The following is a 226,394-nucleotide window of genomic DNA, read 5'->3' as shown; positions in this document are numbered from 1 at the left end:
GATTGCAATCACAAAGAAAGTCAAAAAACTTGCAGTGAAAATGGAAAACTAAAGTGAAAGTGTGCGGAAGGTGCACACTTGATTCGACGGTAAAGACATCATCAAGGAAATCAACGTCGGTGTTTGAACACTGAAATGTTTAACGATCGTGGAATATGAATAGTGGACAGTGCTTTATTCTCCAGTGGATTTAAAACTGCGTCACAGAGAAGAACGTCGCTACTTGTTAAAGTTCGGCTCTTTGATTGAGGTAACAGACTTTAAATCAGCTATAAAAAGGCAATGCATGTTTGAAGAAACTGGAATGTATACGATTGATACAGAAAGGTGTTTTGCGTACTTTTAATCGTCTGCAAGCAGTTTGTGCATTGATTGAATTAAGATGGCTGAAGAGGGAGAGGACGTTGCACTTTCTGAACACAAGAGGGCGCCTAAACCCACTGAAAGAGCGTTGGAAGAACAGCTTCACCGACGCATTGGACTAAGAAGAGCGAAATTATCTGCTCTTAAGGCGGGCGTACATGGTGCGATTTTTGTTGTTGTACGAGTTCGCATGCGATTTTTTTCAATTGTGTGGAAATCGCGTATTCTCGTATGGTCGCGGCTCATATCATTTGCGATGAATAACGAGCTGAGCAGAGTGGCTTACGAGCACTTCCCGACCTCCCGATCATTTTTAAACATGTCTAAAAAGTTTGTGAGCTATCGATTTGAATTCGTGCCATTTGTGCTGTTGAACGAGCCGATTTGTTGATTTATCAGAAGTTGACCAATCAAGAACTAGGAAAACCACAGAAGAAGAAAGACGAAGACGGCAGCTGAAGTCTGACAGGAACAGCGAGTGCTGTATGATGTTTCTAGCAACGTATTCCAGTGCCTTTTTAGTTCTCTCTCTCTCTTTCTCTCCCTCTCTCGCTCACACACGCATATGTAGTTTACAGGGACTCTCCATAAACGTAACGGTATTCTATATGTATATCCCCATACACTACCTCTATCCATCACGAAAAATGCATGTTTAAAATTTTTATTAAACACCGTATAGTATTTTTTAAAGCCATTTGGTTTACGAGAGCACAGTAATTGTCCTCACAAACCATGTTTACATTTTAATACCCATTTCAGATATTTATAAACCATATACAAGAACACACACACACAGGGTAACCAAACGTCCCGGTTTCCTATTGCTGAAAAATAACCTGTACGTGTAGGAAACAGTCACGGCTCGTATCAATATTTTATATGCAGTTATGAGAGAGGGAGAGCAGTTATATTAGGTGCGTTCCACTTGAGGCACCGCTGCACGCACAGAATGATCACCTGTATGACATCAAAGTACGGCGAGAGCGATTCGAATGCATTGGATATGTGTGCTCTCATATCGCTCTCGCGGTAATGTCATACAGTGATCCTTCTGTGCGTGCAGCGCTGCTTCAAGTCGAACGTGTCTATCAACTTCGTGCGATTGCTTCTGGAATTCGCAGGTTGTAAAATCGTGTCGTATATCATGTCGTCCGTACGATTTTCAGATAAACTCACTCGTGCCGTGTGTGTGGACATACGATCTTCCGACCATCCGAATTCGCACCGTGTACGCCCGCCTTTACCAGTAAAAGCAAAGCCATTAAAAAGTTGATGATTGATGAAGAAAATCTGCAGAATGTACAAGATTTGATGCAACTTGACTTTGCACAATTGCTAAACGAATTTACTGAGTTAAATTTGCAAGTACAAGATCTTTTGCCTGAAGATGAAAAGATTGCAGATCAACAAAATTGGTTTCAGCCTAAATTGGACTCCCTGAGAGATTTTGAAAAGAAAACAGAAAACTGGATAGCTGCTGTTGGTGATAAAAAAGGCCAAAAAGATAATGTTGATATGGAGGATGATGTTAGTCCTCACGACAGTGCCTCACAGGTATCTGCAAACAAGAGTGAATCTAAAAAACATGATTCAGATGTTGGAAGTGGATCAGTTTCCTCCTCAGTATCATCAGCTTGCGCAAGAGAAGAATCAAAACGTGCAGCTCAAGGGCAGCATCCCTTAAGAAGAAACAACAACTTGAAATTGAAAAAATGCAACTTAAAGCAAAAATGGAGGAACTTGAAATAGAAACAGCTCTTGCAGAAAGCAATGCTAAATTAAAGGTCCTAAAAGAGTATGAACGATCAGATGACGGCAGAAGCAGTGTACAATCTAAGCCAAGGAGGGGAATCCACCAGAAGTATTCAGAGCTGAAAACAGAACTGAGTAATGATTCACCAGGTCATTCATCTGTGGAAAAAACTCAAATGAAGGCAATCTCAATCCCAGTGTTACTTGCACCACCATTTGACGCATCAAGAGCCACAGGCCACAGTAACAATCGTCAAACAGATGACAGCCTTATTCAAATTATGCAGAAGCAAAATGACTTAACTGAATTACTTGTGAAACAGCAAAGACAAATTCAGCTTCCAAGTAAAGACATCCAAGTGTTTACTGGTGATCCACTGACTTTCAAATCTTTTATCAGGTCCTTTGAACATACCATAGAACACCAGATAGACAATGAAAAAAACAAGTTATATTACCTTGAACAGTACACCGCTGGGGAGCCACAAGAGATTGTAAGAAGCTGTGAATATATGCCATCAAGCAGAGGTTTCAAGGAAGCAAAACAATTGCTCCAAAGGCATTATGGAGACGAGCTAATCATAGCTAGTGCTTATATTGATAAAGCTTTAAAGTGGCCTCAGATCAAGTCTGATGATGGTAAAGCTTTGAGTGCATATGCTCTGTTCCTGATTGGTTGTCGGAATACAATGGAAGATGGAGAGTTCATGGAGGAAATGGACAATCCTACCAATATGAGAGTTATACTGTCAAAACCACCATTCAAGATGAAAGAAAGGTGGCGATCAGAAGCTTACGACATCAAAGAGAGACAAGGAGTCAGAGCAAGATTCCCTCATTTAGTTGACTTCATTGATCGTCAAGCTAAAGTGGCCATGGACCCTCTCTTTGGTGACATACTGGACCATCGCAATGTTGTAATAGCAAAGGGAAATCAGAAAGAAAAGTATCCTACTAAAAAAGGAGTAATAAAGAGCAGCTTTGCAACCAACATTTGCATGGAGGAAAGAAGGCCTCAAATTGTGTCCAGGAAACAAGTCAGTCCCCCCAAGAGCCTCAACGCCTTTGAAAAACCATGTATGTTTTGCACCAAGGATCATGCTCTAGAGTCATGCAGTGAAATAAAAGAGCAGCCACATAATGTACGTGTGGATTTCCTGAAGTCTAAAGGCTTATGTTTTGGATGTTTAACTCAAGGCCATCTTAGCAGGACTTGCAAAAAGAGAATGGAATGTAAAGAATGTTCTCAAAAACACCCAGACATTCTGCACATTAAAGATAACCAAAAAGGTACAAAAGATGTTGAAACACAAGAACAGAAGATCTCATGTGCCCAAGTCTCCCTTAATCACCAATCAAGTGAGAACACAGAGTCTGGAGGAGATAACTGTGTGCTGTCAATAGTGCCAGTAAAAGTCAAGTCGAAGAAGAGTGACAGATATGTAGAAACATAAGCTTTCTTGGATGCAGGAAGTACAACTACATTTTGTACTGGTGAACTGCAAAGGAAATTGAACCTGAAAGGGAAGCCAACTCAAATTCTACTGAGCACTATGTGTCAAAATAAAACAGATGAGCAGAAGTTAGTAAACAGTTTCATTCTCACAGACTTGGAAGTGTGTGCACTGGAAGACACAAAATATTACGAGTTAAATAAAGTCTTCACACACAGCAGTATCCCTGTTCAAAGTGAGAACATTCCTAAACAAGAACACATAAAAAAATGGCCATACTTAAACGAAGTAAGCATACCTAATATTGATGCAAATGTAGACCTTCTGATTGGAGCCAACAATGCAAAGGCAATGGAGCCATGGTACATCATAAACAGTCAACAGCGTGGACCTTATGCTGTGAAAACTGCACTGGGTTGGGTGGTGAATGGACCCATCAAGAAAGAAAGCAACACTGCAGAAAAGTCCAAACTGCCACATCATACAGTTAATCGTCTCTCAGTGTTGGAGATAGAGAAATTGTTGATTCAACAGTACAACACAGATTTCCCAGAGCGACACTATGAGGAGAAAGAGGAAATTGTCAATGGAGGACAAACAGTTCATGCAATCAGTGCAGGAAAAGACTAAGTTTGAGAATGGGCATTACTGTGTAAGACTACCCCTGAGAAATGCAGCAATCTAAATGCCAAATAATCGATGTGTTGCCGAACTGCGTGCTGCTAACATGAAAAGAAAGCTTCAACAGAACTCAAGTTTGCTTGAAGATTACTGTAGCTTCATGAAAAGTATAATAGACAAAGGATATGCAGATAAAGTTCCCCCCGAACAGCTTGTTCGCAATGACAACAGAGTCTGGTACATACCACACCACGGGGTGTACCACCCAAAGAAAAATAAAATAAGAGTGGTTTTTGATTGTACTGCTTCGTTTCAAGGCATGTCCTTGAACAGCCAATTGCTACAAGGTCCGAACCTCACAAACACACTCATTGGTGTCCTTACCAGATTTAGGGAAGAACCAATAGCCATGATGGCAGATGTGGAGTCGATGTTCTATCAGGTGAGGGTTCCTGAAGAGGATGCAGATCTGCTTTGTTTTCTTTGGTGGCCAGAGGGCAGTTTGAATGCACCCATAGAAGAATTTAGGATGATGGTGCACCTATTCGGAGCCACTTCGTCACCTAGCTGCGCCTCTTATGCACTGAAAAGGACTGCTGAGGACAGAAAAGAAGTAGCATCTCCGAAGGCTGTTGAAACAGTTATACACAATTTTTATGTTGATGACTGCCTGAAATCTGTGTCTACAGAACAAGAAGCTATTGACTTAGCAAGTGATGTTCGGAAGTTGTGCGCTGAAGGAGGTTTCTGCCTAACCAAGTGGGTAAGCAATAGTAGGAAAGTACTATTGTCTATTCCAGAAGAACAAAGGGCCAGTGGAATAAAGGACCTTGACTTAGATCAGGATTTTCTGCCTATTGAGAGAGCACTTGGCATCCAGTGGTGTACAGAAAATGACGCTTTCACATATAAGATCAAGGTACAAGAGATGCCATTCAGTAGGAGAGGTATTCTCTCGGTTGTTAACTCAATTTATGACCCTCTTGGGTTTCTGGTGCCACTCATCTTACCAGTCAAGCTTCTTCTGAGGGATATGTGCAAACAAGGATATGGATGGGACGAAGAGATTGACGGTAAACGAGCTGATCAATGGGTCAAATGGCTTGAAGATTTAAATCACCTCTCAGACTTTCGGATCAAAGGGTGTGTAAAACCAGAAAACTTTGGTAACACAACAGAAGCGCAACTGCATCATTTCTCTGATTCAAGTGAGAGTGCGTATGGCACAGCCACTTGTCTGGTACTTACAAATGAACAAAATCAGAAACATTGTTCATTGTTGATGGGAAAGTCAAGAGTTAGCCCTCTCAAACAAATCACAATCCCTAGACTTGAGCTGACAGCAGCAACTATAGCCGTCAAAGTAGACAAAATACTTAGACAAGAGCTTCAAATTCCACTACAGCAGTCGGTTTTCTGGACGGATAGCACTACAGTGCTCAGCTACATTGGCAATGATAGTGCACGCTTCAAAACATTTTTAGCAAACAGGATCTCACTCATACGGGATGCTACTACTTCATTACAATGGAGGTTTGTCAAGTCAGCACAAAATCCTGCAGATCAAGCTACTAGAGGTCTTAAAGCAAAGGACTTTGTGCAAGAAGATGGTTTAAAGGGCCCAACTTTTTGTGGAAACCAGAAGAAGAATGGCCACAAAGCAGAGATCAAATTAATCAAGGAGCACAACAAGACCCTGAAATCAAAGGTGAAATCAAAGTCAATGTTCTTAACATTAAAGAAGGCAAGGACATTGTAAGCAAGCTAATTGATTTCTACTCAAGCTGGTTTCGTCTGAAAAAGGCAGTGGCATGGATGATAGGACTAAAAGAAACACTTTTACAATTATGTAAAGTAAGGAGACAATTCCAAGAGTCCATTGCTCAATCAGAGAAAGACCCAGAAAAACAAGCATCTCTTCTACAGGAGCAAATGCAAAAATACAGATCAACAATGGAGAAAAGGTCATTGAGCCTGGAAAACCTGAACCAAGCAGAAATTCAGCTCATTCAAGTCAGTCAAAAACAACAGTTTCAGGATGAAATTGAGGCTCTGAGAAAGAATATTCCTGTTAAGAAACGAAGTAAGTTGTTCAAGCTTGACCCTGTACTTCAGGATGGGATACTAAGAGTGGGAGGTAGGCTCAACAGAGCAGCCATGCCAGAGGAATCCAGACATCCCGCAATCCTCTCAAAATGCTCCAAGATTTCAACTCTCATTTTAAATGATATTCATCAAAGAGGTGGACACTGTGGTCGAAACTACATGTTATCTACTCTCAGACAAAAATTCTGGATCCCCCAAGCCAATTCAGCAATTCGAAAACTTATCCATAAATGTGCAGTTTGTCGCAGACTCAATGGAAGAGTTGGTGAGCAAAAAATGGCAAGCTTGCCAGAAGGCCTAATAAACCCCCTTTCACGAACGTGGGCGTAGATTACTTTGGACCCTTCGACATAAAACGGGGTCGGAGTACTGTAAAAAGATATGTTGTTCACTTGCCTAACAATCAGAGCAGTACACATTGAGATAGCAGATAGTTTGAACACTGATTCATGCATAAACGCTTTGAGATGTTTTATAAGTAGAAGAGGACAGGTGTCAGTCATGCGCTCAGACAATGGAACAAATTTTGTCGGCGCAGAAAGAGAATTGCGAGAAGCACTGAGGAACCTGGACCATAACAAAATTGGAAACACCATGCTACAGAGAGGGATTAAATGGATCTTCAACAGTCCAGCTGCTTCTCATCAAGGTGGGGTTTGGGAGCGTCAAATCCGTACTGTAAGAAAGATACTCAACGCTCTCTTAAAGGAACAGACTATTAATGATGACAGTCTTCATACCATCATGTGCGAGGTGGAAAGCATTGTCAACAACAGACCAATAACTAGTACCTCAGAAGATCCAAATGACCTTGAGCCTCTGACACCTAACCACTTACTGTTGTTGAAAACTCAACCCAGCTTACCACCAGGTGTCTTTAATAAGGAGGACCAATATGCGAGAAAACGTTGGAGGCAAATCCAATACCTTGCTGATTTGTTCTGGAGCAGATGGACTCATGAGTACCTGCCCATTCTACAAGAACGCAGTAAATGGTCAAAATTAAAAAGGAACTTTGAAACTGGCGATGTGGTTCTAGTTGTGGACAGATCTTCCCCTCGCAATTCATGGATAATGGGAAGAGTAATTCAAACCATACCAGACTCCAGTGGAACTGTACGTCGTGTAAAGTTAAAGACCAAAAAAAATGTACTGGAGAGACCTGTAAATAAATTGTGCTTAATTCAAGAAGCAATTTAAGCATGAGGACTAACAAGGAGCTATCAAGAGTAAAGATAATTAAAGAAACGTGGAAGAACTAAGTAGCTATTTCTTATGCATAAATGTCCAAGTTTAAGGGCTCTTAGTATTAATGTCTATAATAATTGTTTGGTCTCCTGCCCAACCAATTAGAGGCCGGATGTGTAAGAGCCATATGTTATTCATTTTATTTGTTTTTTATATAGATGTGGAATAAATATATAATTGTGTGTTAAGAATTGTAAATAATTATAAAAGTAAATAATTGAATATGTGCATTATATTTCATATTGACAATGATGTCATTTCCGGCCAGGGCCGTTAGTTATTTTTTTTGTGATGCAATATTGAAGCGAAACAGTTTTTTTGACCGTGTAACATTTTTCCAGTTAATTTTGTTATTAAACTTTACCTAAAGAAAGTTTCTGGACTACGGAATGTTATTCGAGTTCAAATCACGCTTATACATGAGGAAGAAGCAAAAAGGATAAAAATTTGACGGATTGCAATCACAATCCATACTTTATTTAAAGTGGTCTCTCTTCCTATTGTTGAGCAAAACTGTCTCTATGAATCTCTCTTAGCCTCTTTAATAACCTTTCTGGCTAATGCCTTCTTCCTTTGGTAATTAACAAGATTGTCCATTGTTAATGTTCTACACAGATTCTTAAAAGCTCTATTCCTGTCCTTGATAGCCTCAGAACATTTATCATTCCACCATGGAACATTGGTTTGCTTCTTTTGGTTTTGACTAACAAGAATGCTTTGGCTGGCAGCATACAATATAAAATAACTGACACTGCTATTTATTTCATCAACTGTTTGTTCATTATTAATTGATATACTTTCCCCATTCCCACATCTTTCTACAAATTTCTCCCAGTCTGCTTTTTTAAAATTCCATCTTTGGGGCAAATAACTCTGTTCAATCTTAAATTCAATATCAACTGCACATGTAATTGGGAAGTGATCACTACCCATGCTTGTGCTTTGATCTATTTCCCATTCACATTCAGTTCAATTCAATTCAAGTTTATTTGTATAGCGCTTTTTACAATACAAAACGCAACTTTACAGAAAATTATGTTTCTACAATATTTAGTAATAGCTTATAAGTGGTGACTGTCAGTTTGTGCGCGTATGACAGGATTTGTTGAAAAATTTATACAAGTTGTAGTCAGCCACATTAATATTATTAATAATTATTTTATGATTCAGTCACACTTGTAGCAATATTTGTTAGTTCTGTTGTTGATTCAGGGTTAGCATCATCCGGGGGCCTCTGATGGTCAGCATCATCTCTTTTCAGGTGTTCTGAATCCAGACTGGAGTTTGTGTAAATCCTAGTTACTACGGGATGTAAATCCCCTGGCAAAACATAGAAACAAATAGAGACATCATTAGCATAGCTGCTGGTCCAACAAAGTAAAATTAATTATTTTAATTAATTATTTTAACTCACAATTTAAGAGATACATTATTTGAATGCTTGGTGAAAGAGATGCGTTTTTAATCTAGATTTAAACAGAGAGAGTGTGTCTGAACCACGAACATTATCAGGAAGCCTATTCCAGAGTTTGGGAGCCAAATGTGAAAAAGCTCTACCTCCTTTAGTGGACTTTGCTATCCTAGGAAGGAACTACCAAAAGTCCAGTGTTTTGTGACCTTAGGGAGCGTAATGGATTTTAGCGTGGTAAAAGGCTAGTTAGGTACGCAGGAGCTAAACCATTTAGGGCATTATAGGTAAGTAATGATAATTTGTAACTGATACGGAACTTATTAGGTAGCCAGTGCAGAGACTGTAAAATTGAGGTAATATGATCATATTTTCTTGACCTGGTAAGAAGCCACTGCATTTTGGACTACCTGTAGCTTGTTTTTTGAAGAAGCAACCACCTAGAAGTGCATTACAATAGTCCAGTCTAGAGGTCATGAATGCATGAACTAGCTTTTCTGCATCAGAAACAGATAACATGTTTCGTAGCTTGGCAGTGTTTCTAAGATGGAAGAATGCAGTTTTTGTTACATGGGAACTATGATTTTCAAAAGACAAGTTTCTGTCGAATATAACACCCAGATTTTTGACTGTTGAAGAAGTAACAGTACCTCCATCTAGTTGCAGATTGTAATCTACAAGATTCTGTATAGTGTTTTATTCACATCTACTGGCAATTTTCCTATCTACTAGAGTTAAATCTAAACAAGAAGTTTAATTTTTCTAAACATTAGTTCTAGTACCATAACCATTCTTTAAACACACTAACATTCTATCATTCATCATTTCTTCCACTGCCTCACCATTTAAATCTGTCTGTTTACTACCCCATAAACTGTTGTGAGCATTGAAGTACCCACACCAAATCTCTCTGTGGCTTCTCTTAACTATAATTTTTAATAACTCACTCTTTTTATTACTTTACATAGATTATAATAGTTAATGATAGTAAAATTAACATTATCTTTATTAAATATTTCAATTACCACACATTCATGATCCTTGGTATTAATAAACCTATACGGTATTCCTAATTTAATAAGTGTTAATAAATACACCCTCCTCCTCTGCCTTTTCCTCTATCACATCTAATGTCATTATATCCTTTCAATACAAAATCAAGGTGTGGTTTTAACCATGTTTCTTGAATGCATATGACCTCAGGTTCTTCTTTCAGATTATGTATATATCTCTTAAATTCTTGGCCATTTGCAATTACACTTCTGGCATTCCAATTAGGCTACTATCTTTCTTTTCCATTTCAATTTTTTTAACCGCCTCAGCATAGGAAACTTTATAAATAATTTTGCATTTCTGGACATCTTTTGCCTCTTTGTGCTTCTCACAACCTCCATAAGCTGCTCTATGATTGCCACCACAATTACAACATTTTAATACAGCATCTTGTTCACATTTACCATATACATGTTCTCCTCCACATTTCGCACATCTAGTTTTTCCTCGACATTGAGCAACTTCATCAAGCATATTATCTAGGCTTAACGGTGTAAAAGATCCACCAGATGTCTCAGCCATTGTCCAATTTACATTCACTGTGAGTAGTTTATTTGATTTTTATTTGCACTTGTTAAAATTACAAATGATTTGCTTTTTGCATCAGACCAAGGCTGCATCTCATTGCTAGTTTTACCTGATCTTAGTGCTGCGTTCGACATAGATCGATTACAAAACTATACAGGTATTCAAGGACAGGCCTTAAGATGGTTTAGATCCTACCTGTCAGATCGTTATCACTATTTAAATGGGGAATCATCTCAATTAATGCAAGTAAAGTACGAAGTGCCACAATTTGCTAACTGCTATATATATATTTAATATTTAATATAAAACTATATATTTCAACAAGACCAGATGCAACTTCTAAATTATTAAAGCTAAAAGAGTGTTTTTAAAAATATTAAAGATTGGATTACCAATGTCACTTCCTCTACAGTCAAAAATATGGGTGTTATATTAAACAGCAACTTTTGAAAATCATATTTCCCATGTTACAAAAACAGCATTCTTCCATCTTAGAAATATAGCCATGTTAAGGAACATGCTACCTATTCTTGATGCAGAAAAGCTAGTTCATTAATTCATGACAAGACTGGACTTTTGTAATTTACTGCTAAGTGATTGTTCTACATCTTCAATAAACAAGCTACAGGTAGTCCATAATGCAGATGCTACTGTTCTTGCCAGGTCAAGAAAATATGATCACATTAACCCAATTTACAGTCTTTGCAACACTACCTATTAAGTTCTGTATCAGTTACAAAATATTATTTACTTATAAGGCCCTTACTGGTTTTCGCTTTTGCATATCTAACTAGTCTTCTATCATGCTACAATCCATCACTATAAGACCTGTAACGGAAACAGGTCAATTTAGATCAAAAGGGGTCATTTAACATTTTAAAGGGAATTTGAACAGAATCACTGTTTCACGGCTGGTCACTGAGACGTACTGCGATTCAGTGAACGAGACGTTTAACATCAAATCTGCGCTGGATACTAAAATCCAAACTATAGTGAAACACTATCAATAAGCACAGTAACAAGATCGGCAGTTTAAGACATTAACTTGTAAGCACGAAACACAAGATACTTCTCTTTTCAATATGAATAAGGCTTTATTAGATAAATCTAAGACATATAAACTAATCTAACACATAAACGCACGCACTCACACATTCACACAAGTTGCAGGAAGATCAGGAAGTTCAGTAGTGGCTGAAGTGACGTCTTGGGAAGCCCGTGGTTGTTGGGCGTTGTCTGAAGCTGGAGTTGTGTGGCTGGTTGGAGTTGAAACGCGCAGACGAGGTCGACGTTACAAAACTTAACTCAGAACACGAAACTCTCAAATGGAAAAGAAAAGAAATAAAGTTTGACGAGACAAGGTTGTGTTCCTTCTCATTGTGGCTAAGTAGCAGCCGGCTTGCAGGCCGAAGCACGCTGGAACCGTGCTCAAGGAACAGTGATGACTAAACAGCATGGCTAGAAGCTACAAGCTAGCAGAAGCATAGCTAGAGACTAGAAACTGGCATGACTGATAGCAGCAGCATAGCTAGAGACTAAAAGCTAGAGACTAAAAGCAAAGATTTTATGGTGTCCTCAGTTTTTAAACTGGCCTGTTGGCCACACCTCAAATGTTGTCTTGACCAATCAGATATTGTCTTGGCTTGGGGCTATCATAAATCATATGTTTATCTTACCAAGCATGTGGTCCGAATTTTCCTGCTCTTGCAGGGTATAATTTTGGACATGATTCCTTTAACACGAATATGATACATGTGACAAATAAATGATTGTCAGGGCTATTTCATGCAAGTACATTCAATCACACACATACCAGACATGACTATGTATCCTTCAGCTATCCCATAGTTATTAAAAAAAAACATACACAATAAGTGATTATAACATGATAGTCAAATGTGTGGGTTACACATAAATTAATATGGAGTGAAACGATGGACTGATTCATTTATAAGTCTTTTTGAGTTCATTCTGGTCCATATATATGTACAAAAGCAGTTTCTTTGCCATTCTCTTGACAAATACTTCTGTTGAGACAAAAGCCCTTCCCCCCTTAGGAATTTCAGTCTGGTTCTGCTAGGTGGGGAGGAAGTCAATGGAAGTGTTTAACTTGATCTCATGGGTTTCCATGTGATGTCCAGCATTGCATTTCAATTATGAACAACAAATTTGACAATCTTTTCTGTGAATTAAAATTGTCAATAATTGTTCTAGTGGTGTTAATGTTGAAAGCTGTTGTGTGAACAAGTTGGTTGGTTGGTTATCTTCCTTGGGACTTGTGGCACAGAATGTTTTATGACTTCCTGAGGAATTCGGCTCGTGTTCCAAACACACAGCTTTGATAGACTCTTTACTTTGTCTGGTTCGACTCATTTCTGTTACAGACCCTTATTTCTCGTCTGGTATTGTGTAAAGCCATTTGAAGCTGCACTGAAACGGTAATTTTGACCTTCAACCGTTTGATAGCCATTGAAGTCTATTATAAGGAGAATAATCCTGGAATGTTTTCATAAAAAAAAAAAAAAAAAAAAAAACTTAATTTCTGTTCGACTGAAGAAAGACAAATGTCAATATCTTGGATGACATGCGCGATTGCGCGTGAGTAAATTATTAAGAAATTTTATTTTAAAATTGAACTAATCCTTTAAATGTAATACACAACACTGAAAATAATTGTATTTTAAATATTGTTTAATATGCCTTGCAATGGTGAATACACTCAGATATGATAAATAACAGTCATAACAGAGGCCTGGAAAAAGATTATGTGCTACATAAGACAGGTCATATACACAGCAGAGCCATATGAAGAACATTTTCTTACAGTGTTCACATTTACAGAACCTCTTCAAGCTCAACTAGGAAAAAAAAATCATAGTATTTTTTTTTAACAGATAAAAAAATATTGTTCTTTTCACAAAGCATACTAATTAACTATAGTGTGGTGCTGTGCAATGATATTTGATAGCTAAGTCCATTTATATAAATTTATTTTAAACGTAAAAGTGGTGGAAAGAGAAATGTCATGGGTTGAGTAGTACCTGATTAGTACCTTATACTAGTACCTGATTTTCTGTGTAATCGATAGGCTTTATGATTAGTAACAATAACAATAAATATGTAATAAAAATAAAAGCTGCTTAATAACTATTGACACTGGGGCAGTACCTTCATACTTATTCAAATTTCAGTATAAAACAAAAATCATGTTGTAGTTTCTCTGTCTCGGGAAAAACGCACTGACATCATTGTTGGCTTTAAAGCTTGGTTTGTAGTGGTGGTGTAGTAGATCCCATTTTTTTCTTGTCCTCCAATTTAACATCAATTGTCTCAACACTGATGCGATGTTTGGAAGACTGGTTCCGTTTCTTCTGTACACTGAAGTGCACTCCATAACAGAAGTAGATGAGCAAGCCTATATTTTGTTAGAAAATACAATTAAACTTATACAATTGGTATACAATTATTGGTCAAATCTGAAATTTGCATACATGTCAAAAGTTTTGATAATGGTAAAACGCTTCTCCGAATGATATTGATTATTACATGGGTCCTGGTCCAGTGAAGGTTGTTTTCATACATGCAAAAATTTTATATTTCGCAATTTCAAATAATACATTTGTCTATTCTTATAACCTTTCCTTTTCAGGCCTGTTAAATAATGTTGTAACAGGTTTGCTGACTAAATTGTGATTGAAAGAGTTTGATAAGTTTACTTTTCAAACCTTCTCCAAACCACATCCTCACAGCCAGACAGCACTTTTTAAATGTGTATATAGGACTCTTTATAAATAGTGATGTTGTCTTACCCACTGCCATCCACACTGCATAGCGAATCCAAGTTTCACCCCCCAGCTGGACCATTAAGTAGACATTGATGAATGTACTGAAAATTGGGAGTAGTGGCAGAAGTGGGACCTACAGAAAAATTTAAAAAGTTTCTGACCAAGACCAAACGCAATCTTGAACTACTGTAATTCTAACCCAAACATTACAAAGTTCTTAAAGGGGTCATGACCTGCCTTCGTTTTTTATTTTTTATTTTATTTTGTACTGTTCTCTGAGGTCCACTTTGTTTTCAATATTTTTACACCTTCCTCTGTGGAGGCGGTGCTTATCCACACCATTACATCTTAGAGTAGAGCATTCCATAAAAGATTGTTTTGGCAGACTGGATTCATTATAAGCTGTTTTTAGACTAAGAGGAAAGTTTTGAGTTCTGAAACTTACCGGATGTTTTTTTATAGTACAATGACTTCTTATTTGTTAAAATATTTAGGTTTCTCAGTTCATGACCCCTTTTACAACAGTGGTACTTGGTTCTTAGAAATAAAATACTTTAATAGAAAATACTTAAGTGCAAACTGTATGTAAAGTTTATTGAAACATAATGGCATGTTAATTGCAATTAAATGAAAATATGTTATATTACCAGATGATGGAAAAAGACAAAATTTCATAGGGTTTCATTAATTGGCCCAGTGTTAAATTGATGTAAAGTACATTTCTGCTCTGTATCATGTTAATGTAAAATTGGAAATTATATTGACCTACTGTACTGATGGTAAAAATATGATTTACGTTTTTGTTACTGATTAATGAATTTGTCATTTTGGTACTGTGTTGGATTGTTGAATGTAAAATCTGGGCTCCAAAGCAAATTTACTTCAGAACCAGTGTTAGAATAACACATTCATGCACATTTTATGCATTTCTTGTTGCTAAAATGATGTAAAAAGTGTTGGACAGTGAGGACAGCTTACCATAAATGCAGCTTTGGTACCATTCTGTGGCTGTCGCCAAATAATAATGATAGTCAGGACAAACGCCACCGCAACCAAAGTGATAATCAAAATGATCCACCACTCCTCAATCAGACCAGCTTGTACACCTTTTGTGATGGTCACGCTCAGGATAACCGCAAACACAACTAGAAATCACATTAAAAGTAAAAATTAGGTGGAGAAGAGAGAGTTAACATGATATCATTATAGCATAAATGTAGGTTAAATTAACTTTATTGTTGATCTGGAAAGGTTTAATTTTCTTGTCCTGGTATGATATTGGCTATTATTGCTATTTATGATAATTTGATTCAAATTTTTTACTAACCACCTGCTCTTCTAATCAATCAGGAGTTGCAGTGGATTTTAATTTGTAGCATAAAATCGCAAAAAATTATAGAAATACCCATTAAAATCTAACTTAAACAATGGTGCATTCATGTCAAAATGATTCTATTTACAAGTTAAGTGCCACCATGCATGCACTTTATAGAAAAAGCAAGTGCTCCATAAGCCTGAACAAAGGGACCTGAGAATATTCTGAGGTCTTCTTGATGAAACTCTTCCCACCCACGGGGAGGGGAAAAGCTAAATTTAAGCAGATAAGACCAAATGGTAGGATCTAATAAAGGTAGACAGTGATGAACAGCCAGCGGCCGCACAGACCTCCACAAGATAGATTCCACTGGACCAGAGGCCACCACTGTCAAGTCAAGTCTGCTTTGCCAATTGTTCCACATGTACAGTACATACATAGAGAATTGAAATTGTGTTACTCTCAGACCCTTGGTGCATACAGATAACACTAACAGTAGAACATTAAATACAGATAAAATGTAAAAGTACAACTATACAAATAGGTAATGAAAAGGAAAAAAAAAAGATAAGTAAAACAAAGAATCGTGTTGTCCAAATGGACAAGGATGTGGTGCTCTTTTAAGGCTGGCAGGAAGGGTTTTCAGGGCCAGACAAACATAAATTATTTTGAGGCAATTGATATGCAGGCAACGCTTGTCGGACAACCAGGAGCCGTATGCCGGGTTGCCCTCGTACAGAGCAGCCCAGCCTGAGCTGGAGGCATCTGTTGTGACCACCTTTAGGAGGTCATTCCCAACTTAAGCCTGACTGGAAGAGGTGAGAAGTTGTCCAAGGGGCCAAAGCTTTGAGGAAGTGATGGGTTACCTTGACAAATGTGGCCCAGGCACCAGGCGTGGGATGGAATGCGGGTTTTATCCAGTACTGAAGGGACTGGGTTGATTTTCAGACCAAAACCGCTGACGGGACAAAGGCTGACATTGTCCCTTCAGGAACCATTCACCGAGGAGGCCACTCAAGGCCAAATTCCTCCACAATGTGCACAAGAATGCGGATCAGCATTTAGAGTCTATGCTCGGTCATGTAGACTGAGATGGAGGGGGAGCTTCAGGTTCTTTGCCAGAACACGCCTATTTGTCAGCGTCAGATGCAATCAAAGACACTGAGTCGTTGACAAACAGCTCTTCCTTAGAAGCACCAAAGGAAATGAGTCTGCTTGCATCCGATGAGGGGCGTGGAGCCTCAAGTGCAAAGCACAACAGCGAAATGATGCGCTGCGGTGAGAGTGAACCACGCAGACGCTGGGCTGATGCAACATCACTTGAGCCCGAGAAGATGGCCTGCTGATTCCTCCTTTGGAGAGAAAGGAGTCAGAAAAACAGATCTGGGAGGACTGCCTTCTTGAAAAAGGCGATCCACGAGCGAAGATGGGAGAGGGACATATTCTCGCAGTGAGAACACAAAGTCTCTGTAAATGCAGCCTTTGCATGGGAAACCCCCAGACAGGCGACACACTCCTTGTGACGTCCATTACGTGCAAGGGATCCTTGCCTGAGCTACACTCCCGACATTTGAACCAATGCGCGACTTGAAATCTGCTCAGAAAATTTGCTCTTTTCTTAAATCACCAGATAGCCACAAGGAAACTCTGTCCTCTGAAGGATTCCTGATTTGACAGAGAGAGAGCAGGCTGAGCTTCTTGCTTCGTCGCAGAGTCAGTAAAGAGATGGTCTCATTGCTGAAGGAGAAGAATCTGATGAAATGGTGCTCAGGGCCAACTTATATAGCAGTCAACTCTGCCCCCTCTGGCAGGCTCGAGCAACATTGGTTTGTGCAGCTACACAAACGTTAACAAATCAGGCTTCATGAACAGAGTAAACAGGGGTTTCCGCATACAAGTCGTCAAAAGACAATGCATAGGGAGTTAATTTTCAATATGGAACTAGTTACTAGTTACTAAGCTTTGGAATTTCCATTAATTCTAAGGTATTTTTACAAAGAATTATGGCTGCAGCAAAATGCTATTTATCAGTAGAATGTAGCATATGTAGTTTGTATTTATTTTGTGTGCTACTTTGTGCTAATGTTTTTTGGAGAAACTATTTATTTAGCTTGTTTGTGAGATGATGGGCTTGTGCGACTAAACTACAGTACATTTCCCATCCTTCTCTGTGATTGTGCAAGAATTAAAAAATTTACATTTCTAGATATAGCATATTACATACTAATTTGCATACTGCCAGCATGTCCAATTTACAGAAGCATTAGCTACACTTCATCACCATAATCATACACTTATTCATCAGATTGAAGCATCAAATGATTAAAACGGAAACTCACTGGTAAATATGGTTAGCACAGACACAACTTTAGAACTTGTAGCAGATGCCTTTTTAGAAGGGCAAAAAGGATTCCATTTCTTCTGAACTTCTTGTTTCTCATTGATCTCATCTAGCTCTGGTTGGTACCTGTGTGGACAAAAATAGTTGATTTTAGTGCACTGCTGTATTATTGTGTTTGCTCTGAAAATTTTTGTTTGCTCTGAATACTGTGAAAATTTGTAGTATTGGTATTGTGCAATGTAGAGTAAACCATTTTATTAGGCAGTACCAAAAAGGGCAAAAAAATGAATTTTATTTGGGGGGGGGGGGTTGTTTGAGTACTAATTATGTAACACTGTTGAAAGGGAGACAAATGAAAAACTGAGGTGTGGATCAAAACATAGTACTTTACTGAAAGACGGAGATAATTCAAATAAATGGAAGTCCGGGGGTGGTGGTGGAGGTAGACAGCTTGTGAAACAAATACAATTGACAAAGGAGTATACATATACAGGATACTGACTGACTTAACTAGAAACGGTTGACAAATAATCAGAAATCACATTAACAAATAAGGGCATACTGAGAATCCTGGGGAAACCAATGGAAGGTAGACTAAACCACAACTGGAGAATCACGGATCAAACAGTGTAGTGGGCAACAGTGGGAATCAAATGCTCAAGAAGTAGCTGCTGGAGGTGGAGACCAAGGCATAGCCAGCTCACAGGCACTGAGGACCACTGAGCTGGCAGATTGGAGGAGCAAGGCAATGCCCAGGGATCAGAAGTCCAAGGTGGAGCAAGTTAGACAGAGATCAATGGTGAAGACAAAAAATAAATAAATAAAAAAGGAAGACCACTGTGACACTAAAGGGATGTAGGCCAAGTTACAGCTTGTCACTTCCTGGCTTTGAGCGGGCCAGCTGGTGCTAGAGGAGTGGCTATAAACCAAAGGCAGAGTTTATCCCGTCTGGAGAGAGTCAGCACCGCAGATCATTTCGTAAAGCTAACAGCTATAATACCAGCATAATTTGTTTTTTAAATAAGTTGAGCTCAAAACTCACTTTCAGTCAGCAGTGAGTGTTTGAAATAACTTGATTCAATATGGATTATAATCACCATACAAGGCAGAAATATTTATAAGCGACAAAAATCAGAGTCAGCTTCTTATTCTCTATCACAATAATGTATTTATTTAGTAACATATTTTATCCGTCATCATAAGTCTTGTCTGGAGATATTTTTTTGTTGGGGAACCTTTATAAAAATATAGAAATGATAATTATTTCTAAATGTGATGTATATTGGCTACTGTGACTACAAATAAACAGAAACAGATTCGACTGAATAAGCAGGCTGTTCGTAATACTTTACTTCTGTGTGACTAATTTTAAATCCTGAAAAATGTATTCATTATGATCAATGTATCACTTATTATAGTAAAACATAGATGCTTTTGGATTTAAATATTTAACAAAGCATGCAAACAAATGGCATAGTTAGAGGAGCATGACCAGTGGCCCTGGACATAACCAGAGAGACTCTGATGCAGGGCAGAAACATAGGAGGAAGGACCAGGGACCTGGACAGAACCAGAGAGACTTTCATGGTGGGTGGAACCAGTGGAGGGGAAAAGACCAGGGACCGGGACAGAACCAGATAATGCGTAGAGCTGGACAGGACCAGCAGAGAAGAAATGTCTAAGGCTCCAGATGGAAACAAACAGACCAACAAGCTGAATAGTATCAGTGGAGGAAGAAGGGCTTTAGGGGTTCAGACTTAAATCCAGGATGGCAGCTGCTGTCTCCAGGACAAACCAAACTTGGGCACTGGGCACTCCAAGATGACAGCAAACAGCAGGTTCTGGCTCTCGGATGAAGCAAGCAGCAGGCACTGCTTCCAGGACAAACTGAATGGCAGGATAGAATGGAACTTTGACTGAGGGTACATGATCGTCATGGGTGTATGCTCAGGGTCTGTGGCAGGTGTGACGAGGCACTGGTGGGCCTTAGAGTGATTTTGTTCTTTTGCTGCTGAAAACCTTACATAATAACGTAATCAACTTTGACTCGAAAATGTGAACTTGTGTAAAAAATGAATTGGTTGTTATTAGCATCAATTCTGTAATGTCATTTATTTTGATATTACGTAAGTTCATATAATTGCATTGTGGTAATGACAAAGAATCCCCACCCCATGTCAGTAAAAAAGTTATTTGTTATAAAAACTGTTATAAAAACTGTTATTTGATATATTAAATTTTGGCAATTATGTAATTTTCATCATATTGTGTGTTATGTAAATTAAGGTGCCATTACATATTTCAGTGTGAATGTATATTCTGTGTGCTTTGCAAAATCTGTGTGGGTACATCAGGAATAAAAATAAACAAGTCATAAAATCTAAAATACTATTCATGGATTATTATTTATATTATGTATTGTGTTTGAAGCTTACCGAAGAATTAAGATGCAGATGGCTACGAGGGTGTAGGCAAATAGTGTTCCAATAGACATCATGTCTACTAGAGCCTTCAGGTCAAACACCAAGGCCATTATTGCTAAAAAAAAACAGAAATAGTTCACTAACAGAATTATAGAGCCAAAAATTAAAAGAAGACAAGGGGCTGGTGTGGTAATTATGAAAATAAAGAGATTTGATTTGATGTTACCTAGGGTATGTCATAGATTAGTTACTATTTTCATGGTGTATAAACCAGATTCCAAAAAAGTTGAGACACTGTACAAATTGTACAGGCTTCTAGTTGCTCAACTGTCTTGGGTCTTCTTTGTCGCATCTTCCTCTTAATGATACGCCAAATGTTTTCTATGGGTGAAAGATCTGGACTGCAGGCTGGCCATTTCAGTACCCAAATCCTTTTTCTATGCAGCCACGATGTTGTAATTGATGCAGTATGTGGTCTGGCATTGTCATGTTGGAAAATGCAAGGTCTTCCCTGAAAGAGACAACGTCTGGATGGGAGCATATGTTGTTCTAGAACTTGGATATACCTTTCAGCATTGATGGTGTCTTTCCAGATGTGTAAGCTGCCCATGCCACACGCACTCATGCAACCCCATACCATCAGAGATGCAGGCTTCTGAACGGAGTGCTGATAACAGCTTGGGTTGTCCTTGTCCTAAAATAACTTCAAATCTTGATTCATCTGACCACAGAACAGTTTTCCACTTTGCCACAGTCCATTTTAAATGAGCCTTGGCCAAGAGAAAATGCCTGCGCTTCTGTATCATGTTTAGATATGGCTTCTTTTTTGACTAATAGAGTTTTAGACGGCAAGGGCGAATGGCACGGTGGATTGTGTTCACCGACAATGTTTTCTGGAAGTATTTCTAAGCCCATGTTGTGATTTCCATTACAGTAGCATTCCTGTATGTGATGCAGTGCCATCTAAGGGCCTGAAGATCACGGGCATCCAGTATGGTTTTCCGGCCTTGACCCCTACACACAGAGATTGTTCCTGATTCTCTGAATCTTTGGATGATGTTATGGAATGTGGGCGATGATGACTAACTCTTTACAATTTTTCTCTGATAGACTCCAGTCTGATATTGCTCCACTGTTTTTCTATGCAGCATTGGGGGAATTGGTGATCCTCTGCCCATCTTAACTTCTGAGAGACACTGCCACTCCGAGAGGCTCTTTAATACCCAATCATGTTGTCAATTGACCTAATAAGTTGCAAATTGGTCCTCCAGCTGTTCCTTATATGTACATTTAACCTTTCCTCTTATTGCTACCTGTCCCAACTTTTTTGGAATGTGTAGCTCTCATGAAATCCAAAATGAGCCAATATTTGGCATGACATTTCAAAATGTTTCACTTTCAACATTTGATATGTTATCTATATTCTATTGTGAATAAAATATAGGTTTATGAGATTTATAAATTATTTCATTAATTTTTTACTCAATTTGTACAGTGTCCCAACTTTTTTGGAATCGGGTTTGCATCACTGGCATGTGTTGTAAAAGAGAATTACCTGCTATTATTCCAGAAGCAAGTGTGGCGATGACAGGGCTCTGTCTGGAACTCATTTTACTCAATGGTTTGAACAGCAGTCCATCTCTGGCCATAGCAAACAGCACACGGGGCATTGGAAACATGGCCCCTAGCAAACTGTGGAGTAGTAAACCAATTGCATTACAATGTTGTTTCATTAGTTTAACCTTGTAATTTATTTTAAACATTTTGCACTTTTAAGCAAATGACTTGCTTCTTTCTCATAGTTGCTCTTTTAATTGTGTAAAGTTGACTATTGGAAGTTAAAAACCTATCTCCCATATAGAACCTAGTGAACCTGGATGTGCTGGTGGTTTAGTAGAATGAAGAACCAAACAATAAAACAGACTGTTAATGATAAAAAGGACTGTTTTGACTATTCCCACTGATATATGTTAAATAATTAACTTCTGTTCTGATGTATCCTGCATTAACATAAATCCTTGACAACTGCGACAATAGAGCCCTGCATTATGCATACTACATTTGATTTTATGATGCTAATTTAACCAAACTGATGAACAGCTTTCCTTTTTAGTTTATGAGCATCTTCTCTAGTATCCTCTTACAGATCACGCAACACTGCTTTTTATAGTCCTAACAGTATGTGTCTGGCGTAGTAAGTGCCTTATGGGTCAATGTGTTGCATCACCTTGTTGAGAGAGCACACAATGATCCAACAGCCACAGCATATTTTGCAGGATCCCAGCCCACATAGGAGAAGGCTACAGGTAAGGGACTCTGAACACTTAGTTGGTAGTAGGGCATCATGAGGGTGAGAGCAGCCGAAACGCCAAAATAAGCCAAGAAACAGATAAGAAGAGAAGCCACAATTCCTATTGGGATAGACTTCTGGGGATTTTTGACCTCCTCACCTAGATAAAGGTGATAGAGATTTAAAAAATTAAGACACATACACAGATTGTAAAAATATTGAAAAAAGTACTTTAAGATTACTGTGTTCCAAGACTTCTGAAGCTTGTTGTAACTATCCATGACAAATGGCTTTAAAACTAAATACTCCTTAATCCAAAAACATAAATATCCAGGATAATTTCCAGGAGGACATGCATGCAATGATATCTGCAGGAACTGAACTAAACGGGTGTAAAATAAACTGACCTAATGAGTAAATTAAAAAGAACAGGTGCAAACAATAGGTAACCATGGTAACAAAGAGGTCGACACTAGGAAACTAGCCCTGCATCACCCAAAGTTCATACTATCCATTCTATATAGTATATGAGATTAGAATAAGTGTGTCCCAAAGCATTTGAATGTTGAAAAGAGTATGCCAAAAGTCCCCGGATAGTCTACTATTTCAAGTAGTTTTTTGAAGTGTGGATCTATTCACACTCTATTGCTAATATTTCCCACAATGCATTGAGCTTTGGAGAAGGATTTGGTTCATAACTACGAACACGAAAAAAGTGTTAAAAAACTACAAACATGGTGTGACCGAAGGATGGTTTAAGTTACTAATGATCAACATTTAACCTAGTAAAAAATATTTTTTCAATGTTATCAGTGTTATACTACATATGCAACAATAATATGAACTTTTATAAACTTCCGTTCAGCAATTAGCTTTTAAATGAATCATTATGCAGAAAATATGAGGAGAGTTCTCCACATGAAAGACTCAAGGCTGGCACATTAGCGTGCTACTTATTTTCTTTCCAATAGAGTAGAAAGTAAAATTTAATTAAATGTGGAGAATGTTAACTGTGACAAGATGATTGACAGGCCAGTTTACAGTGACTCTTTGTGTGTAACAAGTGTGACAAAGCCTATTTTAAATATGCAATTGTAATATGTGATAGTATGTCCCAAAGTTTGCCTGCACTTCTACTACATACTCAAATGTCTTTTTTCTTCACCAAAAAAGTAGGCCTATACTTTAAGGTTAGTATAAGTAGGCACATTGGGACACATAGGGGTCTGAAAAAAAGGGGTTCAAATTGCAGGTTTTTTAAAATAATATGTTTGTTGTCTTTGTATAAACTACAAAAAAGCAATTTTGTTAAAACAGTGATGTCATCTGCATGTGTATTATGTGTTCAGACTACAGGAATGTGAATGTGTTCAGGTGCCTAGTGTTTCTTTACTTTTCATTTAATTTAATTTTTTGATGTTTTGTGAATTTAGATTTTGTTGAAGTACCTGTAGTTGCAATGCAGTCAAATCCCACAAAGGCATAAAAACAGGTTGCGGCTCCAGCAAAAGTTCCCTCAAAACCAAAGGGAAAGAATCCTCCAGTTCCAAAACTGGATAAAGTTTCATTTGAGGAGATATTTCTAAACAAAAATAGCAGTTAAAAAAATTATTTCAATGTATTGTGGTAATTTAAAAAAGTAATTAAAATGTGTGTTAAACAGTTTCTCAATTTCCTAGTTTAATATTTAAAGCTGTTGAACTTAACGCAGTCAAACTCTTTCCCATTACCACAAATGCTCTAATAATTGTCATAATGCAACATACGCAGTTGATGTGTAGTTCCAAATTTCCTCCTTTGTTATCTGCCAGTTTCCAATGTCACCCTTGATGAATCCAGCAATGATGACAAAAACCAGAATTACCATATTTATAGCTGTGAAGATCTTATTGACAATGGCAGACTCCTTCACCCCAAATGCAAGGATACCTAAAAAGTTTAAACAATCAACAAAAATCTAACTCATGTTGATTCAAATTACTGTATCTTGACATAACTCATTTATTTACACTACAAAATGTTTTGGTAATTTTACTTGCCTGCCAAAACCAGAATAAGGCCAGCTGCAAAGAAGTCTGGATAGGGAGCGAGGCCAGGTAAATTCATTGGCGTATTTTCACTCAAATAATTGGCAATCTTATTTCCAATCAAGTCATCGAAAGTGCCACTCCATGCTCTTGCCACACTGGATGTACCTGTAATAAAGTCAGTTCAGTTATACAAACTGATAGTAGATCTCAAACATTCGATAAGAAGGTTTATAGGGCATATAATTATAGGCATAATAATTTAGTAATGTAATAAATATATCTTGTAAGATTAACATCACTGATTAAAAAATGATTGGAGAATGTTAAATAGTTTATGGAAAATCATATTTGAGCTGAGCTGCGTTTGCTAAAGGCACTGTGAGTTCATGGTTTTTTAGACTAAAGCTACATTATGTAACTTTTTGCCCATTAGTGGTTAAAAACTAGAATTGCTTTCATCCGCGGAAGAACATTGTTCGATTTGACCAATTATAATACAGAATCTGCCATTTTTGTCTGACAAACAAACCAGACAAGAGAGTATATTAACGTCGGTGGACATGAACTTGAAAAATAGTGTGCATTGACATCTCTCCGCAGATAAACGATACCTTCTGATGTTCATTCAGGTTTATCTCATGCTATAACAAGTAAACAGGCACTACAGCGACATGTCATGAGACATTTATGATCTTTGAACATTTATTTTTTTACATTTCTTTAAAAATATCAAAATTTGAAGGCTGAGACTTTGTTTCATACCAAAAGTAATCTACTCTGCCTTCTTTGTCGGCACATAGTCAGTATTCTCTTTGCCCTGTGATGTATTTTTCACTGCGTGAGAAGATGATATGTGACATGAGAGTGCCATGGTTTGTCAGACATAGCAACAGTAATGAAGGGGGGACGGGTCTTTGTAAAGGAGCAATTCAGAGATTTATGCTTCCAGTCTTTAAAGATTTCATTTTTGGGTGTTGTCAATATGAATGAACAACAACAGCCAGCTCAAATAAAGCATGTTGTTTGAATGGACTGTTAATGCTGGGCATTAATGTTTATTCTTGCCTATGATGTATGACAACAGCAAGTTCCAGCCGGTGATGAAGGCCCACACCTCTCCGACTGTGACGTAGCTGTACAGGTAGGCAGAGCCAGTCTTGGGCACTCGGGCACCAAACTCTGCATAACACAAGCCTGCGAACACAGATGCCACTGCTGCAATGAAGAATGACACAATGATGCTGGGACCAGCTACTGTTCTGGCAACCTCCCCAGAAAGGACATAGACCCCAGCACCAAGTGTACTTCCCACCCCAAGGGCCACCAAGTCGAGTGTGGTTAAACAACGCTTGAAGTTGGACTCTTCACCATCGGGCTCCAGTGGCTTTCGCCTCAATAGGCTCTTCAAAAAGGACAGCACCTTGTCACAGAACATCCTGAGACAAACAATATAGGTGATTATGTAATATTTCATATATGTCTATCATATGTTAATAATATATATATTCAAAAGAAACACATTTCTCTTCATTTACATTCTGTAATTAAACAGTTGCACTGCACCTATTTTTTTACAATTTAAGTCTTTGAGATTCATGCATTTAAACCCATTTGGTCATTTTTAGCAGTTATGTTTTGTCCACTAATTAGTAATTACCCAGTTTTTAAAATGTGTTATGTCAATTAACATGCCTTGCCTTAATTATTCAGTGTGCAGCTGTGAAAGACTTGAATTTACACAGTGCTTCCTTGATCAAGAGATAATAATAATTAATTTTATTTGTATACAACCTTACGTATATAAAATGCAGCTCAAAGTACTTAATGAAATCATAAAAACCATTAAAAAACCAAAACAACAGCTATGGCAATAAAAAAGAGGAAATAAGGGAAAAAGGTAAAACCATAACCAAAGGGATGTAAAATATATACAGATATACTCTTCATTGTTTTATTACACTGTACATCTTTATATATATATATATATATATATATATATATATATATATATATATATATATATATATATATATATATATATATATATACATAGTCTTACTTTATTATTTTCAATCGTTCTTTTTCCTTAGTCCCTTTTAAATTATTTTAAATATTTAAAAAATAATATGCCTTTTTAAAGCACTCAAAATTACACACTTTGTATGAAATGTTTGTCATGCAAATAAGTTAGCAGAGGGTGAGAAGAACTACCTAACATAACAGCTCAAAGAAGTACTTCAGATTATAAACAATTAAAACAAGAATGGAAAAAAAAAAATAACAGTGAAAAAAGTGATTTGATTTATAGTAATAAAAAGATAAAGAACAAAGATTGCTTAGATCTTGTATAATTTCATAGTTGAACATTTTGGGGCATAACGGCTACAAACAGCTTTTCCTTTAGTTTGCATCCGTTAATTTTAACTGTATTTTTATTATAATTACTTTTTGTTTTTTACACTTGTTAATACATTTTAACAATATCCAGTCCACTAAAATGTTCAAAAGTCATATAACTTATCTCCACCATTTCCTCATATTGCACAGACTATCTGGCACACACTGTTATCTTGCTTTTATGATGTTCTCTTGAACAGACTAATGTATGTGCTCCCTAATGGGAATCAACATTTTTTTAAATCTAAATCTAAGGGGTCTTGTAAAGCATAAAATACTAAACAAACCCTTTACAAATATTCAACTAGAAGCATCTTTATCTTCACATTAGTCTTAAACCTTATACTTCACATAAGTATATTTTAGTATATTAGTGATTAAATAGCTTACCTGTCTGCTCAGAATCCAGGCGTGTGAGAAGGTGTGACTATGGTGTGAGAGTTGTGGTCCAAGAGTTCCTGAGCACAGACTATATCAGAGGGCCCCTCCTGTAAACTCTCACGTGTCCAAAACGCCCATGTGTAATTTTTGACAGACTCTGTTATATTTAGAAGAAATGTGTGATTTCTGGAGAAGAGATATGCACTCGTAAAAAATAATTTTGCAGTTGTCAGCCTGACATATAGAAGGTATTTAACAAAAGAACTCAACAAGTCTATCGTGAGGAGGTTTATGACTTCAAAAGTCGTAAAATCTAAAATATTAGCAATTAAAAAACAATAGTCATGACATTGTTGCATGCTGACCCCATGCAGAATCAACAAGGTGCTTACTTTATATTTTCAGTAGTACTATGTAATGGCAAAATGTTATTTCTACCTAACACCTACAGGTAAAAGACAAACATTAGCACATAGGAGAAACCGACTTGACCTTATGTTTATGTCCTTCTCATCTCCTAACATCCCAAACAGCAATTTCATTCACGATTATAGAGACAAAAAAACAACAACAACAAAAAAAAAGTGTTCGATAGTGCTTGAAAATGACAGACACCATTAATATTATAAAGACTAATAGAGACTAAAGACTGAAAAGTAATTCCATGCTGAAAATGAATTTGCAGTGACAAGGAATTGTTTATATATTATTGTGAAATGTGTTCATGTTCTCTAACACATGTACAGCATAATAAAACACGATATGAATGAAATAAAGATGACTGCCTGATGAATCATGGAAATACTGAGGTCCACTGTCAAATCTGATACCATGGCTGTTTAAAAAGATAAGGGGCAAAATCTGTTATTTCTTGCTGACTCTTATTATTACACTATCAGTGGCTGAAGTCCATGGCTATATCCTGAATAGCAAACTACGAAACTGCTAGCAGCTGCCGAGTTACTGCCGCAGTAACTAGAGGATTCTTGGTTTTCGCTCCCATATTACTTTCTTGAGTCATTTTTCTGTATTGCTTTGAAACAATAGTCCTAAAGATGTGCGTAACATTGAGTAGCTCAGAAAATAACTGACCAGGTGGTCTATGTATTTCTTCACCCCCAAAGAAAACAGGTCCAAAAAAGACAAAGACAAACCAAGGTTTGTGTTTTACCAAACAGCCCTATTTGCATGATGTGTTTGTTTTCATTTCATATTTCATATACAGTATATAATATATTGAACAGTACTGTATATAAAGCGCTATTCTTCAAAAAGATGGCAACCTACTACTACAGTGAAGTAAAGCATTGGCCACTAGTGGTGGTTTTGCACTGCCACAATCAAAATGTATAAAGAAACAGTATTTATGTGAATCGCATTTGGGTTCAGCAAGGCTAAAGGAGGATAATCATTATTACAGTTACAGTTTACAACTTAACAACCCACTTACCACAGGTGTGGTCAAGCTGACTTGTAATATGCGTTGAGAATGACTTTAGCTAAGGTATTTTTTCATCTTTCAAGTGAATGTGTTTCAGGAAATACATGTTATATTTTGTTGGCAGACAGTTGGAGTGACTCTCAGAATCACAGCAAGGTAAGAGTAGCTTGTGGAATGATGTAGTTATTTGCTGAAGGAAGCAAAACTAAAGCGAAAAACCTTCAGGAAAATGACCAAAGGTCTAATATGGCAACTAGAATGCAAAGTTAAAAGATTAATCATTAATTTTTCTTTAATAATCTGTACAGATGGATCCCGTAATGCTTTTTTTTTTAATGAATGTCATTTGCCTTTGCTCTTATTTGTTTTAATCCTTTGTTTTAATTCCATATGAAAGAGAAAATAAAATAAAAATTAAGCCAATATTTCAAAATCAGATTGATTTCTGGGAGTTCTTGGGCCACAGGTGATTGTGATCCTCATTCACCTTACCCACTGGATCCAATAATCCAGAAACCCAGATCTAAAATTTGGCACAAAGTCATCATCAGGAGGCAACATGACTTTAAGGGGCTTTTTAAAGCCTGCATATATAAAGTACATGAGGGAGCAATTGGGAAAGTCTACCTGTTTCCCCGAACTGTTTGTTCCTCAAGGAGATGTTCACCCTGGGTAAGGAGGATGAGCTGAACTACTGCTAGAGCCATACTTGTGGTCTGTTATGTAATGGTCGCAGGACAAAGAGAAGTTTTAGGTGAGGATCTAAGTGCATCAGGTTTTTAATAATAAACAAAAAAGTATATATATATATATATATATATATATATATATATATATATATATATATATATATATATATATATATATATATATATATACACACACACACACACACACACACACACACACACACACACACACATACACGAACTGGCATAACTAGTAACTTTACGAGACACACTGTAAACCCTAATGCCTAAACTTATATTCAGCATGGGAAAAATCATACAAATTTGTTTAAATTAATTAATATCGATGCGTAATAATTCAGTTTCTTCTGAGTTTTATGAACTTGTCTCTAAGACTCTCAAATTTATCTACTTTTACTGTGCCCTAAAAGTATCTAATCTTTTTGAGAGGAAACAGGTTGAGTGTGTAGCAGAACAATAGGCTTAAGGATATACTACCATGTCATAAAATTGTGTCACATAATTATTCCGTCTCTGTAAACAGCCTGTCAATCATTCTGTCACAGTTAATACCCTCAAGTACACACTCCACATATTATATCATTTAATTTGGTTTTTTCCAGAAGTTTTTCAACCACACTGAAATGTCATAATATGCTAAATTCAACTTATAACAGACATAATCCATTTCTCATGCTATTCTTCTAGCAGGATCATTTTATTTAGCAAAATTTATCACTGCTCACTTATATATTTATTATATATTATATATATTATATATTTATTAATGCCCACTTAATCACCATTATATATTTGATCTAAAGGCCAATTGTGCACCAACAGATGCAGACAAATGACAACAGATACATTTGTCTGGATTTGTTTTATCAGTGTGTTACTCCCGTCTGCAATGGTTGCCATTGGTCAGTATTTTTTTCACCAACTGAACACGAAGAATCATTTTGTAATGTAACATCTAAGAAGTGACATGCTTTACTCAGTCGGTTCTTGCCACTGGTCTGTGTCATTCTGTGCAGTATGAATTGGCTTTAAAATGCAACTGCACTCATAGTTTGGTGTAGGACAGGAAATGTGAGATGATTGTTTGTCATTATTGCAGGACTGTGAAATGAAGAGTGTAGCTATAGCAGCTATTGTGTTTGATAAGGTTGGAGCAGAACTTTAGGAAGGTAGATCTCCAGGAACAGAGCTGGACACACCTATACTGGACCATCCAGGGACTTTTGTCATATTCTGGTGAAGCTATAGGCTAAGCATAGATGAGAGACTTTTTGGGAAAGTTAATAAACAAGTTTTGATTTTGATTTTGTTCTATACTAACATATTAATTGGACTTGAAATATTGGGTAAACTAATGATTTGATAGCACCTACAGTCTTCTCAAGCAGATAAAGATATGACTGGCTTGGTTTAAATTTGGTTTTCCTTAGCTTACTGTATGTATGTTATTGATTATTTTTATGTGCTCCTAGATTCCTAGTTATCCCACTGTGACATAACCCTCTTTTCACTGAGTTGTCAGTCATTGTCTTTGTTATGCAGAGCTGTTACATTTGCATACACCTTTTGGATTACTGCACACCCTTTCCTTTGCCTTTTGGATATGATTTATTAGACTACCTTCTTTTGGTGATTACTAAAGACCTGCTGCACTTATAAACTTTCTTTGTCCTGCTACCGTTACATAACCGATCGCAAGTAGTCATGTGTCCCTGACTGACAATTCTTGTAACTGGCATTTGGTTCATCTGCCTTTTGCTCTTATTTATTGCATTAATTTTTCTTTTCTTTTCTTTTCTTTTCTCCTCCATTTCACGGTTAATTCAAATACTCAAACTTAATTTTAGGGGTAGTAGGGGAAAATTAAATAATACAATTTACTGATAATTAAGAATGAGTATTTAGAACTTTGTTTCTTTTAAGTTGAATGTACTTGCCTATAAATTTACACTAACAAATTTAGTCCATTTTCCTTGCAATGATGATCAGCTACAGAGAGGAGGTGCAACAACCTGTCCCTGAACGAGGACAAAACTAAAGTTGAGAAACCCTGGATACTCAGTAGCTGGCTAGTAAACATCTATCAAAGTTAGCCGGCAGCTAGCTTGTTAATACAAATATCATTAGGAAACCATGAATATAAGCTTGCTAGTGTTTAACACATATCAATATTAGCTGCTTGAAAAAAATATTACCTCTAGCAGGTAAGTCACTCAATTCAAGGTGCCAGTTGACTGACCTGCTGGCCAATGTCCCAGAATGGAGGTCATGATGTCAAAATGAACTATTATGTTCCATCCAGTGCTGCTTATATTCATATCTCTCTTATTGTTTCTGGCCCCCAATGAAGGCCATGATAAAGCAGAGAGAACGAAAAGCCAGATGAAGCTGATGGGTCGAAGGGCCGTGATGAATTTCTGGGCTTGGAGGGTTGATGTGGAGCAAGTCCCAGACTGAGGACATGACTCCAAAGACCACGGTCCAAAGACATGGCTTGGATACTGTGATCATGACGGTGAAGCTGGGGGGCTGGGAAGGGCTGACTGAGCCAGGGAGTCAGACAGCCCGACAGAACCACTGAGGGGGAAGAAGCTAGGGAACTAGGTGAGACCAGTGAAGAAAACCTGTACAAAAATATTTCAAGTCTGGTAGACTTTGGCTGTGTAATGTCATTGTTTTAGTCTTGTTTATTAACTATTTATTCATGTAATGCAGGGATTCATAAACTTTTGTTGTTGTAAGCCAAACTCCCTTAACCTAAATATTTACCTACTAAATTAATGATATTCAATACTGAGATTTTAAACTAATATTTCAATAATTTAACAATACATGTTCAGGCTCTCAAAAAGTCATGAACATCTTTTGAATTAATATTGTGTGAATATGAAATTATGTCACACTTTAGAGTCCATTTCAAAAAGCGTATGACAGAGACCTCTGGTGGTGAGATGAACATATTGCACTGGATGTCACAATAATGCATCAAAGCATCCCGTCACTGATTCTTAAGAAAATATTAGAAAAAAAGATGTTCTACAACTTGACCTTCCATTAGTTTTTTTTAATAACAGCAACATTTCTACTTTAAAAACCTAATTAGTATTTAGTTTATCATGTTATGCTCAAATTAATCATTTCACGAGTTTCTCTTGAACTTATACAAATGATGACATCATCACTCCAAAACCTCCTGTGCTCAGAACAATACATTATATACAGTAGATTCAAACACGTAAAAATAAATTTATCATATGTTTTTAAACAGAAATGCATACAGTGCTGACCCAGAGTGAGTGGGGCGGGAAAAATCAGAAAGAGGTTAAATATAATTTTGTCATTGATTTACAAACATTTATCCTGCTTCTACCACACACAATCAGGTTTGGAAAGGCATTCAATGGAGAAAAATAAAACAATTAAAAAATATATATAAATTAAAAAATAATATATAGTTACATTCTTTCAAAATCATCATTTAAAAACATCTCTGAGCTTATAAATGCACGCGCTGGACGGTATAATCACTCTCGCGCTACAGGATTGACATGGCGTCGTGCGCTGTACAGCTGGTGAGCCTGTCCTGTCCGATTTGTAATTAAAGTATTAATTTCACCGTGCACACACACGTTAGTCTAACAACATTTGTTTCATTTTACTTGAAATAACCTATAAAATATGTTGTTTATTTCGTGAAGCGATATCACGACAACAGTTTAACAGCGTCGAAGATGATCACGTGCGTTCCAATGGTTAGGTTGTGCCCCGACAATTATTTCTTTTACATTTACCAGATTGACAAAGTAACGAGGAAGAAGGTTGAAAAACTGAAATTTGAAACCTACATTTTGAAGGGCCCTTGTATGAAGCACCCTTTACAGAACAGGTGTGTTCAGTCTACAGCGTTTGAAAAATCGATTGAGACCTAAAGCGTTTCTGTCTTCTCTCTGCTGTGGTTTCTCATCCTGCTCTTCCTTGTGTGTTATGTTGTATCGTTTGTGTACTTTGTGTAGATGGGGTCTTTGGTTCTACAAAAATGATAAGGGTAAAATGTGGCAAGACAATCTAAGGCTCATCACCAAGTTCGACACCGTTGAGGACTTCTGGGCGTAAGTTTAAGAGCATGTGTTTACCGTTATTGTAATACACTGGGAGGAAACGATTGTCCAGCGTTACAATTTATCGTTACAAGCCAACGTTACAATTCATATTAGCTACGTATTGTTGCATTTATTACAATGTTTCCAACTCAGTTGCCTGTACATTTATTTAATAAAGTTCAGGCTGTAGTCAACTATATGTATTTAAGTTAACCTACAACTACTGTACTTTTCAAAGGTTTGATAGTAAGATCTGTAATATTTTTTTAACAATATGCACTACTGTTAAAATAAGTTTCACTTTCACGTCCACCTCCCATTTCACCAGATCTGTCATGTGAACCAGAAGCTTTAATTATATATATATATATAATATATATATGTATGTATGTATGTATGTGCACAATCATGTGACTAAAGTACTCAGTAAAAATAATCCTCCATTACCATAGATGCAAACTTCTCTCCTTTCAGTGACAACTTTTTAGATCAAAATAACTGTTAAGAACGGTTGCTTCAATAAGTTTAGATTAGTTTTTTCTTTACTCTTCAAAAACTGTCTACAAAGTAGGGCTGTGCAATTAATCACATTCGATTGTCATGCGCATCTCGTCTGTAAAGCCGGTCCTGTAATTAGTAGTAGGAGCTGAGATGCAGGAAAGGTGAAGAGACAAAGGGCAAATATTTTGTTTGTAGGTCAGCATTGCTGTTTAATCAATATTGATATAAAAAGCCTGAATAGCACTTCATCTTTTATAACATGGGATTTTGACCAAATATATTCCATCTTGATATTTGTAAAATGTTGCAACAAGATGTTTATATATATATATATATATATATATATATATTTATGTTTTTCTGATTAACTTTCAATTGTTCCAGATTATACACCAACATGCAGCCGCCAAGCAAACTCTCCTCTGGCTGTGATTACTCTATGTTCAAGGTGAACAGGGCTTAACTTTCTGCCTATTTTTTTTTTTTGTCAATGTATTTTTTAATATTGTGTATGACTGTTCAGTTAAAGCTGCAGTATGGAACTTTTGATGCTCTAGCGGTTAATAAACAGAACTGCTTGCGTCTTGCGGAAGAACATTGTAGCCGGAGCTACTTCTCTCTGTTTATGTCTATGAAGAATCACAAAGGTACTGGGTTACTCCGCCGCGGTACCCCCGAAGCAATCTAAAATAGTCCGAATATAAATGCTTATTATAGGTGCACCCTAGTGATTCAGGACAAGCTAAAAACACGGTTTGGAAAATGGATTAATGGTGTATTCGCTTATGTTCATTTTTCTATATTTTGAACACAAACAAAGTTATGGACCGCAGCTCTGATTGGTTGTTTTTTACCGGGAGCGCATGACTTTCTGCAAATGGCAATAGGACCACTGGGAGGAGCCAGAGGACCTTGATTTTTTTTTTTTTTTTTTCACAGATTATCCGTCTCATATTCTACTGTCAGGACAATTTGACAGGTTTAATAAATATGTAAAAAATATTTTTTTACAAAAGTTCCCTACAGCACCTTTAATGACTAAAGTATTGTTGACAGTTTACATAGCTGTGTAAATTTAGCTCTGTTAATGTGCTAGGGCTGGGTTAAAATGTATTAAATCTTCAAAAACTGTAATCAGCCTATGAAGTGCTATCTTTTGTTGCTTTACAGGATGGCATTGAGCCCATGTGGGAAGACCGGAGTAATAAATGTGGTGGCCGCTGGTTGATTACTCTAGCCAAGCAGCATAGACACACAGAGCTTGACCATTTTTGGCTGGAAACTGTAAGAGAAAATATACTTGCTTTAACCATTGGATTTAATTATTGTCTGTTGTGAATCACATTATTATCATTGCAAAGGAAGTTACTTAAATTATAGCAAATGAAAGATTACGCTAAATACATGTTTGTTCTTGTGACAGCTGTTGTGTCTTATTGGAGAGGGCTTTGGCTCCTTCAGTCGAGATATCTGTGGAAGTGTAATCAATATTCGTGCCAAAGGGGACAAAATTGCCATCTGGACCTCCAATGCGGAGAACTGTGAGACAGTGACATACATTGGGTAAGCTTGCTTTGAGTTTTATTTAAACATAACCATCAGCTGGCCAACGTGCTCTATTTATTTTTTGCAAATTAAGCCTTACTAAACTTATACGAGATATACTAACTTATAAAACAGTATGTTGTGTTTTAGATATTTTGCTGAACTTCAGATTCTGTGATCGCTTACAGTTTGCTCTGCCTGAGTTTTCTTGAAAGATGCTTAATTATCTAAATCCGTATTATATTACGTGTTTGTATTTGAAGATTTTTTAATAATGTCAGACAGAGCCAGATGGAAGTATTTGACCACTTATGGTGCTGTAAACATTAATGATCATGGAACAAGAATTTGTGCCTAGCAACCTAATGAAGCTAATTATCCATCATATCAGATGGATGGGGAACACTCTGCAGTCCTCTGCTGCTAGGATATAATGTACAACTACAAGATTCTCAGTGGACCGAAATTATACACATTTGAACACATTTGAACACATTTGTTTAATCTAAAAGGTATAATTTGAAATTGTTTAACAGTCAGAGCAGATTAGGGTTTGTTTTTGGTTAGGGCAGATACTTTCAGACCACAGAAATCAGGAACAAGCATTGTAGGTAGAAGAGTGCACATTTCTTGGCTTTGTTGTTAAGGATTTCAAGAAGTTGTTCACTTGCCTCGTATTCCCTTTCAGTAAGAAGTATAAAGAAAGTCTTGGGCTTCCACAGAAACTTGTCATCGGATATCAAGCCCATGCAGACACTGCGACTAAGAGCAACTCCATAACCAAGAACAAGTTTGTTGTTTGAAAGTGGGCTTTAGTTTGATGCTGTTGGAGAGGCCTGGATGTTTATATTGGTAAAAGAATAATCTTGTATTCATATTTTGTTACTTTGTTTAGTTGTAACCTGTGGCATTTAAATTCACCTTGATAATATGCAAGACTTTGTAAATGTTAAACTTTTTTGAGTTTTACTTTTGTGCTATTGAAGGGATGTATCTAAACTGCTAAGACCTTTTCTTTGAAAAAATAAAACAAACTACTTTTGCAAATGTTTCTGTGGCTTCATGCATGTGTAAAAATATTTTGGCTTTCCTTTGGAGTCCCTTTCTTTCCTAACTGAAGTTAAATGAGTCTTAAAAGACGTAATGAACTGCCTTTCAAAGAACCCACTTGTATAGATACACGGACCCTACAGATTAGTGCAAAAACTGGATTATCATTTACATGTTATCCAGCATAATTTGTGAAGATTCCAGACAGCACTGTGTGATTTAGAAATAATCTCTCCTTTAGGTATCTTAAACCTTTCTACATTTTCTGTCATTTTGTTTTTAAACAAGTCCTGAAACCTAATGGTTCTGAGCATGTTGAGAAAAGTAGTATTTTGAGATCATTTCTCATGATTTTTGGCAGATTTTAAGGTTTCCTAACCATATTTCAGGAAAAGTGTGCTGGAGAAAAAAACTTAGTAGCTAACAATTGGGCACAGACTTTAATCCTGCTTTAAATGCACCAAAAATGGAAAAATAAACCAAAAACATGTTAATGAGCTTGGACTGGTACAGAACCGGTGGAAAGGCACCAAGATGTATTTGTTTTTTTTAATTTCTTTTAATCTTTTATCAGATTATGCACAATGAAAGATGTCTTCCCTCTGGTAGACATATATATATATATTTTTTTTTTTCAGGTGGATGTTGTGCTTCAGATCGATAATTACATCTCCACATTCGCCCAAACTTGATTTACAGAAATCAAAACACAAGTCTCACTTGCTGTGAAGCGGGAGTGACCAGGCGGCAGAGCATTCTGCTTGGTCTTTAAGACTTTCTTTAGCATCTGCGTTCGCAATTCAAACAATGATTTGTAAAAATAATTTATTTATATGGTCTCTAGTTGGTCATATGGCGTATGTCTGCAAATATGGGACAAACTGCTTTCCATATAGCTTTCATATAGAACACTTTTCTGATGCCTTTAATACGGTATGGTTGGCAACCCTATAAGATGCAAAAGAGAATTGTCTCGAGGGGTCCCTTAGTGTTTGGGGCCTTGGTCTGCAGCCCATGTTGCCCATTAGGGTATTGCGGCCTTGCCTGTCATGATCATTAAGATCAGCTGTGCAGGAAGCTTGGATTAACACTTTTAAAACTAGTAGCTACCTATGGATCTAGTGTGTTTTTTGTTTTTGTTTGTTTTTTCACAATGGGAAAGTAGATATTTTTCGACAAGTCAATCTTCAGACCCTACTCTTCAGACTTCTACTTTACATATGCAAATTTGGTTTACTATATGCATTATATTTGTTTAGACTGGAAATATGTTGACTATTTTAAATTACTTCAGCCATGTTGTTGGAGGTGACTGAAATAGGAGTGACCACAGGATGACTATAACCAGCCAGAGGAAATGCACTGATCACTCTGGTTAATGTTTCACCCTTCTCGTAGGAACAGCACACACAATCACAGTGCTCAGAATTAATGGAGGAACTCGAATGATCTAACATCAGAACTAGAGGCAAAATATGAGAGCATGCTGATTTGCAAAACTATGGTTTGGTATCACAGACTGTTGGTTGCTTCCATTATACATTTCCTTAATGTTTACTGGGAGTCGTGAATAGTGATCTGGCTTTTGTCTCTTTCTATGGAATTCATGACTTGATGCTTTTAATAAGGTAAGTACATTTGTTTTGAACATCTCCATTTTTAATGCTAAATAGTGAAGGAGCCAAAATGTAAATTATATTAAGCTTTTTCTTTTTTTATGAGAAAAGTTTTGATCATTAAGTTTGAGAGATTTATTTATTTATTTATTTATTTTTGGAAGTTAGATATTGCTTGTGTGTTTATTGTAACACAAAGGATGGCATGTCTTGCATGTATGTAGAGGTTTTTAATCATCAGCATTGACTCTTGTCATTTGGACTCTTTCATGAAACTTTGTGTTTGTAAAACCCTTCTTCAATTGTTTGTCAGTTGTTACAGTAGTCCAACAGTTTGTGGACAAATGATTTGTTCCATTATTTGAGTTTCATGAAGACCCATCGTATTTTATTTAATACAAAATTACATCCAAAGAGACACTGTACAAATCAAAACGCACATTAATTATGGAATTTTTATCATCAACCTTAATTGAAACTTATTTAATGCTCTCTTTATGTGCAGCTAATGGACCCCATTCTCTTACATTAATGACCCTTAACCTTTTTTCCAGGGACTTGACCAGTGTTTTGTGGAATAGTTAAGTCCTGCTGGAGCATATTTCCAGAGTTAATTAGCTGGATTCTAAAACACTAAACATGGGAAGTGAGTCTAAACTGGCCATAGTATCACACACAGATCCTGCAGTGAGAAGGTTAGCCATGTGGAACTCCATGTGGATTTGTCTCAACTTTTCTATTTCTTTTAACTTAAGAAAAAAACATGGGACTAGTGTGAACTGATGTGTGATTCTCACCAACATGGTGGAACTGAACTCAAGTAAAAAAATAAAATAAAAATGAAGATCTGGTTTCCAAGCATTTATTTTATCAGATAAGATGTTGATATTGCCTTTATATTGTACTCTTTTTGTTACAAAGAATAGTTACACAAGATTATTTCTTCCTTACAGTCTTGTAAATTAGTTTGTGAAACACTTGGTGGACTTAATGCTTATGAAACAACACCAGTTGATTTATTTCCGTACCCATAAAATTTAATTAAAAAGATTGTCAGTATAGCTTCTGTATGTTCATTTTAATGCTATAAATGAAGTATTTGTGAATGATTTATGAAAAATACGTAGAGCCAGTGTAAAATGTAAAAAATAAAAAAAAAAAATCTCCCATTCAGACTTTTTTCACATGCAAAATGAATGAATGAACTTAATGAGTTAAGCCATTCACTTAGAATCTGGGCACAACTACAAAATGGCAGATACTTGGAATAGTATAGGGAATAAAATCTGGAGTGGTATTGACCATAATGGTCAGATTAGTTCAAAGCTCACCCATTTATCTGCTGTGGACTATCTGCAGAATTGGTCCAAATTGCTCTTACAACCAAAAAACACATTTAAAAAGCATTTAGTTTACTAAGATCCTATCTATTGAAACACATATAATATTTAAAATATCAATGAGCTTAATATATACAGTACAATCACCATTTATTAGGTACTTTCAGTTGGGAGATGCCTGTCCCAAACCCTAATCGCAAAATTTTCTTATGAAAATTATATTGACATGATTCTTGTTTTTAAAAGTATTTTGTTGATTCTTTAAAAAAAGTGACATTTAAAAAAAAAATGAACTACCAAACACCATTTTGTGCAATTAAGTGCACTTTTTTGGGGGGAGTTATTGCATAAAATTAGTTTTTAATTAATTGTTTCGAAAGCGAAAAAAGGGAACACATAATCCTTTATTTGGGGAACATAAACAACATTTTAGTACAGTTGTGTTTTAGTATGTTTCTGTATGCAAGTTAAAATTCTGTAATGTGACGTGGTCACCAAATAATTGCTGTCACTAGCGAAAATGTGCAGTCACTACCGAAACATGGGATGTTTGCTCAAAAATAAAGTATACTAAATTATCAACTATAAGGTGTTATGATAGTTTTTGGTTCATTGCATATTCAAACTAATGAATCATTTGAAAACTTTTGAGTAAGATCAACTGTTTACCTTTTACAAAGAAATATTGGATTCAAATGACAACAAATCTCATAAATTACATTTAAAATCATGTTTAAATTGTCATTGTTATCGATTTACCTATGAAAAAAATGAAACAAAATAGCAAAAATATATATTTGCAATATAGATGGAAAATCTTAATAGGTCAGTATAAACTTTCTAATTAAATTATTATTAGGCCGAACACCGGTGGTGTAAGGACCCTATTGGAATTGTTCGATCTTGGCAAAAAGTCTCACAATTTATTTTCAGAGCATGATGCATGATGGATACACTAAACCTTGAATACCTTGAATACGTAGAGCCAGTGTAAAATGTAAAAAAAAAAAAAACCCCGGCCTGCATCTCCCATTCAGACTTGTTTCACATGCAAAATAAATGAATGAATGAACTTAATGAGTTAAGCCGTTCACTTAGAATCTGGGCACAACTACAAAATGGCAGACACTTGGAATAGTATAGGGAATAAAATCTGGAGTGGTATTGACCATAATGGTCAGATTAGTTCAAGCTCACCCATTTATCTGCTGTGGGCTATCTGCAGAATTGGTCCAAATTGCTCTTACAACCAAAAAACACATTTAAAAAGCATTTAGTTTACTAAGATCCTATCTATTGAAACACATAATATTTAAAATATCAATGAGCTTAATATATACAGTACAATCACCATTTATTAGGTACTTTCAGTTGGGAGATGCCTGTTCCAAACCCTAATCCCAAAATTTTCTTGTGAAAATTATACTGACATGATTCTTGTTTTTAAAAGTATTTTGTTGATTCTTAAAAAAAAAGTGACATTTAAAAAAAAAAAAAAATTAACTACCAAACACCATTTTGTGCAATTAAGTGCACTTTTTTGGGGGGAGTTATTGCATAAAATTAGTTTTTAATTCATTGTTTCGATAGCGAAAAAAGGGAACACATAATCCTTTATTTGGGGAACATAAACAACATTTTAGTACAGTTGTGTTTTAGTATGTTTCTGTATGCAAGTTAAAATTCTGTAATGTGACGTGGTCACCAAAGAATTACAGTCACTAGTGAAAATGTGCAGTCACTACCGAAACATGGGATGTTTGCTCAAAAATAAAGTATACTAAATTATCAACTATAAGGTGTTATGATAGTTTTTGGTTCATTGTATATTCAAACTAATGAATCATTTGAAAACATTTGAGTAAGATCAACTTTTTACCTTTTACAAAGAAATATTGGATTCAAATGACAACAAATCTCATAAATTACATTTAAAATCATGTTTAAAATGTAATTGTTATCGATTTACCTATGAAAAAAATGAAACAAAATAGCAAAAATATATATTTGCAATATAGATGGAAAATCTTAATAGGTCAGTATAAACTTTCTAATTAAATTATTATTAGGCCGAACACCGGTGGTGTAAGGACCCTATTGGAATTGTTCGATCTTGGCAAAAAGTCTCACAATTTATTTTCAGAGCATGATGCATGATGGGATACACTAAACCTTGAATACCAATCCGAAGTGGATCAAGGGCACTGTGCTTTGGTGTTTTTAAGATCTGGACAGTCTTGCACACTTCCTGTCGCCCGCACACGCTCTCAAGTGGTCAAGACCGCAAGTGTGGGTATTTGGACATTGCATAACATCTCGGTTACGTATGTAACCATGGTTCCCTCAATAGGGAACGAGATGCTGCTGCAGCACAGATATCATCCATAGAAGATCCACAGAGAAAAGCTTGAGAAGAAGCCACAGCTCTCGTGGAATGAGCTTTAACTCCTAAGGCGAAGCGAGTCCGCGCCTCATAGGCTAAAGATATTGCCTCCACCAGCCAATGGGACACGCGCTGTTCTGTAACCACATGGCCTTTATTCTTATGTCCAAAACAGACAAACAGCTGGTCAGACTCATGCCATGGGGCTGTACGAGCCACATAAGTCTTTAAAGCTCTCACAGGGCAAAGACTTAGATCTCCTGACCCCGCCTCAGCAGGGGGTAAAGCCTCCAGGACCACTCGCTGAAAGCGAAAGGAATTAGATGCAACCTAGGAACATAATTAGGACTCAGTCGCAACAGCACCTTCACAGAGCCCAGTGCAAATTCCATGCTCGAGGGTGAGACAGAGAGAGCCTGTAAATCCCCAACTCTCTTGAGGGAGGATAAAACCATAAGAAGAAGTGTCTTCAGAGTCAGGATTTTATCCGGTACAGTTTCCAAGGGCTCAAACGGATGCCCTGATAACCATGCAACACAATGGATAAATCCCATGAAGAAACCTCAGCCGTCGCGCACCCTGTATGAAACGAGAAACCAGTGGATGACGGCCCACTGAGGCACCATCTGTATATTTGTGGTAAGCTGAAATGGCTGCCACATAAACCTTTAGAGTGGCTGGTGTCACTCCATCAGAAAAACAGTCCTGAAGGAACTCCAGCACTGAAGCCACTGGGCAGTAACTGGATCCACATTACGATTTTCACACCAGGTTGTAAACAGTCTCCACTTGAAAGCATATAAGCGTCTCATAGAAGCTGCTGTAGAATTCAGTATAGTCTCGGTTTCAACAGAAAGACCGGGACATACTAACGCACTCAGCTCAGAGGCCACGCCCTGTGCTTGTGATAATAAACCCTGTCTGAGGGCAATCTCCCATGGAGAGTCCGCTAGCAGACTGATCAGGTCCGCAAACCACGGCTACGTGTGCCACCGCGGAGCCACCAGCAGCAGCTGTTCCACTCTGTCCAGAAAATCACAGAAATCGTCCGATGGGGAAGACAACGGGGTGAAATCGTTCGTCTTTTCGTCCACCACTGAAAAGGGCGAATGTGAAGTAATCCCAGACGAATTACGGGGAATGCAGCTGCCATTAGACCTAAAAGTCTGAGGCACAATCTCGCTGTCACTGTGCGACCCGCTTTGAAGTGCTGCATGCATGACGCAATTGACTGAGCGCGCGGGAGAGAAAGCTTTGCTGTCATCGCGCGAGAGTCCAATTCTATTCCCAGAAAGGTTATCCGTTGAGAGGGGATTAAAACACTTTTCTGGAAATTTGTGCGTAAGCCCAGGCTGTTTAAGTGATTCAGCACAAGATCCCGATGACAGTGTGCTTGAGTCTGCGATTGCGCTAACACCAGCCAATCGTCTAAGTAGTTCAAAACACGAACGCCCTGTATCCGCAACGGGGCCAGAGCTGCGTCCATGCATTTTGAGAAAGTACGGTGCAAGCCAAAGGAAAGAACGCAGGTATGACACAACCGCTGTGTTGTCTGATCTGAGCAGCACATGACGGCCGATCAGCAGATTCGAGAAATACTGGAGAGCCAGAAAAGCCGCCAGTAATTCCAACCTGTTTATGTGCCAGCTGCGTTGTGCCGCTGTCCACACTCCGTGGGCTGGGAGCCCTTGACAAACAGCTCCCCAACCAGTCAAAGCCAGAGCTGTGTCTATGCATTTTGAGAAAGTACGGGGCAAGCCAAAGGGAAGAAGGCGGTACTGATACGCTTTGCCCTCTAAAGCAAATCTGAGGAACTTCCTGTGTCTCTTGATGATCTGAATATGAAAATATGCATCCTTCAGATCGATCGTAACAAACCAATCGTTTGGTAGAATCTGAGACAAAATAGACTTTATCGTCAACATCTTGAATTTGCTCGGCCTGAGTGCAAGATTCGCCGCTGCCGTCTTTTTTTTGTTGTTTTTTTTTTGGTACCACAAAATAACGGCTGTAAAACCCTGCCTCCATCTGAGAGGGGTGTACTTCTTCTATAGCCCCTTTGCTCAGCAGAGTTGACATCTCCTGTCGCAGCACCGCTATTTCCATCGGTTTCACCACCGTGGAAAGAATTCCGCGGAAAGGAGGCGGGCCCTTTTCGAAACTGAATGGTGTATCCACGACAAATTGTGTGTAACACCCATTGAGAAATGTCGGGCAAGCGTTGCCATACGGCCCGAAACAATACTAGCGGTCTCAAAATTTCAGCTTCCTGCAACGCTGTCATACACGTTAAAATGTCCGGGCATGAAAAGCCTGCGGCGTTTGTGCACAGGGGAAGTGTATGCATAAGAGCCGTTGCGTCCCATTGTGTATAATCCAGAAACGTGTCCACGACAGGAATTAGGCCAACAGATTGAACATTGGGCTCTGCCGCTAGCGAAAAAGCAGCGGCTGTGCGATCCGTCATAAACGTCTGTGCAGGACCCTTGAATCGCCCCTCGAATTCTGAAAGCTGGATTACACAGAGTGTCTGAGGGAACGTTTGGCGTTACAGCTCAATCCAATGCTGCTCGAAGCGCTGTTTGCTGCGAGACTCCAACAGTCCAACAGCGCTCTCTGGTGGAGGGCACAGTCCCTGGCGAACAGGAAGGAAGTGCATGCGTCAAAGTCGCTGCGTTTCGTTGTGTATAATCCTGAAGCGTATCCACGGCAGGATTTAATCCAACAAGATAAACATCGGGCCACGCCGCTAGCGAGAAGTCGGCAGCTGTGTCAAACTCTGAAGGCTGAATTGTGCAGAGTGTCTGAGGGGGCGTTCAAATGATAGCTCAGTTCAATGATGCTCGAGGTGCCTTTGCTGCGAGACAGTCAATGTTAGAGCGTGGGGGTTGAGGATGAGAGGCTTTCTCGTTAAGAACCGCCATAAAGAGAAGTAAATTTGCCGAAATTAGACACGACTCGATACGCCTTCGAGACTTAGGCCGCGGCCGAATTCGCCGCGATCCGTTCAGCTAGAGAGTTAGTCTAGGTGTTAGGAGTTTATCCACCACGCGAGTAGCCACATAAATAGCTACTGAGGAAGGGGAGGCACGTTTCTCCTGTCCGCTCGGAGGGAGAGAACCACGTATGCCGGCCAGAGCCTACTCTGAGTTCGAAGCCGCAGTTGGACAAACATAGTTTGAAAAAGCAAATCTGCTGATTAGAGCAAGTGGAAAAACTCCAGTGCATCACTGTATTCATAGTCAAGCCGCACATATCACCCCTAACTAACACCTTGTGCGGGGCCTTGGCGACCGCAGAAGCGAAACGGTGGGGGTTGGATGCAAGGCGACTTATAGAAATACACTCCAGAGCGCGGATTCTTTTTTTTTTTCTTTTTTCTTTTTTTTACTGTAGCTGTAGGCTATTACGGAGAGAACATGTAGAGAGGCTGCTAAGGAACCTCTCATGAGTGCCTCCTCGTGATAAACCCATTATACTGCTCTCACCCTTCATTGACTCATCGCGTCCATGAAGAGGAGTTAAACACTGCTCGTAGAAATGGCTGGAGAACGTGAGATGAATCCTAGGGCACATATGATTCGCTTCCCTGAAGGAATAAAATCTGTGCGAAATGGCGCGCGGCACCCAGGTATACGAAAAATGTTAAAACTAGGTTCCAATGTAATAGCATATGAACTGAAAACGTTTTGATATACATTTTGAGGTAAATCAGGAAAATCAGGTGTCTGAGATAATGTCCTTTTGTCTTTGTGCTTTTCCTTGCCATTTGTTTTTTTTTAAGCTCAAGACACAGCTGTGCCTTTTGTCTCTGATACTGTCAGGCACCTCTGTATTTAAATGACACTGTTATGCTGATAAGATCAAGGCTGGGAAGTTGCCAGTGTCTGGTATCTTCCTGATTGCATTTGCATGCTTTGTTAAAATGGTCTCCACCTCTACTGTATGGATCCCTCCCACTTGAATGTATAAAAACTACAATGTCTTAAGGACAAATTAGACTTTTTGATGACTGCAGCGCCACGCAGAGCGTTCTCAATAAAGAATCCTGCTGAAGATTACCCAAGAGTCTCCTGGTCTTCGTTTCTGAGTTCCCAACAGTACGCATGCGTAGGGCGGTGCCAAGTGCTATTTGGCCAATAGGATTGGCAGGATTGTATAGGGCTTCAGACATTCATCACACCGAGGGGTGTTCCCAAAGCGGTTACGTCACCGCAGCATCGAAGTGACCTATGAAAGGGAAGTCTTATAATTTATTGCCACTTGTTGGTGACAGCACATTTCATGTTTTACACAAACTCAAACATACCATGTTCAATTTGCACCACATTTCACTTATAAAAGTCCTGGTCTAAAGAGACATCTACTTGCCCACACCGGTAGAGTTCATTTGTTGGATTCTGAAAAGAAAAAGTCTTAACTTTATCGTTTTTGAATGTTTTTTAATCGATTTTGAATGTTTACATATAAACATTTAAATAAAGACCTACTGTGAGCTATGAGGATGACAACTGATAGAATATGTTTCAGCATTTCTTTGGAAATAATAATCATGTTCAGTAGTGAAATTCCTGATGATAAACTATATTACCCATGTAAACATCTCCACCAATCAGAGAATCATTATAAGCAAAAGAGCACTTTAGTGGCCCCACAGTTATTTGAAGGTCTACTGCAAATGACGTTGTTGTGTGTCTATATGGGCAGCTAAAATAGTGGGTGGGCACTGCTGTACTCTATGCTGCTTAACCAATCAAATTCAAAGAACAGAAATACTATAGCTGTTGTATAAACATAAAAATTATTTGTTTAATAATAATAATTATTTGTTATGTTTTTTTTTTTTCAGGAATGTCCAGCATTCAACCAAATACTGTGTGTTGAGTCAAAAATCAAACACTAAATACTTTAAGTTACTTTCATGGGCTGTTTTCCTCCATCCATCACATAATGAACAGGAGAGACATTTACTGGAGAAAGGAACAAAAGAATCTTCATCTCTGCAAATAGACCGATATATGATCAGCGATGCGGGTGGATTTCCCAGCAACATCCCCGCTCAAGAATGGGTTGGTCTCTCTGACACTCTATGCATAATGTCTGCTGATTTTATCAACTCAGGGAAGAGCATTTCAAAATATTTTTTGACAAAAGAGGCAATTGACGAAACTAGTGGAAATTCCAAAGCTTGACACTTTAACAACATCTACCTTGCCCCATGAAGAGCGCTTCAGAAACCAACTGAAGAAATGAAGTTTCATCTGAAGTTTTACTTGCACTACCTGGTTCTACTGGGTTTCAGCGGTGTAATTTCAATCTATGGCCCACACCAGAGGGCCCAGAAGACTGGGGACATACTGCTAGGGGGGCTTTTCCCAATACACTTTGGAGTGGCATCCAAAGACCAGGATCTTGCAGCGAGGCCAATGTCAACTGAGTGTGTCAGGTATAAACACAACATGGTCAGCTTCTCGAAATGCAGTTCAAACTTTTTATATCAAGATAACTGACCTTTGGTAATTAACACATTATTTAGTGACTAACTGTAAATTTAATGTTGATTCATTTAAAGGGCTATTTCACCCAAAAATGAAAATTAGTTTTACTCACCCTCAAGGAATCCTATGTGTATATGACTTTCTTCTTTCAGATGAATCCAGTCAGGGGTGTTGCATTGCTTCAGTCCAAAAGAAGTTAAATAAAAAGCGCCCATCCATAAAAATTATAAAAAAGTGTCTCATATGCCTCTGGGGGGGGGTGAACAAAGGCGTATTAGTGAATTGATGCATTTTTGTAAAAAAATATATCCATATTCCAAACATAATAATCACTTGAATCTAGCTTGCGCCAACAGTTGTACTCAGAAGCCTGACGTATGGAGGTCAGCACTACGCATGCCGCGGTGAGTCTTGTGAAAACCAGCATAGTGGTCCACTGATAATGTTTTTTGACAGCCGATGCTGATATCTTGGAAAGAAGGCCAAAATAAAGCAGACATAAATAATGTTTATTTTTATTCATATTTAAGAAATTTGAAATAATTTGATAATGGATTAAAAAAAATGTGTAAAATAGGAATACTTATACTTCAGATGACAAAGTATGTTTCACAAATAAATATTTAATAAAAATATAATTAAAAAGGAAGTAAACACTGTAACCAACAGGGCACTCTGTATTCTGGGAAGTTTATGTGCATTGGGAATCATATTTTTCAAATAAAGCCAGGGCAACACTCATTTTACATAGAGCATACAGAGAAAATTACATGAATATGGCAGTGGGCAAATACTTTAAGTGCAGCATAATTTGAAATAACAAGTTTAAATTTTAAAGCATTCAATTCACATGGACCAATCATCACACAGAGAACATGCGATCATGCTAGATAAAAATGCACACTTCACAAGATCTCACAGATCGATTCTATGATGAAACAGGGGTCCAGAGACAAGAAGCGGGTACAGTCTTTTTAATGAGCAAATTAGGAAGCACCACAAGGCTGATAAATAGAACAAAATATTCACAAAAGGGTAACCCAGGAGTGCTTTGTTGCTTCTTTCCAAGACATTAACTGAAGATATCTGGCGTAGATCCGGGCGGCTCTTGATCTGTGAGATCTGGACAACTGGCGAGATGAGTAACCCTCTGCTACTCTCAACGGAGGCCACTGGGTACAGCATAGAACAGGTGAAACAGCAGCAACATTTGAGGCTTGATATGCAAACAAGACAAAACAGGAAATAACTTCTGAGAAGTCATGGTTAAACTCTGCTACGTGCATCAAGGTCAAACAATAATCCAACAACACAGACATGAAAGAGAGAGCTAGAAATAGTGAGGGCGAAAGAGGTAGATAGAGAACAGGTGTGATGATGAGAGAATGAGATCCAGCTGACGGTAATGAGAGGAATAGAGAATGGGTAAGAGTGTAAGAAGAGAAATTAGGAAATAAAACAACCAGCAGAGGGAGGCAATGGATGAGAAAAGAGAAGGAAAGAGCCAGGATAATTACAGTACCCCGACCTCAAGGTACGCCTCCTGGTGCACTAGAAGATGGGGACTGAGGGGGGCGGAAAAAATTGTCGATGAGTGAGCGATCCAGAACCTCCCAGGAGGGGATCCGGCATCTCTCCTCAGGACCATAACCCTCCCAATCAACCAGAAATTGATGACCCCCCTCCCCCTGGGGCGAACATCAAGTAACCTACAAACTGGGTAGATGGGAGAGCCCTCGACAATTAAGTATCTTAATCATTCGGAAAGGTCCAATGAATTTGGGGGCCAGCTTACGCGAGGGGTACTGAAGGGTAAGGATAGTGGTAGAGAGCCAAACCCTCTGTCCACGGACATAACGGACATAACATGTTATGCCCAAGACACAGGGTTACGAAATGCGAGACTGCGCAACAGCCAACCGATAGTCTGGTTAGCGCGTTCGGCCTGACCTTTCGTCTGTGGGTGAAACCCAGAGGAGAGACTGGTGGAGGTACCGATAAGGTGACAAAACTCCTTCCAGAAGAGGGAGGAGAATTGTGGTCCTCTATCAGATACAACGTTCTCGGAAAGACCGTGGATCTTAAAACATGTTCAACGACAGTCTGGGTGGTCTCTCTGGCAGACAGGTGTTTATGAAGGGGAATAAAGTGGGCGATCTTAGAAAGCGTTCTACAACAGTGAGAATAACTTGGTTACCTGTGGATGGAGGGAGCCCAGTAATGAAATCAAGGGCAATCTGCACCCATGGGGTCTCCAGGGGACTATTACTGACCTTAGTTTGGGCCAGACTGAACAGGATACGATTAAGCAGCGAATGTCTCACTCACGGGAGGACCACCAAAACCTCTGACGAACGGCACAATAGTGCCTCTGACCCCTGGGTGAGTGAATCAATTAGACGAGTGCCCCCACTGAAGAACAGCGTGATGGGTGGCACAAACAAAAGCCCCTTAGGGCAGAGCCTATAGCGTTATATTTTAGTCAAAAGTTATGAGCGTGTAAGACATGCTCACACGCACATAATGTTATTTCACACGTGCTAAAAATGAACCTTCAGCTGGCATGATAAAAGTACTCGAGCACAAATTCAACAACCGAGAGGTGTACAGGTAGCTGCAAGCGAGCGCATGGCATACTCACATAGGTTAACTCTGCTTGTGCAGTGGAATCCTGCTCGCGCACAGCGGGCTTCTGCTCGCGGAGTGCTGTTTTGCTCGCGCAGTGGATTTCTGCTCGCTCGAGTCTACATGACTTTTGACAATTTGGGGGCGGAAACCAAGGAGGGCACTGACCCTCTTATGATTGGTCACTTTCACACAGGACATCGTTGTACCTTGATTGACAGCTCTCATTACAGGAAGCACGGAGTTGGGTTAAGTTACCACCAAAGAAGAATGGGAATGAATTAGAATGAGTTTTATACATGTCTCTGCATGTATAAAATGCTGCGCAGATCATAGTTGAATCAGTTACCATCGATTTATATATTTTCGAACGATGAAGCCTACGTTTTGTTAAGTAAGTTAACATTGACGTTACATATTTTTCGGCAACAAGTAACGTAACTAGCTAGCCTATTCTTTCTGTAGCTAACGCCTTAGCCAACACTTGTGATGCTGATGGCCAGACACTCATTTTAAAACTTTTAATCTTTAAAAACTGCATCTTAGACAACTAACGTTAGGCTTACTGAATCATAACATAATTTTTTTCACATGTAAAAGTACATGTGAAAACAATTATGTTATGATTCATTTAGGAAATATGTAACGTTAATGTTAACTTTCTTAACAAAACGTAGGCTTCATCGTTCGCTAATACACTCTAAAAATGGCTGAGTTAAAAATAACCCAATTGGCAACCCAGCGCTGGGTAAATATTAGACAGAACAGCATGCTGGGTTATTGAGAAAACCCAAGATTGCAATTTCTACCCTTTGTGTGTTTGCATTTTTATGATTCTGGGTTATTCTTGCTGGGTTATTCTCATAATTTCACTTTTGCTTAACAAAGCAATCATGGATTAATAAATAATGAAGAATACAGGTTATTTAGACTGTTAAAAATAATTTTAATGGAATCTGACATTCACAAATTTGTACCAATGACAAACAACATGCAATTTTCCCTTTTTTTGTTTCCAGCAAATCCAAAAACAAAAAACAAAACAAAAACAAATACAGTTGCAATAAATAAGAAAATTATTTCTGAATGACCGGTGTCTAGCTGTTTAACTATTACATTTTTACATGTTTAGCTATTTAAATACACAGTGAAATGACATTGAGAATTAACATTTTTTACATTTAAATGTAAAATCATTTAAAGATGTCCTAAAATGTATATTATAAATTTATATCATGTCGTTACAAACCCGTAAGACCTTCGTTCATCTTCAGAACACAAGTTAAGATATTTTCGATGAATTTCGAGAGCTTTCTGACCAGGGTGAATAATTAATGACAATTTTCATTTTTGGGTGTACTATTGTCAAACACTTATGATTTGAAGCAAAGATCTACAACTGAGAGCAGTGTACTCTGTTATAGAGCCTGTCTATGGAAGGACAATTTTCAAAAGGAATTGCAAATTATATTTTCAATTATGTTTTCTACATGTGACACATTGTGACAATCCAAACACAATTGCAAATCTTGAGTAAAAACACTGTTTCAAAAACACTGAACAAAAATTACTGTTTCAGTTTTCATGAATGCACAGGGACTGCCAAATTTCAAATGGAAAAGCAAAGTCCATTTGCTTAAAAAGTCTGTTATTACATAGGAAAATAGTGTGTAATAATGAAAAGGGACAACAGTAAACACTCAGTTTTCAGTTAACGTCAGTTCATCATTGATTCAGTGATGTATCGTCCCTCTGTGCAATCAAGTCAATGATGTTGCTTGATCTTAATGGTCCCCAACTAAGGAAAACCAAGGAACCAAAACTCCATCGGTGACAGAATGGAGAAAAAAACCTTGTGAGAAACCAGGCTCAGTTGGGGGCCAGTTCTCCTCTGACCAGACGAAACCAGTAGTTAAATTCCAGGCTGCAGCAAAGTCAGATTGTGCAGAAGAATCATCTGTTTCCTGTGGTCTTGTCCTGGTGGTTCTTTGAGACAAGGTCTTTACAGGGGATCTGTATCTGGGGGTCTAGTTGTCCTGGTCTCCTCTGTCTTTCAGGGATGTAGAGGTCCTTTCTAGGTGCTGATCCACCATCTGGTCTGGATACGTACTGGATCTGGGTGACTGCAGTGACCTTCTGATCTGGATACAGACTGGATCTGGTGCCTACAGTGACCTCGGAATAAGAGAGAAACAGACTAATGTTAGCATAGATGCATCATTAGAACAAGTACATGAAGTTTTATGAATTACAATGTCTGTTTTTTCACTGTGTCGCACATGTTACCTGCCAAAACTCAAATGGAATTGCAATTACTTTAGCATCTGAATTTCCAATACCTCACACTGAAAGCTGTCAATTTTTGTCAGAGGTGGGACCATACTATGGAGAGTGTTTGTATTGGGAGGTGACGTCACTCAAAGACAATTGTGCAAAATGCTTTTCACCTGATGAATAAAATATAGGGTAAGATGCAAATAGGTAAATCAGAGTAGAACTGTAATGTTGCTTTGCTGACGTGCATCAGAGTGGAAACAGTGAGAGATTTGGGGTTAAAAACTACAAAATATCTCCCAATACAAACATGCCCTATAGTATAGTCCCACCCTTGACACAAATTGACAGCTTTCTGTGTAAGGCATCTGAAATTCAAATGCGTTTGGACTGTCACAATGTATGCGTCTACATGTGGAAAAATGCAATTAAATTTACAATTTGCAATTCCTTTTGAAAATAGTCCAGAATATCCTTACCTGTCCATTGATTATGATCAATGCCTGAGAGATCTGCTGGCATTTTTAAATCGCCATGACATTTGGATGGGGTTTTTTGTACTCTGCTCAGTTAAAGAATTCCATGTTTGTTCCAACCTATAAAATAAAGTAAAAGAAAATACAAAGTGTTTTAATTTGTTAACTGTTAATAACAGTGATTCAGTTCAATTAACTGTGTGAAGTTCATCATGAAATTGAGTCCATCATGTTTATGAGTTAAATTCACCTATGAGTTGGTCTACAGAAGCAGAATATGCTCTAGTGGTTGGCTGAAAGGTGTGCTTTCAAACTGTCTAATCAATGGGATGTTCCAGTCATTATAAATCACAGTCTTATGTTAATATCCTGGCTTTTTCAAACACACAGTCACTGGCACAGTGAAGGAGATCACACTGAATGCGCGCACACAGACATTTCTATGACAAGTGACGCAGGTACTGGGCTACTCTGCAGCTTTAAAACAGTCCATATACACTTATAGGTGTACCAAAGTGATAAGGACAAGTAAAAAACACGATTTGGAAAATGGGTATATGAAGTTTACGCTCATAAATTATGTAATCTGAACATAAAGTTACATAAAGTGTAGCTTTATGCACGAAATAAAAATGTATGTGCCTTTAAGTTAAGTGAGGGTTAATGTTAGTTGATTATAACAGACAAGCAATTATGTAAAATGTATAATAAACATGAACTTACTGTTAGATGCCTCAATAAGACGGCACTCGAAGAGTTTTTCTCTCACAAGTGTATCCATGTGCTTTTCTGAAAGGAAAAAAACAACATTTTGAATTATAACTTGTATGTAAAAAGTCTTTATTAACCACACAAGCATTAAATCACCTCACTAACTCGGCCTACGTCCGCTGTGCATGCGCGCACTTTGAAATGACCTGAGACGTCGATTCTTTTCCCGGAATCACTTTGTTCGAGAATTACTGAACCGGGAACCGGATCGTCTGTTATATTAGACCTGCGGTCTGACTATATTGTACGTAATTTGTATGATTTACATGTCGATATGGACAACTGCAGGCGTTTACATTAGAGCAGATAGTCGTATTCACTTATTTGAACTCATTTGACTCATTTACATGTTAAATTGTTAAATTCGCTTTTCAGTGTCAGAAACGACTTTTTCCTCTATTTTCACAGATATTCGCATATTTCAGCCATCCATCACTGTCTGAAACTTAATAAAACTGTATTAATCTGTCGTCTTAGATACCTTAGCACGATTATGTGAGTAAAGTTACGTAGGTTGCCCGTTTGAGGTAAACTGTTCATCATTTAAATGTAAATAATGTTGGCCTATAGAAGTTTAACAGTAATGTTGCCGCAAAAAAAGTTAGAATTCTGCCAATTTAAAATAATTATTAAAGAAAACATTAAATAAACTTAACTTAAAACCGTTGAAAGCCGTGGCTTTGCCCCATTGTTCTTCCAAAATGACAGTTGGGGAGCGATCTTCAAAGCGCATTAAATAACCCAGCGCTGGCCTGAAATAACCCAGCGACGCAACCCAGCAGGTTTAACCCAACACGTGGTAAATTTGAAACTACCCAAAAGTGTTTAAAAAGAAATAAAATAACCCAACAAAATGACCCAACCGTTTCTAGAGTGTATATTCATCGATGGTAACTGATTTAACTATGATCAGCGCAGCATTTTATACGTGCAGAGACATTTAATGTATATTAGAAAACTCATTCTAATACATTCCCACTCTTCTTCGGTGGTAACTTAACCCAACTCCGTGCTTCCTGCAATGAGAGCTGTCAATCAAGGTACAAGGATGTCCCTGTGTGAAAGTGACCAATCATAAGAGGGTCAGTGCCCTCCTTGGTTTCCGCCCCCAAATTGTCAAAAGTCATGTAGACTCGAGAAATCCACTGCGCGAGCAAAACAGCACTCCGCGAGCAGAAGCCCGCTGTGCGCGAGCAGGATTCAACTGCACAAGCAGAGTTAACCTATGCGAGTATGTCATGCGCTCGCTTGCAGCTACCTGTACACCTCTCGGTTGTTGAATTTGTGCACGAGTACTTTTATCATGCCAGCTGAAGGTTCATTTTTGCGCGTGTGAAATACCATAATGTGCTCGTGAGCATGTCTTACACGCTCATAACTTTTTACTAAAATATAACGCTATAAGATCCTCTACGTACGAGTATGGAAAGAGATAACGGAACAGAGAAACTTGACAGATTGAGCGTGAAAGGTGCATTTCTCTGCCTTGACAAAAAGACGGTTCTCCAAGAGTCGTTGAAGGACCTGTCTAATATGTTGCATATGAATCTGAAGAGAGAAAATCTAAATATTGTCAAGGTAAACGATATGAACAGTTTTAACATGTCTCTAAGGACATCATTAATGAGAGTCTGAAATACGGAGGAGGCATTAACTAGACCAAACGGAAGAACACGATTTTCAAAGTGCCCAAGGGGTGTATTAAAAGGCGTCTTCTACTCATCACCCTCCTTGATTCGTACAGGATGATAGGCAATTCAAAGGTCTAGTTTTGCAAAGTATTGTGCCCCTTGCAGGATTTCAAAAACTGATGACATAAGGGGTAACGGCTACCGGTTCTTAGCCGTTATGTCATTCAAGTCTCTGTAATCAATGCAGAGGCGCAGCATACCATCCTTCTTCACAAAAAAACCCCAGCCCCCGCAGGAGAGGTGGAGGTAACGATAGTGCCCGCATCTAATGATTCTGAGAGATATTTCTCAAGAGCTTTGCACTCAGGAATCAAAATTCTTAGCCCAATTAATATGAGGATTATGTTCGGTCAACCATGGGTGACCCAAAACTACAGGGGTATCAGGGGAATTAAAAATGAAAAAAGAAATAGTCTCTCTGTGGACACCGGACACGGTGAGACTTGCCGGTGCTGTGGAATAAGTTAACTTGGGCGAGAACGCTACCATCCAGGGCGAAGACAGAAGTGGGATCCTGAAGATCTACGAGGGAAATACCCTGTTACAGGGCCCAGTTCTAGTCCATAAAATTTTCCTCCACTCCAGAGTCTTTCAAGGAAGACAGGAAGCAGAAGAGTTGGCCCAGCAGAGAAGAACAGGAAAGGTGGTCCAGGAGCATGGTTGAGGGTCCAGAGAAAAGGCGCTCACGAGTCTTCCTTCTTACAACTGGTGAGCTCTGGCTTTTACCAGGCATGTGGTAATGAAATGTCCCTCCGAGCCGCAGTAGAGACAGAGGCAGTTGACGGTCCGACACTGGGGTTCAGCAGCCGAGATTCAGATTCCTCCCAGCTGCATCGGTTCAGGAGTGATAGCGGCTACAGACGGAGAGCCGACTTTGGATAACGGAGTGGCCGTGGTCAGAACACGGCGAGCCCGTTGGCGCAGCTCAAAACAATTCTCCACTCACAAGGCGGAATCGATCAGGGGATCAAGGCGAGTCGGTACCTCTCGGGCCAACACTTCATCCCTTATCTCGCCATTAAGACCCTCAATGAAACGGGCCACCAGGGCTGGCTCGTTCCAGCCACATGAAGTGGAGAGGGTCCGGAACTCCCCAGAAAGCTTGGTGATGGTTCATCGTCCTTGCCGTAATGAGGACAAAGTGCAAGAGGCTTCTGGACCATGGGGAAAGAGCGGTCAAAAACACACAACTGATCAGACATTCGGCCTCTGCATTCCATACAGCCGTTCCCCACTCGCGGGCTCTTCCTTTGAGAAGTGAGATGACATAGGCGATACGGGAATGCGCTATGGAGTAGGAAGATGGCTGAAGCGAGAAGACGACCTCACACTGAGTCACTGAGACAGTTTGTTCACCCGCGGCTCCTGAGGCGGATACTGAGGAGTGGACTGGGAACGTCCATCCGAAGTAAGTGGAGTTGCTGAGAAAGATCAGAGACTTGAACGGACAACGAATCCACAACATGGCAAATTGTGGTGAGCTCTTCATCGTGCCTTCCCAGCAACGCCCCTTGCATCTTGAAAGCGGTTAATCATTGAATTCAGTGATGTCATCTCTGTTCAGATTAAATCGTGTCTGTGCATTCATTTGGAATCAAGTCAACATTATCACTTTAGATGAAGTGACCCCAACTAAGCAAGCCAGAGGTGACAGCGGCAAGGAACCAAAACTCCATTGCTTACAGAATTGATGAAAATAACCTTGGGAGAAACCAAGCTCAGTTGGGGGGGCAGTTCTCCTCTGACCAGACGAAACCAGCAGTTCAATTCCAGGCTGCAGCAAAGTCAGATTGTGCAGAAGAATCATCTGTTACCTGTGGTCTTGTCCTGGTGGTCGTCTGAGACAAGGTCTTTACAGGGGATCTGTATCTGGGACTCTAGTTGTCCTGGTCTCCACTGATGAGAGAATGAGATCCAGCTGACGGTAATGAGAGGAAGAGAGAATGGGTAAGAAGAGAAAGTAGGACATGAAACAACCAGCAGAGGGAGGTAAGGGATGAGAAAAGAGAAGGAAAGAGCCAGGATCATGACAGATTCAACTAAGTTTGCAGGGTTTGTTAAATTAGATGTTCATTAGCCATTCAAATATTTTTTTAAATGATATATGTACGTATTTGCTTAATGCTGACAGCAAACGAAAAAGTATTATAATGTTTGCCTTTCTATTACTTATAATATAAAAGCAATTGTTATAATACTTGTTAATACATTAATTCTTTTATTTAACCGTATTAGACAGACTTCTATCTGAATTAGACAGAACTGTTAATGATGAAAGCAGACAAGAGGGAGAATGTGAGCACTGTGTCAAAATAAAAGCCCCGCCTCGAACACATCGGCCAAGCAGAAAACTTAACGGCTAATGCCGATATTTGAAAAATGACAAATATCTGCCTTGGCGATATCGGTCGAACACTTGTCACTTCTGAGCGGCGCATGCACAAAGCTGATATCTTACGTCATTCCCCTGGAACTTCTTCCATTTATGGGGCAGCTGGTTAGAGAGTCGGATTTGTAACCCGAAGGTCGCAGGTTTGAGTCTCAGTACCAGCAGGAGTTGTAGGTGGGGGGAGTGAATGAACAGCACTCTCTTCCACCTTCAGTACCCAAGGCATAAGTGCACACTCACTACTGTGTGTGTGCACTTGGATGGGTTCAATGCAGAGCACCAATTCTGAGTATGGATGGGTGCTTTTTATTTCACTTCTTTTGGACTGAAGCAATGCAACATCCGCTGACTGCTTGAATGCTTGATATATCAAATAATTTTTAATCTAACTCCGACTGGTTTCGTCTGAAACAGCCTACTTTTCATTTTTGGGTGAACTAACCCTTTAAGGACATAATAGAAAGCCATATTTAAATAGAAAGCCATATTTAATTTGAAGTCCGTTCAAAAGTTGTCCTGTTTTAAGTGATGAGAAATTTGTCTGGAAAGACAAATTTCCAGTGTTTTCTTAGCTTAACAACAGAAGAACCTACACAAGCAAATTTGGTGTAGAAGAAATATTCTCTCAGAAATTGCTAGTAAATACCACAATTAGTTACAAAGAAATGTTAAGTAACCCTGAATTAAATATGACATTTTAAGTAGGAAGACTAAAACAGTATTTATTTTCGTTTTTTTGTAAATGTACTACAGTGCCCTTTACGTAGTGTATTTTTATACGTAGTGTCAAAAGACGCTTATGCAAAATTGCATCCAGTGGTGTCATATCACTTTGGAAAGGAATTTATAAAAAAAAAAAAAAAAAAATATTGTCCCAATAAGTGACATCCACTTAATAATCTGAATTAAAAATGATAATTTACACTCAATATGTTATTATTGCATACTGTTTTAAAATGCACTACAATAATGAGGTGCAGATAATTGCCATTATTTGCAATAACTGGTATAGTTTTAACATATGGCGCTTTCCACTGTGTGGTACGACTCGGCTCAACATGGCTCAGTGCGGCATGGCTCGGTTTGTGTTTCCACTGCGGTTTAGTGTCACTTTAGAGTGGACAGAATTATTCACATGTCATTTATATTTGCGGCCACCTCTGCTGTTACATTTGCGGCAACCCTTATCCTGGTACCCAGGTACTGTACCCAGTGGAAAACCCCCAAAAGTGAACTGTACTAAACCATACTGTGCCATACCATGCAGTGGAAAAGCGCAAGTAGTGTAAATAGAATCTATAGCTGGGTAAATAGCATATCGCTAATATATATATATATATATATATATATATATATATAAATATATATATATATATATATATATATATATATATATATATATATTGCTGTTTTCACTTAATGTAAATAGAACCCATTGCTATTTGCACTTAGTTTTCAATAGCATATATTTGTATTTGCTATTTGTAATTTTTATTTACAACTTAACACAATTTTAAAGTGTCTTTTTCTAAAAGCCTTGGATTTGCCATGTCATATTAAATATTTTAAGTCAGTTCTAAGTACTAGTCTTTGTTGATTAACTTGATTAAATAATAAACATGGGTCAAAATATCATTCTTTATACTGAAATATAGGCTACTTTCTTATTCAGATATAATTTTCGTGGATTCCGCTGGCTGCAATCTATGATCTTTGCTATAGAGGAAATCAACAACAGCTCTACTCTTCTTCCAAACATCACACTTGGCTACCGTATATTTGACACATGTAACACTGTCTCGAAAGGCCTGGAGGCGTCGCTAAGCTTTGTTGCACAGAATAAGATTGATTCAATCAACTTGGATGAATTCTGTAACTGCACAGGGAACATCCCATCAACCATTGCAGTGGTTGGGGCATCTGGATCTGCAGTCTCTACAGCAGTGGCTGACCTTCTGGGCCTCTTCTACATTCCTCAGGTTGTTTTGCAATTTCCAAACCATCTCTAAGTGTTTCATTAGAATAATTTTGTGAGCAATTACAAGAAATAAGAAAAATATGCTTGGTAAATGCAGCATGAATAAATTAATACTGACTGTTCGTAAAGACAACAGTTCTATTACTGGATACATATCTGGATGATCTCATTTAATCTTATAACTTAATTGACTTAAATTGTCCCTCTTCTCCACTTTTTTTTTTTTTTTCAGATCAGCTATGCTTCATCCAGTCGACTTCTGAGCAACAAAAATCAGTACAAATCCTTCATGAGAACTATCCCCACAGATGAGTATCAGGCTATTGCTATGGCTGCTGTCATTGACCACTTCCAGTGGAACTGGGTGATTGCTATTGCCTCTGATGATGAATATGGCCGTCCGGGTATTGAAAAGTTTGAAAACGAAATGTTTCATAGGGACATCTGCATTGATCTTAATGTTTTAATTTCACAATACATTGATGAAGCAGAGATTCGACGCCTAGTGGACCGCATTGAAAACTCAACTGCTAAAGTCATTGCCGTGTTTGCTAGTGGACCAGATATCGAGCCACTTATTAAAGAGATGGTGAAGCGAAATGTTACAGACCGTATCTGGTTGGCAAGTGAGGCATGGGCCAGCTCTAGCCTGGTTGCTAAGCCAGAGTACCTTGATGTCATGGGAGGAACTATTGGCTTTGCACTGAGAGCTGGTCATATACCGGGTTTTAAAGAGTTCTTACAGCAAGTGCACCCAAAGAAGTCCAGCCACAATGAGTTTGTGAGAGAATTTTGGGAGGAGACTTTTAACTGTTATCTAAAAGATAGTCCAAGAAATGAGGACAGTGAAAATGGAAGTACAAGTTTCAGACCACTGTGCACTGGTGAAGAAGATATTGCAAGTGTGGAGACACCGTACCTGGACTACACACACTTAAGGATTTCTTATAACGTGTATGTGGCTGTTTATGCCATAGCACAGGCACTTCAGGACATACTAACCTGCACACCTGGAAAAGGATTGTTTGCTAATGGTTCTTGTGCAGACATTAGGAAAGTTGAAGCTTGGCAGGTGGGTTACTTATTATGCTACATTTATATTTGTAAGCTGCACAATAATTTTCTGTTGCAGTATTCCAGAAGGTTCCCTTCTGCTCTGCTCTGGTCTTTTTAGGATAGCAACAAAATGATATTCACATGCCTCTTTTTATTCTAAAAGGTTCTGAAACAACTGAGACACCTCAACTTTATAAACAGCATACGGGAGAAGGTGTGCTTTGACAATGGCAGTGAGCTCTCAGCAAATTATACGATCATAAACTGGCATCGATCACCTGAGGATGGTTCTGTTGTATTTAAGGAGGTTGGTTATTACAGCATACATAACAAGAATGGGGCCCAACTTTCCATTGACAAGACTGAGATACTGTGGAACGGCCATCTAACTGAGGTGAGTAATCATAGAACATACATACAGTTCCTAGTTTTCATGGCTCTTAGATTATTTATTTAGCCTAGTGTTCATTAACTAATGGAGTACCCAAAGGATCACACACTTACAGAAACAAATGCAACTTGTTGTATAGACCTTTAGCCTGAGACAGCATATTTTTTTTTTTTTCAAAACTGAGTTTTATACATCATCTCATTTCCATTGGATGGATCATTTGTTAGGATAGGACAATATTTGGTCGAGATACAACTATTTGAATATCTGAAATCTGAGGGTGCAATAAAATCTAAATATTGAGAATATTGCCTTTTAAAGCTGTCCAAATGAAGTCCTTAGCAATGCATATGACTAATCAAAAATTTAGTTATAACATATTTTACGGTAGGAAATTTACAAAAATATCTTTATGGAACGTGATCTTTACTAAATGTACTAATGATGTTTGGCATCAATCAAAATCAAAAATCAATAATTTTGACCCATATAATGCATGGCTATTGCTACAAATATACGTGTGCTACGTGATTTTGTGGTCCAGGATCACATATTGCTTCTCTTTTCTCTGCCAGGTACCATTTTCCAACTGTAGTGAGGAATGTGAACCTGGAACCAGAAAAGGGATTATTGATGGCAAGCCTACATGCTGCTTCGAGTGTACAGAGTGCTCGGATGGGGAGTTCAGTGACCATAAAGGTTAGAAAATTTAGGAAATAGCAACTTAATATCTATTAGAAGACAGTCAGCACTTTCTTTGGTCTTGGAAGGAACAATGGTAGAGCAGTTTATCTCTAGTCCTAATTAAACAGGATTAATGCAATTCTGTGATGTTAAGGGTTTAATGCAGGAGTGTCCAATCCTGTTCCTGGAAGGCCAATGTCCTATAGACTGTGCAATGCATTATGGATGCTCTCATTATTGTGGTGCATTATGGGATTGAATGAGTCCGCTTGATAGTATCAGCTGGTTTTGGACACCACTACAAATGCCTGTCTCCTCAAAAAGTGTGCTAATTAAGGTTTTGAACAAAGCCCAAGTTGAATATTACACTTTCTTCAATGGTAGATCCACAGAGATGCCCTGGCTCAGGTGTCTACACCTTGGTTAGGGATGCACAAGAAATATCGGCTGATATTTAATGCGCATCTTGTCAGTAAAGCCAGTTCTGTAATCAGTGGTAAATCTCTACACGTGCGTGATTTCACATGGAGAAGACTTTACTACACAGAGCTGTTGTTCACTGAGAAGCTGCGCCAAACCACAGTCATATATTGTGCATGTTTTGCACAGCTTGTCAGTGAACAATGGCTTTGTGTAATAAATGCTGCTCCATGTAAAATCATGCACATGTAAAGATTTACAGCTGATTACGGCTTGACTGACAAGATGCACATTAAATATCAGCCAACATCAGTTCAGTTCAAATAGTATCTGTGCAATTAAATTGATGATATTGCTGGAAATGAAGTGTCCCCAACTAAGAAAGCCAGAGGTGACAGTGGCGAGGAACTAAATCTCCATCGGTGACAGAAATTGAGAAAAAAAAAACCGTGGGAGAATTCATGCTCAGTTGGCCAGATAAAACCAGCAGTTTAATTGACCATTCGCAGGAAGCTTGATTGACAGGCGATCTGATCTGACCAATCAGAACATGGATATTATGCGCTCCCGCTGCTATACGCCATCTTGCCAACAGCTACGGCCAGTCTCCATAGAAATCCATGTTAAAATGGGGTAGAAAAGATAGACTGAATTGAAATCTTTTCAATATAACTAAGTATAAATATGTGCGGAGAGTTAAGCTATGATGTTGTTGGCTACCACAGTTATGGCAATAAGCCAAGGAATTCCTTTTAAAGTACAGGTTTTGTGTAATAGAAAATCTGTCATCTTCCCACTGTTTGCATGGCTTGCATCGGTTAAGTTAAGTGTTAAATAATAAAATAATATGTAGAAACGTGTGCTCTTATCATGCTGTGGACAAAATCCCCTGGATTTAAAAAAAATATGTAAATGTAAATGGCCTTTAGCCACAGCTGCATCCCATCTAGCCTTGTCCACAAATCAGAGAGTAGATTAATTTAGGTGTATTTAAGGTTGAAAAATGGTGTGTTCCGCCCCTGATGGTCTTGTCTGTCGGCAAGTTGTCAGTTTCCTCTTTGCGCTGTGATAATTTTTGATGTGTAGTGTGAGGCAATGATTGTCGGAGATGGCAACAGTAACTGGTCAATTCCAGGCTACAGCATAATCAGATTGTGCAGAGGACTTGTCTGGTTCCCATGATCTTGTGCATGTGACGAGGTCTTTATTGGGGATCTGTCTCTGAGGCTCACGTAGTTGACATGTCTCCGCTGACATTCAGGGCTGTCTGTAGAGGCCACCGGATCTGGAAACAGACTGGATCTGGTGGCTACAGTGACCTCTGAATAATAATGAAACTAATATTAGCGTAAATGCCATTCTTCGTGCATTGGGTGTTATGCTAATTTCTCCCGGATCCAGTTGACCTAATTGATGCAGCCTAACAATGCTTTAACAGATGTGAATAATAGAAATGTCTGTGTGTTATATGTAAGCCAGGTTAGGGAGATGGGACTTTAATCTAGATTTATAGTGACAGAGTGTGTCTGCCTTCCTAACAATGTCAAGGCACTGAGCCTTGAGGTACTCCATACTGCTACAATTTGATGACTTGAAAACTACAGGCAGGTGTTGGAGCAGGGTTGAAACTTAAATCTGCAGCAGGAGAATGGTTGGCCACCTCTGTTAAAACGTAGTAATCTTAGTTAATAAAATAATCTTAGTTAATTTAACATTTGCTGATTACATTTTAAAAATAAAACCATAGTTAACCAATCTGTGGTTAGTGAACTTTGAACAAATAAACAATGAACAAATGCATTTTATTAACCAGCATTAACAAAGATTAATACATGGAAGGAATATGGAAGTATTACTGTAATTATCACAACAGTTTGAAAATTGTATTTTGTTCCTATTTCTTTTCTTTTATTCCACAGATGCCAGTGTTTGCTCTAAATGCCCAAATAACTCCTGGTCTAATGGCAATCACACATCCTGCTTTCTGAAGGAGATTGAGTTTCTGTCCTGGACTGAACCGTTTGGGATTGCTTTGGCCTTATTTGCAGTTCTTGGGATTCTGTTAACAGCTTTTGTTTTAGGTGTTTTTGTGCAATTCCGTGATACCCCAATTGTGAAAGCATCGAACCGAGAGCTGTCATTTATTTTGCTTTTTTCACTCATCTGTTGTTTCTCTAGCTCTCTTATATTCATAGGTGAACCACAAGACTGGACGTGCCGTGTTCGGCAACCAGCTTTTGGAATCAGCTTTGTTTTATGCATCTCTTGCATTCTAATTAAAACCAATCGTGTCCTACTGGTATTTGAAGCCAAAATCCCCACCAGTCTCCACCGTAAATGGTGGGGACTGAACCTGCAGTTCTTACTGGTGTTCCTGTTCACATTTGTGCAAGTGATGATCTGTGTGGTTTGGTTGTACAATGCCCCACCAGGGAGTTACAAGAACTATGACATTGATGAGATCATCTTTATCACCTGTAACGAGGGCTCCATGATGGCATTGGGGTTCCTTATCGGGTATACATGCCTGCTGGCAGCTATTTGTTTCTTCTTTGCATTCAAGTCTCGGAAACTTCCTGAAAACTTCACAGAGGCCAAGTTCATAACATTTAGCATGCTGATTTTTTTCATTGTTTGGATTTCCTTCATCCCCGCATACTTCAGCACGTATGGCAAATTTGTCTCAGCGGTTGAGGTCATTGCCATTCTGGCCTCCAGCTTTAGTTTACTAGCCTGTATCTTTTTCAACAAGGTGTACATCATTCTCCTAAAACCATCCAGGAACACAATTGAGGAGGTGCGCTGTAGCACAGCAGCTCATTCTTTCAAAGCAGCAGCTAAAGCAACACTACGACACAGTTCTGCCTCCAGGAAGAGGTCAAGCAGTGTGGGTGGGTCCTCTGCCTCCTCGCCCGCTTCCTCAGTCAGCATGAAGACCAATGGGAATGAAACTGAGTCCTCCTCTACACGGAGACATAACCAGAAACCAAGGGTGAGCTTTGGAAGTGGAACAGTCAGTCTCTCCTTAAGCTTTGAGGAAGCTAGAAAGAACTCGGTCAAATGAGTGCACAAACTGGTTTGTGAATATTTGTACTTCCACTGTAATGTAAATCTTGTTTTTGATTTAAAGCATATGGTTGGTTTTGGCGTCATGGTGGATGTATCACATTTCCATTATTTTCTCCAAAGCAACCTCCACTGAATATGAGAACAGCCAGAATCCCTCCCAGTGTTCAGGCACAGACTAATCTCTATCAACAAAACTTAGACCTGCTATAACTCATACGAGAGTCATTTGTATGCGAGCCATTTCTTTACCACATTTCTTTGCCACAGCATTCATTTATGTCATTCTGTTGAAGGCATCTGCAAAATGCCTTAAATGTAACACACAATCAGATAAATAAAACAGAAACACTTGATTTATGTCTAATGTGTTTTATAGTCCCTTAAAAATAATTTTACTGATTCGGAGAAGAGCTTACAAGCAAAAAGGGAAAATTAACTTATCTATATCAGACTGCTGTTTTGATATGGTGACAGCTCCAAGACTGCAAAGGATTTGAAATGGACCCAAAGATAACCTTTCTTGCCCAACAAGCAGGTAAGATACCTGTTCATTACAAGTTCCACACAGTCCCTTTTTACTAGAAGCTCTTCTTTGAACAAATTTTATTTTCTTTGAGATGACTCCTCACATGGTTGCCTTTTTGAATTATCCATTGTCAATAGTATTGCTCATAATATGGCTGCAAACTGTCAGACCGAACACACCTTACCCTGCACAACACACGCACTGTAATAGTGTGACCTTCTTGTCATTGGAAGTAACTTAAACCATGCGAAGACAACTTACGTAAAAACTGACGTGTCCCAATAAGTCTGATGCAACAAATTAAACTATAAATAATTATCACAAGGAGACAGAATGAACACTGACTTTTTACATAATTTGTCATCAATTTGTTTTTCAAACAATAAAAATCTGCCTTTTCAAGGTACATTTACTGTAGGTCCCAGAGGAGAATAAAAATAAATATAGCAAATAATTGCCAACAGATGTAAACAATGACATCATAATAGTTGTTTCTGATTGGACAACAAGCTTAACAATGACAACTATAACTCCAGAGAGATAATAGGTTTAATTTTCATATAAAAACAATTTATATAATATAAAACAATAGCTAGGTTATTTGTTATTAAATGGTTACATTTGAGAGATGATTGCATTTTACTGGACCATCTTTTACCTGTGCCATAATTTTGGACTTGATATCCAAATACTAGTCAAAAGAAAGTACATTTTTCTTTCAGTCCAAGAGACAAAGGAAGCAGGGAACAATGTGGTGGTGAAATGAGCAGAGATAACTTTGATATTCGGTCTGATTTAATATGTCCAGTGCATCAAACGTTCTACTAAAGCACAAGGAATGGAAAATTCACAACAGAAGAAGTGTACAATGCAGATGTATGCTTGCTCTGTTTAATCAAGTGGATCAGTTGACTTAAATTCAGATAGTCACACAGAAATCACACAAACACTGATGTTTAGCATAGCCATTCAGTGCATGTGCTTAAATGAGATATTTAGTGACATCTATGTTCAGAAGGAAAATTACAGGTCAGGTGACTTCCTTGCCTAATTGCTTGCAAAATTGGGGCTGTCTCAATACCAACATTTGCATTCTTGGCCACTTGAGAATGTGTAAATTTAACAGGATGTAAGTAAACAAGACTTTTCCAGGACTGCTCAGTAATGCACACTAAATCCAAACTGTTCTGAGTAGTGTTTCAGGCTAAGCATATTCTGCCATTCATCATGTTTAAGAACTCACATGTCCTGAAATTGTGAGATGTCAAAGAAAATTATGTGTAAATTAATTTAATTTGATATTTTTATGAAATGTAAAGTATAGTATATTTTATATACATTTTATATTTGATCACAATTAAAAGCACCACAATTAAATTGTCATTCATGGGCACTACTAAACAGAAATGTAGATGTTTAATGTACAAAAAATTCAATTAAATGGGTAAGTAAAGCTCTGTAAAAACTTTACTTGCCCTTGAACACTTAATGAAATATGTAATGTAAGTATATAGTAGTAATCAAATGCAAAGACTGCAAGTGTACGGAGACAGACCCAATGAGTCCATAAAGCTACAACTGTGGTCAACTGGAGTGCACGCGCAACGGGAATCAAGTGCACAAGATTGTCCCACACTACATCCACATAATCTCGAATGTTGTTTCAGAGCAGTATTCAAGGCTAAGCAAATCCCATCATGCATCATGTTCTGGAAATAGATTGTGTTAGGCTACTTAAAATGTTTTGGCTCTTCCAAGGTTAATAATGGCAGTGAATAGCGGTTTTGAAGCAAAATATAGTGCATAAATCCATCATAAAAATCCATCATAAAAAAGTATATCTAAGATGGCTCAGGGCGAGTAGGGGAGAGCGGGGTCGAAAGTAACGTGGGACGAAAGTAACAAAGCGATTTTCTCCGAGCCTCTTTCTGCATTTGCATTCCCAGCTATGACAGCATATTCAGCATGCAATCCTTGACGGAGCTGAGAAATATCACGTGATTTCCTCATCGTTTCCCGAAATTAGGTCCTTAAAACGAGTACAAAAAATAAATTATTGAAGCCGTAATTTTTTTTTTTATTAGTCGTGTTGTTTTTCTTGTTTCATGTGTCACAGTAATAATCAGTCTACAGGTTATTTGGTGCTTTAACACATCCTAAAGTTTGCATTTTCAAAAATTTTTTTTTATATAAAATTAAATCGAGTTTTCACTACAGTGACAAAAAGTATTTATTTTGTTCCAGTGCAAGCTATATTGTGAATTTCTGCGTCTTTCATAATTTCTTACAAATGTTTATGTCATATTATACCAAAAGAATATGTCTGAGTGAGGTTCAGAAAGACTTTTATCCACTTTTAAACCAAAGGTTTTATCCAGTTTTTAAGAGGGATTTTCTGGACATCTCTCTCTGGGCAGCTGCTACGTCACATTTATATTTAGGTTTAAGCCATATCTTAGCCTTTACACCTCCACCTGTGAATTTGCATTGTTTCCAGATGTTTTAATGCACATTTTCAATTATGCATAAAAACAACTGGATGGAAACATAAATAGGCCTACATTATGTTTAGAGGTTTTTTTATTATGCTAATGTGATTACATTTTTATATTGTACATTCTATTGATTTTTTTTATATATAAAATACATTGAAATTGACAATAAAAAAATACAGTCAGGTTTTAAGACATCTGATGAAACTTAAAGTTAAAATGAAAATATGAAAATGTAATTTAATAATTTTTTGCAAAGATAAAGGACAAAATATGTTTGCAGTTACATATTAACAAGGTCACAATCAGGTATACTTAAGAATAATAAGAGTAACAGAAAAAAATCTAGCTTATATTGTTGTGTTACTTTTGACCCACCTGTGTGTTACTTTCGTCCCAACCGATGGGGTCGAAAGTAACAATGTGCAACGTATGTTCAAAGTGAAAGTGAAGTCTTTCTACATTTCTATAAAATACCACCTGGTATTGTTAGATCACACTTATGAGTTACTGGCCACAGCAGAAATATATCTCTGTATACAACATTATCTTTTAAAATTATGTTTTTCTGAAAAATGGTACTTTCGCCCCTGCTCTCCCCTAAAGCATGGGGTAATTGTAATTTTTTGGTGAACTATTCCTTTTAATGTTATAAATTAGAAGTCTATTAATTAGAAGTAGAAGTTTATTTTAAAGAGAAATGCAAAGACAAGTCTGAGTATTTGGACCGGCCCAATATACAGTATGCGGTTAAAAAGTTGTTGTTTGCGAGCGGAATGGTGTAGTTACTGCATCTGTCGGCAGGTGTTGCGGTGCTCACCAGCCTCATAGACCAGCCTCCATTAGCAGAATGACTCCAAGCCAATGACGTCCCACCCGCGTCTGTATTTGCGGAAATGATGTGTTTTAGGACAGCGGTGGAGCTTGAGCTGAGAGTACAGCTGCCCTCACACCCGTAAGTCTTACTTTTTAATCTCCTTAAATGCCTTTGTTCTATTAAAAAATACCGGTTAAGATGTACGCAGTGCAAACTAGCATGTGTACGCTTAATGTAATCGCTAGTTTATTATTTATTTTATTTTTTTTGTCGAATGTGCGACCACATACCTTAACTTCGCTGTCAAATAGTCCCATTACAATCTTTAACATTGTTACTCATTTAAATAAAATAAAGTAACGTTAACGCATAGTCTTCGCTTTCTTTTAATTTGAAATGAAGACAAAATAATTCATATTTTACACATGATCTCAAGACAAGCACATGTCTTAAATGCTAATTTTAAGGCATGATGAACCGATTTCAAATGACATTTTTTCAAGTGACAGTCATTAAGGGATAAAATACACTATCGCAATTATCTTACACTACAGATCCGGGGTTGTCATCCTTTTTATCCCCACCCAGTCGTGATATACAATGTTATTTCTTTCTCCTATAAAGTAAAAGGTAACAAGAACTTCAGCCCCACAGTTGCAAGCACTAGCTAAAAACAATACCCTTTTAAATTGTTTGACGTGGCAAGGACAAGAGAAGGTACTGTTACAAAGAAAACAAATGATGAAATGCACACAATAGACTTAAGGTTGTGAAGTGTGTCAACAAGAAACGTGAGTAGAGGGGCGTAGAAGTGACAAGCGCTGTAAGAAGGGAAAAGGACAGCACTGAAAAAATTCTTAAGGTGAAAAACCTGAAGAATGTGATTAACAGGTAACACTTAGGAAACACTTTCTTAAGGAAGTTGTGCGGTATTTTGTGTATGTATGTGTATGTGTGTTTGTACCTGTCCTGGTGGGGACTTAAACCTGAATACACACAGACTCATGGGGACTTAAATTGATGTCCACATTGGGAAACAAGCTTTTTGAAAATCTAAAAATACAGAAAGTTTCCTGTAAGGTGTAGTGTTTGTGTAGGGAGATAGAAAATACGGTTTGTACAGTACACTATATAAATCATTACGCCTATGAAAAATCCCCTCGGTGTGTGTGTGTGTGTGTGTGTGTGAGAGAGAGAATATCATATTGTTATAATTGTGATTGTAAAAAATACATGTATGTTGCCAACAAAGGTTTCCAGGTGTATATTAAGTTTAAATAAATGTCAAAAGTGTAAAGAGCTGTAATACAGACAAAGTGTGTATGGAAGAAACTAAAATCTAAAGACAGAAAGATGTTTTGCTCACTACGTAATCCTTATGATCCCATTTGTGTTATTTCATAGTTTTGAAACAGCTTACATGCTTTGACTCTTATATGAGCTACTTTATGATTACATATTGTCCGTTTTTGCGTGTTTTTAGTGTTTTTGCTGTTCACTTCAAAAGCACTGCAGTGTGACAAATGCATGTATATAATAACACAATAATACATAACAATAATCCATGTACTCTTTCAATTAATATGTTGCCAAGAAAATTTAGATTTAACATGTCATATCACCCTAATACAGTTCTTTTCTTTTTGTGTTTCAGCTTTTTCATATAAGACTTCTCACAAGTTACTTCAACTGATGTATTATTTCCCCTCAAGTGAAACATGAATGAAAAAACAGATGAAAGAGACTTTTGGAGGAACTCTTGTCAACTTTGAGTGCTTGTTTATCTTCAAGCAGGTGCTCCGATGTCTCCTGCTTGCTGTTCTCTGGATTTCACCTCAAACTAAACTTCACTCATGGGCCTCTTTCCAGCCATGTCCAAGATCATACGGAAGGGGAAGTGTCTGTTTCTTCTACTGTTGTGTCTTTGCGTTGTAGTGTGGATAGCAACATTGTCAAATGATGACACAGTTAAGCCTGTCCAAGAAGGATCAAATCCTCCTGAAGATAAGAGTGGTGAGGTGTTTACTATGATGGAGATGATCCAGAGCAAAGAGGAGCGTGGAGAAGTCCAGCTGTCCAGAAGCTGTCCAGAGCACTCACCCCTGCTCCGTGAGTGTCTGATTTGATCTTTTTTTGTGGGTTGATCTTCATGAAATGCTATGCTTCAAGTATAGGCAACGGTCAAAATTGGTTTAAATTTGTTTTGAAGGAATGCTTTCTTCTGTGTATTCTCAGAAATAAAGGTAGGAAAGCTGTCACTAGGTCAATACCTTTTCAAAAGCTGCTTATTGACAAGGTAAGGTAGTTGTTTAGGTACTGGGTAGAGTTAAGGGGATCTTAAATATGGTCATGCAGAAAAAGGCATTAATATGTGCTTTATAAGTTGTAATAATCAGCTAATATGCTAGTACTATACATGCTGATAAAGCAACTAGCTAACAGTGAATAGTGATGCTTAATCTAAAGTGTTACCTAATAATCTACTACAGTTGCTTCTAATTCCAGCATATAACAAAATATACCATAAAAGTATTGAAAAATGGATGAAGTTTTATATATATAAGTAACTTTTAAACAACATTAACGTTTAAAACCTTAGGTCTTTGCAAAATGAGCTGATAATACTGGATAAAGATCTGAGCCATGAAACTGCAACACAGAGAAACGTGGGAATCTCACAACCACCTCTGTGTGAATGTCAATGTTTACACATCACTGTTTTTTTCCTTCCACAGCTGCTTGCTAATTCAGGCTTGTTTCCAAAGATGGGGCCCTGTAATTAATGTGGGCCCCAGCTGGTGCTGTATTTAAGGACTGCACCTGGTCCGTGGGCCTTTCACTTACTTGTGGGCCTGTGTACATGTGTCTTTATTTATTTATGACTGTTCTTCACTGCAGGAGGCGCTTTCAAGCTGTCATTTGATCCCTCGCTGACGACAGGGCAGGTAGAGAGTGAAAACGGGGAGGTCGTGGAGGGTCAGTATAACCCCTCTGACTGTGTGGCCAGGCAGAGTGTGGCTATCCTTATCCCTCACAGAAACAGAGAGAAGCACCTTCTCTACCTCCTCTACCACCTTCACCCATTCTTACAGAGGCAGCAGCTTCACTACGCCATCTATGTCATTCACCAGGTGGGCTAGACTCCTATTAGCCGTGGCAGGCATTTTTGCAGTCATATGATCCTTGTTGCTAGAATTGGGTGCCATTTTTAGAGGGTCCAGTCTTAATTTAGTAAGGGTTTCATGGACCACAAACATCTTTTTTTTTTTTTTTGAGCATTTCCTAGTTTCTTTCTGCCATTTAAAAGGGACTTTTATTGCTTCTATACCTTTAAAGACTTAAACATAAACGCCCTCTTCATATGTGAAAAGCATAACAGTGTTTGCTTATGACTTTGCTCCTGGTTCCATTATAGTTTGCATTGCCCTTCCTTACATAACAGCCTGTTTGCAAAGCCTGAAATACATTGTTACGCATTAACTAAACAGTCTATTCTGCAAAAACTGGTAAGACCAAAATGAAATGACTGCAAATATTAAACATTGTGTTAATTTGGAAGGACACATTTTTTGTTCTTTATTTGAAAGAGAGAATTGGATGCTTTAATAATAGTTTATGATTTCCTTTTCATTATTACAGTGACACAGCAAGCCAAGTTTCTGATTACTGATTTACCATTTTTTGATAGTTAAATGTGGGTGGTTATGAGTCTTTTGGACTGTAGAGGAAATTGAAGGTGAAGGTGTTCCCATTTAAGCTTTGCCAGTTCTGCCAGTTGTTTTGTCGGTAAAAACTGTTAGGGTTAGATTCCGATCTTATAATAACAATTATTTAATTTTTTTTTAAGAAAATAAACATTACAAAAAACAAATAACATGATCTGAATAACATTCTGATCTTTGAAGTCATGAAATGAGTGTTGGAAAAGACCTGATGATCTACAGGAACTCACAACGTAAAAGATTTGCAAGCCTTTCCTGTGTGTGTAAAATATATGTGTCTGTTTGTCTTGTAGGCTGGAGATGCTACATTTAACAGGGCAAAGTTATTAAATGTTGGCTACCTTGAGGCTCTGAAAGACCACAGCTGGGACTGTTTCATCTTCCATGATGTTGATCTAGTTCCTGAGAATGATCATAATTTATACATGTGTGAGGATCAGCCTAAGCACTTGGTAGTGGGGAGAAATTCCACTGGGTACAAGTAAGTAATGCTGTCTTCTTCATTGAACAAACGCATTCTTATCCAGGGCAAATTACAATACATTCTTGGAACAGGCAACATCCGGGTTAGATGTATAACATGTAAATCAATTAGCCGTACTGTTTCTCTTTAAAATACTAAAGCACCAGAAGTGCTGGAAGTAGGCATGGGCCGATTACCGGTTTCAAGGTATACCGCGATTTGAAAAAGTCACAGTTTCAAAACCACTAACCACTAGCGGTACGTGCTGTTTTCCATGTCTTCTCAATGACTGAAAGAGTAGGAATCACTCAGGCTGAGTGTAGTGTAGAGTGTAACACTGACCCCTCCTCCTCCTCCTCCTGTTGGTTGCCAAACCCATCCCTCAGAAAATCTCTAGATCCACCCTCAAAAGTCTCAATTTTTCAAAAAAGTCGCCAAATATGAAAACAAAAGAAAGTCAATTTGGTAAAGATATATATATATATATATATATATATATATATATATATATATATATATATATATATATATATATATATATATATATATATAGTACAGACCAAAAGTTTGGACACACCTTCTCATTCAAAGAGTTTTTTGTAGAGTCACACTGAAGGCATCAAGGACCTTAACCCAATCGAGATGGTTTAGGGGTGAGCTGGACCGCAGACAGAAGGCAAAGGGGCCAACAAGTGCTAAGCATCTCTCGGGGAACTCCTTCAAGACTGTTGGAAGACCATTTCAGGTGACTACCTCTTGAAGCTCATCAAGAGAATGCGAAGAGTGTGCAAAGCAGTAATCAAAGCAAAAGGTGGCTACTTTGAAGAACCTAGAATATGACATATTTTCAGTTGTTTCACACTTTTTTGTTATGTATATAATTCCATATATAATTCCATATGTGTTAATTCATAGTTTTGATGCCTTCAGTGTGAATCTACAATTTTCATAGTCATGAAAATAAAGAAAACTCTTTGAATGAGAAGGTGTGTCCAAACTTTTGGTCTGTATTGTGTTTGTGTATATATATATATATATATATTCTTTACAAATGATGACAGCATAAAAATATAACAAAAGATTAAGTTTAACAACAATTTTGAAGTGAAATTAGGAAATGCTTGAACATGATAGAAATGTTGGAATTTGTTGGGAATTTGCTTATGTGTCACAAAAGTGCATCCCTGTCCTGCTCAAATGCAACATATATACGAGATATTATGGTTTTCCAAAAACTAAATCTTTATTCGTACAAATTTATTTCAGTCAACACACTCTATTACTACAAAGTAAGTGCAAAATACTGCATCCCAGCACATATGACATGATGATGCACTGTGTCTCTCGGTATCTGATTGACATGACTGTGCATGATTTCTGGTATTACTTTTGTGTCTGTGGTTCAAATAAGATAGAAATGTGTAGTTGGTGCCCTCATGTTATCAATGAAATTAAGGTGTGCGCCATGGCAGGCATGGAGTACTAGTGTGTTCACTGCGCAGACTTCTTGGCATTATTGAGAGCAAGCATGAGAGGTCACAGCCTACAGCAGGGTGTGGACAAGTAAAAAATAAAAAATCTCCAAAAAATTCCTAGTTTTAATTAAATATAACTAAAATAGCTCCTTGTCGCAAAGAAGAAAAAACCCAGTCATTTAAAAATAACACATTTCAGAGCTGTAACAACAGTACCGTGAAGCCGTGATATTTTTGCTTAAGGTTATCATACCATCATAATCTCATACCGGCCCATGCCTAGCTGGGAGTAAATAAAAGCACTGACACTACACTACTATTTTTCAGTAGTGTGATCTGGGCAAAAGTGTTGTCGTAATTAGATAATAATTATAATAGTATTATCAGTGATTGCATACTTTCAAAATATTAAAGTGCACATCCAGTAAATTAATATACTTTTTAAAATATATCTTACTGGTGAAATCAATTCTTTATATATTTTGCTTTAGTCTGCAAGCAGGAGCTGCATGCATTTCAAGACTACTTTACTAAATGTTACTACTGAACTTACAAACTTAAAATTCCACATCACCATGGTGTAAGTTTTGTTTTGTAAAAATGTTTATATATATATATATATATATATATATATATATATATATATATATATATATATATATATATATATATATATATATATATCAATGGTAATTTGATACAACTCTGTCATTACAAACTGTTTTGATTCAGATAATTATTAAATGAAATCATCTAAAGTAGTACCAAATCAAATGAAACAATTCACACATATTCTAATTGTAAATAACATTTGCACACAGTTTTTAATTTTTCAGGCAGGTTGTATCAAGCATTATGGAAATTGTCTGCAACAGCTTTTATTCTGCATGTAAAACTAAAATCTTAAACTTATTTAAGTATCTTGTTCCTTGCCATTCTACAGTTTTAGAGCTTCTCCATTTTCAATTGCCATTCAGCTTAACTGGATATGACATACCCCAAGTAATTTCTTGAATTTATTTTGTAAAATGAAATATTATAGTTATTTTTAAATAATTGTTGAAGACATTTGTCACTTTTTGCCCAGACTCAGATACAAAGGTTACTTTGGAGGAGTTTCGGCCATGACAAAGGATCAGTTTCACAAGGTGAATGGCTTCCCAAATTCCTATTGGGGCTGGGGTGGAGAGGACGATGACTTGAGAATAAGGTAAGAGAAACTTATATGGTTTAGGATGATATGGTTTAGAATAGGGCTGTGTGATTATTCAAAATCATCATAAAATCATGATTTGAGCATGCGCAATTTCTAAATCGCTTTATAGCACAATTTTCCGTGTCCCCAACTTCCATATAAGTATGCCATCCGAACCAATCAGAATGCAGCACACCTAAATGTTCCATTTAGACTGGGCATACGTCTACGTCAGGTTCACACACACTGTCTGTGATGCGTATTTTTTCCAAGCCCACGTTAACGGAACAGAGCGTTCACACTGCTCATGGTAAAAGATGCAAGAGATGTGAACAGAAAAGGTTAGAAAAAGAAAGGTGCGAAAATAATTAATATATAGCGCACGTGAAAAGAGAGATTTGTGTGTGCACAGGACACAGTTTGAGCGAGAGGAGACACGTTTTAAGTGCACGCACTCTCTCCGGGCGAGAGCAGTGAGTATCTGAGCGCGTGTGCCTAGTTTTGTGGCATAGCAAAGGAAATCTGCGTGCGAGTGGAGAGATTCGCACTCGCGTATTATTTTAATGTGCTACATACTGTATACGCACAGCAGACGGAGTACGTGTGAACCTGGCACAACAAATATATTTCAACACCTGAGGCACCGTTACAATGAGCTCTAATGCATGGCAAAAGTTTTTTTGTTTTTTTTGCCCTATGTCTAGACATTTTGTCACACCTTTTCTTAGTGATTATTTTGACTTATGTCTGTTCTAGGGACATGTTACAACTTTTTGGTAAAGCTCTAATTGGTTTTCTTTTGGAAATATATTTCAAATTCACAATAAATGCATTTATGACTGACAGAATAAATGTAATATGATTTTTGTTAGTGAAGAGAGATTTCTGATGTAGTATCATCCACGTTAGAACATTGTTGTCTTGGATAAGAATTTTAATAAGGATTTTAACAGAACCATCTTTTTCAGGGTAACACTACAGAAAATGTCAATAATCCGTCCATCCCCGGAAGTGGCACGCTACACCATGGTCTTTCACAAGAGGGACAGCGGCAATCAAATCAATAAAGACAGGTCAGTTTAAGTAAGAATGATAAATAGATGTTGTAGTCAAGTCACCTTTATTTATATAATGCTTTTAACAATACAGATTGTAACAAAGCAACTGAACAGTATTAAATAGGAAAATAGTGTGTTAATAATGCAAAAAGGCAGTTCATCATTGAAATCAATGATGTCATCATCCAGCTCAGCATTCAGTTTAAATAGTATCTGTGCAATCAAGTCGACAAAATCTAAAAACTAAGCAAGCCAGAGGTGACAGCAGCAAGGAACTAAAACTCCATCAGTGACAGAATGGAGAAAAACCTTGGGAGAAACCAGGCTCAGTCGGGTGGCAGTGCTCCTCTGACCAGACGAAACCAGCAGTTCCATATATATATTGTTGTTGGGAACCTTCTGTCTTCGAGAGACAATGGTTTAGAATCTGCACCCAGGTCAGTCTGTAGTTTGGTTGCAGACTCTGCTATGACTGTAGAGTCCGATACGGGAGCGACAGCACCGCTGGCACTTGCTGCAAGTGTAAGCAGTGGTGTTGTCATTTGGGGCAGGCTGAAAACTTTGCTGCCGGCGGGTCCTCTTCTCCTCCCACTGCATTGGTCTTTTTTCTTTTCGGCTAGGAGGACACCAGTCTTAAGGGTGGATCGCCAATTTTCGTGATCCAGTGTCACTGCTTCCAAATCAGCTATGCAGATGCTACACGCTTTCAAGTCTCGCTTGCAGGCGTCCTTGTAGCGCAAGGTTGGCCGACCAGTTGGTCGTGTTCCTGTGGCAAGCTCCCCGTACAGAACGTTCTTTGGGATACGACCGTCATTCATCCTGCACAGGTGGCCAAGCCAGCGCAGTCGCCTCTGTGTGAAGATGGTGAACATACTTGGCATACCCACCTGAGCCAAGATGGCTCTGTTTGTAATACAATCCTGCCAGGTGATGCTCAGGAGTCGTCTAAGGCAGCGCATATGAAAGGCATTCAGTCTTTGCTCTTGGCGAGAATATAAAGTCCAAGCTTCACTGCCGTAGAGGAGGGTGCTCAAGATGCATGCTTGGTACACCTTCAGTTTTGTTTTGAGTGTCAACAGTGTTGTCCCAAGCCCTCTTTGCTAGTCGAGCCATGGCGGTAGCTGCTTTGCCTATACTTATATTGAGCTCGGTATCCAGGGATAGGTTGCTGCAGATGGTGGAGCCAAGGTAGGTGAAATTCTCCACTACCTCCAGGGTGTGGTCACCGATAGTGATTGCTGGAGTGATGTTGACATCTTGAACCAACATGAAATGATATGATCAGATTCAAGAGCTTGGGGGGGCATCCAATCCTGTGTAGGAGAGTGAAAGGGCCAATCCGAATGATCATGTCGAACGCCTTAATCAGATCTATAAAGGCAAGGAACAGGTGACGTCTCTGCTCAAGGCACTTCTCCTGTAGCTGCCTAAGGGTGAACACCATGTCAATTGTTGACCGTTTTGCTTGGAACCCGCATTGCGACTCCGGGTACACACGATTGCCGAGCAGTTGTAGGCGGTTAAGGATGACATGTGCAAAGGCTTTCCCAAAAAAACACTGAGGAGGGAGATCCCAAGATAGTCATTACAGTCACTGCGATCACCCTTGTTCTTATAGACCGTGAGGATCTTAGCGTCTCGCATGTCTTGGGGTATGATGTCCCCTTCCCAGCATTTGAGCAGGAGATTATGGAGGTGGCCGAGAAGAAAGCTCACTTTTCCTGCCTTGATGATCTCTGGTGGAATTCCATCACTGCCTGGTGCTTTGCACAGGCTAGTGAATCGATGGCCTTCCCAAGTTCCTCGATGGTGGGTGGCGAGTCAAGCTTCTCCATGATGGGCAGAGGCATGGTATTTCGAATGGCTGTGTCAGTAACGATGTTTTCTCTTGAGTACAGTTCCTGTTAGTGCTCAGCCCATCTCTCCAACTGCTTTCTGCGATCTGTGATGATCTCGCCGGAATTAGATTTTAGGGGAGCAGTCTTGATGGCATTGGGACCAAATGCTTTCTTCATGCCTTCATACATGGCTTGAATATTACCACAGTCCGCCGAAGTCTTTAAATCAATACACAACTTCAGCCAGTAGTCATTCGCACACTTTCGGGCAATCCTCTTGGTGTTATTACGTGCCTCTCGGAAGGCAGCCAATGTCCTAGCTGAAGGCTGTCTCTTGTGCTCAAGGAGAGTGGTACGTTTTGCAGTGATGGCAGGCTCCAGTACCGTGATCCCTGCCACAAACCAATCTTCACTCTTTTTCACCTTCTTCCCGAAGGTGTCTGAGGCGACCTTGTACACGGTGTCACGGATATACTCCCATCGCATCGTAAAACACTCTCTACAGGGCAGTCCTCCAGGGCCTCATCAATGGCCCTGGCAAAGCGTTCCCGCAGCTCTGGCACTGATGTTCTTGCCGTGTTGATGCAAGGGCGGCCCTTTTGCTTCAAGCGATGGGTTCGTCCTAGGTTGGAGGCGCAACTTGCTGCTGACCAGGGAATGGTCCTTGTCGCAGTCAGCACTGTGATACGCGCAGGTGATGAGCACATGCTTGAGCATGGGTCTCCGAGTAACAATAAGGTCAAGCTTTTGTTTGGATCTGGGTTGTCTCCAAGACACTCTGTGGTGGAGCTTGGTGGGGAAGAAGGTGTTGGTAATGCACAAGTTGTGGTAAGAGCATAGCTCAAGTAGTCGCTGTCCATTCTCATTAAGCTTGCCAACGCCAAAATGTCCAATGCAGTGTGGCCAGGAGATGTAATCAGCGCCCACCCGGGCATTGAAGTCTCCGAGCATGAGCAGGTTGTCTTTCGGTGGAATCTCTGCAATTTTGGCCTCAAGTTTATAATAGAAAGCATCTTTGTCCTCAGCTGTGGAGCACAGTGTGGGGGGCGTATACGCTAAAGATGTGCAAGGGTCCCGAGGAGGTTGTGAGACGGAGGGAGAGGATACGCTGAGAAGGAAGTTCTACTGATGGTAAGAGAGAATTTCACACTGCAAAGCCTACCCCATAAAGTCAGCGCTTGTCTTGCTCTAGTCCTTGCCAGAAGAAAGTGTAATCTCTCTCCTTCAGACTTCCACTGGATGGAAGACGTGTCTCTTGAAGGGCATCAACATCAATGTTGAGCCTTAAAAACTCGTGATTGATGATATCAGTTTTTCTAGCGTCGTCAACTTGCTGAAGATCATCACAGAGGCCAGGGCACAATGTTCTTACATTCCAGGTTGCCAGCCGCAGGGCTGGTGACTTTGTGGTATTTTGATTATTTCCTTTATTTCCTGGTGCTGGGTTTTACAACCTGCCTGTCGATTTTGTCTAAGCTCAATGCACCCGATGAAGCAAGCAGGTTGTGGGTGGGGTAATACCTAACTGCCCGGGGGCTGCCCGGGTTAAGGCGGGTGGTAACGACCCAATGGAGCACGATGGTTCCTCCCACCGTCGGGGGCAACCCCTAGCGCCCGGCTCGACGCAAAATGAGCCACAACTTAACACTGGTAAACTGCTGCTCCCCGTGTTGTTTCTGCACTGAGACAGGGCAGCTGCAGTGACCTCTCCAGGTGCATGCCTGGGCTAATAATATGGAGATCCTGGGTTGCCCAGACGTCAGGACCCCCTCTAGGCTTTGCTGGCAGGGTCTGACAGAAAGGCGAGCCAATACGGTCAGTGTCAGCGCAGCTGCAGGAGTTGCCGGATGGTGACATGTTCCTTCGCCATCTGCCTGAGGGGCTCCACTCCTGATTTTCTGTTGGGGTTTACTCCCTTAGCCTTTTCTTTCCCTGGAGCTAACCACAAGGCAGTGGCTCACGAGGGTTTCTGTACAGAGTTGTCCTTCTCTGTTGAGGTATGATGGTATATCCCTTGCGTCGCATATTTATGTATATGTATGTACGTATATGTATATATAAAATTATAAAAATTGAATTCTTTTTAAGATGATGGTTTGCCTCCTTAAAATGTATAGTAGTGTCATATACTTAATCCTACATATCTCTGTCGGTTGTAAACAAGCAGTTATATAGCACAAAGGTCATTCCAAAATGCATGTTTAGTGGAAAAAATGCTGAAGATCAGTAGACCGACAGTTCTCCTTGAACTGTCACCTTATTGTGGTGGACAGGTTTGAGTACCCGAATGATCCTGGTAGCTATGTTGTCTGGGGCTATATGCTCCTGGTAGGGTCTCACAAGGCAAACAGGTCCTTGGTGACAGGCCAGACTAAGAACAGTTCACAAACCCCTAATGTTAACATTTAAATCAAGGACCGTGACCTCGCACGGCATGGCGCAGCCGGGGCCCCACCCTGGAGCCAGGCCCGGGGTTGGGGCTTGTATGCGAGCGCCTGATGGCCGGGCCTTCCCCCATGGGGTCCGGCCGGGCTCAGCCTGAAGGATTGATGTGTGGCCGCCCTCCTGTGGGCTCACCACCTGCAGGAGGGAGCGTAAGGGGCCGGTGCATGGTGGATCGGATGACAGTCGTAGGCGAGACCCCCGACGAACCGATCTCTGGACACGGAATCTGGCTTTAGGGATGTGGAATGTCACCTCGTTGGCGGGGAAGGAGCCTGAACTTGTGCAGGATGTCGAGAGGTACCGACTAGAGATAGTCGGGCTCACCTCCACGCACAGCTTGGGCTCTGGAACCACACTTCTTGAGAGGGGCTGGGCTCTCTACCACTCTGGAGTTGCCCATGGTGAGAGGCAGAGGGCTGGAGTGGGTTTGCTAATAGCCCCCACACAGCTCAGCCGCCATGTGTTGGAGTTCACCCCGGTGAACGAGAGGGTTGCTTCCCTGTGCCTTCGAGTTATGGATAGGTCTCTCACTGTCGTTTATGCCTACGGGCCGAATGGCAGTGCTTACTACCCGGCCCTCTTGGAGTCTCTGGGAGGGGTGCTGGAAAGTGCTCTGACTGGAGACTCCGTCGTTCTACTGGGGGACTTCAACACTCACTTGGGCAGTGACAGTGACACCTGGAAGGGGCATGATTGGGAGGAACGGCCCCCCTGACCTGAACCCGAGTGGTGTTCTGTTATTGGATTTCTGTGCTAACCACGCTTTGTCCATAACGAACACCATGTCCAAGCATAAGGGTGTCCATCAGTGCACGTGGCACCAGGACACCCTAGGCCGGAGGTCGATGATCGACTTTGTGGTCGTGTCATCAGACCTTCGGGTCTTGGACACTCGGGTGAAGAGAGGGGATGAGCTGTCAACTGATCACCACCTGGTGGTGAGTTGGAGCCGATGGCGGGGGAGGAAGCTGGACAGACTCAGCAGACCCAAATCTACTGTGAGGGTCTGTTGGGAACGTTTGGCCGAGCACCCTGTCAGAGAGATCTTCAACTCCCACCTCCAGCAGAGCTTCAACCGGATACCGAGGGATTCTGGAGATATTGAGATCGAGCGGACCATGTTCTCCACCTCCATTGTCGCTGCGGTTGCTCGGAGCTGTGGCTGTAAGGTCTCCGGTGCAGTCCTATCGGGCATGGGTGGCTTGTGGGACTCCGGAGGCAGCTGACAGGTACCGGCAGGCCAAGCGGACTGCAGCCCGGGTAGTCGTGGAGGCAAAAAATCAGGCCTGGGAGGAGTCCGGTGAGGCCATGGAGAAAGACTATCGGTTGGTGTCAGGGACCAAGACAGTGAGGCAAGAGGACACAGGAGGTTTTTCAAAAACGTGGGTACCCAAAATATTGAAAAATTTACATAAAGACCAAAATTAATAACTAGGCCTAAAAAGAGGTCAACAAAAATAACTGAATATAAACTCAAATACATCGACTCATAACACAAGGTTAACTAAACAAAACATTGACCTGCCCCTAAAGACAGAAGAAAGCTTATATAACAGCTTGACAAAACCAAATAACATTGAAGGGGTAAACCAAACTAACACTTGGGAACTTGAGAGCTAACTAAGGACAAAACCCCCCTGGCACATGGTGAGACATGGTATGGCCTAATGAGCTGGCTCCTAGATATAGGTCTCCTCAGCCCTTAGCCACTCCTTTTGCCCAACCAGGAAGGGACCGCCCCAACAGGTCCAGGTCACTCAAGACAAAGAAATATGTAATTAGTGCACTCCCTGTAAATCAAGATCAAGGTAAAGCAAAATAAACCAAATCAAAACTGTATTGTGTTCCTTATTTAAATAGCATAGTTTAGATGACTGTAAATAACAAGTGCAGCAAACTAAGGAGGTGAACCAAAACCATAATCAAATGTTTTGAATTGAGGTGATGGCACCCTGTGTTGCCGTAGCCATCAAAGTTGGTCTCGAAGAGATTCTGGCAAACTGTTCGACGCCTCAGGAGGGGGAAGCACTGCCCTACCAACACTGTTTACAGTGGAGATGGACACCTGTTGACCCCAACAGAATTAGCACCTCCAAGTCCGAGGCCATGGTTCTCAGTCGGAAAAGGGTGGATTGCCCACTTCAGGTTGGTGGAGAGTTCCTGCCTCAAGTGGAGGAGTTCAGGTATCTTGGGGTCTTGTTCACTAGTGAGGGAAGGATGGAACGTGAGATTGACAGACGGATCGGTGCAGCTTCTGCAGTAATGTGGTCGCTGTACCGGTCTGTCATGGTGAAGAAAGAGCTGAGCTGTAAGGCAAAGCTCTCGATTTACCGGTCAATCTACGTTCCTACTCTCACCTATGGTCATGAGCTGTAGGTCATGACCGAAAGGACAAGATCCTGGATACAGGCGGCCAAAAGTTTTCTCCGTCGTGTGGCTGGGTGCTCCCTTAGAGATAGGGTGAGAAGCTCGGTCACTCGGGAGGAGCTCAGAGTAGAGCCGTTGCTTCCTCCACATCAAGAGGAGCCAGCTGAGGTGGCTCGGGCATCTATTTCGGATGCCTCCTGGACGCCTTCCCAGGGAGGTGTTCCAGGCACGTCTAACCGGGAGGAGGCCCCGGGGAAGACCTAGGACATGCTGGAGGGACTATGTCACCCGGCTGGCCTGAGAACGCCTCGGGGTCCCCCCGGAAGAGCTGCAAGAAGTGGCTAGGGAGAGGGAAGTCTGGGCGTCTCTGCTTAGACTGTTGCCCCCGCGACCTGGCCCCGGATAAGCGGAAGATGATGGATGGATGGATGTTTCCTCACAATAGTCAGTTCACTTGTATGGAAGTCTTTCTTCCATTGACATGCATTAAAAAACTCCAGCCCATTTTCAATCCAAGCCCAATAATTAAAATCATGCCTCAAAACAGGGTACTTTTGGCATCGTGGAGTTGACATCGTGTTGAAAATTTGAAAATAAAAATTTGAAAGATTTTTTTTTTTTTATAGAATTGACCCCTGGTTTGATTTAGAGGTCGACTGATATATCGGTCGGCCGATATATCGGGCCGATATTTGTCATTTTTTTAATATATCGGCATCGATATCCGTGTTTAGTAGCGCTGATTTAAAGTCAGGCACGTCGGCGGGCAGCCCCGTATTATTGGTGCGGTGGAAAGTAGTGGTGTAAATTATGTTTCTTTCTAGAGATTCGTTCATTTTCAGTTCGTTCACCAAAATGATTTGTTTAGAATCGTTCACTGATTCGTTCAGTGATAATTTCTTCGTATTACACAAATATGCCAGCAGGTGGCAAAAAATAGTGTATTATGTGTGTGGTGCCTCAAGCGATCTTTTCTAACTCCTGTATATTGTGGATACTTACTTGTATATTGACTTTTTTCATTTGGATTATTCCCTCTTTATTTTTCTGTTTGTTGTTTCTTTGGTACTTTGTGTTTTCACCATTGGACTGTGTTTATTTTTTGGCACTGTAAATAAATTTCACTTGCACATGAGTGCTATTGCGGGCTGAGCCATCATTTAACATCTTTTACGGACATTACGGACCTAGCGAGTGGTGGTTCTCGCTTTATCACAATGTGTTATGTCTTTAGTCAAGGAACGTGTTCACTTGTTACAAAAAACTGATCTAGCTTTATTAAAATGTGTGTATAATCGCATTCAATATATAAAGTCTAATTAAGTTGTTTAGATGAACAAAGCACAAGGTTTTCTTGCCTAATTAGCATTTAAATTGTTTGGTCAGACAGTTTGTATATTATATATTCATGTTCATAAATCGGGGATTAAACGTGGAGTTGCTAAATATCAAAACAAGTGTATGTGCACAGTACTGTACCTATAACTGCGCTTTGCATTTTCCGAGATTGACATGCTAAATGGCAGACTAACCCGGTTTACTAACGACATCGACATGTAGCCATTCATTCAGCTCGTTCACGAATGATGTGTGCCAATTCAGTCATTTCATTCACGAACGAGGTGTACTAAATCATTCAACTCGTGCACGAACGACATGGGTACCAGTTCAGTCATTTCATTCACGAACGAGATGTACTAAATCATTCAACTCGTGCACGACCGACATGGGTACCAGTTCAGTCATTTCGTTCACGAACGATAAGATCTCTAGATCTAGTTCAGACTCATATGAAACTCGTTCATTGAAGGGCGTATTCGTTCACTACATTCAACAAATCACATACTCTGTCACATCTCATACTCGAAGGCTATTGGCTCGAGGTTGAGTAATTCTTTGACAGGATGAAATGGTTGTTAACCGGTTCACCGAGCTGCGCATGCGCTGCTGTGGAGGGAGGAACTTCATTGAACGAGAAATATGAGTCAGTGGATTACGTGAACGATATATATATATATTACTTGTTTTATATATTTAATACTTGGTCAGCTTATTGATTTGTTTGGTTAACTTTGGATACATTTTTTATTTTAATACCTTGCAGTGCACAATTGATAACAGAAAATTGATACAGAAAAATAATTTACATGAAAAGGAAAGGATTACATGTATAAAAACATGCAAATGTTATTTCAGCAAACACAACTGTTTTGAACGAGCACACATTTTATAACAACCCAAAAATGGCTGCTTTGTTGTCTGTTGAGGAAGTACAGACGTTCCTCTCGCTGATAGCAGAGCAGCGGATCCAGTGAGAGCTTGATGGGGCGATGCGGAATGAAAAAGTCGCTGCAGTAGAGGTGGCGCAACAATAAACGATGTGAATAATCCCGCCCACTCTAAAGCGATACAAAACTGCAGTGAAAATGCAAGTCGAAAATGCGAAAGTGCCATAAGTAGCCAATCTCTGTCATCCAATCATCAAATCTTTCTACCATGTATATTGTGGTTTAGTGTTTTTCAGATATTTTTTTCTTGATTTGCATTATTTTCATCATTTTATAAAGAATTTTATCTTGAGTAAAGTCTTGTTAGTGTCATGTGAGTGCATACCATTAAAATGAAAACAAAAAAAAACATTAAAAAACCTTTAATGAGTAAAATATTTTTGTGACATCATGTTTTAATAAATCTGTTTAACATTTTCCCCGCCAGCATTTTTGAAAAAGTTGCCAGCCTCCGCCAGCAAATTTTGATTATATTGACTCCAGTATACAGTATTTTTCTTTATGAATATTTGAATATCCAGTATGGCAAAATAAAGATCAGAGCCTCTACTTTTAGAACAGTTTATTCTATCTTAAAGCATTGTTTTTTATCAACACTTGAATATAGGTAGGTTTCATAAAAATGCATAATGCATGTGGAGCAAAATCTGAGAAAATCTTATTTTTGTCAAATACTATATCTGGATAATATTCAGTATGATTATCAAAGCATAAATCCAGTCAATTGCTTCCGTCAATACTTGCAAAGCTTGCACAGATATATTTCATGGATCAGCATTTTACTCTGTAACATTATGCAGTTTTCATTTATATTCTCTCTATTTCTACGAATTATTTTTAATATACAGGAGGTTTTGTACTCATTCAGAAGATGTGTAATAACGCCCCTGAGTGTATTACAGTGGAAACATGAAAAGCTGTAAAAAACCCATCAGTGGTGGGGAAGCATTGTCTTCTAAATGATAACTTGTCAATGGCTGGGAAAGAGTTAAATTCACTTCCACAGTGACAGATTAGACTATTTTATCATCATCACCATTAACTATCATTAATAACTGGTATGTGGTTAGTGTTTAAGATGTGCTGTTGTGAAGTTTGAATCTCTTTTGTCTTCATTTCAACATTAGGGAATAGTGGTTGAAGCTTATGTGCCTAATCGCATCAGCAGAGCATTATTTGTTTGCTCAGTGTGTTTCACCGTGGATTCATTTGTAAACCAGTCATTGTGCATGATTGGACCTGACATTAATGTTTTTGACTTTTGTTTTAATCTCATTGAGTTAAAAGCATCAGAGGTTCCCATAAATGCACATTAAAATTAAGATATTATACATGGATATCTCACTATAAATTCCAAAATGCATCTCATGACAGGTATTAATTAATAAAAATACATAAATGCACAGCTGTTTGCATTTGTACTTGCATCAAAAATATATATAAATACACTGTTGCTTCTCCAGCTTTTATATCAAGGAGTTGTTTTTTAATAGTCATGAGGGTTGGGTCGACAGACGATGATGTTGTCCATCATCGATGGCTAATAGACATCAAGATATTGAGCCGGCATCGTGATCCCCCTTGCAATACGCCACATCCCAATAACATGTTTTGAAAGAAAATGATGTGTATATGGAACCCCTAAAGGGAATAAATACGAGATGGGAGGAAAATATGAAGAGTTTGGTTTTAAAACGCTATAAATCCATTTTGATTAATTTAATTAATTAGTTCTCTTTACCTAGAAAGTGTCAAGATGAAAACCACTCATTTCTGTTTCAAACTTTCACAGATCATCTTTAGGTTTATAATAACATTAAAAATTCTAATCCAAATTTAGATTTTCAAAGATTTATTAATCTTATTTTCATAAGATTTCAATCCAGATTTGCTTTAATGCAATAAATCCATTAATCAATATGAAAGTTATTTTATATACAGCCACTGGACTAAAAATACATTAATCAGTCATCGCTCCCAAAATGAATTCAATGTCTCATCTTGTTTGCTATAAATTATTTACAACAATAAAATTAAATTTTATCATGAACAACCACAGAAAATCCAAAATGACATTTCCCTTATATTCAACTTCCAAAGGTGCATTCATCTTTGCCATTTTACAATCATTTAGTGCTACGTGCTAGTGCTACTTGCTTGACTAGTGCTATGTGCTGTATTAACAAAAACATAAATGATATTAATAAAAACATCAACACTGACAATGCTATGCAATATTGCATTCATATTCGAATGAGATTCTTCTAATGAATGCAATGTTGCGTAGCTTTTTAATGATCTGCGGCTCTGTGGATTAAATGCCGCCTCATCTGAAAGCATGTGATAGAGATTTACCGGTACTATTAATCACAGAATCGGCTGAACTGACGAGATGCACATGACAATCAAATGTGATTTATCATGCAACCCTTGTTTGCTGATCACAAAGGACAAAGTAGATGAGAAAAACTAGGATGCCATTACTGTCTAGAGTGATTGGAATGGTTCGCTGTGATTGGTTGAGCGGATGTATTGGATTCTGCAGAGAAAGGAGATTGGCATTTGTTGCGGTTTGGTAAAAAAGAGAGAAAACATGACCTAATAAATTGGCGGGTACTGCATTTTCGTAAAAAAAAAAAACAAAAATTAACTTTTCAATGTAGATCAGAAACAATACTCATTTTGGCTGAAACTGAAATTTTTTATAAATGCCATTTATCGCATATTGGAACTCTCTCTCAGTTATTTAATTGGGTAATTATAGTGTATATATGGGCATCAGGAAACCACTTTTATGCCTGCTTTTACTGCTTTTATTTTGATCCTTTAATCCTACCCCACACTTGAATTTAACAACTACCTTACCAACTATTTACAAGCAGCAATTTAGGAGTTTATTGAGGGAAAACTCTGAAATAATAGTGAATATGTGTTCCTTATTCTAAAGTGTTACTGAAATAAGTATTACATTTGAAGCTCTCTCGAAAATTTGCAATTTTTTTACTATTATATATTTTTTGATTAACGTATTGTGAAAAATGTTTGTGAAATTGCGTGGTTTGCATGGAACCTAACTACGTTTGGAAGGTATTTTTATCTTTAGTCCAGCTATGCTCTATTGATTTCTCCTTCTCATCTCACTAACGCCCCAGTGGGCAGGACTAAAGATGCAATGATGCAGAAGTAGGCATTGAGGCATCAGATTCTGCAAATCCAGGCTTTCATTGCACTATTGACATAATAATGTGACAAAATTAGTGCTGTCAAAGATTAATTGCAATTAATTGCATCCAGCATAAAATATTTAGTTTGTGCTGTTTATATTTGTTATGTGTATATATAATTACACATAAATGCAAGTATATATTTAAGAAAAATGTTGTCTTTGCGTGTGTGTGTGTGTGTGTATATACATATACATACATATATATATATATATATATATATATATATATATATATATATATATATATATATATATATATATATATATATATATATTAGGGCCGGGACTCGATTAAAAAAATTAATCTAATTAATTAGAGGCTTTGTAATTACTTAATCGAAATTTGACCTGAGAACAGTGAGAAGTAATTTTTTTCACATGGATTTATAGTATACCATTGAATAATGACTGAATACATAAGCTTAAGCAACAAAATATTGTTTATTTTTGTTCAACCAGACCAGTGCAATTTTTGCCATGAAGTGTAGCAATAGCATATTTAGAAACAATTTAGAAATAGTACATTTCAGAAATTCAGGAAGCTTATAGGTGCTGGAACCTTCTGTAAAGTGTTTTTTTTTAAGTAATACACAATACTGTCAATTACATTCAGAACATTGGAAACACTGACTATTAGAAAACATCTCTCTGTTGCTTCAGAGGCCATAACATACTAAGTCCAACTCTCAATACCCTTGGCCAAAACAATAAAGAGTTTAACATAAACTGTTGCACCAACAAAATAATACATAGTTCAACATAAAGTGTAAAGTCCACGCTAGCTGCTATATGTTTTGCGTTGAGGTGATACTTGAGGCTCGATGTGCTGCTGCGGCGATATGCGAACGCTAGTTGGTGCTCCAGTATAATCGGTCCGCCAAAACTTATCCAGTGAGAAACGTTCCGCGGTGCAAAAATAAGTTATTAAAAATGCGGGGGGTTTTTTTCTGTAATTAATTAATCTTAGTTAACGTGTTATTTTTTGTGTAATTAATTAATCTCAATTAACGCGTTAAAGTCCCGGCCCTAATACATATATATATATATATATATATATATATATATATATATATATATATATATATATATATATATATATATATACACACATACACACACATATTTACTATATACACATACACACACATATATACTATATATACACACACACACACACACACACACACACACACACACACACACACACACACACACACACACACATATATATATATATATATATATATATATATATATATATATATATACACAGTGGGTACGGAAATTATTCAGACCCCCTTAAATGTTTCACTCTTTGTTACATTGCAGCCATTTGCTGAAATAATTTAAGTACATGTTTGCACATTTATTAAAAACGAAAAACTGATTGTCCCAAACATCTTCCATTTAAGGATTATGGAGACCACTGTGCTCTTAGGAACCTTAAGTGCAGCAGAAATTTTTTTGTAATCTTGGCCAGATCTGTGCCTTGCCACAATTCCGTCTCTGAGCTCTTCAGGCAGTTCCTTTGACCTCATGATTCTCATTTGCTCTGACATGCACTCTGAGCTGTAATATAGACAGGTGTGTGGCTTTCCTAATCAAGTCCAATCAGTATAATCAAACACAGCTGGACTCAAATGAAGGTGTAGAACCATCTCAAGGATGATCAGAAGAAATGGACAGCACCTGAGTTAAATAAATGAGTGTCACAGCAAAGGGTCTGAATAATTAGGACCATGTGATATTTCAGTTTTTCTTTTTTAATAAATCTGCAAAAATGTCAACAATTCTGTGGGTTTTTTTTGTCAATATGGGGTGCTGTGTGTACATTAATGAGGAAAATATATGTATAAATGTTTGTATGTGTGTGTGTGTGTAAATATTGTTAAAATATATACTGTAAGTGTTTGTGTAAATATTTAAAAAATATATATTGTATGTGTATGCATTTGTGCATACCCCAAAAGTTCCCCAAGAGTTCCCCAAAAGCATCGTGTGCTTGAGTACATCGATGACCCATTAGCCGCGTTTTCACTGTCGGGCTAAATGTGGGCGTGCTAGTGAGTGCCAGGGCCAGTCGTGTTTCCACTGTCACTTCCAGACTCGACTGAATAAGAAGGCTATTTTCATAACGCTTAAGCGTTAAAAATAAATAAATAAAATATAAACACATTTATTTCTGTGTGACTAATTTTGAGTCCTGATAAATTCATTATGATCAATGTATCACTTATTCTATAGTAAAACATCGATGCTTTTGAATTTAAATATTTAAAAAAGCATGCAAATGCTTTTATCATGTTCGTTTGGAATCGCACTAGTTCCAATGACTTATATCTTTTTTCTAATAACTTCTCTTTGTTGGTGTAATGAAGGGGTTGTATGACGTTGTTCCTGAGAGGCGTGTAAAGGCCGTGTTTTAGTGAAGCGCAGCGGTGCTTCAGGCTCAACTGTGGAAACACTGCACTATTCTGGCCTCGGTGCTATTGGCCCGAGGCTATTAGCCCCACCTGGCCCATCTAAAGCTCGGACTCGTCCTGGCCCAACAGTGGAAACACGGCTATTGAAACCAATGGAGCTAAGATCAACTTGTGCTTACTATGCTTTTGGGAAATGCAGCCCAGGACGCTTTTATAATACAATGACCTTTTATAGTATAAAGGACATGCCAAAAGATCAAGGAAAATTGGATTTATCAATTCATGACCCTTTTAAAAACTTAAGAATATGATAATGTTGTACTTCACATGTAAATGTTGATTTTCAGTGTGGTGTCTGATTGTTTGTTTTCATTTTGCCCAACACAGGATGCAGTTGCTACGCCATACTCATCAGGCATGGAAGACTGATGGTTTGAACTCCTGTTTCTACAAGATTTTGTCTGTCCACAGAGCACCACTCTTCATCAACATCACCGCGGACATTGGCCGGCCGGAGCATGCTCATTGAACCGGGTTTTTGGACACTGACATTTAAGAGACAGTTAGCATTAAAAACCCAGTATTCACCAGTGCCTGGCAGACCCAGTACTAGCTGTGCAGGTTGCACTATGGTTCTGTCCAACTTTACTCTTTATGGCCCTGCAAGATAATAAGGCCAGAATTCTGATCAAACACTACTTTAAGTATTACATTAGTCAAATAGAATTTAATTAATCTGATCATGTAAACCTTTCAGGGTTGAAATGAAAACAAATTCAATATTCAATACCTCCAGTTATGAAGTTATGGGTTTATATAATGTATTCTGTATGACTTGTATTCGTTAAGGTCATTACAATATATGGCAAAACATCTGGGAGTAATGGAACACAAAAGAGCTTCCCCTGACAGGCCAATAGGTATATGGTGTAGACTTAAATTTTGATATAGATATGATTGTACTTTAAATGGGCAGAGGAGGTTAACTTGAGTCAGCATGTTCTGTGATGATGATTCCAGATGAACATGCTTATTATATCTGGTGTAAAATGGTAGATACTGTAGTAGGTGTATGGGTCCAATGATTTGGTTTGATCAGTTTCATTTCAGTGAAATGTAGCTGTAGATGGGTTAATTATGTTACATTTTTACATTGTTCAGACAAGAATGGCTGTTCACTCATAAAACTGGGTGGTTTTAACTTTTTTCAGAGATCATTTTTACTTATTGCTGTGATCCTTTCCATTTTAAAAACTCACATACTGTGTCACAATCAGAATTTGTCAGAATTTAAAATGATCCATAAAATAAAGTACACTACAGACTGGAGTCTGCTTCAGTTTTTAAACCTTTAGTACAATATTTTTTTTTTGCTTTTCAGAAACAAAGTTTGCTAGAAAATGATCTTAACAAGTTGCATTTCAACATAGCCATCTCATCAAACATATTGACTGTTGAGTATGAGGATAGAACAATATGAGCTTTTTTTCCTACCACAAAACAAACACACAAAAAAGCCCCCACCTATAGTGCATGAAGATCTATTTAGAGACATTTTCTGTGGACCCCACTTTTTCCCCAGAAAACCTGGTATCATGATTTAAGAAGGGTTCTTTCAGAAAAGATAATTTGTTGTAACTAAACATTTTACGTATTTTATACTGTGCAGAAATAATGGACAAAAGTTTGCATGAATAGGGTATACATTAGTATCCCATTCGATTTTGTAAAGCAATCAAAGGGCAGAATGCAACATTATCTTGTGATAATTCCTATGTATTTTATGTAAATTTTAGTTCTAACGTACGCTTACGTTTTTACAGACACTAAAACGTACAATACTGACGTATTTTCAGCTTCTAATTGTACAAATACTTATGTACTTTCAGCATTTAAATGTGCAAAACTGATGTATTGATGACACCTAAAAATGAATCTTTAGAATAGTGAAATCGTGGCACTAATTTTATTATTATTATGGTTTTAACTTTTCATATCAATGACCTTATTTTCAATTCCATTTTTTTAATTGTTTACTTGACATTTCGGTTTGCTTTGTGATTTCTACTGCGGTTTTCTTGGATTTCGTTTCCAAGAATAGGCCTACATAATGTTAAACAAGACTCCACATTAAACCTTAAAATAAATAAAATTTCTGCAATCGTTTAACATTTACTTGCCATGTAATGTTTACTATGTTTGCCATGGGCCACAAAAGGCTTTTTCTTCAACATGCTGTGACTAACAACAGAACTATAAAATAAATAAAAAATGCAATATAATTACGAAATGAAGCCATTTTATTCATGCGCTGTAATCCAAATCTTCCGAATCCATACAATTTCAAGGAACAGACCCAAATCCAAGCCTTTATTTGGCGATCTTCATCTCCATCCTGAGCATCCTGAGTCCAGTAACCATAAACAGCAAAGCCTACAGACTGACGCGCTCTTTTAGGGCCTGTTCCAAATGGAACACTTCATGTGCACTTGCCGTCTTACCCAACACTCTACGGACACCTTGACAAAATTTTAGACATTTTTTTAGTTTACTCGCAAGACATAAAAAAATTATAATAAATAATAATACAAAAAAAAAAAAAAAAAACATTTGTCTTTCATGATTTCAGTAAAAAAAAAAAAAAAAAAAAAAAAAAAAATATATATATATATATATATATATATATATATATATATAATAAAAATGTAGAAAAAATGAAAGAAAATACTGTTAAGATAACAATGATGCGAATTCTACTAATAAGAACAACATAAAACGCACTAAGGATTAATGAGCTGCTGGATTCATGAATATTATTTAGGCTGTGTTTGTTCGCTCGAACTGATTTGCTGAAATCAAAACAGGGATGATAATACGTGAGTGCCAGCCAATGTGATTTTTGTTTGCGCATTAGTTCCGCCCACTGTATGAGTTAAAAAGAGCAATTTCTGGGACCAAACAAACTTCACCATAGGATATGCTATGAAATGATTAAGCATTTATCAGATCCTTCATTAATTGTCATTTTAAACCTTTATAATAAGGTATGGAATTCAGGAAAGCTTCCAATGGAATGGAAACATGGAGTAATTATCCTAGTAGCAAAATCAGGAAAAGATCACACGCAACCCATTAATTGTAGGCCTATAGCTGTCAGGACTCGGGTATGATCTGTCCTTTTTTCTTCCTTTTTCTTACTTTGTTTGTTTTTATATATATTTTTCGTTTCTACTCATTTTTCTACACTTGTTTTCGTTTTGTTTCCTTTTTTTCTTTCTCTCTGATTTTTAATATATTTTTCTGGTTTTTCTTCCCTTCGCTCTAGCGCCAGCTGATCTCGCTCTGCAATCTAGGCTGCGGCTTGTCTGACGCACCTGTTCCCTCTATCTCATTACTCACCCTATTTATTCTGCTTGATTTTCACCCATCCTTGTCAGTGTGTTCTGTGACCTTTTGGCGTTTGGCTTCGGTTCTGTCCTGTTCTGGTCAGTTCGCTTGTTGGTTTGTCTGTCCAGTTAGTGTAACCTGTGCTTTGCCCTCAGAGGATTTCGAACCGCTCTTCTGGTTGTCGACCTGGACTGTTTTTGACTCTGGTACTGCCCGCCGTTCTCAGCCCTGTCTGCACCTCGCTTGACCCCTTGTCTGCCCGACTATTCTCCTGCCTGCTGCTTTGGATTAGTTGCTCCCTCTCTCCTGGCGTTCTCGGAGGCTGAGCGCACGACCTGACTGAAGTCAAGACTGATTTTTCCCCGCCAGAGGGGTTTTGTTGTTTTTTTGACGTTAAGACGTCCTCTTTAATAAAATACTAATTTTCAGCCTCACTCCGCTCTTGGGTCCTCATCTGTCCTGACACCACACACTGACCAAGAATGGACCCAGCAGAGAGCTCAACCTGGCAGGCGGCTCTGGAGCATCAAGGAGCGATGCTGGGCCGTCATGAGATGGAACTGTCTTCCACCCGTCACTCTGTGGATGCCTTGTTGGCTCAGATCGCGGATTTAATGGGTCGACTCAACCTTCTCACTTGACAGGAATTCCCTTCACCGCCTCCCGGGCCTCTCCCGTCCGATTCCTCCTCTGAGCCGAGAGTGAACACCCCCCCCCCCTGCTTTCTGGTAGAGCACGTGATTGGGGGACTGCGGTATGGGAGTCACAGGCCGCGTGCTGCTCGGACTTCAGTTCCTTTAAGGAGGAGATGGTTAAGACCTTTGATCAGTCTGTTTTTGGCAAGGAGGCGTCCTGACTGTTAGCGCGCCTTCAACAGGGCAGGCATTCAGTGGCAGATTACTCGGTGCAGTTCTGTACCCTGGCCGCTACCTGTGGATGGAACACCGAGGCCCTTATCGCTCACTTTTTAGAGGGTCTCAATGACTCAGTCAAGGATGAACTGTTTTCCCGCGAGGTTCCAGAATGATTGGACGATGTTATCAGTCTGTCCCTCTGCATAGACGCCAGGAGACAGCTTCGCCGTCGAGTTCGAGCAGACTCCGAGCCTGTCACGTTCGTCCCTCCATCCCAGACTACCGAGGAGTGTGAGCCTATGCAGGTGGATCGCTTGCGCCTCACGCACAAGGAGAAACAACGCCGCCTGTTGGAGGGTCCCTGCCTCTATTGCGCTGCTCAAGGACACCGAGCTCACTCCTGTCCAGCTAAGGCTGCTCGTTCGCCACAGAGGGTTAATCTGAGTGGTACTGCCAATCCCCTGCTCACAGATCACGCACTCTTCTGTGTGTGTCTCTGTTTACTAAAAACACTTTGTTTAAGGCTTCAGCACTCGTTGATTCAGGAGCAGAGGGCAACTTCATAGATGAAGAGTGGGCTCGCGTTTGGGATATACCCATCCAATCCTTGCAGTCCCCAATAGTCACTCACGGACTCGATGGCAGGCCACTTATGCAGATCTCTCGGATCACTGATTCGGTGAGTCTTCTTACCTCCGGGAACCACCAGGAGGACCTCAGATTCCTAGTCTGTAAATCTCCATCTGTCCCTTTGGTATTGGGTCATCCTTGGCTCGTTTGCCACAGGCCGAACATTAACTGGGCAGACAATGTAGTTTTGTCACGGAGTCAGTATTGTCATACACATTGTCTTCTGTCTGCCTTCTCCCCGGTCTCTGTTTCTGTTTCCCTACAGGAGGAGGAGGCGGATCTTTCTCGAGTTCCTGCTTGCTACCATGATCTGCGGTCGGTCTTCAGCAGGTCCCGGGCTGTATCTCTTCCTCCTCACCGACCGTACGACTGTGCCATCGATCTCCTCCCTGGTGCTTCTCCGCCTCGTGGGAGGCTGTATTCTCTCTCCGCGCCAGAGCGCGAAGCAATGGAGAAGTATTTAAGTTATTCTCTGGCAGCCGGTATTATTCGTCCGTCGTCTTCTCCGGCCGGTGCGGGGTTACAGAGAGGAGGGATATCATCTCCCCTTTTCAAAGTGGCTTCAGGAAAGGGAGAAACACTATGGATTCTGTGCTGTGTTTGGAAGCTGACATAAGAAAAGCTCAGATAAATAAAGAAGTTTTGGTAGGTGTCTTTCTTGATGTTGAAAAGGCTTATGATATGTTGTGGAAAGGAGGGACTTTTAATTAAGCTGGATATGATTGGAATAAAAGGTAAAATGTATAACTGGGTTATGAACTTTCTGTTAAATAGAACCATTCAAGACAGAGTGGGATGTGTGTATCCTCCTATTTATTCAATCGAGAATGGAACTCCTCAAGGAAGTGTCAGTAGTCCTATTTTGTTTAACTTAATGATCAATGATATCTTTTCTGAGATAGAACCTGGGATAGGGAAAACCTTATATGCTGATGATGCTGCTATATGGAAAAGAGGTAGGAATTTTAAGTTTGTACAGGCAAAGGTTCAAAATGCTGTCAACTTGATAGAAAACTGGGCAAATAAATTGGGCTTTAGGCTCTCTATGGCAAAAACACAAGTAATTTGTTTTTCAAAAAAGAAGACGAACCCTACTATAGATATTAAAATGTATAGAGAAACACTGGAGCAGACGTCAGTTGTTAGGTTTTTAGGAGTATGGATGGATTCAAAATTAAATTTCAGAGTACATATACAGAGAAAAATAGACAAATGTAAAAAAGTGATAAATATAATGAGATGTCTAGCTGGAGCTGAATGGGGAGCATATCGGCAATCACTTGGCAATCACTAATTGGAGCTAATATAGATTATGGTAACATGGTGTATAGTTCTGCCTCAAAAAATCAACTTGCTAAGATTGAGGCAATTCAGAATCATGTTGTGGAGCAATAAGATCATCACCAGTGTCATCACTTAACATTGAGACGGGAGTAATGCCACTAGGAATGAGAAGTATTAAGTTAAGAATGAGATACTGGGCAAAAGGTCAATCGGAAAATCATCCAGTTAAGAATGTTTTAAGTGACTGTTGGGAATATAACCATAAAAAACTTTTCATAAAAAACAAAACAAAGTTTTGGATGGTTTATTAATAAGGAAGCAAGAGACATGGGGATTAGTGATTTTAATATTGCCACCAGTGTGGTTCTGCCAGCAATTCCTCCTTGGTTTTTTCCCATGCCTTCTATTGATATCCAGTTACAAAAAGATAAACATAATGCGGAGAATATCCTGGATAGCGTAACGGTACAAGATTACATAGATCATGTATATTATAGTGCCATCCAGATATATACTGATGGCTCAAAAGATCCAGACTCTGGTACAACATCTGCAGCAGTATTTATACCTCAATTTAAAGTCAACATTTTAAAAAGAACATAAAATCACATTTGAGTATTTACATCAGAATTAATATTAATTATATTAGCATTACAGTGGGTTGAAGAAGTGATAGGAGTGAAGTTCAGCCAATCCTATCAGTTACAGTATTGTTCAAAATAATGGCAGTACAATGTGACTAACCAGAATAATCAAGGTTTTTAGTATATTTTTTATTGCTACGTGGCAAACAAGTTACCAGTAGGTTCAGTAGATTGTCAGAAAACAAACAAGACCCAGCATTCATGATATGCACGCTCTTAAGGCTGTGCAGTTGGGCAATTAGTTGAAAGGGGTGTGTTCAAAAAAATAGCAGTGTCTACCTTTGACTGTACAAACTCAAAACTATTTTGTACAAACATTTTTTTTTTTCTGGGATTTAGCAATCCTGTGAATCACTAAACTAATATTTAGTTGTATGACCATAGTTTTTTAAAACTGCTTGACATCTGTGTGGCATGGAGTCAACCAACTTGTGGCACCTCTCAGCTGTTATTCCACTCCATGATTCTTTAACAACATTCCACAATTCATTCACATTTCTTGGTTTTGCTTCAGAAACAGCATTTTTGATATCACCCCACAAGTTCTCAATTGGATTAAGGTCTGGAGATTGGGCTGGCCACTCCATAACATTAATTTTGTTGGTTTGGAACCAAGACTTTGCCTGTTTACTAGTGTGTTTTGGGTCATTGTCTTGTTGAAACAACCATTTCAAGGGCATGTCCTCTTCAGCATAGGGCAACATGACCTCTTCAAGTATTTTAACATATGCAAACTGATCCATGATCCCTGGTATGCGATAAATAGGCCCAACACCATAGTAGGAGAAACATGCCCATATCATGATGCTTGCACCTCCATGCTTCACTGTCTTCACTGTGTACTGTGGCTTGAATTCAGAGTTTGGGGGTCGTCTCACAAACTGCCTGTGGCCCTTGGACCCAAAAAGAACAATTTTACTCTCATCAGTCCACAAAATGTTCCTCCATTTCTCTTTAGGCCAGTTGATGTGTTCTTTGGCAAATTGTAACCTCTTCTGCACATGCCTTTTTTTTAACAGAGGGACTTTGCGGGGGATTCTTGAAAATAGATTAGCTTCACACAGACATCTTCTAACTGTCACAGTACTTACAGGTAACTCCAGACTGTCTTTGATCATCCTGGAGGTGATCATTGGCTGAGCCTTTGCCATTCTGGTTATTCTTCTATCCATTTTGATGGTTGTCTTCCGTTTTCTTCCACGTCTCTCTGGTTTTGCTCTCCATTTTAAGGCATTGGAGATCATTTTAGCTGAACAGCCTATCATTTTTTGCACCTCTTTATAGGTTTTCCCCTCTCTAATCAACTTTTTAATCAAAGTACGCTGTTCTTCTGAACAATGTCTTGAACGACCCATTTTCCTCAGCTTTCAAATGCATGTTCAACAAGTGTTGGCTTCATCCTTAAATAGGGGCCACCTGATTCACACCTGTTTCTTCACAAAATTGATGACCTCAGTGATTGAATGCCACACTGCTATTTTTTTGAACACACCCCTTTCAACTAATTCAACTAATTGCCCAATTGCACAGCCTTAAGAGCGTGCAAATCATGAATGCTGGGTCTCATTTGTTTTCTGAGAATCTACTGAACCTACTGGTAACTTGTTTGCCACGTAGCAATAAAAAAATATACGAAAAACCTTGATTATTCTGGTTAGTCACATTGTACTGCTATTATTTTGAACAATACTGTATATGCACAGACTCTCTATTTGCAATTGAAAGTCTTGCAAGTGGTATTTATTTAGCTAGACAGGACTTAATTTATGAAATATTACAAAGTCTTTTTAGAACTGGACAATTGGGAATCATTATTCATTTTCCTTGGATACCGGCTAATATGGGGGTGGTAGGAAACAAAGTGGAGGATAGTTTAGCTAAACAGGCCATTACATTTACAGAAGTTTATATTAATATTGCATTGAGTAAGACTGAGATAAAAAGTATAATAGCAAAGGAAATTAGGAAGAAATGGCAGGAGTGGGACAGTGGAAATAAGGGTCGACATTTATACAACATTCAAGGAACAGTTGGTTTAGAAAGAAAAAACATTGAAAATAAGAGGAAGGATGTTTTAATTTCAAGAATGCGCATCGGCCATTGTCTATTAAATCAAAGTATGGTCAAGATTGGGAAACACCAGACTGGGTATTGTGACAAATGTAGTTCAGAAAATATGGAAACAGTAGAACATGTATTATTAAAATGTGAGGCGTATGCAAGAGAAAGATGTACATTATTTTAAGCATTAAGAGAAATGGAAATGGAAGTTTTTTTCCACCCAAGCATTATTAGGTAATGGCCCAAAGCAATTTAAAATATACGAGGAATTATTTAATTTCTTAAAAACACTCATTTAATTAACATAATTTAGGTCACTACTACCATAACGTTATCTACACTCCAATCCAGTAGGTGGCGGGAATGCACCATTTACAGTTTTTTTTCAGTTGCTAACAAGCATTTGTCCAAGCAGTTGTCACATTTTCAAAACTCTAAACACAATTAGCACAGCATCTGTCTATTGTGGCCATACCATTCACACATTTCATGTCGTTTTCACACAATATGGATTCATTGAACACATTTCCACAATGCTTACATTTTCTGAACAGACAATCTATACCTCCCAACAAAATTATGGATCGTTTTGGTAGTATTTACAAATGTTAACACACAACATCCCACAATAGCAAAAACAATGTTCCAAACCTTAGATACAGTATAAAAACCTCTGCTTCTGCAATGATATCAGTTCAAAAACAATATATCTTAGCTGATTTATTTTGTGTAAATTGGGCCAACCACAACTGATTCCAATCTGGCTTAGACTCAATGGCAGGGGTTATTTTTTTCTATTACATTGACACTTATACAATAAAGGGAGGACTTTGAAGAGTGATATTTTTGGAAACAGAAACAGAAAAAGACAAACACTGTAATGTATGGACGAGGAAGAGTAAGAGCAAGGGGCCCAGGGAGAAGAGCAGGCCCAGTGAGATATGCAGTGAGAGGAGCAGGAGCAGTGAAAGGAGCAGTGAGAGGAGCCGGAGCAGTGAGATGAGCAGGAGCAGTGAAAGGAGCAGTGAGAGGAGCCGGAGCAGTGAGATGAGCAGGAGCAGTGAAAGGAGCAGTGAGAGGAGCCGGAGCAGTGAGAGGAACAGTGAGAGGAGCAGGAGCAGTGAGAGATGCAGTGAGAGATGCAGGAGCAGTGAGAGGAGTAGTGAGAGGAGCAGGAGCAGTGAGAGGAGCAGGAGCAGTGAGAGGTGCAAGAGCAGTGAGAGGAGCAGGAGCAGTGAGAGGAGCAGGAGCAGTGAAAGGAGCAGTGAGAGGAGCCGGAGCAGTGAGATGAGCAGGAGCAGTGAAAGGAGCAGTGAGAGGAGCCGGAGCAGTGAGAGGAGCAGGAGCAGTGAAAGGAGCAGTGAGAGGAGCCGGAGCAGTGAGAGGAGCAGGAGCAGTGAGAGGAGCAGTGAGAGGAGCCGGAGCAGTGAGAGGTGCAAGAGCAGTGAGAGGAGCAGGAGCAGTGAAAGGAGCAGTGAGAGGAGCAGGAGCAGTGAGAGGAGCAGGAGCAGTGAAAGGAGCAGTGAGAGGAGCAGTGAGAGGAGCCGGAGCAGTGAGAGGAGCAGTGAGAGGAGCCGGAGCAGTGAGAGGAGCAGTGAGAGGAGCCGGAGCAGTGAGAGGAGCAGGAGCAGTGAGAGGAGCCGGAGCAGTGAGAGGAGCAGGAGCAGTGAAAGGAGCAGTGAGAGGAGCAGGAGCAGTGAGAGGAGCAGGAGCAGTGAAAGGAGCAGTGAGAGGAGCCGGAGCAGTGAGAGGAGCAGTGAGAGGAGCCGGAGCAGTGAGAGGAGCAGGAGCAGTGAAAGGAGCAGTGAGAGGAGCCGGAGCAGTGAGAGGAGCCGGAGCAGTGAGAGGAGCAGGAGCAGTGAGATATGCAGGAGCAAAGAGAGGAGCAGTGAGAGATTGTTTTTATTTTACCCCCCCCCTCTCTTTTTTTATTCTGGCCTTTTTGCTGTTGTTGTTTTTTTGTTCAGAATGCTCTTATGTGTTTTATGGATATTTTGTTCACTGTAAGCAATACTGTCAAACCTTTTCTGTTCTATCATACCGTGTTTCTACTATACCTCCTGCAGTAAACAGTAAAGGAAAAAAATAGCTTTTTACTGGAATGCTTGAATGTGAACATTACTGTACATTTGGACATGCAGTTCCTAACCAAGAAATTCAGTGTAAAACAGTGAATTGCATGTTCTGCATGCAAATCCCTGTAAAACTGAGACTGAAAAGTCTATGCAGTTTTTGTAATGTCAACAATAGCCAGTATTTTGAAACCTGGTGTACTTTGATTGACTGCATGTAACTTGTGAGGTGAAAACAAGTGTTATTCTTTGACAGAATAATTTAATTTTGAGTCAGATTTCCAGTGTTTTGGTAAAGTTGCTGTGTGCAGAGAAAGATGTGTTCTATTTTGAAATGAAGATTTAGTATAAATTTAACAAAATGTGTTTTTGAGAAGGAAATTATCCATTTGGCCAATTGTGTTTTGTAGGTGTGAGTCTGTGTTAAGATTTTAGAAAAAGTATCCTGAAGTATGGTTAAGCGCTTGTTAGCGATTGAAAAAAACTGTAAGTTTGGTTTGCCAACCGCCATTAAACTTGAAAAGAAGAAGAAGAAGAAGTTCCGCCCACTACCGGAAACCGGCAGTTCTTAAACGCTGAAGAATTCCTAAGGAACGCTGTTATTTTAATAATATAACAAAGAATATACTTTACATGTAGCACGTCAATTCTCTCTCTCTCTCTCTCTCTCTCTCTCTCTCTCTCTCTCTCTCTCTCTCTCTCTCTCTCTCTTTCTCTCTCTTTCTCTCTCTCTGCATGTGTGTGAAACAAATCGATGGCGAGATATGGGACTTCACACTAGAGTTTATGGTACGTCAAATACAGGTACATTGCACATTCATTCAGATGAACTTAAAAATTATCACAGATCATTTCTTGATGCAGAGTGTAACTAGCCACATGAAGTGGGCCTCTTCACTGAATTACTTCTCACTGACAATGTCCCTTAAAAGTCATATGAAGTCACATGAAGGTAAATTTAAGAGGTAACACTTTACAATAAGGTGTCGTTGGTAAACTGTAGTTAATGTATTAATTAACATGAACTAACAATGATCAATACATTTCTTACAGTATCTTTTAATCTTTGATAATATTAGTTAATGAAAATGGATAATGGAAAAGAAGTCTGCACTTCTGTCGAACCTGCACTGGGGCAAGCTCTGCGGCAGACTTTTACCCGACAGTCAGAGCAGCATTACAGCACGAAAGTGTGGACTCGAAGACCGCAAGGATTTAGGGTGCCATTTGGGACAGGGCCTCCTGCATTCGTCACAGATTGTGACATGCTATGATTCTGGTGAGGTGTGTTTGAATGTTGCACGTGCCTTCACAAGTTCATGGAGTGGATCAGAAAATATTTTCAGTGAATTAACAACATAAATTCTGCTCTGGCTCACACGACCCTACTGTATTCTGCCAGACAGGACCGCGGGTGCAACGCATCATCATTTGCATTATTTTTGGTACCTCTTTTGACATTTTTGCAAAGTCGTGGCCTAGTGGTTAGAGAGTTTGATTCCTAACCCTAGGGTTGTGGGTATGAGTCTCGGACCAGCAATAACCATGACTTAGGTTCCCTTGAGCAAGGCACTGAACCCCCAACTGCTACCCGGAGTGTCGCAGCATTTCACTTTCTTTCACATTTTATGGGTAGGAGTGGGATTAGAGCCTATACAAATATTTTAATGCTATATTGTAAAATGATTATTTTCCTGCATATTTCAGTCAATTGCGTTTTATATCCTTTTATATTCACTAGAAAATGAGTAGGTTAAGGGGTCTAAAAATCTAAATTGCTTATTGATAAAATTATAAAAATCCATTGATAGGAATATCTTGATACAAAAGATACATTAAAGGGGGGGTGAAATGCTCGTTTCCACTCAATATCCTGTTAATCTTGAGTACCTATAGAGTAGTACTGCATCCTTCATAACTCCAAAAAGTATTTAGTTTTATTATATTTATAAGAGAAAGATAGTCTGTACCGTTTTTTTCCCGGAAAAACACAAGCATCTGGAGGCGTGACGTGTGGGCGGAGCTAAAGAATCATGAGCACGAGTAGGCTTTTGCGCTGTCAGCGTCTGGAAGCTGTGACATTACCGTGAGGAAAAAACCATCATCCAAAACAAACCATGGCTAACAGTCAGATTCAGCCGTATATTTATGATCCAGAATCAGATCCAGAGGCTGAAATTTAACAAGAGCAGCAGCAGCAAGGACTACAGCAGAACGTCTCTATGTAGTATGTATTGAAACTGTATATATTTGCTTGGCGGTTTTGGAAAATGACTAAGTTCCACTTCATGTCGTCGTCTTTTTTTTTTTTTTTTAAGGTGTACATGTGGAAAGTGCAGTTTGATGACAACATCGCATGTTGTTTACTTGATGTGCTTATGCGCCGATAGCTAAGTTAACAATACAGATATATTTGAAGCAGTTTTACTCACCGCCTGCGGTTCCAACACACAATCGTGACCCTTTTTCGTTGGAACTGCATTATCCTTAAGAAATAAACGATATGCAAATCCGGCGTCAAACTGGGCCTTGTTTGTAAAACAAGCATCTTCCAAATGCAGGGAGCAAACAAAAACACTTGCACAACTCCGTTGATGCTCTTTAAAAATAAACTCCATCCACTGGTCCCTTAATGCTGTTTTTTTTTTCTTTGGTAATCTGTGCAGGGTTGTCTTGCCCTGGCAACCAAAAACACACTTCTTTTGTGATATTTAGATCTCTCGCTCTGATCAGTGAATGTCTCTGCTCTGCTATACGGGAACGCGCGCTCTTCAGGGAGAAGTGCCCTTAGGACCCATATAAGGAAATTCCGCTCCATCTAACGTCACACAGACCCATTCTCGAAAAAAACTTTCCGAAACTTGTGACAAACTGGAAGGAGTATTTTTGGAACAAAAATACTCCTTCGAACGTACAACTTAATTTTGGAAACTTTGTCCATGTTTAGCATGGGAATCCAACTCTTTAACAGTGTAAAAAACTCAGTATGCATGAAATAGCATTTCACCCCCCCTTTAATATTTGTAAGTTTTTAGCTAAAAATATGTAGCGATTTGTACGTATTAAAGGGGTCACATGATATTGCTAGAAAAAGAACATTATTTTGTGTATTTGGTGTAATGAAATGTGTTTACATACTGTAATATTAAATATTGAAATACGTCTAAACTGTACGTTTTAGCATCAATAAAAACATACAAAAATGTACGTATTAATACCTATGTATAAACATGACACCAGACTAAGAAAAACCATGTTCTGTGGAATAGAAACTGTCAGACAAAAACTGTCCACAGGAGATTTATTTACATAAAAACACTGAATAGCTCTATCTGAGCCAGCTCCCTTCAAATAGTGATTTTAAAAAAGAAAATTATATTATAATAATATGTAATTTGACATCTTGAGGTTTTTGGTTAAGCACTCCATTCTGATTAATCTATTTTGTTGAAAAATAAACTTTTGCAAAAGGTTTTATATACTTTTCATGGAAAGTGTCTATAACACTGATACAAAGTTGAACCTGTGTGTGTCAGCTATTGAGAAAAAGACAGTTTACTGATGTTAATACTGCAATAAAGAATTACATTAAACCTAGATGGTAGCTTTTGTTTGTTTGTTTTTCTCAAAAATGTTGTATACAGATTTTGGCTGTAATATATGATCTGAGCATATTTACTAGTCACTACAGTCAATATTTTTGTGGATGGCCATGATTTAAATAATTTATGTTAAATTAAAGTATCTGTATCTCAAAATAATGTAATGCTCTTTACATTATTCAATTATCTAAGAATTATGGGAGCGAAGGCTGGTTCAATGACTTAGAAGAGCTTCAGTGTTTTGCTCTGGACAATGTTCAGGTAGGCTAAGTTTCACAGAATAATCCATAGATGATACCCTATTAAATATTGTATTATCAAAATAGTAAGGAATAAAGCATGTGTATTCTGTAAAAAGCTCATGTTTTCAAACTGCTGTCTTATAAAAATAAATAAATAAAATTTTTTTAATGTGTAAAAATAATGTGTTTGAGTTTGTTTTTAGAAAAATTTATTTTAATCTGTTCCTTTTTTAACTTTACTTTCAATACACTAAGATATCATACATTAAATGTTTTAAAAAAATGTATTCAGTGTCACATGATTCTTAAGAAATCATTATAATAAGCTGATATGCTGCTCAAGTAACAATTATTATTATTATTATTAATTTTGAAACCTAATGTGTAAAAAAAAAATAATCTGGATTCATTGATCATTAAAAAGTTTAAAAAGAAGCTTTAACATTATAAATTTATAATGATATGATCAATGTCTCGACTGTCACTTTTAATCATTTAAATACATCCTTGCTACATAAAAGTATTAATTTCTTTAATTTCTTCTTTACTTCTTTCTAGTCAAAGCTTTCTATTTCACATAATTGCTATTCTTTTCAACTTAATTTTAACCAAGAGGCATCATCCCCCCAACCACTAAACCTTACAAAATGGCTGGCACCCTAGTATGCACTATGTAGGGGATAGGGAGTGATTCAGCTTTCTCAGAATCAATAACACATTCAGGTTATTTCATGCATCCTCTGTACTTGCTTTCAATTACCTGAATTTGGCAAAAGAGTGTACAGTAGCAGAGATTGCCTGCTTCCATAAAGCTTTCCAGTCTCTCTACACACTTAAGAGTTTGATATTAAATTCCCATAGAGAAAATGAATGGGTAAACACTTATGGAACCAAGGCCACTGAAAAAGTGGGCAGTTTTACACTCTGTTACATCATGAACTGAGAGTGAATTCGCCCTTTGTTGGCTTCTGTCACATGATGCAGGATTCCCCTATAGAAAGAAGAACAACTTTAAGCTCATGGTGACTAGACACAAAAAAGTGTCTGTTCTAATGCTCTAAACACTTTAATCAGTGATCTGACTTTTGTGTCATATTTGAAAGGATCCTTTTTTCTGTCTGTCGATACTAATAATTCCTGTATCTGCTAGGAAACGCCATTAGAAGAAATGTGGGTTACTGATAAAATAGCATTTGGAATGTATCAAGGACAGATAGAAGCATATTTCCTTTTTTTCTTTACATTGATATTTAATAACGTTGTTATTATTTTGCATAAATAAATGTTCTTTTGAAGTTTCCACAATTTTATGCAGCAACTATCTTCAACTGTAATAATAATAATAATAATAATAATAATAATAATAAATGTTCCAATCAGCAAATTAGAATAATTAAGGATCATGTGACACTAAACATGCTGAAAATTCAACTTTGTATTGAAGGAATAAATTACATTTCAATATTTTAACATAAAGAACAGTTATTTAAAAATTTGATAAAATTTCACAATATTTCTGTTTTTATTGCCTTTTGTTTTGCTTTGTTTGACAATTTCACTAACATCAAACCATTGCACAGCAACAAAACCGTTCAGAAAGAAACCTTATCTCGTGTTACTATTCTTTGTGGATAAAAATTTCATCTGAAGCAGAACTGTGTACAGATATTGTGTTACTGCAATACAGAAATAGACAGTAACACAATACAAGTACACATTCAAAGTGAAGTTATACAAGGCTTGTCTTCTGCTATTGCTACTGGTATATCTGTTACTTTGGACCATGAAAGTTTTGGAACAACCTTTATAAATTAATACCTCCTAAAATTGAATTGCACCAATGGCACCAACGAATGAGCCTTCTGGATGGATAAACTGTTTTAACATTGCAGAAGACAATATACTTTGTGGCTCTTTTGTGCTTATTATGTCAAGGTTACCACTTATGCTTCCATGGCCAAGTTTGTCAGCATATATTGTCCTCAATCCTTTATACAGTACTTCCTTCCTCTTATATCACAGCAAAATGACTCCATGCTCATCTGTCACACTGTTTTTTTTTTTTTCTGAGCAGCTAACATTTTACACACAAATAATGTTCATTTAAATGTTTTTAATTATTTGACAAATTGGTTGTGATGTACAATAAAATTATTTTCACAAATATGTATTTTTTCAAACATTAAATCTCATATTTCCTCTCAAGTATATTGTTCATTGATATTTTTGACTCCTTTTACAATAAGACCAAGAACACTAACTTTTGAAAATAACTTGTAAGAGGCCGAAATGTTGACCAGGATGGACATCATACTGAGGGTACAAAAGTTTTCAAGATGTTTTAACGTGACATTTAAACAAATAAAAATGGAATATTTTATTTTTAATTAAAATCAGCCTCTGCATATGAAAGTTCCTGCAGCTAAAGAAACATTCAAAATGGCTAACAAGCCGTGGTTAACGGGAACCTTGTGTTTTCCCCTCTCTCTCATCTGCCCTGTTCTCCAGATTTTTCCACGTCCTCTCTGTCTATCTCCTTCTGCCTTTCTCTCTCCCAGACGTCCTTCTCTCGGTCTGTTTTTGTTTTCCAAACAAGGTTCCCTTTACAGGAAATTGTGTATTCTGGAAGCATTCAGGAAGGCAGAGAGCAGGTTTCCTGTTGGAGCCATGGTCACAAAAAAGAAAAAAAGGAGGGAGGAAGAGAGAAAGCGGGGTTGGGGGGGTTGGGTGAAAGGGGTTCAGTAATGTCCGAACTGGTGAAGAAAAAGCAGGCACTTATTTCTCTCCCCTCCCCTCGCTCCTCTGCCCTCCCCTTTGCAAGAAGTTCTGACATTTCAAGCCTCCACTCAACAGCAGCATGATGACCTCCTGAACAACGTGGAGCAAAAAGCATAGATAGATAGATAGATAGATAGATAGATGAAACTGTCTTCTTGATGGGACAGAGGCTTTGTGTCACAAACTTTTGCATCAGACGCAACACAGACTCTCACCTCACGGTCTGTACAAGGGCAGGAGGGAGGAGAGACCCTGATGATGAAGTGACGTTGGGCGTGTACCGCGCTCCAGAATTCTTCGCCCACACCAGCTCTTTGGTTGCTCGGTCAAGATGTGAGCGGATGATTTCTTTTGTTTAACACCGTGGACTTCCTGATTTGGGGGTTTTCTTTTGTGTTTTTATTTTTTATTTTTACTACTTTACTTTTTGACCCACTTCCCATTTCATACGTTGTGGTGCCAATGGTTGATTTGAAGGTGTATTTGCTCTGACCTGGATAAGTTACTGAAGCCTGATGAAGAATAAGGCTGCTAAGCTGAAGTCCAAAAGGAAAGGAAGTGAAAATGCATTCGGCTGTGACTTGACTGAACATCTGCAGACTTCAGGACAAGACGGTAAATTCCTCTTTTCCATACTCACTCCTCCTCTTGCCATTCATATAACGGTTTCCCCTTCTTTAAAAGCCCCAGCAGTCATAATAAGTTTACTTTATTACGAACCCACACCAGAGCAGCAGCCTGGGCCTCTGCGTAAACATTAGCTATGTGTAATAAACCAACACCCATTTCCAGTGCTGCTTGGGTGATGGGTCTATGTTTTTTGTGATATTGAAACAGAAGATACTTTATGTAACTTTTGAGTCCTTGCTGTGGATGCTTATCCTCTTGCTTAAAACGTGTTACTTTAACTCTTAGGTGTTGTCTAACAAATTTCCATTTGGAAATAAATCTGAATGTAATCTTAGCCTGACTAGTAATGTAGCGCTTTGATTTACCAAATACACATGAAGCCTTAAAAAGAAAATCAAGAGCAGAGGAAATGTTCAGAGGAAGAGGAAGGGGGAAAAGAGGAGGAGAAAAGGGGAGGACTAGATTTTAAAGATGTACTGTTCATGGTAAATGCTGACATACTGTTTATGAAATATCATTAAAAAAGGAAGCAGCCCATTTAAGGTAACTAAAAAGTAACAGTTCGTCTCAAAGTGAGTGTTTTTTTTTTTTTTTTTTTTTTTTTTTTTTTTGTGTATCACAATAAATTCAGTATTTTGATAAACAATTGTTCCAAATATAAATTCCAAAGTGTGTTAAGATTATGAATTTTGATGTATATGAACCGCAACAGCATGTGGATCATATCTTTATGGAGCTTTTCAACTCCATACCCTAAGCCTTACCATTACAAGAGACTAACACAATACTGATCTCAAAACAGTGTGATGTCACCCATAGTTTGACAAATCCATGTGACTTAACAAAGTTCATCTGATGCCTCTAACTGTGAAACAGGCTTTTGTTTTAGATCCTGTATGCTCATGTTTGTTATCATTGAAACAGACAGAATTACCATAAATGCTCTCAAAATATTTTTCACAAAGAATTTGATTCGTTTCCTACTGAAGTAAAATTATATTATTTTTAAATATCCTAATCCTGTTTTTTTTTTTTTTTTTTTTTTTTTTTACTAAGAAGACAGTTTTTTAACAATTACTTTTACGTTTTACATAATTCTTTATTTTGACAAATCAGTTATATAAAAATAAACAATTGATTCCCCTTCTAGGGAATGCCACGCTGCACCCCTAGGGGGCACACTGGGAAATGCAGCCTGAATGACTGGTGTCTGAAGCACGTGTGAAACAATGGAAATCTATTGGTCCAACTGGGCCATGATGTCATAGGCGGGGTGCCTGGGAGTATAAAAGGGCACCCACTGAATATGTCATCCTCTTTGCTGTCTTCAGGAGCCGTTTGTTTGAAGTGCGTGTGATAGACCAGGGTGGGGGAGCATTCTGAAGAGTGTGTGCCTCCGTGTCCGAGGTTTCTGACACTTGAGGACACACACGATCTGTGTGTCATGTGTCTTGGTTGGGAGCTTGCACGTTCAGTACTAGAGGGCTCTGAATTCATTGTGAACTCATTGTGAGTGTCTCCAATGAAAAGCTCCATTCGCAGTTGTCCCTCTTCTCAAGTGATAAGTTTGCATCTCGCAGTTTGGGTCCTGCAGCTGCTGCCGAGGCATGGCACGGATCACGGGATTCGCAGCTTAGGACACACAGTCTATGTGTTATGTGTCTTAGTCAGGGGCTTGTGAGTGTTTCCACTGAGAAGCTCTATTTGTGTTAGTCCCTCTTCTTGAGTGATGAGTGACAAGTGCTTAATTCACGCTGTTCTCGAGTTACTGCGAAGACTAGGATTATAAGGTTAAGATGCTCATTTGGGTTATCGATCCTGTATATAGCGCTTGAGTCGAGCAACACCTGAGGGAATGTATGCCTCCATGTTTGGATTCTAACACTTGAGGGCATATTTTGTGATTGTCTGGGGGAAGAGCACGTGTGTCTAGACTCGCGGTGATCACTTTGATCTGCTGGATCTGCACAGCCTCTCTAAATGGGTTGTCAGATGAAGTGTGAATACGGATTCATTTCAGCCTCATCCTGCAAGTTCCTTCCTGTATTAAGCTTGACGGGTTTAGGAGTAGGCTGCCTCCCCAGACTTCTGGGTATTTTTAAGTGGGCGGTCCCTCTAAATCCCACTTAGTGAGTTTGGGCTGAGTACACTGCTCCCCCTCACCATGGTTTAAGTGAGCAGTCCCTGCTAAGGGTGTACCTGTCTGTGAAAGGTTATGCTCCAAATCAAACTTACTTTGATCTGGAATGTGGTGGCCTGAGGGCAGCTATGTTCTAGCCTGAATTGGGTTCCCCTTGGCACAAGATTTCTCAAGTAAGTGCTTAAGTCTTTGTCCTGTCTTCAGCCTTAAATGAAGGTCTTTTCCCAATGGTGTTTTTCCAATGGCTTACATCAGGCTTTGATCTCGGACTGATGATGTTTATGTCTTCGCTCTTAGTGAATCATTTACTCATTGTGGGCTCCTGGTCAATGACACGGTGCTTTGCTAACCTATCACAGGACTGACACAGATTGGGGGCCTCCTTAGTATAGCCAACTGAGGTTGGTTATATTACAGCCATTGTTACGGCAGGATGGGCTTACTTTAATACAGCTATCTGAGGCTAGCTGTGTCTTACTGGCAGTTGCGGTGAGCCCTCTCCTGTAGTGACCAACTTTCCTAGATCCTAGCTATCTTACGAGGATACGAGGATAGTTTTGTGATAGCTCAGTGATTGCTCCCCTGCCTTGGGTTTTAAGTGCGATCTCTTGAGCCCTTTCCTAGACAGCGCTATCTCCCCTGCTAGGTTTGTAAATAAATAGTATGTTGATGGTTATTCTGGTCTGCAAACATGCATAAGACCTTTAGAACATAGCTATCCTCAGATAGCTGTGTTCTAGTTCAGCAGCTATTTCTCCTTACCCGGATTTAAGTAGCTATCTTTGAGCTCCTCTAGAGGCTTTCTAGTTAGTCTCTTCAGTGGTCTTGTGTATCCAGGCTTATATGGCTCACATAGAATAGCTATCTGGGGATGTTGCGCTCTTAACTTGGGTGGGATGTTCCCCTTGATCTAATCAGGTTCCCCATTTCTACCAAGTTGTGTGAGCAGCCAGTGGCACAGTGGCATGGCACCTTTCTGAGGAAAGGGTTGGTGTATGTCTGTTGCTTCCTAGGTGGTCCCCCATCAGTTGGACAGGCATGCCCCTTGGCACGGCATAGTTGGACTTTGTTCCCCAATGTGCCCCCTAGGGGGTGAAGAGTGGAGTTCACTAGAAGGAGAACATTTCAGTTTATGTATGTAACCATGATTCCCAGAAAGGGAACGAGACAGCTAAATGCATGACGTATTCAGCAGGTGCCCGTTTTGGGCACCCCGCCTATGACATCATGGACCAGTTGGACCAATAGATTCAGAGACCGATCATGCTGGATGCATTTCCCAATGTTCCCCCTAGGGCATTATATGAACATTAACGCCATTGTGTGATATCTAACCGTGTTTCCAAAAGCACTTTCAGGAGTTGTAAAGTCAGAATACATTTTGAATAAATTCACCATGCTGAAAGGCTTGCTTATTCCATGCATTTCTAACACAGTTTTGCATGCTAAAGAAGCCATGTGTAGACAACAAACCAATCCACATGAAGAATGGCATACAAAACAAATGATAGTGTTTTCAGCGAGACATTCATGTCGGATGTCAGCATTTTACTAAACTAAATAACTGGAAAACATTGGAAAACATCACTGCCGGCAAGTAGAAATGAGAGCTTTTCTTCATCTCAGAGAACAATAATTCATTCATCCATCCTGTTGGAGGTCTATACTGCGTCCCAAGCAGAATTTCTGAATAGCAAATTATCTGGGTTTTCCCTAAATCCCCCATTTTTTTATTCTACTTTCTTTAAAAACGTTTCTTTAATATTTTTTGTTTTGTTTAATTTTCTTTAAAAAAAATTATGCTTTTGCTGAAGGATGTATTGTATTGTGTATGCTGTGTATGTAAGGAGTTTAAATTACTCAAGAATGATCTCGCTGTAGTTACATCTGATTGATAATGAAAAGTGCTTTATGAAAGTTATTTTATATAAATCTCTTTGATACATTCAGATGAAATGTTGTGCTTCAGCTTTTAGATAAAAGTAGATTAATAAGGGTAGACTTCATCAGATTCTGGATGGTTTATTGGTTCAGAGGAGCTGACTGCTAATGTTTTGGTTACACTTTATTTGGTAACACTTTTATTTTAAGGTGACCATGTTACACGTTACATGTACTTATAATAACAATAAATGATGCATAGTTACATGCAAGTAATCCTAACCCTAACCATATAGAAAGTACATGTAGTTAATTAATATTAGTCAGTAATTAATATGTATAATTACACTGTAACAACAACACCTAAAACTAAAGTGTAACCCTTTATTTTACAGTATGTGTACTTACAGTGTTTTACCTAATAAAATACTGGGTAGTATAAGGTAACTACATGAGGTAGGGTTAGGTTTAGGGTAAAGTTTAGGATTAGTAACTAATTATTTCCCAGTTACTTTCCCAGTTACTTGTATATTAAGTAGATAATATGTACATGCAGCACAGGACTGAAAAATAACATGCTACCAATTTTCTTTTTCTTTTTTCCTATGACGAGAGGGCTATTTCATTACTTTATATTATTAGGAATATATTTTTTATAGTGAAGCACTTGTATTAGCCTACTTTTATTTTTTTTGCAAATGGATTATGACTCAGTGGTGCCTGGTAATTTAGAATTGAGATTAGTACTCTGTTTACTGTACATGTCCACATCTACCATGCAAGATAAAAACACTTTCTGAAATATAGAAACATGTAATGAAAGCAAAATTTTATTGACCATCTCCAATAAAATACTAATATTAAGTATCCACTGTGGCTTAGTGTTTAGTGCACATGCTGTGATATATGGTGCTGAAGTAGGCAAGATGAGTTATGAGGCTTGCATAATTTATGATCATGTATCCTCCCCCCTTTTCTCATTATTTCCTATGTGTTGCTCAAGTGTTGCAGTCCAACAACAAAAAGGCCATCAGTTAATTTGAAAATAATAGTAATAAAATAATAATAATTTATAATATTAAAAATGGGTGAAATTTAATTAAACGGTGGCTAAGAATTACTCTTCCATTCTCTTCCAAAAGAGTTCCACACAAAATAGAACCCTCCAACCCCCTAAACAAATATATTTCTCCAAAAAATAAAAAATAAATTAATCACAAATATCTGTGTTTGTCCATACAGTGAAAATCAATAGGGTCTTAAAGTTTCATTGTCCAAAAAGAACACAAGGGTAACCCATAATTTGTACAGCTACAATGGTTTCTGAATCAATAAAATGACTTTGTTTGATGAACAGGCCAATATTCGATTATTTACTTTAAAATCTTTTCAAATGACACTGCATTGATACAATCAAACCTCATTGGTCCTTACAAGCTGTAATGTCATGACACAACTCTACCAGAGAAACTACTGACATCACCATGTTTGGTTAGGGAAATAAGCTGATTGGAAAATGGGTAGATGGATGGATGTAAAGTATACAATATACAGTTAGGCCCTAAGCTGAAATAGTCCATTTTCCTTTGTTTCCTTCAATTTCAAGGCATGGAATGCAATTTCTTCTTATGCTTTCTATGATAGAAAGTATTTTAAAGTGATAAACATCAGGGTTAACAATATATAGGCTGTTGTGAAATACCTTAAAAACGGTAGACATAAACCTAGACATAAACCTAGACATAAATAAAGAAATCTAAAGCTTAAAGATATCATGGCTGAAGGTATGGTAAGGAAGTGATGAAGCTGGGTGGGAACTTTCCAAAGGCCTTTTAGAATAAGAGGAAGTGTCATAAGTAATACCAGCTGCAAGGCCTGGGTGTGTCAGGTTTCCTCTGAAACAAACAAACCATTTTTAACTTCCTGCCCTGGCCTACCTTCTCCACAATAAGCGGCCTGACAGGATAAAGGAAGGACGGTGTAATAGTACTGTAGTCTACATGAAACACTACTGTTGCAAAGAGAGAACAGAAATGTACTGTATATATATATATATATATATATAATTTTTTTTTTTTTTTTTTTTTTTTACTCAGTCATTAAACAATCATTTACAAGAATAGTTTATAATTCACTCAGCCTCATGCTTTTTTTTTTTTTTTACATTTAAGCAATTATTCAGTGCACAATACATATGTGCTACTTCTATGCTATTACACTACATAAAGTATATACTGCTAAATATAATTGATTCTAATACTTAGAATCAATAGTAATAGTATTGTATTTTTTTACACTTATGTTTCATTTTGGGTGAATTGTTATTTTAATAAATTAATCTTTATTGACGAATTTGTCCTTTTGTTTGTGTGTCTAGTTCCTTATGTTCTGAAGACGTGTGCAGAGTTCATAGAGAAACATGGGATTGTGGATGGAATTTACAGACTCTCAGGAATCACATCCAACATTCAAAAACTCAGGTGGGCCCATTTTTACTCAAAATATCAAACATACAATAGTGTTGCATGATGGGAAATGTTTCCTATAATACCTGAACTTGTCTTGCTTGAATCATTTATTTGTAGTAATGTGTGTATCTATGTGTGTGCATACAGACAAGAGTTTTGCTCTGAATCCTGTCCCGACCTCACAAAAGAAGTGTATCTTCAGGATATCCACTGCGTGGGCTCTTTATGTAAGCTGTACTTCAGAGAGCTTCCCAACCCGCTCCTCACCTATGAACTCTACAAGAAATTTACAGTAAGTTTGTAAGATATAAAAGGGATGGGCTAGACTACAATAGCAGAATAAAAGACTGCACATAATACAATAGCCTAGCATTTAAAATAAAAAAGCTACTTTTTTAAATAGTACATTTTTAATCCCCCCTCAGAATATTTGGATATTCAATTATTTTACTACAGATTTAAGTATAATCTTACTAAGACATATTATTGGGATATATATATATATATATATATATATATATATATATATATATATATATATATATATATATATATATATATATATATATATATAGTAACAACTGGTATTTATATGCATTTTATGTAAGTAGTCTGTTATACTGTTATAAAGATCTCACATTTTGGTCATATAAATATCAGCATCTGCACCGAACTGCACATTTAAATATGTTTGAGCCTCTGTAGTTGTACAAATAATAGTAAACAAGTTTAAGATGATCTCCATCTGGACCACTACAACCACTTCCAAGCTTAAGACAGTTATTAGCTTCCAAGTAATCTGTAGTGATCATAGTGATCCTTTGACATACAACAAAAACATTAAAACAAAATGTACCCATGGATCCAGGAATTAACAATCCTCCATTTGTATTTTCATTCAAAGGATGCAATGTCAGTTAAAGATGAGCAGGAGCAACTCCAAAACATCAGGAGTGTCATAAAAGAACTTCCTGTTTCACACTTGAGGTACAGCTAACCCTATCTATCTATCTATCTATCTATCTATCTATCTATCTATCTATCTATCTATCTATCTATCTATCTATCTATCTATCTATCTATCTATCTATCTATCTATCTATCTATCTATCTATCTATCTATCTATCTATCTATCTATCTATCTATCTATCTATTAAGAGCACATGCACACCCCTCAAAAACAGTGCTTTCATTCTCTTGTCAAACTAACAGATGTTAGAACACATGTTCATGCTGACCACAAGCTATGCTTCCAACCACAGGTCGAGAGCTCTAGTTCCAACCACACAACACATGCTGTTAGCAAATGTTCATTGGAACTGTGATTTCAGAAAAAAAATGATGGAAACGATGGAACTTTTCAACAGTTTATAGTTGGATCGTGACGCTTTGGGGAAATTAACCCCTGAACGAATCATACACAAATGAGTCTGATCCAGTTCCGCAGGGGAAGATTATTACTGTATAATGACTTACATCAGGAAAAGTTACCTTATGACTGAAAACTTGGAAAAAAAGACATTTGAACTACTTTTATGGTGCTTGCTTGAAAGCTCTATTCATTGTAATTGCATTGGAAAGAGTGATCAGTACATTTTCCACAGAAAAAATATGTCATAGAAATTTAGAATTTACAATAAGGTTTTACATTATTTAACTCAAATTAAAAATGAACAATACTTCAACTGAACTAACATGAATATTTTTTTTTAAATAACATTAACAAAGGTTAATGAATGCTGTAAAAATAAATAGCTCATTGTTCGTTTGTCATTTGTTCAATTAATTAAAAAAATTTATTATACAATTAACAAAAGCAAAAAGGCCTCTAAAGCCATATTCGCAGGGGATTAGTATTACCTGTTGACCTCTCGTCATTTGTAATAGTTGCCGAGGTTGTCTGTGATCTTAAACCCTTGCAAATTAGCCATCTGTAATTTGTAAAGTAAAAATTCCCCTCCAAATGACCTACCATATTTCGCAAAACACCGAGGTCCTGTGATAATATTAGCCCTGTGTGAATCAGCATCTCTGTAATTTGGCCTGGATTTGGTGGGGTCATAAATCATTTTTTTAAGGTTTTTGTTTCTAGTGCACCTTTTTATCCATCTTTCGTGAAGAATGGAGGCTGCACTGGAGTGTTTTGATAGTATTTTGGGTGCTGGGTCATATTGCTATACAGGACGGTTCTAGAACTTTATCCACAGGGGGGCTGAGCCCTCAGACAGACCATTAGATACAAAGATAAAAAATAACCTAATTTAACTGAAGTAAATATACACAAATATCCAATACAGCTACAGAAGTTACTTAATTAAGAGCTGCAAGTGATTCTCTCTTTTTCTTTTATTGTTTGATTAACATTATTCAAATAAGAAATGCATGGGTTCGTTATTTGATATTTTATAATATCTGATATTTTCTTAACCATTTACATTCACTTTAGTTGTAACCAACAGTTTTTGTCGATACTTGTCAAGACTTGTCGTTCTTAATTTTGAACGAATTTGCTCAAGACCTGTGAAAGAACTCAGTTTGGTATTTGCTTGTTGTCTGAGTGAAGGCTTTCTTTGTGTGCTCGCTTCAGATGTGTGCGCGCACAGAAACGATCTGTGACAGCACGCGATTACCGTATTGAGGCATCTTTTGTTGCTGTCTTGTGCATGGATAGCTTTAAATCACTTAAATGTTTAAACTAACAAGCTTTAAAACACATGAGAGAATGATAAACATTCTTGAGGAAGCATCAGGCCTGATCGTTCAGATAGTTTTATGGGGGCTGATACAACAGATGGGGGGCTGAAACCCACCTTAAAAGGGTCTAGAACCACCCCGGTCGCTATACACCATTCAACTATACAATTTGCAAAAAGAGAAAAGAGCGAAAACAAAAAGAATGATTAGATGGAGATAGATGTAACATTCATATCTGGACGTTTAGTTTGTAAAATCACAGGCTTCACTTGTCCCGTGTGAATGTACCACACAAAACTCAGATGTGGGGGGATGGCTAATTTCTAAATCACACAAGGTGCCCAGATAATACTAATCCTGTGCGAATAGGGATTAACACTAGCTTGCTTTATACTTTTTCTATTCTATCTGTTTCTTTTTATTTATTATTTATTAAAAAACCTTGCTATGTGTACTAACTGAGACTTGTTATAGCACTTGCGTATCATTGCTCTTTTGTTGATTTTGATTGCTTCCATTATCCTCATTTGTAAGTCAATTAGGATAAAAGTGTCTGTTCTGTCTAGCTCTGATCTATCTATCTATATATTTATCTATCTATAGAACTCTGGAATACCTCACCAAACATTTGACACATTTAGCTACCCTCAGTCAACAAACCAACATGCATGCTCGCAATCTTGCCCTGGTGTGGGCTCCAAATCTACTTCGGTGAGTTTTGCAACGGTGTTACTTTTAGTCATATAATTGGTTATTTTAGTCATATGATTGTACTGTACATATGGTTATACTGTATGTGAAGTCTACAGTGAACTTGCAAAAGGTTAAATTATATACAACTGTACAGCTTTTATATTAAAATTACATTTTATATTAAAAATGATCATGCTATTATTATACTGTACTTATCTGTTGCTGATTATTGATGATGAATGGGATATTTTATTTAAAGGCATTCATGCTACATGCTATAATTCCTCACAAAAAGTGATTATTTTATCTACCCCCATAAATTTTCAAAGTGCTCTTTTTGTTTTGGTATAGCTCCAAGGAGGTAGAGGTGCCCTCCTGCAATGGTGATATAGCATTTCTGGAGGTGCGAGTCCAGCAGTCAGTTGTGGAGTTCATTCTCAACCACACTGAGCAAATCTTCAACCAGGATGGTCAGCCATCCAAGCCCAGAGAAGGTACGGCTTTCATTAAAGTAGCTGGAGCAATGTAGTCACAGTAAACAGACAATGCACTTTATCTCTCAATAAACTCAGTGGTTGGTAAAGATGCCAGATGTTGTTTAGCCATAAAAACTTTATTGAAAAGTGTAGTCTGTAATTTTTCAATGACCAGGAAAATAGTAGTAAGAAGAGTTTTAATTTTTAATGTACACCATCTGGGCATATTCTGTAACCACACTGTACAAATCAAAATAGAATATACAGTTATAGGAAATTAAAGATTATTAAGGTGAATTAGCATACAGTTGAGCAGAGTGTAGCTCATGCTCAGTGGAAAGCCATCTAGTCTTACAAAGTTTGTGATGATTTGATCAGGGGACGTGTGTTTGGTCTAACCCAGCCCTAAAGCTCCTGCATTAGGCCCTGCTTTTATACTCATGTTCCTTTTTAGATATCTGCCAAGGACTGTGGTGACCAGAAATGAAATATGCAATATAAGTATGAAAGCAAGCCAAATTCTTAACTGCTATACAATAAAAAATTTCCTCTGGGACTTTGCATGAATTAATAATAACTTGAAAATTAGTTTGACTGTACTATTCGTGACAGCTGTGATGATAAAGTCCGGAAATGGGTCTTAGAACTGAAGTAGGGTGTATACAATAGCATGAGATCTGTAGCCAAAAATGTAACAACAAAACAATAGGCATGTTACATACAAAAAAAAAAAACAAACAAACAAAAAAACGGTTAATGTCCGCACACATGCAAACTTGTTGATCACAGTGTTGAAGGTGTATTCAGTACATTTCTACTCAATGTGTTTAGATTTTATATATATATATATATATATATATATATATATATACATATATATATATATATATATATACATATATATATATATATATATATATATATATATATATATATATATATATATATATATATATATATATATATATACTGCATGATGAAAACAATTTGAACTAATACTAAAACTTTTTTTTATTTTATTTTTTTATAAAACTGAAAAATATTCATGAATTAGAAGTGAAATAAGTTGTTGAAGTACGTTGAAGCACTGACATTTCTAACTGTTAATATATTAAAACTTAAATGGTAAATTACAAAACTATTTCCAAAAAAGTAAGGACATTTGTGTAAGAATAAGAATAAAACCAAGAAACTGTGATTTGTTCATTTTCTTTCACATTTATTTACTGTAAATGGTAAAGTTAAATACAAAGAAACAAAACAGAATGGGACAGAGTCAAAACAAAAGTGAAAAGATTATACATTTTTTAATGTTAAACTCTTTTGAAACATTCCACAGTAATCTGTGAATTCGTAATTGGTGAGGGTATCATGATTGGGTAACAAAAAACAAAAAAAAACCTGCACCCATCAAAATCTCAGTCTTTGCAAGCAAATATGTGTTGTGGCATATCCACTTTGTGCCAAACTTAATGAGAACCATTGAAAAATATTTCTCAATGCAAGACTGCAAAGAATTTAGGTCTTTCACCATCTACCCTACCATATGGAATCTGACAAAATCTCAGTCCATATAGGGAAAGGCAGGAAACCTCTGTTGAATGTGTGTAACCTTCAAACCATCAGATGGCAGTGCATGAAAAACCATCATGCTACAGTGTTAAATATAGCCATGTGGGCTCAGGAGTACTTCAGAAAACCATTGCCACTTAACACAGTCCATTTTGCACCAAGAAAGGCAATTGTGAGCTCTGTTAGGGAAGGAGAAAGCAGTACATCAATTCTACCCAGAGAAGCTGTCAAGTTCTCTGGGCCCAAGCTCATCTCAGATGGTCTGAAAGCCAGTGTAAATGTATGCTGTGGTCAGACGAGTTTACGCTTCAGTTTGTATTTGACATTGAGATCTACATGTCAAAGACAGAGACCATCCAAACTTTTATCAGGTGCACAAGCCAACATCTGTCATATAGTAGCTCCAGAACATAAGTTTCCACGGCTTGGATGACTTGCATATTACAGGGACATATGCTGCCATCAAAATGACATCTTTTCCTGGAAAGTCCATAGTTATTAAAGTGAGGCAATGCCAAGTTTCATTCTGCAAATGGAACAACAGTGTGGTTTCGTAGACACAGAGTGAATGCACTTGCCTGCCTACAGTTTAGATCTGTTTTTTATTAAAAATATATGGTTGTGTCATGAAAAGGAGAATAAGACAATGATGACCACAGACTGCTGAGCAGCTGAAGTCTTGTATCAAGCAAAATTGGCCAAATATTCCACTTGCAAATTTGCAGTTCAAAAGTGATTAAAAAGTTTTGATGTGAACGCAGTTGTATAAAATGCCTCCGTCCAAACTTTTTTGGAGTGTTTTAGCCATTAAAATGTATATATTATGTATAATGTATATATTTACAAAATAAAATTAAGTTGGTCAGTGGAGAGGTTTTTATTTTTATAGTTAAACAGTGGTTTAACAGAATTAACAAATCACAGATTTCAGTTGGGGTTGTAAAACTGATAAAAATAAACTAATACAAAGGCAAATACACAACAAAATTACTAAAAGTCTAACTAAAATTAAAATGAAGACTGAAAATATAAAACAGAAATATTAATAAAAAGTTTATAAAGTATATGAATAATACTAAAATAGCACTGAATGAAAATACATTAAGAAACATGAGCCATTTGAAATGTGATATTTTTAGGTTTTTTTTATATATAATTTTTTAGGCTCCTATGTGTAGGTTCAGTCATTTCACTTTAATGGCAATGAATAGGTTTCTTTATAACATAGACATAGGAGCCTGAGAAAAATACAAATCTTAGAAGAAAATTTCAAACGCAACTCTTCATATACTGATGGAATGAGGTTTTGGTCTCTTTTAGTGATGCAAGTGTATTTTACTCTAAAGACATGATACATCTAACTTGTTTGTATGGTTTTGTAGGCCCTAGCTTGGCCTGTGGGGAGAAGTATGCCACCTTGCCTGCCAGCACGCAGTGTGGGCCCATGAAGCTCATGAGTCTCGAAGAGGCGCAGGCTCGCTCTCTCAGTCCCAACCACCCAGCAATGAGAGAGAGGCAAAGAGAGAACAGCCTTCCAGATACCAGCACTGCTGCAATGTATCATACAGTAATAGATCTGTCTGACAGCAGGTGTGATTTATGCAAATCTACATACACTCAATATTTAATCCAGTATTGCTTGACCCAGAAAACAACATATGTAAAACACTTTTAAATTTTATTTCCTTTTTTACATTTCAATATTTTCATTACTCCGTCAAACATGCATTAACCATCTCACAATATAGAAGAAAATTCTCAGGGAAATCTAAGAAGTGGAAGTCCATCTTCAGTCTTGGACGATCTGTAATCGACTCTAAAGGGAAACTGAGTCGCAATGGGAGTGTGTTTATGAGAGCCCAAAATCCCTCAGGTAAGAAAGAGACAGAGACAGAAAGAAACTTTCAATCGTCTAGAAACAAAAGTTCTAAAAAAAGTGAAAACCAAATGATATCACGATATTTGGGGCCACCTAATGTACATCACAATACTAATAGCACAATGTTGCTCTATATGTCTGATGAAAGCACTATAGATGGTCAAAGCATCATGAAGTTCAAACTCTATTTTCACCTAGAGAATGAATATTGCTGAAGGTAAAACACTGAATGACTGTCATTTAATGAAATGCATTTCAGGTTGGCAGTTTTCCGCAAAAACAGAAAAAAAAAAAAAAAAAAAAAAAAAAAAAAAAAAAATATATATATATATATATATATATATATATATATATATATATATATATATATATATATATTTTTTTTTTTTTTTTTTTTTTTTAAATAGTATTTTTACTTGTTGCTAGAGTTAGAATACATGACGCATATTTTAAAAAGGCATCACCATAATAATGATGAATTACAGAAAGTTAAAAGCAAAAAAATAAAGTAACATTTCGGGTTATGTCTAAAGAAATTAAATACACTATTATTTACAATAATCTTTTTACTTTGTATGAATGTTTTTGACATTGGGAAAATAAATATATTTTATTAATATTACATAAAATTGAAGTTTGAACCAAAACACTAACTACAATTTGAGAAAAACTAATAGATTTTACTGTAACACATTACAGTATTATACTTTTAATTTAATCCAAAGTATCTTTTTTTTCAGTGCAGAGTAAAGAAGAATAACAAATAGTGTGCCAAGTTTTATGTTTGTTTTCTCTTTTTTTTTTTTTACAGAAAAACCTGCTATAAGGCCGTCCAAAAGCATGGACTCTCTCTGTTCCTTTCAGGCAGCAGGTGGGGCTAGATCTCCATATCTACACTATACTTACTATACTATGCTGTAATTTTGCAGTTGGTGCTTTTTCATCTTTTTTTCCTAAAAAGATTTAAAACAATTATAATATATAATTAATTTTTACAAGAACATGTTTAAATGTCCTTCTCAAAGAATTAGCATATTGTGATAAAAGTTCATTAAACTACAATACAGTATATTTTAGATTCATTGCACACCAACTGAAATATTTCAGGTCTTTTATTGTTTTAATACTGATGATTTTGGCATACAGCTCATGAAAACCCAAAAATCTAAAAAAATTAGCATATTTCATCCGACCAATAAAAGAAAATTGTTTTTAATACAAAAAAAGTCAACCTTCAAATAATTATGTTCAGTTAAGCACTCAATACTTGGTCGGGAATCCTTTTGCAGAAATGACTGCTTCAATGCGGCGTGGAATGGAGGCAATCAGCCTGTGGCACTGCTGAGGTGTTATGGAGGCCCAGGATGCTTCGATAGTGGCCTTAAGCTCATCCAGAGTGTTGGGTCTTGCGTCTCTCAACTTTCTCTTCAAAATATCCCACAGATTCTCTATGGGGTTCAGGTCAGGAGAGTTGGCAGGCCAATTGAGCACAGTAACACCATGGTCAGTAAACCATTTACCAGTGGTTTTGGCACTGTGAGCAGGTGCCAGGTCGTACTGAAAAACTAAATCTTCATCTCCAGAAAGCTTTTCAGCAGATGGAAGCATGAAGTGCTCCAAAATCTCCTGATAACTAGCTGCATTGACCCTGCCCTTGATAAAACACAGTGGACCAACACCAGCAGCTGACATGGCACCCCAGACCATCACTGACTGTGGGTATTTGACACTGGACTTCAGGCATTTTGGCATTTCCTTCTCCCCAGTCTTCTTCCAGGCTCTGGCACCTTGATTTCCGAATGACATGCAAAATTTGCTTTCATCCGAAAAAAGTACTTTGGACCAGTGAGCAACAGTCCAGTGCTGCTTCTCTTTAGCCCATTTCCTGCACACGCCTGTGCACGGTGGCTCTGGATGTTTCTACTCCAGACCACTGCTTCCGCAGGTCCCCCAAGGTCTGGAATCGGTCCTTCTCCACAATCTTCCTCAGGGTCCGGTCACCTCTTCTCGTTGTGCAGTGTTTTTTTGCCACACTTTTTCCTTCCCACAGACTTCCCACTGAGGTGCCTTGATACAGCACTCTGGGAACAGCCTATCCATTCAGAAATTTATTTCTGTGTCTTACCCTCTCGCTTGAGGGTGTCAATGATGGCCTTCTGGACAGCAGTCAGGTCGGCAGTCTTACCCATGATTGCGGTTTTGAGTAATGAACCAGGCTGGGAGTTTTTAAAAGCCTCAGGAATCTTTTGCAGGTGTTTAGAGTTAATTAGTTGATTCAGATGATTAGGTTAATAGCTCGTTTAGAGAACCTTTTCATGATATGCTAATTTTTTCAGATAGGAATTTTGGGTTTTCATGAGCTGTATGCCCAAATCATCAGTATTAAAACAATAAAAGACCTGAAATATTTCAGTTGGTGTGCAATGAATCTAAAATATATGAAAGTTTCATTTTTATCATTACATTATGGAAAATAATGAACTTTAATCACAATATGCTATTTTTTTGAGAAGGACCTGTATATAAAAATATATATCATATTAAAAAAACAACAAATTATTTCTTATAAAAAAATAAATAAATAAAAACTGCTACATCAACAAATTAAGATATTAGCCTGACACATGGCGAATGGGCAAACATGAAATTACAGAATGTATACAAAATGATTAATTCTACTAAAAATGTTTTATTATTGTTATATCATACAAACACATTCATCTTTGGCTAAAGAGTGAAAATACGTTTGGGGCCACTGTAAATTTGTGGTGTTTTCTCTTTTTCATTCCCATTCAGATGATGACAAAGCACCAACAGAAGGAAGCAACGGTATCTTTATCCCAGTTCTAAAATCCCGAACCCTGGGCTCAGATATTGACTACAATCTGAATGAGAAGGATCAAAAAAGAGAAGGAGCTTCCTCTTCATCTCCAACTTTATCCCCACTGCAGAAAGCTCTTCCAGAACAGCTGAAGGTTTTCAAAGGTGATGAACGCAGTGGCTGCCAGCCCACATCTCCCAAAAACCGCCGGATGTTGTATTCTGGATCTGCCAGCAATGGATCTAGACCGTCTTTTCCAGGCAGCCTGTTTCCGCTGGAGTCATCGCCACGGCACCAGCGAAAGGCCCTCAACATCTCTGAACCTTTCGCAGTGTCTGTACCTTTGCGTGTGTCTGCAGTTATTAACTCTAACAGCACCCCCTGCAGGGCACCAGGGAAAGAGCGGGACAGGGGTTTGGGGGGACTCTTTAAGCCCACTAAGGAGGCTGGGCCTCTGGAACCCCATAGCAGTGAAAGTATTGGCACTGCTGGATTGCGGGTCCCCAGCAGTGGGAACTTTACGTTCACAGACTGGGAGACAGGACTGCCAGGTCACACCAGCAGTACTGGGTACAGAGAGCACCCACTCAGTGACAGCAGTGGAGGCAGCGGATGCAGTATCTATAGCAACAGCAGCTCTTTCCCTGTGGAAAATGAGGATCAGAATGGGGAAAGAGATACTACAGACGTGCTCACTCTGGGGACAGCAAAGAGTATGATCATTGTAGTGTGTCTGTGTGTGTGTGCGAACATGAACATATATTTTAATTCAGGGAGAATTATTTTCAATCTTTTTCTTTTGAAAAAACAAATGTCATATTCTTTCATTATCATATATAATCATATTTACTGAACATTGAGCAATCACGTAAAGTAGAAACTAATTCAAATCAATATTGCATTTGCAGTGTTAAATGTCAACGATACATTTAAAAAAAACAAAGTTAATGACTGACATACTCTTCAATTATCATATATTATCAGATTTTCTGAGCAATCACATAAAGAAGAAGATTATTCAAAACTAAATTTTTGAAGTAATAACATCAAGGTGAAGTGTGTAAGGTTGTACTTTGTTTTAAATCAGTTAAATGTGTGTTTGAGCAGGGACTAGATTTATCAGTAATGGCAGATTGGGGGAAGTGTTCAGGAATTACATTATTTTTTGGAATTCTGTCTGGTAATGCTTCTGCCACAGAAATCCCACACAGCACCTTTTATTCTCCTACCCTACCTGATAATATTATATTGATTTCTCTGAATCCTTTCAGGCAAGGATGCAGAAGTGAGAGAGCTGATCGCCAGTGTGGAGAATTTTGAACCTGACACTAAAGAAATTAAGGAAGAACCGGAAACTACATCAACTCAACAAGATATGGCAAAATTGGACAAACTGGTATGATTTGAATTAATAAAACACATGGAATTGTACCTCTGTAATTTTAATAAGATTGAAATACTAGTACTACAATGCTTCCCAGTAAGACCCACCTGGAAGCCTCAGAAAATGTCCAAGGGGGCTGCAGAATGACTTAAAACTGAATATATTAAAACTTATATTACATTAAAAGTCGGGAGTGGGTGGCACAATGGCCAAAGAATGGCCTTGAAAGTTAAGAACCACTGTTCTACTAAAACCCAAGGCAAAATATGAAATAGTGATATATATATATATATATATATATATATATATATAGAGAGAGAGAGAGAGAGAGAGAGAGAGAGAGAGAGAGAGAGAGAGAGAGAGAGTTTGAACTTCATGATGCTTTGGCCATCTATAGGGCTTTCATCAGACATCAAGAGCAATCAAGTGTTTCGTTAGTGACAATTCTATGGGATAACAACCAAAAAAAATAATAAAAAATTAAGTCACTACCAAAATTCCACGAAATGTTTCAGTAGTAGTTTAGATACTTTTGAACCTAGCTCAAAGATGCTAATCAGCGCAGTTCTGAACATTGGCATACATATAAAACCTACATGTTATGGAATAACGCCTAAAAAAGTGTGCGTCATATAGAAGAAAAAAGGTGTTCGGTAGTGACGTTCTTTAAAGTTACACACAGATTTTTCAAAAAGTGAACACATTTTCCTCCAAATGATGAGACCTTTATATTCACACATTGGTGCTATGAGAGGAATATTTCCTGATCATAAATTTATGGGTTTAGTTAACATCAGTCTTGGCCAATAGACAAAAGAAATGTAACTTCACATTTTTAAATAATCAAAAATATACTTTACTGGGTACAGAGAGCATACTTATATTGAGAAAAAATGTCAATATAATTTTTGAATTTAGTTGAAAATTTGGGGGTTAGGGTTCTGAACAGACACCTCCTAATTGAAAGGTGAAATTTTTATATATTAAATTTAACAATATTTTAAATATTATTGTGGATTTCAATAGATAATAGAAGGATAGAAGTATAGCATATAATAAACATCTAAGATTTGAATACTTAAATGCTTTTTAAATGTGTTTTTTGGTTGTGGGACAGCAGTTTGCACCAATTCTGTAGAATGGCCCATAGATGGTTCTTAACATTCAAGGCCATTCATTGTCCATTGAGCCACCAACCCCCACTTTTAATGTCATATACATTTTAAAAGCAGGGTGTGGGTGGCACTATGGACAATGAAGGGCCTTAAAAAAATTAAGAGCCACTGTACTATTAGTAACTCCCAAGAAAGAAATATTAAATAATTTTATATATTCTATTCAAGTCCATTCACTCCTAATAGAAATAAAGTCAGAATTTATGAAACTGCAAATACTACTGTCTTGAAAAGACATCATTTTGACCTTGGAAATATTATTGGAACAAATGTCTGTAACCAGAACCCACTTTATTCTAATTTTGGTTCTTTGTTTGTGTTTCATAGGAAGTAATCAAAAAGGTGCCATCATCTGACATGCATCAAAAAGTTTCAGTCACAGAGGCTAAACCAAACATGCCAGATGTACAGGTGAAGCCCAGTTTCACCAAGATTACTGGAAATGAGGACACTTGCAAGCTAAGTGCCCAAGCACAGAGAAGAAGTAGTTTGCCTAACAACACTGCAACGCCAAAGGGACTGTTTATAGACCTTACCAAAAATGTAATGTTTGATCATTCTGGTGCTACTACTTTTAATTCTGTCATGAAGCATTTCCCTGAAAGATTGTTGTCATGTGATGGTAGCTGGAATTACTTGGATAATTATGTTGACAGGACAGACCACAAAAGCCTAGGGTTGCAAACCATAATAACAACCAATCTAGAACTTTCCCCATTTCTACACCTAAAGGAAACAGATATTCTCCAAGATGCAGAGCCATGCAGCGAAGAGGAACTAAGAAAAGGTCCTGATAAGAAAGACAACACTTCCAAAAGTGACTTGTCAGATAATTCAAGCAGCTATGCAAAATCGGATGTTCACACGTCTCTTCAGTCTGACACAAAAGAACCATTAGTATCAAAGGACATTTGTGAAAAAGAAAACGAGATTAGTGATGAATCCCAGAAACTTGACTTAGCAGAAAGAATCAAGGGAAGTTTGGAAAGACTCTCGACTTGTCTGAATGAGCATCACCACACACTGGAAAGTTTTTATCAAGATGATGTAGACACATGGGGGAGTCATTTGGGTGGTTTGGATCAGGTTGAACCATGGGAAGACTTGTGTTCCGCCAAGCAGTGGGTAACCAGCCCTCTGCACTCACCAAAACTTGAGGATCACTTACCTACACCAAGAGAGACCATGCCATGTCAAACAATTCACAGCCAAGTTCTTGACATTCCAAAAGTGGATGACTCGCCCAACAGCAAGAAGGCTGAAGCTAAAGAACCAGCTGTGCTTAATGACATTACATCATCTCAAAAAGAGGCTGCTGTGACAGCCTTTGAACTTGGAAACTCTGACTTCCAAAAAGGAAACAAAAATTCAGGCACAGATGTAGCTTGTTTTGCACAAATAATTGAGCATTTTGACAGTGATAACCTCAAGTGTATGGGAGACAAAGATGGCAAAAAACTGGAGATTCCACAGGTTGAGATATTGAAGACATTTACTGATCCAGATGAGACTACTGGGCTGCAAAACATGAGCAAACCGAAACAGAAACGCTCTTCTACATCTCAGAGGTTTCATCGACAAACATCCCATGAGTCCTGCATTGTGGAGAGAAATCAAGAAAACATTAAACCCAAATTCAGGCCATGCTCTCTTAACCTTGATTTAGGACACCAAGGTGTCAGAGACATTTCAAATAGCCAGTATCTGAAAAGTGCAAAACATTCAAATGCACAGGAATGGTTGACTCCTGAAGGCAAGCATGGTAGCTCATCTCTAGAGTTGGAGCTATTCCTCAGTGGCTCCAAGGCCCCTATGAGACGCAACTCAGCACCAGTTAGCGTGTCATCAGTTCGTACTGCATTCATGATCAAAACTTGCAAAGCTAAAGCTGTTCCTGTTATTCCACCAAAAATTCAGTATAGCCACATACCTCATTCTCTACCTGAGGGGAGCACTGATCAAGTCAATAAAAGTACATCTGAAAAGAAACCTGCTAAGAGCAAGTTGGGAAAAGCAGGTTCTGCACTTCCCTTTCAGAAAGTCCACAGGGAGGATGTGCCAAGCAGTGAATCACTATCAGCGGTCCAAAGACAGATTCCTATGAGCGATGCGACATGCAACGAGAATTACAAACCAACCTCCATTCCAGACCTTCCAGTATTGAGAAGGAAGCGATCTGCAAATGGGGACACATTTATGGATCGTCCTAGACCTGAGCGCTCATCGCTTCTTCAGAGATCATCCTTCAGAAATCGTCCAAGACCTCAAAGTCTCATCCTGTTCAGCCCTCCATTTCCAATCATGGACTACCCTCCGGTAGGGGATGATGGTAAACTAGTCCTATCTCCTATTAAAGCCGAATCATCACCATTTGATATCTATTCAAATGAACTAGCAGAAAACCTCAAAACTACTGAGGGGGTAACCTTGCGTAATAAAATGACTTTGCCAAAGAGTGGACAAAGGCTTGAGACCTCAACCAGTTGCTTTTACCAGCCACAAAGGAAGTCAATGATATTCGACAACAGAAGTAACAGGCAAATTGAATGAGATAAGACTGATCCATTACTGGCCATCATGCAATAACTAGCAAACCTCTTGCTTATTAATTGTGACCGAGTGTCAGTATACCAAGAAACACACAATGATGCTTGGAAATCAAGGTGCAGTTAATCCTGATAATACAGATTTGTAAGTATTAAGCTTTGTGTAAAATGCTGCTGCTAAGGATTTATATCAGATTTTTTCCATATTTGTAAGGAAAACTGAAACATGCCTGGGAAACTCAGCAAGCTCCTACTGTCTATGTAAATACAGACTGTGCAAGCATGTCTCCATTTAAATTGACTTAATTCCCTCTCATGTGGGACTCAAGGTCTTAATGTCTGTTATTACTTTATCATTATTGGAAATATTTTGTTTACAATTGGAGTCATTTATACATTATCTACAAATCCGCATAAGAAAAAACAAAAAACAGTTTCACAAAATGACAAAACACACACACACACAAAAAAAACATCTATTTATTCCATATTGTCTTGTTTTGCCATTTTCATAGTCCATAAAGAATAAAAATCAATTTGTACAAATGTTTAGAGTAAAAGTCCAGTGGTTTAAAGATATTTTAAAGGTCAATGTCCTTGAATAATTCAAATCTTTTTTCAAGCTGGGTTCTCTCTTTTGTAGATAAATTTTTATATATTTTCAAATCTCCTGATTATTTGGTTAATAGAAATGTATATAAAAAAAGATACAGAGGTCTCAAAAAATAAGAATATAAAAAAAAAAGTCCATGTTTTATATAAACCTTAAAGCAAAGAAGTTTTGACAATGTATTCTGAAGAATGGCAGGGACAAGGATGAAAGATCATTGATGATGACGTTGTCAGCTGTGTATTCAGACAACACTTACCTTGTAAAATGCTCTTTTTGTATTCAATAAAATTGGATTTATCATATGTATGCTATTCTAAACAAAATAATAAAAGTATTTCACATGTAATGTGCACACTGCGACATAAGCATTTCAAATGACAAATGAAGTTATTTCAGTATAGATTTGTTTAAACTTGTAATGTTTTAATAATGCATATTCCTATTTGCTTAATTTTCTGTAATGAAGGTAAGATAATAATAAAGTAGTTCCTACATATACAGGGTAAGTTGTGCCAAATACAGTTGTCTATTAGTCAAATATAAAGAGCAGCAATCATCTATAATACAGGGTCACAGAAATGTATAATTATATATGCATGTATATAATAACTAGCATATAAGTAAATTGGTCCAGGGACCCAACTTGCCTCAAGCTGTAGCTGTGTCATGTCAAGGGTAAGTTGAGTCACTGGGGAATATAGAACAATTTACATTTGAAATTAAACAGTGTACATACTGTCTATGAGAATATGAATCATGTTCATGTTATGTTGCAGAACAATGTTCATATTTTCATAAACTAGCTAGGAATTACTTTAATATTCATAATATTTATAGTGAAACAATTTCCCACATTTTAAGAGTATTTGCTGTAGTTATAGCATTTCCCAGTGTTGGAGGCAATTTTCAATTATTACTAGTTAAGCCACTGACACACCTTTAGCCCAAAGCTAAAAGAAATATATATAACAATAATAAATGCAATAAATGCAAATAGACAATGTAACTGTGAAGATATTTTGAACTTATTTTTATTTACAAATGAAATGATTGCATGTGATACACCAGTCTTGAAACACCAGATGTTTCTCTAGAGTAAATACACAGCAGATAACTATAGAAATACACTGCAATAAGACCCTACTATAAACAAAGACTTCCTTTACTTGCGCAGCCAAAATCTACCATTTAAATTCAAGCAGGCCTACATTGCATAAAAGCCAGCTAAATTTGTCTAGCTATCATTTTATTGATTTATTTATTTTGGAGAAGACTTGTATCATGTCTTATACAGAAGTTGTTTTATCTTATAAAACATAGTTAATTCATAAAACAGTAACTAACAGTAATTATAATTCTCAGATACTGTGTCTCTAAAAAACAGAGAAAGCTTGTAAGTAATTCCTCTTTTAAATGTTTTATTTTTTATTTTATTTTTTAAATTTAATAGCTTTAACTTTCCACTTGAGTGCGTTCATTGAGATATTTAGGTCAAAGACACTCACAAACTACATTATTAAGATTTCAGCGTTGTTTGACTGAAAATGAATGCTAATACTCTCAAAAAATTGTGGAAAAACATGGTAAGTTTGGAGCAAAAATTAAAAAATTAAAAAAATAAAGGCAGTTGCTTGGAAACAACAATACAGAGTCACGGAATGACAGCAACCAATACACCTTATTTGAAGAAATATATAAATAAAAGAATAAACTTGGATTCATTTTGTTGCAAAGCCCTGGTTACTTTGCTTTAGAATTCATTATGATTTCAGAAATGTGTTGCTTGACTCATCACGGATTTTGATCTTCATTTGCACCTGCAAAAGTTTTTGTAAAATCAATTGTGATTAGGATGTTTTACACTTATTCAAAAATGTCACTTCTTATTATTATTAATAATAATAATAATAATAATAATAATAATAATATATATATATATATATATATATATATATATATATATATATATATATATATATATATATATATATATATATATATATTTTTTTTTTTTTTTTTTTTTTTTTTTCACAAATTAACCTGTTTATAGGGCCAGGTAAAACTGTATGCAATATATGTCACAAGCCCTTTCTCTTAAATCAGATAACATTAATGCTTCGATCACCAATAGTTCAGGTCGTAACCTATGTCTCTTTAATATACTTTCAGCAAGAATTGTTCATGAAAAACTCACAATTTCCATAGTCAGTCAAGAGTTTGGATATATAAAATATACTATATAATGACAATGTGCTGGAATGTACAAAAAATCTTATTAAAAAAAATACCTGTTCTAACATGAACTGCAGTGGATCGTCTGGTCTATCAAAAACCAGTTTCTCTGTGATGTCCTGAAATAGCACAAATGAGACTATGAGTGAAAAATACAATAAAGAATATTTTTTCCTGGATGTTTCTTTTGCTGCTAAAATGATATTGGTAATTAGCCAGAGCTTTTTTTTCTTTTTTATACCCATAAAACAATATGTAGTTTTATTAAATAAATCGGATTCATGCAATATTAGCATGCTAAGCCATTTTTTGGAACTTCTATTAGTGCTCTGAATTGTCCTTCGCCATTTTGAGCAAAGCAATTCATCACTGTCTCCCATTTTCTTCGTAAGAAAATACATCAGTAACTGTTGCTTTGTTCTTTCTCACCTGGAAAATCTGAAGAATACTGTGAGTCTCCATATAGTTAACAGAGCGTTCATAAGGGTCCGTGAACACTGAGGTAGCACGAATGGTCTCCGCACTCTCGGTGATAAGTGCTTTTTCTGATAGACCAGAATCTGCCATCTCACAAAGTTTGAAAGTGAATAACGTTACTGTTGTAGTATAGCCTACAAAACAATGATATACACAAAAGGTAAGTAGTGTACTTTCTAGCAGTATTATTAATCAAATAGCCTAGTTAGCTTTCGCTCTTTAAGAAAGGATTTCAAGTGCATTACATCTGTTCAAAATAAATACGAAACTTTGTGTTTAGTCCGTTTTGTGTTAATATAGAAACTGGACCGCGTATCCCGAACAAATCTAGAGCAGGACTGTTTGAAAAATGTCACCCTGTAACCCCTAGCAACTGTAAACAAAAGGCGGGGATGATGTCATTGGGCACAGTTCCGCGAGACAACGCCTTTGATAAAATCGTGAGGGGTCTCAAAAAGGTTTGATGAAAAAGAAGAAAACTCCTTTCGCATGGTTGAAGCGTCACCTCTGCAATTTAATGCCGATTTTAGAATCTGTTTTTGAAAATAAGAATACCCCAGAAGACCCCGGACTAACGTTTACAATCGGACTGACAAAGGGAAGGAGGGGCCAAACCGCCGTTTCTAGGTTGCAAGTAGTCCTCAGCTGACACCTCGGCCTACAATGGGTGCATTTTATGTAGGGCAGACGATGTGCGTGTCCCCCGGTGAACCTCTCGGTTAAACGTTGCTGTTCATGTTTATAACCGAAAGGGGGAACTCAATATCAAGAAAAGCGTGCAACCAAACCGGAAACATCATACTAAGAGGAATGATATTATGGAGGGATTGTTACACGTGACGAATTATTTACGTGGGCCAAGGTCGAACAGCTTTTATTATTATTATTAATATATATATACATATATACGCAAGAAATGGCAAAACAATGGACTTTTGACATAACGAAATCTAAGTGGTACATCCTAAATTATAACCACATCGCTGCCAATATCCGGACACAATATTGAAGATTCACTGCGTTTACTGCTATCATAACACGATCAGTCGTTTGAAGGATTGTATTCTTTAAACACACACACACACGCACGCACGCACACACACACACACACACACACACACACTAACACACACACACACACACACACACACACACACACACACACACACACACACACACACACACACACACACACACACACACATATATATATATATATATATATATATATATATATATATATATATATATATATATATATATATATATATACGCGCGCCTGAAGAAAAAATCACTTAGGCTCGAAGGTTGATTATTCCTTGTCTAGACTACAGACGACCGCGCGCGCGCACGCACACACCTGTCATTGTCTAGACTGGGGGGTCGGGGAGGGGGGTGCTCAGTGTAGCTGGGGACTCGTGATCCACTATTGCATTATTTTGTGTCAGTCACAACGGCTCTGTGAACGTATTGGTGAAGAAAAAAGTTCGGTGTCACTTTTCACGATCTGATTGGCCAGCATTACCGTCAGCAACTCTCCTTACGTTTCATTGAGGTCAGCTAGGGACGTTAAAAAATAAATAAATGAGAAAATAGAAATGCGTAGAACGTAAAAGGCACGGTGAACAATCTAGCTTGTTGGTCTACCCACTGACAGGCAGCGTCATCGTCCAATGTGGGACCAGATATGATTTTGAGATATTTATTGACATCGTCCCTAACCAATCTAAAGTAGGCTATCTATAAATGATTAACATGCAGGATTCTCGGATGACTGGCCTTTTGAGCGAGGATGGGACATTGATTTCAGGGACTTTAATTCGCGCTCATAACATCAAATAACATCAACGTCTTTGCAATGTATGCATTTGTTTATGTTCAAGAAGCAGCGCGTACAAGCAGAAACTCCTTAAAAGAGGACACAACAAGTGCATCTAAATACTTAACGGAAAACGGTGCACTTGTACAGTGACCGATAATTAAGAAACTAAGGATGCACAGTATCCATGCTGGTTCAAACACAACAATTGCGATAAGGCAGAATAGTTTCACTTTCAGAGCCACAATGGAGCCAGTTTCAACGTTCCTCGCCGCGCGGAAGGGAGGGCGTGCGGCTCACCGATTGGGGTAAAGTCATGTTGAACGATTTATATCACAACCTACGTGCTTCAAGAAAGTCCATTCTGTTCCAATCGCCAGTAGAAAGGCGTGGCTGCCCAAAATCTTCCACGAATAGTGAAAAAATGGGAGGGCACGAGTGAGCTGCGTGATGTCCTCTCCGAAGGTAGGCTGCAGCGTGTGTTTATTGATGAGATGAAAGAAGATGGAAGTGAGAAATGAAACAAAGTAAGGGACAATATTAATAAACTCAGTCCTTGCCTGGGGAAAACCGGGGAAGCTGTGAAGTGCTGTAGCCACTGGAGAAGAGAAACCCTTAAAGCAGCAGGTAAGAAATAGGGAGAGGGAAGGGAGGGGGAGGGTACTTATACTATTTATGTTAGGCTATTTATAAGAGTAATAGCAGTCATTCCCTTGATATGAGGTGAAAAAAAAACAAAACTTAAGCATAAAGCATATACTAATAGCTCAAATACAAGACTTTATCCCTTGTTCATCAATGTCTTATACACAAACCAGCTTTGGAGAAGATAGAGAAAACTTGTGAAATTACAATTAGTTGTAAAAGAATTGCCACTCTGGATTATAGGGATCTGTAGGCTGAGTTCTCTCAAAACAGCCAGTGTTTGTTTGATATTAAACAAAAAAGACTCGTGGTTGCCTGAAGTGACGTCTCAGGTAAAATGACCATATAATTCATTTCTTGACCACTGATCTTCTTGTAGTTGTACAGTTGGCAGGCTATGAGGACTTTGTCGGTAGTTTTTATAAGTTGTATTCTTTTTATTTTGCGAAGTGTTAGACGTTACAGTGAACCATGACACGAAAAGCACAATACGACTCAACAGAGCCGCTAGGGACTTCCCTACGTCGGACCAAAATATTTGATAGAATAACACCGCTCTAACCGTGTGTTAAGTGTCAAGAATTAGCGATTAAAAACCGCCAGTGCTACAATACAAAATGAGCTGTTCAGCTAGAGGAAACGACGAGATAGAAATGATGATTTAAACATTTCAGCTGCTTATCTTGAATCCCAGTATTTTCCGGGCTATTGCTAATATTTTATTGACCCCGGTAGATTTGCGCGCTAGCCTCCGGTCTCGGGATATCTGAGACAAACATATTTGTTCTGTATGTTGTTGTTTTGTGTAGACGTTCTTAGCATCTCGGACAAATTCTATAGAAACTATGGAGTTTTGTAAGGAGTGTATCGGACGCCTTTAACACGTCCGTTATTTGTCATCATTAAATTAGGATACGCAGCCTAACCAAAGTGACCGGAATTTTAGCCCTCACTCCAAGTACGTAAAGAAGACGAAATGTAGTTTTAGTTACAAAAGATAAATGGCCATCTGTTCCGTATTCTAATGCCTGTACTTACTGAATGACCTCTTTTTGACTCCGTGTTGTGAAGTGCCAGCTTGTTGCCTATAACGCACGCGTTTGTAGGCTAAGCAAACAATAAATCACTCGGCCATTTTAACACAAAAAACTTCATATAGCAAAACATAGAGCGGCTCGTCATCAGTTTTTTGAGGTAACGGGGCCTTCAAGCAGCGGTCCGATCACAGCGCTGATAGTATTGTTATCTCTATGTAGTACGAGACGGCGGGTATATGAACCATGGCATTGGCCAGTAGTGGAAAAAAAACACCTCAGACACATTTTTCATTAATTTATGATATGCCCTCTGTTTCCCGACGCTGTATTATACAATGTCTGTCTTATATAATCCGTTTATTTATAGCAAATGACATGAAAAGGTTGTTATTTTTCTGGGGAGATTCTATTCGATGTTGACTACTTTGATTTTTGGAATGTTTTAGCTGAACGAATGAGCTGAAAGAAGGTAACCTTGTTATTTTATGATATATAAAAAAATGCAGTAATATTGTTTGGCAATGTTTTTGTTTGTTAGCACCTTTCATTCATTTATTAATTTTTTTTTTTTTTTTGCTGAGCACCAGTGTCTCTCACGGTTGGCAGTGCGGCCTTGGAAGTTGGACTGTAACGTTACCCCCACAATTATTGATAAAACACAAATTATATATTTAACGGTCAAATATTACTTCATTAAACGTTAAGGATAATTTAAGTGAAGTGCTGGCGTATATGGAATTGTTATTATTAAATAAATCATGACCTCTGTTCTGTTAACCCTGTGTGACGCTCTGCGTTAATGTATTTGTTGCTAGCTTTGCTGTCGTCTTCTGAACTTGTAGATGTCTGAATAACCACTTTTTGACTTAATCTATTTAATTCATTACTCCAATCGATGTCAAATGTCGTCAGTTTTACGTTGTAAACTTGAATCTCTCCATGTGTATTTATTTGTGTTTCAGACAGTTTTTACGCCTTTATGAAAGAGTGATATATATATAGCTATAAGCATGCATTAGGTAACGTAAGGCAGTCTATAAATCATCATAAAATATAGCATTCTCAAGTCATGTTTAACTTAAAATATTATTTCAAATATATAGACTAGAAACAAAATTTCAGTGTTGTTGTTGTTTTTTTTTTTTTTTTTTATTTTTTTTTTTGCACTGCACTTTTTTTCTGATACGGCCTCCTTTCATAGAACGCTTTTTTTCTTCGTGAGTCTGCAGGGAGGGCAACGTCAAGTTAACTCTTTGTATATTTATAGCAAATTAGGTTTTCATTTTAGTCAGCAAATTTAAGGAAAATACAAGTTGTTAGGCTATATAGCCTATTAGCCAAGTCTGAATCAAGCTTTTCCCCCACACATAGTAGAAGACTCCTCTGCATACATTTGAACACTTTATTCTTATTCTTGCGCACCTGTTTAATTCAGTTGGAATCGTTTTTTTTTTATTATTTAGTCGCGTCCTGTATGTGTATCAATTAAAAACGCGTGTAGTTTTATGGCTGTTTTGGACAGTAGTTAGGATAGAGAGGAGGGCCTTGGCTGCGTGAAGAGTGTTAGTCTGTCAGCTTTACCGACTTTAAAGTTGCTTTATGTGTGAACAAGACCCTGAGAAGTATGTTTTATGTTAGTTTAGGGCTGTTTATACCAAAACCGAAAATAAACTTTTTAGTATAGGGTACATTAATGTATTGCAAATACATATTTTGGAAGTCACAACAGTTGCACTATATCCCTATGTCCGTGCCTCCTGCAATTGATTTTCACGTGTTAATGCATTAGTTTAACTATTAAAATAGTTTAACTGTTTAGTTTTTCTTTTCTCATGACTTTTCAGTAATGAAAAGTATAGCTCTAGCTATGTCAGTTATGTGAATCTTGGAAATATGTGACTCTTTTGTCTGTAAAGAGATAAACGTTTAAAAGGGTTATGTATACAGACTAACCAGTGAGAGCTGTACATTTCTGAGTGGCTTTATGTTTCTTTTATTTAGCTTATATATATATATATATATATATATATATATATATATATATATATATATATATATATATATACACACACATATATATATATACACACATATATATATATATATATATATATATATATATATATATATATATATATATATAAACTTTTTGTTTGTACTAAAGAGTCATGTGTTTATTGGTGTGATTATTGATCTAAGGTGTATACTGATTGTTGCTTATATAGGGATCAGCTCATTGAGTTGTGCAGTATAAGAGGTCGTGATCATGCTTACACTTTTTTTTTTTTTTACATTCATGCCCCATCACTTTTGGATATTGTTTGTGGATGTTTAATGATACATCAAAGTGGTTTAATTTCTGTGAATGGTTATTTATTTATTTATTTATTTATTTATTTATTTATTTATTTATTTATTTATTTATGTTGCTTGTGATAGATGCAATAGACTTTAGGGTTAGTGTGTCTTAGGGTTAATATTAATTTATATTCCTATTGTTAATGTTTACTAAAGTTTTAAAGAAATGTTAAACATATTCTTTTGTCTATTTTTGGTGAGATTGAAATGATAAATGGGACCAAAAAACAACAAATGATTCCTGATCTTAGGAATATTGGTATTCGTAGATCAAAAGGAGGCATTGTGTGCTGTTTATTTTGGAAACATCAAACCCTCTTAGTGTTTCAAACGTAATGCTCACATGCCACTGCGAGACACTTTTAAAGAGTTTGTCAGTTGGTTTGCAATTGATTATTTGACAGAATGATGCTTTAAAAATGCTTAATCACAATTAAACAATTATAGGTCTACAGAATTAAAATAATTTTGTAAGATGATTTGTAACAGTGGAAGGGCCGTTGTAATTATTCTTAAATCGGTACTTGATAGCATTGTTTATACTGTTATGCTGTTTGCTGTACCGTTAGACTAGAGTTAACTAAGTCAGATTACAGGGATATCTTAACCATCTCACTAGTTTGGATGGTGACCTTCACTAATGTAATGAAATGTCAAGGTCAGAGTCAGTTATTTCCTCTTATGATCAGACAATGCTGTTTATTTCAGTACAACACATGTTGCATTTCATCAAAATCCAAGGGTAGACCGTAATGATAGCCCAAAAAGTTCAACTGTGGTTCAAACAGGAGAGCAAGAAAATAAAACTGACAAATGCACATGTCCATATTAACTGCTTTACCAAGATGGAGTACTTATGTCAGTTTTGCGTTATAGAAACACACATAATATATAAGGCTGAATGTGCTTACAGTTTGAGCCAAACAAAAATATTAATATGAAAATATTACCTTATGGTATCTCAGCTCAACAAATTTCCAAAAACCCATTCTTACGCAATGTAGTATTATTGACAGTAGGGAAGGGTATTCATATTTTATGCATTATATTCATTTGACCTTTTGGCATTGCTTTCTTTATGATGTAGTTGCAACACTTACATTTCTTCCTGTCATGTGCTATGATATTTCACATCATAATGATCATCAGTTTGATTATTCAGTTTTTTATAGCTTGGTATCCTGCATCAGGAGGCCTTCACATGGTCTGAGGAAATCCTTGACTATAGAATGGTCAACGGCACTCCTTCCTGAACTGATATTGTGTAACCTATTATTTTTTACATACTGTAGATTCTGGGGTTTTAATTATGCAAACATGCCTGGCAATAATTCTTTATTTATTCTGATGTTCTGGGCCTAACCAGTAGGAGGAGTGATTTTACTTTAGGGCTGTTTTTATTGGTTTCTCTTTATTTTCCAAAATAGATTACACTGTTTACTGGTATCATGTAAATATGGCACACATGCATTAATATGTAACTTAAAGAAAGAAAGAAAGAAAAAACAATTACATTAAAACTAAAATTCTAGAACTAAACGTCAGGACACAAGATTGCATATTGAGTTGAGAATCATGGCTTATGTAGACCCATCCAAAGATTGTTAGTCATTGTAAGACTTTTAGTATATGATGATGTTTCTCTTGCGTAGAAGAATGATTTTACATCAAAACTCATGACATAGCCTGAGGGGAAACCATGGTTACAATGGTCAGACACAGATGCTGGCAATTTGTTCACACTTTGATTTTCTCTTTCAAGGGTCTACAACAATAATTCAGCAATCTTACAAAAATTATTATGTAAAAATTAATCAAAACATGTAGTTTGTGTTTATGTAAAATGGCTTGAGTTGGTTGAAGTTAAGTAATGTCCCATGAAGACAGAAAATGCAAAGAGATATATTATTGTCCACTTAAACCTTGAAGGTACACTCAACCAAGTGAAATAAATACATTTTAGTGAATGCTTGCAAGGTAATTACTTGACAGTTTAATCTGAGAGATCTATCAGAATTAGTGAGCTATCCACTTTTCCTAATTGAGCTGAGCTTTATCTTAGAAATATAAATTCTATTCTTCTTAACTGAATACGAGGTTATTCTTGATGAGAGATTTCCTATTTTTATGCTATTTTTAAGACGTGCAGATAGGGCTGGTTAGACTCACTAGATCTTTGATTAATGTCACATTTCTGTATGTGTGTTTTACATTTACATTAGCATTTTTCATTCAGACTGTGTTTCCCACCACGAGCGGGACTTCAGTTGTCAGCGGGAATGCTGCACGCAACAGCTTGCGGGTTTAAAAAGGAATTCTTAATATAGGCCTCGACTGTATGCTAAATCCAGGTCAAAGTTGAGACCCCTTTGTCTTTTGTACATGAGCCTCTCTAAAAGTGCAATTGTGTTCCCTTGAACGGCAGCTGCATCAGCGCTCACTAAGGATGGAGACGTCCTCGTGTTCTCCACCTTGCTCTCCCTATTTACTCCCAGTGATGCATTTTGCAGTTGTATCACATCATAGATTGTACTGTGAACTGTACATCGTTCACCTCAGATGACCTGAATGAGGTAGCGTCAACAGCGTCACACACCCACATCAGGAAAACCAGTTTTAGGCAGCAAGGTTTAAACCTCACCTGGCAGACTAGTAACATTTACCTCAGAATGAAGAGTTACTTTGGTACAATGGGGATTTTCCACACCGAGTGTGCCAACAACTCTTTCCCGCCCTTTTGCATACATAATTGTCAGTCATGTGTTGCAGCATTAACTTAGAGAATCTTTTTCCTCCCTTTTCGTTCCTAAAATTTAATGCAAAGTAATGCTTGTGAAGTACGAATCTATTTTGCGTATTACTTTTTGTTTGGCCGCATGCTTTCTCAAGGTCTGTTCCTATCAAATGTGCAGTTTGTTTGTGTACATGCAAATAAAAGCCTTCTTGTGCTTTTCACCTATGTTTTAGTTCGTATGCATACGGTAAAGGCACGCACACCACAAGGATCTTTTCAGCATGTCTATTTAAATGCATAAACGAGTACACAGGCATTTCACTGATGTGAAAAATGTATCTTGGATTCTAATAGGGAAGTTGTAAGTTTGCCAAGGTGCTTTCGTGTCCTCAGCTAACCCCGGCACTCATATGGTTTTCTACAAGTCTTAGTGAGATCACTGCCATTTCTAAAGGAAAATATCTGGAAATGGTTTGTAAAAGAGAGATGAAAAAATAAAACCGAGGTAGTCAAAGAGTTCTCTCTCAGAGTTTGGCCAAGTTTACTTCTTATTTGTTTACAACCGGGCCGTATAAAACGGGCCTGACAAACGCAAGGGAGGGAGCTGCTTTGGAGCACAGCAGAGTACTCAGAGATAGAATGTCCTCCATTTTGGAGAAAAGGGCAGCTCCAAACGTGTTCACTGTTCCAATAGGAGAAGTATTAACGGACACATAGGCTAAACAGAAACGGCGGCACAAATGCGGAATTGAGTAAAGGCTATGACAACAAGGGCTGTTTAACACATTACCACTCCACACTGTTAACAAGTCTTTATTCTTACTGGCAAGGACTAGTTTTTGAAGACGATCAGTGGTGTGCTGCACAAAACAGAGGAGGATCCGGTGGGACAAATATATAATGTATCATGTTTCTGGGAAGACAACAACTGTCATCGAATGCGCACACACACACACACGCATACACAGTGTGTTAGCAATATTTAATTCGGTCCAGAAAAAAAAAAATGCATAGATTTTTAAATCATGTAAGATTCCAGCTGCTAAAATTCAACTTTAAGAACTACAGCATGTAGACTCGTCATCGTGAAGGTCTTGATTGTGTATCTTTATGTAAATATTTTAAAGATGTTTTCTCTCCCCAGAGACCCTGGCTTTAAACAGGATCAGTTTGTGTTGTGTGTGCGTGTGTGTTGCTATAGTTTGAGGACATTTGTCTGTGACTTGTGTCTGGTTCAGAGGGGAGGGAATAAGCCTCACGTTATTGCAGTGTCTCTATCCAGGTGTTGTTTATCCTACTCAGTATTATGTGGCCATTTTGGAAAGAGCACTTGACATTTTTATGGGTATGTATGAACTGGGCCAGCTTAAAGAGGACAGCTGCAGAACTGAGGAAGCATTTTCAATGTTTTGAAGTAGGAATGGCCTTGAAAACTGTGTGCATAGGTGTACATACCTGTTGCCAGGACGGCAATTGTTGCCAAGGCAATTTGGCAGAGGCGCAAGTGTGTGAATTGTTTGATGGCCAGTCTAACACCATTTTTTTACATCTACAATTTCTTCACTAATTGGCAAAAGCAGAGAATACGGAATTATATTTTTATTAGGGCTGGGACTCGATTAAAAAAATTAATCTAATTAATTAGAGGCTTTGTAATTAATTAATCGAAATTAATCGCATTTTAATCGCATATAAATATTTGACCTGAGAACAGTGAGAAATAATTATTTTTCACATGGATTTATAGTATACCATTGAATAATGACTGAATACATAAGCTTAAGCAACAAAATATTGTTTATTTTTGTTCAACCAAGTCTAACAGACCAGTGCAATTTTTGCCATGAAGTGTAGCAATAGCATATTTAGAAACAATTTAGAAATAGTACATTTCAGAAATTCAGGAAGCTTATAGGTGCTGGAACCTTCTGTAAAGTTTTTTTTTTGTTTTGTTTTTTTAAGTAAAACACAATACTGTCAATTACATTCAGAACATTGGAAACACTGACTATTAGAAAACATCTCTCTGTTGCTTCAGAGGCCATAACATACTAAGTCCAACTCTCAATAACCTTGGCCAAAATGATAAAGAGTTCAACATAAACTGTTGCACCAACAAAATAATACATAGTTCAACATAAAGTGTAAAGTCCACGCTAGCTGCTATATGTTTTGCGTTGAGGTGATACTTGAGGCTCGATGTGCTGCGGTGATATGCGAACGCTAGTTGGTGCTCCAGTATAATCGGTCCGCGGAAACTCATCCAGTGAGAAACGTTCCGCGGTGCAAAAATAAGTTATTAAAAATGCGGGATTTTTTTTCTGTAATTAATTAATCTTAGTTAACGCGTTATTTTTTGTGTAATTAATTAATCTCAATTAACGCGTTAAAGTCCCGGCCCTAATTTTTATACAATTAATCATTTTGTAGTGCAGTTACTGCCAGTGTTGTTGCTTATTTTGCCAACTGTAATTCTATAGCATTATACTGTATATATTTTTTAACCTATATATACAATTTATGATTATGTTAGATGTACGTACCTGTGTCCAGGACAGTTGTTTTAATTAAGGCAGTCTGACAGAAGGACAAGAGTTGGGAGCATGACTGAATTGTTTTCTTGCCAGTCGAACACTACAAAAAGCAGAGATCAAAGAATTATATTTTTATTGCCTAGTATGAATCTTTTGGATTTTGATGGATTTAGGACTGCAACAATTAATTTTTTGTAATCTATAGCAGCGGGGGTCACAGAACAAGATACAGCAGGAAAAGTGTGCAACACAAGTATAAGCACAATCTGCAATAAAGGTTTTAAAGAAGACTGTTTTGTCAAGTGCTTTGAAAAAGAGCTTTTATTGTTTGTTTTGTTTAAATGCAGGGCTTTCACCAACCATACACACATCTATATCTGAAACGCTCTCTCTTTCTCTCTCTCTCTCTCTCTCTATATATATATATATATATATATATATATATATATACACACACACATATCCTGTAACTATGTGTGTGTGTGTGTATATGCAGATACAAGGTTTATATGTTGAATGCAGATGCAAACCGAAAAACTATATATATATATATATATATATATATATATATATATATATATATATACAGTTTTTCAGTGTGCATCTGCATTGAACATATAAACCTTGTATCTGCACACACACACACACACACACACAGACAGAGATACAGGATAGTAGAAAAAATATTACTCCCATACATTACATGATAAAATAATATGATTATTGTGACATGTTACTATTTTCAGAGGATTGAATTAGTGTACAGATAATTTTCTATTACCACCACTTAACCATTTGATACAATATAAAGATTAAAGTGCCGATTCAACTAAAATACTAAAGAAAAACATTTAATCACCTTTTAATACTTTGTTAAATGTTGATTTTGTTGTATATTTATTGTTTTTGTTTATTATTATAATTGTATCTGCACTTTAAATTTGATGTTGTATAAAATTTATAGCATATATTATATAGTCTTCTTTGCACATTGTTTAAAGATTATTAGGCTAGATGGGGATGTTGGCATAGTATGTGTTTTAAGTATTATCAGATTAATCAAAGAAATAATCATGAGCATATTAAAGCGTATAGTATTATTTATTATTATTAATCTAAGCATAACAATTGTATTGTTTTCTGCACTTTATGTACTGTAGGGTGGTTGGTAGGTGCTTTCACACATACTGCCTTTTATCTACATTTGCAGTTTAGAGATCACGTCTATTGAGAAATACTGGTAAAAGAGAAGCTGTAACATTACAGTTGTATAATGGCTGTTTTGATGCTTGTGTGAACAAAGCCATACAGTTACTGGTATCGGCATGTACAAAGTGAGGACATGCTGAAATGTGAAGTCTGCTTTGAGCTATTCATTAAGTTGGTACAGAGATGACTGACTTACTTTGCGCTGTTTCCAAAAATGCCTATCAATGGGAAGTAAAAATAATCAACAGACATTGGAAAAAAAAGTGCCTGTCCTGGTGAATGACGAAAACATTACAGTGTTTAAAGGTAATTTTTGATGATTGAAATCACAGATTTTACCGGTATTTGGGGCTGATGTGTAAAAAGTGTCTTTACAAAAAGACAGAAATATGATCTGTTACTTATGTGAACAGCAGATGTTATACATTTATGGGAAAAATGCAATCCAGTAATTTTACAGAGTTTACCAGGTTAGTTTTGTAAAAAGCATCTAATGATAAATTGTCCAAGAGTGTCCAATATAAAGAAATGGAAAATTCTTACTGACCTTGACACACAGTCATGAGGCGCTTCTTGTGGGGGCTGCTCACTGATATCTTTTTCAGTTTTTATGTTGTTTTCCTGCATGTTTTTGCATGTTTGTTGAACCTCATGACATTGTTGGTCACACCACTAACTTAACTTCTGACTTAAAAAAATATATATATATATATTTATAATATTTTACCAAAACTGCTTCACTTCAATGAAAAAATAATACGGTATCTTAAATTACTACCTAAAGACTAATAATACTAATAGTACTTTTTTTACTTTTTTATTTTATGTCTGAAAAAATATGAACATTTATTTTAACTGAGAAATTTAGAACATGTTCATCATAGAAGATGGCTTGACGATCACTCAGTTTAAGTCATTGTATGTAAGAATAAAATTTTTGTATTTTCATATACATTAATAGATTTGGAAAAAAATAATAATAAAATGTGCCATGTCAGTGACCCACTCTTACACAAGTGAATTGTTTACAAGTAGTCTGACACAATTACACATTTTTTAATTCCTCATTATTAACAAATTTGAAAAACTTTGGATGTGTTTAATTGGATCAGAAAAGCATCTTTCGCAAATCTTTCTCTCTTTAATAATTTGGATTTTCCCATTTTATGCTCCCTTAAATGTTAATGCACAGTGATGACTCCCATCAAAAGGATTGTTCAGATTTATATATATGTATACTTTTAATTCACACTTGCAATTAAGACACATCCTCATTTTCCTTGATAAGGTGAAAATAATTAATGAGGTTTTGCGTTTCAGTGTAAGTCTTGTGAAATGGAAAATGGTTGTTTTAACACGTTGCAATTGCAACATGGTTATTAATCTGACGACGTAAGGTTTCTAAAGGCCTTATATTCTGACACTGGAGATTTGGCACAATGGGGATACTTTCTTGGAAAAGAAATACCATTGTTTAAGAAAGAAAGAAAGAAGTTTACAGTCCAGTGTGCTGACAGTGTTTCCGTTTTCTTGTATGTAAATAAACTGTCAATAAATACAGTATGTTTTTGAAATGCGGCATTACCTTCAAGAGTAGTCTAAAACAAGGCCTAAATGGTTATCATTATTTTCCATGCCTGTATGTGACGTCTGACAGAACATAAAATAATTTTAAAGGCAGAGCAGGTTTTGTTAAAAGGTTCTGTAAAGAAAAAATTCTGCAGTTTTTTGTTCAGAAAACACCAGGAATGAGAAAGTGAACGTGTCCATTTTGATTGCATGTTTACTTTGATGTTATAAATTAGGCTATTTAACCATTTTGGATCACCATATGTTGATTGGAAAATGTTGATTGCTATGCTATGTTAGGTATGTAATGACATCCAGAAGACTGAGAAATATGGTTTCCATATAAAACTACAGTTACAATGAGCCAATTGTAATGTAGACCAGCCTTGGTGAACTGCTAAATTCAGAGTGCATTTTCATTGGCTGAAGTGTGTGTGTGATTGTGGACTGATGTTGCAGATTGGGGGTCAAGTGCAATGTGTGGAGAAAGAACTGAAGCACTAGTCGGTGTATCACTATCTGATCTTTTTAAGGATCCTCATGACTTTCTGTTTCTACTGGCTATCCTCCTTTTGCTGATGCTATGATTTATTTATTTTTTTATTTGTTATTTTTTTTTAAATTTGCCAGTTGCCATGGACATCTGTACCAACATGATAAGACTGTAATTGTACCAATATCTGCTCCAGGGTTCAAATAATTTTGAAGAACGTCACATGAATAGTCAAATGGTCCATCTTGAAAATATCTTTGTGATATATTCAGCTAAATCGGCATAGAAAAACGGCTGTCACAGGGCTCTTTTTCACTCCCCCTTTTCTCCTTTGACATTTTTACACCAAATATAATGCTATACGACTACAGTTAATAAAAATGACTGAAGAGTTGGTTAAAAATGGGAGTATATGCATAATGAGTAATAGAAATTAACATAGGGATTTACACCTTAATGAAGGGGGCAAATGGTATGGAATTAGTTATTTCCCAAGTGTGTGATGCTTGCGATATTTATTCAAATGGATGTTATCAAGTGTACTGAATGTGTTATTTGGAAAATATGCATCGTATTTCACTAAAGCATGTCAAGAAGCAAAATCACAAGATGCCAATATCGCTAACATGTAAGAAGGATCTTTTGAATCAATTGTACGATATCATTTACAAAAATGGGAACATTATGCACAACATCAGCACAATTGAGGCTTTTTCAAAGTGCACCAACACATAAAAGCGAAACAAAACATATGAGCTTGCGCGTTTGTGGAATTTCAGTGTAATACATTTGCAAATGCAATTCTCTTATATGCAGAGTATAAGGAGACACTGAATCACATTAAACATCAAACAAAATACAGCAGCAGAACTATGTGATCCATGTCCGTGTGTTTTTATAGTAATGGTATTTAAAATAAAGCAAAATAAATTCATTATTGATACAAAACCTACACTATCTGGACCTTTAGAGACCCTGTATGGGTGGTAATCATAGTCTACAACGGGTCTAAGCATGCTAATATGTGTTTATGGCATTTGATTGAATATCAGTACTTGGAAAGCCAATTAGTAGTAATTTGCACAAAAGCAGGAGAAATGTGATTGTTAATAAGCGGTGACTCAGAAGTGCCATTTACTATTTGCGATGTTCAGAAACAAAAATGTCAATGAACAAAATAAACTAAAAAAAAAATAAAAATAAAAAAGAAATTCAAAACCATCCACACACAGTACCAGTCAGAGGTATCCCAGACCAAACCCTAAAGTCTGCATAATGACAAATGGTAGGCTATATATTATACAGAGGAGTAGGACTAATTTGACAGTGAAACAAGAACAAGAGCTTCATATGAAGCAGGAACATGCATAACTTTATGATTAGATGGCAAAAGGCCATGAACACGCAATTTAAGCTTCTCTCCGGAAGACTTTCTTGGCACTTTGCCTAAAGAGCACGGGGTCGTTTCAGGTCAGGCCTGGTGTGTTATTGTAAAGGAAGTGCAGAGCATTCGACTCGCTGTATTTCACTTCCTTGTTTTTCACGTGCCGGAATCACATTTGAGAAATCTGACACTGACAAGATGGCAAAGCACTGAAAGGTTGTTGACTATGTCAAAAAATAAAAAAAAATAATTGTAGGTTTTCATGCAAACATATTTTATGCATCTAAAATGCACAAGGAGTTGCCATGCATGAGGATCATGGAGGATCAGTCTGAACAGGTCAGGATGTTTAACATGGCTTGTCGTTTTTTCATCGCATTTGTTTATGCCATTATTTGTGTGCTTTAGAAACGAATGTTTTGTTTTGAAGGTCTATTTATGTTGGAATTCTGCTTCTCACATTTTGCATTTGAATGCTTTAAATACTTTCAGCTTGGTGTAAGAGCAAAATACTTTTTCCACATACAATCACAAACTCTTTACATTTTTTTTTTTTTGCTCCATTAATGCGCATCCTGTACTCAATTTGTACATTTGTTGCCTGTTAAAAGGGTTCCCAAAAGCAGTTGCTCTACATTTAGTGAAGCCTTCTATTCAACGCTATTGAACGCTAGCTAAATAAATGAATAAATAAATGAATGATGAATGCCGTCAGGAGGACGGCACATATTTTGCCATCTCATTTGACGACCGGTAGCAGTCCATTGTTTTAGCTTGCCAAGGAATGTTTGTATTGCACAAAATCATGACCAAAAAAAAAAAAAAAAAAAAAAAAAAAGAATGAAAGAAAGAAAGAAAAGACAAAAGTGATATTTTATTCATTAGGACTGTCTGTCTTTGTGTATTCTCATGCAGTCTGGTCTGCATTTATATGCTAACATAATTTAGTCCTCTAACCTAAGGCAAAGTTTACCATCACCTCGACAGACCTCGACAGAGTGTGTGTGTGCAGCCAGTGTTACTAATACCTCATGATGAATGTGTGTGTGTGTGTTCATTTCAAATTTACTTAGAAACATGGGGAGCCATTTCAAAATGTAGAGACATTTATTTGCCTGTCGTTAGGATATAAATCTTTGTCTTGATTTAAATGTCACCTCTTTTTAACAGTAAATATAAAAACTGATTCAAAACAATAGTTCTTATTATATGTACTTATTATTTTCCACAAATGGAAACGGCTTTTTACAACTCATGCGCTGTGTAGGTGTTTTTAATGCAAACGGGTTCACACAATTGGAGCAAAGGTAATTAAATCCCGAGATTGATTGATCTTTTAGTTATTTTTTCATCAAGGATGTTTTGATTGTGTAATATCATCTAATTTTAAATTGCAAGTATGTTGGGTTCACAGGACTGTTTAGTGATATTAGGATTGGTTACACAGTAGCTTATACACTGTCAGAAAAATATAGAAAAATTGTACCTTTAGGGCTACAACAGCTTGTCACTGGTGGAGTACCTTAAAGGAACAACTTTGTACCTTATTGCCCTTAAAGGTGCATAATAATACCTTAGTAATATTTAGCCTTAAGGTACTAATATGCTTCTCTAAGGGGTAAATTAAGAGTATTTTCCTAGTAATAGGATGTTGTAGCCCTAAAGGTACAATTTTTCAACAGTTTTGTTGCTATTGACTTGACTGATGGTATGAATGGAGGATGAACAATGAATGGGAAAACTAGCTGAAAATATGTACTTGGTTATCTGGTTAGTTTCACTTACAGGTGTTTGCATCAACCCTCTCAAACAAGTTGTGTTTGAACTATTTGTTTTTTTTTTAAGGCACATACTGAGAAAAGGTTGGACGATGACCAGTATGATGCGCTTACACTCCAAATGAGTTCCAGATGTATGACAGCACCAGTGAAAATGATTGTATTTATTTATTTTCGTAATTTAATACAGATGTTTTCATTACAAATTATCTAGACTAACAATAACTCGAAGTTCACAATTAAATCATGTTTGGTATGTCCCCTCGTGGGCTTTAATGACGAGTTTGTGCAAAGTCTGATGATCCATGTTGTCAGTGTCACAAATTTTCTTAGTGACCTAGTAATTAATGTAGAATCATTAAATTATGTCATAATCCCAAAGCTTGCATTGCTGTTCATTTTCTAGGTTTATATATATCCTAATTGTTCTATGTGGTTTCTGAGTTTTGAACCCCACTGAATTTAGTGAAGCTTACTTACAGTTTATGAAGACTGACACATAATAGCTGAATTTGTATATGTGTAACACTTATTTTGGAAAATGTTTAATGCATTAAGATATTAGAAAATAGAAAATGAAGTAAATAATAGAAAAGGCTACTAAACTGACAATAGGTCAAGCTAATCTAATTCTCACAAGATCGTCTGATTGATCAGTATGGTAATGATTTCTGCATTCAGTGGATTTCCAAAAAGTTTTAGAAATATGGAGCTCACTGTTGCATGTGATAGGTTGCAGGGTGCATGTGTGTGGTAAGGACATTTTCTCATTTTGACCTTGACTAAAACCCACTAGCAAGGAAAAATATGTCACAGCGAGTAACAGTGATTCATTGGGTCTGAATTATTCTTGTCCACAAGTGCTGCCAAAATCTAGACAAGACAGATACTGTTAGTTTCATTTCTTGATTTGTTCCTTTCTTGCTTCCTTAGCTAATTTTTGTGGTTTTTAAAAATACTTTCACTGAGATTGATATGGCGTTAGGACATTTGCGTTACAGGCTATTAACACCTATAAACAAACTGTATGGATACCACAGCATCAAAAAGCACTTAGTATTTGGACAGAAAAGCAGGTCAATGTACAATTCGGCATCATTACTATATTTATGTAGGATTTATACGAATATAGTTTGGTAGCGTTATAAATAAATTCTCGGCACCACCTCTCTCTCTTATTGTTTCTGCTGTGTGCCATTAAAGACCAAGCTCAGAGGCAAAGGACAATGTGTGAATGCCGAACATTGTAAGTCACATTTGCATATTTGAGATTTATATTATTCAAATGCTTGACATCCTTTCCCAGAAACCCCCCTCCCTCCTTCTCTATGCCCGACACCCCACCCTCACCTTTTTCTTGCCTTGCCTCTCTGTCTTTGTTTTCCCCCCTTCTCCCCCCATGCTTGATAAAAATGATTTCCAGTCACTGCACGGTATGCTTTATGAGATGGCCGCCTCATTAAAAAGCGTCTCTGATTAACCTGAATTTCGACTCCTTTCTTACTTTTCCTCTCTGCCTGTCTGTCATCCATGTTATTATTCTTTTCTTTCGTCTCCGTTGCCCTGTGCTCTTTGTCGCTGCAGTAGGGCACAGCCGTCTGAGCATCTTCCAGACAAACTGACCTCTAGGGACGTATTGACAGTTTGTGTTACTGAGTGACAGACGTATAGAGCCACAGAGCGACAGTGAAGGAACACACAGAAAACCATTCCAGTAGTCTCCCAGCAGTCGTTTTTCCTTTTTCTTTTTTGTCATAAAACTCAGAAGATTCCCTTCTAAGATTAGAGATTTTTGGGAGAGGGAAAACAAGGGTGGTGAAGGGGTGGAGGGGGGGTGCTTATGTGCAGTTTTTTTTTTCCGGAAAAAGGGGGTGGGGAGGGATCTAATTAATTTTGAAGGATCTTCAGCCCCTTTCGTCCAAGGCAGAGAAAGAGGCAGGGCGGGAGACGGAGGGGTGAGCGAGTGGGTGGAGCAAGTCTGAGGGAGAAAATAAGTGAGACGGGGAAGGCGGGGGGGACAGACAGACCCCTGGACTGATTAGAATTCTGGGCAGGTAGTAGGCGGCTGCTGTGCACCCACTGTGGCCAGGCAGAAAGGAGGGGAATGGCTGCCCACCCGCCTGCCCGTGTGTGTGTGTGTGTGCTTGGGGTGATCTCTGGGAGCAATTCTTGACGTTCAGGTTCCTTGCACTTTTGTTACCTAATTCACCCCCCCCCCACCCCCCGATCACTCCAATATTTCAGCAGTGTTTATGAGAGAAACTACAAAACCCATCTCAGATCTCCAGTGTGTCCCAGAATTATAGAAACGGTGTCACTGCATCAATATAGCACCACACTAGGTTCCCAAAGTAAAGGTTCATTCATTTTAAAATGTCTGTAAAATACTTTATTCTATCATTGCTTAATTTGCAGAGACAACTACAAACGCTGTGGCTCTGTGATGCCTTTAAAGCATTTAGTTTATTTTGAATCACCCTACCTGTCTGGCATAGAAACGTGGCTTATCCAGTGGCATGAGTTTATGGCTGGACTCTCTAGGCAGACAAGGCGGGTTGTTCAGGCAACCTGTAGGAAAACAGTCATTATTTTTGAAGTTCTGTTGTGTTACGCTCATTGAACATAATGTATAAACTAATATCACAAGACCAAATGACCCTTTTTTATGCAAAAAATGAAATAAATAAAATGTCGTTGAAAGCAAATTATATTATTGAATCGACCTTGCTAGACTCTCAAACTGCTCTGTTGTCCTGTGTATCTAAATATTTTGCTACACCTTTGTGAAAAATGCACCCCACATGAAAAAATATTATAGTCAATTATAACAAATATGATAGTGTTTTTGAACCATACTATAGTAAAGTGTTATACTTTACATGTTATAGTATTTACAGCACTTTGCTAATGAATGCTACAGCATACTGTATTATTAACTATAGTGAACTGGTAAACTGTAATAAATACTGTAGGATACTCGTAAACTGTAGTGTAATGTAGAATAATATACCCTATAGTTGTAGAAAACTTAGTACCGTATTAGGTAATTTTTTTTATATCACTATAGTTGGTTGAAAAACACTATAGTATTTACTATAAGTTACTATAATATTGTTTTTTATGTGAAGCTTAAGCATACTTCTTAAAAGAGTACTTTTTACTAATTCACAAGGTACGTATATACTTAAAGGAAATAATATACTTTCAAAGAATATATTTAAGCACACACTGAATGTAATGGTTTTGGACACTTAACTGCATGTTAATTACAATTAAATGAAAATCTGCTGTAGTTTAAACTGGACTTGCTTTTTTCACCCACTTAAGTAAAACATTTTTATATAACTAGTGATTAATTGCATTCAAAATAAGCATTTTTGTTTATATAATATATGTGTGTATACTGTGAATATTTATTATGTATACAGTATATAGTACAAACACATGCAAGTATATATTTAAGGAAAATATGTTTTGTTTATATATTAAATATATTTACAATATATATAATATCAAAAATAAGAAAATAACTATATAAATTTATATAGCCTACATGCAAATATTTTCAAAATATATACTGTATGTGTGTATTTATATATACACAATAAATATACACAGTAAACATACATTTATTATGCAAATAAAAATGTTTATTTTGGGATGCGATTAATCGTGATTAATGGTTTGACAGCACTATACTGTAGGTTATATAACATTTTGATGATAACCTTTATAGTCTTTGACATATGGTTGAACTGTTGAATGTACTGACAGGCATTTATGCTAAACTAATATATACTTTCAAGGTTCAAGGTTCTTTAGTGGGCACATGTATTAAGTAGTGAAATTTTCACCTTAGTTTCACATCACAGAGTGCAACAACAAATTAAGAACATACACGTACACATTAAGACAAGAATTCAGAATATATTCATAAAATATGGTGTAAATAAAATAAACATACAAAGACAGAATTTAGTAAAGAGAGAAACAGAGTGTAAATGATTCATTGTACAATGTTCAGCATTGTATGTATTTAGTGCCATTACTGCATGTGTCTGTGTGAGGTAGGAATATGTTCACGCTCTGAAGTGACTGTAATTCTGTTGAAACTTTTGTTGTGTATGTGAGTATATTTGTAATTACATATTCGTAATAATCAAGTTGCCATATAGTACTATTTTAAATTCAATTTAAAAGTAAAATCAAAATAACACATTACAGTTATTTATAACTGCTATCAAATACAAAATGTGCTCAAGAAATGTACTTCATTAAAGCATGGGAAATACAATAATTTTATTATTTCAAATTAACTTTAAGGGAAAACTTACAGTATGTACATTTTAATGTACACGTGTTTTAGGAAATAAAAAGCAAATTAAATGCACTTAAGTGGCTTTTCATTTCATTAATATAATATCTGAAAGTATTTTTTCAGTATCCTTTAAGGATTTGAAGTAAACTACAAGTGCACATACAGTTAAGTACAATTAATACAAGTAAGTGATCCTTTTTCATGGGGAAAACTAACAGAAATATAAATGAACTAAAATAACTTTTTATTCTCATGAACAATAACTATAAATCAAGCATTTCATATTTTACTGCCATCTTTGATTCAAATATGTCATTCACAATGCTTCATGGGATATGTAGTTAATTCTCTTATAAAATAAAATATGCTGTAATGTTTTTTGTTCTGAATTTTATACTTTTTTGCCTCAAGTCATAGTTGGTCACGTTGTGATTCACTTCAGGGCTGGATAGTTTGGTTCAAGGCCTAGGACTCTTTTTTGAAGAATTTGTTGAAATCCAGAAAATACTTGCAAAATCAAGGCCACCAAAAAAGTGGGCGGCCACTTAGTATGTAATGTTACGCTTCACAAAATATATGAAATATTCGAGAGGCTAATGGAGTGTTTTGTGAAGCTTTTATGTCTGTTACATCTAATGTATCCCTAAAAAGCTTTTGAAAGATCTTCATACTGCGTGCCCTAATGAGCTCCTTTTATTAAAGTCTCTCTGCATGCATGTGTGTGCGTGTTTATCAGAAAACGTTTACCTCCTCTACCCGTATCAATATGCATGAAGTATTCATTGTCTGCACTGTTTGTCATGCTGCATGGTATAGACAAAGCGCCTTTCTTTTTGTTTATACTGAGAACATGGCTTTGATCATGGCCTCTGTTCTCTGCCATTTATATTCACATGCATATATTCGTGCAGTGTGGATGGTGATCAAAAGGATGCACACACAATATATGCAGTACAGTATGTATCTTGGACTACATTAGCGTTAATTCATCACCTTTTGGGGACTTGTTACCATGCTGTTGTTAATTAATGTGTATTCTGATGGTGATGATATGAATAACAACATTACAGCTACAGTGTCTGCAAAATAGCACAGGAGAGGAAAAGCACAAATATGATCATTGTGTAAATCTTCTGCATAGATAAGTATATGAATAATTATGAATGATATTATTTGTTTAAATGGTTGGACTTTCTCAAATGGTTTAATGAGAAAAAGAAGTACGCTTAGTTGTATTAAATCTCCACTTGTAGTGAACATCAAATCTTAAAAGTATATATTTTTTAAAACTGTAATTGAATATATTAATGAAATAAAAAGCCACTTAATAGTACACAGTGTAACTTTTTTTTTTTCAAAATGAATTAACACATTTTTAATAATGAGCTAGTACATCATGAAACCACCTTCCAAACTAGGTTTTTTATTATGGTAAGCCTATAATAAAATTTAGATTTTTTTAGCTGTGGGATGGTTTTCTCAGAAATCATTTGTGTGTAATTTTTATAACTGAAGAAAAGATGTCAGGTTACAACTGTATATAGCTAAAAAAAAAAAAAAAAAAACATACAAACAAAAGCAAATTGAAAGCTACAGTGCCTGTAATAAAACACAAATCAACATAGTTTGCATTTCATCGCATACGCAATGCATTGCCTAGGTTCACAGAACAGTGTTCATGTTGTTAGGAATGCCAGTTTCTAAACCGGTTAGTGCTTTTGGTCTGCCTATAAATAGCTTTGGCAAGTTATATTTTAGTCTGTTTTACTTTATGATACGAATATCAATCGATAAATCTAAGTGTAGCCAAACTTTTGAAATGTTATTTTAAAACAAGTAAAAAAACAACAGCAGAGTATAAGCTACTCACCTGCTCATAAGACTTCTCTTTTATGGTTCTTTTAAAGTCATAAGACTTTTTTTTGATATCTGTCTTTTTCATTATTGGAGGAGTTTTGATATTGTTTGATATAGTGAGATTCGCACTGAGAAGGCGATCGTCTGTATGTAACCATAAGCACAGTGCTGTACCTCAAGCCAAAATAACCATAACCAAAACCATGTTGCGACAGTATTTTTATGCCTCAACTGCTAATGGGCCAAAAGTTACAAAGAATATCTTTAAGTGTACTTAAATAGTGTTTCTTAACACACTTTAATACACAAATGTTAATGTCAAATTAAATGTTTTAATTTAAAATACATTTTAAATCATTGTTTTAAAAATCTAGTGTCATGCTTTAAAGAAGTAGATATTTTGATGGGCACATGCATATAAATAAATTATACATTGAACTATAGTGTGTAAACTGATACCTTATCATGACATATGGATAATTCAAATTACACTTAAACACATGACTTACAAGTTTCAATAGAAATGGCATTCAAGTATATTTTAGTTTATTATAAATGCTTGTGGTAACCATATTTACCAGATTTAACCATATTTTAAAGACGTATTTTAGAAGTTATTATGAAATTGCATGAAGATGTACCTAGTCAGAAAAAGTGCAGCTAATTGCATTTAATACAAATTTAAACTATAATAATTTATATTTAACTTCATAAAGCATCTGAAACCATTCAGTTTGGGGATCTGAGCCTTATCTAGAGACCAGAATAACAGATATGACTGGGCTCTTTTGGCAGTAAGCAGCTTCCCAAAACACCTTAGCAACTGCATCGCAATATGCTAAAAACTAATTTACATAAGCAAGCACCATTTCTATTTTTCTTCGGAAAATGTAAAATATACAGTAAGCAGAAAAGACAGCTATTTTTAGCTTTTGATAGAAGTTACAGAACAACAAAACACTGTTTTCTCACAAGATAATTTTATTGCAAGAAAATTGTCTGCTTTGTGAATGGGCCTAGTGTCACATGCTTATTGGCGTCTTTGCCATTGGCATCATAAATTTAATAATTACCCGCAGTAGAGATGAAGTCATCTCGGTCCCTCAAGTTGGTGGGCAATAAAACTGATTACACGTTCAGGGTCACTATATTGTCTTTGATGATATATCTGACAAGCTTTTTCTCAAGTGTCAGACACTAATGTGGAAGTTGTCAATCACTGACAGACATAGAGCCGTTTCAGCTGGAGTGCATCTCTAAATCAAGGTAAAAACTAATTCATTCATCTATGATGCTGAAGAATTGTGATAAGCTTCTGCGGCCTCGAGAACAATAAAAACAGTGTTGAGTATAAAAAAATAAAAAATAAGTCATCATCACAAGAAAACACGCTTAATGCTGATATAAACCAAAAGGAATTTTGTTTTATCTAAAAGTTTTGATCATGAGATAAAGAAAAAAAATATATTGCATGGCTTCAGTATAAAGCCCGGTGCAAATAAACCTCTTTTACCAGGACACCTGTGTCAATATTAATATCAGGCTGATCTACATTACCCATCAAAATTAGTTTCTATCATATTAGGGCTTTTAACATCTGCATCTGGCTGAAATGATTGCGGGTTGAGGTCACTGTCATTGTCACTGAGTAGTTGATGTTTTGTCAAACAATTTGTTGGGCAGATTATCTAATGCATTTATAAAGTAGCCTGTTTAATTATTTAATTTGAAATATTTATCAACTAATATTTTATAGGTAACATTAAGAGGTACATTATCAAGAATGTAGCTAAAGTCAAGCACTACAGTTTATTAATATTATCATAAACTGCACTGGCCAACAATTTGCTAAAATATCCATGTGACAGACTAGATAGTAAATTTGACAATTTGTACATTTTACGGTTGGTCCATATTTATTCTAGCTATTTAAAGGAATATTCTGGGTTTCCTGCAAGTTAAGTTGAATCACCAAATGTTGGTTACTTTTATTAAATTATAAGCGGCACATTTCTGCTTTTAAATGTCTCAAAAAAATTTGGCCCCATTCACATTTGCATTCACAAGTTTTTAGTTTTTTTGTTTTTGTTTTGAGATTATCAACATTATATCACAAATACTCAAATTGTATTTGGCCGTATTTTCATTTACCTTGCAAAGGTTCATTTATGGTTTACACAACCCTGTGTTGCCATCTACCTAAATGTCTAGCTTCTTCCTAGTAGCACCAGAATTAGCACCACAGTCTGAATGGGTGCATAGCCTTTAACACCAAAAATGAGAAGTGTTGTGAAAGTCTGTTTATTTTCCTATCCTACCTATGCTCAGTGCTAAAAGAATAAAACAGAATAAGCCGAAAGCACATATTTGGGTCATGACCAAACATTAAAAATCCATTGCATATCATAAAATTAGTCATCTGCTTATTTTTTATGCATTGAGAATTGTATTTTTTTTTTTTTTTAACGTTCAGCAGTGTTGTAACTTGCATTAAATGTCTAGTCATAACAAGTCATAGGCATCCGTTGCACCAAAAGTTACCCAACAATACAGAGTAGGATGGGTGCAAAATGCACCATGTTGATACATACAACTTTCATGGCATTGCAAGGCAGTATAAAAGATGGCAAATTCACCCTCATTTATTTACCTATCTTTATTTCTGGTAGTATATTAAGCTTGAAAGTGATGTCGTATCACTGCATGAAGGGTTAATTTGAGGCCTATCTGGGTTATGTTACTGACTTCTGAAGTTCATGGGCATTTTGTAACTTTATCTTACACAATGACTGTGCCATTGCAGCAATATGGGGAGGATTACTTTTGTCATTGTAATGCAAGGGCACAAACTCCAATAAAGCATAGACTGGTGTAACAATCAGAAAATACAACCCTGTTGATCAGAACACAGGGGAATGAGTGGCTAATATTGTATGTTCGAGTGTATTATACATCTCATTAATAAACAAACGCACTGTAATAGGATAAATCTGTGAGGGTTGGCAATGCACAAGACAAGACAACCATAAAGACCAAGGTGAGTGTTGCTTTGATCTATAGAAGACTTTTTTTAGTGGTCATGTTTATTAATTTCCTTTAGTGCAGTGTTGAAGGAAGATATATTATACTTTAATATGTTGATTATATATGACTTTGCTGTTGTGAGATGTGACATAGTAATTTAAGCATGCAGGCACTCTAGTTAAAAAGGTCTTAAGAGGAGGTTCATACTGTCAGTGATTCACTGAGTGACCAAACATCATTTATTTTTCTATAAGAGTTGTCAATTTCTAGTGACACGAGCAACAGCGACTAATGGTGATTGAGCAAATTAGAATGAAACTGAACACAGGGACAGATTTTATTAGTTTTTTTTTTTTTTTTTTGCATACTGTGTGCTCTTACATGGCTGTGATAGTAAAAAATTCAGTGTCTCCAGTGTGTGATAATGCCAGCTATAGAGAATGCCGTATTTTGTATTGCAATAAATGTGAGTTTGCATGCATGTGCTTGTCTTACACAAAGATATATTTGAATTTGTCGTATGTAACATCCCACAAAAATGTGGAAAAATAGTGACTAATATTACATGTGATTCATTTGTCACACCGCACTTAGAAAGTCAAGTTGATACAAATTGTGGGATACAATATAACATGGACTGTGCTCTTTTGTTTACCGCACATTTTGACAAATGTGGTATATTGCCTATACTTTAAAGAAAATGTGCATACTACACATTATGTAAACGGCACACGTACAATGAGCAAAGCAAAGCATTGGTATGATAGACATAGCCCATCAATTTAAAAATAGATTAAAAACAAACAAGTTCTACAGGTTTTAAGTTCTTAAGCATTTTACTAAAGAAAATAACAAACAACTTTGTCTGAGATTTCTCAGTTTTGGTGCAGAGCGTAATTGATCTTAATCATGTTTTTTCACTCTTACATTCACACAAGAACATAATAAATTCTAGGTGTCGGTGAGGCTGATTGGCAAGTGAGTTTGGTGAGTAAGGGGGAGGTTTGGCACCTGGCATGTGTTGACGGTTACTGGTTACTCTCCACACAGACACACTCGGCTATCAGGCAAATATGGTGCAGTCTGGCAAAGAGAACAACTTGTACATTCCAACTTATAAATGGTGTATCACAGACAAGGCTTATGACATTGTAAAGCCATCCATTTTAACCATCTATGTTTTGTGTTTTCGGTCATATGAAAGAGACCAATTAAAAGATCTAGAAAGTAGTCTTGTCTTATGGGCAAATGAAAAATTGATGAGATTTTGAGAATTCAAAGACTGCATTGTTTGTGGAAAGGTTATCTGTGAAATTCAGTGTTACATCTCTGAAAAAAAAAAAAAAAAAACATTTTTAATTGCATGCATCTGTGCTGTCTGCTAGAGGCATGTAAATACAATGGAAAATATGCATGGGTAAATAAAACCAGTATTTCAAGAAACAAACATCAACATTTCGTACAAATATCAACCTTTTCTAAGGACACTGTGGAATATTAAAAGAAAGCCTAGATACTTACAAAGACTGTACAAAGATTGTCATATGCCATGTCTGATTTTTCCCTGGCAACAAATTCATCTTTTAATTTGTATATTGTTAGAAATGACTGTTTGTCACAGTTCAATTATAAGCCGTCGATTAGAATAATATGAAGAGCTTTTAAAAAGATTGATTAAAGCAATACACAGACCCACTTTACATTGTGTTGTTAACTACTATGTACTAACATTTCAAATAATCTTTTTATACTTATTTTACATATATTTTTTTAATATCTTAATTTGATTACATCTGTAATTATTTTCCGTAGTTACATCTAATATCTGTAATTACACTGTTGACCCTATCTCATATGCTGCCTTCACTTCACTAAATTTACTATTTCCCACTTATGAAGAAAGAGATTGAGCTCGTAGCATTCAAGTGCTTTGTTGTCAGAAATAATAAAATGTAGCATCCCATTGGTTGACAATGATATAAACATTCACTGCTCCAGACAATGTCAGCTTTATGGCGATTCTGAAATTTCAGTCAAATACATTCTTATTTCGCTATTTATAAAACATACAATATGCTTCAAATGATCATTCATATATAGCCTATGCATACACTACTTAAGCGACTAGACAACATGATGTAGTTGTTGTGGGGAAAACTAATAAAGAATAGCATTGACAGCAGCAATGGTTGTCCCCTCCACCATGTTTAAAGTTCATGGCCCGCCCAACTCAGAAACTCTGGTATCAAAATTATCTCAGAAGTTCCCAGTAGTTAATATGACTTGAGGTGCATTCATATCTAATTTTACTATTAGCAAACTTGTATTTTCTATAATTATGATAGCACTTGAAGGCCACATGAACCCACCCTAACCATTACAACTAAACCCTAACCTAAACCATATCACATCAATCACATTAAAATACTGACCTAATGATTCATTTTGTTCATTTTGAAAACAGCTGACAAGGCAAACAATTAAGGCATCATTTTATAAAACTAATATGTAATGTTTTTAAATTTGACACGAGGTACCTCCACACTATGCTCATTGGATGCAGTGATGTCAAGTAACACGTCTAGCTGAAGTCGGGGTTGATTGATCTGGCATGAGTTCACAGGTCAAATATTACTTCAAACAGCATCCTAGACGTTATTTCCAAGTAGGAGGTAGCTTTACTTTGACTTAAGTGTAAGTATATTAAGTTGATTCATATTCAAAACACACTGTGAAAGGTCATCCCATTTCTTCAGAAATTTAAATTGATCTGGTTTTACACCGGATGCTGCACAGTTTTGTTGCATTTTGAAACTCATTGACTCTTATTGTGAGTGACGACATCCATTTCAAGATGCCGAACGCATCAGTGTATCTGGACTGGTTGAATGTGGCATCTATACATAGATGTAATGGCAATGATGAAAGACATCTGAACAATGCATGCTAGGACCAGGTGATAAAATGCTAACGATAATTTTCCTTGATAAAACAATAACAAGAACTTGATAAATGTTCAACATTTTGTTTATGCTCCAAAAGAGTGGAATGGAACAGTGCTGCTCATTTAAACCGCGCCACACAGACCATTTATTCGCTCGACTCAAAGTCCAAATCGCAGCACAATGTGAGCTTACTAGAGCAGAGGGATTTACTCATTCACGCAGCCACTAAACAGCACTACACTAACAGATCCAGTGTGAAGTGCTCAAATTCAGCGAAGAACACAAATGACAAACATGAAAAAACACTGTGAGCAATGATACAGTCAGAAGGCTTTTTTAAATTTAATGTGCAAATCATCATAATTTACCATGGATTTACTAACACTAACTGCACCATAGTATTATGGCAGAAATATTGGATATTCATATCAAATTTGATCAAATAGTTCACCCAATTTTATTTTTTATTTTTTATTAACTACTCACCCTCATGTCATTCCAAACCTGTAAGAGCTTTGTTTATTTTTAAAACAAAAATTAAGATCCGAATGAATGAAAATGAAAAATGAAATCCGAGAGCTTTCTGGCCCTCCGTAGACAGCACTGGAATTAACATGTTTAAAGCCTAGAAAGGTAGTAAGTACATTGTTAAAATAGTTAATGTGGCATCAGTCATTCAATTGTAATTTTATGAAGCTACGAGAATACTTTTCATATGAAATAAAGTAAATAAAAAAGAAACTAAATAAATCTGAATTCAATTATTAATTTTTCTGGTCAGTCTCCACCGCCATTCACGACAATGCCATGATGCATACATGTGCATTCCTCTGCTTGTAAACAAGGTGCAGCGCATGCGTGTTCTGTGTCAGAATGCCAGCTCCTGCACCATCAGCACCACAGGCATATGTCATGAGAGAAGAAATCATTGAGTAACTGAATAATTGTTTTTTTCTTTGAGCACACAAAGTATTGTTGTAGCTTCATAAAATTACAGTTGAACCACTATTGTAACATGGTCTAATTTATTGATTTTCTTACTGTGTTTTTGTGCATTGAACTTGGTAGTTGCGTTGCTGTCTATGTAGAACCAGAAAGCGTTTGGATTTCATCCAAAATATCTTAATTTATTTTCCGACGATGTGTAGGTTGTACGGGTTTGGAACAACATGAGGGTGAGTAATCAATGACAGAATTTTCATTTTGGTGAACTATCCCTATAATGTATACATGTATCAAATGTATGAAAGGAGTAATGGAATATATTTAAAAAAAAAATTGTGATTAAGATATATTGTTAAAAATAGACTTACTATTTTCCATACAAATACCTAGAAACTATATAGTTATACTTTTACCATGGTATTGATGTACTGTATGTGTGCTTTTAACTGTGGTTATCATGATCTAAATGTACGCTACTATGGAAGAACAATTTTAATAAAACTCAAAACAAAATAATTACCACCAAATAAATATGAGGTTGTTGCAGGTTTTACTGATAATTACTGTTTTTGATGATGAGCATAAATTCACAGCTACATCCTCACTAAAGCTACTATTGTCAACTCAAGTTACTGTGCATGCAAATGTGCATTTCTGATACAAAAAAGCTAATAGGATTGCTGCCTGCACTACAAACTGTGTTGAAGATACCCGTCATCAATCAGGCAATAAAATACAAACCTGTGTCATAATTTGAAACAATATCACCGTTAGAACATAAAAACGAAGAAATTATTTTTTAAATTTAGATATTTAAGGAAAATGACTTGAAAAGTGTAAAGAATTAGAAAATGTGAAGTGTTTGTCATGTTCTGACCATAAAGAGTAGTATAAAACACTTAAAGAGCAAAAATCTGCATTTAAACTTGAAAGAAATGAAAATGTGTAATTTACTGTGATAATCATCAATGTAGACTGATATGAAAAATCCTACTGTGATCATTTTTTGGCCATATTACCCAGCCCCTAAACACAAACCATAACTCTGTTTAGAAAGAAACTCAAATACTGCTTACTGTAGTATGAATTTATTTATTTATTTATTTTTTGGTTGGCGGTATCAACCAGAAAAAGTCATACTACACTGCTTGTCATATCACTGATTATACAGTATGTGCATGTTTAATGTAGTCATCAAATCATAAAAGTTAAAATTGTTTTATTGGTTTAATGAAAGTGTGCTGTTTTGTGTATTGTACATCAATTAAAAAATTGTGCAGGTGGAATGCAATAATGTAGGCTGTTTATGGTTGTCAAGCAACAAGGCAACTTGCTGCATTAATATAGAATTTGAATGATGTGTGGTCACAGGTGTGCGAATATCGCTGTGCGAATTTTACAGCACCTTTGGAGTGTGGCTCATACAGAGTCGGATCGATCTATTAAATAACATGTTACACATTTTTTCCAGCATCTAAGATGTTTTTTGCTTTCAATGACAAAATTATTGTCTTTGTCAATCATGTAGAATAAATGCTTATTACAGAAATAATAAGAAAAGAGAGAGGGATAACGTTTTGTGAGGATAGCACCCCAGCTGCTGTTGTGACTCGATGTATGGTGACTGGGACCTACTGATGCTGGATCCATTCACAGAGCCAGAACATGGGAATGACACACTGGTCTAGACAAAGAATAAATCGAATCTCAGGTTAACCACTTCAGCGAGAGAGGGAAAGGAGAAGCAGTGGAGTTAAGGTAATGTAAAGGGTCATCAAATCTCCAAGGACTGTATCTTTTTTTAGGGCTTTTAGTCACGTTTGAAATGCTGCGATCTGACAGTGTCACACTGGGCCTGTCCTCTTCCTTGTTTTGAATGTAGGTTAAGCTTTCAAAATAAATCAAAATGTATACTTGTGGAAGAACATGGCCTGCAAAGTGCTTGTAGTCTGTGAATGATGGTAAGGCAGTATCAGTGTTTCTGCATCACCAACCAGAACTGCAATCATTTGGACATAATTTTTTCTGTGAATAATGATTTCAAGTTTGGGCTATTGGAATGGCAAGTTTGACTTCAAAAGACTTCAAATCATTGCATTGGCGAGGAAATGAGAAAGTATTACAGGCCGGTAACTTTTTTTGTTAATTCTAACAATGCCTGAGGATGATGATATAGCGCGAATATCAAATTGTAAAGACAGCATTGTAATTGTATAAATTTGACAATGCGCTGCACTGTGATCTTTACACGTGAGTCGCTCACGGTAACAGTGTTTTCAGTTGGTTAGGAGTGGCTCGCGGTAATTGCTGCCTCACACAAACTCCATCTGTGCAAGTGCTGTGAGTTTGGGTCGACAAATGATAAGCATTTCAAAAGAGAGGTTTCCCTGTGGTTTTCCACCATGATAAAAGCTTTATGGTTTAGCATTTAAAAGCAAACAAAAGACAATTATAAATATTAATATTGTAAAAAAATAAAAAAATAAAAAAAACATAATATAGTTATAATTCTTTAATGATTTGTTAAATATGTATAGTACGAATAATAACAATAATAAATGCAATTACACTTTTTTTGTCCGAACAAATTTTTATAAAAAAAAAAATTCTCAAGTCACTAGTCATCATTTGGACTATATATTTGATATGTTTATGGTCCTCTTATGATATTTGAAGCTTTACTCGATGCTGTTGCATATAAAAGAGTGACCAGTACAAATCTTTAAAATCCTACCCCTTTGTTTGCCAAAAAAAGAACTGCTCTGGAACATGAGGTTTAGTAAATATTGACAGAATCTTAATTTTTGGGGGTAAACCAATCCTTTACAATAGAGTGTGCTATAAGAATGTGCATAATGTTAGCTGTGGAGAGAGGAAGAGAGAAGAAGCCTGTGTTCAGAATAGAATACTTGTGGATTTCATGCTGTCATGATTTCTTTAATTGGTCATCTTGTAAATATGATTTTTTCGACTCTAGTGTGCTGCTGTGCTTTGTCAAATGTCCTAACGATATTGCTTGTTTAATTCAGCAAGCGGAGCTCAGTTATATCCTCTGAAGTAAATTTTATAATTTAAATCTGTGTGTAAAAATGTCTTAATATTTTACAGTGCAATCAAGAAAAATATGTTAAGGTTAGTTTGATTTAAAATGACCACTACTATACTACTCTAATATAATTTTTTCACAAATATGGTGCAAAATATATATATTTTTTATTATATTTAGTCAGTCAAAACAGTTTTGAGGCTATATTTGATACCATTTTGCATCTCTGGAAAGTAGTGGTCTGTGAAAAAATGTTATGTTTAATATCAACTTTTTGATCTGTTTGTTAATGAAGGATTTGTGGACTAAAAATATATTTTTATTTTGACATTGAAAGATACAATTACATCATTGGGGTAAGAAATAATGATTAAATGAATAAAGGTTTATTATTCATCAAATATTTTTTTATAATTATTCATTAGGCTTACACTATTAATACATTATTAATATATATTTATATATACGTATACACACACACTTGTTATATATGCATTATCTTACCCTCATCTTGTCATATTAACTACCTATGATATATATTTCACCCAGGAGATATATATATATATATATATATATATATATATATATATATATATATATATATATATATATATATATATATATATATATATATATATATTTCATGTAGCCTATAGAGAATATTTGTATAATTTGCAGTATTTGCATTGTAAACATAACACATACCCCAGCAATTGTATGAATTCATAACATGTTTAGAAAGTAAATATTAGCTAGGCTTGCATGATTGGAGTTTATGTGAAATAAAAAGGCCAGACTTTCATTTCATTGATTAAATAAATCAGCAGAGTCACTTATCTTTACCTCAGAGAGAATGTGTGTGTGTGTGTGGAATGGGAATGTGATCGGCTGTGGTAGGGAAAGGATGGGTGTGGCGGGCTGACCATTTTTCATCTCTCTCTTGCATAATAACACCTGGCCCAGTGAGCATATGATTTCTCCTTCAGCAGTGTTTGACCCTGTAATTGGTGGTGAAGTGTGTCCACAAGTCTGTCACAAATGTGTCTTTGTGATAACCCATGGGGAACTGCTTCCTGCCTCAATGGCAAAAGACAGGAAGTTAGAGTGTTACAACCATCTCTTTATACTGTATGTTTACATAGTGCATAGTGTTAAGAACTGGTGTTTTATTATGTGATATACCTTATGGATGCATGATGGAAAGCTTTGCTTTAGTTTTGCATTAATTCTGGTCAAATAAAAAAAAAATCAAATTGATTTTAACTGTAATCTTACCCTTTTTTGTGATTGTGATAGTGTTATACTGTATATGCTGCAATTAATCCTGAGATGGTCTAGGTATAAGTTTTCATTACTAATTTAGCACTTTTGTTAATAAAATAAATTTAGGTTAATATTATTATTATTAAAGTTCTATACTTATATTTTATAGTTTCAAACTTGCATCATAATATTTTGTGTATATTATGTCTCTATTCATTATGGTAGTATTTTTAGTATTGCTTTAAGTTTATGCTGGTTTTCATAAATAAAAACAAATCCATAAAAATGACAATAAATAATACAATTATTAAATAGATAGTTTCGATGCTTGATTATGATTGGCCTAGCAGTGTTCGATGCTGTTGTAAGATACTCTATAAACACACTTCTGTAACCTCATCTGTTTTGCTTGGTAACCATTCTGCTAAACATTGCTGAGGAGCTACATTAGAATATAATTTGTTATCAATAAATTATGACTTTTTATTTATACGTTTATGTTATAAAATGTTACCAGAAAACCTTTTTATAAAAAGGTTGATGCAAACCCTATGAGGATTTCAGATGACACTAACTCTTAATCAATTGAGGGTGAACCAATTACAGGACAAATGTTAAGAGGTGAAAGCGTGTGTCTCATTACAATTTACACAATTCCACTTGACAAATTTAAAAGTACTGTTGGAAAAATTACATTTCCTGTTTTTAAATTCTTCCTCAGTTTTATTTATTTTTCTAAATTCAGTTTACCATTTAAATTTTTCTTTGTTCTGTTTTTTTACTCTTTTTTTCTAGACTTTGTCTTAATGGTTCAATTAAATTGTATTAATCAAAAAGCATGTCTAATTAATTGAAATGATAAACATACAATACAAAAGAGCAATTTATATATATATATTTTTTTAACATAAATTACATTTTTAAGGCCCTATAACATTAAATGAAGTAATGCTGCCTTCACATGTTATCGGAAATTTTACATTCAAGTGCTTTGTTGTCAGAAATAATAGAATGTGATATTCCACTGGTTGATAAGCATAAACATTCACTGCATTAGAAGTTATGGAATTTCGTTCAAAAACATGTTTATTTTGCTATTTTCCTACTGTGCACAAGGTGTTGTCAAAAGACCAAGTCAGTTCGGTAACAAGTCGGTACTAAAAAAAAATTTATGTGACGATACCAGGTTTCTTTAAGTACCGGTAGTACCGAAGTCCCGTTCAAACCCGGTTCAGCGCTATGATTTCCGCAAAGCAGCAAACGAGGACGGAATCTCAAAATCCAGTCATGAAAATTAAACTTACATTTTAATATGGACAGTCATGGAATTTGTCAAAGTTAGCATAAATTAATCAAATCAAATCTCCATATGGACCAGTAACTTATCTGTAAATGTTAAGCCGCAAAAGTTGTTTGAAATATGAATCCGTGTTCTGCGCGCAGGGGCGTAGCAACCGGGGGGGACGGGGGGGACACGTCCCCCGCACTTTTAGAAACGGGTGATTCTGACCCCTGCTAATTTTTTTTTTTTTTTTTTTTTAGGATCCAGCGTGAATATTTCCTGTAGTGTTCTCCGATTTGTTACTTAGATTTGAGTGAAGTAACATTCAGCCAATCACAGAGCGAATCATCTCCTGGGCGCGTCTGCTATGAGCTTCAAATCTCTTGTTGCTCTTCTGAATTTTCGTTCGTTCGTTTGTTCACTTTGCTATTAGGCCGTCTGGGATAAAATGCACCCCAGAAAAAAGTAAAGGACGATTACATCCTTTTTTCAAACACACACTGTAAGTATGTTACAGTATGTCGCGATGACACGAATCGCGAGATAAAGTTTTCATGTTATGATTTAACCTATTGAACCCGTATGGACCTCGTCACGTCGCGCCGGATTCAGTGTGTTAAATGCTCTCCTAATTGTCACTTTGGATAAAAGCGTCTGCTAAATAAGACGTAACAATATTATTGGTTTCTGCTGTCTTGTTTGTCTACGTGCTGCTCGCGGAGTAAAATTATAATTTCACAATAAATCATATTTGTATTGCAACGAATATCTTAAAATACTTTATCAAATTTTATTCTTTTGATTCATAACTGTTACTTTATGTCCTAACTAGTCTGCAGGAAAGGCAGGCTGTGACGTCACTGGCAGAGAGAGGGGGCAGTTGCTCAACCTCTCCAGAATGTGTACAGGTGAGATTTGTATCTGGGTTACTCCGCCGCGGTACCCCCGAAGCAATCTAAAATAGTCCGAATATAAACACTTATTATAGGTGCACCCTAGTGATTCAGGACAAGCCAAAAACACGGTTTGGAAAATGGATTCATGTACTCGCTTATTATATACATTTTTCTACATTTTGAACACAAACAAAGTTACGGACCGCAGCTCTGATTGGTTGTTTTGGTTTTTTACCGGGAGTGATGTATTTCTGCAAATGGCAATAGGACCACTGGGAGGAGCCAGAGGAGCTTGATTTTTTCACAGATTATCTGTCTCATATTTTTCATAAAATGTATGTTGTATAAAATTACTGTAGATGTAATCTGTATACTCATTTAACACCTGTTTTTGTCCAACTGTTAAAAAAAAAGTTATTGTTCAAATGTAGTGCAACTGAAATATTGTAAATATCATAAAATATCTTTATTTCATAATAAAAAAAAATATATATAGATGGTCTCCCATTGGTCTCAAAGTCCTGCAGTATTTTTAAATTTCGAGTATGATTTAACAAAAATAGGTTCCTGTAAGCTATCATGTCATGTTCCCAAATTTGAAAAAGTAAAATGCCAATTGGTATTCTATTTAGAATTTATTATGAACATAAGCTTTGGGTCAAATCACCATACAGCTGTCCCCCCCACTTTTAAAATGGCTGCTACGCCCCTGTCTGCGCGTCTCTGTGTGAATTAATGAATGGCAGAGACGTGCAGGTTTGTTTACTACATAGACTGAAGCGCATGGCGCTTGCATTAATTTCAGCATCTAAACTGTAGAGTTCTCTCTCCATCTGCACTTTTCAGTTCATCTCAATGGACGCACAGCGCACATTTGACGCTCTGTAAACTCTTTGTGAAGGCGCACGACTCACCGTCGCTTTACTAATAGCGCTGTTTCTCACACATGCAAAGAGAGAGAGAGAGAGTCTTACCACACTGAATCGACAAGCTATATGCAAACTATTCCTTATTGTGTTCTCCTGTCAAAATAATGGAGTTCATTTAGAATTATTCATATTCATTTGGCAATTTCATTGACTGGCGCTGAATAGTACCGTCCCTGTTTTGATTTCAGCAAATCAGTTTGACCGAACGCAGACAACGTGATTAATATTCATGAACCCAGCAGCTCATCAATTCATAGTGTATTGTATATACATTAGTATGATAGTAGAATTAGTAGTCTTATTATCTTTTTATAATAATTAATATGATCTATTATTATTTTTTTACAGAAGCCCTCAATGACCAAAAATATATTACACATCACCACCAGTCTCAAGTTCAGTTAAAATGACAAATATGCATTCTTTAGGCCTAAAAGTAAATTTTTACATAAAGGCATTGTGCTAGAAATATTACTATTATCTATTAACATGTATGTGATACTGCTACTACTGTTGAAAAAAATTATAAAACTTTATTTCTTAAAGAAATGAATCACAATATTTCTTTCATGTTTTAATTTTAATAGCAAATCCCCTTTATTTACCAAAAATAAAATGTGCTTAAATTTCATAAATTAAAAGACAAATAAAATTTGGGTGAAACTTGTTTACTGTTTTTCATAATTATATAACTTGTAGAAAAACTTTAAACACAATTGTAAATAAGTATAAAGAATGGCATTGGTTTTATTTTTAGTACTAAAAAGTTTTATTTTTTTAAATTAGCATATTTTTGTGTTTTGCTTTGGTACCGAAATTGGTACCGAGAACCATGGATTTTCACTGGTATCGGTACCGAATACTGAAATTTTGGTACCGTGACAACACTAGAGGTTACAGAGGTATTCTAGGTGATTGCAGGGTTAAATTTTTTTTTTTTTACCTGTGTTTAGTTATACAAGAGCAGAAGTGCCATATGGCTCTATACAATATATGCTTTTATACAACAGTTGACAGTGAAATCCTCTTGTAACTATATTTTCCTGCTACAGATTCAAATCTGTAACTGCTGATATGCGCATATGCCTCTGTTACATATTCCGTAACAAAAACTTCCATGTTTTACAGTCCTTTAAAAAAAGTATATATTTTTTTACCGCAAATAAAGCATGGCTACTCACCAGTCAACATTAAGGACAGGATATATTAAAGTATAATGTTTAATTAAGTACATTATTGACTGAGCATGTGTGATTACCTGCATCTGTTAAGGCCCGTTCACACCAAGAGCGATAACGATAACTATAAATACAACGATAACTATAATTGCCTCCACACCAGTTAACAATAACTGTTTGTTTTCGTAGTTCTTATTGCATTTACACGACTTCAGCCAGTAGATGTCATCAGCATTATCCGGAGGTAATTTTATGTTTGCTGTGCAATGTCTGTTTGTTTCTCCATAATGTCACCTGCTTCAAATGCGCAAGCCCTTTAAATTTGAATGAAGTCTGATTAGCTGTCAGTATTTTATATCGTTCATCAGCTGTAAAAATATAATAATTCTGAAAGTGATTCCAATCATTATAGTCGTGGTGTGAACTTTGCTGTTCTATTAAATTTGAAATGATTTTTGGAACGTTTTTCTTTATAGTTATAGTTATCGTTATCATTCTTGGAATGAATGGGCCTTTAGAGCGTTCATTATCCAGATCAAGTCATACATTTGAGACAAAATGATAGGCTTCATCCTCTGAGAAAAACAATATCTTTGTTCTAGTATTCTTTTAATGGTCAAAGGGATCCGTTTAATTAAAAAAATATAGCCTACAGTTAATATATGGAACTTTATTAGCCAGAAAAGGTTAACTCTCCCATGTTGAACTACTTGTCTTTAAAAATCTGGAAACAATAATTATTCTCTCTGCTTCTTTTTGCAGGGCAACTTTGAAGATTCTGCATGAGGTTAGATTGTGGCCAGAACAAAATGAAATGAGTGGCTAACAACTGACCTCTTCCGCTGCACCACCACCACCAGCAAACTGTAGCATCTAACCAGTGCCTCTTCACCAGCCTGACACACAACGCACCCACATACACACAATTACCCAACAGAACACCATCAGACTGTAAGTTTGCCCAGCATCAATTTATTATCTTTGTACAAAAATTTCTCTCTGGTTGATTAATGCATAATATCAGGCTGCTGTCGTGCTTGTTTATCACTTGAGCGCCCTCTCTCTTTCTCTTTCTTTTTTTTTTACTGATGTATTTGGGTGAATCTCATTTTATAACCATCAACAAATTATTATTATTATTATTATTATTATTTACAATGTGACATTATTTTCAGTTGAGCGCATTTCCCTTCCAAATTCTCATTGCTATAATGAGAAAAAAGTATCATTGTCAAGAGGAACAACGTATAACGTATTTGACATTATTATGTATGTATTTTTTCACCATGTTCTGTCTAAATTCCAGATTCTTATTGGCTGGAATGTGTGTTGTGGACAAGAAACTCACTCTAGACGAGCAATTACAAGCCACATTATCCCAGAGCTGTATTCTCTGTCATCTGACATCTGTAGTCATGTATACACACGTAATGCCGTGGTCAGAGCAAGACTTAGCTTTCGCCAGCCTTACACACACTCCACCTATGTTCATTACAGTAATGAGAATTTAATGAAAATCATCATTGAAAATAATCAGAATTATATCTCAAAAGTAAAGTGGATGCATTACAGTAATGAGAATTTGGGGGTGGGGATGGGAATGCGCTTAATTGTCATGAAAATAATGGCATAACACTTTAAAATGATTGTGGTCTTAAAATATGATTCATTTTCTTTATGCAAAATATAAATCATTGTTTTTGTTCTTTTAATTTTGGAGTTACATAGGTTAGATAAATTCCCTTAACAACAGTGTTGTGTACTCAACAGACTAACATTCACACTTGCCTAACTGTCATCAAATTGTCTGCCAGTTCTCTTTCTTAAAGGGATACCCTTGTGAAAAAGAATTCAGCTTTAGTATACTTTCAAAAAGAGTACATATTATTCCAATATATTTACTTGAATGTTAAATGCTGTTGAAAATATATTATAATTTATATTTGCATCTAATGAAAATATTTTTAGTGTGCTTTTTTTTTTTTTTTTTTTTTTTTTTTTTTTACTGTGAGTATCTACAGTATGTATATAATTTAATAATTACTTTGCCTTTGAAATGTGGTTAAAGTATACTGTCAAATATACTGACCAGTATTTGTGGTAAACTAAAATATATATTTAATAATAATAATATGTAATGTAAATTTAATTTTAAAAGATTTGTATTTATATGTTTGTAATACTAAAAATCCAATTTAGTACTTTTAAAATACATTAAAATAAAAAGAACTTTAAATGTAATATTAAAAAGACACTACAGTTTATATTTTAAGTATGTTATATGTGTTTTAATAAATTAACACATCAAAATAAATGTTCTTCTCTAAGGCACCACAAAAAGATTTTTCAGATGTAATGATTTGTTACATTGATCTCTTTGAGTACACACACACACACACACACACACACACATTTCACAAAACTACACAAAAACCCCTATAGAACCTGTATAATATAAAAAAAAAAAAAAAAAAAAAAAAAAAATGTAGGCCTGTTATGTAAAAACACAGTTATATCATATTGTGTTGTCCATATACGTTTTAGGTCCTTACTTGGAGTGCTGAGTGCTATTTAGACATCACACACTTCAGTATCATTTAGCAGACTGACATCGCACCAAAGGAAGACTTTAACTGTCTCTTACTGTACTTGTGTACAGTACCGAACTGGACTAATAGCACTGTTGTTTAGTGTTTAACATTTATTTTTTCCCTCTCGGTGAACAAGCTTAAGCACTATGAGCAACATAAACACAATGCGATGCTTTGATTAATATCAATATTCCTAGTTCAAATAAATCATTCTGCTCCAAAATCATCATCAGTCACTATCTTTGCAGATCTAAAGGTGCACGACAGTTGCTACATTTAGAAATTTTCTAATCCAGATCAAACTAATTATTTTACAAACCATTCCAAATGTTGCATTACTATTCAGATTAATACTGAATAATACGTTTATTTTAGGAATTTAGAGCAAGACTGTCTTAAAACTTCTCCCTTCTTTTTTAGAGGCACTTGAAACTGATGTCATTATCAATCCTGAATCAAAAGCAGACCCCTCTTTAAGCTTGCCTTCAGGAAATCAAGCCCAAGACTTAATATAATAATATCTTGTCTATCCGTTGGTCATCTTAATGTGTGGACCCCTCAAAAATTTTTCGTGAAAATTACTTATTCTCATCCCACTCTGCAACTGTAAAAATCTGGGCTATGCATGTGTAAAATTTGAATCTGACATTAGAAATAAAGCATGGACATTTTATTATTATTTATTTATTTAACAGTGTACATTTCCAGGGTCTTGCTGCATACCACATACCACTTCATGAGAACTACTTGGCTAGATGGTTTCACAAAAAACAAAAAGGTTTTAAAGTTTTACAGAAACATGTCTAGACACACATAAGTACAAAGTTATTCTTCTCCGTTTTCTTGTACATTTTGCCTCGCTAACTTTCAAAAATGGTGTATATTTCTTTGTGATATCAACCATGCAGTGTCAGTCCTCTCAGATCCTGGATCCTAAATGAATGACCTGCTCTGCTAACCCATGTTTTCACATCCTTTTATGCAGCCTAACATTTAAATGCTCTTGAAATTATATGAGTGAAGAAATTACATTTTAATGCTTTCTTAGGAATAGTAAACACTCGCTATTTAAGAGTTTGCTATTATAAGCTAAATGAGTAAGACATGGTACGAAAATGACAATGTGTAAAACTGAGAAGTGTTCAGAGAGGAATGCACGTGGAAAGGGAGAGAGAAATATGAAAAGGAGCAAACAGTGAGTGCTTTCAACTTTGCGTATGCGGGTTTCTATACAACAGTGTTTTGCAAATGGAACTGATGTTATTGCTTTCTGTTGATTTTCAAAAGTGTTAAAACTCTTATAGGCATTTTTAAGTGTTTTAAAGCCTTCTGCTGAAAAAGGGTGTAGCACCTCACAGAAAGTAGACATTTTGTGTATAGACAGTCACGTTCCTTCAAATGCAGACCAGAATTAATGTGAGCTTCAGAGAAGTCTGAAAATAATTCATTGGATGAATAATGATGCCATGGACCCATCGTGGCTTGATTGATTTGATTTACTTATTTTTTTTATTTAATATGTAACACAAAAGCAAAACACATGCTGCAAATTCAGACTAGTTCACACGTTAGCTCAAGACTGCCCTCTGTCTGTAAGAAGAAAAGCTTTTTTAGGTCACTGCTTTCCAGCCACTTTTCATAAATAATGTCTTCAGTGGGCTAATTTGTGATACTTTTATGCTGTTTTGTAGGATGTACTGAAATTGCCCTAGCGATGTCACCTGTTAAGTTGTAAAGGGCAACATTGATTATTCATTGTGTTGAATTTTATATTTTGACTTGCTTTGTGAATAAAGTTTGTCATATGTGCCTTGTTTTGTTGTGGTATTTTGGATTATGGTGTATTCAATACTAAAATTATTCCTGTTAAATATGGATAGTTGAAAAATAACACAGACATTACCTTTTTCAACATTTTAACATTTTATGTTACAGTGTATATTATGTAAGGCATGGTGTGTATTACATATATTAATTAGGCAACACTTGCTTTCATTTGCACTCTTTACTTCCTTTAAATGGTTTTGTGGTGTGAGGATGCAAAAAATACAAATATTCCTGGCAGTACTTACACCCTAGGAACAGTAAGTAAAAACAGGATCCATTGTGTAGTTAATATAAATGAATTGTCGTCATACTGTATATGCTGCATTCATGCAAATAATTAAGGCTTTAAAGGGATGGTTTACCCAGAAATTAGTTTTTGCTCACCCTCATGTAATTTCAGATCTGTATGGCTTGCTTTCTTCTGTGCAATGTAAAAGAATACATATTGATACATTATGTGGCCAAATATTTTTTAAGAATAGTATGTGAAAGTATATATTATTCAACACTTTTAAAGAGTAGTAGGCTACACTACATTGACGTCTTAATCGTGTGTATGAATGTCCAGCATGAATGTAATGTATATTTAGCATTATGAAACCCAATATTATGTATGAAAAAAAAAACTCTGAAAGTGTTTAGTCAGTATCCATAAAAAGACTTAAGGTGGAGATCTCTCAGTTTCTATATAACTTAAATTTCACTCATGGCGGAAATTATGAGTAAATTGCATAGTGGGACAGTATTCTGGGAGTGTTTGTTGGAATGTTTGAAACTGAATACTGGCTTACTATTTAATGATTACTGCACACTACACACTGTATACTCTATTATCTATCTATCTATCTATCTATCTATCTATCTCTCTCTCTCTCTCTCTATATATATATATATATATATAGAGAGAGAGAGAGAGAGAGAGAGAGAGAGAGAAAAGGTAATTCCTCAGTAAATGGTTTTGGACAGTAGTAAGCTATTTGGTAATCACATGACCTCACTATATTTGTCAGATGACCTCATTGCAGTAGCAAGTGGTATCCAGTTACTTAACCTTGAAAATTTTGCATAAGAAATCCCTATGTTTGTATATATTGCTCATTTTGTCAGACTCTTCTGGGCATTATGTCTTACAAAAAAATTATAATATACTATACTATTCCAATCCTGTTTCTACAGGGCCAGTTTAACTCCAGTCTGCTCCACCAAAACATATTGCTTGCCTACATTAAGTAATCACATGTAAATAAATTAACACACTTCTCTTGCTATTGTTGCAGGACAGTATAGTACAGGGTAGTACAGTAGTATAGGCTTCACAGTGCATTGACAGGACATAATCCATTCTTCATTCTTCTGTGGGCTGATGGAAATGTATATGTTTTTCTTATTTTCTATTTTCTATTTTCCACATTGTATATGCTCTGTTTTCCATGCGTTCTATTTGCCCAGGTGTTAGCCTTTAGTATTTTATCTATGTATGTTGCTAAAACTTCTGTAAGCATTCCTCTAACAGGGGAATGGCTATGACAAGTTAGAATTAATCTGAGAAGATACTGTTGAAGGTCAAAGTCGATCCTTGAACAGCCTTTATCAGTATAACATTGACACATTTAATAAGAGATTCAGATTTTTCTTCACAACAACACTTGGAAAGATCTCTCAGATTCATACCTAAAAGAAATGTTGTTGTAGGTAAAGGTTTTTGAAATATTTGAATTTGTACAAGTAATAATCCATTTTGAAAATACAATGACCCAGCTGTCTTTCCAATACATCCACAAAAATTATGTTAGCACCAGTTGGTTAGCTGGAGTAGCTGGACAAGTTTATCTGCAAAGCTTTAGCATCAAATTGTTTTATTTGTGCACAGGATCTGAGCTGGATGGAGATGGTTGTTGCATCTGTTCCTCACACAAATGTCAAATCATTTTGCCTTGGAAGACTTGGAATATTAACACTTTAGTTGCATAAAGTTGTAGTTGTATCTGCTTTTTATATCCTGTGTTTTACTTCGACAGATGGTTAGGTTTACTGTAGGGTTAAGTGTTGGGTTACATGTTCAAAAATTTATAAATAGTGTAATATAATGTAAATAATATTGTTGTGATTGTTTACATTTAAAACCAAACCCCAAAATATGTAATAGTGGCAAAAGTATTGCACAATATATAATCTTATCATTACAATCAAATTGCCCTTCGCGTCGGCATATTGACACCAAAGGTCTCTTATTTAAAGCAATGGAGTACTTTGCACTTCAAAAAACAATGCCAAAGGGGTTCCCTTTGTGTTAAAAAGTGACGACCAAAGGGTCCCGAACAAGCTTCAATATGTGATGAGTTGGGAGTGAGAATGTGTTGTAAGTTTAACTAACAATAGTTGTTAAAATATTTTAATCTATGGTCAACATTTTAATAAAGTGCTTGAGAAATGCATTAATCATGTGCATTACTTTTTCTGTTTGTGTTTGTGTCTGCCACACAGGTGACATCAGGTGCAAGGGGATGACCGAACGCATTCACCACATTAATCTCCACAACTTTAGCAATTCTGTACTTGAGACCCTCAATGAGCAGCGAAACCGCGGGCACTTCTGTGACGTGACTGTTCGGATCCATGGTAGCATGCTGCGAGCTCACCGTTGTGTGCTGGCTGCAGGCAGCCCCTTCTTTCAGGACAAGCTGCTCCTGGGCTACAGTGACATCGAGATCCCCTCTGTGGTTTCTGTACAGTCCGTCCAGAAACTGATTGACTTCATGTACAGCGGTGTGCTGCGGGTCTCCCAGTCCGAGGCCCTGCAGATCCTCACAGCTGCCAGCATACTTCAGATCAAGACCGTTATCGATGAATGCACCCGCATTGTTTCACAAAATGTTGGCATTGCTGGACCTGGCAGCTTTTCCGTCGTCCCAGGCGACTCGGGGCAGGAGACACCACGGGGAACTCCTGAGTCAGGCACGTCTGGTCCCAGTAGTGATGCCGAATCAGGCTACATGCAAACATCTCACCAGAGCCTTGACCGCGTTTATTCCTCACTTTATTCCAGCTGTTCTGGGTTGGGCCTGCAAAACGGTACCCGTGGAAATCGCTCCCACTATTCCAGCGCCGCGATGACAGCCAGCTATGACTCACCCCTTCCACTACAGCATAAGGAGGGAGGGCAAGATCCTGCCTGGATCACACGCATCCATGAGCGTTCGCAGCAGATGGAGCGCTTCTTGGCCACGTCGGAGACTACACACTGCCGTAAACAGCCTCGTCCCGTGAGGCTCCACACAGGTGATATTCACATCAAGCAGGAGCAAGGGGACGAGTACAACTGCTATGGGCTTGACTGCCGTGAGGACAGCGAACAGCTGGAGTGCGTCGAAAGTGAGCCCAAAGGCGAGAGTTTTGACTCCGGTGTCAGCTCTTCCATTGGCACGGAAACGGATTCTGTCGAGCAGCCTTTCTTGTCTGGGTTCACTCGAGACAACTGTCCAAATAAAGGCCAGCAAGGTGAGCGTGGAACCCCTGTGCAAATTGAGGTCAACGATTCATCTCCTGAGCAGACTCAAGAGTCGGTTGAAGACGGGAATAGAAACGGTCCTTCTCAAGAGAGTGGTGAGCTTGTAGTCCATCAGCCGTCACAAGCCAACCTAACAGCACCACAGTCCATGCCTGGTGGGCCGTACCTGCGGCCAGGTGAGCCACTTACCAGCAACCTGCGTATGCCCCTCACCCTGACCAGCAACACCCAGGTTATAGGAACTGCAGGCAACACTTACTTGCCTACACTCTTTGCAACCCAGTCAGCCAGCGACAACAAGCCTTTCCTCTTCAGTCTGCCCCAGTCCATTGGGAGTCAGCCGCCACAATTTGTGGCAGTACCCTCTCCCAGCATGCCTCCCTTCCCCAGCGGTCTGACGGTGCCACCAGGTGGAAGTCAGCAGCAAGGTGGTCCTGCAGTGGGACAGCATGGGGAGAAGAAGCCCTATGCATGCACTCTTTGTTGTAAGACCTTTACTGCCAAACAAAACTACGTGAAACACATGTTTGTGCACACAGGTGAGTTCACTATGCCTTCATCACTGTATGGTTAGCTTGTGAAGTTGTATACTATTATATCTATAAGCTAATCTGAAACACTTTTGATTCAAGGCGAATAATTGGTAACAATTATTGTGAATTTTTCTTGTTGGCTATCCTCTTTGGATTAAGTATTATATCATAAGTAGTCCAGTTAATTTCAGCAGTTTGACTAGTATCCGTCAGGACCTCAAATTTAATGATATGATTCTTCAGTTAATGGGTTTTAACATGAAGTTTAAACTCAAAGGACCCTATTTGAACAATCTAAACACATGGTTAAAGCACACAGTGCAGGTGCACTTAGGTTATTTCTGAATCCACTTTTGCTAGTATAATGAGAAAAAAAAAGGTTGGCACTCCTGGCATGTGGTCTAAAAAGGTTGTCCTTATTCTCTTAATGAGCAATGGGTGAGTTTTTGGGCATAATGTGCCATAAACCAAGCAGAGTTATTTACCAATTTACCATTCCCTTTAAGAGTGAGTTGTGCTCGCGCCATGGCAGATTCGCAATGTAAACGGCTGAATTTTAAGGCGTACAGACTGAACACGTCTCCAGAGAGCAAACCAATCTGCTCATGCGCGAGCGGTAGGTAGGCTAATTCTGATACACGCAATGACTATCCATTATGACATTCATGACATTTTTATATGTAGCCTACACAATAATATTATTTATACTGTAATCCTTAATTTTTTTATATTTGGTATGTTTGTATACTGCTGCATCCCTTTGTGTAATAAGCAAAGTGAATCCATGTTGTGGACCAATCAAGAGGTGCATTTTCTACTATCGTGCTCTTTAAATAGGATTAAAAAATAATAATATTGTACCATTGAGTTTAGACTAGGTTTGAGTTGGTCTGTGGCGCAGTCTATTTTCAGTTACTCAAAATAGCAATGCACCAACAATGCACCTGAACACACCTGTGTTTTAGACCAGCACACCCATGGGCACACAAATGGGGACAAATGCGTTTGCTATTTAAACAACGTGGCACAGGATGGGACAGTAATAACTGCGTCGGGGTGAAACTAGCAAAAACACTTGTGCCGCATTCTGCCAGAAGTATGGTAGGGCCCATTGAAATGAGAGCTTTGTCTTTGGCAAAGTCTCTAAGCTTACACAGATTGTACTCAATTTGCCAAATGCATGCTAGTTCCAGCTTTGTCATTGCATATATGCAGATGTGATCTTGTTTTATGAAAAAGTCTAATTCACCCCCCCCCCCCTTTTTTTTTTTATATGCCACAAAATCATTGACATTTTAGGAAGGTGCTTTATCAAAACAACTTTCAGTATATCCTTAAGCAACCTGGCTTTGGCAGAGACATTCCCACTTGTGAGAAGCTGAGTTTTGGAGTCATCTCTTTTGGAGACTGATCTTGCGAACTGATCTTGCAATTTATTAGCATAGCATATTCAAAATGGCTTAATACTTCTGAAGCCTACAGTAAAATATCCTGCCTTCAAAAGAGCACTCAACTATGGCAATGTTAAGTTTAGTAAGATAATTAAATTTGACACTGTGAACTCCTAAAGTAGATTTCCATGCAATAATGATCTGTCTTCAGGCCAGACCCAAGTCTGTGTGATCTTATATGTTTATTAAAACAAACAGACTTTGATCCTTGGTATGTCTTCAAATATGCTCCCATAATTGAATCACAGGAGCTTTTATCGTATAGCACAAAAGATAATTTACAATAACAACAGATGTTATTGTCTTTGACCTAGAAGACAGTGGCTGCCAAGAACATAATTATGTATATAACTGATATAACTTGCCAGGTTTCATCTTACAGCACTTCCTTGTGATTTTTACTTTTTTACAATAGTTCTCTTTATTTCTACAATTCAAGTTCACTTTTCTTGTTTTCTATTTCTTTTTCTGTTATGGGATTATTTCTAATGAATTCTTACTACCTAATTGAATCAGTTTTGAGTTTCATTTAAAAACCAGTATAAATTACTGCCTCACAAGCTTCATATGGGATTCCTGATTGTAAGAATGACCATGAAAAATGTCCAATCTTCCAAACTTGATGAGAAAAGGAACGTGTATAAAATTTCAATGTTACTTAAGCATATTGGTTGTGGTGGCCTTTTAAATTTCAAAATATGACATTACTGTTGCTAAGCAACCACAGCACTAATTAATTCCATAATTAAAATCAATACATTTAGCAACATTAAAAATTTGCATAAAAAGTTCAACTTTAAAAATAAGTTAAGTTAAAAACAAGAATTATTTTACGTAATGATATGCACAGAGTGTTTTTATCTTTCAAATTTAGTGTTTTTGTAAAGTTTTATCAAAAAATAAAACATAGACGTCATGAGTTCAAGAGGCAGGTTTATTCTTAAAAAGAGGAACAGGTATGTTTCAAATTTAATGTCTGTAACTGTCATATATTACATTACATTACTGAAATGGTTTGCCTGCAAAATACAGTAAATTATCACCATCCTGTCACAAAAAGCAGAAGAAGAACCTGCTCAGTTTTGCTGACTCGATCTACAATAGCATGACCAAAATGATCAGCGATGTTAATGACAATGGTTCCTTTCTAATGAGTTTGTGCTCTGTGTTCTTTCAGGTGAAAAGCCACACCAGTGCAGTATCTGTTGGCGTTCGTTTTCGCTGAAGGATTATCTCATCAAACACATGGTTACACATACAGGCGTCCGAGCATACCAGTGCAGCATCTGCAACAAACGCTTCACCCAGAAGAGCTCGCTCAACGTCCACATGCGCTTGCACCGTGGAGAGAAGTCCTACGAGTGCTACATCTGCAAGAAGAAGTTCTCCCACAAAACCCTGCTGGAGCGCCACATGGCCCTGCACAGCACCGAAACCGGGGTCACTGGGGTCAGTGTGGCTGGGAGTGCCGGAGGCCCAGCATCAATCCCGGTTCCGATGGCTGTTCCCGAGCCGGGAGCGGTGGCTCTCGCCATGCCGATGGGAGCGGGCGGAGCAGGGGGTGGAGTCGGAAGCACCGGAGTGGGCGTTGCTGCAGAAGCGAGCTGCCAGGAGGGGACCACCTACATGTGCTCCGTGTGCCCTGTCAAGTTTGACCAAATTGAGCACTTCAATGACCACATGCGCAAGCATGTCTCCGACGGATAAGTACAAATAAAAAAAACTTGCGTAAACATGGAAAAAGAATGAAATGATAACAAAAAAACGGCACTAGATTTTTTTTTTCTTATATTGGGGCATGAAGAGTAATGAGTATAGACACTGGCACATTAAGTTTTCTAGGGAAAAAAAAAGAAGCGTTTATTTCTTTTCTTTTTTTCTTTTTTTTTTGTCCTTGCTATTCTTAAAGAATAAAAAAAAGATGGTGGCCTTAAGGCTGTGTAGTTGGATAATGATCCACTGGCTGGATCCATACTACTGGCCTCTAAATGTATGCTTTCCTTAAATACTGATTTATGTGTTGAACACTACCGAAAGGCCTGCGAAAGAACACACAAGAAAAAAAAAAATTCACATGCGCACACACACTCAGACATACAAACACAAATACACATACACATACCCATGCATGCACTCACATGCACAAACTACTTATACACACTTATATATGTTAGAGGTATTTTGTACGTATGTGTATTTGTGCATGTGAGCGTGCGTGTGCACAGAAATAAATGTTGCAGTGAATTTTTTTAACTTGTAGATCTTTTCCCATGTAGACCGTATTGGACACTATAAGCGTCCAAGCTTACTGTGGTATAGATTCAAAAACAAAAAAACAAAATACAGAAAAAGAGATTTGGCTCTAGATTCATTCTAAAATAATGATGGTCACGTGTTTGCCTTTTTATGTGCGATAAGAATAGGAGAGTTATTCAATTTGACACTGGGTTTTTATTTATTATTATGGCATTGAGGGATTATGATGTTGATGTTGTCAAGGTACAAGCCAGTTTTACTAACTGTACTAAAATTGAAATTTTTGAGTGGCTTGATGAATGAATGATTATTATGATTATGACATTTTCCTTTTCCCCCACCACCCTTTTTTCCCCGATGGTTCAGGTCAAGTTTACAAAAAAAAAAAAAAAAAAAAGAGTTTATCAATGACAGTATTCAAGCAAAAACTTTGAATGCCGTTAATAATTTCCAGTTCATTTTGCATACACTGCCACTAAGAAGACGACTGTTAGTTGACCTCTTCCACTTCAAAACGAAGTGTGATGAAGTTCTATTTGCTCCATGCTTTTTTTTTTTTTTTTTTGACAAAAAGAAAAAACGAAAATGGCAGATTTTAGTATGCAAACACGCCCGAAATCCAAGGTAATTGCTGCTCCTCACATGTTCACTTTGAGACTGTTATCAGCTGTAGAATCCAACAATATGTGGATATTTCTCTAATTGTTATTATTTCTCAGTGAACATGGGAAACGTTAAGCTATTTGGAGCTATGGGCTAGATTAGATCAAAAGTGAACTGGATAAAAATAACCTCCTAAATGCATAAAAATGATGTATTTCCTATTAGCGGCGACTACTATGACTCAGTTGTTTGGGCCGGTGGGGTGACTAAAATGCACTACTCCTGTTCCTAAAGCCCCACCTAGTGGCTCAAATAGCCGTCCTTGTTTTTTGCCTGATGGGATATACACATAGAAAAGAGCAGGCGAAGGATATAGGGACGCAAGGCAACAGAAAAATAAACATCTACTGAATCACAATAAATTTAACACGGTCATTCTTCTTTAATATACCACAGGGAGAAAACTCTCCAAACAATAAGAAACATTCCCAATTTTACAGATATCTAGAAATTGTGTGTGTACTTTGGAAGTGAGTTGAGAAGGTTGTCTTTTTGGTGTTATGTCACTCAGAAGCTCTGTGTTCTTATTTGGTTTTGTTATACACATATTTTATGGATATAAAAAGACTCATCTGCCGTGCAACTGCAATTTGGCAATTTTTGCTCACTTATCTGAGTAGATACACTTTTGGAGTGTAGTTAAAATGATGACAAAATGTATCGATCACAATTTATTTAGACTTTTTCCATTTGGGATTTGGTCACAAGTTGTAGGTTTGAAAAACAGTGCTACTTTGCACATTTGCTTCAAAATCCTGTGCTTAAACATTGAATTGTTTTACTTAAGAAATTAAATTCTATGTTTTTTTTATTGTTTATAAAGGAAATATCTTTTCTTAAAAGCTTGATAAGAGGACTGCATTGTTTTCTTGCATATATGTTGCACTGCTTAAACCAATAAGTGCACTACTGTTACCAGAGATGTTCTAGTTTTAAGAGATAATCATTTTTTATCAAATATTTGGTTCTATAGTTCACTTGTGTTTGAGTAGCTTTGTTCTTTTTTTGATTAGATGATTAAATGGCTTTTTATCATCACTTGCTATTGTATTTACTTTGTGCTGTTTATGCAAGCGTTTTTTTTCTTTTTTTTTTTCTTATTTAAACCATTGTCCCTGGTCAGATCCTAATGATTTATTGCTTTCACCACTTCCATCCCTTCCCCCATCCCAAAACTATCCTAATGCAGTTAATTCATTGAAGCAAATGCTCGGTTTTCTTCTCATTCATACCAAACAAAAAAAAAAAAAAAAAAAAAAACAAAAAAACATAAAAATCACAAAACCAAAAAAAAAAAAGAAGAAATGTAGTGTGTGCCTAAATATATGATAAATGTCCTTTAGAACAAGTACGTTTCTACGAGAGGGTCATTGTGCAAAGCTTTTTAGTGCTGTCTAGGGATCAAGCACATTTATGTATGTGTTTGTATGAGCATGTGTGTGTATATTCCTCTGGTATGTCTCTATGTGTGTGCTGTACAATTTGTGATGCCTGAACTGTAGGGCTTCCTTTGCAATATGCAGTACAGGTACGGCAACAGTGACAACATTTCATTTTACATACTTAGGAGTGCATTTGGTAACTTTCTCAAGAACAATCATTACTATTTTCCCTACAATAAATGACACAAGGAACATGATGCTGTTAAGGCCCTTGCTTTAAGTCTGAATGATACGATCTGGCCTAACCCAGTGCGGTCAAAGTCAATTCAATGACTTCAGTACGCCTGTTAAATATTCTGTATCGTTCTCCAGTGCTTCGAAACCAAACACCGCTTTTTAACTCAATTATGCTGCAAAGTTTGGCCACAGGCTGTGTTGTATCAGTCTGAGGTGTTGCCTTTTTCAGTCGCTCTGGTCTTTTCCAGTCGAGTTGCAGATCCCGTTCTTATTTTACTTCAGCTTGGCGTACCATTTTGATGGTTGTGTTGAGTAGCTAAATTATCTGTTGGTGGTCTGTGGCGGTGGTGGTGATGGTACAGTTGATAGTTGAAAGAGTCTTGTCTCATCCATTTGTAGTTTTGTTGGTTGTGAATCGTTTGTTGGATCTAAATGTTATTTTTCCCATTCAGTAACCGTCCATATGGATTTAAACTGCAGCAAAATGCAGAAACGTGTCTGTAAAGAAGGGTCAGGCCAGAATAAACGTTAACATTTCAACACATTAAAGCACTTAATGAGCGCTATCAGAGAGCGGGGAGGGAGGGACTTACATTGGCCATCAGCTGTGTCTTTACAGATAGCCTTAATCATGTTTGACTCAAGCGACCAAATGCACTATTGCTTGTGAAGGTGCTGTTGCAATTTCTAGCGTTTATTTTACACAAGGGATATATATTTAAGAGAAAGCAACCTTGCAATACAGTATTTGTAAATTGTCTTGTAAAGGTTATGAAGGACATATAGCTACATGCAAATCACTGATTACTCTTGTCATTTTGGTATAGATTCATTCGGCCATGCGTTTTAACCACGCATGGAGGCAACAGCGTCACAGGTCCTAGTATCAGGCTTCATATATTAAAGCCGTCTCATCTCGCTTGTGTTGTGAAGCTTTCATGTCCGATATTACCATTACTCTGTGTTTGTTCATATGTACAAAGGAAAAAGAACAGCGACAAATTTTTTTTAAATAATGTTTTATTTCACAGAGACTTTGTTTAGTCAAAATTCAGTAGTTTGTGAAAGTGTACAAATCTGCACGAAGATGTTTAGACACAATTCAGATGCTTAAATGTCATAGTCTACTACCCATTGCATCTAGACTGGACACCGTTCTTGTGGGTAAAAAGCACTATGACGATCACTTCTATGAGTAGTTCAAGTAGACTTTTTACATTACTTACAGTATATATTTACAGTTCATAAATGTAGAATTAGCTTTTATTTTTGTTTTCTGCTTAAAATTGTAATTTTACAATACATGTTCATTTTCTTCAGTGTACAGTATAGACAAAGCACTCTCTTTGCTATTACAGTTAGTTTTTGTTGTAGGACTACAACCTTCTTTTCTTCTTGCTTTTTAACAAAGGTACTTTTTTAAAAACAAAAAATCTTAATTTATAAAGAATATCTATTCCTAGAGTATAGACTTGTGGGCACAGAAAAGACCTTGGAAAACATCCCCAATATCTAAGTAGGAGCGGAAGAGGTGAATATTATTTGGAACAGCTAAATGATTGGTTGTCTTGTAAGCTTTTTCATAACATGCAAACTATATCATGCATCCTATAATGCTGGTCTGAGAAAACCCCAGTGAAATGCTTCAGTCAAATTCAGTCAGCCCATTTTCCCATCTCCATATTTAAACAGTCAGCTTCAATTTAACATCGCTGCATTGAAATCTTTCATCTTGCAGTTGCTTTCTTCTTCGAACAAACAAAGACTTAATCTTCTCTCTACACAATGGTCAGACTAATTCAAAACAAGCTAGAGAATCCATGTCTTCATCAGCATCTACAACAGATAGTACTGTAACCAAAACAACACCTAACACTGTACATGTGGAATTTTACAATGCCTCTCCTTTGTAGAAGAAAAAAAAAATGATGAAGTGCCTCTTTTTACAGATCCAAGCTTAATAAAGTTCACAGTAATACTGTTATTTTTATTCTGTAATAATAATACTTCACAAAACAGCAAAAACAAAACAATATTCACTGCCTAAAACAAAATAAAACACACACACAAACATAGTTTTCCAACTGTCGACACAGATCCCTCTATGAGGCAAGCATGAGGACTACCAGCAATAATAATTACAAAATAGATCTGAAATGTCACAAAAAGACTTTGACTTGTACCATTAAGGACCACTAATAAGTAAGGGTGTTTTATCATGTTTTAACCCCTGAAATCACCAAAATGAAGCTTATTTTATACTACAATATACAATGTTATATTGTGTCCAAAGTGCCCCTGTTATAATTAATAAATAAAAAAAAATGTTTGCATATGTTTTAATTTCATTTCATATTTTTCAAGCCTGCCTTTAGAATTTTGTAAGTTGCATATTTAAAATGCCCTATTGAAAATGTCTGCCTTTTCAGTATGCATTTTATTGGACATTTGTGTATGTGCACAAAACTAAACAAACAAACAAAAAATGTGTTCTTCCTATCCAATTTCCTCTTCTTCCTCTCCGTTTCTTAGTTCTTTCCTATAGATGCTGAATTTGCTTGAGATGACGTCTTTCCTTTCAAAGATGTTAATGCTATATACTTTTGAGCAGTTGTTGTTATACATAATCAGCATAATATTGTGTATGCCGTAACCAATATTGCGATGTTTGTTTGAAAAGAGGTCATTGTAGTTCTGAGATAAGATTTGCGAGATTTTACAGACTACTCTGTAAACTTGAGTATAGAGACAGTTTTTTGAAGAATATAACAGAGAAACGAATACCATTTTAATCTTTGTAGTCAGTAGACAAGCATATCATATGTTCAATACCAAATCATTTTTTTCCGCCAGAGGTTAGATATGTAAGCATGCTTCAGATTACACACTTTTCTAACACTTCTCTTTCTGCGTTACAGCTCTGAATATTGATTATATGATGTTCTACTGCTTGTATCATAGGCTCAAATCCAAAGACAAAGCATTTACTCTATTTATGACTAAAGAGTTTGTTCGTTTGTTCCTTTGTTTTTCAGAAACAATAGAGAATTATACATATATTTACAGGACAAAGTACAATACAGATTTTAACAGGAAAAGCAAGCAAACATAAAATATCTTTAGATGAATCATATATATATATATTTGTGTGTGTGTGTATATATATATATATATATATATATATGATGTTTCAGATACAGATACTGCAGTTTCTTTACTAATCACACAAGGCATACTTTTAATAATGATGCTGACTACACAGTTTTAAAAGATGACATGCATGATTCGCTGAAAATGCAAGTGTGCTCATGTCATTTGCATTGCGTTGAGGATCACTTTTTCGTGGCCACTGAAACATGAAATGTTCCTAGTAAGGGTTTGGATCGAGGAAACGGCTAGTTTGCATGCTTTTAGGGACACCCACAGTTTGCAACAAAGTCATTTGCAAAAGTACTCAGTGGATTGTATTTAAGGGTCTGCAAGGAATGGAGGGAGAGGTGGACAGATGGTGGTGCTTGTGCTGGGCTGAGAGGAGTGGTGACGCCAATTTTCATATCTGTGAGCTGTGTTTTGTGCTTTCTCTATTTTCCACAACCACTGTGTATACACCCTAAAGCATCAATCTGTCCTGTTAAAATTGAATCTCATCTGCCTCTCTGTCAAGTTTGATACATGACGCCTCAGTTCACCAATAACAGTGTTTTTGTATAATTAATCAAACAATTAATCAACTAAACAGTCAGTTTAAGTAACAGACTGTATTCTGCTGCAGTTTTAGCCTGTAATGGAGTCATAATGAAGAATTCCTAAACTAATAAATTAAAAACATGTAAAATAACTGTTGGTCTAAATTCAGGAATAAATTTTTCTATTAGACACATTTCTAAACTTCCATCACGTCTACAAAGTGTTTTCTTATTTTATTATAAGATATGCTTACATAAAAAATTGAATCAGCTCATTATATACCATATATTTGACTAACATAAAATGAAATAAAATTTGTGTATGTGGTATATGCTTTTCATAATTTAAACTAAAATTGCTTATCACACTACAAATATCATTGATTTTTTTTATTTTTTTATTTTTACTTGACTTTTAAAATGACAGGTTTGCCACCTCATTTGAAATTCAGAATTTTAAATGGATGAAATTAGCTTAAATTTACAAGACATTCTAAATGACATTGAGAATGATGGTTGACCCTGCTGTTACTGGTGATCCGAGATAGGTTTCTTGTTTCTGGTACATTTGATCTTTAGGACTCAAAGAACACATGGTAGCTGCACAATTTGATGTCTGCATTAATTCCAGTGCACTGTTTTTGTGGAAGTTAACACAAATTTGTGTGTGGTTTGCAATATACAAGTAACATCATCTTAATGGGAAACAGCAAATTTGAAACTGTAAATTACACATATCTACATATATTCCTTCGGCAGATGCCTTTTTATATACAACTAGTCCATACAGTAGATTAGTGTAATAGGTAAAGATAGACAATATATGTAACTCTTTAATAATATATATTAAATTGACCTGTTTTATGGAGTCTTTTGTACTTTACATAGTTCACTAATAAACAAAACAGGATTTCAGTCCAGCAGATGAGCAAATCTGTCCATTCCAAAGTTTAATATTGATATTATTTTTATTTAGTGGTAATTTGATTTAGTCTGTTTCCAAATTCATTTAGATTGACCCCAAATTATTGTGGATGCTTTGATTTCCCCCGTTTATTCAACACACAAGAAAAGATTTCATACTAACTACTTAGACACTCGTTTAGTAAGCACCCATTATCTATCTTTTTGATAAGAATTTAATATAGTTTTGAGGAACTATCATACACTTAAACACTCTAAAATGTTTAAATGGTTTTAATCTAGCGAGCTTTCCCCCCAATGTATTTATTTATTTTCTTTAACTAAGAATTTTGCTGCGTAGAATTGTAAACAGCAATATAAAATGCAAATAAAATAAGAAAAATTGACATGTTTGTAGACCTGTCATAAATTAAATTTTAAAGCTTTTGAGAATTTAATATGAAAATGCTGATTTGAACGCAGATGTTTGGGGCCACTTAATTGTATTCAAATACAGTATGTCTATAACAAAATATTTTTATTTAAAAAAAGGCTTTGGGGAGTTTTTCATCTTATTGTTTTCCTTTTTTTGACTTTATCCTTTAATGTTTTAACCTTTATTTTAACTATTAGTATAGTACCAAATGTGCTATTGCTTGAGCAACACAAAGAGAACAAATTTAACGATCCAAAGCTTCTAAAGTAATTTGAACCTAATTCATTAAATTAAGTTTTTTAAATATAATTTATCTTGGGCTCCGTAAAAGTTAAGTCAGAAAAGGTAAGTTTATGTTAACACCAAATAATTACGCCAATGTCATGAAACACAATGCGGAAAACATCCTGAAAGTGGTTTTGACTAAAATTTGATCTCACTTGTGAAATATGTGCATCAGTATGTGCTATGATTACACAGATGATGGGTGGAAAAATTCCCCATCCCCATTCTATTCCACATTGACTCATTTCATTATTTTTTAATTTGTAAAAATTAATTCAAATATTATTTGCTTCAGTAACGTCAAACATCAAATCAATTGATGTGATACAACAATCTACTGATGTGCTGTTTTTCCTCATATTTTTCTTTCTTCATTATTTCAGCTGCTCTGCTTCATGCAATGGTCGTTAAGATTCACTTGTTATTTGTCAGCATGGACCAAGCGTTTTATTTCTCTTGTTTGCATGTAACCGTTTATTTAAAGGTTAATTTACCAAAATCTGACATATATAGATCAACTCTAACAAATTTTCCAACAGTGATTTTTTTCCAACATTAAATTAAATATATTAAAATACAATTAGTCATGGTTTCTTTTCATATAAATCAACCTAGAAGTACAGTACAATTTTATGTTTAAGGACCAAACCCCCCCACCCCCTTTATGTTTTCTTTTTTTTGCAACATATAGTGATATCATATAATCAATGTAAAAAAAAAAAACAAGTGTAATGTGATTATTTGGTTGGGAATGCTCATATCATAGTAGAATTTTACCCCTTGACAAATAGACAATGTAGTAAAATGCCATGGGATACTTTACTAGCTTAATTCTGCTAATGTGTTTAGCTTGTTTGGTTTAGATACACGTTTAATACAATTTAAGTGACTACATAGAAACCTAGCTGGCATAAAAGTCAAAGTTTTCAAAAGATTTTGTATTTTCCACTGTTTAAAGCCATATCTTAACGCCTTGTTTTATTCTTGCACTAGCACATAATTTATTTTTCACAAATTTCATTTTCTTGGTTTTCATATTGAAACATTTAAACTGAGCAAATGTGGAGCTGTTGTAGTAAAGGTATTAAACATCTTACAGTATTCAAACAACAACCTTTAAACGAAAATCTACAGTTGTGATTTTAATTTGTGTTTAAATTAGTTTGTCCAATTTCTATTACTGTTGTGAAAAAAAGTTTATTTGCTTCATAATACCTGCTGTTTAGAGATATAGAATAAGTTTTTTTAGTGCGTGTACAAGGCCATTTCCTTTTATTTTTATATGTCAAACACTGGACTAGAATAATTAACCATTTCTAAGACATCGTCAAGCCAAGTCAAATTGTAATTTCATGAACACAAAGCAGCACAGAATACAGATTTGTTCTGACCAACACATTCAGTTTGTTCAGCTACACAGGGTTGTCTACACTCAAATATCTCTCTCTAAAATTAAACTGAACCCATTTTTGTGGTGAAAACACCACCCTATTTTTTTCCAGAAACTTTTTTTTTTTATTCCACAAAATTTTTGATTTTTAAAGAAAACCCCTCTGCAAACTAACTGCATGATAAAATGTCAAAAGGCAAACCACTTCAGTGAATTACAACAACTGAAAGAAACCACTAAACATAAACCACAGTCGATCCCTGTAGTAGTCCTCATTGACTTAAACCCAAATACCACTTATCAAACCAGAAAAGAATTTTGCACTAAAATTATTCTTGGTCTTCTTTGATAAATAGCAATAGAACACTTAACATAAAACGAATCAGTCATGTGTGACAACAGAAGCTTTCTTTGCTCCTAAAATATGCTTTATTTTTATTTTTTTTATTTTTTTTTAAATACATTTGCATTATTTGTTTATAAAGAAACAACATTGGACATGTGTGGTGATGCTGAGGCTGTAAAGTTGGATATTAATACTGTTAAAGAAAACACATAAAATGTCTGCATTTTAGGTACATTAAAGTATATGCTTCCTGTTTCCTCTTGTGATTGTTCTTGAACAAATGTTTTTTTTTTTTTTTTGGTGTTTCAACACTAATGAAATATTTAGAGGGGAATATTCACACATGGCAACTTGTTTGACTCTTGCAAGAGATGTGAGAGTCAGAGACATTCAACTGAGTGCAAACATATACTTATTGCTTCTTGTTATTATTAAATGAGTTTTTGCTGATCTTTTACAAACACTTTGTCAGTACTACCGTGTTTCTGGGACTGAGATGTTTTGTCACTGATCAAAAGTCGCAGTCTGGTTTGAAGCTACGAATACAGTAGGAACGGTTCTTTTGGTTTTCTGCTGTGACATGCACACACACAAAATCTACTTAAAGTCAGTATCCATAAAGGAAGAAACTGAAACTGGAACATCGGAAGTTTCCTATGCCTAACTACAGGTGATCAGTAATAACCTCTAGCAATTTATACGTAGTGATGGTTTTTGTTTTCTGGAAATAGTGACTTTCCAGTTAAAACTGCTTTGTGGTGTTGTTGAAAGGTGTTGCAGTTTGTCTCAATATGTTGCGTGTTAGAGGAAGCATAAGTATGTGCCTTCATGTAATCTACTTGGTGAGCTTGTTTTTATTAAGAAGCTGAAGCCAGCCAGTTGTGTTTGCACTAAAACCAAGTTGCTTTTGTGATGTTGGTTATTTGAGCAAGCTTGTTGCATCACTTTAGCAGTATGCATGAGGGTGATCCTTGGTAAGTTCTAGGGATAGAGCTTGTGTCTTTTAACTTCTAAACTAGTGCAGCTTAGGAAATTCCCAGAATAATATCTCTGCTTTGTTTTATTTTGTTTTGATCAAATCATCCAACAACGTCATCGTGTCTTGCTGTGGCATATTCCATATTGAAAAGAAACATCAAACGCATACAAATACAATATTGCATATTAGAGTATTTAACATGTCTGTGGAAAAGACTGTCACACATTTTTCTGAATCGGTGAGAGTGCATGAGTTCATGAGGTCGCCTCAAGACTATTGGTCATGTTAATATTGGTTCTTTTGTGCTATTTTTTAACTAAGTAAGTTTTTGTTGCATTTGTAATTTATTTCTGTTTTGTTTATTGAAACTTAAAAAAGGCCTACATGCTTTTCAGTCTTACAAATGCACCTTATAATCACCTGTTCCTGAACAGACAGGCCTTGTAATATCTCTAATTTAGCACCTTACTACACAGCATGATTTCACTTTATGCCACTTTTACTATACTTCCATGCATATGATTTGAAAGAAAAAAATAAAACCTTATATATTTAGTGAAAATATTTAAAGGGATGTGCCAAAGTTTGGAGGCGATCTCCCTTGTTTGTATGTTTATTATTACTTTTTATTTTCCTTCTGCTTCAGTTATTGCAATGGTATCTCATGTAACCTTTCTTACAAATGTGTTTAGAAAAAAAAAAAATGATTTCAGCAAACAGTATCATTACTTGCCATTTTACAGTAAGCCCTGTATTTTCACGTATATTTACCAGTGATGTGTATTTGTTATTAAACAGAAGATAGCCGTGAAAGCTTCATTATGTTACATAATATTGTGACTTTTTTCGAAAAACTGTGAAGACTTGCATATACTTTATACAGAAGTATTAAGCCTTAATGCAAAAGACTAAAAAAAAATAAAAAAAGAGTGGAAGATAACTGATTGTTGCAAAGTAAGGATGATTTTTTTGTAAATGTTACCAGCACCTTTTTTTGTAATTTTCACTCTCTGAGGTATTGTAAGTTCACTCTGTTTGTGAAGTTTGAATATGAAGGAATAAAAAAAAAATAGTACTTTCCTGTACATTAAAGGATGGGATGATGTGTGTGTTTTTATTTCTGGACCTATGCTGTAGAGCTGGGCTGTAGAAACACCATAATTCTTTAGTTACCATAATAATTTCCTTTTTTTTTCTTTTTTTTTTTCTTTAAAATGCTAGAAATTTTTCACTTGTGATAAGAAGTTTCTGTAATAGCCTCTTGAATTTTGTTCAAATATCAAAATCCATATCAACAGAACATCTATGTTACATATGGTAACCCTCAGTCCCTGAAGGAGGGAACGGAGACATAATGTCGCCGGACTGACGAATTGGGACATTGCTTCAATAGACCAATATACTTTGAATGTGTAAACTAAATGAGCCAATGGACAATGGCATGCAAATATTGCATCAAGCTGCAGCTGATCACAGCATAAGTATAAGAAGGCAGCAGGTGCAATGCAAACCAGGTTTTAGCAGAGGAGCTGAGCCGGTGACCCAGACGCTCAGCAGTGGTACAGGGAACGAGGGTTACCATACGTAACCGAGATGTTCCCTTTCAGTCGGTCACTCTCGACATCACGTCGGTGACCGACAAATTGGGATTCCCTACCAAAGCACCATGGATGCTGCCCTTCTGTTCAAGCAACCTGCGCCTCTTTTTGGTGTAGGCCGAGGATCGCAACAAGTAGTTCCATTCACCATTGTCAAAGCACTTATCACTCAGTGAGATTGGATAACACTGGGAAAACGTACCCATCCCACTTGGAACAGGGACTATGCTGGAGTTCCATCCTTCCTGAAGGAGGTCTCGGGAGCAAATACACATATGATCATCCATGTATTAGGTGCATATGGAAAATTGGAGGTGATTGAAACCCTCTTGGAAAATGGCAGAAGTCTGCCAGGGAAACAATGGCTCCAAGGCTATACCGTGGACATTACACATATGGGATCCACTTAGGTCTCTCATATGGAACCCAGCCTTCTACCGGTTTTCAAGGATTCAGCGAGTCAAGGTCTGGCACCGTATGCTCCACCACGTCTGGCTGCCGAGGAAATGGAGGAGCTTGATGGGGTTTACAGTATGGAGACTACAGTATGGAGTTTTAGCAAACTGACACTAACCAGGGCCTCTTTTAGTGCCACTGTCCATTTGAGGTGAGAACACCGGAGGATACCGGCTTCACACAAAGGCTATAGAACCTAGCAAACGTGTTGGGGGTCGCCAAACCCGCAGCTCTACAGATATCTGTCAGTGAGGCACCACGAGCCAGCGCCCAGGAGGATGCAACACTTCTGGGTGCAGTTGCAGGGTTTTCAATGAAAGAAACTTTGACTCAACTGAGTGCAAAGGCTCAAATGGGCCCTGCTGTAGTGATTTAAGCCCATTCTACGTGCACCCCCAGCTGGTGGTGAAGGCATCTGTGTAAACCACAGCATGCCTGGAGACCTGTTCCAGTGGCACACCTGCATGGAGGAATGTAAGATCTGACCACAGGGTGAAGGTTTGGTGACAGGCCATAACTTGGACCCAGTGTGCCACGCTTCCATGCCCACCTGTGGACTCGGCCATGAAGCCAGTGCTTAAGCGGTCTCATATGCAATGCAATAGCCCTAGCGGTGTAAGTGCCGCTGCTGCTGCCATATGCCCCAGGAGCCTCTGAAATAGTTACAGTGGGACCGCTGTCTTTTCCTTGAACGAATTCAAGCAGGTCAGCACCGACCACGCATGTTCCTCTGTAAGGCGTGCTGTCTGTTCGAATGACTCCAACTCCATACCAAGAAAAGAGATACTCTGCATCAGGAGAGTTTGCTCTTTTCCCAGTTGACCCGAAGACCCAACAGGCTGAGGTGCCGGAGCTGAAACTGTTCCCGAGACTGTGCCAGTATGAGCCAATAGTTGATATAGTTGAGGATGCAAACACCCTGCTCTCTGTGGGTAACTCTGTGACTTTCATGAAGACAAGGGGAGACAGGGACAGCATGAAGGGCAGGACCTTGTACTGATATGCCTGTCCTTCGAACGCAAACCACAAAAATCGTCTGTGGCATTGAAGGATCGACACATGAAAGTATGTATTCTTCAGGTCGATTGCTGTAAACCAATCTCGGGGATGGACGAACTTGAAGATGCGTTTCTGCATCAACATCTTGAACGGTTAAAGGCCTGGTCCAAGATCGCTTGTAACCCACCGCCTTTCTTGGGGACAATGAAGTAAGGACTATAAGACCCTGTCCTCATATCAGTTAGAGGGACTGGCTCTATCGTGTCCTTCGCCAGTAGGTCTGCAATCTCCACACTCAAGACAGGAGCATCGGCCTCCTTCACTGTTGTGAAGCAGATGCTGCTGAACTGAATTGCATAGCTGAGCTGATGGTATGCAGAAGCCAGCGAGACGGGCTGGGTATCGCTAGTCAGGCACCCAGATACTGTCAGATACCGGTGAGAATTGGTTCTGGTTTAGGATTGGTTCCGTTCCGCAAACACAAAAAGCTTCCAAAAGCATGTTGAACTCGTAGCTCATTGAAGACACTTGGATGGAGCAGAACAATATTGTCGCTCGGCTTCAAAGCAAACAGCAGGTATGCATTGCAGCTGCTGCCTTCTCATACTCACGCTGTGATCAGCTGCAGCTGGATGCAATAATTGCATGCCAATTGGCATTGGTTTGTTTAGTTTACACTTGAAGTAGATTGGTCTATCGAAGCGATATCCCAATTCGTCAGTCACCGACGTGACGTTGAGAGTGACCGACTGAAAGGAAATATAAAATAACTAATACATAATGTTTCTAGGCTGTCTTTCATTTGTGCATTTCTAAATACCATTTTTTCTCTACTTTTTTTTTTTTTTTGCAATATAGTTACTGTAAAGTAATAATATTTAATACTGAAGCACCTTTTCATAAATATGAATCACTTTTAAACAGGTTTTGATACGTTTTTCATCAGTGCATCAACACTAAGCAGAATAGTCCATCAGAGAGGTCATCGGAGAAAGGGAGGCAGAGGACTGTCCACAATTGTCCATCATGTGGCAGGACCTGAAAAGATCAACTGTCAATTAATCTATTCATTAAGATTTAAAGTACAAAGTAAAGGGCATTACTGTATACATGACTGCTAGAAATGTGCTTTTATGCATTTATGTGAAGTATCCTTTACAATATTGACCTATATTCTTTGCTCAGAATTGACATTTGACATTGAAGACATTCAAACTATTTTATTAAACACTCCATACTATAGATATTGTAGCAATACTGTATTTTTATGTTGCTTTGATTAGGCAATGTATTTGTTTTCCTGAATGTGACAACTACATTTTCAGAACTGATTTGAACTGATCAGTATGGAGCTATTATTATGACAAAATAATTCGAATTTGAATTGTGTAAACTTGAATTATTTGCAAGTGTAATCTAACAAAATTTAATTTTAGATTAGATTAGATTAGATTCAACTTTATTGTCATTATGCAGAGTACAAGTACAGAGCTAATGGTGGTGGCTTTAGGTGGTAGTTTAAATAGTTCTGAATTTGATTTTTGTAAACGAATATTGAACATTTGAAATTTAACAAACTGAAATGTTTTTATGGCTGAATTTCATAGATGTGTATTTTCAAACAGCTAGTTTTTTTGTTCTGAATTCTTATACTGCAAATATTCATTTAAAAAAAATCAGATTCAAGTTTTCAAGATGAAGAAATTCTGAACTTCAAATTCAGTTTTCTAAAATTCAATGTCAAAAATTCAAACTCAAAAATTTAGATCTTACAGAAAGTAGGTCACAGGTCATCCTCAGGGAAGAGTAGATGATCTCAAAGTCGAACAGAAAATTTTGGCCAATTGGGGACTACGGAAGTTTTCCAGCGCAAACGTGGTCGTGGTTCAAGAGGTTGCCACTCTCTGACTCTGATCATGAATCGCCCAGTGTTGTGTAATATTCGGTTCCCGTGAAAAACTGTTCCCGTTGGGGGAGTTAACATGAATATTCATTAGTTCCCTTATTGTGAGTGTGTCCTTGAAACAACGTGCAAATGAATGGAACTGAAAATATCAGTGCATGCTCGTCAAATCTCTGTTTGATTTAATGGATTATTTTGAACAGGTAACGAAGTGTCAATGTTAAGTGTTAATTAGCATTAACTGCAACAGTGCCAAAACAATGGATAGTTTGTGTAATATGATAAATTGTCTTCCATGTTTTGCTTGATTGATTACAGGCACACAGAAAAACAATCAATAAGCTAATTTAACCTGTCTTACCTAATATAGTTTTTACTGTTTGGTGTATTTCGCTTTTTATATATTTCGTTTGTGCACACTAAAAAATGTTGGGTTAAAAATAACCCAACAAGTAACCCAACTATGGGTTGGTATAGCACCTTCCGATCTGTGGGTTATTTCAACCCAACCCATTGGGTTAAAATCCTGTTGGGTTAAAAGTTACCCAACAGTTGAGTTAATTATTTATATTAATTAACATCAGTATTTGTATTAAAAATTACTTAATACAATCATATTTTGAATCTACTTTGTTGTAACTTAGATATTTTATTTTAATATGCAAGTAACACATTTACAAATATTTTTGAACATATTTTATTTAAATGTACAAGACGTAAAAATACAACTGACATTTTCAAGATGTACATATGTGTCAATTCATATTCATATCAAAACACACAATTGTGCTAATACAGTTAACAGCTGTGGCCTAATGGTTAGAGTTGGACCTGTAACCCAAAAGTCGCAGGTTTGAGTCTCGGTGCTGGTAGGAGTTGTAGGTGGAGGGAGTGAATGAACAGCGCTCTCTTCCACCCTCAATACCCATGGCTGAAGTGCCCTTGAGCAAGGCACTGACCCCCAGTTGCTCTCCGAACGCTGGATCTATTGCTGCCCACTGCTCCGGGTGTGTGTTCACTTCTCACTGCTGTGTTTGTGCACTTGGACGGGTTAAATGCAGAGCACCAATTCCGAATATGGGTTACCACACTTGGCAAATATTACGACTTTCACATAAAATGAACATAACATATAATAAAAAATAAAATAAAAATCATAAAATCAAGTAATAATAATAAAAATATACCAGCTGCTGGACCTACTGATGATCAATAAAATAAATTTTTTTTACTGATTACAAAATACAAAGTTCTAAGGAGGAGACAGTGTGCAGAAGAAACTATTAAAGATTGTGTGTTACAAAAACTCTCAAATATGAGCAGAGGGCTTTGGGTAGTAGATGTCATATACAAAGAAATGTTTGAAACACGTCTCCTGTTCCATCGCCTCCCAGTTTAAAATAATAAAATCTTGGGAGGAGTTTTCCTTGTCACCAAGCACCAGGGGTCTCATGTATCAACCTTGCGTAGGCACAAAAACTTTGCGTACGCCAGCTTTCACGCTCACGGTCGGATGTACTAACAGTGAAATTAACGCAAGAATGTGCATTCCTCCAAGCCAATTTTGTGTCTGGCGTACGTTCATTTCTCATTGTTTTTGTTCGTTGGCGACTCTTACAGGCAATGAAGTGAAGTTGCAAACATTACACAACAAATTGTTCTACAAATCTGGCACCACCACCTGTGGGAAGCATTGCAATTAATTTGCAATTTATAAAATAATTGACATATATTGTCACACAAGCCTTATTATAATTATAATTAATATTATATAAATTATGCAATTAAATAAGAACATATAAAAGCATAACGGTTGAAACAACCCTTAGTCTATGGCAATGGCAGCGTTGGCCTTATTAGAGGACATTGCTAATGGCAGAATCCGACGAGAACGAGTTTTAGGGACCACTATGATTTTCTGGTCCAGGATGATGACTGGCTTATCAGCCGTTTCAGATTTCCAAGGGCTATCCTCTTGGAGCTCTGTGCCGAGTTGGGTCTGAATCTAGAGAGAGAGACAATGAGGAGCCACGCAATACCCGTTCTCTTGCAGGTGCTGACAACACTTGGTTTCCTGGCAACTGGTTCTTTCCAAAGGGAACTGGCAGACCGCTCAGGAATAAGCCAGTCGTCTTTGAGCCGGGCAATGCCAGCGGTATGGGACGGGATCATCCGCATGTCTACCAGGTATATCAGGTTCCCATATGATGCAGTTGACCAGCCAAACATTAAAATGCAATTTGCAGCGATAGCCGGTTTTCCTAATGTTATCGGAGCGATCGACTGCATACACATTGCTATAAAGGCGCCATCTGAAGAAGAATTTGCATATGTGAATCGGAAACATTTCCATTCAATAAATGTACATATAATATGTGATGCACAAATGCGCCTAACAAATATTGTGGCAAGGTGGCCTGGGTCAACCCATGATTCATACATCCTTACAAACAGCATGGTTGGGATGAGGCTCCAAGCTGGCATTGTGCGTGATGGGTGGCTTCTTGGTAAGTGCATGATTCTATCTAATTGTAGTTTTTTTTTTTTTTTTTGCATATAATTATTAATTAACCCTTCAGGAGACCACGGTTATCCACTAAAAACGTGGCTTTTAACCCCCCTCACCAACCCACAAACTGACCGAGAGCGCAGATACATCGATGACCATTCTTGCACTCGTTCAATTGTAGAACGGGCGATTGGGCAGCTGAAATGTCGGTGGCGCTGCCTTGACAGGACTGGGGGGATGTTGTTATACCGCCCTGACAAGGTGTGCCGCATTGTGCTGGCCTTTGGTGTGCTGCACAATGTCGTGCACAGGCATGGCATACCACTTGGTGAGGTGGCAGCACCGCCAGATGACCCCGACCCAGGACCAATTTATGTGCAGCCCAACCAACAAGCCGTTCATGCACGCCAACATGTGATTGCGACAATATAAATGGTAATCAGAAACAAAAGTTCACTTTTTGATCAATTCCTTTAATGAGTGGCTCATGTCTGTGAATGCGTCAGTGATATTTTTCAGGTGACTGTTAATTTCCCCGATGGCCATAACGATTTGCTATTGTGACTCCAAAACAGCATGTGTCAAGACGCGGCCAGATGGACGGGCGTCAGCACTGGGGAGAGCACTGGAAACGCTGGGCACAGTGGGCGCTGGCTGCTCAGAAGGGGCGGACTCCGAATGCCCCTCCTGGGCAGTGGATGTTTCGGCTGTTGCGCCATATGGGTCTAATTAAAAAGGCAAATGTTAACTGTAATTTAAGTACGTTCCATTTTTAAGGGGCACTCACATTTGCAATAAATGAAATAGATCCGTAAAATCTCTGGTGTACTTTTGGTCCACTACACGCGTTGTGCTTGTGCATGTGCGCTCAATTTTACGTTAATTGGGATGTACAAAGGGAATATGCGTGGAATCCTTCGTATGCAGAGATTCATACATCTGTTTTTTTTTGTGCGTACGCACATTTACAGCTTTGTCCGTACGCAATGTTATAGTATGAATTCAACGCAAGTCTTTGTATATGACGCCCCAGGACATTTAGATTCTGGCTTGTCTCGTGATTCCTGTACAGCACTAATTAGTGCCAACCTTAAAAGAATAATAATAATAATAATAATAAAAGTTCAGTTAACATGCATTGTGAAGATATTTCATTGATACACTCAATTTACAAATGAGTGAATTTAAATGAGTTAAAAGCTATAGCGAATTTAAATTGGTTAAAGTGATAATTCACCCATAAATGAAAATTCTGTCATTTTTTTATTCAAAATATCTTCTTGGAACTATTTGTATTGTACAACGTGTGTCTTATACAAAATAAATAAAGGTGACTTGACTACACAGGGCACTGTAATTTTAAGTGTTGCTTTTACTTACAGGTTGAATGTCAATGAAGGAACGCTTCATTTCCGTGTATGATGTGCACACCATTTTTCCATTAGTGTGGTATGGTGCAGATGCACTGTAAAAAATGACTGATGCAAAAAGTTGTACAAATGAGGAAATACATGTTGGCTCAACATAATGGTTGTGTCAAAAAAGAAAAATATGTTTGGTCAATGATAGCATGATTTCCATGAAAGTACTACAAAATGTTCATCAAGAGAAAATAAATAATTGTGTTGAGAGAACTTTTAACGTTGCACAAAAAATATTATGTTGGCCGAGCAAGAGGGAACAGCGTCAATCGTCTGAGCATGCGCAAAGGAGTTCTACCAGGTGCAGGCAGCAGGCTGGAGTTTCCCCCACCACGAGTCACGACATCGCACTGGTGAGTACTTTGTGCTGCAAGTTAATGAGCAAATTTAGGTTAAGAATATATCGATTGTCTATCAACAAAGTTTAAAATCGCTTTATTGTGAGTACCTACAGTGATTAGCAGTGCTGGAAAATAACATGTTTAACACATAAAGCTTAGCATTCCTTTCCAACTGGCATGTGATTTAAAGTCGACCCTAACGGTTAAGCATGACATGTTCCCGTTTAATATTTTTAATGGTCAATATTTTCAAATTCCATTTACATTTTGGCTTATGATATGTATGATAATTGACTGTAACAGACAGCTAGTCTTGACAACTTGTGCTTTTGCTATACAGAGCGACTGATAATTTAGGCTAACGTTAGTTCTAACAGTTAGTTGGCATTCAAAGCATGTGTGCCTTCATGTTAGCAGCTAGTACTTTGCACAAAGCTTCCTTTTGCAAGAACGAAATAACATTTCAGTCTGATAAAAATAAATAAATAAATAAAAATTTGTGCTAACACGCAAATGAATAGCTGCTAATGTTATCAGATTTGTAAGTTGTTTAACGTTATCAGTTTGCCAACATGTTTCCGTTTAATATTTTTAATGGTCAATATTTTCAAATTCCATTTGCATTTTGGCTTATTATATATTTGATAATTGACTGTAACAGACAGTTAGTATTGACAACTTATGCTTTTGCTATCACAGAGTGACTGATAATTTAGGCTAGGAAATAATTTGCTTTGCTTTTAATTGTTTGCTTCTGAATCTTTCATTACCCACAGGTTTGCATCTAACGTATTGGGGTAACCGTGAAGTTAGCCATTCCTGACAGCGCTGGACAATCACACCCAGGGGTTGCTAAAGATGTACAGAACCAAAGCAAGACAGGGAAGGTGAAACAACTTGGATGAACTTCTGGAACAACTGGATGCCCAGGTATGTTAATCATTTCTTTGTATAAAATATAACAGTGTTAAACAGTGTAACATAATTTTCTGATATCTGTGTAAGAGAAGAAACTGCCAACAGCTCACTGCTCCACAAAAACTCAACATTTTAATTTCAAGGTCTCTGGCAGTTGAGTTGATACTTTGTCTTGTGACATTTATCCAATGCGTATTATGTGAGCAATAGAATTACATCATATGATCAGAATTTGTCAAAAATGTTCCATGTATACTTGATGTTGATGATCTACAATACAAGTACAAATCCCGCAAATACATAATATAATGTATGCCATAAATGGCGTTCAGAGATGATGGCTTATTTTTTTGCTTGTGGGATGTCACATGTATTGTTTACTTTATCTTATTTACATGGAGTGTACATGGAAACTCGGTGAGATTTTGATTATGGTGCTAATTTATTGTTTCAATTGGTATGGATAACAAAATAGGCAAAGCAGTCAACTTCCCTGTTTATGACCTTGAGATCAACATGTATGCATTAGAGAGAAATATTTTGGTGTAGTATTAAGCTGTTTTTCTCCTATCATAGCTCCGTTTGACCAGCACCTACATACTGTGCAAAATTGACTAATTTCACCATTGGTTAATCTTGATCAGCCTCATGAAAGTCACCTGACGCACTTTTGGTCAATATGACTGAACAAAAAACAGCCAACGAGCACACAGCATGTTTGAGATCTATTTTAGGACTGTTAGAAAACCACTCTCAGTATCTAACCTAAGTAGACTCTGGGAATGTTATTCCAACAGTCTTAAAGGGATACCCCACTGACATTCTTCTAAATATCTTCCTTTCTGTTCAGCAGAAGAAAGAAATTCATAAAGGTTTGAAACAAAATGAGGGTGAGTATATGATGACAGAACTTTCATTTTTCAGTGGAGTATCTCTTTAAGGGACTGCGGACTTGCTGCATTTGTTAGCTGATTATCCCCCGCAGATTGTAATCTTAATGTATTTCAGGTAACTATTTCATGAAGTTGAAATGATGCCCAATGGTGAAAAGAGTAGGTGATCCTAAACTTTTGGTAGAGTATATGTGTAACCTCTTTGTTAATTAAGTGACTTAATAATGTCTTATTGATGGTCTTTTTGGCAGACCACAGATCTAACTACTTATAGAAGGTCTTCTGTTCTTCGTGGTCTTCCACTGTACTTGAGAGAGCCAGCTTCAATTTCAAAGACTATTAAGGTAATTAATTTGAATATTTTTAATATGGTCTTACTGTTTGTGATGCAGTAGTGATTGCATAAGACATTATGCTTTCAGTCTGACACTAAAAATAATTTATTTTGTTTCACAGGATACTGAGGCATTGGGGCCACACACAAAGGCCATGAAAATGGGGATCCTGGAAGTGACTGACAGTTCTACCAACTCAGGACCATATCCCACAGTGGTCGATGTGGCTGTAGTACTGGAGGAGGAAGCTGTCATGGACAATCTGGGAGACTTCACAAATGCCCTCATGATGCTTGTTTTGGCACTGGTTGAATACTTGTGTAATATTTTACTTGAGCCTAACAGGCAAGTTCATATGTATTTAAATAAATACATAAAATCTTCTTTATCAAAGCACAGTGTGTAATTTATTTGAAATAATGAAAAATAGAGTATTTTGACCAAGATTAAATATTTAATACAACATTTTATTTCAATTTGAGTCTGCTTGCTGGCCCAACAAGCTATGTTTAGTCAACAGAAAATATTTAATTGACACAACGTTCTATTTCAAGTTCCGTCTACATGCAGGGGTAGTCAGCACAACACAAAAAAGTTGGTTTCAGCAACTTAAATTGGGCCAACTAAAAATTTTAGGTGCAACGGGTCACTAGAAATTTTTATGTTGGAGAGGCATATTTTTTTTTACAGTGTGGCAGGAAGGGTTTTAAAGGCAATTTCTGCACGAAGGCCTTTAAATGACAAAAGTACAGATATTTTACAGACAAGTAAAAAAAAGGCTAAGCTTACAGTTTACATTTTTACAGTCTTTGTGGGGATCTACTAGCATTTGCACTAAGAGACAGACTAAACCAGTTTTCACTCCCTCCAGAAAATTTGGCTATATTTGCGGCTAATGTGAGTAAATTTTACCACCCTTTACCCTTTGACTGATTTAGACTTGTAGGTAGGAACAAAAGTATGCTGTAAATGAAAGGAAGCTTTGTTAGACGGAATGCAACAATACACTTATTTCACCTCATTTGTCTTTTTTCATAATTTTTGGAAGTCAAAGGTCTTAGTAAAATTGAAAACGTATGTATCATTAATTTAAATAGGTTACTTACCCTGAAATGTTTCAATTAACAGGCAGAGATTCTATTATTGCATTTTTTCCTTCACGAAAAAGTCCATTGTCTAAAATATAAGTATAAACACATTTAGTACAACACATTTAAAAAACATGTCAATCAATGTAGCTTCATAAGAGAAACTGCTGTAAATATAGGGCATTCAGATAGGTGCATGACAATATTCAATATGAATAAATCATAAAAACAAAAGTGCTGGTGTGCTAATACGAATATGGCTTCTGTTTTACGCTCCCCTCTTAAAGGTTTGTTGTAGGAGTAACATTAACGTTATGTAAATTTGGGGCACTGGCATAAATTTTCGCTGAAAGAGCGGATTACCTCACGACTGCGCGCTTTTCTTTTGTCTGGGTTTTGAACTTTTATAACAGAGAATTGCAGGTTCATTCAAACGAATCTCGTGGAGTCTGCTGTCTGTCGCATGACCGATGTGTGAGCTCAGCGCACTCAGCTTCTTTCACTGGTCCGATCCGATAAATGGTCCATGCGGCGTTTTCTAACATTTTCATTAACTTTAAGTAATACTTGTCTAAACATTTTTCTAAACAAACGGACTAAAGGGTATTAAAACTTTTTTAACGTATAAAAAACAAGAATTAACGTATCAGACACATTAATTAATGTTATGACAGTTATATACATCATACGATTATATTAACAGTTACTTACCCTTCATAATCAGGCAGGCTTCCACTTATGTCCGTGCTGAGTCTCTGACTGGACCGTTAAAATTTGAACAGGAGTGAAGCGGGAAACATATTTAATCCAACAGTTGGGTTATAACTAAAAATAACCCAACGACCAAAAAATAAATTACCAAACAAATTTTAAGATAACCCAACACATTGACCCAATATGTGTAACCCAACGGTTGGGTTAAAAAAACAACCCAACGTTTTTTGCTGTGTGGGGCTTTTTTTAATAATAATTTGCTTTGATTAGACTACTTAGTTGTCATTGGAGAGAGACTAGTACAATTTGTATACAAAACCTGAAACAAACCACTACAAATGTATCTGTGTCTTAATAAAATCGGTGTGAGCATCCTGTGTCATGCTTTCTTTAATCTTTATTTTTTATTTTTTTATAGCCAGTTTTTACCAGCCTTCACAGCCCCATCAGTGTATTTATTATTATAAATGCAAATTTACTTCTGTCACATATTTTATCCTATTACTAAGATTTTAAAGTCATGCAACATTGAAACAACATCCAAGTTATTTTTTTTATATTTAAATGAACAGTATTTTTAAAATGGAAACATTTTTCTTTATTGCATTGAGTTAACAGACAAAAATACAGAGCTTAACGGTTTAGACAATCTGAGAATGAACTACTACTAATAAATATAACAATGTATATCATAAGCATACATTGCATGCATTGTATCTGTATGTCTAAGCATATGTTTATTACCTTTTTCAAACAAAAAGTAAATAATATCCGCTCTCAACTCACTACCACTGCTGCTCTGCCTTCTCCAATGGAAGATCCAGCATTGAAGATTGTCCAGCCCCTCAGCTCTTTCACTGATGTCACACAGGAAGAAGTGGAGGATGTTATCAGAAAGATGAAGCCGGCCACCTGTGCCCTGGATCCCTTCCCTTCCACTCTGCTGAAGGCCAACCTCTCTGTTGTCTCTCCATTCATCACCAAGATAATAAACAACTCCCTTCTGGTTGGTCATATCCCATCCACATTAAAAACCGCTGTCATCAACCCTCTACTTAAAAAAACAACTATGGACCCTGAAGTTCTCTGCAACTATAAGCCCATTTCAAACCTACCATTTCTATCAAAGGTTTTGGAAAAAACAGTTGCAGTACAACTTCATACTCACCTTAAAAAAAATAACCTGTTTGAAAAATTGGTCATATCACTGAAACAGCCTTGGTCAGGATCACCAATGACCTTCTGATGGCAGCAGATACTGGTTCCCTATCACTACTTATCCTGCTAGATCTAACAGCTGATTTTGACACAGTAGACCACAACATTCTCTTACACCGCCTGAAATACACCATTGGACTTTGAGAAAATGTTTATGACTGGTTCATTTCATATCTGACTGGCAGAACTGAGTACGTTACCCTGCAAACTCAAACATCCTCCAAATTCCCAGAACAAAACTTTGCAGCATGGTTGATAGGGCCTTTTCATCGGCTGCTCCGAGGCTGTGGAATACCCTCCCGGACTACCTGAGGGCCCCACAGACTACTGATGCTTTTAAACGCAACCTAAAAACATTTCTTTTTATAAAAGCTTTTCAATGAATGTTTTTATAGGCTTATGTTGTTCTGTTTTCTTTTTATATTGAAATACTTTGATTTTTAGATCCTCTGTAGCACTTTGAGATTGTCCAAATGTAAAGTGCATTACAAATAAAATTTATTATTATTATTATTATTATACATTGTGTCTGTTCTTTGACCATAGGCACTGAAAAGCAACCTCATCATGTCATGTTTAAGAATAGTGAATAGTGATCCATTGTTTAAATAATGTTTAACATTTTAAAATCTTATTCAAAATTGTTTTTCACATTTTACAACTATTACAGTACATACAATGAAACCCAAACGTTCTTTGTCAGCCAAACTCTGCTCTCCTGTCGCTTACCAAAATTAATGTCCTCTGAGATTCATTAGTTCATGACTCTGAGATCATAAGTTAATATATCAATAATTTAAAAACACTCTTTAATGTTGACAGTTCTCTGATGTGTATTAATAGTAACATGGCATGCAGGTTAACAAATAACATGTTATCGTTAAGTATGTTTTAAAATTATACTCAAAAAACGATATTGTAGATCACATAAATATTACATTAATTAAATGTTACTATGACAAGTACATTTTGTTAGATTACACTTGCAAATAATTCAAATTTACACAATTCAAATTCAAATCATTTTGTCATAATAATAGCTCCATAGATCAGAGCCACAGCTAAACTACAGTTTCTTTCAAGTGCACACACACAATAACTTTGTAAATCAGTAGTGTGGTTGTGACTAAAGAGGTTTGTACTCTAAATTGATCAAAACCTCACACACTAGACTATCCAAAAAACTTGGCCAGATCCGTGGGCAAAAAACAAAACTTAGGGTTGTAAATTCAGATATCATTGATTACAATGGAGAGACAAGAAAATAGCGAGTCTGTAAGTCAGGATTATTCAGTTCCATTCCTGAAGAGCCATGACCCAGAGTCCTTAGATCCAACCCTAAATAAACACATCATAAGCAACTACTCAAGGTCTGAAGGATTGCTTGATTATTATAGTAAGATGTGACTGATTTCACTTTTAGACCTTACAGGCTTTTTACAGTAAAATACTGGAAACACTGTTGCCAGCTAGTCACTGAAATCGATCTTTAACAGTCACTAACTGGCAAAAGTGTTTCCAATTAATGACTGCCGGGCCATTATGAGAACTAACCGGCAACACAGTTACATATTGTAAATCAAGAATAATAATGAATAACTTTCAGAAGTGTTGGCAGTTAATTACCGTAATAGAATATCTTTTAATGTTATTTCTTAAAAAAAAGAGAGAGAAAGCATAACATGTTCATACAAATATATTTTGTTACTTTACAAATACTGGAAGTCATTGCCTAATGGATAGAGAGTAGGACTCGCAATCGAAGGGTTGTGACTTCGAGTCTTGGGCCGGCAGGAACTGTAGGTGGGGGGAGTGCATGTACAGTGCTCTCTCCACCTTCAATACCATTGATTATATTAATCAAACACATTTTCTATAGGATTAACAAAAGTATAAATGATATACAAGCATTATTTTTTTTTTCCTTTAATGTAACAAAACAACAAAAAATTAAGGAAAATAAATAAATAAATAAAAAACACTGGCAGTGTATTTTATTGCATTTAAATCATCATCACAAGAATAATATAACCAAGTATCATTTTTAGCTTTTAGCTCAATAAACTCACAATTTGCTGCTTATTAATAGTTAGTAAGGTAGTTGTTAAGTTTAGGTTTGGGGTAGGGTTAGGAATGTAGAATATGGTCATGCAGAAAAAGTACTTTATAAGTGTTAATAAACAACATATATGTTAACAATAGACATGCTAATAAGCAACAAGGTAATAGTGAGAATTGGCCACTAAAATTCTATGAAATGAATTCCATCATCAGTTTTAAACAATGTATCATGAGTAAGAAGTCCTGGAGATCAGTTACCTACACTCGCACAAGGTACTGTGTCTTCTGAACACACCACAAAAACAAAGATGATTGACCACATCTTGAAGTCTGTTCATGTATAATTTAGTTGTTAAAGAACTCTTTTTTTGTTTCTTGTTGAATCAACTCTGTGTCTGAAGTAAAAAAAAAGCACACTTAGTGATGTAATGACAACACAGAAAGATCTGCCACTTAATATACTGGAAGGAGGACAGTAATCCAAGAGATCATCAGCATTACACACACACAAACGTTGGATCAGAGTTGTGCAAAGAATGAACTCCAAGGTCAGACAAAAAGCACAGATTCAGACAATTGGGTAACAAAGTAAACATCGTTTGAACTAATGAGTATCACTGATATTTTTTATCAATTAATCAATCACCTTTATTTATATAGCACTTTAAACAAAATACATTGCGTCAAAGCACTGAACAACATTCATTAGGAAAAAAGTGTCTCAATAATGCAAAATGATAGTTAAAGGCAGTTCATCATTGAATTCAGTTATGTCATCTCTGTTCAGTTTAAATAGTGTCTGTGCATTTATTTGCAATCAAGTCAATGATATCGCTGTAGATGAAGTGACCCCAACTAAGCAAGCCAGAGGCGACAGCGGCAAGGAACCTTGGGAGAAACCAGGCTCAGTTGGGGGGCCAGTTCTCCTCTGACCAGACGAAACCAGTAGTTCAATTCCAGGCTGCAGCAAAGTCAGATTGTGCAGAAGAATCATCTGTTTCCTGTGGTCTTGTCCTGGTGGTCCTCTGAGACAAGGTATTTACAGGGGATTTGTATCTGGGGCTCTAGTTGTCCTGGTCTCCGCTGTCTTTCAGGGCAGTAGAGGTCCTTTCTAGGTGCTGATCCACCATCATGTCTGGATATGTACTGGATCCGGGTGACTGCAGTGGCCCTCTGATCTGGATACAGACTGGATCTGGTGGCCACCGTGACCTCGGAGCAAGAGAGAAACAGACAAATATTAGCATAGATGTCATTCTTCTAATGATGTAGAAGGTACATAGGGTGTTATGTGAAGTGTTTCCGGTTTCCGGTTTACCTAATTAATGCAGCCTAAAAATCCTTTAACGGATTTGGCATATTAGTATGTAATGTGTATGCCAGGTTAAAGAGATGGGTCTTTAATCTAGATTTAAACTGCAAGAGTGTGTCATCTGACATTGAGAGCATAGGCCGTAATTTAGATATATTTTTGAGATGGAAAAATGCAGTTTTACAAATGCTAGAAACGTGGCTTTCTAAGGAAAGATTGGGATCAAATAGCACACCTAGGTTCCTAACTGATGACGAAGAATTGACAGAGCAACCATCAAGTCTTAGACAGTGTTTTAGGCTATTACAAGCAGAGTGTTTATGTCCTATAATTAACACCTCTGTTTTTTTCTGAATTTAGCAGTAAGAAATTACTCGTCATCCAATTTTTTATATCGACTATGCATTCCATTAGTTTTTCAAATTGGTGTGTTTCTTCGGGCCACAAAGAAACATAGAGCTGAGTATCATCAGCATAACAGTGAAAGCTAACACCATGTTTCCTGATGATATCTCCCAAGGGTAACATATAAAGCGTGAAGAGTAGCGACCCTAGTACTGAGCCTTGAGGTACTCCATACTGCACTTGTGATCGATATGATACATCTTAATTCACTGCTACGAACTGATGGTGTTCATATAAGTATGATTTAAACCATGCTAATGCACTTCCACTGATGCCAACAAAGTGTTCAAGTCTATGCAAAAGAATGCTGTGGTCAATTGTGTCAAACGCAGCACTAAGATCCAATAAAACTAATAGAGAGATACACCCACGATCAGATGATAAGAGCAGATCATTTGAAACTCTAAGGAGAGCAGTCTCAGTACTATGATACGGTCTAAATCCTGACTGGAAATCCTCACATATACCATTTTTTGTCTAAGAAGGAATATAATTGTGAGGATACCACCTTTTCTAGTATCTTGGACAGAAAAGGGAAATTCGAGATTGGTCTATAATTAACTAGTTCTTTGGGGTGAAGTTGTATTTTTTTTTTTATGAGAGGCTTAATAACTGCCAGTTTGAAGGTTTTGGGGACATATCCTAATGACAATGAGGAATTAATAATAGTCAAAAGAGGACCTATGACTTCTGGAAGCACCTCTTTTAGGAGCTTAGATGGTATAGGGTCTAACATACATTTTGTTGGTTTAGATGATTTAACAAGTTTATACAATTCTTCCTCTCCTATAGAAGAGAATGAGTGGAACTGTTTCTCAGGGGGTCTATAGTGCACTGTCTGATGCGATACTGTAGCTGACGGCTGAATGGTTACAATTTTAACTCTAATAGTATCAATTTTAGAAGTAAAGTAGTTCATAAAGTCATTACTGCTGTGGTGTTGGGAAATGTCAACACTTGTTGAGGCTTTATTTTTTGTTAATTTAGCCACTGTATTGAATAAATACCTGGGTTTATGTTTGTTTTCTTCTAAAAGAGAAGAAAAGTAATCAGATCTAGCAGTTTTTTAATGCTTTTCTGTAGGATATGTTACTTTCCCGCCAAGCAATATGAAATACCTCTAGTTTTGTTTTCCTCCAGCTACGCTCCATTTTTCGGGCTGCTCTCTTTAGGGTGCAAGTATGCTCATTATACCATGGTGTCAAACTGTTTTCCTTAACCTTCCTTAAGCGTAAAGGAGCAACTGTATTTAAAGTGCTAGAAAAGAGAGAGTCCATAGTTTACATCATCAAGTTGTTCTGAGGTTTTATAAGATATACCCACAGCTGTTGTGGTCTACAACGACAACAACAACAAGGCCATCGGTTTATTTGGTTCCTTCATAAACAATCCCTGATACCCCTGAAGTACTCTGAGTGACACAGCTGCCCTTTGTGTTCATGCACTTCACCGACCAATACTATGTGCACAATTTGTTTGTTCTATTAAAGGGTTAATTCACCCAAAAATTAAAATGATGTAATTAATAACGCATCAAAAATGAATTAATTTGTGTTCTAATAGTTTTGAAAAAATATGATGGTAATTAATGAAAGAATTATTATTTTTTTTAATGGTGAATTCAAGTCAAGTCACCTTTACCTATATACAGGGGCTAGAATCTCATCTAAATGTTGGGGGGGGGGGGGGGGGGGGGCAATAAACATAACATTTCTCATGAGCAAGTTTTGAAGGGGACACCAATAAAACAGGCAAAATTGTACTTAAGGATATGTGTACGGAGAGGAAAGATGGAGACCGTTCCATTATCCTTCTTCTCAAAGTTACTTTTTGGTTCAATGGAAAAGCTGACTAAATTGACGAAAACATTCTTCAAAACATTTTTTTTTTTTATGTTTGTGAAGTTGTTTACACAATCAAGCCACCAAAATACAATGGAAAAATTTTATTTATTTATATAGCACATTTAATAGCAATGTTGTTGCTTCACAGTTATAATTAAAACATGCATATATTAAAACATTTGCCATGCCTAGCAAAATGAAGGCATACACACTCTTAGACATACACCCTCACACAACTGTATAGTGAGATCGGTATAGACGTGAAAGACGGGAAAAAACTAAAAAAATAATAACTTATTACGTCATTTGATTTGTTAAAAAAGTGGATTAATTTAGTTAGAAAACACCTCCTCAGTGTGTTTCTCAAAGATGCAATTAGTGCTGTAACTGCTGTAGCTTAGTTTTTAACTTTCTTCGTTGGTGAAATAGAGCTAAAACAGGCAATATGGTGCCTAAAATGCACTTAATATTAACTTCTTGTTTATTCAATTTTTATAAAAATCAAAATCACATTTGTTATGCTAATATCTGGAGAACAACTGAACTCTTAGTATGATGTTATATTAGATTAACCATATTAAATGAAACAAACCGACCAGTGGTGGCTCGTGAATTTTAAAATAGAAGAGGCAAACTAATTGTATTGGTCTGGGGATCCCTGCCAATTGTTATTATTATTATTATTTGCTTAACCACTTTTAAATGGCTTTTTGGCAGCTTTTAGTCAGAAACCGTGAAGAAAATATATTCAGTATCCCTACTCATTATAAATACTTGGGGTAACACTTTAGAATACTGTTTCTTACTTACTACATAACTAATAAGGAATTATTGAAGAACTAACAGGTGATTATTCATTAACACTTAACTCACTACTGTTAACTACTAAGAAAGATGTGTTAACTAATCAGTATGTAATATAATTTTATGATTGTGTTAAGTAACAGTTAACTAATCAGTAACTAATATATTCTGTGAAACCTCCTGAAGAACTACTATTAATTATCTACTAGTTAAGGTTCAAGAAAAATAACTATGAAGTAACTACTAATGAACAGTTTTACGCAAATAATCACTATAATAATCAGGCTGTGGCCCACAAATCAAGTACTGGAGTAAAAGTACAGATACCCCAATTAAATATTACTCCAGTAAAAATAAAAAGTAGGCCTATTCATTTTAAAAATTACTTGAGTAAAAGGACAAGTACAAAGTACTACTACGGTAGCAACTTTGTTACAGCCCACTTATTAGCTTATAATGAAAATGAAATATGGATTTTGTTTGCTTCTAAATGTTTAACTTTTGATTATGAAATGTTTGTTAAATTAGTTAGAATGTGGGCAGTATAAATGTTAAAATGGAATAAAATATGCTGTATAAGAAATGTTCTCATCTGAAATAACCAAGATTTCAGTCAAAATTATGTAGTTTATTATTATTTACTAATAGGTTCACTTTAGAATTCTGTTTCAGGTTCTAAGTAAGTCCTGCAAAATTATCTGATAATTCTTTATTAATTACTAATGGGTTCCCTATGTTTTCACTTTAGAATACTGTTTCAGGTTCTAAGTAATTCCTGCAGAATTATCTGATAATTCTTTATTAATTACTAAAGGTAACCCAACATTTTCACTTTAGAATAGGCCTAATGTTTCAGGTTCAAAATAAGTCCTGCAGAATTATTTGTTCATTAATTATTAATTACTAATGGGTTGCCCATGTTTTCACTTTAGAATACTGTTTCAGATTCTAAGTAATTATTCAGGAATTATCTGATAATGATTTATTAATTACTAATGGGTTCCCAATATTTTCACTTTATAATAGGCCTAATGTTTCAGTTTCAAAATAAGTCCTGCAGAATTATTTTATAATTCTTTATTAATTACAAATTGGATACCTGTATTATCACTTTTCCGCAGGCTTTGCCTTACATAAAGAAATTTAATGAATGATAATTTATATAAAATATAAAAACTAATGTAAGTTTTTGCAAGGTACTGGGGTCATGGTAGGGTTCCTATTGGAAGCTGATTTCTTACAAAACACACTCACAAAACAATTCACTACATAGGCAAAACCTCTATAAAATGTATTACATTTATTAATATTGCATTTTTATACTACTACTACTATTGCTAATAAAATTTATATGAAAGGGTCACAATTCAATGTAATTGTGTAAAACTGTTCATTAGTAGTTACTTCACAGTTATTTTTCTTGAACCTTAACTAGTAGATAATTTATAGTAGTTCTTCAGGAGGTATGACAGAATACATTAGTTATTGATTAGCTAACTGTTACTTAACATAGTCATAAAATTATATTACATACTGATTAATTAACACATCTTCCTTAGTAGTTAACAGTAGTGAGTGTATATGAATAATCACCTGTTAGTTCTTTAATAATTCCTTATTAGTTATGTAGTAAGTAAGAAACAGTATTCTAAAGTGTTACCATACTTGGTAAATTATCAGCCCAGCCGCTCCGGGAGATGTTCAAACCATAAACTGTATAAAAACAGGTTCAAATGAATATCATCTAATTTATGTCTCTATGATGGTTGGTTGATATTCCAGAAGGGAGGCTAGCCTCCTCTATGATGTTACTTTTCTCAGCACTCCTCAGCGCTGAAAGTGAACACTCGATGCTGATTGGTTCCCCTGGCCTCGCCCTCCCCTTCTCTTTCACTTAAGGTGGGCATACACTGTGCAATTTCGGCAAGGTACCAACTCACACTGTATGGGTAGATCGCATGTGATGTAAAGCCAAAGCTCACGATTTTTGTGCGCTCACTTTATGGTCTGATTGCCGAGTTGCGATTTGACTGCTCACACTATACGTGGGGAATCAACCGAATCAACACGTAGGATCCCTCAGAACCCGGATGTTTGTGGCTGTTTCAGAATAAACATGCTTTCCCGGGATAAACGCACTGCTTTGGTGATATGTGCAATTCTGTGTGCTGAAACGTCCCAAAAAAAAAAAAAAAGGCATTGGCGTATCTAGACACGCAGGTGGCTGGGAAGACGTGGCCAATATGGTCAATCCATTTTGCAACGCGAACTGGAGGTAAGCAGGCATTTTTTCCCCTCTTTTCTTTTTCTTTTTCTTTGCCATAACAAGTTATCCCTCTGTCACTTCAGTCCACACTACACGCCATGTCAGGTGTCACCATGGTTTCGTTTATGGTTTCACGCATGCGCAGTGACGGAAACCCTGTAGCCCTGCTTCAATAGTGCGATACCTCACGAGAGGCGACCAAAATTTCTGACATGTCAGAAATCCATCTGACCAACCGATTGCCGGTTGGGAGAGGCTTATCGCCCCTCGTTGCTCCTTGTACACTGCACGACAAACGACGCACGAAAATGCTGAAAATCGGCCTGACCCGAAAAAGAGTCGCACAAGTCAGAATTCGGCTCAAAATCAGATGAAAATCGCATAGTGTATGATGTAAAATGCCTTAGCGGTTGTAATTACATCAGCAGATTCGGCACATTCGCGATAGAAAAGTTTTCATGTAATGGTAGTATAACTGTGAAATTACAAAAAACAAAAACAATAATATATACATTCTGAGACATGAACTGAAATGAATAGTGAATTTTATTAACATTAAATCTTCCTCATTTTCACCTCAAAATTTGGGGGAACTGTGCCTCACCTGCCTCACCCGACGAGCCGCCACTGAAACAGACTAAATCATAGTGAACGCGGGAAAATCTAAATGCGCACCCGCACTAGTCTAATCTAACGTCCAAGACTTGTATATGCGTACACTACGGGTGTATGTAAGACGTTATTAAACAAGATAGGTAAATGCCTGTATAAAACGCCTGTTATAATTGCTAACAGCACAGACTACATCGGTGACAAAAGTAAAGTGGTACACAATAATATTTTTTGGACACAACTTATTAATGACTCAGCATCATCTATATTAGAGAGAAAATAATCACGTCATCCGATGTTTAAAGGGGGGGTGAAATGCTATTTCATGCATACTGAGTTTTTTACACTGTTAAAGAGTTGGATTCCCATGCTAAACATGGACAAAGTTTCAAAAATTAAGTTGTACGTTTGAAGGAGTATTTTTGTTAAAAAAAAACCTCTTCCGGTTTGTCACAAGTTTCGGAAAGTTTTTTTCGAGTATGGCTCTGTGTGACGTTAGATGGAGCGGAATTTCCTTATATGGGTCCTGAGGGCACTTCTCCCGGAAGAGCGCGCGCTCCCGTATAGCGAGGCTGAGCAGCACAAACATTTCACTGATCAGAGCGAGAGAGTCGCGAAAAGTCACAAAAGAAGTGTGTTTTTGGTTGCCAGGGCAAGACAACCCTGCACAGATTACCAAAAGAGAAACAGCATTAAGGGACCAGTGGATGGAGTTTATTTTTACAGAGCATCAACAGAGTTGTGCAAGTGTTTTTGTTTGTTCCCTGCATTTCGGATTGCACATCGTTTATTTCTTAAGGATAATGCAGTCCCAACGAAAAAGGGTCACGATCGTGTGTTGGAACCACATGCGGTGAGTAAAACTGCTTCAAATATCTCTGTGTTGTTAACTTAGCTATCAGCGTGTAAGCACATCAAGTAAACAATATGCGATGTTGTCATCAAACTGCACTTTCCACATGTACAGCTTAAAAAAAAAAAAAAAAAAAGGACGATATAAAGTGGAACTTAGTTATTTTCCAAAACCGCTAAGCAAATATATACAGTTTCAGTACATACCACATAGAGACGCCTTTGCTGATGCTGCTCTTGTTAAATTTCAGCCTCTGGATCTGTGTCACAGCTTCCAGACGCTCTCAACGCAAAAGCCTACTGGCGCTCGTGATTCTTTAGCTCCGCCCACACGTAACGCCTCTAGGCGCTCGTGTTTTTCCGGGAAAAATCGGTACAGACTATCTTTCTCTTATAAATATAATAAAAATAAAGACTTTTTGGAGTTATGAAGGATGCAGTACTACTCTATAGGTACTTAAGATTAACAGGATATTGAGTGAAAACGAGCATTTCAACCCCCCTTTAATGTGAATAAAGTAAGCTAGACTTATGGAGTTCCACAACAACTGAAACATGTTGTTTTCTCGCACCGGACTGTGTGTGTGTCGGTGGTGGTGAGGTAAAAAGGGAGCAGGCAGTGGACCAAAGCACTGTGAGGCAAAGCAGGGAGAACTTGAGATGTTTAAAACTTTTTTTTGTTGTTGCTCAGTTTGGATTTGTATTGTTTTACTACTTACACAATTAGTTTAACCATCATTACATTATTTACAATACACATATTTCAATTATATTTTAGGGGGGGGGGCAACCCTCAGATGGGGGGGTCCGGAACCCCCCAACCCCCCCGCGATTTCCGCCTATGCCTATATAGCGTTTAAACAAAACGGATTGCATCAAAGCAACTGAACAACATTAATTAAGAAAACAGTGTTTCATTAATGCAAAATAACAGTTAAAGGCAGTTCATCACTGATTGACGATTGTCATCATCTCAGTTCAGTTTAAATGGTATCTGTGCAATCATTTGCAATCAAGTCAACGATATCGCTGTAAATTAAATGGGTCATGAAACCCCATTTCAGCACAGGTTAGTTCTCACCACAGTTTTAAAAAAAAAATGCTTAAAAAGTGGGCGTGGTGTGGAGGAGGGGAGAGGGGAGGCAGACAACACACACAACTTTGCGTTCAGATGGTTTCATCTCACTGCCATCGAGAAAACACATAAGCCACAGCCATTTTCACTCTGCATCGAAATCGTATATACTGAATGGACGCGCTGTTGCACCTCTGATAACTTTTAAGGCTTATTCTGTGGCGTTTATATAAGCCGTTTGACGGGTTGTGTAACAGAGCTGTAAAAACGGTTATCCTCACCAAGTGAATGAATCGCATTTCTACCGAGCTCTCATCATTACAAAGCAAAAACAAACACTCTTCTTTTATCCATGAATGTTTCTCTCCGTTAATGTCCGCGATGTCACAGGCTGCAATGACTGTCATAGAAAATCAACACATGCTGTTGTGAATAATTAAGCGAAGCGTCTTCTCATAGGATAAGAACATGCGGTCTCATGAATAGACACCGCGCGTCATCTATGTACTGTAGTCCATTGCCTTGTCACAAATTGTGACATTAACACAATGTATATTTAAAACCAGAAGATGAAAATAGTGCAAAAAGCTTAAAATTAACCAGTTTTCTCAAACAGTTTTCCATCGTTGGGGTTTAATGACCATTTAAAACAATAGGTTACTGTCGTAATCCCGGTTCTCTGAAACATCGAGTGGAGAGATCCACCTATGGGAAGGGCATCCGTACATGACCTCTGCAGAAGCATCCAATTGCACCAAGTCTGGCTAGACAGACAGAAGAGCGCAGCCAATGCCAGGTAAGGTCCCGTCCCCTTACCTAGGGGTATAATAATGGCTGCAGCGCTGCTATTCTCCATTAAGTATATTCGCTTCTCTTGTGGCAAGCAGGGCACAGCTGGTGGATCTCTCCACTCTATGTTTCAGAGAGCCGGGGTTACGACAGTAACCTATTACCTGACATGTCCCTTACTCATGAACCTAATACTGATGCACAATCGTGACTGCTGTGCATATGCAGCACATGAAAAATATTAGCATCACACACATGATAACCAATGTGCATATAAATAAACCCAGAAAAGGAATGTGAAAACATGCTTAGTGACAGGGATGTGCATGGCCAGCCGGCCCATTCACTCCTTCTTCATCACTTCCAACGGGGTTGCAGGGAAGGGCAAAGAACACCCCACCCCTAAAACCGAATGTGCTACCGAGATACTGGTGACATCCAGATGGTAATAACGCACAAAGGTATGAGAAGAAGCCCAACTGGCAGCGGAGCAGATGTCCTTTAGCGACACTCCCCTAAAAAAAGCCCAAGAGGTGGCAATGCCCCTCGTGGAATGAGCTCAGATGTCCCCTGGTGGCTGCATTCCCTTTGATTCATAAGTCAAAGCTATAGCATTCACAAGCCAATGTGAGAGGCGTTGCTTAGAAATAGGATTCCCTCCATGAGGGAGTGCTGGTCGCTCTTCCGGAAAGCACTGGTCCTGTTCAGATATGTCCGTAAAGCACGGACGGGATACAGAGCATTTAGCCTCTCATCCTAAAAAAAGGTGGAGGGTGAAAAGCAGACCGCTCCACCACCTCCGAAGTGAACACAGGGAAGCACTTCGGCATGAAGGCCGGATTAGGCTTAAGGGAAACCATATCTCCACTAAGAGAGAATTTAGTGCACAAGGAATGAACCGAAAGTGCATGTAGCTCACTGACATGTTTGCCTGACTCCAAGGCCAAGAGCAAAGCTATCTTGAAGGACAACAGCTTTAGAGAAATACTTCCAAGAGGTTCAAAAGGATATTGATACAGAGCCTCCAACACCATGGAGAGGTCCCACTCAGGAACAGTTCTCCTGATGACTGGCAAGCGGCGACAGGCACCCTTCATAAATCTGCGGATTAGAGGATGCTGCCCGACTGTTGAGCCCTCAAAGCCCACATGACAGGCTGAAATCGCAGCCAAGTAGACCTTAATTGTGGAAAAAGACCTGCCTTTTTCCAAAAGGTATTGGAGGAAACACAAAATATCAGGAACTGAGCACCGATAAGATGTGAGACCACGCCCATCGAACCACCCTTCGAACACTTGCCACTTACTGCCATACAAGAATCGCGTATAAACAGCCCTGGCATTCTATGTAGTAGCAATCACACGCGGCGAAAGCCCCAGTGGGCTAAGGTTCGTCCTCTCACGGGCCAAGCCCAAAGAGCCACCATGTCCAGGTTCTCCACGTTCGCTTGGGACAATAGTTCCGTGCTGGGGGCGCCACGGCTCGGCATATAACAGAGGGATTATCTCCGCCAACCATGGTGCTTTGGGTCACCTGGGTGGTATCAGAATGAGAGACAGGCCCTGCTCTCTGACCCTGGCCAGTGTAGGAATTATCAGGCGCATCCACATCCTTTAGCGAGAAGAACATAGGACAATGGTAGTTTTTGCGCGAGGCGAATAGATCTACGGTTGCCTGTCCGAATCTCATCCATAACATATCCACTATCTGCGGGTATAGGTGCCAATCTCCGTAGATTGGGTTTCCCCTTGATATAAAATCCGCGCCTCTGTTTAGAAGGCCCGGAACATGAGTCACGTGTAACGACAGGAAAACCCATCTGCTCTACACTAAAAGCTTATAAGCTAGAGCATGAAGTTTCAACCAGCACACGCCGCCCTGACGGTTGATATAAGCCACGGCTGTGGTATTGTCACAGCGTACGAGCACATGATGTCCCTGCAGGTGAGGCAGAAAATGATTCAGAGCTTTCCATATGGCCATAAGCTCTAAATAATTTATGTGCACTGAATGTAGTCTGCTCGGCCACAGACCGTTCACCGTTCTGCCCTCCTGGGTGGCACCCCAGCCTGTTAAGAATGCATCTATCGTCACAACTTTACGCATCATAACCGTCCCCAGAGGGGTTCCCTGTGCGTAAAAGTCTGCGCTCTTCCAGTGTCACTATGACAGAGCGGCAAAGATCGCCCGTTGGGCTGAAATGTAGTAACAAAACCCATTTCATGAACGCTCTCATTCTCAGGAGTCCCAGCGGTACAACCTGGATAGATGAAGCCATAAGACACTGCAGCCTGAGGCATGTGTGATATTATACAGTCCATTAGAGAGAGAGCGTGCTCTTGAGAGAGACGCGCTCGCATGGAGACTGAGTTAAACTCCAAATCCAGGAAAATGACATTCTGATTGGGTGTAAAACTGCTCTTGCTCACATTCACTCTGAACCCGAGAGATGTGATGTGAGTGAGCACACAGCAAGTGTCCTGCAACACTTTCTCAGACCTGACATTCTCATGGGTGGGTGCTAAGCCCGCCTCCGCACACAGACAGAAACACCGGGGGCTTAGACTGAGCCCAAACGGCAGAACTGTGAATTTGTAACATCTGCCTTGGTAGGCGAAACGAAGAAACTTCCTGTGTGCCAGATAAATTCTTATATGGAACAAAGCATCTTTCTGGTCGACCGATGTGAACCAGTCATTCTGTTTTATGGCGCAGGTGAGCGAGCCATGAGTGTGTGAAGAGAGAACAGCATTAAAATGCAGGGGTTTTATTGCAAACTGCAGTCCGTATCCCTGCATTATAGTACACATCACCGACTCAGGAGCCGAAACAGTTTGCCAAGCCCATTCGTGACTCGCGAGTGTTCCCACCCGAGCCGCAGCAGAGCTGTGTAAGCCCAGCTGATTTATTTGTGATGCAATGGCGCCATCTAGTGGACACACCAGGGGCAACATGCAGGGGTTCAGACAGATTTCCTCTGCGGAGAAAGATCCTCTCTCCGTAACAAATTCATTTGATTCATTTGTTTTAATGTTTTTTTTTTTTTTGTGTGTGTGTGTTTTGTGCTGGGGAAACACTGGGGCCGAAACCTTTATTGGTTGGGTGAGGGGAACAGAGTGTATGAGGTGTGGTGACACTGCTTTTGCACTTTTCCTCACAACAGACCCCCTGAACGTGAGGGGGGAGCA

The 226,394-nt window shown here is 37.2% G+C and overlaps 7 protein-coding genes and 1 long non-coding RNA gene across 15 annotated transcripts; 6 read left to right on the top strand and 2 right to left on the bottom strand.

Annotated features, from left to right (window-relative positions):
• Positions 1 to 13,209: 13,209 nt before the first annotated feature.
• Positions 13,210 to 27,647, bottom strand: zgc:175280 (cationic amino acid transporter 2 family protein). Its single transcript, XM_052557916.1, has 12 exons — positions 27,508 to 27,647; positions 25,786 to 26,156; positions 24,730 to 24,885; positions 24,457 to 24,619; positions 24,139 to 24,272; positions 22,628 to 22,850; positions 21,956 to 22,092; positions 20,413 to 20,515; positions 17,976 to 18,103; positions 15,300 to 15,466; positions 14,346 to 14,454; positions 13,210 to 13,951 (listed from the first exon to the last, which is right to left on the bottom strand). The coding sequence occupies exons 2-12, from the start codon at positions 26,153 to 26,155 to the stop codon at positions 13,794 to 13,796; spliced, it is 1,848 nt and encodes a 615-aa protein (XP_052413876.1). The 5' UTR covers position 26,156; positions 27,508 to 27,647; the 3' UTR covers positions 13,210 to 13,793.
• Positions 27,648 to 33,147: 5,500 nt separating this feature from the next.
• Positions 33,148 to 36,842, top strand: eif4e1b (eukaryotic translation initiation factor 4E family member 1B). The gene is made up of 7 exons (XM_052557933.1): positions 33,148 to 33,221; positions 33,444 to 33,535; positions 33,663 to 33,758; positions 34,635 to 34,698; positions 35,421 to 35,534; positions 35,674 to 35,813; positions 36,484 to 36,842. Exons 1-7 carry the CDS (start codon positions 33,198 to 33,200, stop codon positions 36,596 to 36,598), a joined length of 645 nt encoding a protein of 214 aa, XP_052413893.1. The 5' UTR covers positions 33,148 to 33,197; the 3' UTR covers positions 36,599 to 36,842.
• Positions 36,843 to 47,041: 10,199 nt separating this feature from the next.
• On the top strand, positions 47,042 to 65,841 carry casr (calcium-sensing receptor). Its single transcript, XM_052557940.1, has 6 exons — positions 47,042 to 47,630; positions 59,581 to 59,887; positions 60,119 to 60,958; positions 61,106 to 61,336; positions 61,909 to 62,032; positions 64,357 to 65,841. The coding sequence occupies exons 1-6, from the start codon at positions 47,434 to 47,436 to the stop codon at positions 65,499 to 65,501; spliced, it is 2,844 nt and encodes a 947-aa protein (XP_052413900.1). The 5' UTR covers positions 47,042 to 47,433; the 3' UTR covers positions 65,502 to 65,841.
• Positions 65,842 to 69,350: 3,509 nt separating this feature from the next.
• On the top strand, positions 69,351 to 93,170 carry b4galt4 (UDP-Gal:betaGlcNAc beta 1,4- galactosyltransferase, polypeptide 4). Its single transcript, XM_052557922.1, has 7 exons — positions 69,351 to 69,479; positions 70,996 to 71,450; positions 72,240 to 72,472; positions 73,357 to 73,544; positions 76,089 to 76,211; positions 77,165 to 77,269; positions 92,229 to 93,170. Exons 2-7 carry the CDS (start codon positions 71,195 to 71,197, stop codon positions 92,368 to 92,370), a joined length of 1,047 nt encoding a protein of 348 aa, XP_052413882.1. The 5' UTR covers positions 69,351 to 69,479; positions 70,996 to 71,194; the 3' UTR covers positions 92,371 to 93,170.
• Positions 93,171 to 109,428: 16,258 nt separating this feature from the next.
• On the top strand, positions 109,429 to 132,670 carry arhgap31 (Rho GTPase activating protein 31). Its single transcript, XM_052557894.1, has 12 exons — positions 109,429 to 110,010; positions 116,424 to 116,526; positions 116,662 to 116,806; positions 117,419 to 117,501; positions 119,813 to 119,920; positions 120,254 to 120,396; positions 123,333 to 123,540; positions 123,699 to 123,823; positions 124,641 to 124,700; positions 126,626 to 127,363; positions 127,922 to 128,046; positions 129,537 to 132,670. The coding sequence occupies exons 1-12, from the start codon at positions 109,911 to 109,913 to the stop codon at positions 131,757 to 131,759; spliced, it is 4,161 nt and encodes a 1,386-aa protein (XP_052413854.1). The 5' UTR covers positions 109,429 to 109,910; the 3' UTR covers positions 131,760 to 132,670.
• A 713-nt stretch (positions 132,671 to 133,383) lies between these two features.
• Positions 133,384 to 136,227, bottom strand: tex55 (testis expressed 55). 2 transcript variants are annotated; one of them, XM_052557939.1, is made up of 4 exons: positions 135,323 to 136,227; positions 135,030 to 135,211; positions 134,657 to 134,719; positions 133,384 to 134,185 (listed from the first exon to the last, which is right to left on the bottom strand). In XM_052557939.1, the coding sequence occupies exons 2-4, from the start codon at positions 135,165 to 135,167 to the stop codon at positions 134,129 to 134,131; spliced, it is 258 nt and encodes an 85-aa protein (XP_052413899.1). In that variant the 5' UTR covers positions 135,168 to 135,211; positions 135,323 to 136,227; the 3' UTR covers positions 133,384 to 134,128. The 2 variants fall into 2 exon arrangements, with proteins under 2 accessions (XP_052413899.1, XP_052413898.1); XM_052557938.1 differs by having other exon boundaries at positions 135,030 to 136,225.
• An 856-nt stretch (positions 136,228 to 137,083) lies between these two features.
• On the top strand, positions 137,084 to 197,888 carry LOC127958871 (zinc finger and BTB domain-containing protein 20). Of its 7 annotated transcripts, none has more exons than XM_052557913.1 (4): positions 137,084 to 137,523; positions 175,083 to 175,271; positions 181,223 to 182,785; positions 185,408 to 197,888. In XM_052557913.1, exons 3-4 carry the CDS (start codon positions 181,243 to 181,245, stop codon positions 185,935 to 185,937), a joined length of 2,073 nt encoding a protein of 690 aa, XP_052413873.1. In that variant the 5' UTR covers positions 137,084 to 137,523; positions 175,083 to 175,271; positions 181,223 to 181,242; the 3' UTR covers positions 185,938 to 197,888. The 7 variants fall into 7 exon arrangements, 4 of the variants coding, with proteins under 4 accessions (XP_052413873.1, XP_052413874.1, XP_052413875.1 ...); XM_052557914.1 differs by lacking the exon at positions 137,084 to 137,523 and adding an exon at positions 148,213 to 151,198; XM_052557915.1 differs by lacking the exon at positions 137,084 to 137,523 and adding an exon at positions 158,422 to 161,849.
• A 5,109-nt stretch (positions 197,889 to 202,997) lies between these two features.
• LOC127958895 (uncharacterized) lies at positions 202,998 to 208,856 on the top strand. Its single transcript, XR_008154169.1, has 4 exons — positions 202,998 to 206,032; positions 206,797 to 206,950; positions 208,083 to 208,175; positions 208,288 to 208,856. It is a non-coding gene; the product is annotated as an uncharacterized LOC127958895 (long non-coding RNA).
• The last annotated feature ends 17,538 nt before the right edge of the window (positions 208,857 to 226,394 follow it).

This window comes from Carassius gibelio, chromosome B5 (assembly GCF_023724105.1).
Source record: "Carassius gibelio isolate Cgi1373 ecotype wild population from Czech Republic chromosome B5, carGib1.2-hapl.c, whole genome shotgun sequence".
NCBI classification, from domain to species: Eukaryota; Metazoa; Chordata; class Actinopteri; order Cypriniformes; family Cyprinidae; genus Carassius; species Carassius gibelio.
Note: the sequence above shows the minus strand (reverse complement) of the source record. Positions and strands in the feature narration are given on the sequence as shown.

Bases quoted from the DNA above. Each gene is read 5' to 3' on its own strand.
- tex55 (XM_052557939.1), bottom strand. From the start codon at position 135,167: ATGGCAGATTCTGGTCTATCAGAAAAAGCACTTATCACCGAGAGTGCG. The intron at 134,720-135,029 runs GTGAGAAAGAAC...GTGCTATTTCAG, and splicing joins GTATTCTTCAGATTTTCCAG to GACATCACAGAGAAACTGGT. The intron at 134,186-134,656 runs GTATTTTTTTTA...AAACTTTTGCAG, and splicing joins TGCAGTTCATGTTAGAACAG to GTGCAAATGAAGATCAAAAT.
- zgc:175280 (XM_052557916.1), bottom strand. From the start codon at position 26,155: ATGTTCTGTGACAAGGTGCTGTCCTTTTTGAAGAGCCTATTGAGGCGA. The intron at 22,851-24,138 runs GTACTTCAACAA...ACCTTTATCTAG, and splicing joins TGACTGCATTGCAACTACAG to GTGAGGAGGTCAAAAATCCC. The intron at 20,516-21,955 runs GTAATTCTCTTT...GTTTTTTTTTAG, and splicing joins TGCTTCTGGAATAATAGCAG to CAATAATGGCCTTGGTGTTT.
- eif4e1b (XM_052557933.1), top strand. From the start codon at position 33,198: ATGGCGTCGTGCGCTGTACAGCTG. The intron at 33,222-33,443 runs GTGAGCCTGTCC...TACATTTACCAG, and splicing joins CGTCGTGCGCTGTACAGCTG to ATTGACAAAGTAACGAGGAA. The intron at 33,759-34,634 runs GTAAGTTTAAGA...CAATTGTTCCAG, and splicing joins ACCGTTGAGGACTTCTGGGC to ATTATACACCAACATGCAGC.
- casr (XM_052557940.1), top strand. From the start codon at position 47,434: ATGAAGTTTCATCTGAAGTTTTACTTGCACTACCTGGTTCTACTGGGT. The intron at 47,631-59,580 runs GTATAAACACAA...TTTCTTATTCAG, and splicing joins ATGTCAACTGAGTGTGTCAG to ATATAATTTTCGTGGATTCC. The intron at 62,033-64,356 runs GTTAGAAAATTT...TTTATTCCACAG, and splicing joins GGAGTTCAGTGACCATAAAG to ATGCCAGTGTTTGCTCTAAA.
- LOC127958871 (XM_052557913.1), top strand. From the start codon at position 181,243: ATGACCGAACGCATTCACCACATTAATCTCCACAACTTTAGCAATTCT. The intron at 182,786-185,407 runs GTGAGTTCACTA...GTGTTCTTTCAG, and splicing joins ACACATGTTTGTGCACACAG to GTGAAAAGCCACACCAGTGC.
- arhgap31 (XM_052557894.1), top strand. From the start codon at position 109,911: ATGAAGAATAAGGCTGCTAAGCTGAAGTCCAAAAGGAAAGGAAGTGAA. The intron at 124,701-126,625 runs GTGGGGCTAGAT...ATTCCCATTCAG, and splicing joins CTGTTCCTTTCAGGCAGCAG to ATGATGACAAAGCACCAACA. The intron at 127,364-127,921 runs GTATGATCATTG...GAATCCTTTCAG, and splicing joins CACTCTGGGGACAGCAAAGA to GCAAGGATGCAGAAGTGAGA.
- b4galt4 (XM_052557922.1), top strand. From the start codon at position 71,195: ATGGGCCTCTTTCCAGCCATGTCCAAGATCATACGGAAGGGGAAGTGT. The intron at 71,451-72,239 runs GTGAGTGTCTGA...TCTTCACTGCAG, and splicing joins AGAGCACTCACCCCTGCTCC to GAGGCGCTTTCAAGCTGTCA. The intron at 76,212-77,164 runs GTAAGAGAAACT...CATCTTTTTCAG, and splicing joins GACGATGACTTGAGAATAAG to GGTAACACTACAGAAAATGT.